The 288,358-nt window shown below is 39.9% G+C and overlaps 4 protein-coding genes and 1 long non-coding RNA gene across 10 annotated transcripts; 1 reads left to right on the top strand and 4 right to left on the bottom strand.

Moving 5' to 3' along the window:
* Positions 1-12,897: 12,897 nt before the first annotated feature.
* On the bottom strand, positions 12,898-17,428 carry LOC140493376 (uncharacterized). Of its 2 annotated transcripts, XR_011963654.1 has the most exons (4): positions 17,218-17,428; positions 15,570-15,675; positions 13,342-13,524; positions 12,898-13,187 (listed from the first exon to the last, which is right to left on the bottom strand). It is a non-coding gene; the product is annotated as an uncharacterized lncRNA (long non-coding RNA). The 2 variants fall into 2 exon arrangements; XR_011963655.1 differs by lacking the exon at positions 13,342-13,524.
* An 8,602-nt stretch (positions 17,429-26,030) lies between these two features.
* Positions 26,031-44,859, bottom strand: slc35c1 (solute carrier family 35 member C1). Its single transcript, XM_072592632.1, has 3 exons — positions 44,740-44,859; positions 44,144-44,649; positions 26,031-27,777 (listed from the first exon to the last, which is right to left on the bottom strand). Exons 1-3 carry the CDS (start codon positions 44,772-44,774, stop codon positions 27,218-27,220), a joined length of 1,101 nt encoding a protein of 366 aa, XP_072448733.1. The 5' UTR covers positions 44,775-44,859; the 3' UTR covers positions 26,031-27,217.
* A 24,252-nt stretch (positions 44,860-69,111) lies between these two features.
* On the top strand, positions 69,112-181,419 carry cstf3 (cleavage stimulation factor, 3' pre-RNA, subunit 3). 2 transcript variants are annotated; one of them, XM_072592630.1, is made up of 21 exons: positions 69,112-69,336; positions 101,122-101,223; positions 101,521-101,616; positions 155,396-155,428; positions 156,748-156,845; positions 156,994-157,060; positions 157,149-157,183; positions 157,283-157,409; positions 160,417-160,494; positions 160,616-160,778; positions 161,291-161,400; positions 164,169-164,285; positions 164,400-164,474; positions 166,642-166,785; positions 166,877-166,979; positions 170,777-170,846; positions 173,636-173,831; positions 178,120-178,273; positions 178,468-178,562; positions 179,301-179,361; positions 180,676-181,419. In XM_072592630.1, exons 1-21 carry the CDS (start codon positions 69,310-69,312, stop codon positions 180,879-180,881), a joined length of 2,157 nt encoding a protein of 718 aa, XP_072448731.1. In that variant the 5' UTR covers positions 69,112-69,309; the 3' UTR covers positions 180,882-181,419. The 2 variants fall into 2 exon arrangements, with proteins under 2 accessions (XP_072448731.1, XP_072448732.1); XM_072592631.1 differs by lacking the exon at positions 69,112-69,336 and having other exon boundaries at positions 101,410-101,616.
* A 461-nt stretch (positions 181,420-181,880) lies between these two features.
* tcp11l1 (t-complex 11, testis-specific-like 1) lies at positions 181,881-221,600 on the bottom strand. 3 transcript variants are annotated; one of them, XM_072592627.1, is made up of 13 exons: positions 221,440-221,600; positions 214,563-214,673; positions 207,745-207,847; positions 203,172-203,203; positions 202,591-202,784; positions 200,769-200,901; positions 198,460-198,580; positions 196,528-196,748; positions 195,284-195,420; positions 189,093-189,286; positions 187,288-187,469; positions 185,954-186,126; positions 181,881-184,848 (listed from the first exon to the last, which is right to left on the bottom strand). In XM_072592627.1, the coding sequence occupies exons 5-13, from the start codon at positions 202,742-202,744 to the stop codon at positions 184,601-184,603; spliced, it is 1,563 nt and encodes a 520-aa protein (XP_072448728.1). In that variant the 5' UTR covers positions 202,745-202,784; positions 203,172-203,203; positions 207,745-207,847; positions 214,563-214,673; positions 221,440-221,600; the 3' UTR covers positions 181,881-184,600. The 3 variants fall into 3 exon arrangements, with proteins under 3 accessions (XP_072448728.1, XP_072448727.1, XP_072448729.1); XM_072592626.1 differs by lacking the exon at positions 203,172-203,203; XM_072592628.1 differs by lacking the exon at positions 203,172-203,203 and having other exon boundaries at positions 200,769-200,898.
* A 10,964-nt stretch (positions 221,601-232,564) lies between these two features.
* Positions 232,565-279,721, bottom strand: depdc7a (DEP domain containing 7, paralog a). 2 transcript variants are annotated; one of them, XM_072592624.1, is made up of 9 exons: positions 279,556-279,721; positions 270,543-270,945; positions 268,633-268,760; positions 266,227-266,413; positions 259,479-259,696; positions 240,721-240,863; positions 236,509-236,634; positions 234,457-234,535; positions 232,565-232,788 (listed from the first exon to the last, which is right to left on the bottom strand). In XM_072592624.1, the coding sequence occupies exons 1-9, from the start codon at positions 279,632-279,634 to the stop codon at positions 232,580-232,582; spliced, it is 1,572 nt and encodes a 523-aa protein (XP_072448725.1). In that variant the 5' UTR covers positions 279,635-279,721; the 3' UTR covers positions 232,565-232,579. The 2 variants fall into 2 exon arrangements, with proteins under 2 accessions (XP_072448725.1, XP_072448726.1); XM_072592625.1 differs by lacking the exon at positions 279,556-279,721 and adding an exon at positions 279,053-279,545.
* Positions 279,722-288,358: the final 8,637 nt, after the last annotated feature.

The raw sequence follows: 288,358 nt of genomic DNA, 5'->3' as shown, positions 1-288,358 counted from the left end.
TCAGAGGCCTGGATGGGGCAGAATTTGTGAGGAACATCCAGGAGAGTTTTCTAGAGTAGTATGTCAATAGTCCACCTAGAGAAGGGGCCATATTGCATCTGGTGTTGAGGAATGAGCCAGGCCAGGTGGTAGAAGTTGCGGTGGGGGATTTCTTTGGGAATAGTGACCACAATTCAGTAAGTTTTAGAATACATGTACTCGTAGACAAAGATATGAGTGGTCCTAAGGGAAGTATACTAAACTGGGTCAAGGCCAATTATATCAAAATTCGGCAGGAATATGGATTGGGGGCAGCTATTTGAAGGGAAGTCCACATTTGATGGGAGGCTTTCAAAGATAGGTTGAAGATAGTGCAGGATAGGCATGTCCCTTTGAAAACAAGGGATAGAAAAGGCAAGAATCGTGGACCGTGGATGATAGAGAAATCATGCAACTAGCCAAGAGATAAAGGGAAGCATACATAAGGACCAGGCAGCTAAGAACAGAACAGGCCTTGGAGGAATATTGGGAGAGTAGGACCAATCTTAAACAAGAATCAAGCAGACTAAAAGGGGTCATGAAATAACTTTAGTGAGCAGAATTATGGAGAATCCCAAGGCCTATTATTCATATATAAGAAGCAAGAGGGTAACTAGAGAAAGGGTTGGTCCACTTAAAGATAAGGAAGGAAGATTGTGTATCGAACCAGAGAAAATGGGTGACATTCTCAATGATTACTTTGCATCAGCATTCACTGAGGAGAGGCACATGATGAATGTTGAGATTAGAGAAAGAAGTCTGTTTACTCTGGATCACATTGACATAGGAGGGAGGATGTGTTGGGTAGGCTAAAGGATATTAAGGTGGACAAATCCCAGGGCCGAATGGGATCTATCCCAGTTGCTGAGGGAGGCAAGAGGGGAAATAGCTGGGCCCCTGACAGATATCTTTGTAATATCCTTAAACATAGGTGAGGTGCCAGAGGACTGGAGAGTTGTTAATGTTGTCCACCTGTACAAGAAGGGTAGTAGGGATATTCCAGGTAACTACAGACCAGTGAGCCTGACATCAGTGGTGGGAAAGTTGCTGGAGAAGAGAATAGGCTTATCAGTGATAGGCAACATGGTTTTGTGTGGAGGAGATCGTGCCTTACCAACTTAATAGAGTTCTTTGAGGAAGTGACCAAGTTGATAGATGAAGGAAGGGCTGTGGTTCCCCTAATGGAGAAAGTGAAGTCACACGGTGTGCAGGGTGTTCTAGCTAGGTGGATAAAGGACTGGTTGAACAACAGGAGACAGAGTGTAGTAGTTAAAGGGAATTTCTCAAAATGGAGAAAGGTGACTAGTGGTGCTCCACAGGGATCAGTGCTGGGGTCACTATTGTTTGTGATAAACACAATGATCTGGAAGAGGGTATTGTTGGTCTAATCAGTAAGTTTGCAGATGACACAAAGATTGGTGGAGTCACAGAAAAGCATTGGGGACTGTCAAAGAATACAGGAAATACATGGTATGCTTTTTCTTCATCGGATGGGTCATTGAGTATAAGAGCTGGCAAATCATGTTAAAATTGTACAAGACTTTGGTTCGGCCACATTTAGAATACTGTGTACAGTTCTGGAGGCCACATTACCAAAAGGATGTGGACGCTTTGGAGAGGGTGCAGAGAAGGTTTACGAAGATGTTGCCTTGTATGGAAGGTGCTAGCTATGAAGAAAGGTTGAGTAGGTTAGGATTGTTTTCATTAGACAAAAGGAGACCAAGGGTAAACCTGATTGAGGTTTACAAAATCATGAAGGGTATAGACAGGGTGGATACAGATAAGCTTTATTCCAGGGTGAAGGATTCAGTAATGAGAGGTCACGCGTTCAAGGTGAGAGGAGAAATGTTTAAGGGGGATACACGCGGAATGTACTTTACACAGAGGGTGGTAGGTGCCTGAAATGTGTTGCCAGCAGAGGTAGTAGAGGCAGGCACGGTAGATTCATTTAAGATGCGTCTGGACAGATACATTAGTAGGTGGGGGGCACAGGGATACAGATCCTTAGGAATTGGGCAACAGGTTTAGACAGTGGATTTAGATCAGCTCAGGCTTGGAGGGCCGAAGGGCCTGTTCCTGGGCTGTAAATTTTCTTTGTTCTCATTACTATAGACACATCCGTTGGCCTCATGCCCCACACCTCACTGCAGGAGTCAGACTGAATAAGTGCCTCTTAAATGTTTGGAGAAAGCTACATGGATCTAACACCAAGTCATTTCAAGAGCATGGAAAGAAAGATCTCTCCTTTAAGATGTTCCACTCGTACCTAAGTATATGGACTATTAAATTAATATCTCAATGATCTCTTGAACAGCTAACTCTAATTAGTCATGCTTTAGAAAACAAAGAAAGCTGTCGTTCCCAGTGGGCCATTAATTAAAAAGCTGCAACACATCATTAAGTCTTTCGATGGGTCAGTAAGGAAAGAGAGGAAATTTATTAAAATACAATGCTCTCCCTGTGAAACATTGAGAAAAAAAATTGCAGCCCAGCGGGATACTGCACTCATTATTGGAATAAACAAGGAGTTGTTTTCTTTGCAGGATGATCTGGATGTACTGTCTGAAAGGGAGGAGGAAAGGGAGATTCGAATAACTTTCAACAGAGAATTTGATCTACGTATTTGGAAAATTATAATTTGCAGAGCTATGGAGAAAGAACAGGAAAGTGAGACTAATTATTCAGCTCTTACAAAGAGCCAGCAGTGGCATGATGAATTGAATGGTCTTCTTTAATGCTTTGAGTTCCTTTTGATTCCTGGCATGTGATGGGACCTGTCATTTAGAACAAATGTGTGCCCTGAGGCTCTTCTGAAAGACAATAGGAGCGCCAAGGGGATTTTACAGATGGCAGCAAATGAAGAGGTCATAATCGAAGGGCCAACAGCTCAACAACAGTGACAATGCCACTAAACACAGCCGAGGCTGCAGGGAGAAGGAGAGAGCAACTCTATATTGAGGTGATATCGATGGGTTGGTGAGATTCTCTTTAAAGAACAGTGTCCCTGCAAGCAGGATCTGGTGGTCAGATAGGTGAACCCTGCAGTGGCAGAGTTGGAGCAATAGTGCGATTGAGGAAGGGCCCATTTATGGCCATGGAAATCCCCCAATGTTTCTCAGGGCCCTACTTGATTCAGCTTCCTTTCAGTGAACTATTTTTACAAGATTGTTTGCTACCTTTCTTATCAACTTATCAGCAGCACTTTCAAAGCATCTCCCTGACTGCACTGGTCAACAGGAGAAATACATCGGGCTCGTGTGAAACTATTTTCTCTCCCTCTTTAGTCTTGCCAGTGTCCAAGCCTCTCTCTGACATCTGCAGAGATACAGCAATCTGTGCTCTCCTGGACCTCTGAGGCCCACAACATACAATAAGGCTGCTGCCCAATGACCTATTTCCTGCCTCCTGCCCACATACCACACAGTATATTCACATTGGGAATTACATTTTGTCACTTACATTTGTAGAACAGAGAAGATCATTCAGTCTGTTGTGGTGCTGCAGCCAAGTCCTGACATCAGCAGATTTGAACTGCCATCACTATCCATTTGCTTGCTCTGGTAGAGAGATCTCTTATTCCTGGGCTATCAGAACATCCCACTGTCCACTCTCAGCCTATTGGAAGGCACACAGGGAATCATCATCAAACCATGGGGCCATCAATGTCACTCCTGGCAGCCAATGCTATGGGAATGGGTCCCTTGACCTGGTCAGTGTGATCTGGTGATATTTTCTCCTTTATTATCAGAGGAATCAGGAAATACAGCTGCCACAAAAGTCACCATATGTTCTGCCTCACACCTTCTCTTTCCTCCTCACTTCTTTGCTACCAATATTGCCTTTCTTCACAGGTTGTGGGCAGCAAAATATCAGATACTGCCCAAAGGATGTTTTCCACACTGCTGAAACCATTTTCTGATTCATGGCTTGACCCCATCACCATAGAACACCCTAAATCAGCAATTTAACAAACCGCCCACTGGCCAGACAATAATTAGACAATAGCCCAACACATCAACCACTATCTGACCAGCTGCCTGTGGCCATAACAATGAGGTTGACGGAAGTAGGTGCATTGCACACTTTCAATTTCACGATCATGACTCTGCCACACTACATTAAATCCAGTCCTAGGTGTTGGCATCAGAAATACAATACAAAGAGCCTTCAACCCAGTTCAGGAAGTAGAATGTGAAGTAGGATATTCAACACCTCAAGTTTCTTCTACCATTTCAATCTTAACTCCATTTGTCCTGCCTGATTTTATAGCCATTAGAAGGCCGAATTCAAAATTCATCATTCTCAATTCTGAAATCTTCAATTGACCCCTTGACTCAATACTATTTTGTGGGTGTAAGTTCTACATTTCCTCTATCCTCTGTGAAAAGAATTAATTACTGATAATATCTCTGAATGGCCTGGATGTGGTATACCCGCCTAAGTTTAGGATTCTCTGACCAGAGGAAATAGTTTCTCTTTTTTCATCCTATCAGTTACATTAAATCATCATCAACAGATCACCCTTAAGTACGAAATTTCAAGGTAACAAACCAAGGCAACGTCTGATCAGAATTTTATTCCAGGTTGATTTTCAGACTGGAAAAAAATACTTCAATTTTCATTGGTAAAAAGATAACAATCTCTCCCTCAAAGTGAGCAAAATGAAAGAGGTCTCTGTTGGTTTCAGGAAGCAAGATGGAAGACACACCTTTATCTTCATCAATGCAACTGTGGTGGAGATGGTCTAGAGTGTCCTAGGAGTAACAATCACCAACCATCTGTCCTGGTCTACTCATGTTGAGGCGATGGTCAAGAAAACACAATAATGCCTATACTTCCTCAGATGACTAAGGAAACTTGGCATGTCCATAAAGATTCTAACCAATTTTTATAGACACATCACAGAAAGCATTCTATCTGGATGCATCATGGCTTGGTACAGCAACTGCTCTGCCCAGGACCGTAAGAAACTACAGAGAGTTGTGAACACACCCCAGTCCCTCATGCAAGCCGACCTTCCATCCACTAACTCTATCTATACTTCTCACTGCCTCAAAAAGGCCGCCAACATCATCAAAGATTCCTTCCACCCCGGTTATAATGTCTTCCAACCTTTTCTGTTGTGCAAAAAATATAAAAGCTTAAACACAGAGACCAACAGATTCAAGAACAGCTTCTTCCCCACTGTTATTAGACTCCTGAGTGGACCTGTAGGAAGAGCACAGCAGTTCAGGCAGCATCCAATGAGCAGTGAAATCGACGTTTCGGGCAAACGCCCTTCATCAGGAATAAAGGCAGTGAGCCTGAAGCGTGGAGAGATAAGCTAGAGGAGGGTGGGGGTGGGGAGAGAGTAGCATAGAGTACAATGGGCGAGTGGGGGAGGAGATGAAGGTGATAGGTCAAGGAGGCAGAGCAGAGGAAATGACCTGGGAGTTGCAGTGGGAGAGGGACTCCCTGAGATTCTTGCAGAGAGAGGAGGAAAACTTCTTCAAGGCAGGCATCCTTGCAAGAGGATTCGCAGTAGGGTTAAAATCAACGAGGTAAAAACAATGACTGCAGATGCTGAAAACCAAATACTGGATTAGTGGTGCTGGAAGAGCACAGCAGTTCAGGCAGCATCCAACGAGCAGCGAAATTGACATTTCGGGCAAAAGCCCTTCATCAGGAATAAAGGCAGTGACCTGAAGCGTGGAGAGATAAGCTAGAGGAGGGTGGGAGTGGGGAGAGAGTAGCATAGAGTACAATGGGTGAGTAACTCTTTTTCGCTGCTCCTTGGATGCTGCCTGAACTGCTGTGCTCTTCCAGCACCACTAATCCAGTATTTGGTTTTCAGCATCTGCAGTCTTTGTTTTTACCTTCCTGAGTGGACCTCTCAAATTTTAAATTTAATATTGATCTTGCTGTTTGTGCACCTTCTCTGCAGCCATAGCATTGTATTCCTTATGCACTTTGTATGGTATGATCAGCCTGTACTGCACGTAAAACAAAACTTTTCACTATACTTAGGTTCATGTGACAATAATAAATCAAATCAAATCATTAAAGTTTTTGAAAATGTTACCACATGATTCACCATGCACATGCAACTTTATAATTCCATATATTCCTTGGACTTGGAAATTCTTTTACAAATGTGGTCACTGGTGCATCAACCATCATGTCTGATGCGCTCTTTATGTGGCCAAAAAGCTCAACTGGTTGGTTGTGAAAGCCTGAACTTCCTGATGAATATCAATCCTGCCTCTTGTGGTCTTTTCAGCACCTCGCTCTCACTCTCATGTATGCTCGTGAATTTGCACCTAATTGATAGTCCAACTCATCTTATTTTTAAGCAGTTTTCAATTCTGCTCTCCTTCCCTGAGAAACTAGACAGTGTCAATACCAACACAATAAAAGTCAGAGCTGGTAATGGCAGGAGAAAGTGAGGACTGCAGATGCTGGAGATCAGAGTTGAAAAGTGTGGCACAGGAAAAACCCAGCAGGTCAGGCAGCATCCGAGGAGCAGGAGAATTGAGATTTCGGGCATAAGCCCTTCATCAGACCTGACCTGCAGTGCTTTTCCAGTGCCTCACTTTTTGTACTGGCAATAGTACCCTACCTCTTGCTTCTCTGGATCTTTATCTAATTCTGTTTTCGTCACAATATCCCTGAATGTACCATGAGCACCATCCTCTTCCACTCTTTGTCTAAGCAAGTTGGCATTGGCAAAGCCCGGCTTCAGACCAACTCATGCACCATTTCAGATCCTCAGGATTCGGAGCTCAGTGGACACGCAGAATTTCCATGTTTCTGCTTTGCATACGGAGACACACACTCATCTTATGTATTTGTGCATGATATGTCTTATGATGTTTGTTTCATTTCTTAATGCTAACTCATGTTATGGTTACCTAGATGCTGCCAGCGTATGTAACTTGCATTACGTTTTAGTACACGGACTTTTCAGTGCTACATTACAGCCTATCAAGCTGCTGGCACTGCCTTTTAGTACAGGGGCAGCTTATAGCTTTTCAGAGCACTGAACAATCAAAATAGTAGAGATGTCAGAAATGATTATCAGAATTGGGATAACGAGAAACCAGAGAAAGTATATTCCTCTCAGGGTGAAAGGGAAGGCTGGTAGGTATAGGGAATGCTGGATGACTAAAGAAATTGAGGGTTTGGTTAAGAAAAAGAAGGAAGCATATGTCAGGTATAGACAGTATAGATAAAGTGAATCCTTAGAAGAGTATAAAGGAAGTAGGAGTATACTTAAGAGGGAAATCAGGATGACAAAAAGGGGACATGAGATAGCTTTGGTAAATAGGGTTAAGGAGAATCCAAGGGGTCTTTACGAATATATTACGGACAAAAGGGTAACTCGGGAGAGAATATGGCCCCTCAAAGATCAGCAAGGCGGCCTTTGTATGGAGCCACAGAAAATGGGGGAGATACTAAATGAATATTTTGCATCAGTATTTACTGTGGAAAAGGATATGGAAGATATAGACTGTAGGGAAATAGATGGTGACATCTTTCATAATGTCCAGATTACAGAGGAGGAAGTGCTGGATGTCTTGAAATGGTTAGAAGTGGATAAATCCCCAGGACCTGATCAGGTGTACCTGAGAACTCCGAGGGAAGCTGGAGAAGTGATTGCTGGGCCTCTTGCTGAGATATTTGTATTGTCGATAGTCACAGGTGAGGTGCCAGAAGACTGGAGGTTGGCAAACGTGGTGCCACTGTTTAAGAGGGGCGGTAAAGGAGTGTGTGATGGTGCGTTGAAATAATGTTCAAATGCAGCTTTGTTTGTGGATGTTCGGTTGACTGCTTCATGACTCACTCTCACTAGTATCTTTACATACAGATGAGGAAAGACACCACTTTGGCTGGGACAACACAACCAACCATCTGAAATCGAATCTTCCAGCTCAGCGAGCAATCCTACATCCAAAAGAAATCAGAGTTAATGTTTCAAGTCCAGTGCAGTTCTTTCATTTTTTTTTGTTAGGATGCATCCCTAATTTAAGTTGCACAGTGTATACTTTCAGTATCTGATCAAGTCTTAGAAAGTGATGATGCAGTTTGCAAATGTTATGAGGATCAGATTATGGAAAATGAAGGGCTAACTAACTAACTTAAAAGTAATGCTCAGACAGGACATGGCTACTTTCTCCAGAGGGCAACAAACTTGGTGCCAAAATAAAATATTCCAGAGGTGCAAGTGAATGGAGGAATACTATCATTATAGTGTTATCAGGAAAATCCACTAACAAACACAACATTAGTTACATGTGCTGATTTACGGATTGGTGAAATGTGGTCAAGATGTGAAAGGCTAGAAAGCGCAGTACGAGTTCTGAAAGTGGACCTGGAAGTGAACATGATCCTAGGAAGAAGATCACAAACATGCAAAATGAATTTGAGTTATAGCAGAGGACAATCTTATTGCAGTAGTCCTGAATGAGATAGGAAAGGAGTACAGCTTGGAGTTTAACAAGTACAAGGATTATGTAACAGGCTGAGAATACTCAAGAGAAATAAAAGGCCTTATGATCATAAAGTTTTAGTGGCTACAAACAAATTAGAAGATAAGTTGCAAAACATTGTCAAAGTAAAAGAGTTAGTGAGTTGGAAAGAATTTGATATATGTACTGAAGCACCACATACAGAATAGACAGCCTTATCAGACAGACAGATAAGGAAACAAAAAATGCTACTAGCTGAGACATAGGAAGCCAGACCAGCAGCTCAATATTCCAAAGAAAGTCTTGATGATCGAGATATTAGAGTGGAATCCCCTATTGCACAAAAAGTCATCTTCAAAATGATCTCAGTTCTTTTTTAACAACACCCTCACACATGCACCCCCTCACAGACTTAAGACATTCTACACTCACATACACACACATATACAATCTTTCTCACACTCACAACCCCCCACCCCAGACAGACAGACAGACAGACACACACAAACACACACACACACCAAGATCCACCCCCCCCCCCCCCCACACACACACACACACACACACACACACCAAGACCCACATGTACACAGAGACTTATACATTTGTGGGGTGAATTTGTACTTGCAGAGTTACATTGTACTTTGCTCAAAAACTGCATGAATTCATGTAAAACTCTGTTATCTCACTTTTCAGATTAGAATCAGTCTAAACATTATGGTACAGACAGAGAACACAAGGGGCTAACACCTTCGATATATTGTCTGGCTAACACCAATTGTTACAGTTAACCTGAGAATGTAACTTTTAAAATTTAGCTTTGTGATTTACACATGAAAGAAGTGAAACTACCAGGGTATTCAAACAGATGAAAGACTCAACAAACAATCAAGGTATTTTTCAATGTATAATTTCAGTTACATCATACTGTAAATTTTTGCTCTCAATTCTGTGTCTTACAATTGTGTACTCCACAACCACCTGATGAAGGAGCAGCGCTCCGAAAGCTAGTGCTCCCAATTAAACCTGTTGGACTATAACCTGGTGTTGTGAGATAAAGCAGAGTTAACTTTTCAAGTCCAGTGATGCTTCAGAAAATTGTTAACCTCAGGTAGTTGCATCAACGCTGGATTGACAAAGGAAACAACAAAGCTAAAGTGAGCACTACAGATACTGGAGATCAGAGTCAAGATTAGAGTGGTGCTGGAAAAGCACAGCAGGTCAGGCAGCATCTGAGGAGCAGGAAAATCGACGTTTCACGAGAACTCTCTTTCCTGATGAAGGGGTCCTGCCCAAAACGTTGACTTTCCTGCTGCCTGACCTGCTGTGCTTTTCCAGCACCACTCTAATCTTGAAAGGAAACAATGAGGAAGAACTCAGTATTCAGGACGATTTCCTCATACAATGTTGTAGATCCAGTCAGTGGTTAAGTTATTTCAGATCTGGTGATGGATAATGAGGCAGGTTAAATAAATAATCAGAGTAAAACTCCCTTAGAAAACAGTGACCATACCATTGTAGAATTCAGTTTGAGAGGGAGGTTCTTGGGTTGAAATCAACTGTGCTAAACTGAAATAAGGATGTTCACAAAAGAATGAGGATGTTGCTGGCTATAGTTGACTTGGAAAGAAGTTTAACAGCAAAGACAGTTGAAGAACAATGGCAGACATTTTAATAGTTCATGGTTTAAAGCAAAGATATTCCAGTGAGGAAGAAGGATTCTAGGAAGGTGACAAACCAACTATGGTTATCCAGGCAAGACAATGAAATTGAAAGATCAAAGATGCCACGTGGCAACAAGTCATGGTAAGTCAGAGGATTGGGAAAGTTTTAAAAACCAATTAAAGGCAACCAAAAAATAACAGTGAGAGAAAATAAACTTTTAGGGTAAAGTTACAAGTAATATCAAGATGGACAATAGCTTCTTTAAATATACAAAAAACATCAGGAGAAGCCAAAGGGAAGATAGATCCCTAGGAATAAGGTTGAGGAAGAAATAATGAGGAAGCAGAAAATGGCAGAGGAGTTGATTAAAAACTTTGCATCAGTCTTCTCTGTAAAAGAAACTAAAAGCATTACAAAATTACTAAATCAAGGGGCAAAAGGATGAGAGGAAATAACTACAATAACTATCTTGAGAGGAAAGCATGTTAGGGTGTTAAGGATTGATGTCCCCTGAACCTGACAGTATGTTTCTAGGATATTAAATTAAGTAGAGATAGTGGATACGTTGCTCTTAATCTTACCAAATCCCTTACACACTGGAAAGGTCCCAAAGGATTAGAAAACTGGTGATGTAACACCATTTTTTACACTTAAAAATGGAAAGATGTGATGGAGCATTTCGAAATAAATATTATCAAGCATAGTCAGCATAGTTTCATAAAGTGGATTCAAAACCTTTTATCTAAGGAAAGATTTACTGGCATTGGAGGCAGCCCGGGGAAGGTTCACGGGGCTGATACCAGGCATAGAGGGACTGTCTTATGACGAGAGGTTGAGTAGGTTGAGTCTGTCCTTGTTGGAATTTAGAAAAATGAGAGGCAACCTTATGTAACAAACAAGATTCTTAGGGAACCTCTTAGGATAGATGGAGAAAAGTTGTTTCCACTTGAGGGAGTTTAGGACCATAGGGAATAATCTGAGAATAAGGGGTCACATAGTTAAAACCATTGCTGAGGAATTTTTTCTGAGGGTGTGATTCTTTGGAATTCTTTACCACAGACGGTTGCTGGGGCTGAGTCATTTAAATATGTTAAAGGATGAAGTAGGCAATTTTTAAATCAGTAAGTGAATTGAGGGTTATGGGGAACAGGTAGGCATGTGCAGTTAAGGATTATTAAATTATAATGCTAAGGTTTATCTATTTCTCTTGACCATTATTGTTGAATTTACTGTCATCACTCTTTCAGGCACTGCATTCCGCATTACAACTCATACTGTAAAATAAAGTATTACCACACACCACCTCTAGACCTTTTGCTGATTACCTTCAGTCTATGTCTTCTAGTTATTAATCCTTCTACTAGAAATAACTTGTTCCTTGTTTACTCTAGCATCCTGCAAGTGCTACCTTTCAAAGCTACTCAATCTTCTCCGTGAAAAGAACCAGCCCAAATTATTTAGTTTCTCCACCCCTCTTATCATTCTAGTATATCTCCTCCTACTCACCTTGGAGAAGGTCTCATAAAAATTAGTGTGCATATCGCTCCAGCCACCTTTGACCTGCACCCACTTTAAACCATTTAGTTCCTACTGCATTTAATCGCTTCTCCCTCCAGTGTACATTTGCATGAACCAAAAGGAGGGGAAAAAAGATAAAGAAAATAAGTTAACAAGGAGGGAGAAAATAATGCTAACAGCATTAAATGTGTTGTAAACATACTTACGAACTGGGTGTGCAAATAATACAAAAATACTTCCAACACTTGATGTTTGAATTTTGACTTTAGTATAATTAAATGTTTCAAATCATTTTTAACTTGCATGTATCTTGTACTTTTAACATCCCAACAAATCTCTTCAATAATGAAATGTGATCACAGCTGCTGAGAAGACAAACATGGTAAACAAGTTGTGTCCAACAAAATGTTATTGACTAGTTACTCTAACTTGACGGCTTTTGAGGTTTACAGTTTGACTAATATATCGGGAGAACTCCTCACCTATATCTTTCTCTTACTGGTAATAATCTTTTAATTATCTGAACAGACAGACAGGACATTGGTTTAATGCCTCATTGTATGCATGCTGGTGTCGACAAAATAAAGGCATCCATGACCCGTGCTTTAAATGTACATCAAGTTTTTTGCCTGAGCAAATAAGGATCCGGGTCCCTTTTGTGAACCTGTATTCATGAATGCCTTGAATGTAGTTACTAGCCAATGTTCAGCCAGCTACATTCAGGACTGTACGTGTTACCTAGCCAAACTTAACAGACCACTGCAAACAGTGATCAGAAAGGAAAGTTTCGTTGACCTGAAACATTATCTTTCTGTTTCCACAGATGTTTCCTATTCTGCCCACTTATTTCCAGCAACAAGGGAAGCTTTTCTGTACATTAAAACATTGGCTGTGAAGCACTTTTAAAGATGCCCTATAGTGGTAAGAGATGCTGTATAAATGCAAGTCTTTGCCTTGTTAAAATATGTTTACCTGAAATGTGGAGCCATGTCATTCAGTAATGCTCCATCTGGTGCTATATTAAAACTATGGACTATTAGTAGTCAACTTTCCCCTTCATGTCATAGCCTCCCTGCTCTTTATCAAATGTTAGAGCATTTATGCCCAGCTGGGAAAGGACACAATATAAATTTAATATCTTATCTGAAAGATGGCACTTCTTACAATGTGACACTCCCTCAGTACCATACTTGGAATGCCAGACGAGATTTTTCTGCTCAGATCAATGAAATGACTCTTGAATCCAAGCTGATTTAGGGTAAGAGCTTTATTTTGTTATGTAATGGAATGCAAATGACCTTACCAAAGCTAGCCTATTCCTGATTGGCCTTGAAGGTGGTGTTAATGGTAAACAACCTTCGTGAATTGTTGCAGTCCACGTGGTGTAGGGACACCTGCACTGCCGTGTGGAAGGGAGTTCTACAATTTTGATCCAGTTCAATAAAGGTTCAGCAATATAGTTCCAAGTCAGGGTGATGAGTGACTTGAACGAGATCTTCCAGATGGTGATGTTTCCATTACTCTTCTGTCTTTTCCTTCCTGTGTGGTTGAGGTCACAGATTAATGACAAGTTGTCAAAAGAAAGCTGGATATGAAATCTACTAACCAACGAACCACAGCATTCCAATAGGTCAGCAAAAGATCACTCCATGAAAAAGGAGGAAGTTGCATTATAAATGTTTTCGTTATTTACCAAGATCTTCCAGCAATGGCATTCAGTACATCTCATCATGGTCCTCTTCGATAGCCCTTGTGCACTTTTCCAGCTACTTCAGTATTATTGTATTCACAGGACATTTGGATAATTCCAGTCTCCAATGATTGTTTAAAAGCATTTGCACATAAGTGGGGTTTGTTCCCATGTGCCTCAATTATTCTGCAAATACATTGCAGACATTTTTTATAATGAGGGAAAAACATTTTTTTACACTGACAAATAATAATTACACATCAGTCAAAAAATTCACAAATATTTAAGCTTACTGAGCACAGTGAATAAAAACAAACACGGGAGTTATTGAACAGCTCCCTGTCTTTTTTCTGTGTTAGTATCAGCTGAGCAGTTTAAGAAATTAAGTTCAATGGAGTGCCACAAGGATCGCTGCTGGGTCCTCTACTTTTTGTCATTTACATAAATGATTTGGATGCGAGCATAAGAGTTACAGTTAGTAAGTTTGAAAAGACACCAAAATTAGTAGACAGCGAAGAGGGTTACCTCAGATTACAACAGGATCTGGACCAGATGGGCAAAGAGCTGAGAAGTGATAGTTGGAGTTTAATTCATATAAATCAGAGGTGCTGCATTTTGGGAAAGCAAATCTTGGCAGGACTTATACACTTAATGGTAAGTTCCTAGGGTGTGTTGCTGAACAAAGAGAACTTGGAGTGCAGGTTCATAGCTCCTTGAAAGTGGAGTCGCAGGTAGATAGGATAGTGAAGAAGGCATTTGGTATGCTTTCCTTTATTGGTCAGAGTATTGAGTACAGGAGTTGGGAGGTCATGTTGTGGCTGTACAGGACATTGGTTAAGCCACTGTTGGAATATTGCGTGCAATTCTGGTCTCCCTCCTATCGGAAAGATGTTGTGAAACTTGAAAGGGTTCAGAAAAGATTTACAAGGATGTTGCCAGGGTTGGAGGATCTGAGCTACAGGGAGAGGCTGAACAGGCTGGGGCTGTTTTCCCTGGAGCGTCGGAGGCTGACGGGTGACGTTATAGAGGTTTACAAAATTATGAGGGGCATGGATAGGATAAATAGACAAAGTCTTTTCCCTGGGGTCAGGGAGTCCAGAACTAGAGGGCACAGGTTTAGGGTGAGAGGGGAAAGATATAAAAGGGACCTAAGGGGCAACTTTTTCACGCAGAGGGTAGTACGTATATGGAATGAACTGCCAGAGGATGTGGTGTAGGCTCATATAATTGCAACATTTAAGAGGCATTTGGATGGGTATATGAATAGGAAGGAGTTGGAGGGATATGGGCTGGGTGCTGGCAGGTGGGACTAGATTGGCTTGGGATATCTGGTCAGCATGGACGGGTTGGACCGAAGGGTCTGTTTCCATGCTGTACATCTCTATGACTATGACTCTACGTCTGAAAATCAAAAACTACTACAGTATAACACCTTTATTTTATTCTTTAAAGTATACACACTCTCTCTACCCCCTGGATAGTTAAGAGCTCGGGGGCCCACAGTCCCAAAGGAGTTAGCCACTTAGGACTGAGCTGAGAAGTACCTTTGTTTGGGGGCTGTGGATCTTTGGATGCTGAGGTGTTGAGTATATTCAGGACTAAGATCGATAGGTTGTAAGACACTGAGGAAATCAAGGGTTTCTAGGATTAAGTAGGCAGGTGGAGTTAAGGTTAAAAATCAGTACTATCTTACTGAATGGCAGACCAGGCACAAAAGACATTCTTCTGTTCCTCTTTCTTAATTCATTATGTATTAATAGCAACAAGGGCACTACACCCACAAAAAAATCTCTTGCTTTATATGACTTACTTTACACATTATAGAACCATCAAATAAAAATAGTCCATTTGATTTAAAAATCAAAAAAACAAAATGAATTTATCAGTAAACATTATGCAGGATATGTGAGATTTGGGCAATAACTTCTTTCCTGGCTTTCTTCACCAACATCATAATGGCTACATCCCTTGCCTTTCCGAAAGACTCAGAATCTTATTCAAAAGTGAGTTGTGTCATATTATATTCCTGGTGCAGAAAAATGAAAACATTACACTGCAATAATATATATAGTTACATGGGATTTGGGTGTGTGGTGGTTGCTCCCAGAGTTTCCTGTAGTGCAAAACTGTAGCTAGACTAGGCCGATGAATCAACTGGCAGGTCCTAGAGTGACTTTCTGCCTCCTTACAGGGTGAAAGCACAAACCTAACTGCATTAAATCTAAATTTACCTTAAATAATTTTGGAAATATACCAGCTGATTGCCATCAAATAACAAAAAGCCTGGAGTTAGGTTTCTTCAGATTGCAATCCAGATCTTGGCACTGGAGGTGAAACCTAAAGAGAAGGGAGACAATTGATTTGCAAAGAAAACTCCTGATCTCTGTCAAAAACGCAAGAAATAAGAGCTGGAGGTAAGCCATGCCAATTTTAAGCCATTCAATAAGATCATTGCTGAACTTATGCATCATATCCTCTCTCTGAATATACACTGTTTCATAGAGTGCCCAAAAAGTTACCACTTTAAAATTTAGTCTTATATATTTGAAAACTGAGCAGCATCCACAGATCACTGGGGCAAGAGTGCCAAAGACCAGCATTTGTAACATTAACTCAGTCAAATACTGATGGAATAGTGAGAGCAGAGCACGGAAGTAAATGGTCAATTGTACAGTTATTCAGGAGGTAGACTAGGACTTATCTGTCTTAATTTATCTGGGGTAACTATCTAGGAATATTAATGAAACACCTTAAGTTACTGACTCTAGCTCAGAGTGGGATATTTTTGCATAGGGCTTCTGGGAAAAGTAGGATTGCCCTTTGCAAGTTCAAACTTCTTGGGAAATTCCCAGGGAGTAACGGCATCAGTATTTTGGTGGGATCCTGACTTGCATCTTGGGTCATAAATCTGATCTCCCGATGATCTGGGGAGTGGAAGATCTGGCCCATTTCCCACCGATTCCATCAGTTTTTTCAGGTAGTACATTCCAAATGATTATAACTGACTAAGTTTCACTTCTTTTGCCATCCATTATGTAACTAGTCATTACCATTCAGTGGGGCTTATATCAACTGGAGGATCCAACAATGACTGTTTATGTCCTCTCAAAAGCAGGATGCTTAACCAAGACAATCTATAGTATTGACAATATTGTTTTAATGTTAGCAGAGAAACTCACGAGCAACAAAATTTAAGGTAGGAAGCAATGCCACTTCCTTATGTTATGGAAGTGAGCTGTCAGACTAAATTAATATTTAAACATAAAATGATAATAAATGTTTGGTTTATCCTACGAGTTGATTTTTAAAGAATGCTTCAGACACTTAAGGCTCACTTTTCTAGGTACCCAAGAAATAATGAACAGAAAAATCGTGGCTAATTATACAATTGACAGCCCCACCCCTCCTCCCCACATTTTCATTGTGAAAAAGTTTCATTCAATTAACATCATTTTTGTTTTTAAAAATAAAATATTGTTGAAGTGTTTCTCTTTTTTTTATTTCTATTGGCATTTGAGCCACGGAATAGCGGCTGTTAAAATGCTGTATCTCTCAGGACAATGTTTTTTTTAAACTGTCTCGTTGTAAGAGTGCCGAGCCCTATCCGGGACGTTACCTGAAATACCAGTGCTGACTGAAAGACAGACATTCCTTTCAGTTCCCTTGTTACTAACTGCAGGAATATCCCGCAGATCTCAATCCCCGCGCACTCCAATCCAAATTCACTCAAACACTAAAAAACAATTCACTGACACAACGGACATGGAATTCGGGAGGAAATTAAACAAACTTTTGCTACTTGCACCATCCACCCCGCATCACACCCGGAAAACCAAACAAAAAGGCAACGTTCAGTCTCAAAATCTGACGACTTCCTACTTTAACACAGACTGGTCATGGGCTTCTTTCTTCAAAATACATCGATCACTGACCCTTTCTCACTCCCAGAAATGGAAACATTTGTTCTTGCTTTGATTAGGAATGGGCAAACCATTAATTTTTTTTTAAAAAAACGACAAAACTCAATTTATTGATCCGGATGTTTGAAGATCCTGCCAACCCCGGATACGTGATGTAAACATATCTGACAGGGTCAGCTCCCGAAAGGGAGCGCTGCAAGGCTGGCTTGTCCTGGAGTTGCAAAACCAGTGCATTGAGCTATAAACCATTTTAACTCCAGCTGAGAGCAACCGGACCTACCAGTAAATAGGATAAAACCTGATTCCTTGCGATCTAATGGACGTTCTGCCGATCACAAAGTACATCACTCCCAGATGCTTTTACATGTAAAAGTTAGTGGGTTTTTTTTGAAGAACTGGTTACTCTCCTCCCAGGGGATCAAAGCAAAGTAGCTTGTCATTGAGAATAGGTTTTTTAAAAACTATATAACTAGAAGAAATTGCACTAAATCTGTTGAACAACACAAGCCAGTTTCTGTGCAAACGTAATATCAAGCTGGTTATCAAAACGCAACATCTAATAAGAAGGGAAGGTACCAAAGCTCTTTACTGGATTAGTGGTGCTGGAAGAGCACAGCAGTTCAGGCAGCATCCAACGACCAGCGAAATCGACGTTTCGGGCAAAAGCCCTTCATCCTGATGAAGAGCTTTTGCCCAAAACGTCGATTTCGCTGCTCGTTGGATGCTGCCTGAACTGCTGTGCTCTTCCAGCACCACTAATCCAGTATTTGGTTTTCAGCATCTGCAGTCATTGTTTTTACCAAAGCTCTTTGGCCAGCCTCTTCCATATCCAATGGGGCAGATGTATGGGAATGCCTCCACCAGCAACTTCCCCTCCAAGCCACGCGCCATCCTAACTTTGAACCATATCGCCATTCCTTTACTGTCACAAGTCAACATTCTGGAACTCCCTCCTGAGTTGCACTATGGTTTTTGTTACAACACAAAGACTACAATTGTTCAAGAAGACAGCTACCATCATCTTCTCAATATCCAGAGGGCAGGAAGAGATAGATCCTAACTTATTTCTTGAAATCATTTTTCTTAAAATGGACTCTCTCTGCTATTGAACACGGAATGAGCAGGTTGACTTGCTTGCCAAAGTTTCCAGCAATTACTAAGATAAAAGTGCACTCTTCACCTCCAGCCTTGTGAACATTCCAGCCAAACCAACAGAAAGGAGTTCTAAAAGGATGTCTAAGCCAATTGTGAACAATGGAGGCTGTCAAACCTATTACAAAACACAAATTGCATGAATGATTTATTGTCACATGTATTTTATAATTAAATACAAAAAAAAACAATGAAAAGTTTTCATTTGTCGACATAGTCAGGCATCATTTTGATAGTTTCAGAATAAGAGAAAATGAAAAGATGTAGCTTAGAAGAGAAGTCCATCTATGTATAGGTTCTGAGCTAACACAGAACCACCACTGCCTCGCCAGACCCAACTTTCATCAAAGTCACTGATCCTCGGGCGCGATCATTTGGCGCTGGGCCGATTCACCTTTGTCACCATCCATGCCGGGCACACCAATGTCAAAGACTATCACCATGGTCAATGGTGCCGTGATGCCTTCCCACTACCGGTCCTAGCCAATGATGAAGTTGCCTATTCTCAGGCACCATGTTTCGTTGCTGGGCCTACCTCACTGATGTCACCTCAGGGCTTGCTCTCCTCTGCGCTGGGCTCATAAATTGCTGGAAAATCTCAGGCAAGAACCTTGGAGCCACTAACATCACTATTCACAGCTTTGAGCTACAATATACATGTCCAACAACTCTGATTGTTGAGTGGGGCGGGGAAATGTTTTTGGGTTGATTATGAAAACTAGATTGCCAGTGTATTTGTTTTCAGGTGTCAACTGTGGTTCAAATCAAGGTGCTTGCACTCAAAAAGCTACCTAAGTCTCAATGAGAGACTCCAGTATAAAGATCTATTTGAAAACATCATTACAATAAAGTACAGTGGATGATGCTTTGTCTCCGGTGAAATGTTAAACTAGTTGTCCTGCCAGGTGGATGAAAAAGATCCCACATCACTATTCAAAGACCAGCAGAGATCATGACCAATATTTGTCCAAATTCCAAAATAGCTCCTTGCTATTTATAAATATTTTCTAATCAACCTGTTCAGGTTTGTCATCCGACATCTCTGAAACAGGTGGGACTTGAACCCAGATCTTCTGGATCAAAGTTAGGGACACTGCACAATGCCCCTTTTTTGGAGGTGTTTTTAATCAATATGATTAAGGCATGTTACGATACTCCTCTGATGCAGGTGAAACTTGAGCCAGGAGCCTTCAGGTCCAGCAGTGAGGACACTACCTTTGCACCACAGCAGCCAGCTCATATTAATTTATATAGATATGGCATTGACACATTTTATTTCTGATAACCAACTTAATATTATGTTGGCATAGAACCTGGCTCATTGTTAAACAGCTTTAGTGCAATTTCTTCTGGTTATGTAAACAAAAACTGTTCTCAATAAATTGTTTTGCTTTTAGTTATTCAAAATAATCATTGGGCATATCTAGTTACATAATTATAAAAAATGCTTTAGTATTTCTATTTGGGAAAATCCAACATCAGGACCTTGCCTAGTTCAAAACCAGAAACCCACTCCACCATGGGGTCATCTGTTCTGTACAGTCACTTCAAAGATTGAAAATACAGGAAACCATGTTATTGAGTGTTCCTGCCCTTTCATATTTGAAGGCTTTGGACCAAGAGCAAAAAATAAGTCTGACACAATACTGTTTCCTGGCCTAATTTCCAGTGCATTTTCTCTGGAGTTAGGACAGCACTGGAACAGCTGCTGGTTATTTTGTAAATGTGTGCTTACTTAAATGTCAAGGATAATTAACTATCCTACTAGAGAGTAAAATTTGTGCTTGCAAGGTTGAGTCATTTCGCCTTCAATCAGAATGTCACAATCAAGCTAATCACCAGTTCTATTATACAGTTGTTCTGCACTTCTGATGTCATACAACTCTATGAATCTCCAACTGGCTGCACAAAATATGCCATATAATAGTTCAAGAGTGATTTTAAAAAGCTCACATCTTGGAATAGTCTAAATTGTCCATCATGTTCATTAAGCATTGAACCAATTGTATCGCAGATTTTAACATGACCTTTTATTTAATTTCTGGGGAGTGTTGCTGAACAAGGAGACCTTGGAGTGCAGATTTATAGCTCCTTGTCAGTGGAGTCGCAGGTAGATAGGATAGTAAAGAAGGCATTTGGTATACTTTCCTATTTTGGTCAGAGTATTGAGTAAAGGAGTTGGGAGGTCATTACAGCATTGGGTTAGGATATCTGGTCGGCATGGACAAGTTGGACCGAAGGGTATGTTTCTGTCCTGTACATCTCTATGACTTTATGATTGGGTTCAAAGTCATGATCAGTTCACTAGTATAAATTGTTTCAACAAGAGAAACATATTTTGTTTTCACTTGGCATGGGAACTGTTGTGGGGAGATGAATAATTTCTCATACTTATCAGCTCAAATTGGTATTGTCAGAATCATAGGAAAAATCATTCGCAAGATTTTACATGGTCTCGAATGGTGCAGACATGAGATATGAATAATTTGCATTTCGCTCCCCATTAAGTGAATATTAATATTCATCCTTGTAGAAGAATTTTTGGTTAGAACATGTTAAACTGTTTGTCCTTTCTCTTTGCCTGGTTTGTTAGATGCTAATGTATTTGCCCTCAAGCAGACTTTATGAACCTTGCTTGACAGGTTCTTAGGGGAAAGGAATTTCAGCCGATTCAAATTTTGATCCACAACATGCCAACCCACACCATGTTATCTCCTTAGAAGTAAAAGTTCTGGACCAGCACTAGAAGAACAAAAATGGAACAGTTTGCCAACAGTGTTTTCCTTAACCAGGATCCTGAAGCTAAGCAGCACTGCACCCAGTTGTAACTACCTGAAACAGAAGCAAACTGTAAAACACATACTTGAACATGGTTTGGCTCCTTCATAATAACATATTAAACAAAATAATGTTTGGTGAGCTTGGCTCAATCTGGTTCAGTATGATCCTACTTAAGTTTATTTTGTTCTTTTAAAAACAATCAAGAAACAAGTGAATTAATATTTTGCAGTTGGCATCTTTTTCAGGGCAGACTAAATTTGCCCTCTCTATTAGAAATGTATTGAATGCATAAAAACTTCTGGCAGATTGATTTTTACTTCATTTAAAATCTAAGTAGTTCATTATTCTTTAGTTCTGTTGATCTCTTAAAATATTTGGCAAAATAAATTAATTATGTCCTGTATATGATGCAGTTCGGTAGACACTGTGAAACTATTTCCTCTGATGGGGGAAATTGAGAACCAGAAAATATGAATAGCCACTGTTCAGTACTGATGCAACATATGTTTCATGCAACATTGTTATCTGAGAGAAGGAGTTATGAATTCAAGCCTGAATGAAATCATTATTGTTTCTAGGTCAATGTCCTCCCTAATTAAGGCTGACATTCCAAAGTAGTACTGAGGGAATGCTACACTATCAGGAGGCAGATAAAATGTCCGCTCTGCTTAATCAGGTCACACAGAGTTTTTCCGTACATACCCAGTTTCTTGACAACATTTATCTCTCAATCATATTCAGCATGACATATTAATTATAGAACAATACAGCTCAGTACTGGCCCTTTGGCCCTTGATGTTGTGTTGGCCTTACATCCTACTCTAAGATCAAACTAACCTACCTAGCCTTCATTTTACTATCTTCCTTGTGCCTATCCAAGAGACACTTAAATATCCCTAATGTATCTGACTCTACTATCACTACTGGCAACGCATTCCATGCACCCACCACTCTCTGTATAAAGAACCTACCTATGACATGTCTCCTAAACCACCACCAATCACCTGAAAAATTATGCCCTCTCATGATAGCCATTTCCGCCCTGGGAAAAGGTCTCTGGCTATCCACTCTACCTATACCTTTCATCATCTTGTACACCTCTATCAAGTCACCTCTCATCCTTCTTCTCTCCAATGAGAAAAGCCTTAGCTCCCTAAACCTTACTTCATACGACATGCCCTCCAGTCCAGGCAGCATCCTGGTAAATCTCCTCTGCACCATCTCTAAAGCTTCTTCATCCTTCCTGTAATGAGGCGACCAGAACTGAATACAATATTCCAAGTATGGTCTAACCAACGCTTTATAGTGCTGCAGCATAACCTCGCAGCTCTTAAACTCAACCCCCTGCTAATGAAAGCCAATACATCATAAGCCTTTTGACAATCCTATCAATCTGGGTGGCAACTTTGAGGGATCTATGGGTCTATGGACATGGACCCCAAGATCTCTCTATATCTCCACACTACCAAGAATCCTGGGTTTAACCCTGTATTCTGCATTCAAATTTGACCTTCAAAAATGAATCACTTCATACTTTTCCAGGTTGAACTCCATTTGCCACTTTCCAGCCCAGGTCTACATCCTGTAAATGTTCCGTTGCAACATACAACAGCCTTCCACACAAAATCCACCACTCCACTAACCTTTGTGTCATCAGCAAACTTACTAACCCACCCTTCCACTTCCACATCCAAGTCATTTATAAAAATCACACAGAGCAGATGTCTCAGAACCACTGGTCACCAAGCGCCTGGCTGAATACTTTCCATCTACGACCACCCTCTGTCTTCTACGGGCTAGCCTATTCTGTACCCAGACAGCCAAATTTCCCTCTATCCCATGCCTCCTTACTTTCTAGATGAGTCTACCATGGACAAACATCCATTTCTCTACCTTCATCAATGTGTTTTGTGACATTCTCAAAGAATTCAATAACATTTGTGAGGCATGACCTACCCCTCACAAAGCTATGCTGACTGACTATCTCTAATCAAGCTATGGTTTTCCAAGTAATCAGAAATCCTGTCTCTCAAAATCCTCTCCAATAATTTGCCCATCACAGATGTAAGACAGGTTGATCTGTAGTTCCAAATGATGATCCCCATTTCCTGTCTTGAACAAAGGACTAATATTTACAGCCGTCCAATCTGGCACTACTCCAGTGGACAGTGAGGACACAAGGATCATTGCCAAAGATGCAGCAATCTCTTCCCTCACTTCCTGCAGTAACCTTGGGTATATCCCGTCCGGCCCAGGGAACTTATCTATCCTTATGGTTCTCAAGATTTTCAGCACATCCTCTTTCTTAACATCAACCTGTTCAAGCATTTCAGCCTGTTTCATGCTGTCCTCACAAACGTCAAGTTCCCTCTTAGTAACGAAAACTGAAGCAATGTATTCATTAAGGACTTCCCCAATCTCCTCCGACTCCAGGCGCAAGTTCCATCCACTATGCCTGACTGGCCCTACCCTCCCTCTGGCCGCCCTCTTGTCCCTCACATAAGTATAGAATGCTTTTGGGTTTTCCTTAATCCTGCCCACTAAATCTTTTTCATGTCCCCTTCTAGCTCTCCTAAGACTATTCTTCAGTTCCTTCCTGGCTACCTTGTAACCCTTTAGAGCCCTGTCTGGTCCTTGCCTCCTCAACCTTAAGCAAGCCTTAATGAGATGTTCCACATCCCTTGTCACCCAAGGTTCTTTTAACCTGCCATCTCTTCCTTGCCTCAGTCTGACAAAACTATCAGCAAGTGCTTCCTAAACAATCTCCACATTTCTGTCATGCATTTTCCTGAGACCTTCTGTTCCCAATTTAGGCACCTCAGTTCCTGTCTAACAGCATTGTAAATCCTCCTTCCCCAATTAAATACTTTCCCATACCATCTGCCACCAAGTATAGTGACTGTACTGCAAAAGGTAATTTGTTGGCTGTGAAGTGCTTTGGAACATTCTTCAGCTGTGAAATGCGCATTATAAATGCAAACTCTCCTGTTTCAATCCCAGATTACCCTCTCCCTTTCTGAAGTTAAATCTGCCTCAGGTGTCATCAATAATGAATATATTTGTAAATTGATAATGAACTTTACTCCACTGCATTAGTGATTAGGGTAATACTATTAATACATGTCTACAAATCACACAGTCTTCTTTAAACCCATGTTGCCAAAATAAAATTTCCCAACATCACCATAAAACCTCCACTTTATTCAGAATATTGAATGTTTATGAAGAGTAAAACTAACAGTCTAAAGATATGATTGTCACCAGAAACTAATTAGAGAATTCAGAACAAATCTCTAACTGAAGAGCTGGTGCAAATGTGGAATGTACCAACAGGGTAAGGCAAATGTTGAGGAAGTCAGATAAACATATAAAGGACAAGTTATTGCTGGTTATTAGGTGAGGAAGGATAGGAGTTGTCTGAAATGCAGCATAAAAGCTGGTATTGGCTCATGGAGCAGAATGATCTGTTTGTGCTTTAGGTTCGGCGTAACATCTCATAATAGTTTCCTGGCTCAAAGGATAAAAGAACTTTGGAACCAAATGTGTGTAGGTTTAATGATAGTGCAAACCCAGTGACTGCAAGTCCACAATCCCATTTTACATCTCTCCCAACTGATATTTCTCTTCAAGTCACAGATAGACTTTCACCTTGTGCAAGTGTGTCTCAATATAATGCAAAAACAGAAACTGCAGTTCAAATTCCACTTTCGGCATAGTATTTGATCTCAATAATTCATGCTGCAAACAGTAAACCCATATTGCAAACAGTAAACAGGGCTATTAAGATAAATCAGTTACAACAAAGGGGCATACTGCAATCATTTGATCAAATTTGAGTAAGGGCATTTCTTGCAAAAGTCCTGCCCCAGTGTGATTCCTTATTGTGGTGCTCTGAATTGCAATCCATATTAAACATTTTATATTTGCATTATAGAAACTTGTTTGAACACATTTCTGTTGCTATTAAAACTGGATTCATCCCCCTTGCCTTATTTTAGAGTCGTGGAGATATACAGCACAGAAACATGCTTTAAGGTTGCTTCCAACTGGAAACACGGTCATGGTAATGCTCCGTGAAGCTACAAGTGTTGAAGCAATTGCTAAAAACTAAGTGCTGATGTCTCCCTTTTTTGGAAAGACAAAGGATGTGCTGGATCTGCTAATCCACAGTTTTGGCTCCTAGGAAATTGTGCCCTTTACTTTTTCCAGAAACAGGAGCAATAAAAAGACTAAATAGCCTATTAAATGCAGATATTTTTGCTTTTTGGGGTGATGTTGAAGGATGTCGTTCTTGATGTGGTTTAAGTTAATGTTGGAAAGACGAGGGGGAATACTGCTAAGCCATGGTCTGTTTTTGGGTTGTGTTAATGTTCAGGGGCTAGGTGTTTGCAACCTAATAAAGACCAAAAATATATTCCTAACATTCCTATTACTATCAGTAGATCCAGCTTAAATCCACAAGTCATAATATTGGCTGTGACCCTTTCTTTGGATCCCGCAGATGATAATACTAAACACGTAATTGAAATCAAAGTGTTTGAAAACTTGACAGTAACGTGCATATTTGTTCAAAACCTATCTTTGTTCTGGAAAAAAAAGGGCATTTCCTTTCTGGTTTTGTGGGGTTTATTGTTTGATCAACAGAACTGCAAGAAGGTTTAATAAATCTGCTTCTTTTGTGCATTCCCGTGTTCATTTATATTCTGTTTTCATGTTTGCATATGAAAAGTGCAAACCAGGGCATATTAAACACAGTAAAGTTATACATTGCTTTTAGTCAAGTTCAATATTAACAATTTTGTTACATGCTTGAAATTAACTTCCACGCGAGTATAAAAATAGTGATTAAAAAGATTTTATTTATTTTCAGAGTATCAAAGATGTTTTGGATATACAGTATTTTAATTGGCAGGTTCAGACCCATTGCACAGTACTTACAGAAAACCCCCAAAACAGTCAAACAGTACTTTTCACCCAGCCACAATGCGTTTACATTTAAAGTGTAAAAATAAAATAATTCTTACAATCAAATTACCTCAGGCAAAATTTTCAACAATTAAGATGCTCTTTATCCTGACAAATGTCTAAAAATATACATCTCAAACAATAAAAAGAAGTTTTGATCACCCTGTGCCTCTTCCAATTTTTTAAACTGCTATTGAAACCCCTACCATCACCACAGAACTCCTAATGTTACATTGAACATGTTACATATTGTTTCTAGTTATGTGAAAGAACAAAATTAGACATCATTAGTATTAAAAGGTTACCAAGACATCAAATAGGAACATCTTTATGAACAGAAAATAGAACTTGTTATCACAAGGAGTGGCTTAAGTAAATAATATAGCTGCATTTAAGGGGGCATTAGAGGAGTATATGCAGTGTATGGGACGAAGAGTTTCCACATGAAACACTGAATGAGACGAAAAGCAGTTACAACTTTTACAAGAGTTCCTTGGGAGTGTACCAGTCAGAGCCAATCAATTTTTGAAAATGCTAAATAGACAAATGCTATAGACCAATAGCCAATGAACAATATTTTGTATGAAAAAGTATTTCCTGGAGTTTTTCTAATACATAGTACAATTCCTTTTACCCACAAGGATTTCAAGAAATAATTATGAACTTGTACAGCAGGAGTGGTGTGTTAGTGCATCTGCTGACAAATCCAGTTCCTGAAGGACAATCATCAACCATTCAATGTATTTCAACAGTACAGTTAAATAAGCCAACTTTCCATTCACTTCCAAGTTGTTAATATTGGCACTGTGGAGGTTGAAGTGGTTGCTCCAATGGAGCACATGATGCTGTTAGTGTCTACTTCTGGTCATTGGCAGCAGAGAGAAGAATTTGGAAGTGAAGAGGTCAGCTCACATTGAGTGAGGAAGGAGTGCTCCAAAAAATGATTATTATGCAGTTTTGAATGTTTGCCACTTTCCATTCTCTGACCACCCAGACTCTCCTCCATCATGGCAGGCAATCAAGCTTCCACTGTAGACAAAGTGTAACCGAATATCCATATTTTAGACTCCAGTTTCATTCTTCTCACGATTTCTGTTCACCGTTTCATCTTGCACTTTCTTCATCTCTAATCCCTTTACCCAGGTGTATGCAAAGGATCCAAAAAGGACCAGTATGTTACTAGTCCACCAGAGAAAGGTCTTTAGTTCTTCATAGTAAAACACTGCCAGAACAGTTTGTGCACATGCTTTAGCAGTACCAGAGACATTGTGCGTCAAGGGACTGGTGAATTTAATCTGCAGTCCTGTGACGTATCCAATAGCAAAACCAAACATACCACCCAAGATCATTACACCCCAAAAGTTAGTGCTGCTTATTTTGTCAAAGAGATACAATGTTTTCAGTTCCCCACTGATTGTAATTAATGGAATAAAGAGGATACAGGCGTTGACATTGTTGTAGTAGGTTAATTTCCAGATGCTGCCGTCTACAGCTGGCAATACCTTCTTTGTGTATATGGCATTCAGGGACACACACAAACTGGCAATCACACCAAACATTACTCCAGCCCAGGACAGACTGCCTGTTGCACCTTCCTGATTTAATCCCAGGCAAAAACCACCTGTAGAAAAGAAATGATAAAAACCATAAAGCAGCAGAAAAATCTACTTCTTTAATACTCAGATAGTATGCTTCAACAACTTAGACCACTAAGCATTTTGATTATGGTGTATTTGACACAATAATGGAATCTGCAGCAAGTTAGAGTCCTTCAAACTGGTTTTGACTTCCAGCCAGTTTGTTCAAACAATACCTAGTATTCATTTATGGCCACAAGGAAATGATAGAAAAAGGGCTGACATTCCATTTGAGAAGTTGTGTTCTTGTTTAATCCTCACATTCCCAAAAGTTGCAGGTATGCCTTGAATTCCTCATCAATGTCAATTCACCCATCAATGGAAATTTGACGTGCCCAGACTCCTTTGAATTCTGGGCCTTTTGTTCGGACCTTCCCAGCTCTAGTGAAACAATTTCAATCTCTCCTCCTAATTAATAACTCTCAAAGTATCTCCTGTCCTCTTTCAATATGTTTGATGCATTTTTTCTAGTAAGGCAAGCTAAATGGTTAACTATTTACTTGAATAGGTTTTGACGTTGTCTCTTTGCTCCTGCACTCCCTGCTTCTATTCGAGATCTGTATCTACAATTTCTTGGACATGTGGGGTCTCCAGGATACAGCGTGTGCTTGTAGCCACATGTGCAGGAAATACTCCACAGCTGTTCTCACTTAAACTCAGGGTTTCAGAGCAAAAGCGGCTGCAGTCACTGCAGGACCCCCAGGAGACTAAGTATTTCTTGGTGTTTGCATTCCAGGAGGAGGCCATCCTGTAACTCCAGACATTTTAGGAGGATGATAATTGGGTGGTCATCTAACAAGGTATGAAGATGCAGGAAGTGAAATTTCCTTGGGATTATGGCACTCTCAAATAGGTTCTCAGTGCAGAAACACCTTGGGAGAATGCAGTTCAGAGCATTTCACAACATCACGGGACAAAACAATTTGGAAATGATTGTGGTTTGATCAGAGCTTTAGTCAGGGGTTTTCTGCAAAAGTCAACATGAATCTTGATGGGTTGTTCCCACCTTGCTGTCAGAGTAAAAGACATCATGGAGAGACTGCAGAACATTATGAAGACATTTCATATTTAATATTTCTTGGAGGATTTGCATTTTGATGGATTAAAGAAAAATTGATTTATTTCAAGATCAATGTGGACATCTGGCTTGGTTTAAACAAAAGTCACTGTGGTCATAAGTCAGCCATGTGTGATTTGTGACTGAATACATATGCAAGAATACACCAGATCAACAAACTTCAGAACATTCTATATTGCATCTCTTTTACTTTTAAGAATAACTACCCTTGACCAGAAAGTACTTTTTTCAAAAAGTCAACCTCTGCAGACAGATAAATCCATTTCTCCCTCCTTTACCTCAAGTGTAAGTGTGTGTGTGTGTGTGTGTGTTTTGGGCTATTTAGAGGTTTAAACATATTTTCAATAATACAAATTGTATTGGTTGGTTGGCACTTTACTCAAATTTACCGTTACAGCACTGGAAATGGATAATGCACATGAAGATTTAAATCTATTTAGTTGGAGTTGAAGAAGATCTAAAGAGCTATTATGCTACTGGGTACGTACCACCAAATGATGTAAAGACCAGAAAGGAGCATGTTGCAAGTACATTTCTGAAAGATGCAAGAACTGTTGGTAAAGGAGGAATCAGATTATGTATACAGACTGGGAAAATAATAATTTGAAGGGCAAATGGAGGGAGGGATTCCACATGAATGAACTCTTGCTCAGCATGTTTCCAACCCAATGAGGAAGGAAGTGGTGCTCGTTATAGTTTGGAATGGGACGGAGGTATGTTGAACATGTTTCATCCAGGTAACAGTGATCATAATATTATTAGGTTTACAGTAGTAATAGAAAAGAAACAATTAAGTGAGAAAATACTCAAACAGCAGGACTAATGTTACAGAGTTGAAAATGAATCTGGCCCAGGTGGATCAGAATCAAAGACTAACAGATAAAGCAGCAAATGAGTAACGTGGGGCCTTTAGAAAGGAAATACTTCAGATGCAGACTGGAAACACTTTATAAGAGGTAAAGGAAGGACATTCAATGCTAAAGCTACCTGGATAATTAAGGATGGAGATTAAAATTACATGTTCCAATCATTCAGTCGAACATCAATTTAATTGGACAAGTACAATGAGAACTGAAGAGAAAATAAGAGGAAGTCATGGGAGTACATTTGTAAATAAAATTAGTAACAAAAAGGGAATGCAAATATCTCTCATAAACCTTAAATAGGTACAACAAAAAAGGAAAGAGGTGACTCAGTAGGATCATAAAAAGGAAAAGCAAAAGATCATGGCTAGTGTATTAAAGGAATACTTTCCAACTGTCTTCAGTAAAGAATGGATGAGTTATCCAGGGGCCTTGTGCTCCAGAGACACGAGTTCAAATCACACCACAGCAGCCGGGTGAATTTAACTCCAACTAGATGTGAAAGAAAAATCTAGTCTCAATAATCCTTAAACTACTGAACTGTCCTAAAAACCTCAAGGAATGAAATTTGCCATCTTTATTTGGTCTGGCGTATAGGTGACATCATAGCATGATGGTCGACTCTGAACTGCCCTCAGAAATGGCTGAATAAGACCCTCAATGTATCAAACCACTCTTCTCACTGCTTCTCCAGGGATCACCAACTTGACATGGTGGTGTGGTTCGTAAGCTCAGACAATCCCATGCAATGCCATGGTGGCAAAGTCAGGGCAGATACCAGACAAAATGCAGTCCAGTAATTTCTCAAAAGCACAACCAGCAAAGGAAAACTGCATGTCTCACTGGCTGCAAAGATGGAAGAAGTCTGCAGGTGCAAGGGGGTCCAGGTCAGCGCAGCTTGACATGTCACTGAAATTTAATCACCAACCCATCAAGTTTGTGGGGTCAATGTTAGAACGTCAAGGTTAAACGAAACCACATACAGGCTTCCAATAGAGTTCATTTGCCAAGTCCTGTGACAACGGAGGGCAGTCCCTAAATCAAGAATGTGTATGCAGGTGGTAGTTGCTTGAAGGTTGTTGGACATCTGTGATGGGACAGAAGTGTCTTTTGGGCAACAGCATCTGGGACCATAAAACCATTAGATAGATGAGCAGAATTAGACCATTCAGCCCATTAGTCTTCTCTGTCATTCAATTATGGCTAATATGCTTCACAACCTCATTTTTCTGCCTTCTCCATGTAACCTTTAATCTCCAGACTAATCAATAATCTACTTCTGTTTTAAATACTCTCAATGATTTGGCCTCCACAGTCTTCTGTAGCAATCAGTTTCACAGATTCACCACTTTCTGGCTGAAGAAATTTCTCATCTCAGCTTTAAAAGGTTGCCCCTTCACAATGAGGCTGTGCACTTGGGTCCTAGTCTCTACCATGAGTGCAGACAACTTCTCCATATCCACTTTATCCAGACCTCGCAGTATTCTGTAAGTTTCAATCAAATCCCTGCCTTATCCTTTGAGAGTCCATAGAGTATAGACCCAGATTCCTCAACTGCTCCCCATATGTTAAGCCCTTTATCCCTGGGATCATTCCGCAAACCTCCTCTGGACTCCCACCAAGGCTAGCACACCCTTCCTTAAATAGGAGGCCCAAAACTTCTCATAATATTCCAAAATGGTCTGACCAGCACATTACCTAGCCTTACATCCCTGTTCTTGTATTCTATCCCTCATGTGATGAATGCTGCATCGCATTTGCCTTCCTACCAACTGAAATTGCATGTCAAACTTAAAAGAATCTTGAACTCACTCTCTTTGTGCTTCAGATTTCTGAATCCTTTCCCCATTTAGAAAACAGTTTCTCTCTCTTCTTCCTACCAAAGTGTATAACCTGATATTTTCGCACATTGTATTTATTCCATCTGCCACTTTTTTGTCCACTCTCCTATCCTGTCCAAGTTGTTCTACAGCTTCCCCACTTCGTCAACACTACTTGTCCCTCCACCTATCTTTGTGTCATCTGTAAATTTAGCGACAATGCCCTCAGTTTGTGGATTTGTGACCAGCTTTTGATGACAAAGGCCACCTGCTTGACAACAACTATGTGATTGGCTCCTGGTAATGGAACAGCTTGCGGGTATGAATGACACGGCCAAAAGCATTTGGACCTCTAGAAGGGGACGTCGTGTTTTCCTCTCTCTGGTAAAAAAGAACCTTCAGAAAGCCACTTTATTTTCCTTTACCAGTTGTGGCTTTTAAAGAGTAGCTGAGACGCTTTGCAACTTGTACCAGTTACCTTCTGCGAAACAGTAAAGAAATAACCTGAAGAAAAAGAATTAATGAACTGCAAACCAAAGGAACCATCTCAGTAAACCTTGTGGGCAGGGCTCATTGGACAGTCTTTCCCTTTCTATTCCCCCTTCACCCTTGACACCGATGTTTTCTGTCTATGTGGGGGGCGTTTTAGATGAGGACTACAGTTTTAACTAACACAGGTAGGGGTCTACAGTTCATTGTTGTTTAAATGGCTAGAATCTATTTATTTATAATAAATAATAACTCTTGTTAAGTAGAGAAATCTGCTGCATGCTCTCTGTCTGCCTGGGTCTAAACTGATGGGTAAATTAGAGAACTTTTGCAAACTACATTAAGATATTTTCTGACAACTCTGGGAATAGCTGCGCTTGATTTTCAGTGCCACTCCAGTGGGTTGTGACAACATAAAACCACATAGATACATTCTAGAAGAAAGCAAGCATTTGTACTCCTGGATTATGTCATTGCTCACATCAAAGATTAAGTGGTATCTGTATCACTCGATCCATTTGGGGGATTGGTACATTTGGACAGATCATTAACTTACAATGTCTTTGTGCTAGGTGGAAGTGTAACACCCAAAGATTCAAGAACAAATTATGATAATTATTTCAGTCCTAAAGCAGGCCAAATGAAGAGATGAATTCCAAGTGCAACTCTTGACCAGTCTGGAAAAATCACACATCCAACTTAGTTCCAGAACAGTGAGATAAAATAAAGTCAGCTGTTCTAGACTCCTTTGATTGGGCCACTGGGTACAAGCGTAATCACCAGAACTGGTTTAATGAAAATGCTGAACAGAGAGATTTCCTGAAACACAAACAAGCCAGACGGAACAACCCAAGGTCATAAGTCAAAGCGGCAACATTCCAAAATCTGAAGTCTGATACTTGAGACAAAACTAGAAGGTAAAGGAGACATGGTGAAAAGGAAAAGCCCAAGAGATCCAACAATATGTTGATCATCATAACAAGCAACTTTATCTGAAGCCATGTCCAGGCCAAGCCAAATGGACAAAAGGCAAATGAACTCCATGCTGACTTCAGAAAAGTAGCATTTGTAACAATTCACATGAAGGGAAAGAAATCATGCTGCAGGAGTTATCAAGGAATTTCCTTCTTGCTCACTGAATAAAATATTGGGACATATATTCTCCCAAATGACCTAGTTTCTACAGTTGAGGAAACCCCTAGATGATGGGTATTTAATGGAGGTAATGATGCTTACCCACCGTCTGGATTGTAGGAGATAGCCGTACATTACAGCTTTTCAGGAAGGCTCCCCACACTCATGCCATTCAGACACGTGACAGATTGACAGCGGGCCTTTCCCAGGATCAAGAAACCCAGAGGCAAAAATCTTGCTTGCTGAGAATTAGCTACTAATCATAGGTGTTCCCTGTACTGAATGGTAGCATCATAAGGAAGTGGTACAGGTGGGGACTGTCAACAGACATAGGTGACTGCTGAGCGATTGCAGGATGGTAGTTGGGGTCCCAGGTGAGAAGGGTGGTCAGCAATGAAGTCAGGTGTCCGTACTCAACAGGCCACTCTGCGTTCTCTGATCAGGAACAGAGTGCTTTTGATTGAGCGCTTCACTGTGGGAGACTGTTGGCTGGACTGCACAGGATTGACAGCTGGGGTCCCGCACAGTAAGGCCTTCACATACACACATTGCTGGGTAAAGACCAGTGGTGGCAGGGTGAGGCACTTAAGTGGGCATTATAACTCAGTTCAACTCTACAGGTCAACTGCTCTGTTGTTTTACGATTACAAATAGTCTCGATGGAATTACTTGATCTACGTTGCCTTCATGCTAAAACTAAATCGACTACCATCCAAAACGTACAGTTTACAGCATCAATGCCTACTCTGTACCAGAACTGCACAAGAGAACGTGCAAAACTTATTCTTGGGAAATAAGGCAGGACAAGTGACTGAGGTGTCAGTGGGGGAGCACTTCGGGGCCAGCAACCAGAATTCTATTAGTTTTAAAATAGTGATGGAAAAGGATAGACCAGATCTACAAGTTCTAAACTGGAAGAAGGTCAAGCTTGATGGTATTAGGCAAGAACTTTCAAAAGCTGATTGGGGCAGATGCTTGCAGGTAAAGGGACAGCTGGAAAATGGGAATCCTTCAGAAATGAGATAATGAGAGTCCAGAGAAAGTATATTCCTGTCAGAGTGAAAGGGAAGGCTGGTAGGTATAGGAAATGCTGGATGACTAAAGAAATTGAGGGTTTGGTTAAGAAAAAGAAGGAAGCAGATGTCAGGTATAGACAGGATAGATTGAGTGAATCCTTAGAGGAATATAAAGGCAGTAGGAGTATACTTAAGAGGGAAATCAGGAGGGCAAAAAGGGGACATGAGATAGCTTTGGCAAATAGAATTAAGGAGAATCCAAAGGGTTTTTACTACTACATTAAGGACAAAAGGGTAACTAGGGAGAGAATAGGGCCCCTGAAAGATCAGCAAGGCGGCCCTTGTGTGGAGCTGCAGGAGAGGGGGCAGATACTAAACGAGTATTTTGCATCAATATTTACTGTGGTAAAGGACATGAAAGATATAGAATGTGGGGAAATATATAATGACATCTTGAAAAATGTCCACGTTACAGAGGAGGAATTGCTGGATGTCTTGAAATGCATAAAGTGGATAAAACCCCAGGACCTGATCAAGTGTACCCTAGAACTCTGTGGGAAGCTAGAGAAGTATTTGCTGGGCCTCTTACTGAGATATTTGTATCATAAATAGTCACAGGTGAGGTGCCGGAAGACTGGAGGTTGGCTAACGTGGTGCCACTGTTTAAGAAGGGTGGTAAGGACAACCCAGGGAACTATAGACCCGTGAGCCTGATATTGGTGATGGGCAAGTTGTTGGAGGGAATCCTGAGGAACAGGATTTACATGTATTTGGAAAGGCAAGGACTGATTAGGGACAGTCAGCATGACTTTGTGCTTGGGAAATCATGTCTCACAAACTTGATTGAGATTTTTGAAGAAGTAACAAAGAGGATTGATGAGGGTAGAGCGGTAGATGTGACCTATACGGACTTCAGTAAGGTGTTCGACAAGGTACCCCATGGGAGACTGATGAGCAACATTATATCTCAAGGAATACAGGGAGAACTAGGCATTTAGGTACAGAACTGGCTCAAAGGTAGAAGACAGACGGTCATGGTGGAGGGTTGTTTTTCAGACTGGAGGCCTGTGACCAGTGGAGTGCCACAAGGATCGGTGCTGGGTCCACTACTTTTCATCATTTATATAAATGATTTGGATGTGAGCATACGAGGTATAGTTAGTAAGTTTGATGACGCCACCAAAATTAGAGGTGAAGTGGACAGCAAAGAAGGTTACCTCAGATTACAACGGGATCTTGATCAGATGGACCAATGGGCTGAGAAGTGGCAGATGGAGTTTAATTTAGATGATGCCAAAACAAATGTATTCAAGGGTGGCTGGACGTAGCACTTCGGATGGATGGGACCAGAGGTTTTAGGGAATAAGCAGGAATTAGGCTTTTGAGTTGGATGAACAGCCATGATCGTGATGAATGGTGAAGTGGGCTCGGATTCAAATGGCCTCCTCCTGTGTTTCTATGAAGTCTCCTATTAATTGCTCAGTAGTGGGACGGCAATAACTGGCATATTAAATAAGAGTTGGAAGAAGCATTGAGGGTACAGAATCTACTCTCAATTGAGCACTTAAATAACCAGCAACTCGAAAGACTTGGCAGCATCAGTACTGACCGAGCAGGTTGCGTCCTGAAGGATAGATCTGCCAGACTGGTTTACTTAACACCTGGCACAGGCCCAATGCAAAGGAAATGCCTACATCATCTTACCCTCACCAGCTTGTCACAGATTTACCCATTACAGCCTTACTAGGAATGTCACCATACAAAATCTCTGTGAAGATGAAGTGCTATCTGCAGAGAGGATACATTTATCCTGCTGTGAGGTGTTATTGTTGAACTGAATGGGATAGATTTAGAAAATCTCTGGCAACATTCGAATTGTATTAAACCACAATCTATGACCTTATGGCACTGGACACCCCTCACTGTATCATTACCATCAAGCCAGGAAACCAACCCTGGTTTAACAAGCAGCAGCAACCATACCTAAAAATGAGTTGCCAACCTGGTAAAGGTACAACATCTATGCTAAATAACAGAAGCAGTAGGCTACAGACAGAACTATGTGATCCCACAATAAATGGATCTGATTCTACAGTTCCGCCAGTAGAGGACAATTAAATAACTAACTGGAACAGTGAACTCCAAAAGCATTTCCATTCTCAATTCCAATGTTTGGAGAACTTAGCATACCAGTGCAAAAGACAAGGGTGGAACAATTCCAACCATTTGGCATCCTCCTGAGGTTCCTAGCATCACAGATGCCAGACTTCAGCCAATTCAATTCACATTACATCAAGAAAATGGTGAAGGCACTGGAGTCAGGAAATGCTATGGGCCCTCAAAACACGCCAGCTTTAGTACTGAAGACATAGGCTCCAGAACTATTCATATCCCCAGCAAAATGTTCCAGAACAGCTGCAAGACTAATGTCCACCTGACGATGTGAAAGGCAGCCCAGGTATTTCCTGTCCAACAAAACATAAGACAAATCCAACCCAGCCAATTACAATGCTGTCAGTCAACGCTCAAATATCAGTAAAAGCGATGGACAATCTTGTTGATAACACTGCTCGAGAGTATTTATTCAGTAATACACTATTTGGCAACGCTCAGTTTGGATTCCAACAGGGCCACTTGACTACAGATCTCATTATCCATATTAAAGATCATGGTAGAAAAGAGATGAATTCCACTGAAGGGGGAATGACTGTCCTTGATGCAAAGGAAGTATTTAACCAAATATGGCATCAAACAGCCTGAGCAAAATTAAAATCAATAGGAACTGGGGAAATCTCTCCACTGGTTGGAGTCATATTTAGCACAAAGGAAGGTGGCCATGGTTATTAGAGACTTATTGTCTCAATCTGGGACATTACTGCTGGAGTTCCCCAGGGTGGTGTTCTACACCCAACCATCTTCAACTACTTCATTAATGACCTTGCCTCCATCAGAAGGTTAGAAGTTGGGATGCTCACTGATGATTGCATAGTGTCATTTACCGCTCACAGCTCCTGAGACACTGAAGCAATCTGAGGCCACATGCAGTAGGACTTAAACAACATTCAAGCTTGGACTAATAAATTGTAAGCAAGATTCATGCCACAAGTGTAGACAACGATTACCTCCAACAAGGATTTAGTAGTTTCCTCCTGACGTTTAATGGCATTATTATTTCTACATCCTCAGAGTTATGATAAAATGACTACAGCACAAAATGAACCATTTAGTCCATTGTGACTGTGCCATCCTTTGAAAGGGCAATTCACTGAAGGTTATTGCCATCCTTTCTATCAGGTAATAATACAATTGCTTCCAGATTAAACCTGCCTCTACTTATCTGTATATTGTGACCCCAAATGATTTTGAATGTCTCTACCACATCTTCTCTGAATCTTCTCTTTTTCACAAAACAGAACCTTTTTTTCTATAATGGAAGTTCCCCATCCTTAGAATTGTTCTTGCGAACCTGTTCCACACCCTCACTGTAAGCATCTTTATATCCATCCTAAAGTGTTGTGCCCAGAAGGGGATGCAACACCCAAGTTAATGCCAAATCAGTATTTTAAACAAGTTTAACACTTTCTTTCTTTTCCAACCTAAGTCCCTTCTGATAAACCTTAGTACAGCATACGTTTTAGTAGCGCTGCTCTCTCAACTTTCCCGTCACCTCCAATAATTTATGTATAGACACATCCAATCTCTCTGCTCCTTGGAACTGTATCATTTATTTTACATTGTCTCTCCATTTTTTTATACCAACATTAATCACTTCTCAGTTATCTGTATTACATTTCATTTGCCAGTTGTCTGCTCATTTCACCAACCTGGCTGAGTCCTGGTGAAATAATTACTGACCACTACTGTGTTTTCTGTCACTCAGCTAAGTTTATTGTGTAGCACTTTGTCAAAACCTAAAGTCCATACATCAGTTGCATTACCCTCACCACTCTTTTGTTATCTCAAAGAAACTTAAGCAAGTTTGTTAAACAAGATTTGTCCTTAACAAGCCCATGTGGGAAAATTGTGACCAGCGCTTCAGTGATTTCAATTCTCACTTCCCTCAAGCATTCTTGGATTTATCTCATTGTTGACCAGAAACCAAATTTGATGAGCCACATAAATACTGTGGCTATAAGAGCAGGGAAGAGGCTGGAATTCTACTGAGTAAATCATTTTGGAAAATGTAGGGGGTGATGGATTCTCAGGGGAACGTAGCACGAACAGCCAACTTTCTGGTATTGAGACTGGCTCTAATGCAACGAGGGGTACGTCGGCTTCCAAGAGATCAATTGTGTTAGGGGATTCTGTAGTCAGAGGTACAGACAGACGTTTCTGTGGCCAGCAGAGAAAACGCAGAATGGTGTGTTGTTTCCCTGGTGCCAGGATCAAGGATGTCTCAGAGAGGGTGCAGAATGTTATCACAGGGGAGAGGGACCAGCAGGAGGGCATTGTCCACATTGGAACCAGAACACTGGAAGGGAAACACTGGAAGGGAGACTCTGAAGGGAGATTACAGAGAGTTAGGCAGAAATTTAAAAAGGTCCTCAAGGGTAGAAATATCTGGATTACTCCCAGTGCTGCAAGCTAGTGAGAGCAGGAATAGGAGGATAGAGCAGATTAATGCATGGCTGAGGAGCTGGTGTATGGGAGAAGGATTCATATTATTGGATCATTGGAATCTCTTTGGGGTAGAATTGACCTGTACAAGAAGGACGGATTGCACCTAAATTGAAAGGGGACTAATATACTGGCAGGGAAATTTGCTAGAACTGCTTGGGAGGATTTAAACTAGTAAGGTGGGGGTGGGGGGGTGGTGGGTGGGATCCAGGGAGATAGTGAGGAAAGAGATCGATCTGAGATGGGTACAGCTGAGAACATAAGTGAGTGAAACAGTCAGGGTAGGCAGGGACAAGGTAGGACTAATAAATTAAACTACATTTATTTCAATGCAAAGGACCTAACAGGGAAGGCAATGAACTCAGGGCATGGTTAGGAACATGGGACTGGGATATCATAGCAATTTCAGAAACATGGCTCAGGGATGGGCAGGACTGGCAGCTTAACGTTCCAGGATACCAATGCTACAGGAAGGATAGAAAGGGAGGCAAGAGAGGAGGGGAGTGGCATTTTTGATAAGGGATAGCATTACAGCTGTACTGAGGGAGGATATTCCTGGAAATACATCCAGGGAAGTTATTTGGGTGGAACTGAGAAATAAGGAAGAGATGATCACCTTATTGGGATTGTATTATAGACCCCCCAATAGTCAGAGGGAAATTGAGAAACAAATTTGTAAGAAGATCTCAGCTATCTGCAAGAGTAATCGGGTAGTTATGGTAGGGGATTTTAACTTTCCAAACATCGACTGGGACTGCCATAGTGTTAAAGGTTCAAATGGAGAGGAATTTGTTAAGTGTGTACAAGACAATTTTCTGACTCAGTATGTGGATGTACCTACTAGAGAAGGTGCAAAACTTGACCTACTCTTGGGAAATAAGGCAGGGCAGGTGACTTAAGTGTCAGTGAGGGAGCACTTTGGGGCCAGCGACTATAATTTTATTCATTTTAAAATAGTGATGGAAAAGGATAGACCAGATCTAAAAGTTGAAGTTCTAAATTGGAGAAAGGCCAATTTTGACAGTATTAGGCAAGAACTTTCAAAAGCTGATTGGAGGCAGATGTCGCAGGTAAAGGGACTGCTGGAAAATGGGAAGCCTTCAGAAATGAGATAACAAGAATCCAGAGAAAGTATATTCCTGTCAGGGTGAAAGGGAAGGCTGGTAGGTATAGGGAATGCTGGATGACTAAAGAAATTGAGGGTTTGGTTAAGAAAAAAAGGAAGCATATGTCAGGTATAGACAGTATAGATCAAGTGAATCCTTAGAAGAGTATAAAGAAAGTAGGAGTACACTTAAGAGGGAAATCAGGAGGGAAAAACGGGGACATGAGATAGCTTTGGCAAATAGAATTAAGGAGAATCCAAAGGGTTTTTACAAATATATTAAGGACAAAAGGATAACTAGGGAGAGAATATGGCCCCTCAAAGATCAGCAAGGCAGCCTTTGTGTGGAGCCACAGAAAATGGGGGAAGATACTAAATGAATATTTTGCATCAGTATTTACTATGGAAAAGGATATGGAAGATATAGACTGGAGGGAAATAGATGGTGACATCTTGCAAAATGTCCAGATTACAGAGGAGGAAGTGCTGGATGTCTTGAAACAGTTAAAAGTGGATAAATCCCCAGGACCTGATCAGGTGTACCCAAGAACTCTGTGGGAAGCTGGAGAAGTGATTGCTGGGCCTCTTGCTGAGATATTCGTATCATCGAATGTCACAGGTGAGGTGCCGGAAGACTGGGGGTTGGCAAACGTGGTGCCACTGTTTAAGAAGAGCAGTAAAGACAAGCCAGAGAACTATAGACCAGTGAGCCTGACCTCGGTAGAGGACAAGTTGTTGGAGGGAGTCCTGAGGGACAGGATGTACATGTATTTGGAAAGGCAAGGACTGATTCGGGATCATCAATGTGGCTTTGTGCGTGGGGAATCATGTCTCACAAACTTGATTGAGCTTTTTGAAGAAGTAACAAAGAAGATTGATGAGGGCAGAGCAGTAGATGTGATCTATATGGACTTCAGTAAGGTGTTCGACAAGGTTCCCTATGGTAGACTGATTAGCAAGGATGGACCTCATTGAATACAGGGAGAACTAGCCATTTGGATATAGAACTGGCTCAAAGGTAGAATACAGAGGGTGGTGGTGGAGGGTTGTTTTTCAGACTGGAGGCCTGTGACCAGTGGAGTACCACAAGGATCTGTGCTGAGCCCTCTACTTTTTGTCATTTACATAATGATTTGGATGCGGGCATAAAAGGTACAGTTAGTAAGTTTGCAGATGACACCAAAATTGGAGGTGTAGTGGACAGCAAAGGAGGTTACCTCAGATTACAACCGGATCTGGACCAAATGGGCCAATGGGCTGAGAAGTGGCAGATGGAGTTTAGTTCAAATAAATGCGAGGTGCTGCATTTTGGGAAAGCAAATCTTAGCAGGACTTATACATTTAATGGTAAGGTCCTAGGGAGTGTTGCTGAACAAAGAGACCTTGGAGTGCAGGTTCATAGCTCCTTGAAAGTGGAGTCGCAGGTAGGTAGGATAGTGAAGAAGGCGTTTGGTATGCTTTCCTTTATTGGTCAAAGTGTTGAGTACAGGAGTTGGGAGGTCATGTTGTGGCTGTACAGGACATTGGTTAGGCCTCTGTTTGAATATTGGATGCAATTCTGGTCTCCTTCCTTTCAGAAAGATGTTGTGAAACTTGAAAGGGTTCAGAAACGATTTGCAAGGATGTTGCCAGGGTTGGAGGATCTGAGCTATAGGGAAAGGCTGAACAGGCTGGGGCTGTTTTCCCTGGAGCGTCGGAGGCTGAGGGGTGACCTTATAGAGATTTACGAAATTATGAAGGGCATGGATAAGATAAATATGCAAAGTCTTTTCCCTGGGGTCGGGGAGTCCAGAACTAGAGGGCATAGGTTTAGGGTGAGAGGGGAAAGATATAAAAGAGACCTAAGGGGCAACTTTTTGATGCAGAGAGTGGTACGTGTATGGAATGAGCTGCCAGAGGATGTGGTGGAGGCTGGTATAATTGCAACATTTAAGAGGCATTTGGATGGGTATATGAATAGGAAGGGTTTGGAGGGATATGGGCCAGGTGCTGGCAGGTGGGACTAGATTGGGTTGGGATATCTGGTCGGCATGGACGGGTTGGACCGAAGGATCTGTTTCCATGCTGTACATCTCTACGACTCTATCTCCTGACTGCCCAAGGCCCATCTACTATCTATGTGATAAGTCAGGAGTGTGATGAGTACTCTCCATGTGCCTGGACGAGTTCAGTTTCAACAAGGTTCAAGAAGCTCGCCCTACTAGGCATTGAAGCAGACGTACTGATAGGCTCCATCTCTACCAGCTGAAATGTTCACTCCCTCCACCACTATTGATGCAAAGTACGTGCCATAAACAAGATGCACTGCAGCTAAATTGCCAAAGTTCCTTTGCCAATGCCTTTCAATCCCTGATCTGTATCACCGATATGAACAAAGGCAGCAGATGCACTGCCACCTAAAAGATCCTATCCAATTCACACACCATCTTGACTTGGAAATATATTGTTCTCTGGATGAAAATCCTCAAACTCCCTCCTTCGCAGCACAACACCCGCAGTGGTTCACCATCACCTTATCAAGAGTAATTGTAAAGCCAGACAGTCTTGCTATTGATAGTCACATCCCTCGAGGATGTCATGAGTTTAGAAAGAGCCCAGAACCTATTTGTAAAAATAGTCCCAGGTTCGAGTTTGTTGGTTTTGTGGAGAGACCGATTAGTAGTCTCTTTGAAGTAGAGAAGGTTCAAGATAGCTTTGATAGAAATGTTCAAAGTTGTTTTGGATTTTGATACATTTAAAAACAGAAACAGATCATTTATATCAAAAGGTAAATGAAATATATTTGAAGTGGATAAATCTACAGGGCCAAGGAGTAAAAGAAGGAACATAGAATTAATCGAAAAATCCTTAAAAAGGGCCACAGTGTTTGAGTGAAATATTTTGATGTTGTTTGATGTTATGAATTATTACATTCATTTATATATTTTGTATCAGTTGATCAGTTTGTCTGGCCACATTGGAAGAATTTGTGTACCTGAAATCCAGAAATGTCTCAGCTTTTCTTCTCAATTTATTGTTTTATTGTTTAGTGCACATTCTCTTTTCAATCTGCTACAAAGTATGCAGTATTTCATCACCATCTGTACATTAAATTTAAATGGCAGAAATCTGGGTGCAGTCTTTATTTTTCAGTTGTAAGAATGTCAACAGTTCATCTGTTTATATTGTCTGTTCTGCTTTTGGCTCTACTCATATCAGGGGTACCCTTTCCCCAATCAACTAGTGCAGCATCAAGGTACTCATCACTCAAAACTCATTCCTCAGCAAGACATCTTGATGGTGTCTCCCACCGGACTAGCAAAGTGATGGGACTACCTGGAACTCAGTTGTAGCAAGAGATTCCCAGTAGAACAGTGGTAATAATCCCTCAAGTGATTAAAGATCCCCACTTCCTTAATGATGTCAATAGTTGTCTGGTTCTAAGCTCTGAAATTTCCTTCCTCAATCTCTCTTCCTCACTCTCAATCATTTTAAAGAGTCTGCTCACCTGGGTCATGTTTCCCTCCTACTTTCTTCATTGACACTGTCAACAGTTGACAACATTCCCACACATATAAATACTGTGACGACAAGAGCAGGTCAGAGGCTGCGAATTCAGTGGCAATTCTCCTGACTCCACATCTCCAATACACATCAGGAATGTGATGAAATACTCCCCACTTGCCTGAATTAGCTTAGCTCCTACAGCAATCACATAGCTTGACACTATCTGGGACAAAGCAGATTGGCATCCCATCCACCACTTTTAACATTCACTTCCTGCACCACCGATGCAGTGATAGTAGTACATCCCATTTACAAGATACTTTGCAACAACAACATGCTTTCAATAGCACCTTCTAAATCAGCAACCATTGCCACCTAGAAGGGCAAAGGCAACAGTCACGTGAAAGCAGCACCAACTTCAAAATAACCCCTTACCCACCCAACTCAGAGAGTCACACACCATTCCTACTGTGTCACTGGTTCAAACTCCTAGAACTCCCTCCCCAATAGCAGTGTGGATGTTCCAATGTGTCAAGGACTCTGGCAGCAGTTCAAGGCAGCAGCTCACCACCACCTACATTTGGGCGATCAGCAATAAATGCAGTGACACCTGTGAATTTAAAATAAACCTTTTTACCTGGCATGCACAAATAATAAACTGCAGTATTATATAATCGGCTGCATCAGCACTACTGTGCAAATCACGACCATAAAGCTGAATGTAAAAATTATTCTTCATTACCTATAATGACCCCACAACACAATATGGCTCTGAGTGATGTAGTTTGTTTCAGTATCACATAGGACAGCAAGACGTTGAACACAGTAGTCAAGGAACGCCCAACATTGTAGAACGCCACTCCGACGTATTTGAGGCACAGATTGTTGAAAGTGATCATTCCGATAAAGACTAGGGACAAAGGAAGAACCCCTCTGGAAATCTTGGGGTCGAACCCAATTGAAGGAAACTCCACCACACTTGGGCACAAGGCGCTAAGCAGATTCAGCAGCCAGCAAAGTAACACTGTCACCAAACACTGGAAAAAAGTGACAAATAGCGGCGCGTCCAGTTTCAGATCCGGGCTGCCCAACAAGTATTTGTTTAGGAAGACCATCGTAATCGATGTAAACCAGTACATAGCCACCACACAGGCAATTCTCACTGCTTTCGTTACAAAAGACTCGGAACTGCCCTGCTCCAAGTTGGACAACGCCATTTTGAGAATATTCGAGCGTTTCAGCGGAGTCCTGTTCATGGTGAGCAACAGAAATGAATGCAATTAAAGAACATGCAATGTTTTTAAAGTACTTTGCAGTTAGTATTAAAATAACATTTACCGATGAAAGAGAGAAGGCAAATAAGGAGCACACATTCAAAGAGCTAACCCGCTGGAACGGGTAACAAGGCTCGCGTACGCTGCATTTCCGGGTAACGTTCCATCCGTGTATTAATTCCCTCGGTCGCTTAGCAACTGGAGATGTAGCAACGTTCCATGTTCCAGCACCGCCTTCGGATGACGACCCTTGCCCAACAATGAGAGTCATAGAATTTTACAACATGGAAAGAGGCCCTTCTGCCCATCTATTCAAGTCCCATTTTCTGGCATTTGGCTTTAAGGAGAGCGCAGAGAAGATTTACTAAAATTGTCCCAGGTTAGAGAATATTTGGTTTTGTAGAGAGACACAATGAAGGGCTTGGATACAATTAAAAACAGAAACAGATAATATCTAGTCTTATGTGCTATGGTGTTTCAAGTGCTCATCTAAACACTTTTCTTGAGGGTTTCTGTCTCTACCACTCTTGCAGGCAGTGATTTTCAGATATCTATAACTCTTTAGGTGGAAAGAATATTCCTCAAATCCCCTGAAAACCTTTTGTTTCTTCCGCTAAAACTGTACTCACTAGTTATTGTCTCCTCTACAGAGGGGAAACATTTCTCCCTATATTGTGTCAATGCCCCTCGGAACTTTGTACACCTCAATCAGACCACCCCTCCGCCCAATCCGGATTTCTCTGCTCTTCGGAAAATAACCCCAGCATTTCTGGTTTCTCTTCATAACTGAATCGCTTCAGCCCGGGTAGCATCCTGGTGAATTTTCTCTATTGCAATCACATTCTTCCTATAGTGTGGTGACCAGAACTACATACTATACTCCCAACTGTTCCTTGACTTACAGAAGCAAGTGTCCCATATGCCTTCTTAAACACCTGATCTATCTGTCTCTTGCCTTTAGGGACCTGTAGACATATGAACTAAGGTGTCTCTGATGCTTGTACTTCCAAGGAAGGACTTACGTTATCTCATTTATATCATCCTAAAATCTAAGGCTTTCCTCCTCGCCTTTTACCACACCAATTTCCATCTCACCTACAAACTTGCTGCTCACATTTCCAACATTCATGTCTAGATAAATAATGTACAACAAGCTGCAGGGAAAGTAGTATCAAATCTTTTGGTCTGCTACAAAGGCTTCCAGTCACAAACATACCTTTCAACCATCACCAGTTCCTACCATTGAGCCATTTTGGATCAATGTGCTAAATTGTCCTGGTCCCATGCAGTCAAAGAGAGTTTTGAATTTGCAATTCTCCAGGCAGTGGGTGAAACTTCGCTATCACCTCCATTAAATATTGGCCATAGTTCCTTGTGAAATAGGGTCTGAAGACACATCTGTAAATTATACACACTGCATCAAGTTACAAGTACAACCTGGCTTCAGATATTTGGCTTCTGGAGTTAGCATCCAAGTTCAGCAGGTAATTGAAAAGGTTAATAGAAGGTTGGCCTTTATTTCAAAGGGAATAGATTACAAAAGTAAGAAGGTTTTGCAAAATCAATACCAGGTTCGAGTCAGATTATGACTGGAATACTATGAACAGTTTTGGGACTCTTATCTGAGGGAAGATATACTGCCATTGAATGCAGTCCAGAGAAGGTTGACAAGGCTGTGCACAGGCACTGTCTTATGAGGAGATGTTGAGCAAGTTGACTAAAGAAAAATGAGAGGCAACCTTTTTGAAATGTCCAAAATTCTTAGAACTTGACAGAATAGATGTGTCAATGCTGTTTCCGTTTTGGGACAGTCTAGTATATTGATTGTAACAAAGTCAGCCAGGTGGACGTTACAGAATATAAGCTTCATTAAGGGTTAAACCAAAGTTACACTCCTCTGTCAATCATCTTAACCGAGTCAAAAATCCTGATATGGATTTCCATGGTTCTTGCATTGCTGAGCAAAACCAATAGCATCTCAGAATTAGAGGAGGCTTGGGGTTATAATATTCTTTAATTAAATAGAGTCATACAGTCATAGAGATGTACAGCAGGGAAAAAGACCCTTCAGTCCAACCCGTCCATGCCGACCAGTTATCCCAACCCAATTTAGTCCCACCTGCCAGTACCCGGCAAATACCCCTCCAGACCCTTCCTATTCATATACACATCCAAATGCCTTTTAAATGTTGCAATTATACCAGCCTCCACCACATCCTCTGTCAGCTCTTTCCATACATGTGCTAACCTCTGCGTGAAAGAGTTGCCCCTTCGGTCTCTTTTATATCTTTCCCCTCTCACCCTAAACCTATGCCCTTTAGTTCTGGACTCCCCGACCCCAGGGAAAAGACTTTGCCTATTTATCCTATCCATGCCCCTCATAATTTTGTAACCTTCTATAAGGTCACCCCTCAGCCTCTGACACTCCAGGGAAAATAGCCCCAGCCTGTTCACCCTCTCCCTATAGCTCAGATCCTCCAACCCTGGCAACATCCTTGTAAATCGTTTCTGAACCCTTTCAAGTTTCACAACATCTTTCTGAAAGGAAGGAGACCAGAATTGCACGCAATATTCCAACAGTGACCTAACCAAGGTCCTGTACAGCCACAACATGACCTCCCAACTCCTGTACTCAATACTTTGACCAATAAAGGAAAGCATACCAAATGCCTTCTTCACTATCCTATCTACCTGCGACTCCACTTTCAAGGAGCTATGAACCTGCACTCCAAGGTCTCTTTGTTCAGCAACACTCCCTAGGACCTTACCATTAAATGTATAAGTCCTGCTAAGATTTGCTTTCCCAAAATGCAGCACCTCGCATTTATTTGAACTAAACTCCATCTGCCACTTCTCAGCCCATTGGTCCATCTGGTCCAGATCCGGTTGTAATCTGAGGTAACCCTCTTCGCTGTCCATTACACCTCCAATTTTGGTGTCATCTGCAAACTTACTAACTGTACCTCTTATACTTGCATCCAAATCATTTATGTAAATGACAAAAAGTAGAGGGCCCAGCACCGATCCTTGTGGCACTCCACTGGTCACAGGCCTCCAGTCTGAAAAACAACCCTCCAACACCACTCTCTGTCTTCTACCTTTGAGCCAGTTTTGTATCCAAATGGCTAATTTTTCCTGTATACCATGAGACCTAACCTTGCTAATCAGTCTCCTATGGGGAACCTTGTCAAACACCTTACTGAAGTCCATATAGATCACATCTACTGCTCTGCCCTCATCAATCTTCTTTGTTACTTCTTCAAAAAGCTCAGTCAAGTTTGTGAGACATGATTTCCCACGCCACAAAGCCATGTTGACTATCCCTAATCAGTCCTTGCCTTTCCAAATACATGTACATCCTGTCCCTCAAGATTTCCTCCAACAACTTGTCCACCACTGAGGTCAGGCTCACTGGTCTATAGTTCCCTGGCTTGTGAGCACAGAGGAACTATGAAGAGCAGAGGAAAATCACCTGTACGGTGCATTCAAAAAGAACAGGTACCTAATGAACACAGTCCATCAATTTCTCAGCACAAAACTCAAACAAGTAGACAAAATATGTCCAGAAGCCCTAGCCACTCTCTCCTGCATCAAAGATATCTCGGAAATGACTGCCAGACTACACAGTTTTCTTGGCATCATGGTAGCCCACAAACCCACCAACACACTAAAACACCAGCTAATGAACTGGAAGCACCCAGTACAGACAATAAGCAAAACTAATGTCATTTACTAAATACATTGCAAGAATTGTATCAAACACTACATTGGACAAACAGGCAGAAAACTAGCCACCAGGATACATGAACATCAACTAGCCACAAAAAGACATGACCCACTCTCACTGGTATCTTTACATACAGATGAGGAAGGACACCACTTCGACTGGGACGAGACATCCATCCTAGGACAAGCCAAACAGAGAGATATGCGGGAATTCCTAGAAACATGGCATTCCAACTGCAACTCTATCAACAAGCACATTGACTTGGATCCAATTTACTACCCCCTGAGGAAAAGAACAGGAAATGACACCACCATCGGAAATGAAATCACCACCCCAAGGAAGCCTAAACACATAAATAAAAAGCAGGCCATACCACCAGTGCTTCATCCGGAGACTCACTGATGACGTTACCTAGTATGGTGATAAAACATCTGAAACCGAACCTTCCAGCTCAGCAAGCAAACCTACATCCAGAACCTCAACCTGGGATTCAAATCTTATCAAAACTCTGACTTCTCTCTATAGATGCTGCCAGATCTGCTGAGATTTTCCAGCAATTTCTGTTTATGCATTCTGTTATGAAGTTGAAGGCATGTACTGTACCTTTAAGAGAGAATGAATGTTGTTCTGCACTGAGAGCTTACAAGAGCAGTCTCAATAGTATACTGGAAAATTGAAAATATGTATCATCTGGCTGTGAAATAGATACCTGAGTTGGTTGCTGTTTTGACAACAATTTGAATTTAACCAGTTTATATTATGCCCCAGGATACTAAAACCCAATCACATTTGAATTTATTATTTTGCCAACATTGAACCAATGAAACAATCCAAATTTGGGGATATAAAGAAGGCAGGTATTTTGAAAATCAGACAGAACAACTACCATCGAGAAAAAGAGAGAGACCCAAGACGTTGAAACACTCTCTATCAAAGGTACCTTTTCATATGAAACATCTTCACAGTAAAGAGAAAGACAACACGGTGGCACAGTGGTTAGCACTGCTGCCTCACAGCGCCGGAGACCCGGGTTCAATTCCCGCCTCAGGCGACTGACTGTGTGGAGTTTGCACGTTCTCCCTGTGTCTGCGTGGGTTTCCTCCGGGTGCTCCGGTTTCCTCCCACAGTCCAAAGATGTGCAGGTCAGGTGAATTGGCCATGCTAAATTGCCCCTAGTGTTAGGTAAGGGGTCGATGTCGATGTAGATGCAGATGTAGGGGTATGGGTGGGTACGCTTCGGCGGGGCGGTGTGGACTTGTTGGGCCGAAGGGCCTGTTTCCACACTGTAAGTAATCTAATCTAATCTAATCTAATCTAATCTAAATCAGGGAGATCTTCAGCTGGAAGAAGAAAGATGTCAAAGATGACAGCTGCTGTATGGTTTTGAAATTAAGTTGATGTAGTTTTCAGAAGTGTTTTATTGGAATAATATATTGTTATAGAGTTGGAGGCAGATAATAAGCAGTTAAGAGATAGGGGGGCTTAGAGTTGTGATTGGTTGTTGTTTAATATTCACTTTTAGAGTTAAAGAATAGGTTGATTTTATTTTCTTTAAATGGTGGAATTTGGGGAGTTCTCTGTCGCTCATATTTTAACAGATTACGAGGCGAGCTGAGCTTTTCTGGCTGTTTGGTTAAATCAGCAGAAAGCTTCCCCGCCATGTTGTAACAATCCTAACAGTTTGGTTGTGATGCTGTAAAAAACATTTTTCTATCACTACCTAAAAACTCACATGGACTTTTCTGTTCTTTCTGTCTTTCTTTTGTAATGTACTGTGTCCCCTTGGTCATAATTTATTTCTGATGGTGTTGTACAGTGCCAGAAGTTTTTCTCAGCATTAACAATAGCCCTTCTCCCTGCAGGAACAACATTCAAGTGCTCAGAAAAATGAAGCTACTTGTAGTCTTTTCCCAAACCGGAGAGTGATCCCTCATTAAAAAAGGAATTTTTGGAATTTTTCCCAAAAACCAATTGTTTTGGACAGTCACCTCCCAATCACTTGGAGTATAGTTCTTCACATGGACTGCTCATGCCAAGACAAATGTTAATTTACAACTTGGTCGATTTTCTAGGATTTTATAAAGCATTTTATTCATTACCATGTGATATCTTTGATACTCCATATTAAATCTAGTTGCCAGACTTTAAAATGCAAGATGATTTTTTTTTCCCCCTTACCTCTGACCTTTAAAGTCCACTCACTGTGGGCCTTGTTTTCCTTTCAGATTTTGTTAAATACATCACATTTGCTGCAAATCTCTTCTACAAACCCAGATTTATCTGGAAATTGATTTTCAATGATGCTAAAGTCAGTGTAAAAAGATACAACAATATATACTGACTTTAGTATAATAAAACACCCATGGCACAGGAGTGTTATACACCCATTTGTTGCCAAACCACACAAAGAGATGTTAGATCAGATGACCAAAAGTGATTTATGGTGTCTTTTCAGTCTAATACTGTTCCTTGAATGTGTATATTCCAATGTCCATGAGCTGTGGGTGTTTACGCATACACTGTCCCTGAGACTGTTGCCTCCTTATTTTTAAGTAAGGCTCTTTCTTAAAGTGTCAGAGTTTTTATAGTATGGAAAAAGATGCTTCAACCCATCATGTCCACACAGATCCTCAAGCGATGATCTATTCTAATTACAATTTTAGAACTTGACCCATAGCCTTGAATGTTATGGCATTTTAAGTCGTCATCTAAATACTTTTGAAATGTTTTCAGGGTTCCTGCCTGTACCACCCTATTAGGCAGTAAGTTCCCAATACCAAATTTTGCCCAAACTCCCCTCGCAGGCTCCTGCTCCTAACTTTAAAACTGCACCCCCTGGTTACTGCCTGCTGTACTAAGAGGAAAAGTTTCTTCCTATCTGTCCTTTCAATGCCCCTCATAAATTTTAAGAACCCCCACAGCCACCATCCCACCTGCAATCCAATCATCTCATCCCACAGCAAGGTGTAAAATTCTGGCCTGTAATTCTGTGATAGCTAATTAATTGCCTTTCAAAGCACCTCGAGAAGGATTTAAATACTTTCATTGTATATATAAAATATAACTGCTTAAGTTGAGCTTTATTGAGTTATCTGCACTTTCTTCACATCAAAATCCTCTCCCATCCATCTGACATACAACTTTCTTTTAGGTTATTACTCACTAAATCAGAACAAAATAGATGCTACGGTGAGAAAAGGAACAAGCCAGAAAGCTCTGAGTTTGGAGATTAATGCAAATTAGCAAAGGTTCCACACCTGCAGTCTCCTGGCAGAAATGAGCAGAATACTGGATTAGTGGTGCTGGAAGAGCACAGCAGTTCAGGCAGCATCCAACGAGCAGCGAAATCAACGTTTTGGGCAAAAGCCCTTCATCAGGATGAAGGGCTTTTGCCCGAAACGTCGATTTCGCTGCTCGTTGGATGCTGCCTGAACTGCTGTGCTCTTCCAGCACCACTAATCCAGTATTTGCTTTCCAGCATCTGCAGTCATTGTTTTTACCTCAGAAATGAGCAGAAAGCAAATAATACAGAAGAAACTTCCAAGATACTCAGGAAGGTTTTGAGCACAAGTAAATTAACCCTTTAAAGGGCATCATCTCATTGCTATAGGTTTGCCATTTAAGAGCTGACAGTCTTCTTGCAGGCTTGGATAGATTCCTGATTACAGGCACCCTGGTGTCCTCAAATGTCCACTGCTGGCGAGGGCTATCTGTGATGAAAACCTTGTGTGCCCTCAATGATGACATCCCCCTCCCAGGTTAGGATCTGCCTGGCTTGCTTTTATGGGCCTCGCAGACATTAAAACAAGGCCCCAAATCCCTTTTGTGTGGAAGTAAGAGATCTCTTAATAGTACTATTTGTAAAATCAGATGCATTTCCCAAGTGTGCTAGCTGATGTTTCTGTCTTTACTAAATCACTAAAGAAAATGTGATTGCATTTTATGTGACCTTAATGTGCACAAATTGGCTGCCCTGATTCTTATATTGCAATAGCAGTTAGGAGCAGTAATTTATTGTGTCCTTCGACTCGGTCTTGTTGACTTATTGAGGCAGAGTCATTACCAAAGTCGTGTTTGTTCAGATATAAATGTGTAGGGTTTGTTTGTCTCACTTTCCAATTCTGTTGGAGCTTTCAGATCCCATCCACTTGTGAGAAACATGTCTGTATTAGGCAATGCCAAGCTTTCCATTCACCTTCTGACTATAACAATGCAAAATGTTGACCTGTCTGGCTCTGGCTGCATGCAATTTTGCTTTGAACTCTTACTGTTAATAATAAAAACTAGTACTTTAAGTTCATAGAATGTAATAATGGGAAGGACTGGTTTCTAAAATTTTATGTTCCCTACTTGGCAGGGTTTCATAAAATTGCTTCAATATTTCTGAGCTCTTCTTCAGTTCTCTGCTGAAAGGAAGCTCTGACCCACAGCCATGATCTCCATTAGGCAAAGGGGAAGATAATAGATCCTAAGCCACACTGGCAGTCCATCAACTTAGCCATGATGTAAATTCAGTTTATTTCTTGCATTAGTTCTGAGGAGTGATTTTGATTTTGATTTTGGTGGGTATTTTATCTTGAATGAAGATCAAGGAAGGGATTTAGCTCTTGAGGTCAATATGAGCCTGTTGAAGAGGAAATTAAGTTAATACTGTGAAATGCTTCATTAAGGCATCTTATTGTATAGAATATAATTGTGAATTATAAAACAATGAAAATAATTTTGTCAAACTCTGTCACATGCATTTGCAATGTATTTTAGCCTTATTATAGTTATAGAACACATAATATTATTATATTATCGAACACAATATAGTACAAGTATTACAAATGGACAAGATTATTTGAGTCCGAGGGGATGTTTATAACTTATACAGTAAAAGCTTTATAATATAAATGTAACAAAAATTCTTAGTGTTTAATTTGGCTCATGTCAAAGTCAGAAGGTTGTAAAGCGTGAAGTTAAAATTTTTCAAAATTTGTTTTCATTTCATTAATTTGAGTACAACAAAGATTCTAATTGACATATGCAGGGTTCTACAGATGGAATTGTGGTGTTTAATGTGCTGATTTCACTCAGGTTATTGTGTTTTGGGGATTCAGCTTGCATTATTTGCTTCTCTCATAGTCTTGAACAATGCTGATATCTTCCTATTGCTGCTGTGCATCCTGTACCGAAGGATGTGTTTCTGTGAGTTAAGTAGCCTGTTGTACCAAAGCACTTCACAATCAAAAAGAAGGTGGATAAATAATAGTGTAATTACTTCCAGCACTTGTAGTCAATATCCTTCTCCAGTACTTAAGGATATAATTTTGGTTAATATTTCAATGCAATATCTTAGAATTTATTGCTTGATTAGGGATATCAGTCTGTAGCGGTGGATGGGGGGAAAGAGAAAGAAGGGATGGTCATGGTACAGCAGTAACCTCAATGGACTAATAATCCATAGGCTCAGCCTAATACTGAGAGCAACATCAGTTCAACTCCTGTCACACAGCTAGTGAAGTTAAATGTATGCATCTTGAATTGAAAACTAGCCACAGTAATGGTGATCATAAAACTATCACCAACTTTTGTAAAGATGCATTTGGTTCATTAATGTCCTTCTGGTCACTCTTCCCTAGTCTAGCCTATTTGCGACACCAGACCCTCAGGAACGTGGTTATCCCTTAAATGGCCGAGCAAGCTATTCACTTCAAAGACAATAGGGGATGGGCAGGATAAACAGGCATTATGATTGATACCCATATTTCATGTAAGAATATAAAAGGAAAGTTTCTACAGGCCTAACTATAAAGTTTCTAAACCAGGATTTGTACATAAATGAGTTTCGTCCAGAGTCATGCTACCCAGTGGAAATTCTGACACAGTACAGACAGGAGGTATATCCTTGAAGAATTCCAGCGCAAAAATTGATCAATTTCATTGAATGACTAGGAGCACAGAAAATGTTAGAAATACTCAGTAGGTCAGGCAGAATCTGTCGAGAGATGTCTTCTATTTGAACTATTAACTAGTTCTTCCTTCCATAAATGCTACCTTGTCCTATTGAGTAATTCCAGCATTTTATGTTTTCATTTCATTTCCATTATACATAAGATTTTGAACTTTGAAGATCCTTAGAACATGCAAATTTAAGTCATCAAGTCACCTTATTATATTGGTTGATTATCAGTGAATGTAAAATGTGATGCATCCTGACAGCCCGATAGTAACTTGGACAAATTACGCCATGATGTCTGAGGTTCAACTAATGGATTATCTGTAAAGATACAAATATATCATATTTTAGTATAATAAAATAAAACCAAAATTAAATCTATATTTCTGAATAGCTCTTATGTTCTTAATACTCACTGACGCATTCAGTGCCTAGAACCTGCTCCACCAATCTCATCTCAACCTCCATTTTCCTGCCTTTCATAACCCTACAACCCATTACATATTAAAAAAAATTGTCTATCTCCTCCTTAAATTTATTCAGTGTCCACCATACTCTGGATTAGTGAATGCTACAGATTCACTACTCTTTGAGAGAGGTAATTTCCCCTCGTCTCTGTTTTAAATCTATGACCACTTATCCTAAAACTCTCATTCTAGATTCCACCACATGAGGAAACATCCTTTCTACATCTACTTTGTCAATCCCCATCTGCATCTTATACACCTCAATTAGATTTCCTCTCATCCTTCTTAACTCCAGACTCTAGGGAATATAGGCCTAAACTTCTCAGTCTCTTCCATAAGACAAACCCCTCATCTCTGGAATTGATCGAGTAAACCTCCTCCCAACAGCCTTCAGTGTAACTACATCCCTCAAGTAAGGGGACCAAAGTTGTATGCAACACTAATGCCTTGTACAATTGAAGCAACACTTCCCTACTTTTATACTCTATCCCTTTACCAGAAAATGCCAAAATTACACTTGTCTTCCTTATTATCTTCTGTACCTGTATATAGTTTTCTGCAGTTCATGCATGAAAACACCCAGAGCTCTCTCAACTGAAGCACTCTGAAGTTTCTCTCCATTTAAGTAATAATTTGCCTTTCTATTCCTCCAACCAAAATGAATAACCTCTCACTTATCTCCATTAAACTTCGTCTGCCAAATTCTGGCCCATTTACCAAACCTATCCGGATTCATTTGTAAATTTATTTCTTCACGGCAACTTACTTTCCCAACTATTTTAGTATCATGTGTCATCCCACTGGTTACATCTTGGGAACCAAAAAATCCCATTTATCCCAACTCTCTGCTTTCTGTGGTTAGCCAATCCTCTATCCAAGATAATAAATTACCCTTAACCCCATGTGAGCTTATCTTGTGTGCAGCACCTTATCAAATGTGTTCTGAAAGTCCACGTGCATTACATCTCCTGTAACCATATTGCTCGTTACATCTTCAAAGAACTCTGGCAAATTAGTCCAGTCTGACTTACCCTTTATAAAACAATGCTGACTCAAATGGATTGTATTTTGCCTTTCCAAATGTCCTGTTATGATTTTCTTAATAATAGATTTCAAGAATTTCTTAATAACACATTAAATTAATTGGTCTGTAGTTTCATATTTTCCGCCTCCCTTTTTGAACGAGATTGTTCTATTAGCATTTTTCCATTCCTCCAAAACCTTTCCTGCATCCAGGGAATTTTGGAATATTACCTTACATTCTGACTCATTAAGTTATTAATAAATTAAGGCAAAGAATAAATCTTACAGGAGAAAGGCAGCCATCATTCAAATGTTAAACTGTCCTGTTCTAATGGTTCATGCAGGGTGGCACGGTGGCTCAGTGCTGCCTCACAGTGCCAGAGACTCAGGTTTGATTCTCACCTCGGGTGATGGTCTGTGTGGAGTTTGCACCTGTTCTCCCTGTGTCTGTGTGGGTTTCCTCCGGGTGCTCCAGTTTTCTCCCACAATCCAAAAGATGTGCTGTTCAGGTGAATTGACCATGCTAAGTTGCCCATAGTGTTCGGTGCATTAGTCAGGTGTAAATATAGGGTAGGGGAATGGGTCTGGGTGGATTACTCTTCCAAGGGGCGGTGTGGACTTGTTGGGCCGAAGGGCCTGTCTCCATACTGTAGGCAATCTAAAAAAGGTGAAGGTGAGTGGCACTGTTTGAAGAGAAGGGAACTCTGGTTTTTCAATGATCCTAGGTCAATTTGGGTTGCTGATCTACACTGGTGATGGCTATATGATATAAAGAGTTAGTATTTCCAGCAGTCTCCAAAATGCTGATTGTCTACTTTGATTTTTTTTGTCAAAAAGAGCTAAATGGGTGGAAGCATAGATTTAGTGTACAGTTTAATGCATATCTGCATTCATTTTAATGTAGCATTGTAAATTTATGAACATATAATGGCACCTGATATTGCACCAAGTAAGTTGCACTGTATTTTCAGGTTCTCGTTTGTCCTACCCTAAATATCTCCCTTTCTCCGTCTCTTCCCTTTCTCCATCTTTAATACACTTCTTAGAACTTCTCTATTTCATCAAGCTTTTAGATACCTACGACAATTTCTCCTTTTACGTTCTTGACATTGTTACACCTTAGAAGTGGTTCACAAATACATTTTTTAAAAATTTGTTCATGGAATGTGCTGCTCTGGTAAGGTTAACAAATATTGCCGATCCCAAATTACCCTTGAGAACAAGGTGGTGAGCAGCCTCCTTGAATTATTGCAGTTCATTTCAAGCAGTTTCCATGAAAATATCTTCAATTGTCATAAAAATCTATCTAGTTTATGGTTGTGCTTTAGGGAAGAATATCTTCATTTTTATCTAGTCTGGATTATATGTGACTCCAGACCCACAGTCATGTGGTTGACTTTTAACTGCCCTCTGAAATGGTTGAACTCAGTCATTCAGTTCAAAGGGTAATTTGTGATGGACAACAAATTCTTGTCTTTCCAACAATACCCATATCCCATAAAAGAATAAATAATGTTGTTGCACCTTAACACTTGCATATCTATTATAAAATCCATTGACATTAGTCTGTACAGTTGCAAGAATGTGCTAAGAAATTCCAGAATACCCAAAGGTGTCCAAAGACTAACAGTGGAGAGAGGACACAGCAGGTGATCAGTCTAGTGTCTGTTTCAAACTTTTGCCTTCATCACCAGGATGGACTGGATATCTCAGAGCATTTTTTGTTAAAATCAGGTGCTACTGCAAACATGAAACACCGTCTAAACCAACTTCCTCAGGGCACTGTTTATAACTCAATGGAAAAGAGGTCCATTAATTTCCTCATCATATCCAAGATAGGTCGATGAGGAAACAAAATTCATCCAGAGCTCCTGATGACTATTCAGTTAGTACTGCTAGAAAACAAGCCATGTTCCTAGAGTGTAAGAGTCCAAAACTAGACATAGATTTAAAGTGAGAAGGGAAAGATTTGAAAAGCACCTGAGCATGGTGTATGTATGAAATGAGCTGCCAGAGGACAATTACAACATTTAAAAGACATCTGGATGGATATATGAAAATAAAAGCAGGGATGGACTTCTGAGGCTCTATAAGGCTCTGTCAGGCCACATTTAGAGTATTGTGTGCAGTTTTGGGCCCCATATCTCAGGAAGAATGCATTGCCCTGGAGCGTGTTCAGAGGAGGTTCACGAGAATAGTACCAGGAATGAAAAGCTTAACATATAAGGAATGTTTGAGGACTTTGGGTCTATACTCGATGGAGTTTAGAAAGATGAGAATAGATCTAATTGAAAGTTACACATTACTGAATGGCCTAGACAGAGTGGATGTTGGGAAGATGTTTCTATTAGTAGGAGAGACTTCTTTTAGAATGGAAATAAGGAGAAATTTCTTCAGCCAGAGAACAGTCAACCTGTGAAATTCACTGCCACAGAAGGCTGTGAAGGCCAGGTATTGAGTATATTTAAGACAGAAGTAGACAGGCTCTTGATTGTAAAGGGGATCGAGGATTATGGGGAGAAAGTGGAAATGGGGTTGAGAAACTTATCAGCCATGATTGAATGGCAGAGCAGATTTGATTTCTGCTCCTACATCTTATGAATAGGCAAGGCTTAGAGGGATATGGGCCAAATGCTGGCAAATGGGACTCGGTCAGATTGGGATGTCTGGTTGGTGCGGATGAGTTGGACCGAAGGAATTGTTTCTATGCTGTGTGACTTTATGACTTTTATGTTTGGTTGGTAGTTGAAAACAATGTCAAGCTGCAATGGTCCTTCATGTAGGATAGCCTACCAATCACATGTGAGGTTGGAAAAGGATGATAATGTCCATAGAATCCTACATGATTGTTAATCATCTATTTCATGAGCGCTAGCCCTTTTCAGAGTTAACTTTTGACTCCAAATCTGAACCTCTGGTTCTTGACTCTCCCAGCAATGGAAAGGATTTCCATTGAGCTTGCCTTATCTTTCACTCATTTTCTTCTGAGATTTGGCCACACTTTGAACAATCTTTCTCCATTGAGTTCTGTTCTTCCTGGCCCTTGATGCTTGTCCCATAGAGCAAAATAGCCAGTAAACATTTTAATATTGTCCATCCCTGTCACCTTAGGTAGTCCTTGTTCATGCTTTACAGGTGTTAACATCTTTTTTCAAAACATTGCCCTCCTCTATGTATCACCTGTTCAACAGATATGAGCTTTTCTGATATCGATGTCCCAGCAAATTTCTCTTAACTCCAGCTTTCTCAAGAACACACGGCACAATAAATATCCACCTGAGTCCTTTCATTTCAAATGCTCTCATTAGAGTCTCATCAATCTTAGAACTAGAATTAGGTTTCATTGCCATGCGTACTCAAGTATAGGAATACAACGGTACAGTGAAAAGTTTACAAAGTCATCATTCATGGCGATATCTTAGATACAAGGTACCTGGGTGCAAAACCTTAGGTAAAAAGTAGAAGTTCACTTCAAGTTCTTTTCATAATAAAGTAATAAGTAAGAAATAAAGTTAAAAGTTCCAAATTACAGACCTTCTTTAACCATGGGCCTGCAGTCACTGGGCTTTCCCCAAAAGGGCTGGATTTCTCTCCTGCACTGAGAGAGACAGTCCAACTTTCACAGTTATACACTATGATCAGTCCCACAAGAACTTGAAGATGAATCTTGTGCCAATTGAGATGCAATGGCAACTCCTTACACTTCATAAGTTTGTGGCACTTGACAAGTCTACCCTGAAATGAGACACTCTGCATCTTATGTGATGAGTATGATAAAGGTATGATAAACTTAGTCAAGCTGAACTCCATAAATCAAAATCTCAGCGATCTTTCTACCCATCCTTTGTCAAGTCAACTTTGATCAGGCGAACAACGTCAATAGGTGTGTTTCTGCTTTATTCTACATTAAGTGAGTGAAACATTAAAAGGTACTTGGCATATACAATAAGCTCTTGTCTACTGAAAATATTGATCTAATATTGGTCAGTGTTATTTTTGTTTTTTCTCAATTAATAAGAATAATGGCATAAATATATAGATCATCATATTAATTTAGAAATTTATGGAAACTGAGAAGTAGTAGAGGTGTCGATGAAGTCCAAGCAAGAATTTGAAAGGAGAGCAACATCTGCTAAAAAAAGTGTATGATATAGGGAGAAACATTGGAACAGGAGTAGGCCTTCCAGTCCTTTGAGCTTGTACCACCATTAAATTAGTTGATTTGTATCTTCATTGCTTTTCTTGTTCTACCTTCTTTAATAACTTCAAATTTATAGTACTTTAATTGAGCACTTTACCAGTTTGTAATTTTATTTGGTTATCATTAATATTTTCCATTGTTACTTTTTAATTTGCCGCCCCCATCAATTTATATTACTGTCCTCCCAAACCAAGGTCACCAATTTTTGTTTTGATCTGGTGAGGGACCAAGAACTTTTAATTTTAAAGTAGTGACATTAAGGGGATTTACTAAGAAAGTAAAATCTCAAGATTCACCGGTTTTAAATAATACATTACTACGCCGTAATATATTCACAATCAATTTCTACCATGAGTAATACATTATGAATATATTATCCCACAGTTTACATCATAGAGGAAGTCCAATCAGGGCAGATCCCTCAAACTTCTCAGTAAACTCCCTCCTCCCAAAACCATGCATTAATAATACAGTGGGATGTTGGGTCATCAAGTTATGTTTACTCAGTTAAAAATGCTCAAAGAGCTGGTGTAAACTCCACACACCCTCCTTCTGCACTGAAGAAATTTATGATTCTGAAATCTCATTAATGATTGAGTTTTTTGAAGAAGTGATGAAGAAGATTGATGAAGGCAGAGCAGTGAACATTGTCTATATGGACTTCAGCAAGACATTCAACAAGGTGAACTGGTCCCAAGGTAGAAGATGCAGCATTCTCCTGCCAGTCGTCGGATGGCTTGGATTGGCAGTGGAGGAGGCCCACAACTTGCATGTCCTTGGTAGAGTTGGAGGGGGAGTTGAAATGGTTGGTCACAGGGCGGTGTGGTTGTTGAATGAATGTGACCCAGAGATGTTCCCCAAAACGCTCTGCAAATTGGTGTTCTGTCTCCCCGATGCAGAGGAGACCACATCGAGAGCAACAGACACAGTAGATAAGGTGGGTGGATGGATGTGCAGGAAAATCTCTAGATGTGAAAAGATCCTTTGGGGCCTTGGACAGAAGTGAGGATAGAGACGTGGGTGCAGGTATTAAACCTCTGCTGGCAGCAATGGAAGATGCTGGATGTGGAGGGTGAGTTGGTGAGGGGCATAGACCTAACAAGGGAGTCACAGAGGAAATGGTCTCTGCAGAGCACAAATAGGGGTGGGGAGGGAAATATGTCTCTGGGGTCTGATTGTAGGTGGTGGAAATGATGGAGGATAATGTGCTATATCCAGATATTAGGAGCATGGAAGGTGAAGACTGATGGGGTCTTCTATCCTTGTTGTGGTTGGAGGGGTGAGGTTCAAGGGCGGAGGTGCAGGAAGTGGAGAAGATGCGCTGGAGGGCATTGTTGATCATGTAGGAGGGGAAATTATGGTCCTGGAAATAGGATGCCATCTGGGATGTCTTGGAGTGGAATTGCTCCTCCTTGGAGCAGATACAGTGGAGGCAGAGGAACTGGGAGTAAGGGATCCAGTTTTTGCTGTTGGGAGTGAGGGGGGTGTAGGGGGTATAGTTCAGGTAGCAGTAGGAGTTGGTGAGTTTGAAATAGATGTCCATGTTGAGTTGGTCACTGGAAATGGAGAGGTCCAGGAAGGGGAGGCAGGTGTCTGAGATGGTGCGGGTGAACTTAGGGTCAGGGTGGAAGATGTTAGTGAAGCTGATGAACTGTTCCACATCCTCGTGGGAGCACAAGGTGGGGGGCGCCAATACAGTCATCAGTGTAGCAAAGGATAGGGGATGGTGTCGGTGTAACTGTGGAAGATGGACCGTTCCACTTATCCTAGGAAGAGACAGGCATAGCTGGGGCCCATGTGGGTGCCCATGGCTACCCCTTTGGTTTGAAGGAAGTGAGACGATTCGAAGGAGAAGTTGTTGAGGATGAGGACCAGTTCCGCCAATCAAATAAGTGTGTTGGCGGGAGAGGAAGAAACAGAAGGCTTGGAGGCCTTTGACATGGCGGATGGACATGTATCGGGACTGGATGTCCATGGTGAAGATGAGGTGTTAGGGACCGGCGAAATTAAAGCCATGAAGGAGGTGGAGGGCATGGGTGGTGTCCCGAATGTATGTGGGAGTTCCTGAAACAAGGGGTGAGAAGGTGTATAGTATGAGCAGGTAGGGAAAGAATTATGTTTTGGGTTGTGTAACAAGGGCTCAGCTAGCATGACTTTGACCAGACAAGAACGTGCAGTAAACAATGAGGTGCTGGAGGCAACGGTAGTGGGTTAACAAGGTGAAAAGCATCTATTATGTAATGTTAGTTAACAAGGTTAACAACATACACTGTATAATGCCAGATGGCTTAATCTTTACTGTTGATGCTCGCTGACTGTAATGGTCACCCAAACAATAGAGATGTTACCTTATTTGGATGCTGCTCCCTGTAAGTGACTATATAATTCCTTACGAATCTGCTGTCTCTGTGCACAGGGCATTCATTCTCTCTCCCTCCAGCGCCCAGAATAAAGATGGAGGTAAAGCCATACTGTGTCTCTGAGTGTTTGCTTCGACTGATACGGGGTTAGGGAAATATAGGGATGACAATATGGCGAGCCAGGTAGGAGTGCAAACAAAAAGTTCTGATTGGACAGTGTCAGCGATCGTCCGGAACACCGGTATCTCAAGGTGGATGGGCCCACAAGGTAAGATTTTAAACCTTGGTCCCTCTCGACATTCCTGTGTTGGAAATGGTCCCCTTGTTCAATTGAGAAGCACAGTTTCATAAATGCACTGACAAACAGGGGTTCAAGTCCACTCGGCTTAATTGGGGTTTGCGTCCTCTGAGTTTTAATTGGGGTTTGAGTCCCCTTTGTTTGTTTGGGGTTCAAGTCCCCTGTGTTTTAATTGGGGTTCAAGTCCCCTGTGTTTGATTGGGATTCACATCCCCTATGTTTGATTGGGGTTTGAGTTCCTTGGGTTTTAATTTGGCTTTGAGTCTCCTGGATTTGATTGGGTTTGAGTTTCCTGTGTTTGATTGGGGTTTGACTCCCCTGTGCTTAACTGGGGATCGAGTCCCCTGGGTTTGATCGGGGTTCGAGTCCACTGTATTTAATTGGGGTTCAAGTCCCCTGTCTTTGATTGGGGTTTGAATCCCCTGGGTTTTAATTGGGGTTCGAGTCCCCTGTGTTTGCTTGGGGTTCGACTCCCCTGTTTTTAACTGGGGTTCGAGTCCCCTGTATTTGATTGGGGTTCGAGTCCCTTGGGTTTTAATTGGGGTTCGAGTCCCTGGACATACAGAGTAAGAAAAGGGGTTCGAATACCCATGAGAAGTAATGTGAGAAAGGTGTTAAAGTCCCTTAGTGGCGAAATTTGAGGCTCTGTGAGTCTTTGTTCTGCAGGAAGAGAGTGGCTTGGACTGTGGCTCCGTGTGCTCTGCTGCAAGTTTTTTTTTAATGGGTGTGGTTTCAGCGTGAGGGTATGGCTGGTCTTTCTTTCCTTCATGGCCTAGTCCAATAGTTGGGAGGCGTTCCTTAGTCCGGTTTCCACTGAGGTGAGGATGTTTCAGTGATTTTTTTGTGAGCGCACGCCAGTCGCTGTGGGTTTCGCGAACCTTTCGGAATCTTGGACCAAAGCTTGTGTTTATTTACCTGTGCCATAGTAGTTGATTTCGAGTCTGTGGACGTGATTTTTTATTTATATCCAACTCTCGTATGAATCTTTTTGGGCCACCTCCTCCATCTTTTTGGCTCCTCATTTTCTATTTCATGGATCGTCACCAGGTGAACTGAGGGTGGTCTCAAATGTGTGCGTTTTTCCCCATATTAAAATGAGAAGATTTCTGACCAGAGGCTCTTAAAGAAAAAAATGAGAAATGCTGAAATTAAGGTTGTACTAATACTTGGGTCAGAAAAGGAAGTTTCAATATAAATTGTGTCATGTTGTGAGTGTTTGATATTTACATGTTTTGGTTTGTTAAAATCCTCATTCAGAAAATCCTTTTAAGTAACTGTTTTGCCTTGTTTGGATTAGGACCACAATTCAATGTGTTTTATGGGCTGTGTAACAGGGCACATTTTGTCTTTACGTTGGAAATGTACAACATTATGTCTTTTTTTAAATTATCAAACTTATAACCTTAAAACAATCGATTAAGTGCCTTGAGCTCCTGATTTGTTTGAAATTCTACAATGTTTGTTTAAAAAAAGCAGTTGGGTCAGTGATCATGCTTTAGTCAGATGAGAATATTGTATTATAATATCTTTGCTGCTGTGTTTTTAATGTAGAGTGTTCACAAAAAGAAGTGCATTTTTGAGTTTGATGTTAAAATTTTAGAGAATATTAGAACTTGAGGCTGAGCTGTTTCAGTTCCATATGGAATAAAGAACAGTCAGCCATTTGCTCAAAGGTAAGAGACAGAGTGTGGTGGTGCAGGGTTGCTTTTTGGACTAGAGGCCTGTGACTAGCAGTGTGCCAAAAGGATCGGTGCTGGATCCACTGTTTTTTATCATTTATATAAACGATTTGGATGTGAATACAGAAGGTATAGTTAGTACGTTTGTAGCTGACACCAAAATTAGTGGTGTAGTGGTCAGCAAAGAAGGTTACCTCAGATTATAATGGGATCTTGATCAGATGGGCAAATGGGCTGAGGAGTGGCAGATGGGGTTTAATTTAGATAAATGTGAGGTGATTTTGGCATTTTGGCAAGGCAAATCAAGGCAGGACTTAAACATTTAATGGTAAAGTTCTGGGGAGTGTTACTGAACAGAGATCTTGGGGTGCAGGTTCTTAGTTCCTTGAAAGTGCAGTTGCAGATAGACAGGGTAGTCAAGAACGTGTTTGGTACATTTACCTTTATTGGTCAGTGCATTAGGTATAGGAATTGGGAGGTCATGTGCAGCTCATGTACAGAAGTTGATTAGATCACTTTTGGAATACTGTGTGCAGTTCTGGTTTCCTTGCTATAGAAAAGATATTATGAAACTTGAAAGAGTTCAGAAAACATTTGCAAGGAAGTTGCCAGGGTTGGATGGTTTGAACTATCAGGAAAAGCTGAATAGGCTGGGGCTAATTTCCCTTGAGCATCAGAGGCTGAGAGGTGACCTTATAGACCCTATAAGGGCATGGATAGGGTGAATAGCCAAGGATGTTTCTTTAGGATGTGGGAGTCCAGAACTAGAGGACATAGGTTTAAGGTGAGAGGGGAAAGATTTAAAAAGGACCTAAGGGGCAACTTTTTCATGCAAATGATGGTGCATGTATGGAAGCAACTACCAGAGAAGGTGGTGGAGGCTGGTATAATTACATTTAAAAGACACCTGGATGAATAGTATGGTTTGAAAGGAATATGGGACAAATGCTAGCCAATGGGACTTGATTAATTTAAAATATCTGGTTGGCATGGACAAGTTGGACTGAAGGTCTGTTCCTGTGCTGCACATTGTGGACGGCACGGTGGCACAGTGGTTAGCACTGCTGCCTCACAGTGCCAGAGACCCGGGTTCAATTCCCACCTCAGGCGACTGACTGTGTAGAGTTTCACATTCTCCCCATGTCTGCGTGGGTTTCCTCCGGGTGCTCTGGTTTCCTCCCACAGTCCAAAGATGTTCAGGTCAGGTGAATTGGCCATGCTAAATTGCCCGTAGTGTTAGGTAAGGGGTAGATGTAGGGGTATGGGTGGGTTGCGCTTCGGCGGGGCGGTGTGGACTTGTTGGGCCGAAGGGCCTGTTTCCACACTGTAAGTAATCTAATCTCTATGACTCTTAAACTCCGGATTATAGTTCTTCAATTTTGCTGATCAGGCCTTAAAATCCCTCTCGATAGTTGCTCCATTGTGGACTGGCTGAACAACTGTTCCAGTTCTGCTTGATCACCCTCTTAACCCAGGTTCACAGTCCCCCTGATTCTGAAGCTGCTTTCAAGTGCTCACTCACAAGCTCTTCAACAGCAAGCTTCATTGAGCCAGTCATCTCTAAGTTTTCCCCTGAGCCCCAAACATGTTCCTTATGTTAAGCAAATACTGTTTGTGAGATTTTCACCTCCACTCGCTCAACTGCACTTAAGTTTTAATGCTTGCAGGCTGCTTTTTAGTCTCTCACAGTTTCCCTGCAATATACTTCCATAAATATTCTCGTTTCTTCACTCCAGGACAGTTTCTGATTTCTGACATTAATTCTTAGTTGCCTACTTATTTCTCGAACCTCTTCCTTAGATTGTTCTAACAGCATGAAGCCATCCAACTGTTCTTGATTCCTCACTGAGTCCTTAAACACAGAATCTATGTACTTCAGCTGCCTTTCCAGCAGTGCAGATAATTGCAGCACTAATGGAATGGAAATTAATAAATGGAAACTAGTTAAAATGGAATATACATCTCTGTCCTTCCCTTACTGTTTGTCTTATTTGAACTCCTGTTCAACGACTACAAAACTGTCCTGAATGACCTATTTAAAAGTAGGCATTACACATTGCCCCATTTCTGGGCAGTATTAAATGTTCTATATACTACATTTCACAAAGAAACACGTGCTTGTTTAGCACAAAACAAGTGGATATCACTGGAGAATTTTACCACAGTATGCTAACACACTGAATTTAGAACTGCTTTAGAATTCCTCCTAGTGCCACCAGTCCTCCACAACCTCATCCCAAGAACAATTCTTGATTTCTAAATGAGATAATGACTGCCAGAGGAAGTGGTAGATGCAGGTACAGTTACAACATTTAAGAGACACTTGAATGGGTACATGAGTAAAGAAAGGTTTCAAAAGAGATGTGCAGGCAAACAGGACTAAGTTAGTTTGGGAAACATGGTCCAAATGATTTGGTTCCATGCTGTATGTTTCGATAACATTTAAAAACTTAAGAATGCAGATGCTTGAAATGAAAACTGAAAGTGAACAGTGATATCTTACTCAAAATGTTTACTATTTCTCCAGCCACAGATCTGCAATGCTTCAATGAATCACAGCACAAACTGAAGGAACAACATCTCATCTTCAGATTAGGCATCTTACAACCTCCTGGATTTTATATTGAGTTCAACACCTGTAAATTGTATACTTACTCCCATTCCTTCCCTTTCTTTTAGCTTTACTTTTACACTCTCTATCACCATGTCTTTTGTCCCTCCCCTAGACCCTCAGCCAGCCCCACCCCATGGGGCTATCTGTTCTTTTCAGTCTGGCAGTTAGACACACCATTGTCCTGCCACTCTCACGTTCCAATTACTTAATCTGAACTGTCAACATCTTTTCTCCCCCAGCTCTCCACCCTCCCCACAGTCTGCAACTGCTACCCCCTCCACACTTCTCATCAGCTCTGATGAAGTTGGAATATTGCATGCAATTCTGGTCTCCTTCCTATCGGAATGATGTTGTGAAACTTGAAAGGGTTTAGAACGGATCTACAAGGATGTTGCCAGGGTTGGAGGATTTGAGCTATTGGGAGAGGTTGAATAGGCTAGGGCTGTTTTCCCTGGAATGTTGGAGGCTGAGGGGTGACCTTATTGAGTGTTATAAACACATGAAGGGCATGGATAGAATAAATGGACAGTCTTTTCCCTGGGGTCGGTGAGTCCAGAACTCGAAGGCATAGGTTTAGTGTGAGGGGAAAGATATAAAAGAGACCTGAGGGGTAACTTTTTCATGCAGAGGGTGGTACATGTATGGAATGAGCTGCCAGAGGAAGTGGTGGAAGCTAGTACAATTGCAACATTTAAAAGGCATCTGGATGGGAATATGAATAGGAAGGGTTTGGAGGGATATGGGCTGGGTGCTGGCAGGGGGGGACTAGATTGGTTTGGATCTGCTAAGGCTGTTTTCCCTGGAGCTTCGGAGGCTGAGGGGCTGACCTTATAGAGGTTTACAAAATTATGATGGGCGTGGATAGGGTAAATAGGAAAAGTCTTTTCTCTGGAGTCGGGGAGTCCAGAACTAAAGGCATAGGTTTAGAGTGAGAGGGGAAAGATATAAAAGAGACCAAAGGGACAACTTCTTCACACAGAGGGTGTTATGTGTATGGAATGAGCTGCCAGAGGATGTGGTGGAGGCTGGTACAATTGCAACATTTAAGAGGCATTTGGATAGGTATATGAATAGGAAGGGTTTGGAGGGATATGGGCCAGGTGCTGGCAGGTGGTTTGGGTTATCTGGTCGGCATGGATGGGTTGGACCGAAAGTACATCTCTATGACTCTACGATACCTGGTCGGCATGGACAAGTTGGACCAAAGGGTCTGTTTCCGTGCTGTACACCTCTATGATGCTGAGTCATCTGCACTCAAACAATTAGCTTACTCTCTCTCCATAGATGCTGCCTGACCCGTTGACATTTCCAGCATTTTTATTTTCAATACAGATTCCAATATCTGCAGTAAAGTGCTCCTTCATAGAATTGCTATTGTGCGAAAGCAGGCCATTCAGCCCATTGAGTCTATACTGTCCCTCTGAAGAGCATCCCACCCAGACTCCCCCATCCAATCCCTGTAACTGTGCGTTTCCCAAGGCTAATCCATCCAGCCTGCACAACCCTGGACAATATGGACAATTTAGCACAGCTAATCTGCCTAATCTACATATCTATGACCTGTGGAAGGATATCAGAGCTTACAGAGGAAACCTGCACAGATGTGGGGCAAATGTGGTGTCACTTGAGGGTGGAATTGTACCTGGTTCCCTGGCACTGTGAGACAACAGTGCGAACCACTGAGCCACCATGCCACCCTTTCAAATGCTACCAGAAGCAAAAACACAAAGTGCTGAAAAAGCCCAGCAGGTTTGGCAGCACCTGTGAACAGAAATCTAACTCAGTTCTGAGCTAAGGTCACTCGACATGAAAAGTTCCAGATACCCACTATCCTCTGGCACGTGGGGAAGGGAGACAATTGCCTCAAATCCTCTCGAAATTTTCTCTTCCTTATCTGACTAACATATGATCAAGTTAACATTTGATCATTGTAATTCAAATATGAACAATTTAATTATATGCGAATGCAATTTCTAACACTTCCTTTACCCTGTCGCTTAAAAATGATTAGTTGTGAAGAAGTTGAGAGTAGGAGTGTGGATGACAATGGCCGAAATAAATGAACAGGCCGAGCGGAGAATGCGCATGCGCCTCCATGCTAAACGGCTGCTTCCGTTGGGCTTTCGCCTGCCGGCGCCGCCATCTTGTGAAGCGCTGAGGCGGCGCAGGAGGAGGAGGTGGGGTGGGTTAGGAACATTATTGAGTGTAAAGTGGGATTTTTAGTTTGTCAGGGGCAGCTCTGCACGCACTTGAACGACATTTACCCACGATAATTAATTTGTGTGGTGGTTTTTAAATCAATATTTTTATTTAAAAATCATACAATGTCCGGCGAAGGAAATGCGGAGCAGGTAGGCCGGATTCAGTTGAAGTTGTCGCGGGGGGTGGTGGAAACCGAAGCATCCCGTTGTAATAGCAGTCACTTTAGACGTTGGCTGTATTTTAACTTTCAAAAAAAAGTGTTTATTTCTGGGTAACACTAACCCCTCCCCACTCCAAGGCTGGGTTGTGGTTCATGTCTCGTGTTGCTGAGGGAGGTTAAGATGGCGGATCGGGCCCGGTTTTAAACCATTTTATTTTCAAAACGGGAATGTAAACTGCACAACTTGTCAACCTTCACAACCCCTTAACACCTAGTCTCCCCCGGTTATGATAAGTTCTAGCAATTAATGTTTAACTCGTGTTTTAAGAATTCTTTTTAAACCATATCGCCAAAAACATACTGCAGAATTAACCCTTTTTGGAGACGGACGTGAAACGTATTTCGCTTCCTCTTACTATAAACAATTCTTTTGGAGCGTCTTGTTTCTTTCCCATTATATTCGTGACTTTCCTTTCATTCAGGATGTCTCTAAGTTTGGCACCCGTTTGGTTAACTTTTTTTTTCTATTTGAAATTCAACCTTTCTCGTCTTCTGAGCCGTGTGTTTATTCAACACGTGGAGCTACTCAAGAGGTTGAGCTGAAATCACCTGACAGGTTTCTCTTGCCATCCCAGATACTCTTTGTAAATTTCCATTCTTCAGTGAAATTGACAAATTGCATTAAGGAAGCACAGTTCCTAGTCTGTTTCTTGTGATTTTAGTTGGAACCATTTAATCCAACATATTTAAGTGTAAATGTGGTCATTGTTTATATATAAACGCACTGTCTGTTGGTGTGTCTTAACCTGAGTTATTTCTATTGATAATGTCAGTGGAAGGTTGCAAATTGCGATCTGCAAGAATACTGGATGGTTTGGCTAATCTCTAAATGTAGAGGTAGAAGTGAGTTGACACTTTTTGGGAAAGCTAACACCACAAGGAAGCACACAAGACAGAAGCAGAAGTAGTTTATTGATCCCTTGAGCTTGCTTTATATGACCAGTCATAGAGATCAACTGAACAGCCCATAGCTTTAAGCCCATCGCATCTGTACCAACGATGGCTAATGATCCAACACCGTACTCTGATGAAGAGTCATCTAGACTCAAAGCATTATCTCTCTCCAAGGATACTGCCTGACCCGCTGTGATCTCCAGCATTTATTGTTTTCAGCATTCTGTTCTCATTTACTCTCAGTTTAAGTACTAAGTGAAATGATACTTGAAAGGGTAAAGAAATGAAATATTGGAATATCCGTAGGACCACAGATAAGGTGGTCAAGGAGGCACATCGTGTGCTTGCCTTTATAAGCTAGGCATAGAACGTAAACTAGGAGATTATGCTACAACTGTTGGATGAAGTTCTGGACTGCACTGTTGGAAAGATGTTCTTGTGCTGGAGAGGGTACAGAGGACATTAACTAGGTTTTGCCTGGATTGCAGAATTTTGGAGAGATCTAATTAAAGCATGTCAAATTGGGGCATTTAAACAGTGACTGGGAAATCCTTCCTCCATGTGGCCTGAGCTATCCAAAATAGTGTATTGATATGAATTAATAGGTAGATTTATAGAGCAATCAAGGGGAAATTTTTCTTTGGAATCTGGTGTTGACTACTGAAAGGGTAGTAGGAGGAGAAATTCTCAACATTTAAAGAGTTATTGAATGCAAACTATTGGCTGGAAGCTCAAAAGTAGGATTGGCTTGGGTGGCTGCTTGTTGGCCATTGTTATGTTGAATATCTCCATTATTTTCTCAGCAATTTTCCTGTTACATGAGATCACCACAATGCTGGTTGAATATCTTGGTATCAACCTTCATTTTGGATTTGGCAGCTGGATGTCCTTCTGTTTTTAACCACCATTTATGGAGACCAAGAAACTCTTGTTTTCACTGCCTGCTATATGTATTTTGGAAGGATTTGCAAGCTGGCAGTTAAACTGTTTGGCCACGTTACTAATCCATTTTCCATAGCCAGCAAGTCCTAGAGTGTACAGAGTCATAGAGATGTACAGCACAGAAACAGACCCTTTGGTCCAACTTGTCTATGCCGACCAGATATCCCAACCCAATCTAGTCCCACCTGCCAGCGCCTAGCCCTTATCCCTCCAAACCCTTTCTATTCATATACTCATCCAGGTGCCTTTTAAATGTTGCAATTGTACTAGCCTCCATCACTTCCTCTGGCAGCTCATTCCATACACATACCACCCTCTACGTGTATAAGGTCAGCCTGTAGCTTCCGATGCTCCTAGCCTATTCAACCTCTCCTATAGCTCAAGTCCTCCAACCCTGGCAACATGCTTGTAAATCTTTTATGAACCCTTTCAAGTTTCACAACATCTTTCCGATAGGAAGGACACCAGAATTGCATGCAGTATTCCAACAGTGGCCTAACCAATGTCCTGTACAGCCGCAACATGACCTCCCAACTCCTGTGCTCTGACCAATAAAGGAAAGCACACCAACGTCGTCTTCACTATCCTATGTACCTGCAACTCCACTTTTCTCTAGCTCAAAGGCAAGGAAGCTACCTCTGTGCCACAAGACCACCTTCTGAATAGCCACCTTCCACGTCGACTTCTGATTCTGTCGTTGGGTTCAGTCCCCTATGTCCTGAATTAAAATTGCAGTAGTTTGATTAGATTTCCATTTATATGGAAACTATCCCAAGTGCAACAAAACATGAAGTGAAGCAAGGCTACAGAGAGATTATTAGGAAGGATGACTCTTGAACTGCAACCTTCTTCCTGACCTCTCCGGCCTATCGCCCTCACCACCTTCCACCTATTGTATTCCCAGCGCCCCTCCCCCAAATCTCTTCTTCCCCCCCCCCCCCCCCCCCCGCCAACCTTTTATCTCAGCCCGCTTGGCACACCAGCCTCATTCCTGAAGAAGGGCTTATGCCCGAAATGTCGATTCTCCTGCTCCTCGGATGCTGCCTGGCCTGCTGCGCTTTTCCAGCACCACACTTTTCAACTCAGGATGACTGAAAACTTTGGTCTGATGAGTTAAGGGGTCTTGAAGGAGTGGATGAATGACTATTCCACTGGGACGGTCCTAAGATAAGATTGCATTCAGAATGAAGAGGTTCATGGGGGTATAACTGCTTCAGTCAAAGTGCAACACTGGAAATGCACAACAAGTCAGACAGCATCCGACGAGCAAGAGAATCTATGTTTTGGGCATAAGGCCTTCATCAGGAATTGGGGGTGTGCGAGCGATAAGTAGGATGGTGGGGGTTGGGCTAGATGAAGGTAGGTGGGAACATGATAAGTAGATGGAGATTGGTGGGGTGATGGTGATGGTGATGGTGATGAGGAGGGTGGAGTGGATAGATGAGAATGAAGGTGGACCGGTAGGGCAGTCAAGGGGGCGGTTCAGAGTTGGAGGGTTGGATCTGGAATGATGTCTGTGGAAGGCTGGTGAGGAAACTGGTGGAATTGATGTTGATGCCATGTGGTTGGAGGGTCCCAAGGCGGACGAGGAGGCATTCTTCATCTAGGCAGCAGGTGGCTTGGATTTGGTGGTGAGGAGGCCCAGGATTTGTATGTCCTTGGCAGAGTGGGAGGGGTGTTGAAGTGGTCAGCCACAGGCTGGTGGGATGGTTTGGTGCATGTGTAAGAATGCTTGAGGTTGGAAAGACCATGAAGGAACTTAAACGCAATGTTTATTTGATAGTTTGGGACCTGAAAGTGGATGTACAACAGTGGAGTTGAAGACAATGTAAAGAATTGCTAGGATAATGGCAACTAGAGTATTGCTTGAGCTGAAGGTGGTTAGATTTAGGTGCTAGGTAAACAATGAGTTTATAGTTGCATTTCAAGATGTTAGAGATAACAATACCTGGTCCATATTGTGAGGATATGGAGTTGGCTAATCAGTTTGCTCTCAGGAAATATGGTTTTGAGTTCTGATTGACAGCTAACATTTCCATTCAGTTTTGTCATTACAACTTATGAAATTGTAACTGGTCCAAACCTGCTACAGTATAATGTTAATCTTGCAATAGTGATGGGATATTGAAGGATCTATTCAGTTTTGAACGTGTAGATAATTTTTGAGGGCATGGAAAGCTGGTGTAGTGGTGAAGTAACTGGAGTGGTAATTCAGAGGTTCCAGACTGGTGTTTTCAGGACATTGGTTCTAATCCCACCCTGCTACCTGGTGGAATTTAAATTCAATAGACCTGTTTGGAATTAAGCCGCTCTGAGGTTACCGTGAGACCGCAGTTCAACCTTGAAAAAACTTACCTGGTTTACTAGTGCTTCTAGAAGAAATTTACCACCTTTACCTGATCTGGCCCACATGACTCCAGATCTACAGCAATGTAATTAGCACTACACTATTCTGAAATGGCCTAGTTAGCTTTTTACAGAGGAACCTTGATTATCTGAACGACACTGGCTGGGAGTTTTTGGTACTCGAATGCCAGATAACACAGTTTAGCCAAGCATTGGGACCTTGTAGTCTTGTTGGATAATCAAGGTTCCTCTGTATTCCAAGAGTAATCAGATGCTAGCTTTGTCAGTGATCATCTCATCTTATGAAAGAGAATTTTTAAAGGGATTTTGTTTTCTAAGTCAGTTACTTTTCTTTACTGTCTTTTTAAAAAGAACGTGAAAATATTTCATACCTGGTGGTGTAAAGGATTTACACAACTGCTAATCTTTTGGGTGAAAAGTAGCAAATTGGTTCTTTAAATGCTGTCAGTTTGTGCCATCTCATGGCATACTGGATGCATATTGCTCCATTTTAGGAGATTTGCCTTGACTGTAACATGATATAATCCTAATTCTTAATACTGAAGAGTGACATGGGAATCTGCTTAAAATAATTGTAAAATGTCTTACAAAGACAATAGCTACAGATACCATTGGCTTGCTTTCAAGTGAAAGACAGTGCCCTTCCTCCATGCTTTTGAGTTTAAAGTAACAGCAAATATAAGCTAATATTTCGTGTACAAAATCGGAAAGCCTAAGTAAGACTTGCTCCTTTTCCACTCACTAAAGTTTATAAATTACAAATTTAAAGCACATGGCCGGAATGTATTAAGCTTGTTGCAGTTATCACTTGGTATTCCTGTCAGATTTTAACATATTTGATATTTTTAGGATAAATGAATTGGAATAACTTTGAAACGCACGATTAGCTTGAAATATCACCATTTTGAGGCATATATTGAATTATAGTTTTGGGCCCTCATCTCCCAGTCATATTATAGTGAATAAAATGAGAGTAGGACCAGAAAAGCACCTTTTATAACAGTGATTGAAAATTATTTAAGATCACACTGATAAATCTGGTGAAAAACTGTGGGAATGTGCTGATGGAATTCTTAGAACAATAAACAATAGTAAGTAGAAACATTCACTTTTAAGAGATTGCATTCTAAAGGTGATTAAATACACTAGATTGACACCTCATCTGAAAAAAGTGAGAATTACCAGGTGGTGTTGTACCAGCTGATTTTGTGGACTTTTTTTAAAAATTCTTTTCACTTAACTGTGAGAAATCTTTTTACTCAGTTTATTGATATCAAATGATATTGCTAGAAATGCTTTGACAAGTTGCCCAGAATAGCAAAATTTTAAGCAAGTATGTTATCGCAATTTTCAATAAATTTAATCTGGGATTATTGTCTGCAGCAGTTGAAATTTCTCTGCCAATAGACAGAAATTATTTGTATATGCAAAGGCACTTTTCAGGCTTAATATACCAGCAGGTGATAATAGGCCAGGAAGGGAGGAATATAATGATGGTTATTAACTTACAGGAGCCTCTACAGAAAAAATGCACCTTAAGAGATGGAGCAAACTCAACTCAATTGTAAGAGCAGAAAGCAGAAATCCAGGAACAATTGTCAGCACACACTGGTAGTTTACTTGCAATATACTGAAATAGAATTTGTGAGCAGTTGTAATTGAAAACTCTTAATCTTTTGGCTTTACAAATAAATTGACCAGTTTAGATGTTGCATTAGCACTATCTTTATAAAAACTTCCCAGTTTATGCATATTTAACAGTAGTTGTACCAGTTATGACAATACAGAGTACCAGAAAATTCTACTGCCATCCTAACCAAACATATGATACAATTGCTGCTAACCACTTATCGTTGGCATGGATATTGACTTCAGAGGTGCTGCTTACTAGATATCTTAGGACATTTTAGTGCGTTTCAGTTCAGATGTTTGCACTTTAAAATGTAATTCCCTTTAGGTATCAGTTGCAACTTGTAATTTCTCCAGTTTATTTCAGAGGTCCCCACTGCCTCTGGAACACTCAATTAGTGTATATTTCTTGGTGACTTGTTACATATTGCAGGTGGCAGGAGTGCTGTGCCAAATTGACACCAGATCCAGAAACATGTTGAGTACTTTAGGGTGAGAGTCACGTAGACTGGAGTCACCATTTCAATGCCTTTGTGGGCTTTCTTAAAAACAAAAACAATTGTTTACTTGCTCTACTCTGAACAATGGTAAAATCATATCAGTCCAATGTGGCTTCTCTGAGCTGTGGGAATTGCCTCACACTATAGGTGCTAATAAAGTAATATCAAATTTCTTGACAGACCTGCATTTTACTTTCCCTATATTTTTGCAGAAAGAGTTTAATTTATTAAAATTTGCATTCTCCCAGCAGTTAAAATAAAAATGTGACTGGAAATCTTCAAACCAAGTAACGTGAAACACTTAGATTCTTCCCTTCTGTTAAGATGAGGCCTGACTTGCTGAGAGTTCTCAGCACTCCCTGTTGCAGTTAGTGTAATTAGAAAAAAAATGATTTTCTGTACCAAACCTCACTGTTGTATGATTTGGAACAAAACCCAATTCTAGTAGTTATTGGTGATGAATCCTCTCAACCCTTGTCCAGCTGATGCACAGTTATGTGCTCGTCTAACTTTCAGATTGCATATGGCTGGAGAAAGTTTGACTTATTCAAAGGTAATGATCTTGTTTTTGACCCTACAATAAACTTCATATGCTTGCCCCTTGGCCATCAACTCAGATTGAGCCGGAGTGTATTTCTTTGATTCTGTTGTAGTGCACTTCTGTTCTTTTGACCACTGGCCTTTATACAGGCAACTCGGATTCACTGTCTGGACTCATATACCCTCCTTGTGTTTTTCATTGTCTTCTGTACTAATTTAAAATATCTCTATCTATAATTCCTCAAAATTGCAAATTACTTTCTCATTAAAATATCCTAAATGTGCATTTAGAATTCACAGTTTAAAAGTTTTGTTATGAAAGCTTTTCAAGTGAAAATATTAAAAGTTGGTTCAACCATGTGCTTTTGTTTGACTGTTACATCACCAGGGTATTGATGAGAGGAAACTGTAGATATTTACCAAAACGTGAGGTTTTATGTATTGCTTAGGTTGGAGTGAACTTTAGGTTGGAGTGAATTTTGATTGGCGGTTCAAAAATCTTAAGTTGAATAAAATGCATAGGATTTACTAAAATTGCCACCCACAGTGCAAAGTCATGCCTAGGACTTTATTGAATTTTCTGTAGGACAACTTTTACTATATTGAAAATAAGCAGGAAATGCAGCAAATGTTTTATTAACTGACACCTTTGGGATCAGGAATGTGCCGGTTGATTGAGAGGTTCACACAATCAATGTAAGAACATGGAGTAATAGGAACGTAATGCATGGTATATATGCATCACTGTGATACTTTATTTACAGCATAAATCACTTTTAAAAAATTCAACTGGGGGTTGTCTTATAGGCATTACTGACTGATGCAAAGATTTTGTATAAAGGAAGGACAGTTTCCTTTGTTCAGAGAGAGCTTTGACATGACTCTGCAAGGCGTTAAAAGTTCCTCCAGAAAGTTTGTACTGTACTGTGCTTAATAATAAAATTTTGGTTGTTCACAGAAGTTGGTGTGTTGCAGTTGCGTTTAGGTGTGTAAGGATTTCAGGGGAAAAGAACCTAACATTAGGAAATGGCCATGCAAATGGCTCTGAATGATGAGGGATGGAAATGAAAATTCCTTGCATTCTACCTGTAAGACCTAGACATACCCCCTACCCTTGGGATATCCAATTTCCTGCAGGTCAGCAGAGCAAATTAACCCTTTAACATCTTCCTCTGACACAATGCAAATAGCAAATTTGATGTAGATCCTTGGAGGGATACACACCATGTGCTGTACAGAACTTGTGTCTGGAATATCTTTCTCTTGAATATTTAATGACTAGTTTTGGAATGAGATATCTTTCTCCGATCTTTCCTCTTTTATTTTATATAGTTGTGCAGTTGCCAGATGTGTGCCTTTTGGTACAAAAGTTCTTTGATTTCTGCACGTCTTCTGGTCCGCCATTCACAGGTAGTTGTCTTCCCACACGTTCTGCTAATACACTCACTGTTGAGAGGTAATTGTAGATATTAGCAGTCAGAACAGGAGAGAAACCAACAGGTGACAGTGTGAGAGTGGTTGAAAAGTAGCAGCTGCTGGTCGAAGCATTGCCCAGATGGGAGAGGTGACTGCTTGATCCACAGGTCAGTGGATTACCTGCCTTGTCAAAGCTTTTGCCTTGATTGAGTGGTCTCTCAAAGATACATTGAATTGTGCAGGGTGAATGGTTAGAAACAGTTCTGGGAGTAGAGTGGGAGAAATCATTTGCTTTAGGCTCAAACCAACTTACTCATCTCCGTGGTAAGTAAAAAGTTATTCGACAAATATTTATGGGTCTATTGTAATTGCACATTATAAAACATCAGGCATAGTTTAAAAATAAACTGCCTGAAGATCAATAAAATGTTGGTAAATCTGAATAAGGATAAAAGACAAGATGGCCCTCAGCATCCTGAATTGCCTCCATGTGAACCAGTCATTTGCATTTGTTTTTCAGAGTATCTACAGTTTAGGCATCTTTATTATTTATATTTACCACTCTTATTACTATTGAAAATCTACATGAGACACTATTCCCCATTTGTTAATTTTTTTGGAAAGTGTTCTGCATTTTGTGGGGCCATTTGTAATCAATTTGTGATTTGATTTTTGTCCAGTCTCATTCTCTTGGGTGTTTTTGGAGATTTTTCTGCCTATAGCAGAGATCGGTTTCTATGCCAGAGTAGTGAGGGCAATGAAATAAAAACAAAGTTTTGGAGAAACTCCACAAATCTTACACCCCACCATGGAGAGAGAAACATTTAATGTTCGAATCCAATATGATTTGGTACTATGGATGTTGGAAATCTAATATTTTGCTAGTGTTGTGCTGTGAAAAGGACAAAGACGTGGTAGATTTTGATTTTAATCTTCCAATTAACACCGTGCTGCTTCCAGACAATTATGGAGTTGATCTTGGGCATATCTTACTTTCTGAAAGTGTGCATCGATTTCTTCATCAACAGTGGCATCCCTAAAGAGCATACTACATTAGTATGAGAATTCTCTCCAGCTTTGAGACCAGTATCATCAGAAGTTATGCCCATTGCTTCACAGCAGACACTTGGTGCTACCTGAAACCTAACTCTGTCTTGGAGTCTTGATTTGAAGACCAGAGCTTTTCAAAGTACTCAAATTTGATTTTCATAGTTTGGATGTTTTTGCACCTAGGGTGCAATCATTACGTACAGTGGTTCTTTAATTTCAGTGGCATGCAACCTAGAGAGATTGAAGAACTTCCCTAACCAGAACTCATCATTGATATCTGCAGGCCTGTTCTGGTAGCTTCCTGAAGCACTTCAGCAAAGGAGAGATCGAAGAATTTGGTATACTGCAGTTACTGTAGTAGCATAAGACTTCTCACCACAAGCATAACCATATCCCTTCATAAGATCTGTGTAGGATTTTGACAGCTTTTCACGTTTTCTACGTTATAAATGATGCCATACTGAAAATACATTGCCAGTTATAAAGTGCATGGGACATCCTGATATTATGAAAGGCAATTTGCCTTTGTTTCAGGATTAAGACTATGAAATGACTAAAAGTTTCGTCAAACTGCTTGGAATTATTTGCAAGTGGGGAACATTATAGCCACGAATGCCCTTTATCGAACATTTGTGTTGCTGAATTGGCAGGTGGTGATCTGGACTGCAGTTAACTCTCCCTCAATTAATCTTGGAGTTCAAGAGTAAATACGTTTTTATTGAAGAGCATGCTTGTCATGGACTCTATATCAGGAAAGAGATAGGAGTGAGGTCAGTGATTTTTAAAGAGGCGGGGAAGGCATTTGATTTTTAAAAATCCACATTAGCGTTTGTCATCCACTTTGAAACAGGTTTCAATGTGAGTGGTTCATTGCATTATTTTCCCAGTTGAAGTCAAATTAATCTTCAAGTAGACTTTGTGCCTCTTTGCCCTGGCTTGCCTCTAATCGTTGTTTATGAACTGGGAGTAGAGTATATTTCAGGGCGAGTGTTCAGCATTTTGAACAAGTGGTCAATCTGGTGCAGTTGTCATGTGAAAATGCATTCTTGAGCTATGGCTGGGACAGGAGGAATGCACTGGTAATTAAGCCACATCAGTTCTACATGTTACACCATTGGTCTAAATATTTTAAGTGATTCAATCACCAAAATGGCCAGTTGTTTCCCTGTTGGTACTGCTGTTCAGGATTCACGTTCCACAAGATTTCATTAATGAGTTTAGGAAGCAAGTCTAGTTTCCACATACAAGTGGAAAAATTAGTTAACAAAGCTGGAATTAAAACTACAATTCCTTTTTAATTCAAGAGCAAATGCAATCACAACTGCTCCTCGGATGCTGCCTGAACTGCTGTGCTTTTCCAGCATTACTCTAGTCTAAACTCTGGTTTCCAGCATCTGCAGTCATTGTTTTATGTATATAATCACAACACACAAGACAACATTACTCTGCAGAAATAATGTTCAAAAAGGGCAAAATAAGCTTCATTATTGACCGATGGCTGAAAAGTAAAGGATAAATTTCTTGAATTCTCACAGTATACTTTGTTTCTTGTTGACAAAATTGAATTGGATGGAAGGCCTTGCAAACATAGCTTCAATTTGGAGGGAAATCTATCTGGAAAGTGACATCTCTTCAGTCTTTCAGGATTTATAAGGTAGCGAAGAAATTTTAGTGTAAACTTTGAAGTTCTGTTTCATTCTGACCCCATAATGTTTTGAAACAAACCGACAACAGAAAGGATTGCTAGGCAACAAATGTAAGGGGTCCAAATGTCTTTTCTGGCAATAAGGGTAATAATTCCGGTCTCTCTCTCTCTCTCTCTCTCTCTCTCTCTCTCTCTCTCTCTCTCTCTCTCTCTCTCTCTCTCCTTTTTTCTCTTAAATCTTTTTGCTTAGTTGTTATTTTTTGCTGTAATTAGCAAATGACTTACAGCCCACATCAAATTGCCAACCTCATTCTTTGGTAAAATCCGGTTTACTCCCAAGAAGTGTCCATACGCTTTATCTGCCAGTTTTTCGGTCTATAAATATGTTTCGTCCCAACATGTTTCTACCCATAGGAAATGAGACACCACTTCCAAATGTTTCATTATGATGTATACATGAAAACCTGCAGAATTCAAAAAAAAAATTTGGATTTGCATCCCTATGATGCTCATTACTAAAATTTTTCGCTTTCTCATCCCCCTTCAAAATCCAGTAATTCCAACATTGTATTCCTTAAAGTGGCTTGTTACGTAATGGATGGGGTGGTGCGGTACTAATCAAGTTCTACTACTCCTGATGTACCAAGTCTTTATTTAATTGCCAGTATTGTCTATTCGTGCATGTTTTTGTTATCTAGAACAAATAATATTTCCACTAGTTTGCTTAAATAAACTTAAAAATAACTTATTTCAAAAAACTTAACTAGTTTGCCACTTGTCTAACATATATCCACTAAGCTGCTATACAAAAAAAAACTAAATACCCTTAATCTCAAATATTCATATATGGCCAAGGCAATGTGCCTTTGCAGCGATATCATGAGTTTGGAACAAAATAGATGAGAACAAAACCCTGTAGTTCAGGATGAGAGATGAGAAGATAAGGTGAGTTGACTTCTCAATGTTCCTTTAATTTTCTGTGGACACAATCCAATTGCTGACAGCTGCAGAATAGTGTAAGATATATTCTGGAATTTTCAAAAGGGAAAGCAGGAACCCTGCGATTTAAGCTGAGTGGGATTTCTTGGTCACGTCATGTAAAGAGACCTGGTTTTATTTTAATTATTAACTGACCTCTAAATGTAAGCATCCATCTCTTATGCCTGTGAAAATACACAGCAACTTAACCCAAAAGGCTGTTGTTATACAATGAATTGCACAGATCTGAGGTTTTTTTCCCCAAGTCTGTTCTGCAATTTTTAAGCTATAAAGTCTACCTTTGAAAATCCTTTATTGGTCTTGTTCTCTGAATTAAGTGCTTTTCTAGTAATCAGCAAATAATCTGTCCAATTTCACATTCGAAATGCTCGGGACCGGTTGGTTTTCGGAATTCAGAATTTTTCGAATTTCTGAATAAGTGACAGTTTGGTGAAATTTTAAAACATCTTACCGGAGGAGCATGACACACTAAGTAAAATGGGCCCTTGAAACAAAATATAAGCCTGCCCAAGCTATGCCAGGTGCCCCCCAACATTATGTCTCAGTGACACGCATCGAATGGGTGTCGACTTGGGTTAACTGTTTGCATGCCAATGTTAATGAGAAAAAAAACTCCAAAAAAAACCTTTAGACTGTGGAGCTTTTCGGATTTCGGGTAAAGGATAGTCTACCTGTAGGTCTCTTTGCCTTTCATTACCAAGAAATCACAGGATAAAACCTCTTCAACCAAGAACTCAGTATAGTACCATTTTTCCTACAAACACATAGACTAACATGTCTCCACACTTGGGGGATGAAGCAACTACCAAATGTTTCATTATCATGTAAATATGATATATGTAACAACACAGGAAATTACATTTATGCTCGCTCATGTATAAGATTTCTTGCTACCGCTTTTAATCTTCAAATTATTCCAATGTCGTTGCATTTTTTATTGCAGATGTGCTATCATATTTCCAGCAATGAGTTCCTGTAAGATTGAGCTAACAAACTCCATTGAAACAGGCCAGCATTTTAAGTTCCTCTACAAAGACCATATAATTATGGTTAATGTTAATTAGTATTTCTCTGTTACCATGGCTGTCATAACCATTAAAATGTTTGAAAGTCAATGATAATCCTAGAGTTTCCTTTCTACTGTAGAATATTACTTTTTGCTACTTCAGTTTCTTGGTGTACTATGCTGGCTTCTCTATGCCCAATTCATTAATTTGCAATAAGACCCCGTGCCCCACCCTTAACTGTACCCATCAAAATCACTCATCTGTTAGAGATGCAATTGTTGTGCTAATATCTGATGCAAATTTCTGAAAGAAGTCACATGCTCCTAAAAACATGATGATTTCCCATTTAGTTTTAGGAACAGTTAATTCTATCAAAGCCCTTTTTTAAATTGGTCCATTCTTGGCAAAACATGCCCAGTTGTTTGTCCGAGGTATGTGATCCTTGCTTTTGTCGACTTGCGCTTGTCAAGGTTTGTTACTGGGTCAGCTAACTGTTCAAATCAGGCTTCCACTTGTTCATGTTCTTGCCAAGTGTTACTTTATATGTCATCTATGTAAATCGCCCAGTTAGATGCATTAGCTCAGTTTGATTCATAAGTCTTTGGAAAGTAGCTGAAGCAGTTTTAAACCTGAATGACATGGCTTGACATTGATGTTCAACATTTGGTATAGCAAAGCTGATATCACTTTAGTTCTTGGTGTCAACAGTGCATGACAGTACTATTGTAATAAATCAATCAAGCTTTGTCGTGCAAGCAATACAGGCAGATCAGAGTTAATTAGCATAGGTAAGTAAATAACAGATAAACAGTGGCAGAAAACAAAAACACATATGCAGGTGAATGTTAAGAGTTTGAGTCCATTCAGAATTCTAACAATAGTAAGGTAGAAACTATTTTGAAATTAGCTGGTGCATGTTCTGTACCTTCTCCCTGATGGCAGAAGTTGTAGAAAAACATTGCCAGGTAGGATGGATCTTTGAGAATGCTGGCAGCCTTTCCTTGACAGCGAGCCTGGTAGATGGATCCTGTAGATGGGAGGTTGGCCTTTGTGATTGTCCGGGCCGAGTTCACCACTCTCTGTAACCATCTTCAATCTTGAATGGTACGTTTGCCATACCAGGTAGTGATACATCCAGACAGAATGCTCTCAGTGGCGCATCTATAAAAGTTGGCAAGGGTATTCGCCGTCATGCCAAATTTCCTCAGCTGCCTGAGGAGGAAAAGACGTTGTTGAGCCTCTGTCACCAGTGCATCCACATGAAGAGTCAAGAAAGGTGGTTGTGGATGTTCACTCCCAGGACCTTGACACTCTCTCCACTCGTTCCACCTCTGTGCTGTTAATGTGTAGGGGGGCATGAGTAACATTAGTGGGCGGCACGGTGGCACAGTGGTTAGCACTGCTGCCTCACAGCGTCAGAGACCCGGGTTCAGTTCCTGCCTCAGGCGACTGACTGTGTGGAGTTTGCACGTTCTCCCCGTGTGTGCGTGGGTTTCCTCCGGGTGCTCTGGTTTCCTCCCATAGTCCAAAGATGTGCAGGGTCAGGTGAATTGGCCATGCTAAATTGCCCATAGTGTTAGTTAAGGCATAAATGTAAGGGGAATGGGTGGGCTGCGCTTCGGCGGGTCGGTGTGGACTTGTTGGGCTGAAAGGCCTGTTTACACACTAAGTCTAATCTAATCTCATCCTGCCGCAAGTCAATAATGAGTTCCTTGGTTTTGCTGGCGTTAAGGTTGTTCTTAGTGCACTATTTTCCAGGTCTTCCACCTCCCGTCTGTGGTCTGTTTCGTTGCCATCTGAAATTTGACCCACTGTAATTGTGTCATCAGCGAACTTGTAAATCGCATTAGTCTGGTATTTGGCGACACAGTCATGGGTATGCATTGAGTACAGTAGGGGGCTGCAGTGTTGTTAGAAAGGACAAATATTGTCCCCAGTCTTCTCTGATTTGTGGCCTGTGGGTCAGAAAACTCAGATTCCAGTTGCAGAGAGTGGGGCTTAATCTGAGATCACTGAGCTTAGTAATCAGTCTCGAGGGAGTAATAGTGTTGACTACAGTTCAGCCTTCAATGAGTAGGATTCTTTCTTTGCTGTTCTAGGGAGGAGTGAAGGGCAAGTGATATGGCATCTGACGTGGATCTGTTGGTCCGATAGGTAATTGGAGTGGGTCGAGTAGTGGGGAGGCTGGAGTTGATTTAATGCCATGACCAGCCTTTCAAAGCATTGCATGACCACAGAAGTTAGGGTCACTGAATGGTAGTCATTGAGACATGCTGCATGAGACTTCTTAGGCACAGGAATGATCTGGCCCTCTTGAAACAGGCAGGGACAGTGGCCTACTGCAGGGAGAAGTTGAAGATGTTTGAGAAGACCTCTGTCAGTTGATCTGCACATGGTCTGAGTGCACGGCCTGGTACTCCGTCTGATCCCATCGCTTTCCTTGGATTCACACAAAGGAAATCTGATCTGATCTGACCTCTGATGTTGGGATAGGTTTGTCAGGACTTGTTGGAATAGGTGTTACCTTCTCGTTTAAGTTCTGCTCAAAGCAAGCACAGAAGGCGTTGTGACGATCTGGGTGGGATGTGTCATCTGCTATCTTGCACTGTCTCTTTTTAGAACTGGTGATGTCATTCAGTTCTTGCCATAGTGGCAGGGTGTCTGTCTAACTCTAGTTTGAATTGGTATTGGTCCTTGGCTATCTTAAGGTCTCTGCGCAGGTCATACTTGGATTCCTTATATTTGAGTGGGTCTCCTGATCTGAAGGTCTCATGCCTGGTTTTTTGCAGGTTCTGTATGTCCTTATTCATCCAGGATTTCCTGTTGGGGAACACCCCGGATTGACTTTCTCTGTATACAGTCCACCACACACTTGCTGATGAAGTCTGTGACGGTAGTGGTGTTCTTGTCTAAGGTACCTGCGGATTGTTTGAACATGGCCCAATCAGCCAGTCCCAGACATCACCAGAGTTGATCTTCTACCATCTGCGACCAGCACTGGAACCGTATCTGCAAAGGAGTCTCCTGTTTGTGCTTTTGCCTGTAAGCTGGGAGAAGAAGCATGGCATTGTGGTTGGAGTTCCCGAAATTATGGGGGGATTTGGAGCAGTAGGGGGTCTTGAAACCACATAGTCTTAGTCTTACTAGCAGGCCAGCATGCTAATCCCCCTTGCTTATAGGTTTCATACAGTTGAATGGTTCTGGTGGATTGGATTGTGACTGTTTCCAGTTAAGTGATCCTTCCTAAGATCCTGTGGAGCAGATAGGTTGCAGTTTAGTGTATTTTTGCAGAGTCTGCTTAGGACCCAGTGTAGCAGGTAATTTATCATCTGTTTTTTTTAAACCAGAGGGAGTTTGCTTAGGATCCAGTGGAGAGGTTCCTGGTTTCAGTTCCAGCCACTTTTTTTTAATGTCGAAGTGTTTGGCTGCTCTCCAAGTACATTCTGTTAGATTTCACGTCAGGCAGGCATCTTATGGGACTGGGAGCGTTTCCTGTCTGATCTCCTTCCTGGGGCAGTTCTCTCTGGTCCCTCAGTTTTCCGGCAGGCCCCAAACCTGGGGTCCACGTAGGCTGCGTCTTGCTGGCTGACCACTTCTTCCGGAGTGGTCGGATGGGTTGTGGACACCACGTGGTCTGCTGCCTTCACCCAGTAAGCTGGCTTTGAGGAGGAGCTTCAGAGCCGTGAGTTTAGATAAACATAGTTATTAATTTTTAAATATATGCTATTAAGTTTAAAGAGTAGAATGATTGTATCTGCATGTAGGAGCTCGCAAGGAGTCGACCATAATCCAGCGGCATCTTGTATCCAGATTCAATTTTCGGATTGACAGTGCCTCATTCCTTACTATCCAGTCTTCTAACTGAGCGAGTAGGAAAGATTTTTTTTTTAGTTACCACATTTACCTTCCTGTAATCTCTGCATAATCGAGTCAACCCATCAGTCTTTGGACCTAATTCTACTGGAGAAATGGAACTGCTTTGACTAGGTTCTATCAAGTGATTTTCTGGCATATATTGAATCTTTGTTTTCCTGATTTTTATTTTTCCAGATTTAGACCATACGGATGTTAATTTTTATTGCTACTGATACCTCTACATTTGCATCATGTCTAGCTGAAGGGTACATCATAGTTATCTCTACCGGTTTCTGTATATTTCCAAAGTAACTTTATTAGATTTTCCTGTTGTCAGCATACTGAATATCGTGTTTGTCCCAGAATTTCAATTTTGACAGTCAAATATAATTGTCTGCATTTCTTCCCTCGCTCTGTCGCTGTCATCCTCAAATATTCTTACCATCTAACATATAAACATTGCATGGAGTAAAGCAAATATGATATGACTGATTCATCTTCCTATAATCTGGGTTTACAATCCGGTAATTCACTTTAGATTTCTGAATTACCTAAATTATTTTCTGGATTGCTGAGTCATTGATACAACAGACACATGGAAGCAGCATCATCTCCAAGTCATTCACCATCCTATCTTGAAAATATATTGCCAATTCTTCAGCATTGCTGTGTAAAAATCTTGGAACTCCTTAACAGAATTGTGGGCATGCAACATCAAATGGACTGCAGCAGTTCGTGAAGGTAACTAGCAACCACATTCTCTAAGGGAACGAAGGATGAGCTAGTGACATCCACACCCCAGAGGTGGACAAAAAAGTAACCCTTTCTGCATCCACAAATATAGGTTTGTGTTTAGCCATGTAATTTAAGGACTGAGGAATTGGTTTTCCCCTCAGCAAAAATCCTTTTTACAGCAACATTTGCCATTAGTCTCATTGTACTTAGCTACTTTATCAGGCTCCTTTCTCAGACTCTTAAAATTTTGTTGAGTCCTACCAGATTCTCTCATTCACTAGCATAAGATATAGGTGCAGAAATACACTATTCAACTCATATCTTTCTCACTCTTCAGTGAGAATATGATACCCTGCTAATCCCCAACTGTACTTGCCAGTGTTTTTCCCTATAATCCTCTGGTCCCTTACTGATGAAAAATATCTTTACTATTTAATGGCCCAGTGTGAACAGCCCACTGCAGTTTAAAAAAAATTGAAGATTCACTATCTTCTGAGAGAATAAATTCCTCCTTACCTGTTTTAAACGTGCAACCCTTCAATCTGAGATTATGTCATCTGGTTCTGGACTGTGCCCCAGAAGGGGAAAACACCTTTCTGCATCTATCTTGACCGTTTCCTTAAGACTCAGTGACCCTTACTTCGGTTGTAGGTAAAGTGTTTGAAAAGGTTATAAGAGTTTAGGATTTCTAATCTAGAGAGGAATAAATTAATTGGGGATAGTCAACATGGTTTTGTGAAGGATAGGTCATGCCTCTCAAATCTTTAAGATGATAACCGAACAGGTGGGTGAGGGGAAAGCGGTTGGTGTGATGTATATGTAGTTCAGTAAGATGATTGAAAAGGAGCCCCATGGTAGGATGTTGCACAAGATATGGAGACATGGCATTGAGGTTGATTTAGCAGTTTGGATCAGAAGTTGGCTAGCTGAAAGAAGACTGAGGGTGGTGGTTGATGGAAAATGTTCATCCTGGACTTCAGCTATTAGTGGTGGACTGCAGGGATCTGTTTTGGGGCCACTGTTGTTTGTCATTTTTATGAATGACTTAGGTGAAGGCAGAGAAAGCTAGGTGAGTAAACTTTGGGGATGACACAAAGATCAGTGGAGTCTTAGATAGCGCTGAAGGATGTTGCAGGTTACAGAAGGACATAGATAAGCTGCAGAACTGGGCTGAGAGGTGGCAGTTGGGAATTTAACGTGGAAAAGTGGTGAGGTGATTCACTTTGGAAGGAGAAACTAGAATAGTGTGTACTTGGCAAAGGGTAGGATTCTTGATAGTGCAGATAAGCAGAGGCATTTCCGTGTCCATGTACATAGATTCCTGAAAGTTGCCACCAGGTTGATAGGGTTTTTGAGGCATAGGGTGTGTTAGCTTTTATTGGTAGATGGATTGAGTTTCGGAGTCACGAGGTGTTTTATGTACAGCTGCAGCTGTACAAAAATGTGGCCGCACTTTGAGTATTGTGTACAGTTCTGGTTACCACATAATAGGAAGGATGTAGAAGCTTTGCAAAGGGTTCAGAGGAATTTTACTAGGATGTGGCCTAGTATGGAGGGAAGGTCTTGTGAGGAAAGGCTGAGGGACTTGAGGCTGTTTGTTAGAAGCAGGTTGAGAGGTGACTTATTTGAGACATGCAGGATAATTAGAGGGTAAGGTTGGGTGTAAAGTGAGAGCTTTTTCCTTGGATGGTGATAGCTACCATAAGGGAACATATCTATCACCCCTCAATTTAAAGTTATAGGACAGATGTTAGAGGTAATTTCTTTACTCAGTAGTAGGGTGTGGAATGCAGTGCCTGCAACAGTAGTAGACTCGCCAACTTTAAGGGCTTTTAAATGGTCATTGGATAAACATATGGAATTGTGTAGTATAGGTGGGCTTCAGATTGGTTCCACAGGTCGGCACAACATCGAGGGCCGAAGGGCTTGTACTGCAGTGTAATCTTCTGTGTTCTAATCTTTTATGTCCTGATAAAGTGACTTTTCTCATTCCTCTTTATTTAAACAAGTAGAGGCTTAATCTACTCAGTCTGTCAAAATAGTCATAGAGATGTACAACACAGAAACAGACCCTTCGGTCCAACTTGTCCATGCTGACCAGCTATCCCAACCCAATCTAGTCCCACCTGCCAGCACCTGGCCCATATCCCTCTTAAACCCTTTCTATTTATGTACCCATCCAGATGCCTTTTAAATGTTGCAATTGTACTAGCCTCCACCATTTCCTTTGGCAGCTCATTCCATACACTTACCATCCTCTGCATGAAAAAGTTGTCCCTTAGGTCTCTCTTATATCTTTCCCTTCTCACGCTAAACCTATGCCCTATAGTTCTGGACTCTTCCCTAATCCAGGGAAAAGACTTTGTCTATTTATCCTATCCATGCTCCTCATGTTTTTATAAACCTCTATAAGGTCACCCCTCAACCTCTGATGCTCCAGGGACAACAGCCCCAGCCTATTCACCCTCTCCCTATTGCACACATCCTCCAACCCTAGCAACATCCTTGTAAATCTTTTCTGAACTCTTTCAAGTTTCACAACATCTTTCCGCTAGGAAGGAGACTAGAATTGCATACAATATTCCAACAGTGGCCTAACCAATGTCCTGTATAGCCGCAACATGACCTCCCAACTCCTGTACTCAATACTCTGACCAAGGAAAGCATACCAAACACCTCCTTCATTATCCTATCTACCTGCAACTCCATTTTTCTCTCGCTCAAAGGCAAGGAAGCTACCTCTGTGCCAAAAGACCACCTGTTGAATAGCCACCTTCCACATGGATTTCTATGATTCTGATAATGGGTACATTCCCCTATGTCCTGAATTAAAATTGCAGTAGTTTCATTATCTCTGCCTTCAATTTTGCAGGAAATTCCAACTTTTAACATCCTTGATTCTATTAGCTTGGTCTTAGTTGAATCATGTAAACAGCTCAAGGTCGCTTGTCAACCTTTAAAAAAATTTAGCTGCTTCCACTGCCATCTTAGTTTCATACTATGACAAACCTGATTTATTGTTAAACTTTACAGACTTCTTTGAATCCTGTAAAACAGTCCATTAGATCTTCCAGTTGTCCTATTGCTAAGTACAAGAAAATAATGTGTAACGATCCCACATTGAGGTTCAGTTTGTGAACTTGCTATGTCTCAGTCCTCTGTCTGTATCATCCTCCACTATTCTTATCACCTCAGTCAAAAAGTGTGGTGCTGGAAAAGCACAGCAGGTCTAGCAGCATCCGAGGAGCAGGAGAGTCAACGTTTCAGGCACAAATCCTTCAACAGTAATGTTAATACCACCTGACATACTTACTGTTTCTAATTTTTTTCTGCAGTTGTATTGTTAAACATATTGTTATGACACAAATGATTATTTATTCTGGAGAGTATATCAGATATTTCAGTTAACCTTGTATTCTTTCCTACCTTGTATGGACCATCGGATGTTGCTTGCAAAGTTTCCTCCTGTAAAGGTAACACCTTATCTCCTGCTTAAAGTGTTTGTATTTTAGCATGCTTAACTGCTAATTCCTTGCCTGTAAAGTATTTAAATTCTCCTATGCTGCTTTGCAGGCTCCCACAGCACTCGCCAAGAGAACAGATGTATAATCAACACAGGATAGAAAGACAAATATTCAAAACCTTACCTTGATTAATTTTAGTGGAACTCTTATCTTTTTCTTATTAATTCAAATTAGCTAAACATGATAGGTTGTTTTATTGAATCTTTGGTAACAAATAACAAAATCCAGATATTTGTCCCAAGCCTAAGGACAATCATAATAATTTGCTTTAAACATTGTCATGAGAGCATGATAATATTTCTGTAAAGCTCCTTGTGTCTGCGGTTTATGTTGAGGACTAACAACTTTTGTATGCAAATTGTGCATATTTCTTGGAAAGACTTAAACAGAAAATTGGAACTTTGGTCTGATTGAATTTCTGCCTGTAGTTCATAAAAGAAAATTGGGCAAGTACTTCTACTATGTGTGATTCTTCTCAGAAGGTTGGCTTTATTCATAATGTAAGGACATACTGGTGTCCCACTTTATTTTTTGTAATGGTCGTAAGCAGGCGACTGATGTCCAAATCTGGTATGGTCAAAGTTGCCTGTTTGGTATGTTGAATTTTTAGAAAACTCTATTATGAGTTTGTGAAGACTGAGCTAGTCGTTTTCCATATTTTCTGCATGTTCTGTATAGGAATTTAATTTTCCACCTGCCAAATGTCTTTGATTTGTGTGTGTATGTCCACTACCTGTGAATAACTGTCCACTATTTGTCTAATCTGTAAAGATATCTCCATTTCCTCTTGAAATTTCATTTTGGCATCATAACAGTACAAAACTGCCTCCACTAAAGTGTGGGCTGATTTTGTACCAACTTGTTTAATTCTTGATCTGCTTGCTGGGCCTCCAATGAAGCCTAAGCACGTTTTTTTTTGGATTACCCTCGTCTGCAAATGTTTAGCTATTCTCCACAGTCCAGAAGACCCAGAACATTTTTGAAGTGAAGAGTTATGTTTATACAGGTGCACAATCCTTTATCCAAAATGCTCAGAATTTGTTGAATTTCAGAATAAGTGACAGTTTCATGGTGAAATTTTTAAAAATCTTACTGGAGCAGCAGACTCAGTAAAACAGGCCCTGAAACAAAACTGAGGCCAGCAATGCTGCCTCCCCCCCCAACGTCGCATTTGAGTGACATGCATCGAGTGGGTGTTGACTTGGGTTAACTGTGTGCGCGCTAAACAACCTTGTTCATAAGAAAAAAAAATTCACAAAAAAAACCTTCGGACTTTGGAGCATTTCGGATAAAGGGGTGCCTACCAGTATACTGGAAGGCAGCAGTTAGAGAAACAAGATCCAATTGCCTAAGGACAGCAAACAGGCACTTTGACTATGGAGCAATTTATTCAAAGTGACCTGTTTATGATCATTTGCATGTGATGTATACAGAATTACAGTCAAGGTAGAATTTTATAACTAATAGACAAAGCCACAGATGTCTATACTTTATTCATATCTAACCTTTATGTATAATATGTGAAAGTACTTGGATTTGTCTTGAACAGAAAATAATCAGCAGTGCTTCACTGATGAACTGTCTACATGAGAAGAAGGAACTTGCAATTTAATAACAAAGGATTTATGACTTAGTGAAGGACAAACATTGGCACTTAATTTGTGAAAGATTTATATAAGTATTTACATGTATGCAGAATATCTTTTCAAAGATACATTTCAAGTAAGATGCAATATCTTTGTTATATTAAAAGTTAGAAATTATTCATTTGCCGTCCTTTTATTTGGGGAAAAAAATGGAGACAAATAAACATATTTTTAAACAATTGGTTGTGATCTCATTGGTCAGAAATGATAATGAATGTTGCAGTTACAAGAAATTTAAACCAGTGTGTCGATTTGTTAATGCCATACACATACACTTCAATCATTGCCCTCTGCTTCCTGCCACTCAGCCAATTCTGTATCCAATTTGCCAAATTTTCTTGGATCACTATAGGCTCCTAACTTCATTCCCAGTATCCCATGTGGGACTTTATCAAAAGCCTTTCTGAAGTCCTAATAAACTACATTGAATGCATTGCTCTTATCCATGCACCTGATTACTTTTGAAAAATTCAGTATAATTGGTCAAATGTGATCTCACTTTATCTAACGATGCTGTCTATTCCTTAGTTCCTGATTGTCTGAATGTAGATTAATTCTGTCTGAGTTGCTTCCAGCTGTTCCTCTTCCACTGATTTTTGGACTAATTTGGCCTGTAGTTTCCTGGTTTATCTCTCTTCTTCCTTGAATAACAGTAACACGTTGACAATCCTCCTGTGGTCAAAGAGGAATTGAAAATTATTGCCAACACCTCTGCTATTTCCTCCCTTTCCTTATTCAGCAGCTTGGGATACATTTTTGTCTAGCCCTGGAGATTTACCTCGTTATAAACCTGTCCAATCACTTAGAACTTGCTGCTTAAATCTTTTAAGCATATTACAGTCCTTCCTACCCTTAAACCTCCCACCATGTTTAAGCCTTAACTTTTGATTCTGCTGAGGAAGTTAGGGCAAGTTATATTTTGACCTTTTTGATTCTTTGTTTCTTTGCTTTTTTTTGTTGGGCTGGTCTTCATCTTGTTTCTTTTTCTTTGGGTTTCATATATCAATTCATTCCTTGTTTTGGCGCAATCTTTGTTTCTTCACTGTATCCCTTTTTTGACACTGGTAGCATCGAATTCTTTATTTCTGAGGCCAATAAAACAGGCCACAATGATCCATTTATGTTTGCATAATTGCTCCCATAAAAAGAGAACTTTTTGCAAGTTCTGAACAGGAGCACTTACCTGAATTCTGACTACACAAAGTTTCCTCAAGCAAATTGAATACAAATGAAGCAGGAGCAGAGGTGCTTGTTTACAGAATTGGTGTAGTGTACAGCCAAGGTTACCTCCATACGATAGGATCTTGCTCAGATGGGTCTAAGAGTGGTAGATGGAGTTTAATTTGGATAAGTAGAAGGTCCCGCATTTTGGAAAGACAAATCCTAGCAGGACTTTTATACACTTGATGGGAAGGTCTTGGGGAATGTTGCTGAACAAGGAGACCTTGGAGTACAGGTTCATAGTTTCTTGAAAGTGGAGTTGCAGGTAGACAGCATAGTGAAGAAGGCATTTGGTATGTTTGCCTTTATTGGTCAGTGCATTGAGAATAGGAGGTCATGCTACGGTTGTATAGGACATTGGTTAGCCACCTTTGGGATACTGCATGCTCTATGAAGAATGTTGTGGAACTTGAAAGGGTTCAGAAAAGATGTACAAGGATGTTGCCAGGATTGGAAGGTTTGAGCTACAGGGAGAAGTTGAATAGTTTGCGGCTATTTTCCCTAAAGCATTGGAAGCTGAGGGGTGACATTATACAGTTGTGATTTATAAAATGAGGGGCATGGATAGGGTGAATAGCCAAGTTCTTTTCCCCAGGGTAGCAGAGCCCAAAACTGGAGGGCATAGGTTTAAGGTGAGGGGGGGAAAGATTTAAGAGGCCTGATGGCCAACTTTTTCATGCGGAGGGTGGTGCGTGTATGGAATGAACTGCCAGAGGAAAGTGATGGAGGCTGGTACAATGCCAACATTTAAAAGGCATCTGGATGGTTGCATGAATAGGAAAGGTTTAGAGGAAAATGGGCCAAATGTTGGCAAATGAGACTAGATTAATTTAAGATATTTGATTTGGCTTGGACAAATTGGACCTAAAGGGTCTGTTTCCATGCCGTTTATCTCTGTCTCTTATCTTTATCTGTTTAAGGTCACACAACACCAGGTTATAGTCAAACAGGTTTAATTGGAAGTACACTAGTCTTTGGGGTGCTGCTGTTTCATCCGGTGGCTGTGGAGGACACAGTTGTAAGGCACAGAATTTATAGCAAAAGTTTACAGTGTGATGTAACTGAAATTATATGTTGAAAAATACCTTGACAGACAATCAAAATTTTAAGTCTAAAATTTGCAAGTGAGGTAAAACAAGTTAATAACCAGTTATAATTGAAAATAAGAACTAGGAGTAGGCAGTTCTGTTCCTTGAGCCTGCTCTGCCACTTCTCCCTCTCCGACCCCACCTTCCTTCCACTTAATCTTACTGAGTGTGTACCTTCCAGCTACCAACTGGATTCACTCCTCCCGTCGACCAACCAGGTCGTACCCACCACCTGTATTCACCCTACCATTCTGACTCTCTCCCCACCCTTTAAACCTTCCCTACCTCCACCTTCATTCCTGAAGAATGCTTATACCTGAAACGTCAACTTCTCCACCTGACGCATGCTGTGTTTCTCAGTCTCTTGCTTGTCTGCTTTGGATTTCAGCATCTGTATTTTTTTTTTCTCTGTGCCATTTCATATGATCATGGTTAGAGACAAAAAAAACTGTAAATACTTGAATCCAAAGTAGACCAGTAGGAGGCCACTTTCTGTCTACATTCCTTATGATCATGGCTGATCTCATCTTGGCCTCAATTGCACTTTCGTGCTTGCTCATTAAAAATCTGTCTATTTCCTCATATTTAGTCATGTCCCAGCATCTGCCACATTCCGGGTTAGTGAATTTTGCAATTTCATGACCCTTTGAGAGAACTAATTTCTTCTCATTTCTGTTTTAGATCAATTACCCCTTATTCAAAAAGTACAACCTCTTGTTTTAAATTACTCCGCTTGAGAACCATCATTTCTGCATCTAGTTTGTCAATCCCCTTTTAATTATCTTGTATATGTCAATTAGATCTCATTCTTAATTCTCCCTCAAGGCTTCCCTTAAGAACTCTAGAACTAGAATGAGAATTAGAATTGTCCCTTTTTTAATCGCAACACAAGCCAATAGTACTCTAGGTGATATTTAAAAAGAGCAAAAGAAAGAAAACACTTTGATAGATCAATGGTCTAAAAGCAACTGAAAATTTGAGGGATTCTCAATTCACTACTTTTCTACTTGACAAAATTGTATTGCTGACAGCCATAGACTGATGAAAAAGCCTTCCAAACAAGGCTTTGATAGAAACTGAAGTGTTTCAAGTCTCAGCAAGTGATCGCCGTTAACTTTGCACTGTTTACCAAGTAGCCAAAATACTGAGGTATGGAAACTTTAAAGTTCCCAAATACACCAGCCAAGAAAGGGACAGAGTTTGAGACTTGGAAACTTAAAAACTTGGAAATCTTTTCCTTCTAACTCTGTAGTATTTTGGGACAAAAACCAAGACCAAAAATGATTGCTTGGAAAAGATCTGTACAGAGGTCCATCATCTCTTCCAACCAGGCTTTCTATCAATTAATAAACAATAAACCTATCTTTTATCTCCCTATGAGCTTTTCTTGTCTGTTTTTCTAGAGTTGTACATAAACTTGACTTCCTGTAATAAGGCAGGTGGCATACAACCCCATTAAACTTGTGACAATGTTCTTTGGACATTTTCTAGATTTATCAAGAATTAGCAATCGTTTCAGTACCTTTTTGTTTTTGTCTCACATGTAAATAGATCCGTAATCATGTATTTATGTGCTCATAGTGCCTCATCTGGAGGATGCTGATATTTGTGTGTACTCATCTACTGTCAGCTGATGAGCAAAGGCTTTTAAATTGGGATTTGTATGGCTTGTACAGCTTTGTATGCACATGCGTGCGTGTGTGTGTGTGTTTGACTTATGTCTTTTATTTGGAAGATAGAAGGCAGACTACTACGCCCCCTGACTGCCTGTGCAGAAGGTCTGCTAATACACTGTTTTGCATTCACATATTGACTTTGAGGAGCTAAATGTAACATTTTGTCGTGGTTGTTTTAGACTTGATTCAATTTTGTGAATTGTGTGCATTGTGTACAAGGCAAGTCTGCATCGCCATCCTGTCTTGATGCTTTTGAGTCAGTGTGTTATCTCATTTTGTATGGGGTAAGTGTACATAGTATGTATTCTGGTTGCTAGGTATGAAACACACTTGCCTAAATTATAGTCCCTGTCCCTACTTATTCCATTTCTTGTGGGAAAGATTGCCAGTAGGTTTTATTTAAAGCAAAGTTGTCATATTTGTGATTTATGCTGTAAATAAAATAAAAATGTGCATACTGACTGCATTATGTTTTTATTATTTAGTTCATATTTTTACATTGATTATGTGGACCTCTTGATCACCGAGAATATTTGATCAACCACCTCCTTCACTCCTGGTCCCATAGGTATTGGTTAATAAAACGTTTTCTGTATGTTATTATGGAGAAAAATTCCTCAGTCATTTCAGTATAAGTTGCACTTTCCTGATGCATAATGTATGTTGAGGACCCCTTTTACAACATGTGTATAAGAACTAGGAGTAGGTCATCTGGCCCTTCAAGCCTGCTCCGCCATTCAATAAGATCATGCCTGACCTTTCCTGGCCTTAGCTCCACTTGTCCGCTCTCATTAATTCCTTTACTGTTCAAAAAATTATTTATCTAAGCTTTTAAAAACATTTTATTGAGGAAGCCTCAACTGCTACACCTGGCAGGGAATTCCATAGATTCACAACCCTCTGCGTGAAGACATTCCTTCTCAATTCAGTCCTATATCTTATTGCATTCCATCTTGGATTTAACATTGACATGTGTGCAAATCCCTGCATGCCATCTGTTGCCCATCTCCAAACTGTTCCAGCCATTTTTTTTAAAAACCCTCCATGTTGCTCCAGTTTTAGTTCCTGTTCCACTGCTGATATTGCCTTAAGCCATCTTGGAATAAGTTGCTTTGCAAGAGAAAGTGAGGACTGCAGATGCTGGGGATCAGAGCTTAAAATGTGTTGCTGGAAAAGCGCAGCAGGTCAGGCAGCATCAAAAGAGAAGGAGAATCGACGCTTCGGGCATAAGACCTTCCTCAGTTGCATTGTAGTTGGTTAGAGGTTAGTGATTTGATGATCTCTGGTTATTGAAGCTGCTAGTATTTTCCATGAGAATATCCACAAGTAACCAAACTATCATTTGGCTGTAACCAAACTATCAACAGCTGCCATACTCTGTCCTAACACTTAGCAAAGTGATTAAAGAAAAACTAGCAAATAAATTTTATTTGGGTAGGATTGAATGTTTTCTGCATTTGTTACTTGAGAACCTTTAGGTTTTATCTACAGAACTGTGCTTCTCTGTACAAATCTAATCAGTTAATTTTACTGACTTGTTACAATTCTAAAAATATTATTTTCATACTTTCCAATCAGTTTGTCTAAAGAAATGATTACATTGCAGCTTCAGTGTTGTTCCAATGTTAAATCATGAGTAAAGCTTTACTGCTCAAGTTCAATTACCACAAATGGTTCAGTACCGTTTTTAAATGTCAAGGAATTCCTGGTATTTCAAAACCATGAGAAGGGGGGAAATAATTGGAAGCTGGCTATCTTAATCGTAACTTTCTCGTGTTACTCTGTCGAATGAGTTATACCTCTTAATAAGGGAGAAATATTCAATTTATGTTGGCAATACTCCATTTGATGGGAGAAAAATGACCTTAATGGGAGTCTGATTAACACTCTTACACATAGGTTTAGATTTTGAATTTGTTTTATTTTGTTTCTTTATGTAGATTCAAGGCTTGAGGTAAAATTTAGATTTGAGTTAGCAGAGTTTGACCTTACAAATTTATTTTCTTCTGTAAAATCAGAACTTGCAAGTTATCATGGTTATTAGTTTGACGAGAAGATTGTGGACGTTGCAGAGCTTTGAGTAGTGATGGTCAAATACCTTTATTGCTTTCATAAGAAACGAATAACCTTTTGCATTCTTACATTACTTCACCCAAGAATGATCCACATTTTAAATATGTGGTGCTTTTTTAATGTCACATTTTATTTTTCTCAATTCTCTTACACCTTTTCCTGGTTAAAAGGAGGTTGCCTTAATGTTTCTGGATGAAGTTTAAGTAAATATGCTTGCTTTATTTTGACTATAATTATCACCTCAACATGTAGCATGTATGATCAAGTCCAGATGTGAACTTTCAAAGGTGCTTTGGGTAGTGAATCAGATGGGCAAATGTTAGGTGTTTCCATATGCCGTCTACATTTAAGTGATGTTCTTGCTCTGACTTTGCTCTTACGAAATGTGGTCTGAAATCTATGTGACACATTTGTTCAGGAACGTTTTTAAATTGTTCATTTGACCTATTAGGTTCCATTTTCGTATTATCAAAATGGATACTGGCAACTGTCAATAAATTAAGATACATCAACACATTATTTCAAGACAATTATCTTATTAATATTCAGGTCTTCTGTAAATGAAGTTACAGTGCATTTGTCTTGCCAATTATCTCTCCTTCTCATCTCTCCTAAAGTCATTGACTTATTCCTAGGTGATGCAGTTTGTATCCAGTAACACTGTCTCATTCTTGTTTGAGTGCCAGTGGTATTTGGTAAATCAGGGTGTTGTGTGATTATGCCTTCACTTGCTGTTCACAGGCATGCTGTATTCCAGTGAAAGGTGTTTCATTTAAAAACTTTTTCTCCTGTTTTCCCATTGCTACAATCCCAAACTTATGCTTGTGGCAGAGATAATCTGATTAAGGACAGACCTAGTATTGAATGTGGAAAATGCATTATCTGAATCACTTAACTACTCGCTGACCTTAGAGGGGTTGTACCAAAAACAAAATCAGTCACTTATTTTGCAATTTCAGGATGTTACCCTCTGTTAAAAACTGTTCAGCTTGAACCCTATGTTGGTTTGTTAATTTTTAAGTCCAGTTGAGCTGAATTATCCTTTCACTCCATTATAAAATACAGTTTAAATTATTGTGCACAAGCATGGGTTTGAACCCAGATGCAAGAACTGAAGAATGCCATTCAGCTCCTCTGGCCTGTTCTAAAACTGAATTAGTTACATGATTTTTATGATTTATATATCCATGAGAATGCAAAAAATCTGCCAATCTTTCTTAAGTTTTGACTGAGCTAGAATCACAGATTTTTGTGATTATTACCAGCCTTATGTGGAGGGCAGAGTACTGAATTCACTTCGCAATGCCAAAGTCTAACTTCAATGATTTTGCCAACTTATTTTGAATCCCATCTCAAAAACGATTCTCTTAACCCTGAGAAATAATTTTCTCCTTTGCCATTTGAGAACATCAAACTCTTCCAAAGTACCTCATACCTAATATTTTAAAATGTGCATCTTTTTTCCTCGGGAGTTGGTGGCCTCCCATATACTCAATCTGCCCCTTTTTTTTGCATACCTACTTTCTGTATCTAGTAACCACGGTGGCTCAGTGGTTAGCACTGTTGCCTCTCAGCGCCAGGGACCCGGGTTCAATTCCTGCCTTGGGCGACTATCTGTGTGGAGTTTGCACGTTCTCAGTGTGTCTGCGTGGATTTTTTCCAGGTGCTCCAGTTTCCTCCCACAATCCAAAGATGTGCAGGTTAGGTGAATTGGCTGTGCTAAATTGCCCATAGTGTTAGGTGCGTTAGTCAGGGGTAAATATAGAGTAGGGAAATGCATCTGGGTGCGTGTGAGGGTCGGTGTGGACTTGTTGGGCCGAAGAGTCTGTTTCCATACTGTAGGGAGTTCAATCTAATGTCTCTAACTCAGGTGTCCTGTCAACTGCACCTTTCTGTTCTGTGTGGCGTCGAGGGATTTACCTCTAAAAATGGCATGATCTGTTGACTGTATTTAAGAAAAAATCAGATACTAAAGATGTTAAGTTGCTTGTATTGACAAATTATTTCAGTTGATGGAATGCTTAATATTTTCAAGTTGGTCAAAACCTTAGTTTTTATTTAGGAGGAATATTGGTGGGAGGCATGGTGGCACAGTGGTTAACACTGCTGCCTCACAGCACCAGAGACCTGGGTTCAGTTCCCGCCCCAGGCAACTATCTGTGTGGAGTTTGCACATTCTCCCCGTGTCTGCGTGGGTTTCCTCCGAGTGCTCCGGTTTCCTCCCACAGTCCAAAAATGTGCAGGTTAGGTGAATTGACCATGCTAAATTGCCCGTAGTGTTAGGTGAAGGGGTAAATGTAGGGGAATGGGTCTGGGTGGGTTGCTCTTCGGAGGGTCGGTGTGGACTTGCTGGGCCGAAGGGCCTGTTTCCACACAGTAAGTAATCTAATCTAATTTTGAAGGTGATACATTGATCTCAAATTTAAACTGGTGATCTGCTAAAACCGATTTTTACTCCATCCATCCAGTTGTATCAAAACCCAGTAAACCTTACTGCAGAAGCTGGAATCTGTACTGAAAACAAATGCTGGAGATCACAGCAGGTCAGACAACATCCACTGAGAGAGAAAGCAAGCTAATATTGAGTCGAGATGACTCTTCAGAGAGCTCTGAAAAGTTACCCAGGCTCAACATTAGTTTTGTCTCTCTCCATGGATGCTGTCTGATTCGTTGTGATCTCCATGTATTATAACCATCCATGCTCAAAATTTAAGCATTTCAGTATTATTGTGCTGTGGGGATGCAACTTACATGTTTTAATTTCAAAGGTTATTTCAGAAGTTTTCTGTAATTTGCTGTATGAGTTGATGCAGCTTTGTTAGTGTTTGAATCATTCATGTTTTTAAATATAAAATCGCTAGATGTGGTACACATGATCGTGTAAGTTTATGCTCTTTTTCTCCACAGGCCCCAGAGTATGTTCCTGAAAAAGTGAAGAAGGCAGAAAAGAAATTAGAAGAAAATCCATATGACCTTGATGCATGGAGCATTCTCATACGAGAGGCACAGGTTTAGTGAAATAGGGTTATGTTTGTTTGCTATACAGTTCAAAAAGTTGCACAATATGATTTCTAAAGCAATTGTGGATATTGCCTCTTATTTAGATGACTGGGGAGGAAAACATCAAAGCTTATGACTGCATATTTTTAAACACTGTTAAAAAGAAAAATTACTTTTGATGGTTTTTACTTTTAGAACCAACCCATAGACAAATAGATGACTGGGGAGGAAAACATCCAAAGCTTATGACTGCATATTTTTAAACACTGTTTAAAAAAAATTACTTTTGATGGTTTTTACTTTTAGAACCAACCCATAGACAAAGCGCGGAAGACCTATGAGCGACTTGTTACCCAGTTCCCGAGCTCTGGCAGATTCTGGAAACTATACATTGAAGCTGAGGTTAATACTTTTTCTTCTTAATTTTATAGGTTAATTTTAAAGTAACATTCCCTGCTTCATGAAGTTCACACCAGTGAGTTATTTTAGACAATCGTTTAGGTGAATATTCAGACTCTTAAAACTAAAGATGGTCGGGACTTAATATTTGTAGATACAGACTGTATTTTATGTAGGGATTTAAAGCATTTTAAATGAAATTTTAATGGGTGGGCCTATTGCACACCAATGATTGTTGCATGTTGAAGTTGCAACAACATTAAAATAGTCTTTAATGGTATCTGATGTGCTTTGGCCTTTTATTCAGTTGTCATGTGTCTCTTTATTGCCTCCCGTGTCATTTCTTTAGAGTTCATTTATTCTGTTCACTCACAGTATCTTGTATTTAATAGTATATTATCAAGCTGAGGCATTTTGTTTTCCAACAGAGATTATTAATCTTTTTAATTCTGTATTGTTTGATTAAACTTTATTTCCAATCTAGGGCTAGCATTGTTCTGATCAGCCTGCAGCTATTACTGACCTTGGTTTGTTTTATCTTTAAAAAGTTTGAAATAAATGCTTTAGATACTCATGCCAGACACAATCAAAAGATTAAGTCATTGAATATGTGTAATTAAATTAATGCTTTTAAGTAACATTATATTAAAGTCCTGGTTTAATAAACTATTTAAATAAACAACCTTCATATTCAGTAGTTAATATTAGTTGTTTGTCATTACTAATTTCATGAACATTAATGTATTTGAAAAAATTGAGTCTTGAAACCAGGTCCTAACAAAAATTGCTGTTTCTTTCATGGTCCATATTGACTTTCAGCATCCATTTCTTGCTGTGAGATTGTTTTGGTACAATACATAGTCTAGTTAAAACAAGGGTTTGTCATGCCATGACATTTCAGTTGTCACTGTTGCACAAAGGCTAATTGTCTTTGAGGAAACAGACTTAACAATAATGTATACCATATCTTAATGTGATTTTGTTGTCTTAGAGGCAGTGTCTAGAATGATAGTGCACTGTCCATCGTCTACCTACCATCACACCAGTTAAAAACACAGGATTGAGACCAAGCTAATCATGGTTGTTGCAAACTGATCCTTCCAAAGAGCCAAAATGAGAATAACTTCAGGTCCAGCCATTTGTCAATTTCTTTTTACTAGATTGAAATGAATGCAGCTTTCACAAACCTGGTAAACAGCAAGATACCATGATATCAGGTCAAGCTATAGTTTTATTGGTGAATTTTGTTCTCTGCTGATACTTTTTACCAGATGGATATAATGTTATTTTATTAATCCTGTAGCAATTGTAACAATATGTAATGTGACCTTAATTCAAAAAGAATCCTCCGAGCTGTAATCTTGCACAGGAGAATCATTAAAAAATTTGTTTTTTTCCACAACATTGCCTGTATTTTGTTGACACTACAGTCTTCATTTTGGCATTGTTTTTATACACTATCTCTGATTTATTTGTTTGTTTTAATATGCTTCATGGAACTGATTTTCCTGTGTTTTTTCCTCATCTTTTGGATTGGATAAATTTGTTTTGTCAATCAGTTCATTCCTGTTCATTTTTCTTATGACTTTTGCAACCCTACCACAAATAACATTCAATTTTGGCAGAACTTGGTGTTTTAAATGTTCACCATGGAATTGGAGATCGTGTGATTCAGTTTGAGTTTCTGTTCTGAACTCTGCTAGGCACAGTCGGGGCAGAAGAGAATGGTATTGAGAGAAACAGAAAGGATGTCTTCTACCTTCCACTGATGGAGCCATAAGTATTAACAGAAATCTAGAAGCTGTTATGTATGAAAGACTAATTGTAAATGCACAGGGATAGATAGCAACAAAATATTGCTTCTTGCAATGTGAAAACAATATATCTAAATCGTATTATAAATTTTGAAAAGCAAATTTGGCAATAAAAGTAACATGGCTAATTAGACAATAGGGTAAAGTTTCCCAATACTTGATGTAAGTTAGTTAATTGGGGAGATAATATGAAAAATAAGGTTCATATGTTTGTATAAAATTTGTTAGGAAACAGCAATTGTGGTGAGTACTAGAAATTTCTGAGAGATTACATGAATTTTGCAGGCATCTAAAGTAAATTCAGGAGCATGTGAGATGCAGACTAATCTGCACTGAGATTTCAATCTTCCACGTATTTTCTAGTGTAAAGCAAATTATTAAAATAACAGCCCAGCATTGTGGCTTTGTTTTGTGTAGGCAGTAATTTTGAAATGAAACCTGTTTAAAGTAGAATTGATCAGCTTAATAGTACGCAAACATTGAGAACAGTAAGTTGTACCTTGAATTTTTCCCATTATACTGAGTTATCAGATGTCTTAGATTCATAAATACAACATTGCAATAAGTTCTACCCACATATTGTTGTAACACCTCCCTTTCAAACTTTCCCATATGTTTCCCAAAAGCTGTCTTGAGATGGCGCATTATTTCACAAATGTCCTTTAGCATCTCACGAGAAAAATCTTAATCAAATATTTAAAAGGTAATTATGAAGCCTGATTTCGTCTTCACCAGACATGTCTAAACACGCACTACCCAGCAAGCATTACTTGTGTATTCTAAGCGTTAGTCCACAAAACTTAACTTGCACAGGAGCATTTGGTAATCAGGGCACTATACTGTGCAGCTAAATAAAAACTTTGTGTGCTTGTTTGTGATTTCTTGATGGTGGGTTCCTATTGAAACAAAACTGATTTCTGAAAGTGAGTTTCAGCACTTCTACTGTTGACCACTCTCAACATGGCATGTATGCAGAGGAAAAATTGAGAGAATGAAGAAACACTTGAAATCAAAATTGGATTCTGGAATGTGTATTTTAGAATTGTGGTAATGCCCTCAATTTTGTTTGTTACCGAGAGATAACTACTTCAGAATTTTATTTTACAACTCATTTTAGTGCATTCCATGTATACATTCATATATTAGACGTCTGTGCAGAACTTACTGAAAAGCAAAACTATCAAACACGTTTGCACAAGAACGATGTGGGCACGTTGGAAGGTTCCATTTTGTAATATCTACTTGTATCTTTACCAGTCGCAAGTTGTTTTAAGGCAGTGTGGTAATGGGTCTGCATTATCACGCAAGACCAAAGGTTACGATGTCTATGATTCTGTGATTAGTGTAGATATTTTTAATCAATCTGATCAGACCTGTTGTGAGCAGGTGGGACTTGAACCTGAGTCTTCTGTTCCAGAGATATTGACACTACCACTGTACCACAAGAACCCCTCAAATGTATACTGTGCCAAAAGCAATGCTTTTAGCAGTTGCAGTTTGATAGGTTTCAGAACTCCGTTTTGTATGTGATGCCACAGCATGATTACTTTGGCGCATATTGGGATGGATGGTTTTATGGAAGGTAAAGTAGCAATAGGAAGTTGGGTACTCCAAAAGATTAGGGTACTTGTTTTTGTACCTGCCATTTTATTGTCTTAAGATGATGTGATTCAGTCTGTCTCGATCAAATTTTAAATAGAAGCAGGTACACCGCACATAACTATCCATAATTTGCTATTAGGGATCTGAATGGCCAAAGTAGAAAAAATACAAAAAACTCTAGCCACTGCTTTGGAGATTGGGGCGGTGATGTATTTTTGCAGAATAAATATTTTTCTGTATTTTTTCTGTGCAGTGACAGCCATAGTTCAATTAGCAGCAGATAAGGAGTAGCCAACATCCTGGCCAATATCTATCTGTACTATCAGATTCAAGAAAAATCAATTATTTGGTCATCACCCATTACAACCTATGGGAGTTTGCAGTGTGCAATTTGGCTTCCACATTCCAACAATGTCTGTGCCTCAAAAGTGCTTCATGATATTGGCAGTAATGAAAGGTTCTGTATAGGTGGCAGACTTTAATTTAATGCTAGAATTTCCATTTTGCAACTGATTGATATCCTTTTAACATTAACATAGGTGGGGGGGCGGAGGGGGGAATGTTTACAAAGTTTTTTTTAAACTCCCATTTATAACAGATGCCCTGCACGAAACATTCCAGATTATACTTGAATATAGAACTATTTTTGAACTGAGCTTGCTTCCAAATAACAGATTCTACCCCATGACAATTATTTTTAAAGCTTAGTTATCTGATCCCATTCCAGGTATTCAAAGACTAGAGTTATTACCCCATGTTTCCACAAGAGAAAATTGGTTTCACTCTTACAGATATCTTTTCATAAAACCTCTCAATTAGATGAGTAATATTTTAGGTAGAGAAGGTTTTAATCTGCTATCATTCTAGTGATTGGTGTTTCCAAAGCATGAAATGTGGTCCCCATAACTAAATACAGTATGTAGTTCAGCCCTACGTTGGTATAATACCTTACACCCCTTTGTATTCTACCTCTCTTTTTAGAGAGCATTGTTTTTTTCTTATAGTTGTCAAATGGCTTTGAACTGTGTTCCTTCCCAGTTCTTAGTTTCTCACCATTTAGAAATCATTCTTGTCCATCTTGGGTCTTTTCTTTCCCAACAATGAACTTTACATTTGTCACAGTTTTGCCCACACACTCCTTTTAAACTTACTGCTCAAATCTGTTCCACCTAACTTAGTGTAAGCAACAAACTCAATCAACAACAGATAAGACAATTTCTAAGCTTATGTTAATCTTTGGTCTGTCAACTCCATTGGCTGGATGACTAGTTTGTTGCACGGTTTTAATTCCCATACTGAGGTTACCATGAAGGACCTCAACCTCTCCTCTTGACCTAATGCTGCTGGTCCTCCAGGTTAAACTACCATCAGTTGCCTCACTGAGAAAGCAGCTCTATGGTCTAACGTCACCTTTTTAACCTTGAAGGGAAATGTTCAATCTATTGGTGGTGTATACTTTTTTAATGAAATATGAAAAGCAGATGCAACTTATGTAATGAAAACTTCCAATTTTAAGCTTTGCCAACTTTTAAACTTGCTAAAGGCCTATCTTTTCTAAGCATTTTATTTTACAACTATCCTCACATGAGGAAGGCTGGAAATTTATTCACCTTTCCTAAATCCTTCCTCTTTCTGGATGGTGAAACTAGTCAGATGTGATACAGGGTACAAGAGATCTTTGAATGTAGTATATTTAAATAATGGAAAAGGTCACCATTGTCTCCCACCTAGTATGATACAGAACTCTCCCAATGCACTTAAATGCCAAGGGTGGGGAACAGAGAAATTATTTGAATGTTTTCAACTTTAATATAGACCCCTGTCTATTTGACTTTGTTTAGGCAATAGCTAACACAACCTAAGAAACAGGTGTAGGCTATTTTGTCCCTATACCCATTTTGACATTGAATTTGATAATGGTTAGCTGTGCTTTCCTGTTTGTCCAATCCCCTCCCATGTACATACACATTGAAGCCATGAATGAAATGCTGTACAATGTAATTAGTTTTATTTTGAAAATTATATGCTTTAGGTTATATCAAGTAAACTATTTTTTAAAAACATTCAAATTCAACACCCATCTTCACATGCAAACATTGCATTATTTGATTGCAAAATCTTTTTTAAACCTTTTCATTTTGCATTTTTGAGGAATCCTGACCGACTTCTATTAAAACTTTTGTTCTAACTCAGCTTTGAACTGTCGAAGTCAGGAACGTTCCTCCTTATGTTCGTGTTTAATGTTCCTTAAATTAATCTCTTATACATTTATATCTTAAACTCTTATCATTGGTGCACACTTGATGTCATCAAAATCTTGCTTTCTGATAAGCTTTGACACTTCTGGTCCATTAAATTCCAGTGTCTGTATCTACAATGTAAACCTGCCATGGTGTACACTAGACTTTTTCTTCTGTCATACTGTAGTGTCTGAACTGCAGTTACTCCAACACTCCAATCAGTTCTACCTTTCTGGTTAAAATCTCTCTGCTTCGCTGCTTCCCAAATTGCTGTAACTCGCTGTTTAACTTTGAATAATAAAAGTATCTCAAAAAAGGACAATGTATGTTGTCTTATTAAAACTCTTACATCTTTGCTGTCCTAAATATAATGAACACAAAGGGGATGATTTGTTTTGACTCAGTGTGTCATACCACAGAAGATTGACTAATGGAAAATTTCTGCATTAAATTGGTGCTACTTATTTTCTTCACTGCCCTCCACTGCATCAAAAACTATGTTCAAGATCGATCAGCAAGTAGCCGGTTGGATTCCTGATTCTTTAAAGTGCAGATGAGGAATTGCATTTGTTTTAACTTACCTAAATCTTCAAATAGAAGTTAGTTGAGCAAACTAATTTTGGTTATACATTTGCTTCCTGTGTAATCTAACCCCTCCTTTTTGTGCTAGTTAATTTCCACAGCTTCTGTAGATTGTCTGTCATCTGACAGACAATGTAACAACAGAACTGAGATCCTTTATTTTTGCATTAACTCATACACTGGAAGATGTAATTTTGCTATTTTGTGATGTGAAGAATTCATAGCATTGCTAGACTGACCCAACTAAAGCCTTACATATAGAATTTGGGGTATTTATGTTTTGACTTCTAACAAAAAAACTAATTGCAGTAAAGTTGCAGTCAGAAAAGTTCAATGAATCAAAAAAATCAATTTGGAATATTCCCCAGCAGTAATGGGAATCAGAAGTCATTTTGCTGAAAAAGTTTAAAAACACTATTTTGTACTTTCCAGATTCTAGAAAGAGTTGAGGCTCTTAAGAGTTATTTCTGTGATCCGATCACTTGTTCACCTTTGTGGAATTTAGGACATTTTCTTTTGGCCTTACTCCTATTTGAACTATGATCCACTGTAACAAAACTCCAAACATCATAATTGATCTGTTAGACATTGACATCTGCAAATTATAAGAAACAGTGAAGGGATAGTTTTCAGAAGTTTTTTCCCATTATCAAATATCAGGAAGATTAAATATAAATGTTACAAACAATCAAATAAATAGGCTGGATAAAAACTGAAAACTGCAGATGCTGTAAGCCAAACAAAAACAAGTTGCTGGAAAAGCTCAGATTTGAGGAAGGTTCACTAGACCTGAAACATTAGTTTTGATTTCTTTTCATAGATACTGCCAAACCTGCTGAGATTTTCCAGCAACTTCTATTTTTGTTATAAATATGTTGGAAATGTGTTAGGAAGTAGAGTAAGATAAAAATATTTGTATAGAATTTCCTGGATGAACATGGTTATTTATGACATTGAGTTTGCATTAATTCCTGGGGACTGAAGCTAAGTAAGTGAATTATGCTGTTTTTGGTGCACAATTTCTTGAAACCTTTGTGCTTTCCCCATCTATACCTCTTGGCAAATTGCACAGATGATTATAAACCTGAAATTATGGATCATTTGCAGTTTACTCAACTTCTCTTCCCAACACTATTTCAACTATAGCTTGTTTTTGTCCAAATGATAAATTTGAAACCAAAACTATCAAAATGCTAAATAAAAACTGAAAGAATTGCAGGTGCTGTAACTCAAACAAAATTAAAACAGTGGAAAAACTCAGGTCTGGCACCATCTGTGGAGAGAAGTCTGACACTTACCCCAAAATGCTGTTGTTCGGTTGAAATACATACAATGTACATTGGCCTGCAAACTTACTAACTGAAAGTTAGCGAAATTTGTCTGAGCTGGGTATTACTAACATTCTTTTTGTTTCAGATTTCCAGCATTTGACTTGCTTGTAGAGCAAAAATGCTCTTGGCTGTTGATATCTTTTTAACAAAAAAACCTTGGCCATCAATGATATCTCAAATGGCTGTGAATTACACTATAGACAACAGAAAGAGCTCAGCAGTTTCTGACCATTTTTGGAATGGTGTCCTTAACCTAGCCTTAGTCATGTGCAAAAGGCATAAATCCAGTTTAAAGTGACCGCCAGCAATCTTTGAATGTCATCTGAGTTGACTTTGGGACATGGAATATACCAGTTTAGACTTGGGGAAACAGGGCTCCACCATTTTGCAATTTTATGAATGAGAGTTTATTCATTTTGGTAGCAAAAATAAGGCAGATTATTATTTGACACCCCCCACCCCCCCCAAAATTTGCAATGAGATCTGGATGTCCTCATGCACCAGTGTCTGAAGGTGTGCAGGTGCAGCAGGCAGTAAAGGTGAACTATACGTTGGCCTTCGTAGCAAGAGGTTTCAAGTTCAGGAAGAACGATGTCTTGCTGTAAGACCCATATGTGGGATATTGTGTGCAGCTTTGGTCTCCTTTTATCTGAGGAAGGATTAGATTCCCTATAGTGTGGAAACAGGCCCTTCGCCCAATATGTCCACACGGACCCTCCGAAGAGCAACCCACCTGTTTGACTACACCACTAATCCACCTAACACTATGGACAATTTTAGCATGGCCAATTCACCTGACCTGCACATCTTTGGACTGTGGGAGGAAACCGGAGCACCAGAGGAAACCCATGCCGACACTGGGAGAATGTGCAAACTCCACACAGATAGTTGTCTAAGCTGGGAATTGGGTCCCTGGCACTGAGAGACAGCAGCGCTAACCACTGAGCCACCATGCTGCCCCTTTCTCTTACTATAGAGGGAGTCTACCCAAGGATTACCAAATTGATACCTGGGATGGTAGGACTGACGTATGAGGAGAGATTGAATTGTTTAGGATTGTGTTCACTGGAGTGTAAATAATGAGGGGGGAGCTTGTAGAAACCTATTAAATTCTAAACTGGACGAGACTGGTTAGATGCAAGAATGATATTCCTGATGGCGGGGGAAATCCAGAACCAAGGATCGTACCTTAATGTTAAAGAGTAAACCTTTGAGGACTGATGAGAAATTGCTTCACTCAAAGAGGGGTGAGCCTGTGGAATTCACTACTGTAGAAAGTGGTTGAGGCCAAAACATTGTTTTGGGGAGGAGGTAAAGAACGCTGTTGTGACTAGAGAGATCAAAGGATATGAGGAGAGGACAGGATTAGGATATTGAGCTCAATGATCAACCATGATCATATTAAATGGCAGAACACACTCTGGTGAATAGCCTAGTCCTGCTTCTGCCTTTATATGTTAGTGTTAGAAAGACTTTCATGTACTTTATTCATATTTGAGGATAAAATTATTTTCAGTTTTAAATTTATAATTCTAATATTGTTTCTGGAGTGTGCAGTATCTTCCATCTTCCCTCAAAAAATTAGTGGAGGTTAAAAATGGCTGAGTCCTCTGAGTCATTAGCATTTGCAATATGTGATTGTTTGCTTCCTGATTTCTCTCTTCAAACACATCTTGATGACCACGCCTCTTAAACTGAACTTCAAATAGATAGTGTTTATTTCCCCTCCACTTACTTTTTTAGGTTAGGTGCCATATTTAATTTTGGAAGTCTTTTGAGGATGGTTTGATGTTGTGATGACCTGTATTTAGTGAGCGTTTCAGCAATGCCTGACTAGCAATTGATCTCTTAAAATTTTGGTAGCATGTCATCTGTTCATTAAAAATGATCACTAACTTTTACCTGTGGACATTTGCTTAATACCAGAACAGCACTGGCATGCTCCCACTGCACCAATGCACGTTTGCTTGGAATTGCCTATACATTATTTTTCTCTTAACGTGAATGTTATATCCAAATGAAATGGTGCCATATACTGAATGTTACACTCAAGTGCTAAAACATGGATTTAAACTAGTTAACACAATCAAATGACATTCATGCATGTGGGTGTAAAATGCATAGAGCTAAGCAATAAAATGTACAGGCTTAACACAATAAAAGATCACACAATCTAACCAAATGGTAAATGTTTGTTTTTTGATTTATACTATGTATAAAACTAATCAAGACTACACAATCACGTTTTATGGACCAGCAGATGTTGATTCTTCTCTGTGGACTCTTGCATCATCTAAAACAATTAAAATTTGCTGCAGTTAAAAATGATTTATTTTTGTTTTGAAATTATTCTTTGCTAACTTAAACACCAGCAGCAAAACATTGCAAGGAATAAAATCTCACTGACTCAGTTTCTTCAAACCCAGTGGATAAAGACATTGCAGATGCACAGATGGGACCCAGCTAATACTTCCAGTCTGCTGATTTTTAATTATTACTCCCATCTCAGTGGGTTATCATGTTGGCCTGAGTCCTGCTCTCCTGGGATAGGGAAACATAGGACTCTTACTGCATCATTATGGTGACTCCTGTTCTTCTGAGACAATGCTTCTGCAGTTACTGAGTACAAAAGTGTTTCTCTCTCTCTCTCCTCCCCCCGGCCCTTTTTCCTTCCCCCCCCAAAAAAATGGCTGGCTATAGTTGACTTCTTACTTTATTACTTCAGAATTGTTACACACTTGTGTTTACAGAATCCTGGGACTGATTATTTGTATTGATTTAACTGACAAGCACTTTGAACCCTATGATAGTTTTTTAAAATCAGCTTGCATTACCTGCATGTCTTCTAATCCGAGCAAAGTGCCATTTTGTTTTGCTGTCTTGCTACAGGTCAGAAGAGACGGGTCTCAAGTCTGTCTCTCCCAGAATCAGATTGAACCCTGCACTATTGGCATTAATTTGATCCACATTAGCTGTACACTCACTTGAACTAACAGCCCCTAAAAGAGCCTTTAATTACTTTTGCAACAGTGATAACACTCAAAAGTACCTTAATTAGTTTTATTCCCCCCCTCTGGCAGTGGATTTATGCTTTCATCTTGCTGCAAAATCTTCAAACTTCTCTCTTAATTTTCCTTCATAATCAAAAGTGTTGCTACAAATCACCTGTGAAATGCTGATACCTTTGTGTTGGTCAAAGAATTGTGGAAAGACCTTGGTTATTTGGAGGAAATTACAATTGAACCTCTTCATGGAAACAGGCTTCTAGAATTTAATTACATTTTAAACAGGTGGAGAAAGAAAAGCAAATCTAGTGCTTTGCTCAAAATGTAGCCTCTGCTTTTGTCCAGTTGAGGTCAGTCAGCCTTATCTTCATGTATTACTCATTTATTGCTATATTATTACTAGGCTAGTAATCCATACACTGTTGGTTCAGACCTCACTGACAGTTTGATAATTCAAATATTATCAGTTAGTAATTGTGAAGCTCTTTTTCTTGATGCACCCTTTATAGGGAAGTAAACCTGATATCTATCTTTAGCCTGGCCTGTGTAACACCAGTCTGATGACGTGACTATTGACTGGTCTCTGAAGTGAAATGGAAGCATGAATTTTATGAAACATTGCAATGGCTGAAGAAGCCACTTCAGCATTACTTAATGTAACTGAGAATAGGCATTATTAAATGCAAACTTTGCCAGTGAGGGTGATTTTTGTAATTATTATTTTTCTGTGGGCCCTAAATTCTGATAGCCAACTTACCAAATTATTTGTTGTTTTCCATGTTTGAATAGTGTACGCTTGGAAAGAATGCTGTGGTCAAAGAGGTGAATACATTTTATCATTGGTCACCTAATAGTATCAGCATTAGGTGCATGCAAGTATTTGAACATTATTTTAACCTTGTATATCAATTCTGAGGCCTGTATAATCTACTTTGTAACACATGGGGGAGCTAAAGTTGTCACACTTGCAAATTTTATGCAAGTGCATTCAGCTTTGGGGCCAGAAGAATAATTTTAAATCTTTTTTTTCTAATGTTGCACAACTTTGAGTGCTAGTTTATTTTTGAAAGAAATATTTCCCCCTCACTCTTGATCTAGCCACTGGTTTGAATGCCATTTGGAGCATCTGAGTATGTTTGTTTGACATTGTAATATTAGTAATATAAATTGACAAATTTTGTTAATTTGGAAAGTTAGGGTGTAGCAAAAGTTCATGCAGTCATCGAGTTGAAGGCACAATGTCAAGATTCTAGCTTCTTTCTTACTATTGATAGCAAAATATTGGTAATATGACTGAAGTTTGTTTTTATTTGTTCATGGGATATGTTGCTAGCTGGTGCTCACCCCAGGTCTCCCAGTTTACAGTCAACCACACTGCCGTGGGTCAGGAGTCAGGTCTAGGCCAGGCAGGTATGGATGATATTTCTTTCCCTCAAAAGTATTGATGAGCCAGGTAATTTTTACAAACTTGACTGTTGTTACATGGTCACTATTAAGACAATTTTTTTTATCCCAAGCTTTTTAAAATTGAAACATTTAAATTTCTTTTATCATGGCAGTATTTAAGCCCTGTCACTAGAATATCAGGAGTTTTGGATTAGTAGTCCACTGCCATTACCATTACACTACCACTTCATGCATGTGGTTTATTTTGGTATAGTAACCAAGTGGATCTTGTCTGATTGCTATAAATAGTGCATGCTCTATCAATACATTTCTGAAACCTTTTCAGGAGGTTAAAGTTACTCCAAACTATTGATCTACTTTGTTGACCCTCAAACTGGGGCAAATGATCAATTTAAGAGTAACTTTTTTTGAGATTTTCATAAACTGCACAATTAGTTGTGTGATTACAATTGTGGATCAGCACACAACTTCACAATCTCCTGAATCTATCAAACTTTTCTTGACCTCAGTAAAGTTTAGTTTAGTTAAATTCTTGAAACTAGCAAATAAAACGTACCTATGGTTGTCAAAACTGGATTCTTGCAATCAAAAGAAAATGGAAAACATTTCTGCTGTACCTTGTTCCCATTATACTTTATTCAGCACTTTTAACTTTGCTTTCTATATCCTATGTAAATAAGTTATCGATATATTAAATAGGGTTTCCGTTCTTCGCAATTTTAAGATAACTGGACAGCAGGGAATGTCAGTGTGTTCAAACTACTTTGCAGGGGCACATGAATCACTTGCTTTTAAGTTTAACATGGAAAATACAAAACATGGCTGTGATTTAATCCACATTTATTTTACCATTGCAGCACACCACTGCCTTTGAGAGATGTTGCAACCATAGTTCAGCAACTTGTGATTTCCAGACATGTCTGGTTATTTTTACTTTGTGCCTGCAATTGCACTGGAAGTATCTCTTGCCTCAAGTCAGATGAGGCAGTTTGTGTGCAATGGATAGCACTTCTTTTTTTTTGACTCCCCTTGAGACATGCTGGCAGAGGGAAAATAAGCATACTGTCCTGCCCTCATTTCAAATAAATTGAATTAACATAAAATGATTACCCAGAAAGTGAAGTGACTTGCACTTTGTTTCTTAGGTGGCATATCTACCAGTGAATTGTATTCTTCTAAGGTGTGTGAACTTTGGTCTTGCTGGGTTAGTTGTCAGAAGATTACCTCTTTTGTTTTCATGTGATTAATCTTTCAAGGCAGCCCCATCTGGGTCAAATTTGAATGTTTCCTCTAATCGTGATTGTGTAATGGTTAGGGAAGTGTTTTTTTTTCTGGTCAGTAAGGAAGATCTAATTCTCTGAAGAGACAAGATTGTAATGTTGCTCTTCCAATATTCCCACACTATTAGGAGTCCTTTCAAAATATTAACAGTACAAATAATTGAGGCTATAAACAATAAGAACTGATTGTTCCCTGTGATATACATAGGATTCAAACAGACTGAATGTGGAAGAAACTATTTCTCAAACCTACAATTAGGGTGTTTTTTCATCACTTACACCTAAGACTGTGGTTAGTAGTGACTGAGAGGTCAACTTGATTTTGATCTGATTTTTTTTTGTTTTGCTACCTTGTGTATTTTCATTGGACATATCAAAAATACAATTGTTTACACCTGATTTCTCCCCTGGATCACAACTGATGCAGAATACACTCTGGGTTCCAGTTATAGCTGCTCAATGTAAAATTGAAAAATTAGAGTCGAAGGAAATTTCAAAATAATCTCAAATCTGAATCTTGAGGCCTTTCTAGGTTGAACAATGTTCCAGGCAATCTGGGTCTACAGTATTTTGCTGAACTCTTCAGTAATGTGGTGAATGTGTTTCCCTGGGGAATACCTTTTTTTTTGAGGATTGTTATGCTCCCCTCCAAATCAATACGACAGGTGGATTTGCCTATACTTGTTTATATCACAAAAATACAACTGCACAGACACCCGGCGACAACTGTCACAACTTTTATATACTTTGTGGTTTACCAACATGTTCACACATTGCTTGTCAGTGCTCTCATTGTCACAATTTTAGTGGCTGCCTGTGTCCTCTGCAGTTATAACGTAACCAAATGCTGCAATGAGAGAGCTAACTTTTTGTCTTCTATACAAATGTATTGCAGGAATGTTACACACCTGCCCAGTGCTGCCATGCAATTGAATGTCACAAAACGTTTCTTTTATGGGAACACACAACCTAATGTTCTTGAAGCACTCCTTGGTCTAGTGCTGTACCCACTGGTATCTTATTGAGACCACAAATCTTGTGAAGCAGTGCTGTTATTTGTGAAGGTTAGAGTTTTATTCTGGTAAATTGCTGTTCTAGACCTGCCAGGCCAACAGTAAGTTATGTCCTTGGCCTGAAGACACACCTTCCAATCAAGCTTGCATTATCATTCCTGATGAAGGGCTTTCTCCTGAAAATTTTCTTGCTCCTCGAATGCTGTCTGACCACCTGTGCTTTCTTAGCACCACTCTATTCTAGACTTGCATTATCATATGCTAAGTTTTCACTTTCACTAAGGTGTGTGGGACTTAATGAGAAGAGTTATCAGGAGTGTGGTGCTTGTTTGGGGATATTTGCAGCGTCATCTCTTAATAGTCCTGTGGATGGACTTTTTCCAAATGAATAAGGCATTTATAATTTTCTGAACTCTGCAGTTTTCTCCAATGTGTTGTCAGCATACAGAAGCGACTAGACCCTATGTATTTTGAAAGCCATGCCTTAGTTACAGCCTCTTAGTCATTAAATATGTAGCTATATTGAGTTATATTGATTTCCTGATGGGAGATTTGAATATGCCACAACTTTTAAGTATAGACTGTAACTGCATCATTGACTGTGCTCTTGATGGTTATCAATAAAGCAACTTAAATTTTGTATGAGCCAGCAGTAAATGTGTATACTTAGCATGCACATATGAAAATGCACCCATCACATGAAATATGATACAACTTCTTTGACATCTTCCTCCAAAGTGGTACTTTGCGCATCAATTTCTGGAACTTAACTGTAGTGCATGTGGTATTACCCAGCAGACTTGCTGTGCTGAAACTCCATAATGTCTCTTGGATTGGTATGCAAGGTGTCCGCCTGACACCATTTAATGTTGCATCATCTGCACTTATTAGCAAGAAAATGGGATTTGTATGATGCCCTAGGTCAATAATTCACATGCAGGCTCTTACTTTCCCATTCAAAAGGCCAGTTTCTTCATAGACGTTTTCTAAACAAACTTTGAAAGACTTAATTAACTATGCATTAAAATGCTGATGGTTGAATTGCATTCAGTTTTGTGTGCAGTTTCTCATACTATCTGTGTCTGGGTGTAATAAGGTTTAGGTTGCTATGTGGCATGCATATTACTTGCTAGGTAAAAACCGTCTCCATGGGAAATAATCTAACTGCCTCCCCTTGACATGCAACGGGCTAGTCGTACGAGTATTCCTCGCCATCAACATTCTGGGAATGTCACTGACCAGAAATTAACGATGGCAACGAAAATAGGTCTGAGGCTGGGCATTCTGCAGTGAATAATTCCAAATTCATCTACTGTCTGGCAGAGTGAAACTCCAAGAAATCACCAAGAAGCCTGACCATACACTGTACTTGATTCATGTTCCATCTACCATCTCAAAGTTTCACTCCCTCTATTACTCACTTCTGTATCGTTGAAAGGAACTGAAGCAATTTACCAGGGCTGTTTCCATAACACCTTTTTTAAAATTCACAGTTGTTACAACCCAGAACAAGAAGGGCTATAATGCATGGGAATGCTACCACCTTTTAGTCGCTCACCACTGTAACCCTGGAATATATTACTATTCCTTCGTTGTTGCTGGGTCAAAATCCCCAGACTTCCCTTCCTCAGCACTGTAGGCATGATTAGGAGCAGTAGTGATTCAATAAGCTACTTCACCACACTCTCACCATTTTAGGCATGAGGAGAAAAATAGTGATGCTGGCAAGGCATTTTCCTCAAGGCTGTTTAATGTTTAATTAGCTGGATGTCTTTATAGTTTCTAGCAGTACTTACCATTTGAATTCCCATGTTGCTAGGAGCTGATCTCCGCTTGGTTCATAAATGCAGATGAAAATTGGTGCTGTGAAGTTGTCTTTAAAATGCTTGGCTGTGGTGGTAGTCTTTGACAGTAGGCAGTATTTTGCATTTATCTAAATCTTAATAGAGTCTTCTTTTTACACCTATCTGAAGGAAGTTGCACTTTGAAATTGAAGACGAATCCTTACTTCTCTACCTAGCCCTAAGCAGAAACTATCTCAGCTTATTCTGCGATTGGTAAGGTTTGATAGTGTGTGATGCCAATTATTTGTTAGTGGACAAGCTAATCACAATATTGGGTATATGGTTAAATAGTTTTGTCGTAGTTTTCTGCCACAATTCAAAAGATTGAGTAAATGAGGTCAGTTTCTTTTTAAATTAGTAGAAAATAGAGTGCAAGAAGTCATGTCAATATAATTAACTTACATTAGACCACACTTACCAGTGCTTTAATCTCTAATATGGAAAGCATACTTAAGTACTGACCATTTTTTTTTAAATGGATAGTGGTGCAAAGAGAATAGTTATGAGGAAAAACTAGACCAATATGACATTTATTTGAAGAGAGATGGTTCAGGGTGACTTGATGAATTACATGAAGACATTCAAATTACGTATGAAATGGAGATCCCAAAACAGGAGCTATTAAAATGAGATGGTCATATACTGAAATATATTTCATTACCCAAAGAGTAGGAAGAAATAGGAAATTTGTTGTCATGAATAAATGAGATGAATAGCATTGATACGTATACAAGGAACCTGAAGAAGAGAATACTTCATGATGATGGAGATAGATGAAGTTGATTTGCAAAAGGCTTGTAAATGGCACAAACACCAGCGTGACCATTTTGATTAAAGGGCCAGATTCTGCACTATGTTGAATAACATTTGTAAGGATAATTGGGGTGCATCAAGACCTAAAATTCAGTGCCTTTAAACATAGCTTGGCCAAATTAGGATTTTTCTCCTTAAATCTATCATGTAAATGTTCATTAAAGATAAAATTCTGGAACATGGAATACAGGGAGAACTAGCCATTTGGATACAGAACTGGCTCAAAGGTAGAAGACAGAGGGTGGTGGTGGAGGGTTGTTTTTCAGACTGGAGGCCTGTGACCAGTGGAGTGCCACAAGGATTGGTGCTGGGTCCACTACTTTTTGTCATTTACATAAATGATATGGATACAATTATAAAAGATACAGTTAGTAAGTTTGCAGATGACACCAAAATTGGAGGTGTGGTGGACAGGGAAGAGGGTTACCTCAGATTACAACAGGATCTGGACCAGATGGGCCAATGGGCTGAGAAGTGGCAGGTGGAGTGTAATTCAGATAAATGCAAGGTGCTGCATTTTGGGAAAGCAAATCTTAGCAGGTTTATACACCTTAATGGTAAGGTCTTAGGGAGTGTTGCTGAACAAAGAGACCTTGGAGTGCAGGTTCATAACTCCTTGAAACTGGAGTCGCAGGTAGATAGGATAGTGAAGAAGGCGTTTGGTATGCTTTCCTTTATTGTTCAGAGTATTGAGTACAGGAGTTGGGAGGTCATGTTGCGGCTGTACAGGACATTGGTTAGGCCACTCTTGGAATATTGCGTGCAATTCTGGTCTCCTTCCTATCGGAAGGATGTTGTGAAACTTGAAAGGGTTCAGAAAAGATTTACAAGGATGTTGCCAGCTTTGAAGGATTTGAGCTATAGGGAGAGGCTGAACAGCATGGGGCTGTTTTCCCTGAAGCGTTGGAGGCTGAGAGGTGGCCTTATAGAGGTTTACGAAATTGAGGGGCATGGATAGGATAAATATGCAAAGTATTTTCCCTGGGGTCAGGGAGTCCAGAAGTAGAGGGCATAGGTTTAGGGTGAGAGGGGAAAGATATAAAAGAGACCTAAGGGGCAACCTTTTCCACACAGAGGGTGGTACGTATATGGAATGAGCTGCTAGAGGAAGTGGTGGAGGCTGGTATAATTGCAACATTTAAAAGGCATTTGGATGGGTATATGAATAGGAAGGGTTTGGAGGGATATGGGCCGGGTGCTAGCAGGTGGGGCTAGATTGGATTGGGATATCTGGTCGGCGTGGATGGGTTGGACCGAAGCGTCTGTTTCCATGCTGTACATCTCTATGACTAAAGCATGGCTGCCAATGTTCATCAAGTGAAATTGATGAATTGCAGGAGGGTATTGGAAATGTCTAAACGCAGGGATGAAGGTTATATTGGAGCCAATGTAGGTTAGCAAGCAGCAAACTGGATATGGTGCAAATTAATATGTAGAAGGCAGAGTTTTGAATGAGCTAAATTTTATAGAAGGTAGAATGTTGCCCAAGAGTGCACTAGAATAATTAAATCAAAATCTAATACACATGGCTAATGTTTCCAGCAAATGAGGACCTCTGACTGAGAGACGAAAGTTGGCAACTTGGTGAAGAAATTTGAAATTCTGCTTGAGTCACAAAGGTTGGCATTGTAGACAGTCTAATTCAGCCTGTGTCTGCATGTTTGGCTGGTGCAAAGTAGTAAACACATGCAACAAAGAAGTAAGCCTAGTAAATCTAGTTTGTGTTGCCATTCAATGAGATCATAGCTGATCCAGTAATTCTCCATTTTTTCCAGGCAGCCATGTCTCTCCCCACACAGAAATTCTTTCTGCATCATAAATGGACGACCTTTTACTTTGAGATCATGTCCTCTGGTGATAAGACGTCCTCTGGTGCTAGACTTTGCCACAATGGGAAACAATCCCTTAGCATCGAGTACATACTAAATTACTCAACCATTCAAAATAAAAGTTTTCTCCCCAGACTCAACTTAGTGGACTTATTTTGGACTGCCTTCAATATTAGTATTTATCTTGGATAAGGAGAGCAAAATTGTTAATATTCCAGGTAGGTCTTACTAGGGACTTGTGTAGTTCTAGCATGAAATCCCTGTTTTTATGTTCTATTTCATATTGAAATAAAGTCTGACAGTCCATTTGCCTTCCCTATTACATGCTAAACGTTTGGAATTCATAATACATGAGGATTCCCAAATCCCCCTTTGCAGCTTTTTGCCACCTTTCTCCATTGAAGTAAATTCATCTCTATTTTTGCCAAATTAAATAACCTTGCATTATCCTACATTATATTTAAACTACCAAGTTTTTACCCACCCAATTTGTATTCTTCTATAAACCATGGTATGGCAAAGTTAGTGACTAGATTTATTTTCTTTTTTGGGATAGAAAGATAATGCTATCAATCTTTAGTTGAAAATCTTTTCTCATCCAATGCTGTATGTTTCACAGTGTGACAAATCGGGCTGTGGTGGAGTCGAGAAAGCTGATGGAACCTGAGAAAATTGAAAGTGAAACATGAAATATGACATAAACCTAAAATGTAAAATTTATAGAAGATAAGCCAACGAAGTTACATTATTGGATCAGCATCCAGAGATGGTAAACTCATGCTTTGGGTTTCAACAGCATATGGGCGGTTTTGAGGTAAAATCAATTGCCTTTGTTAAGGCAAAGATGTGGAGTTGGTGGTCGTTCAGCTAATTATGAAATAGTTTGCCAAGTGATCAGCAACACTTTCTTGTGTCTGTATAAGAGAGTCTTTTTTTTTTGTGTAGTTAAGCAATTCAGGGTTCCTCAACAGTATGGACTAACTAAGAAGTTGAATGCAGCAGTTGAGTATGCAGGTTTTATGGCAGTGTTCAATGTATTGTCTTCCACAAGCATGTCATAAAAAATCAAACAAATGATATGAACCATCATAGACTAATGGTAGTGATAAGTAGAAAGCAAAGTAAGACCCATTAGCTATTACTTTGGAGAAGGATTAGAAGTCAATGCATTGGAATCATATGCTGCAACAGTTTGTGATTTGGTTTATTCAAGGCAGTAAACTCTGATTTCAGAATTGAAAGAAAATTGAGGCTTTGGTAAATAGCACTGCAGAAGTGCGTGACTTCATAAGGCCAAGGCATACACTTGCAGATACAACATATTGCGGATAAGTGAGAATACAGTTTGGATGGAAAATGATTTATTGTTCTCATGTACTGAAATACAGTCAAAAGTGTCGTTTTGCATGCTATACAATCAGATCCTACCATATAAAGTGCATCAGCTTTAGTGTTACAGCTGCAGAGAAGGTACAGAGAGAGAGAGAGATCAGAACTAACATTTGAGAGGTCCATTCAGAAATCTAAACAGTGGGGAAGAAGCTGTTCTTGAATCTATTTGTACATGTATCAAGCTTTTATATCTTCTGCCCAGTGGAAGAACGAATAACTGGTGTGGGAGCGGTTTTTGATTATGTTGGTTGCTTTCCCAATTCAGCATGTCCCCAAGGACTCAATTTTTATAGATGTACTATAGAAAGCATCACTGTGGATGCATCACAGCGTGATATGGCAACTGCTCTGCCAAGACCGCAAGAAACTACAAAACTGTAAACACAGCCCAGTCTATCTCACAAACCAAGGCAGTGGGAAGTTAGATGGAGTCAATGGATGGAAGGCTGGTTTGTGTGATAGACTGGGCTGTGTTTACAGCTTTGTAGTTTCTTGTGGTCTTGGCAGAGCAGATGCCATATCACGCTGTGATGTATCCACAGAGGATGCTTTCTATAGTACATCTATTAAAAAAAAATTGAGTTCTTGGGTACATGTTGCGTTTCTTTAGCCTCTGGAGGAAGTAGAGACTGCCACATCTATGTGAGTTGACCAAGACAGATGGTTGGTGATCATTACTTTCAGGGACTTGACGCTCTCAGCGATCTCCCACCTCTGCATCATGCAGTCAGGCACATTGTTCTCCACTCTCCTTCCTGAAGTCAATGACCAACTCCTTCGTTTTGCTGATGTGATGGAGAGATTGTTGTCTTTACACCATGTCACTAAGTGCTCAATGTCTTTCCTGTGTTTTGTCTCATCATTTGAGATCTGACTTACAACAGTGGTTTCGTCAGCAAACTTGCAAATGGGATGGAGGTGAAATTTGACCACATGGTCATACATATAAGGAATTTAGTAGGGGTCTGAGTATGCAGCCTTGCAAAACATCGGAGTTGAGGATTATGGTGAAGGTGATGTCACCTGATCTTATTATTTCAGTCTATGGGACCAGAACTTGAGGATTCAGTTACAGAAGAGGGAACCAAAATCTTAGTCTTGGAGTTTAGAGATGAGTTTGTTTGGAGTTATGGTGTTGAGGGTGGAACAACGTCTGCCTGAACTGCTCCATTGAATCAACAGAGTCCATTTTTAGGTGGATGAAATGAGAATCCAGGGTTGTGGGGTTCAGACAAGAAAGTGTAGTTGAGCCCACAACCAAATGAACCATGATCTTATTGAATTATGAAGCAAGTTCAAAGGACAAATTCTCCTCATCCTAAATTCTGTACTGCTATAAGATTTTAAACAACATATGAAATAGGGTAATTGTCATAGTTTAATGAAAGGAAAGAAATTGGGTCATTGTAAAGCCATTTCCAGCTAATGAAATACTTTTCAAGTGATGTCATTATGGCAATGTAGGAAACAAGTGGCCAAATTATATACACAACTCCCACAAACCACCTTCTCTTAATAACTTTTTATTAAACAATAAATATTGGCTAGGCCACTAAGGAAAAATTGTTTTCAAAATAGTACAGTAAAACCATTTTAACAACCATCTTGGAGAGCAAATATGTAATCTGCTTAGCGTCGGTTCCAAAAAACAGTAAAAACACAAAAAAAAGCACTTCCAATAGCATACACCACAGTGCTTTATTAGTTTGTCATCCTAAATTGATGTACCAAAATCTCTGAAGTTGAACTTAACCCACAATCTTCTGACTCAGAGGTCTGGGACCAACTTGAGCCATAGCTGACACAGCATAGTTGATCTGTTTTGATTATACCTGCTAAGACAGTTACACATAATGGGCTATATGTTCATCATTTGAACTTTTACTTCTATGTTATCTTTCAGACTTGTTATCCCACTATAATGTTGAGTCTGTGATGTGGACATTGGAATAGAATGGCATTGACCTTTTTCGCTCAGTGACATTGTTGAATTTCAGTAGCCATTTCTGTTTTCAAATATAAAACTCTAGGCTTTTCATATGCTGATTATGAAGTTTGTCTCAATTTCACCCATTTCTGCTTGTAGCCAATCTCAGCCACACAATGCAACTTCAGTAGATGTTGTATATTGCCTCAAAAAAACTGTTTTTTGATCTATTTGGGGAATCCACATTGATCTTTTTGACATTTTGTTCTAACTGGAGTTCTATATATTTGTGTGCATCTGGCCATCTCTTTCAGTAAGGATGACACAGCTACATTTAGGTTTTGTCTTTCCACTCTGAATATACCTTTTAATCTCTTGAACTTGAATTTTAAAGCTGCCATTAGTGAATATTTGTGTTGGGATGCTATATAGCCCCTTTGGGAATGTGATGTCCCAGTTGTGTTTTATTTAAATCAACTTCATTCAAAGTGTACTACCTAGTTTATGGAAGTTAATTCTGCTTCCCATCTGTTAACACAATACCTAGACAGTGAATACTGTCTGTTTTTCAGGAGAGTTCATACCCTGGAAGGTCCACCTACATCTGATTTAAAGTAAATGTCTAGTTAAATAATCATTCAATTCTAATAGAGATCAATACTGAAGTAACCATTTGTGATCATAGAACCAGTCTTTAACAAATTTCGCTCTGGCCTCCAACTCTTAAGATCATGCAAGACCTCAGCTAGACTGAGAACCTTTACCTGGAAACCTTTACAGATTAAGGCTATAACATCAGTTCTTATCTCTGGTTCAGTTACCACTGATTGTAGTAAAGGCTCAGGCACTAGCTTGTTGGGGTGAAATTGGTTGAAAAAGATTTACCTAGATTAACTCAACATTTTTCGATTTTAAAAAAAAAACTTAATGTGTTTAGTTCTAATTTAATATCTGCAAGTCTTCCAGAAGATTTAAGCACGATCAGAAGAGCCAAAGCCACTTCGCAAGTTGACCAGGAAGCAATTTTACAATGCTGCAGGGCTTGCCAGTGCTGTTTGCCTTGTGTGAAAATGTCGAAGGAGACTGTGAAGATTTGAGGAATGGGCAGCATCAGTCATATTGATTTTTGAAGCCTGATGGGTCAGTTCGCCTTTGTGGGGATTTTAAACAAATGGTAAACTTTTTCACAGACGGATAAGAGCTCTTGGATAGAGGATAGGTACAAAAAGCTGGTAGGGGGGCTGTCCTTCACAAATATGGACATGAGCAACCTGAACTTGCAATTGTATTTAGACCAGGATTCCCAGAAATATGCTGCCATTGATGCTGAGGTTGTACAGGACGTTGGGGTCTCTTCTGGAAGTTATAGGAAGGATATTATTCAGCTGGAGAAGGTTCAGAAGAGGTTTATCACAATGTTGCTAGGGATGTAAGGTTCGAGTTATAAACAAAGGCTGAGACATTTTCACTGGAGCATAGGTTAAGAGGTGTCCTAATAGAAGTTTATGAAATAATGAGGGGAATAGATAAGATTAATAGTTGCCTTTCCCCTAAGATGAGGGATTTCAAGACTGGGGAGCACATTTTTTAAGGTTAGAGGAGAGAGTTTTTAAAAAAAAGACATGAGGCACGTTTTTTACACAGGATGGTTCGTATGTGGAATGAACTTCCTGTGGAAGTGGTGGGTGTGGATACGATTGCAATGTTTAACAACATTGGGATACGTGCATGTTTAGGAAAGGTTTCGAGGGATATGGGCCGGAGTAGGCAAGTGGGGCTAGTTTAGTTTGGGATTATATTCGGCATGGACTGTTTGGACTGAAGGTCTTTTTGCATGTTGTGTTACTCTGACTCTATGACTCTATCCTCTGAAATTTTAACCTTAAAAGCCTATAAATTGATTAAAATAGATGTGATCTTGGCTTTCTTTTACCAAGGTTAGCTTTGAATCATGGAATTTTACAGCACAGAAAGAATCTATTAGGCCATGATGCTAATTTTGTGGTTTAATAGATATATCAACTGTATTCTACTCCCCTGCTCTTTTATTTTTCAATTCCTGTATGAAACGTACTCATCAATCTCCTTCCACCTCCATTGTAAGATTGTATTTCAAATCACGACTCTCAACAACAAAAAAAGCTTTCCATTCTCCCTTCTCTGCGTTTCTCACTTTTTAAATAAATCTGTATTCTTATGAACTGTCTGAAGAGTGGAAGTAGTTTCTTTATTTACTCTTAATCAGGCATTAATTCTGAACATTGCTATTAAATCATCCTTTGATCTTTATTGCTTTGAGGATAATGATCCCATCTCTTTGTTTGTTCACATGATTATAAATCCAGATTATGTTCTAGAAAATCTTTGTATTATCCCCAATGGGTTGGCAAAGTTCCTAGTGTAACCTATACCATATAAATGTTTGCTTAGCGTTTACATAATATACGGTAAGTAATTGAATTTTTTGGTATGAATTTATTTAGGAATAATGGTTGGGTTCCCTGCAGGAGTGTGGCTGTTTGATTTATTCCAGTTGTATTACAAATCAGCAGGCCTTACATTTGATAGCATAATTGAATGCCCGAATATGTTGTCATCCTTTGCCTTCTTCCAGCCAACCCCCGCCCAAATACGCATGCATACAAATTGATAAATGTTCAGAAGCACACCAACATCGTTTTGGGAAAAGTAAGGAAGAAAATGCAGTGTTAATGGTCAAAACTGTTTTCAGAATGTTGATGAAGTGTGCCATCTTGGGGATATTCTAATTGTACCTTTCCAAGTCGAGAATTTAATCAGTAGTGTCCTTTAGGATGGAGTTGTCAGGTTATTATTAATAATATACATTCTGATTAAATTTGAGAGCTAATTTGATGAGCTTACTGGCTTAAGATTTGTAGAAGTAATCAGACAATACCTTCTAAAAACCTAATTCTATTTTAACTTCTGTATCTGAAAGTTTAATTTTTTTAAACCTTTCCTCTAGACCAAATGTTTAATACACACTGAAATTGGGAGTGTAAGATTATTCTAGTGTTATCAAGTATTTACGTCTTTGGCTAATAAACAAATGGGGTGGGAGTCAGGGTCTAGAGTCATAGAGATGTTACAGCATGGAAGCAGACCTATTGGTGCGACCGTTCATGCCAACCAGATACCTCAACCCAATTTAGTCCCACTTGCCAGCACTCTGCCCATATCCCTCCAAACCCTTCCTATTCATATACCCATCCAAATGCCTTTTAAATGTTGCAATTATACCAGCCTCCACCACTTCCTCTGGCATCTCATTCCATACACATACCACCCTCTGTGTGGAAAAGATTGCCCCTTAGGTCTCTTTCATATCTTTCCCCTCTCACCCTAAACCTGTGCCCTCTAGTTCTGGACTCCTGACCCCAGGGAAGATACTTTGTCTATTTTTCCTATCCATGCCCCTCATAATTTTGTAAACCTCTATACGGTCACCCCTCAACCTCCGACACCCCAGCAAAAGCAGCCCCAGCCTGTTCAGCCTCTCTCTATAGCTCAAATCTTGTAAATATAGCTCAACATCCTTGTAAATCTTTTCTGAATCCTTTCAAGTTTCACAACATCCCAACGACAGGAAAGAGACCAGAATTACATGCAATATTCCCACAGTAGTCTAACCAATGTCCTGTACAGCCGCAACATGACTTCCCAACTCCTGTACTCAGTACTCTGAGCAATAAAAGAAAACATACCAAACACCACCTCCACCTGCGACTCCACTTTCAAGGAGTTATGAACTTGCACTCCAAGGTCTCTTTGTTCAGCAACATTCCCTAGGACCTTACCATTAAGGGTGTAAGTCCTGCTAAGATTTGCTTTCCCAAAATGCAGCACCTTGCTTTTATCTGAATTAAACTCCATCTGCCAATTCTCAGCCCATTGCTATTTTTAAAATATTTTTGAAAATAAATATTTGCTGTTAACAAGTGTAATTGTCTTAATACAGGAAATTCTTTAAAAATCTTTGAGTTTATTTTGGCACTTTGGTTTATAACTTTTTTTGAATTGTATTTGCACCTTTTCAGTGGTTGCATTGGGATATTTACTTGTCTGATTTTTATATACTAGGTTCTTGCCATTAGACTTTGACTTTCTCTTCTGATCAGTGAGGAATTTATTTGAAGTATCGGTGTTTATAAATATATTATGACATACAATTTTGAAAGATTTAATGTTGGTTAAGATTTAAAAAGTAGTGATAATGTTTTGCCTCAGCAGTATGATAATACTCAAATTTGAGCTAAAATGGATCCTGATTTCAATGCTCTAGAAAAATTGTGTTATGGCTATACAACTCATTCAGACATCAATAAGCTGGATTTTTTTAATGAGTGGTGCAATTGAAAATCTATTGCGCTGTGAAAGAATACTGTACATCCAAAATTTAAAATAAAAGTCTTTGTATAATACACTGGTTGAGTCTCATAATAACATCCCGGCAGCTCCATTATGAATTTGTGAAACGTATTTCTCATGTTGACCATTCTTCAGTCCTCTGAGAGATTACAAACATAGCCTGCAGTTTTACTAAATTGCGAGTAGCTTGCTTCTGTCATCTCCTGTGGCTGCAGAAATGTACTGGACTACACAGAATTTGTGTGTAGGTTTCAACTGCAAAACCTTGCTATTGAGCAACTGTACAATTTACTCATTCTTATCAAGTTCCAAAAAGACTTGCTGCTGTTTTGACGGCCAAAATTATATTGTGGTTTAATATGATCTCTTTCTTCTCCATGCCTTTTTAGAAAGCAAGCTGACATAAAGCTTGAAGTTTGCATCATGCACTTGTCAAACACACACTTCAGCATACGTCTATCCGAATTCCAACATCTCATAATGGAATAAAGGAACAATAATCCCTTAAGAGTGAAAAGTCATTCCAGGAAGGAGATATTTGCAACTAAGGGCACTATCTTGGAGCACTTGATCTTGTTGGGGAAATAAACTTAATATTCTCCTAAAAACAAAACGTTGCTCATGGATTGTATTAAGCATAGTTGCTGCTAACCCTGCCTGCTCCTTGAAGTTGAAGTACCTGCTGCTGAGCGCCTTAGAATTGATTTTTAGGTGCAAATGAAAAGTTAGGCCACTTGGACTCAGAAGCTGGTTCTGACATTGAGGGGCTTCTGTAACCTAATTTGATGTATCACCTTTGTATTCATTGATACTTTTGGTTAATCAAAATCAGTCTTGGATTTAAAATTTATAATTGATCTAGCATCAATTATTGTTTGTGGAGATCAACAGTTCCACCATCCTTTGACCTGTTTGTTATTTCTTAGGCTCTATCCCCAATTATGCGTTTGGAACTCTGAAATTTGCTTGAATTTCCACTGTTTCTAGTTTTTTTCATTTTTGCTGGAAAAACACAGCAAGTAAGCAGCATCCGAGGAGCAGGAGAATCAACCTTTCGGGCCAGAGCCCTTTATCAGCCTGACCTGCTGTGCTTTTCCAGCAACACACTCTACTCTGATCTGCAGACCTCACTTTTTCCCAGTTTGATACCATGTCCTTTATTCCTCATTCATCATTGCAATACTCCTCTGTCTCATCCAAAGTTTACAGCATGGTAATTAGTATTGTTGGAATGCTTATGTTTAACCTTAACAGATGTTCTATATTTTTATAAGGAATAGTATAAGACTGTCATCCTAAGAATATATAGTGAAGGTGCCCATAAAGTAGCATTCACTTTTCAGTGATAATTTTAATCCCAAATTGAAAATGCAACCTGCCTTTAACAGTTAATTGGATTTGAGTTTACTCAAATTAGTTTTGGCATTTAATGTTTTGGGCAACTAAACTGAAGCTCTCCTGCTCTTAAAAATGCTTAACTTAGCAATCCTTTTGAAATATGTTTCTAATCAACTACTAAGATACCTGTAAATCTGTCTTTCTGCCAAAAGATGTTGGACGTAACAATGGGGGAATATGGAAAAAAGAACAAAGCATCATATCCACTCTGTTTAATAAATAATAAACAATGCATTTCTTAATATTTTTCAATGTAGTCATGACCATTCAGGATAAAAGCAGTCCAAAATATTAATTATCTATAAATGACAGATTTCATAAGCATAGATTTCAGTGGTGAGAGTAATTTATTTTTGTCAAGCTCAATGCTTTAGACTGCACACTGCAGATTAGAAGAACTTTTTTTTAGTCAAAACTGTTTTTCTAGCCTGATGTAAACAAATAGGAATGTTGTAAAACCACAACATTGATGTTCTGAATAATAAAATAAATTACATATATTTTGGATAAGATGCCTGTTATTTGAAAGTAGTTCATAAAATCATAGTGGTTGCAGTATGGAAGGAAGGCCGTTTGGCCTTCAGCAGGAAATTTGATCTAGGCTCCTGCTTTTTATTCCATGACATTAACATTGTTGACAGGCCTATTATGGAGCACTTTATCAAATTTATGTGGAAGTCCACATCGACTCATTAATCCTCTCATCAAAAACTTCAAGTTAAATACACTTTGCCTTTGGCATGTCTATGCTGAATTTTTTTAGTTTTCACTTGTGCAAGTGATTGTTAATTTGTCCCAGATTACTGTTTTGAAAAGCTTTGCTACAACTGAGATGTAATTGACTGACCAGTAGCTGTTAGCTTTATCCTTACCCTTCAAAGGTTAACTTTGCTGCCACCTCAAAAGTTGGAAGTCTATCAGTGGTTTAATGGCTTTCTTTTGTTTCCCATTACTGACTAAGGAACGGCCATTTTATGGCCCAGATTCTTTATTTCCCAATGCCATTGTGTGTTTATTCAGAGTGATGCCAGAGTATCAGTGGTCTGTCCTCTCCAATTTGCTCACACTATCCTAGCTAGACTTAGGAACTTATTAATCCAAGTCCAAGCCAGAGTCCATCAAAGACCATGACAGAGTTTTACCCTGGTGGGTGGAATTACATGTGGTTGCTTCCCCTGGAGTGTGCCTTGAGATGTTGGAGATTGTTGGATGGCTGGGTTTGCCAGGTTCTTGGATCTGGCAGCACCTGTGGAGAGAAAGTAGAGTTAATGTTTTGAGTCCAGTAACCTTTTTTTTTAATGGACTGTCCACAGATGCTGCCAGAAGTGTTGAGTTTCTTCAGTAATTTCTGTTTTGCTTCAGACATCAGGAATCTGCTGTTCTTTGTTTTATCATCCCCAGCTTATTGCTCTGACTTTCCTGTCTGGGATTGTTGGCATCCAGTATCAGAAGAGAGAATGAAAAGTTGCAAATCAATGAGGCAAGATAAAGTAATGAGGAAGTTTGTGTGCAAAGTAGGCTTTTCATCACTCACTGGCAAGAACTTTGTATTTCCATCCAATGTTTAGTTGGAAAATATTTGATTTCTCTCAGGAATCCTTTTCCTGCCAATCTCTTGCAATTCTCCAAACTTTCTCACTGATGCCCACATTTAGTTGCAGGAAATACTCTGCCCTTTGTCTGTGTTTTCAATCATATCAAACATTATCAAAAGGATATTTTTGACTATTTTTTTGCAAATTGTCCTGACACTGAGAAAGAGCTGAAAATGTGTTGCTGGAAGAGTGCAGCAGGTCAGGCAGCATCCAAGGAGCAGGAGAATCAACGTTTTGGGAATAAGCCCTTCCTGAAGAAGGGCTTATGCCCGAAACGTTGATTCTCCTGTTCCTTGGATGCTGCCTGACCTGCGCTTTTCCAGCAACACATTTTCAGCTCTGATCTCCAGCATCTGCAGTGCTCACTTTGTCCTCTGATACTGAGACAAAGTTTCAACAAGATGTTTTTCATCAGTATTCAACCTGAATACTATATTGCATAACTGAAAGATAAAGTCATTATATTTATTTAGTGTCTTTTGTGGCCAGAGCCACTATTGCAGATACTGTTGTAATTCAGGAAAATATACAGCCAATTAGCCCATAGCATTGACTGTCTGTCAATTGGACAGTGATGTCTAATAAATCACAATTTTATGCAATGTTTTTGTGTGACTAAACAGACTGATTTTTGATCCTCTCATCTTGAAGTGCAGGGTCAAGACATTCCACATGAGCATAGCATCCGGAGTGCAGCAATTGCTTAATTTATTTGCCTCATTTGCCACTCTGCTGCCTCATTTAAGGTGTTTGGACAGAGCTTGCAAGATCATGAAGCCTGATGCAGCTGGTGGACAAGTTGCCATTTGAACAATTGCTTACAAACTTCAACCAGTATTAATGCCAATGCTATCGTGCTTTAAGGAAAGCTTCAGCGTGTTTTTCTAAGTTTTCGTTGACCTCCCCAGAATGCTGACCGTTCGAGAGTTACAATATGAGACATGGCAAGGAAGACACTTTTCTGCCATCTAGACTGTCCTGTCCATTGTAATAGAGTTGCAAGAGTTTTTCTTAAATACTCGTAGATCTGAATTCGAGAGCATTTAAAAATACTCCCATTGAATGTGTCAAAAGTGTGACTGGTGAGGTTTCTCTAGTATTTTGTGTTGCTGATGCAGTTCACTGCTGCACAGGAGTGTGATGATGGCACCTGACTTGTGAAGGATTTTGTTGGCAGATACTCGCTGCCATGTTTGTCGGCAGATGGACTGGTGCAGCTGATCTGGTGTTGGATCTCCATACCAATGGAAGGTGACTGCCAAGGTATGGGGAGTGCTCCAGAGTGTGTCAACCTGCTCATTTCAATTGAAGCAATCAAGTAGCTAGCATGTCTGGTGCTGAGTAAGCAATGGCACTGCAATCACCTGCATCCTGTGGGTTATGTATGTCAGTGGTGATCAGTTTTAGTTTGGAATGGAGGTGATCCAGGTTAAAGAGTTTTCCATTCAGGCTGTATTAATACTCACCAGAAGACCATTGATTTCTGAGGTATCGATGCAATGACCAGATAAGCTACTTTGGTAATGTTAGTTGAGGTATAAATATTGTTCAGGGCACCAGAAAATGTCTTTGCACTTTTAAATAGTGGTATGCAATCTCCCAGGAGTACAGATATGGCTTTAGTTTATTATCTCATTTGAAAGATAGCATCTTTGATAGTGTAGAACTTGCTCAGTACTGCACTTAATGGTTAGCTGAGATTTCATGCTCAATTTACTTGAACATGTCAGTGAACACGCAATTTGTTGATTTGCTGGCAAGTGTACTACCATTAAAACAAGGTTGATACACAGCACAGTACTTATGATATATACTGTTTCATATTGCCATAATCGTATTGCATGCACATACTGCACTCATTTTTGCAAAACTAATAAAAATTGGGGAATAACAATGAGGTCGTCTTTCTACAGTTGTACAGTGGTCAATTTGGTTTGTTTATATGTAATGGCAGGTTGCTGTTTATAGTGTAAAGTTGCAGTGAGTGAATTTCAGATTGTTTATGTAAGCCAGGGCCATATAAGATCAAATGTTGCATAAGTTTCTGTCTTCCCTTGTCCAGCTCTCCCCCCCAACCCCGTCACCTTAAATCAGGCAGGTCAAATAACAGGATTGCTATTCTTAATGTCTTGACATTGGTGACTGCAATAAATATATTGGCCTTTATTGCAGGGGTGAAGCATAAACGTCAGGTTATCTTGCTACAGTTGTACAGGGCATTTGTGAGATTCCATCTGAACATATAATCTTATAGAGGAGCCCAGACCTGGATCCACAGTTGAATATAGGGCTTCCAATTTAACACTGAGACGGGGAACTTATTCTCTGAGCATTGTTAGTCTTTGGAATTCTCTTCCAAAGAGAGCAGCAAAGGGTGGGTCATTGTTGTCAAAAACCTAACTCCGTATTAAATATGTTAAATCAAAGGACTCTAATTTGGGATACAGGTAAAAAGTAGAGCTAATGCCACAACCCAATCAACCACAATCTTATCAAATAGCAGAGAAGGATCAGTGTGCCAAGTGGCCTAATGCTATTTCTTACAATTATTATTAGGTGAACTAAGAGTGCCATTTCTTCCTCATAATTGAATTTTAATCTTTGGCTGAAAGATGATGCTATTTGGAATTCTCCAGCTCATCTTTTTGATTTCTTGTACAATTAATTTTTAAAAACTTGTGAACTGACATAATATGTTTGGAAAAGATCTAAACTAACTTTGTGGTACAAAATGGAGGGAGAACTATCCATTTGGATACAGAACTGGCTTGAAAGTAGAAGACAGGGTTGTGGTGGAGAGTTGCTTTTCAGACTGGAGGCCTTTGACCAGTGGTGCGCCACAAGGATCGGTGCTGGTCCACTGCTTTTCATCATTCATATAAATGATTTTGATGTGAACATAGGTATTATAGTTAGTGAGTTTGCAGATGACACCAAAATTGGTTACCTCAGACTACAATGGGATCTTGATAAAATGGGCCAATGGGCTGGGATATGGCAGGTGGAGTTTAATTTAGATAAATGCGAGGTGCTGCCTTTTTGAAAAGACAAATCGGAGCAGGACTTATACATTTAATCAGTGCTGCTGACCAAAGAGACCTTGGACTGCAGGTTCTTAATTCTTTGAAAGTGGAGTCGTAGGTGGATTGGATAGTGAAGAATGCATTTGGTATGCTTTCCTTCATTGGGCAGAACGTTGAGTATAGGAGTTAGGAGGTAATGTTTCTGCATTACAGGACATTGGTTAGGCCATTTTTGGAATAATATGTGAAATTCTGGTCTCCCTCCTATCAGAAGGATGTTGTGAAACTTGAAAGCTTTCAAAAAAGATCTACAAGGATGTTGCCAAGGTTGGAGTATTGGAGTTACAGGGAGAGGCTGAATAGGCTGTTTTCCCTGGAGTGTTGGAGGCTGAGGGTGGACCTTATAGAGGTTTATAAAATTGAGGGGCACGAATAGGGTAAATAGCCTAAGTCTTTCCCCTGGAACTAGAGGGCATATGTTTAGGGTGAGAGGGGAAAAATTTAAAAGGGATCTAAGGGGCAATTCTTTCTCACAGAGGGTGGTGCATATGTGGAATGAGCTACCAGAGGAAATAGTGGAGGCTGGTACAATTATAGCATTTCAAAGGCATCTGGATGCGTATATGAATAGGAAGGGTTTAGAGGGATCTGGGCCAAGTGCTGGCAAATGGGACCAGATTAGGTTAGGATATCTGGTCTGCATGGACGAGTTGGACTGAAGGGTCTTGTTTCCGTGCTGCACATCTGACTTTATGGTGACTTATTCACTGATTGTATTGGGATCTTACTCTAATACCTTCTTCACTGTTTTCACCCCTTCATTTACTTTCATCCTTTCATGAAACATGCTAATGTAGGGTAGGGAATGGTTCCATTGGTGAACAAAAATCTCAGTTCTCAGACTTTCCCTCAAGCGTTGAGACACATGCAAACTTCCAGGTTTTTGACATGTTCTCTTGCAGCAGGCGTATTGGATTGTAATCAGTACCAGGAACTCAAGCTGAGGAATTGTCAATTTTCTTTTAAAACTGGCATATAAATATAATACCCTTTATTGTTGAGCCATATATTTCTGCTTCTCATGTAGTTCATCATTTACCAGACATGAAGGGAATGCAACATACTCTTGTGCTTTTGTCGTTTCCTAGGTCTGCATGAGTTGATTCCTATTTAGTATTATAACATAAGGAATAGGGGCATACGTCGGCCACCTTGAGCCTGCTCCACCATTCAACACGACCATGGCTGATCTTTTCATGGACTCAGCTCCACAACTGCTCACCATAACACTTAATTCCTTTGCTGTTCAAAAATCTATCTTCGCCATAACATTCAATAAAGTAGACTTAACTGCTTCTTTGGTAGAGTATTCCATAGATTCACAATCCTTTGGGAGAAAAGCTCCTCCTCAACTCAGTCCTAAATTTGTTTCCCCTTCTTTTGAAGCTGTGCCCCCTGGTTCTAGTTTCACCCACCAGTGGAAACAATCTCCCTGGTTCTATGTTACCTATTATCTTCATAATTTTGTTTCTATAAGATTCCCTCCCCCCAATCCTCTCCCCCAATTCTTCTAAATTCCAATGAGTATAGTCCCACTGTACTCAATCTCTCGTCATAAGCCAACCCTTTCAACTCTGGAAACAACCTATGAACCTCCTCAGCACCCCCTCCAATGCCAGTACATCCTTTCTCGAGTAAGGAGACCAAAACTGTACACAGTACTCCAGGTGTGACCACACCAGCACTCTATACAGCTGCAGCCTAACCTCCTTGTTTTTAAACTCCATCTCTGTAGCAATTAAGGGCAGCATTCCATTTGCTTGCTTAATTACATGCTGCACCTGCAAACCAACTTTTTGTGACTCATGGACAAGGAGACACGTAGGTCACAATTTTTAACTATTTAAATAATCCATTTTGCAGTTGTTCCTGTCAAAATAAATGACCTCACATTTGCCAACATTGTACTCCATCTGCTAGACCCTTGTCCACTCACTCAACCTATCTATATCCCTCTGCATACTTTGCTCTACCACTCGTCTTCATGTCATCTGCAAACTGACACACTAAACTGATACACTATTCCAAATCATCTATGTAAGTTGTAAACAATTGTCGTCCCAACATTGATCCCTGAGGCACATCACTAGCCACTAATCTCCAACAAGAAAAACACCCATTTGTCCCCATTGTTTGCTTTCTGTTAGTAAACTAATCCTCTATCCATGCTAACACGTTACCTCTAATGTCATGCATCTTGTCAAATGTCTTCTGGAAATTCAAATACACTACATCTGCTGGTTCCCTGTTATACACTGAACTCATAATATCCTCAAAGAATTTCAGTAGATTAGTTAAACAAGACCTGCCTTTCATGACCCCATGCTGCGTCTGCCTGACGGAACAATTTCTGTCCAGATGTCTCTCTATTTCTTTCTTTCTTTGATAGATTTAAGAATTTTCCCCACTGCAGAAGTTACACTAACATAGCCATCTTTACCTGCCTTTTGTCTAACCCCTTTTCAAAAAAAAATAATGCCGTCTCATTTGTTGTTTTCAAATCTGCCGGAGCCATCCCAGAGCCCAGCAAATTTTGGTAAATTACCACAAGCACCTTTGCTTTTTCCCCTGCCATCTCTTTGAGTACCCAGGGATGAATTCCATCAGGACCTGGAGACTTGTGTACCTTTAGCCTGATTTAGCTTGCCCGACACTTTAGTGAGAATTGCTTTTAGGTCCTCACCTGCCATAGCCTCTCTGTCGTCAACTATTAGTTACTTGTGTGTTCCATTGTGAATACAGGCACAAAATACCTGTTCAATGCATCTGTCATTTCCTGTTATTAAAATCCCCCTTCTCATAAAGGACTAACGTTTACCTTAGCCAGTCTTTTTCAATTTATCTATTTAAAGAAACTTTTGCTATCTGTTTTTATATTCTTAGCCAGGTTACTCTCATAATCTATCTTACCTTTCTGTATAGTTTTTCTCTAGCTTTCTTTTGACCTTTTAAAGATTTCTGAATCCTCTAGTTTCCCACTAATCTTTGCCACTTTATGCTTTCAATTTGATATGCTCCTTTTATTTGCTTAATTATCCATGGCTGTTTATCCCTTTTCCTACAGTCTTTTCTTTTCACTAGTGTATACTTTTGCTGAGCACTGAGAAAAATTGTTTTGAAAGTCCTCCCCTGTTCTTCAATTGTCTTACCATATAGTCTTCGCCAGCTCCTCCTTCATCCCATTTTAGTCTCCTTTGTTTAAGCACAAGATGATGATATTGGATTCTCATCCCTCATCTGTATTTTAAATTCAACCATATTGTGATCGCTCCTTCAGAGAGGATCTCTAACAAATGATATCATTAATTATTTCTGACTCATTACACAGGACCAGATCTAGGATAGCTTGCTCCTTTGCAGGTTCCAATACATACTTTTGGAGGAAACCATTGCAGATGCATGCTTTGAACTCCTCCTTGACCAACTTGGTCTGACCAATCAATATGCAGATTAAAATCCCCCATGATAATCCCCCATTTTTACATGCATATATTATAATCTGAGGAAGCTCTCATTCCAAACAGATCTGAATGTTTGTTACCTGTGTGACAATAAATTTGGTGGCACAAGGTATTGCATATCTAATGAATGTGCTAACTTGAAGCTTCTCCATGCCTCAGTTTACAGAACCAGTAGCTGATGCACAGAATATAACTGACACAGGTTCATTTCCATGCTCAGGTCTCATCTGCAGTGGAATTGAATTCCAATTGACTATTGCCCTGATTTAGAGAGGCAGAAATTGATGCTTGTAATTGTTACTCAGCAAAACGTGGGGAAAATGCATCTGAGAAGACCCTTCGCTGTGATCCGTCTGTAATCAAAAACCCAGGCATCAAACTTCACTATCTACCAAAATGGATATCCATCATGTGGACAGAGGATGTCTGTTGTCAGTTGAAATTCTAAGCCAATGAGGAATTAATGCTTTTTAAGAGCGAGGTAGGAATTGCTTCAAAAGGGTGGGGGGTGGTGGTGGAGAATCTTCAGAAGGCCTTACCTAGCTAAAATATACCTTGTTTTGTCAATCACCACACATACCCCTGAATATGTCTTCAAATTCTTTATTCACTGGAAAGATGAAGTGCTGTACATTACTTTCTGAACAGACATTAGTTTTATTTTCCAGAAATGAGGAAATTCGTGAACCCTTCGGTCTTTAATCTCCATTAAACAGGCAGAATTAATGGAGTTAGCGCTGGATGATGCAGATACGTGTCAGTTTATTTTCCTTGTACTGATTGCATGCCAATGAATCAGGAGTTTAAAATCAGTTGTGATCAAAGAAACCAGTATGAATGTTGAGAAGTTACATAATGTTTAGTTTTGCACATTCATATCGATCTTGATAGCACAGAGCTGGCCTTGAATTGCAGACTTTACATACTGGTAAATATGTCTGTGAGATGCAAAATGGTGGATATCTCTGTTTGCTACTCCAAATTTGTCTACACAAATGTTCCATTCCACTTGGCTGAAATTAAATAAATTTTGCACGCAAACAGTACAAGCCCTGTTTATTGGAATTGTGTAATGGTATATTTAATTAAAATTATTTGAATATTCAAAACTTAGATTCATTGTTTTAATAATGGCATTGATCTTCACCGTAGCTGTGGACTACAGTGCACCTATACACTTCTTTTTCTTGCGTTTGCCTTAACTAAAAATATATGATTGGTCACAGTAAGTTAAGACTAAAACTGGTCAAGAGTGAATAAAATATTTGAGGGTTGGGCAATTAGATAATCAATGTGTAATATCTGTAAATTTACTTATAATTAATGTGTAAATATTGTGAATAAACCAAAACATTTTTGTGTTTTCTGACTCGTATGTAACTGCTGGATACCTGATTCAATGTGTGTCCATGCATTTTATCAGACAACGACAAATCTGATTCGGGTATTGCAGTCTCCTTTTAATAAAATGATGAAATGAGTTTTCACAATCAACCGTAGAGGGGAGTTGAGTTGAGCTGAAGTATTTTTGCACTGCTGATGGGAATTGATATCTTAGATTGAGGGGATGTTCACTTCTAGAGCTGTAGAATTGTACAGACCTGTCTTCTGCCTGGACTTTTAAACCCTTCCAATAATTTGAATATATTCATGTATTTACACATGGATACACTATTGTGTTCACATAACTTTAATCTAATCCTGTATTTTCCTTTGAAAACTATATTTATAAACTCTTCTTAGTTTGAACTTCAAATTACTTTCATAGTAATTTGAAAGATGCAATGTGATGGTGAAGACTTAGTGTCATATAGTTGTACACCATGGAAACAGATTCTTTGGTCTACCTTGTCCATGCCGATCACAGAACATAGAGCAATAAAGCGCAGAACAGGCCCTTCGGCCCTCGATGTTGCGCTGACCTGTGCACTATTCTCAGCTCATACCCCAACACTATCTCATCATCATCCATGTGCATATCTAAGGATTGTTTAAATCTCCCTTATGTGGCTGAGTTGACTACATTAGCAGGTCCACGCCCATACCACTCTCTGTGTAAAGAACCTGCCTCATATCTGTTTTAAATCTATCATCCCTCAATTTGTACTTATGTCCCCTCGTACAAGCTGACGTCATCATCCTCAGAAAAAGACTTTCACTGTTTATCCCATCTAATCCTCTGATCATCTTGCATGTCTCTATCAAATCCCCTCTTAGGTTTGTTCTCATTGAAAAGAAGGCTAAGTGTCTCAGCCTTTCCTCATAAGTCATTCCGTCCAGACCAAGCAACATCCTGGTAAATCTCCTCTGCACCTTTTCCAATGCTTCCACATCCTTCCCGAAATATGGCGACCAGAACTGTACACAATATTCCAAGTATGGCTGCACTAATGTTTTGTATAGTTGCAGTATGATATTGCAGCGCTGGAACACAATCCCTCTATGAATGAAACCTAACACACTGTATGCCTTCTTAACAGCACTATCAATCATCTGGCAGCTCATTCCATACATGCACCACCCTCTGCTTGAAAACATTTTTTTCAGTTGCTTTTAAATCCCCTCTCACCTTAAACCTATGCCTTCTAGTTTTGGACTCCCCTGCCTTGGGAAAAAGACTTTGATTATTCACTGTATCCATGGCCTCCATGATTTTATAAACCTCTGAGGTCACCCTTCAACCTCTAACAGTCTAGGGAAAATAGTCCCAATCTTTTCTGAACCCATTGAAATTTAACAGCATCTTCCGTATATCAGGGAGACTGAAATTGAAAGGAGTATTCCAAAAGTGGCCTTGCCAATGTCCTTACAGCCATATCATGATCTCCCAATTCGTTTACTCCATGCACTGACCAATAAAGGCCAGTATGCTGAATGTTGCCTTCACCACATGTCTATCTGCAAATCCACTTGCAAGGAACTATGAACCTACACCCCAAGGTCTTTGTTCAGCAACACTCCCCAAGACTCTACCATTAAGTGGATATGTCCCCCAAAATTTAACTAAAATCAAACACCTTGCACTTTTTAAATTAAACTTATCTGGTACTCTTTGGGCCATCTAATCAAGGTCCTATTGTACTCTGAGATAACCTGCTTCATTTTCTACTACACCACCAACTTTGATATCATCTGCAAATATACTAACCATACTTCCGACATTCACATCCAAGTTATTTGTATAAATGACAAAAAAGCAGTGGATGCAGCACCAATTTGATCTGGCTCCTGCCCACTTGTTGCTTGTAGTCTCTATATTGTGTCTCATCACAGCACCCAAACATGCATGCAAGCATCTGGGAATAACAAATGCAACTTCAGTAAATTTATGCAAACTAACTAAAATCCATTTACTCACTTTTTCTTATCTGGGTGATTTTTCTTTTTCAAATCTCAAATTTTAACTTATGCAAAAACAACAGAGGACAATTTAAACCCAATTTGCCTGCCTGCCTGTTGCAGTTACACCATTTTGTGAACATTATTAGATTTCAGTGAATATAATTACATCATGATTTTTAATTTTAATTAGCTGAATAGTACACTTTGTTTTTACCTTTTGTGATTGTTGGTTAAAACCTAGTTTAATGTCCATATTAACCTGAAATACCAAATGTGGTATGTGTATAAGTGAATCAAAATCTTATACGAAGAAGGAGGCCATTTGGCTTGGCATACCTGTGCCAGTAGTTTGAAGCAGCTGTCCAGTTTAATCCCGAATCCAAGCTTTGTTTCCCCCAGGATCCTATGAATTAGTCCCTCTTCAGGACTCCTGCAAAACGCACCTTGTAATTTGACTTTTAAAAAGTGCATTCACCATTCAAAGAAATAGGTCTGACTTTAGCAAATGGAAGTTTAAAAATGGGCATTTGGAACAAAAAAGTTCCTGTTAATTTTTAATTGTTTAAGATGCCAGTAAGCTGTGTGTATGGTTGTGTTGAGAAAAGTTAATATGTTTAATGTTTTCAATTTTAGTTTTATACAAGAGATTTGAACATGATAAATTAAAATATTAGCTAAATCTTGGCCTTTTTGATCCTAAGAAATACGAAATATGCGTATTTTGGCTCTGATTGGATTGGGTTGAGCTATTTGAATCGGCATTGGTTAGCATTATCTCATTGGTGCATCTGTGTGCAGTAAATTAAAATTTTTAACTAAATATATTTAGGTTACCCAAGTCCATTGTGTGAATCAAAGCAGCAGTGAAGGCAAATAGCTGCCAACTTGATTGATTGGGAAAAGCTATCTATCCCATAATAAAAATGTATGTAGGAACAACAGTAGGCAATTTAGCCCTTCAAGTAGTGGAACAATCTTGAGCAAAATAAAGTTACTCTGTACCCCATAATGTTCTAAGCTTCAGGGAATAAAAATAGCAAAAAGAAAGACTTACATTTTGTAATGCTTTTCAAAACCACAAATTTGATGTAATTTGTGCTTTACATTAAATTAAATACTTCAGAAGATAAATCACTTGTAATATTTTAAAAAACAGCACTTTGTATTGGCAAACTTAGACAAACAGCAACAATTAAATTTTTTTGTAGTATTGATTCAGGGATAAATGTTGGCAAGGACACTGGGATAACCATTACTCTTAAAAATAATGTAGTGGAATTATTTTCAAACACTCGCTGACATCTTGGTTTACCATCTCAACTGAAAGGCGGCACCTATAACAGTGTGTCAGTCTCTCATTACTGGACTGCACCATGACATAGATTATTCTGCTCAAGCTGGAATGGAGTTTCTGACTGAGGCGATAATGTTGCCAACTGAGCCATAGCTGCTAGTCTGTATAGTCTTCTCTTGGTTTCTTTGAATTTCAGATATCATGCCGTTAAAGCTATATTGCACTCCTTCCAAGGTAATAGTGACTTATGTCCTCTAGATATAAAAGACAGCATTTCATAAACTTTCTCATTATTTATTGAAACTGTTCATGATATTTTAAAGTAGTACACACAGATTCTATGTTTCCTCCTTGTTTTTAAACACTTTTTTAAAAAAAGTTTTGTGATCAAGCTTTTTTAGGTTCAATGCGTGACATTTCATTTGCCTACTTTGAAATCCATTTGCTGCAGTATTGCCTATTTGCCTAAAACTGCAGAGATGTTGACAAATTGATTCTATCTGCATTACTTACTTTGCCATTTGCATTCGTGTTTTCAGCAAACTATAAAGCTTTCTTATTAAAGTTAAAGGTTCCAAGACAGGATCCCTGAGATACCATTTGTCACATCCCGCCAAGTAGCCTACTTAACCATTATTCTTGCTTGCTCTTCTACTATTCAAAGGCAGTTGTCATTTAAACATCGTAATTGCATCAACTCACTAAGGCTTCTTGAAAGGTACTTCCACCATCTAGAAATTCAAGGGTGGCAGGAACATGGGAAGACTACCAGTGTCAGGTCTACAGTAAGCCACATAATATCCTGACTTGGAACTATGTCACTGTTCCCTCACTGTCACTACGTCAAAAACCTGGGATTGCTGCCATTACCTATATTAATTGGAACACTTTCTTGAGGGCAATTGCAGATCACCACTACAAGTTAGTCTTACCAACAATGTTTAAATCTGGTAAAAGAATATAGACAATAATAAAACTCAAGTACTATTAATAAAACACAATGAACATTCAAACAGCAACTTCAGGGCCAGCAACAAATTACATGGTTTGGATATATGTAGTCTTCTGACATTCAGAACAGATACACTTTACTGTAAACCTTGGGATTTGAAAAGCAAGGAATTATTGGCTTTACCGTCTTCTACATTTGAAACATTATCAGCAATCACTTCTCAAGCAGTTGTGCAGCAACATCATGATTGATCTTTTATGCTGTCACCAGCTTGGTAAGTGAATCTGTAAGGATTAAGTGTGTTTCTGGCTCTGTGGGAAAATGCTTTTCAAAATAAGAATCTATATGCTTAATTTTTTTTCATTCATTCACTCGATATGGGTCCCACTGACTAGGCTAGCATTAATTGCCCATTCTGAGTTGCACCAGAAGGCATTTGACTGTCAGCCATATTGCTGTGGATCTGTAGTCCCATATAGGCCAGACCAGGTTAGGAAAGCAGATTTCTTTCATTAAAGGACATTAGTGGACAAGGTGGGTTTTCTGACAATCAGCAATGGTTTCATAGTCATCATTAAACACTTAATTCCACATACATGTAAATTAAATTCAAATTCAACCATCTGTCATGACAGAATTTGAATTCAGGTTCCCAGAACATGACTTGGTCTCTAGATTAATAGTCTATTAGTAATACCACCAGGCCATCACCTCCAATCAATGGGCAATGAGAAGCTACATTAATTGTTGTCCTTAAATATTCTGGCTTAAAGCACATTCCATTTAAAATTATGCACCTGGCAAAAAAAAGAAATGGACAACCATTTAATAGTAACACTTGACTTCACTAATGTCTTTAGTTCAGGTCCCATTCCATTAGGCCACTTAATCCAGACTGACACTTGATTGTAATACTATGAAATGTTCCAGTGGCAGTGATCCTTTGTTTTAGATGAAACATTAAGTATATGCCTCTCTTTCCAATTCTGGGAGAATGGGAAATTCTCCTAGTTTCTCCCAGTTTACTGTTCAGTATTTACACCTCAATGAACAAAACAAAAAAATTGGATCGACTAGGCACTTCCTTGTTCATTGGATTTAGGCATACGGCAGGGAACTTGCACAATTTAACAGTCATGACACTTCAACAGTAATTCATTGGTTGTAAAGCATTTGAAACATCCTGAGAATGTGAAAGGTACTGTAGAAGTCCACATTCAATTAACTCAAAGATGGCAATTGTGTATTAAACTTTTTAAAGTGGATTTATTTGCAATTACTGTCTATGAAGATAATTGCAGCTTGTTGCAGTAATGTTCTGTTGATGGCAAAAGCCTTGGGACCCTTGCCCAAACAACCAATTTCTCTTTTAGTTTTAGTGCTTATAGAATACTGGGACTGGCAACCATGTCTAAACCTGCAGTTTTCATCAGGGATTATTCAACAATGGACAGAAATCTGAATCTTAAATGGCAATTTCATTTTCCTAATCCAATGTTGATACAAATTCTTATATGCCAGATGAGATTAACTAACTGAAGCACTTTCTTCTTGTATGGTTTAGTATATCCAGTTGTGCTTTTGCCCATGAGGGCATTGAGAGCCTGTTTTAAATTAAACATGGTTTTAATTTCAGATTTCTTTTCTCACGCCTTCAAAAATTGCAAGCACACTGAGCTTGCTGTTGCAAGTTTGTTTAATTTTATTAAATAATTGAAATATCTAAATGAATGCAATTCTGGGGAGGGTGGCAGTGTACATTATTACTTCTGTTCTTCAGTATATAATTCATAGCAGTTGTCACAGGCTTTTTTTAAGATTAGATTTTGTTTTAGATTACTTACAGTGTGGAAACAGGCCCTTTGGCCCAACAGGTCCACACTGACCCGCCAAAGCGCAACCCACCCAGACCCATTCCCCTACATTTACCCCTTCACTAACACTACAAGCAATTTAGCATGACCAATTCACCTAACCTGCACATTTTTGGACTGTGGGAGGAAACCGGAGCACCCGGAGGAAATCTACACAGACACTGGGAGAATGTGCAAACTCAACACAGACAGTCGCCTGAGGCGGGAATTGAACCAGTCTGTCTGGCGCTGTGAGGCAGCAGTGCTAACCTCTGTGCCACCATGTCACCCATGCTCCATTTTATTGGAGCATTCCCTGAATGCCTACTTCTGAACCCATCCTGGGGTGCAAGGGGAACACCATGTTGCAACAAGTTAGTCAGAAACATAGTAGAATACAGAATCATCCAACTAATTCCAAAAGCTAATGTCTTCTACCATCCACTTATGAATGTCCAATTCTCTCAATTTCTTTCATAAGATTGCCCTCAGAATGTGATAACAATTCATATAATGTATCTGAGCAATATTGTGGCTGAATTTATCCTCTCCTGTAGTTGAGACTGGTGTTGCAGTTTTCCCTCCATGTTTTTTTTCCTCCTGAATATGTAGCTCAGTTACCTTTTGTACTGGTTTATAATCACGTTTACTTTCTGTCATTACCTTCATTCCATTCATTACCCTTCATTTCTTCAGTTTAAACACCAGTTGTTGTAATCAGCATTCCTTTCTATCTTGTAGATATCTCAACACTCAATTTGGTTATGTACTATTGTTTAATTGTTGCTTAATGCTTCTTAAATTTGAATAACATTAAAGATTTAAACATTACTCATTTTAATGGTCTGCTGATTTCACTAGTCGTTATGAAAAGTCTTTCACAAGATACATTTATATATGTTTTTAGATCTTTCAGGGTGTCTTCAACCATCTTATCGGAAACATCTTTTAGTATTTAGCATTTTCTCTGCAACTCTTGAAAACTTAACGTGCTTTGGGGAAGCTGCCAGAAATTTACATGAAGTTCAGAACAGCGTTTTCTCGCATATTTTTGCACAAGTAGTTGGTTATTGAGTTAATTTTCATTGTAACGTATATCCTAAGGGGTGGATGTGGAGAAGGTGTTGTTTCTTGTGAGGGTATTTAGAGCCAGGAGTCATCCATTTAAAACAGATGGGATGATTTTTTTCACTCAGAACATTGTCAGCCTTTGAGGAGATGAGAAATGTCTTCATTCAGAGAGTGGTGAGCAATGGAAAGCAGTTGAGTCCAAACCAATGAATGTTTTCAAGAAGGAGTTAGACATCATTCTTTTTTAGGGCTAAAGGGATCAAAGGGTGTGGGGCAAAAGCAGGAACAAGTTACATAATAGAATCAACAGCTACGATCATTTTGAAAAGTGGAGCAGGCCCAAAGGGCATATTCCTGTTCCTATTTGCCATGTTTCATGAAACAGCCTTTTGGATAGTTTTAAGACAGAGTTGAATAGATTCTTGATGAAGAGTTATCAGGGGTGAGTAGGAATGTGAATTTGTGGTTACAATCCGATTGGCAATAGTCTAATTAAATGGCAGAGTGCTTGAGCAACCGATTGACTGTCTCCTGCCCTTTGTTCATATGTTCATACTTAAAGCCCTACTTAAGGAAATGCTCCATTGTTTTGAATGGTATATTTGTATTTCATTCATGGTGATAGTAAAGCTTCAAATGAAGTTTTGTGAGATATCTGTAAGATCACACTGATGTCAGCTTCAGCTCTGAGGCGGCAGTGCGCATTAGGGGGTAGGTTTTGTCTAGTATGTGTAGATAAATAATGATGACTCTTTTTAAGCACATGCTGTGCAGTTTCTGTATGCTCAAGATGCCCAATACAGAGTCATCTACATCACAAAATAATTCATTGCATTGGATACCAAGCAAAGGTCAGAAGAAGACAGAATGATGTGTAAAATTTTCCCCATTTCCACTGAATCAAAGCACTGTAAAATTGACAAATTAAACATTACTTTTCACTCTATAGCTATGCTAAGCTTTTGATGTTCCAGTGTTTGCATTTATTACATTCCTCCTATTTTTCTGTAAAACAGATTACTTTAGTCCTGTTTTTGTCACCTGTAAGCAGCATTTAGCCCTTGAATAATAAATATGTAGAACAAGCAATGTACCAGTTGGGCCATTATCAGCCTTGCTGTCTTGGAGCCACTTTGGTTTCGGAAGATAATCATTTTCATCTCCCAATTTCCTAAACTTGGTCAACCTGAACTATGCTCACAAGTGGTTTGAATACCACAGAAAAATGCCAGTTTGGCCTCTTAAAAGTAATAGAAGCTAACTGTACTGCCGTGCTTAGAGCTTTAAAGAGCCTTTACAAATGCCACTTCTGGATAGTCTAGGAACTACAGTGATAAGTCATAGAATGATAAATCTCTCATCCCAGTCCCTCATGCTTTCCTTATATTCCTGAAGATTATAACTGAATCTTTTATTGCAAACACTAGTGAGGGCTAGCAAGCCAGGAGAGAATCCCAGAATAATGGGTAGGCCATTTAAGACTGAGGTAAGGAGGAATTTATTCATAAAGTTTGGAATTCTCTAACCCGGAGGGCTATGCAGTCTCAAACAGTGAGTATGTCCAGGAAAGATGGGATTTCTAGATATTAAAGAGATCCGATAGCATAGGAAAATTGTGTTGAAATAGATCTACCATTATCTAGCTGTATTGCAGAGTGGACCCAGGGCCACATGGCCACTCCTACATTTCCTCTTGTAATTGACTCCTGCAGTCCATAAACCACTACTCACTGCTTTCCCTGACTAATCTTGTTTTACCCAACCCCAACAATCTAGTGGATCTTCTATTTGGCAAGCAAGTAGCACTTTGTTTTGCTATTTTTGTGCTATTTAGCTGAAAAACCAGGACTGTTCTGCCTGACTCTTCAAAATCACTGCACAGGTACTTTCTGTGAAGAGGTAATCTAAATAAACACGTGCTAAGGCCAACTAGAGACTGTAAAGTTGTATTGTGGGTTGAGGGATGATTGTAAACTGAGAATGCCTGTGCAGTTATTTTAGACTTCTTTAAAATTCTTTTGATACTTTGTAGTGCAATTTCTAATAGACATAATCTAGACTCATGGTTTTGTTCTGAAGTGAGATCATTTACATGTGTGAATAAAGTATACATGAAGTAAAATTCTCAAAGTATTTCATATTTATGTTAGTCCTAAAATCTTTTGATCTTTTGTGTTGAAATTCACTTCGCTACAAAATGATCAAAGAATAAAATGTCATGAACAAATATAATAACCAACAGGCAATGGACTACTGGTCTTTATTCAAAGTTATTAAAGTCATGCTTAAGCTGTAGAGTACCCTGGTTAGAACAAACCTTGGACAGGATTTTTGAGTTGACATAGATTTTTTTTGGTGTCAAGAAACACATATCCTCCTTCAGGATGAAACCCCATCAGAGAGCTGGCAGACATCTGGGAGCAGGAGCCACTGCTGGGGCACCAGGCAATCCCCAGATTTTAAGTGCAAGTAGTCCAGCACAAGGTAACTTTGGCATTTCAGGATGAGGTGAGGAGGGGAGATCTTGGTCAGAGCAGGTCTGGGAATATTTTGGAAAGACAAGGTGGTGGGGTCTGCGAGTCTGTTCTCATCCCTCTCATCCAAAGTAAGGCCCAAGCAAGTTACCTACTGAGTTCTCTTCCACCGTTAACTGTCTGTCCTTGCTGCCAGGTTCCACATCTGATGTGAAGAGGCCATTAATTGACCACTTAAAGGCTTCCTTTCAGGCAAGGATCATGCTTGATCTCTTAAGATTCCAGGTCTGAAGTAGGCAGCAGGAAGACCACCCAATTCTTATAGGCCCTCCTGCCTGAAAACCCTTCGATGGGAGCCCATTAAGTTTTGCATCTACAGTATTGTGAGCCATTCTAGCAGGAACAATACATGGACTTTAAAGGGAGTGCAACCTGGATTTGCTATGCAGATACTGATACTTGGTTTCTGAGGGTAAAACTGAAGACACATTGTACAAACTCTGACTGTATTCTCTGGAATTTAAGAAGTTAGGGTCTGTTTTGATTTTTTTTTAATATGTTCATGAGAACAATTAGTTTCTCTGTGGTTGGGATAGGACAAAGAACTTGTAAAATTCAAGTGAGACATTTCAAGAGTGAAATTAGGAATTATTTCTGCATTCAAGGTTAGCCAGGGCAATATAACTTTTCTGAAAATTATAATTAATGCTAGATCAATTGTTAATTTAGATCTGAAATGGTTTTGCTAACCAAAGGTTATTTATAAAAATATTAGTGGATGTGGGCCACAATCAGGTATTTTGAGTTAGGTCACAAATCAGCTATAATCTCAAATGGCAGAACAAGCTAAATATCTTACACCTTTGTTGCTAAAGATTTGTGTCTGTTGCAGTGAGCTAATGATTTATTACCCCTAGCATATATTTGTTAATTTAACTGGATGGATTAGGATAATTCACTAAAGAGTGATCAGTGTAATAGATGTGACAATAAGGCAGTGAAAAATTGTTGGGTTAATCACTGATCTGTGCTTAGCAGATCTTAAGACAGCACTAGAGGTATTCCATTTTGCCTCTACACCTGGCCTTAGTGAAGAAATGTGCCCAGTTGGGAATTCTACTCCTGATTGCAACCTTGCTGCTTGATATGCTTGTGTGTAAACTAACCAATGAGCTTGCAGATGGAAAGTGTCCATATTACTTGAAGAATCAGTGGCTGAATGAAATAGTTTCAGTAGAAATATGAGGAATAAGTTACTATGTGTCAAGTGAAACTTTTCACTGAACTCCTGGCACTATTCGTATCTTTGTTTTGACCAGGTGAATACAGGGAGTCAGCTTCCATCTTTTTAGTTGATTAGTTGCAATAATATTTTAATTTTTTTAGCACGTAGCTATCAAATAAAATGCAGTTTACAAGATAAAACTAAAGGCAACATTTTCTTGAGTGAAAGAGATTTTATTACATACTAGCCCATAACAAAAATTAAAAATTGACATTAAACACACTCAAATAACAACTTCAGAATAGGAGTGGGAGGGTGTCCAATACAGGTAGGAAGATAAAGGCAATTGCTGATTTTAAGTTATTGGATCTTTCACAGAACATAAGACTTGAGTCCCAAATATTTTATTTATTCAGCAATGGCAATGTTTGCAGACATCCTTGAGTTGTTGGTGAGTGGTTGCTTTTCCAGCAGTCACTTCTCTTTCAGAAAGAGACGGGATTTTGGATTGTTGCTTACTAGTCATATTTCATTCTCACTTTCTGCTTCGCTGCTCAAAAGCAGCTGCTTTAAATTAAGTTCCTTTGGAGATTCTGGCATCATTGTTTTTGAGCTGAAGGATCTTCAGGAAAATTTTCTTGGGGAACTTCTGGAAATGTGTGACTCAATCAAGAGATACAGATCTGCATTTCGGTTCCATTTACAATGTTAATTTGGGCCTGGGTTGATTTTATATGCTGATGTTTCAGGAGCTTGGCTCAACATGGTCAGGTGAACACAGTTGCCCTTTTAGGTCAGTACCACAGTTCCACAGAGGTTGCCAGACCTCCTGAATTTCTCCCAAACTATTTCATTGTTTTATTTTAAGTTAGTAAATGTCCCTTTTAAAAGTTACTTTAGTCTATGAAGGCCTCAGATACTAAAATGATGCAAGTTGAATATTAATAGTCCATGGGTCATAACATTTTTATATATGAAAATAGAAATTTGCCTTATTCGATACAAAGTTATGGGAAGACCCCTTCTATGGAATATAAAGTAAGGAAATTTTAATTGCTGTTGTATAGGTCATTGGTGAGACTACATGTGAGGAACTATGTACAGTACAGCTTTGATTTCTTTATTTATGAAAAGATATTACTTTAAAAGCAGTTCAGAGAATGTTCCCACAACACAACTCAGAATGCAATACTGTTATTATGAAGAAAGAATGAATAGCTGAGGCGGATACTATTGGAGTTTTAGAAAACTCAGATTAAGTCATTGAAACATATAAGATCTTGAGGGAACTCAATAGGGTGGTTACCCAGAGGATACTCACTGTTATGTGATAGACTAAAACTAAGGGATATAGTTTAAGAGTAAGAGGTCTGCCTTTTATGACAGATGAGAATTTTATTTTCTCCATGTTGTGAGAGTGTGGAATTCTCTTTCCCCAAAGTTAAAAATTGGATTTTGACATTATTCAAAGCTGAGTTAAATGTACCTTTCATAGATTAGGGTGTCATGGGATTTGTGATGCAGATGGAACAATGGAGCAATGGCCATAACAGATCAGCCATAATCTTATTGAATGGTGGAATCGGCTTGAAGGGTCCAATAACCTGCCACTGCTCCTGCACTTGATATTCCTATTTTTTTTAGGTGAATTTTTCAAGTAGCCTGAAACAGCTGCTGATTTTCAAATCTAGTTCATTAAAAAACTGAGAACTAAGCATAATAGTTTAGTACACTGGAGAAGGTCCTGTGTCTGTAAAGACAAAGAGGAAAACAAAAATTATTCTTGTTTAATCCCTTCTTATAAATACAAACTATCAAAACAAGAAAAGAATACATTCTATTTGTGGAGAAAATTGCTTGCTGGATGCAGGCTTATTAACGATTCATCAAAGACATTTAATTGGATGAAGAAAACTCTCAACTCATTTATAAGGAACCTGGATCAAGGCTGTAGGCCAGGTGCTGAGAAGTGGGATTAGAATGAGTGGCTACTTTGTTCAGCGAGCAAAGAAGCATTTAACTGGCCTATTTCTGTGCCCTAATTTTATCTGAGTTCAATAGTTCTAAACAACTTGCCAGTAGCTAAAATGGTGAAAAGATATGAGCAAGCAAAAGAGAAATTGACAAATTATGGATTATACTGGATTAGTGGTGCTGGAAGAGCACAGCAGTTCAGGCATCTAAAATGAAAAGTTTGCTGGAGAAATGCAGTGGGCTCCTAAGTAGCAGAATGATTTTTTTTAAATCAAGATTTTCTGAACCGATCACCTGTGAACTAAGTTCTGCCCAAAGTTCTACATACAAAATATCAACCTCGTTCTCTCACTAGACACCCACAGATTCTCAGTCATTTTTGGCCTGCCGTTCTCCTTTAAATGTCAAGAGACGTGTATATTTCCAATTTTTTTCTGTTGTGTTTCTTAACTCTGAAACAGCCAGCATTCTGGGTAGGAAAATGAAACACTACAAAGGCATTGAAGCTTTCCTTAAAGCACAACAACATTGATATTAATACCAGGTGAAGCCTGTGAGCAATTGTTCAAAATAGCAAAAACTTGTTCATCAGCTGCATCAGGCTTTCTGTTCAAGCCTTAATGATGAGGCAGAGTGGCAGCAGAGAAGGAAAGTAAATGAAGCAACTGCTGTGCTCCAGATTCCATGATCATATGGGATGCCCTGTCCCGAGTGCGTAAAGATGTGAGAGTCAAAAATCAGCCTGTTTAGTTGCATGAAGACATTGAAGAAAATACGTTATAAAATTTAAACAAATGGTTATGTACACTTCTGTTATAAACTCTTAAGATCATTTATAACGGAAACTGCCAATGTAAGCTTAAGTCACAGTAGAAATACCGGTGATGGCAGTGGTATAGTTTTTTTAATGTCTATCGCCATCACAGCATCAATCTACAATGCAGAAAAACATCATGCTCCAATCCATTCTTGGCACCTGCTGCCTTTTGAGTTTACTATTTAATTTAAAATGTAAAATTTAATTATTATATGGTAAAAGGAACTAAATGTGTTTTAAGATGGTCATAGAGTCATCGAGATGTACAGCACAGAAACAGACCCTTCAGTCCAACTTGTCCATGCTGCCCAGATATCCCAACCCAATCTCGTCCCACCTGCCAGCACTTGGCCCATATCCCTCCAAACCCATCCTATTCATATACCCATCCAGATGCCTTTTAAATGTTGCAATTGTACTAGTCTCCTCTACTTCCTCTGGCAGCTCATTCCATACACGTACCACCCTCTACGTGAAAATGTTGCCCCTTAGGTCTCTTTTATATCTTTCCCCCCTCACCCTAAACCTATGCCCTCTAGTTCTGGACTCCCCCACCCCAGGGAAGAGACTTTGTCTATTCATCCTATCCATGCCTCTCATGATTTTATAAACCTTTATAAGGTCACCCCTCAACCTCCAATGCTCCAGGGAAAACAGCCCCAGCCTATTCAACCTCTCCCTATAGCTCAAATCCTCCAACCCTGGCAACACCCTTGTAAATCTTTTCTGAAGTGACTGAATTATATACGAATACTCAAGTTTAATTATGTCCCACTTCATCTGAATGCTACACGTAGTATTCAGTCCCCACATATACAATAACTAAATACCGACTACTGCATAAACAATATATACATAAACATATAAATTATCTATGAAGTAACGGCTAGTTGTCTGTAAGAGAATAAAACATGAAACTGTGGACGCTGGAAATCTGAAACCAAAACAGAAATTGCTGGAGAAACTCAGCAAGTCTGGCAGCAGCTGTGGAGAGAAAATGTGGTTAATGCTTCAAGTCCAGTGACTTTTCTAATTTGGTATCTGTAAAAGAAGTTGGATGAGATGAGAAGAATTACTGAGATTTAACCAAATCAAAAGTTTTACAGGCATTTAAATTCCAATGGTGTGTCTTGCCGCTGTGTTAAACACTGTTTCCAAAGTGTGAACTTTTAAAACATGTGTTGACTGTAATGCAATTACATTGCCAACACTTTAAACAAAACACTGTTTCTAAAGCATTTTTAAAATATAATGTGGAGTTGCACAGAACACAAACATCGCATTATAGTAGAACTACCTGTAATGCAAAATTGTCGCCCAGTCCATTTATTTACTCCTGTCATTTCAACACATACCATTGTGGTTTTCTGTTGTCTTATTAAAAAAAAATTAAATCTTGCTTCTGAAGTCAAGTCATAATAGACTCAAAACATTATCTCTATTTCTTTCTCCACAGTGCAGCAAGAATGGCTAAATTTCTACAGCTCTTTATTCTCCTATTTGGAATTTTGCTTTTCCCACTGCTAGACCATATCAACCCTCCCATTGAACTTGAGCACTTTTGGACCAGTAGGCTGTTTGCTTTCATTTGCACACAACCCTTTGAATCAAAGCACAAGGATCTCTGTCCCATGTTGAAATTCCCCATCTTTGGTTGCAAAGCAGTTATTGTTATTTATGAATATTAAATCATTTTAAATGTAAACCTGCTTCTCATCCCTTTCAAAATATAGAAGATAAAAAGGTCAATCAAATGTAATTTGATTTCAAGGTAGAAACCTTCAAAAGATATTTTTAAGCTAGGATGGTATAGTAGAAGCCAACATTTTATTGTTTTCACTTCACATTGGACGAGATCAAACCTACAACTTGTACAGTGAGGAACGCAGTTGGCAGGTAAAGGAGTGGTCTCTTGTTGCAGACAAGAATTCCTTTCATATTGTTGTATTTATTTTGGCAACTGTAATTCATGACTGCATATGCAGCATCCCATTAAAAGTTTGAAATTTCATCTTTTGAACAGTGGAACAAGATAAATACCTGAGCCAGATTCTACATTGTTTTGAGCTGATTTGTGATTTGAAGCTAAATTCCCAATACAATTTTGTGCCCTTTTGGAATCGAACCCAATCTTTAAGACCGACTGATCGTTCAATAGATCATGCTGATCTCATCGCCTCCACTACAGTATTTGGATCGAGATGGAGAGTCATTTGCATGTCATTTGGTGTGAACTTCATGAGTTTTACTGGAACATGATAGGTGGATGAAATGTAATGTTGACACACAAACTGTGTTTAAGCTAGCGTGTCTATAAATGTTCATAATTGTATTTCAAGGTGCAATGAAGCATTTTCTTATAGGCCACTTGTATGATGAGGACATTAAACAAGCTCAGTGATTTAAATTTGATCACTGTTACAGCTGTATTTTGTGTTTTTACTTTCTCCCCTTCTCTTTTTCAACTATCCTAATTTGTTAAAATATATTTAAGAAATAATCAAACCAGTAATCTTTCCTCTCTTCTGACCATTGAAAATAAAAGCACATAATCATTGTCTGTTTAGGTGACCTGAATCTCTCAGATGATTACTGTACTGCCAAATGTCTATATCTTAGAAGAGAATATTAAATGTCAGAATTGAACACTGAAGTGTTTTAGTTTATCAGATACCTGTGACTAGAACAGTATTGAACTGTTTACTTTTGCTTATAACAGGATTTTTCTGTTCTGCTATAAGGTTTAATTATTGGATCTTTTTGTTTTCAATACAGATAAAAGCAAAAAACTATGATAAAGTTGAAAAGGTAAACCTATTTCGTTTTAATCCTCTCTAGACATGGGAGAACCTTGTTATTGTTAGTCTATCAGTGAAACCCAATTTGTTAACTTGACAACTTTAATCATTTCTCAAGTCTTCATGAGCAGTACCCACATCTTCAAAGTTTTAAATGTTTTGTGAGACAGTCATTTTTACGCAGACTGGTCCACATATCAGTTGGATATGCATGTGTTAGTAATTCAGCAGCCATCTCAAAACCGAGGATAATCAGGAAATTTGTTAGCAATGGCTAAGCATTTATGCAAAATATATGTCCTCTCACAGTCAACATGAGCACTAACCATTTGCAACAGTGAGCTTTTGTAAAGTATAATAATATTTGCATATCAATGTCAATTTGATTTCCCATGGATTATTTTGCCATGGCAATGAGAAAAGTTTGGATTTTCTTATTTTTAAAATAAAATTGCTATAGTTATCTGTCTTGGCAAGGTATCACATGAACTGATCATAATGGGAAAGAGTGGTTGCGAGTTAATCCGTGAAAGATTTTTCCTTCATAAAATTGGGTCTCAATCCAAGCCACATGGTAAAACATCAAGCTAGAGGCAAGGCACCATCTCAGAAAGAGTGAACATTAAATGCAGCATTTTAATATGAATAATGGTATTTTATAGCCACCCATCAGGTAGCTCTCATTTCCCTCAATAAGAGAAAGCTGAAGGTGACCAAATATTTAAAGACATCTTTAAAATTAAGAAGTTTAAGTAAGGGTGGACAGACTATTTCTACCTGCCTGTAGAGTAAAAGTAGAGTCCATCAATAGGTATCCAGAAATCCAATAGAAAATTCAGGAACAACTTTTCTTATCTGAAGATTGGGAACTTTATTATAGGAAGTGGCTAAAACATGTAAATACACCTAAGGGAAAGCAATATAGTATTCCAAGAGTAATCAGATGCAGATTCAGGAGAAGGAAATAGTGGGTTATTTTGGTACAGTAGAATAAGGAATGCTATAAGGAATCTTTAGTGGAGCAAACTAAACATCTGAACGGGTTGAATCACCTTTTATTATGCTGTATATGTGGTCTTTCAGCAAATCAAATGCACATCCTGCTGCTTTTTGTTTCTCAATCCATTCTCCAGTGGAATCTGGCTGCTCGTCTGAAGAATACATTTGCCAAATATACTGTAAAGAAATGTTGCTGCTTTGAACCAGAATAAAGAGAGTCTGTCATCAGTTCTTCTTGGTCATGGAATAATTTGTGGTCTAGTTGGGAAGGAACATGCTTTAAAAACTTTTATTATTCAGTGATGACATTTTGCTTCTATTTGTTTTCAGTTGTTTCAGCGATGTCTTATGAAAGTTTTGCATATTGATCTGTGGAAATGTTATTTGGCCTATGTGAGGGAAACAAAAGGCAAACTTCCAAGTTACAAGTAAGGAATGAATTGTTCAAAAACATTGATAAAATGCTATAATTTCTTTCACCTCAGATTATTTTGATAGTTTAGAATAAAGTACGAAAACTACCAATGTAGAAGTATTCTAAATCAAGTTATAATGTATTAATGATTTGCATTTCAGAGAGAAGATGGCCCAAGCATACGACTTTGCTTTAGATAAAATCGGCATGGAGATTATGTCTTATCAAGTAATTGTTTTTATGTGCTTTTTAAAATTTTCTATTAAAATGAGAATTAAGAACTGTATTAATTTTACTAATTGTAAATTTTCTACAGATTTGGGTTGATTACATTAACTTCTTAAAAGGAGTGTAAGTATTACTTTTTAATTCATTTGACTTTTACTTTTTGACAAAAATCTGAAACTTATTTAATTCTGCCATATTACAATCATCTTGCCCTTTTAATAGGGAAGCTGTGGGATCCTATGCAGAGAATCAAAGAATAACAGCAGTTCGACGAGTGTATCAGCGAGGCTGTGTCAATCCTATGATAAATATTGAGCAGTTATGGCGAGATTATAATAAATATGAAGAGGTAAAAACTTGTGCCTCAAATATTACTCTTAAAATTCAAGTAGATTTCAGCTGACTGAAATTTGCAGTTTGAAAACAGAGAAAGGCTAAGATTGTTGTTTTCTTTCTTGGACAAACCTGATCATTTTCAGTAGTTTTAGTGTTGAATAGATGTAGTACTATTGTACTCCCATAAAATTAGTGTTTTCTCAAGCATAGTTTATGGCTTCTAAGTAGGATTTTTATTTCATTTTGTCTCTCTACTACCAACTTCTGTCTTCCAAAATTCACTTCTTTTCGCCAGTATCTGTTCCACAATCTGTGATATGATGTTCTATTCACCTGAAATGAGCTGGACTCTATGGTTGTGAAAATAGTTATGACTAAGCACCACAAGATGATAACGTCTTTTTCCTTACCTGAATAGGGCGCACGTTGAATCTTAAAATAGAACAGCTAAGAAGGAGGCCTCTCAATCCATAAGTCTATGAAAAGTCGTTCAACAATTCTGTTGAACAGTTCTACTATTTAGAGTCATAGAGATGTACAGCATGGAAACTGACCCTTTGGTCCAACCCGTCCATGCCGACCAGATATCCCAACCCAATCTAGTCCCACCTGCTAGTACCCGGCCCATATCCCTCCAAACACTTCATATTCATATACCCATCCAAATGCCTCTTAAATGTTGCAATTGTACCAGCCTCTACCACTTCCTCTGGCAGCTCATTCCATACATGTACCACCCTTTGTGTGAAAAAGTTGCCCCGTAGATCTCTTTTATATCTTTCCCCTTACCCTAAACCTATGCCCTCTAGTTCTGGAAAAGACTTTGCCTATTTACCCTATGGCCCTCATAATTTTGTAAACCTCTTTAAGGTCACCCCTCAGCCTCCGACGCTCCAGGGAAAACAGCCCCAGCCCGTTCAGCCTCTCCCTATAGCTCAAATCCTCCAACCATGGCAACATCCTTGTAAATCTTTTCTGAACCCTTTCAAGTATCACAACATCTTTCTGATAGGAAGGAGACCAGAATTGCATGCAATATTCCAACAATGGCCTAACCAATGTCCTGTACAGCCGCAACATGACCTCCCAATTCCTGTACTCAATACTCTGACCAATAAAGGAAAGTATACCAAACGCCTTCTTCACTATCCTATCTACCTGCGACTCCACTTTCAAGGAGCTTTGAACCTGCACTCCAAGGTCTCTTTGTTCAGCAACACTCACTAGGACCTTACCATTAAGTGTATAAGTTAAGATTTGCTTTCCCAAAATGCAGCAAATCGCATTTATCTGAATTAAACTCCTCAGCCACTTCTCAGCCCATTGGCCATCTGGTCCAGATCCTGTTGTAATCTGAGGTAACCCTCTTCGCTGTCCACTACACCTCCAATTTTGGTGTCATCTGCAAACTTACTACATGTACCGCTTATGCTCGCATCCAAATTATCCAATTTCCTTTTAAAAGCTTCTGTTAAATATTTATATACATCTCATTATGCTACATATTCCAAATCCAAACCAGTCCTTGCATGACAAAGCTGTTTTTCATGTCAGCTGTCATCCTTTTGGCAATCTCTTAAATCTGTGTCCATTTGTCTTTGGCCTTTTAGCCACTGGAAACAGTTTCTCTTTACTTAGTTTTTCTCTAACCCCTTCACGATTTTAAACATCCCATCAAATCTCCTTATAGATTTTCCATCCTAAAGGAAACAGGCTCAGCTTCTCCAGTTTAACCATCCATTGAATATTTGTTGAACCCATTAGTAGACATTGGATACATTTGGATTTCAGTTAGAAAAGTACGTTCTGTGTGCATTGGCACAGATAGCTAAGAGACACCTAACACTGTTGTGAGTTGGAACTGTTTTGAAAATCAGCGCTATGCTTAAGTCAACAAAAGTATTTTTGTGTAGCTCTTTTTCAGTGTTGCAAGAATCAGTCATTTGAGGTTTAAATGATTGTTGAGTATTATTAAAGAATAAGTACATTTGAATGAAATTTCCCTGCACTAATTTTATAATCTGTGTTCATTTTAAATGAATCAACAACTTCAAAACAGTAGATGTAGGACTTTGCTCTAAATGTGCAACCTCAATTTGCACGCATTTTCCCAAATCTGTGTTGTTTTTACTTTAGTTTCAAAATACAACCTGTAATCATGTTGTTTTTTTCATCATGCCTTAAATAGAGAACTCATTTTGTTCAGCTACCTACGAGCTGCTTCTGTTATTCAAAGGGGCGGCACGGTGGCACAGTGGTTAACACTACGGCCTCACAGCGCCAAGGACCCGGATCCGATTCCAGCCTTGGGCGACTGTCTGTGTGGAGTTTGCACATTGTCTGCATGGATTTCCTCCTGGTGCTCCGGTTTCCTCCCATGATCCAAAGATGTGCAGATTAGTTGAATTGGCCATAGGAAATTGCCCATAGTGTTCTGGGATGTGTAGATTAGATGCATTAGTCAGGGGTAAACGTAGGGGAACTTAGGTGGCTTACTGTTCGGAAGGTCGGTGTGGACTTGTTGAGCTGAAGGGCCTGTTTCCACACTGTAGGGATTCTATGAATCTATGAAAGCCATGATTGTGGTATCTGAAAATGAGCCATACCATGCTGACAAAGTGAAAGTTGGGACATTTGCAAAGTCTATCTGACAACTGCTTCAGATTTCTGACGTCAAATACTAACGCAATACTGCAAAGATTTTCAGAACGGGTTTCTAAAGTGACTTGTGAATTTTTTTGCTACAGTCACGTGACTGAAAACGTTAAAGAGAGTAGCTGATGTTAAGAGGGCATGACATCTCAAAATGAAAGAAACATATTGAGTATTGAAGACTGCCTTAATAATGGAGTCAGTGGGTTTGCAGACTCTGAATGGCTTACTTTTGAAGTTAGCTTTTGCAAAACTAATAATTTAACTTGTAGACTTTGTATGCCCTGTGTGACACTGAAGTGCAATTCTTGGAGTTTCTAATAATGAAAATAAAGTTAATTGCAGCATTATGTTCTGTTCCTTCACAGAGCATCAATATTCACCTTGCTAAGAAAATGATTGAAGATCGTAGCAGAGATTACATGAATGCTCGGCGAGTGGCAAAAGTATTTCTGTTTTACTTCACAATTGTTGTATCAAAGTTATTGAAACAAGAAAGATTTTAAAGCCATGAGTCTAATTTAAATTCAAGAAATTGATTCCTAAACTTCTGTGCTTTTCTTACAGGAATATGAGACTGTAATGAAAGGTCTAGACCGTAATGCACCATCAGTCCCACCACAGAACAGCCCGCAGGAAGCACAACAGGTTGACATGTGGAAGAAATATATCCAGTGGGAAAAGAGTAACCCACTTCGCACAGAAGACCAAACGCTAATCACTAAACGAGGTGGGACTACTTAACAGTACCACTGCTGTTTTGCATGTAGATATTCTGGCGCACATCTGGTCATTTATATCACCATGTTTTGAACAAATCTGTATCAAATTTGTTTTCACAATGGTCACTGCATACAACTATGGAATTTAGTCCACTTTTCTACCTCCTCTTCCTTTAAGACATCTCTTAAAAAACACTCTGTGATCAAGTTGTGATCACTTATCCTAATATCTCATTACATAGCTCAGTGTCAAGTGTTATTATGAAAATGTTCTTGTGAAGTGCCTTAGGATGGTGACTAGATTAAAGACATCATATAAATGTACATTATTGCATTGTTTGTAATATCTTAGAGGGACAGTTCAGCTCCTTTTTAACTTGGGAAGGAGGGCAGGTGGTGATAATTCTGCTTAAGAATCATTTTCTGTAAATAGATTAATATTAATGTTTCATGGTATAGAAAATCCACTGTAGAACTAATGTTTATGGAGATTCTAAAGAATTGTCTGTGTTTGTTTCAGTTATGTTTGCCTACGAACAATGTCTGCTGGTTTTAGGACATCATCCTGATATCTGGTACGAAGCCGCCCAGTACTTGGAGCAATCGAGCAAATTGCTGGCAGAAAAGGGGGTAAGACAGTTAATAGCTAATACTGCCAGATAATCCATTTGTCTTGTTCAATTCAGTCAAATCATAATTAAGAGAATGTGACGATCTTTGTATGTTTGTAATATTTTCACAAATGTATGTCAATGGCAAGCCCATTGTACTATTGAATACCCTCAAATGCCTACTACAAGAGAATTATTGTTTCTAATTTAAAAGGGTGCACTGGAGAAATAATTGCAAATAGGTTAGAATAATGTGAGCTTTCCTGAGGCCTTTGCTTAATATTCCCTGACCTGAAACATGATAATCAACCGTGTTATTCAAAACAAACTGTCACATCGTTCTCTGCAGCATGTTTCATGCCTTATTGTAAAACTATGCTGACAATAGCATGTTCTGACCAACACTAGTGGGTTATATCTAGTAATGTCTGAATCTCCTTGGCAACAATTATTGACTGCTTGTATTTGGCAGTTTCTGTGAGCACCTCCATTCCAAAAATCAAATCCTTCACAAAGGTCCATTGGCTGTCAATCCATCAGCATTTTCATTTCCATTGCACATCTCTGGCATCTGATCCTTTACAGCAATGTGACTCTTTATTTCTGTCTGTTACTTAACATTTTTCTATTCCTTTATGTAATAGGAGTAGCACTAGCAAGATCTGAATTTACTGCCAATCCCTAAATAACCTTTAGAAAATGGTTATAAGCCACCTTTTTGACCCTCTACAGTCCACATAGTGCGAGTGCAATCATTGTACTTTTAGAGATTGATTTCCAGGCAGTTAACTGAGCAGTAATGAGGAAGCGACAATGTAGTTCCAAGTTAGGATGATGTGTGACTCAGAGGAGAGTTGATGCTCCCAAGAGTGTGCTATCTTTGTTCTTCTAAGCAATAGGAGTTTGGGTTTTGTGGTACTGCCATAGAACCTTTGGTGAGTTGCTGTGATGCATGCACAAATCATACCTGGAATCATAGAACCTCTACAGTCTGGAAAGAAGCCATCCGGCTTATTGGATCTGCACCGACCCTCCAAAGAGCTTCCCACCCATACCCAATTCCCTACCCTATTCCCATAACCTCCTATTTAACATGGCCATTCTACCTAACTTGCACATTTTTGGACTTTTGGGGGAAACTGAAGCACCCTGTGGAAACCCAGATAGGGGAAGAACATGCAAGCTCCAACCAGTCAGCCACCCAAGGCTAGAATTGAACCCAGGTCTCTGACAGTCAGGCAGCAGTGCCAACCACTGAGCCACCATGTTATACCTGTGGCTTTTATTCACGTGGTCTGCTATCCTCTAGCTTCGCACTCCTTTCTGCATTTAACAAACTAAATTTACTCACTATGTATAATACCCAATATAAGTAGAAATGTTTTCTGATTTTGTCTCCCCCTTTCCATTTGCACACTGAGGTTGTCTTCCAATCGCTGCAAACTCTTACAAGCTCTCTGCACTCCTCCAATCCTGGTCCTTGCACATGCTTAATTTTAATTGTTGTCAATAGTGACCTTATGTTCAGCTACCTAGGCCCTAAATGCTGGAATTATCTTTCAAAACCAACCCACCTCTGTTTCTCACTCCTTATAAGCAACCACTATAGCAGTGTAAAAATTGAAATAATGTAAAAGTTGACAGGTGATTTTTTTTTGGCCTAAACATTCACAATTATTCATATAACCCACATAAAAATCACAGCCAAAACAACTTAGAGCTAAAATATTGATGTTTAGAATGGTTTAGGACACTAAAATTACAAAAACTTTCCATGTGTGTTTCATTGCATTCATGAAATAGTGAGATTCTTCAAATCCCCTGGTTAAATTGAAACAAAGGTTGGTCTCATGCTTCTGTTCTTTAACACACTTTTTAAAACCTGCCTCTTTCACTGAGATTTTGGTCATCTACCCTAATGTACCACTTCATGTGGTTTTGTGCTAAAGTTTATTTCATTAGATTTCTGTGAAGCATCTTGGGATTCCTCACTAAAAGTGAGGACAAATACAAGTTATAGTTTTTGGTCTGTGTAGTAGTTTTGTTTTGTTTTTAAAAAAACGCTCTTATTAGGTAACCCATTTGCTTATGTAGTGCTAAAAAACATGGTTTATTTTCCATAGCCCTAACATATATAGAGTCATAGAGATGTACAGCATGGAAACTGACCCTTCGATCCAACCCGTCCATGCCAACCAGATATCCCAACCCAATCTAGTCCCACCTGTCAGCACTCGGCCCATATCCCTCCAAACACTTCCTATTCATATACCCATCCAAATGCCTCTTAAATGTTGCAATTGTACCAGCCTCCACCACATCCTCTGGCAGCTCATTCCATACACACACCACCCTCTGCATGAAAACATTGCCCCTTAGGTCTCTTTTATATCTTTCCCCTCTCACGCTAAACCTATGCCCTCTAGTTCTGGACTCCCCGACCCCAGGGAAAAGACTTTGTCTATTTATCCTATCCATGCCCCTCATAATTTTGTAAGCCTCTATAAGGTCACCCCTCAACCTCTGACGCTCCAGGGAAAACAGCCCCAGCCTGTTCAGCCTCTCCCTGTAGCTCAGATCCTCCAATCCTGGCAACATCCTTGTAAATCGTTTCTGAACCCTTTCAAGTTTCACAACATCTTTCCCACTGACGTTTTCATGATGCATTGTTGATTTTTCTTTGTTGTTGCACTTCTTTCATATATTTGTACAATAATTCCCAATGTGCTGAATGGTCAGCAATGGTTCATTTGAGGAGCCTTTCTAATAGATATTGCTTTGTGGCAGGACATGAATAATGCAAAACTGTTCAGTGATGAAGCTGCAAACATCTATGAAAGGGCAATCAGCACTTTGTTAAAGAAGAACATGCTGCTTTACTTTGCTTATGCAGACTACGAAGAAGTGAGTAAAGATTATGTTATCCTCCAGTACATAAAACAAATGCTGCTTTAATCTTTGCTTCCTGCTCTCTGTTTTACTAGCACAGTTAATGGGAGTGCTTCTGCTTTTTTCAAGAGTCGGATGAAATATGAGAAGGTACATAGCATATACAATAGGCTATTGGCTATCGAAGATATTGATCCAACATTGGTGAGTGTTTTTTTTATTCTCAGTTTGTGATTAAAAGTAATGACATAAATATATTAAATCATAATAATTTCGAGATTTATGAAAACTGGGAAAGAGGTAATGGTGTCTATGAAGTCCAGGCAAAATTTGAAAGGAGTGCAACATTCACTTCAGGTTTAAAAAAATGCATGAATATTGGGAGAGACATTGTAACAGGAAGAGGCCTTCTAGCCCTTTGAGCTTCTACCACCATTCACTTAGTTGATTTGTTTCTTCATTTGTTTTTCTTGTTCTGTTGCCTATAATAACTCAAACTTATGGTGCTTGAATTGACCATTTAACCAATTTGTAATTTTATTTGGTTGTTACGAATAATATTTTCCTTTGTCACTTTTTAATTTGCCTTCCCCGTCCATTTATATTGCTGTACTCCCAAATCAAGGTCACCAATTTTTGTTTTGATTTGGTGAGGGACCAAGAACTTCTAATTTTAAAGTAGACAAAAAGTCACATTCGGGGACTTACTAAGAAAGTAAAACTTCAAGACTCCACAGTTTTAAATAATACTTTATGACACAAGTTAGAATAGTAATACATTCACAACCTATTTCTACCATGAGTCATATATTACGAATGAAAACCCCATCAACATGCAAGTCCAATCTGGGCAGATCCCACAGACTTCTCAGTAACTACCCACCCCACTGCATGCATTAGTGACATGGTGGGATGTTAGGTCATTAGATTTATGTTTACTCAGTTAAAATGCTCAAAGAGCTGTTGTAAACAAAGTGAACCAAGCAGCCTCTTTCTGCACTGTAACAATTTTATGATTCTGAAATTTCATTAATCTTCAGATTATAGTCCTTTAATTTTGCTGATCAGGTCTTGAAATCCCGCTCAATAACTGTTCCACTTCTCCATGATTACCCTCTTATCCCAGATTCACACTCCCCTGGACTCTAAAGTTGCACTCTTGTACTCATTCACAAACTTAACTCCAGCTCTTCAACAGCAAGCTTCATTAAGCCAGTCTGCCCTGGATTTTCCCCAAACTCTAAACATGTTCCTTATGTCAAGCAAATACTGCTGTGAGCTTTTCAACCCCAACTCTCTCAACTGCCCTTAATTATTAATGCTTGTAGGCTTCTTCTTAGTCTCCCAAAGCTTCTCTGCAACACAATTTCATAAATATTCCTATTTCTTTAGCTCTAGGACAGTTTCTGATTTCTGACACTAATTCTTAGCTGCCTACTAATTTGTCGAACCACATCCTGAGTTTGTTCTAATAGCATGAAACCATCCAAATGTGAGTCCTCACTGAGTCAATGTATCTATGTATTTCACCTGTCTTTCTATCAGTACAAATAATTGCGCACCAATGGAATGGAAATTAATTAATTAGTGGAAACTAGTTAAAATGGCATCTAAATCTCTATCCTTACCCTGCTGAATGACCATCAGTTCCTGCCCCCTTCATTGAGCTCCTGTTCACTGATCCCAAAATTGTCCTGAGTGAAAATAGTTGCAATACACCTTGCCACATCTCTGGGCAGTATTGAATGTTGCTAACAATGATCATATGCTTTAAATGCTGCATTTCACAAAGAATATTGGCTTGTTCAGCACAAAACAAGTGGATGTCACTTGAGGATTTCATCACAGTACGCTAACACTCTGAATTTAGAACTGCTGTTGAGTTCCTGTTGTGTCACCAGTCCTCCAGAACCTCATTCTAATAATAATTCTTGACTTCTGAGTGAGATAATGACTGCCTGAGGAAGTCGTGGATGCACATGCAATTAGAAGATTTAAGAGACATTTGGATAGGTACGTGAATAGGAAAAGTTTAGAGGGATATGGGCCAAGTGCAGGCAAATGGGACTTAATTAATTGGTCTGTTTCCATGCTGTATGACTTTTATGACAGTGGCCCTATGGATGTATCATGCTCATTCCTGTGCTTCCATGTGTTTCAGCATGGTTTACTGCATAGCATTCTGTAAAGTGAGATCACCTCCCCCTTCTTAATCACAGAATATTGAGGAGACTTTCTGGAACCCCTGCTGTTAGAGATTTGGTTGAAATGGCACTAAGGAGGAGACATGGAAGTTTTGTGGCTCCGGACCAAACACACCAGTAATTTAAAACTAGAAGTCCATGACTTATTATTAATGTTTGTATTGAAGGTTTACATCCAGTACATGAAGTTTGCACGAAGAGCTGAGGGTATTAAGTCTGGTCGATCCATATTTAAAAAAGCAAGGGAAGATCCCAGAACGCGCCATCATGTCTATGTCTCTGCTGCACTCATGGAATATTATTGCAGTAAGGTAGGCATTTCTGTTCTGTCCTGAAGGTCTCAGTTCTACAAATGCACCATGGAACTCTCAACCTAAATAACTGCTTTCTTCTCCGTTTTAGGACAAGGCAGTAGCCTTTAAGATATTTGAGCTGGGATTAAAGAAGTATGGGGACATTCCAGAATACATATTGGCTTACATTGACTATCTTTCTCATCTTAATGGTAAGAACTGTATACCATTTCCAGCTGATGAGTCACTTCTCAGATGTTAATAATTGATGAATAGCATTAAGGATATTAAGATATTGCAAGAAAATGGCATTGAGGAGAAGCTCAAGTGATCTGGAATGGTGGGACAAGCTTGATGAGCTGGTCTGCTCCCGTGCCCATCTGGGGGAAATGTGTTGACAGATGTGCCTGCCTTTAAAACGTGTTTTGGAAGTAATTTGCAACTTAATGCTGTGTACGTTGCAATGCTGCTGCAGCACTAAATTAAGCCTGTGGGGTTTGCTGGGTCTTTCCAACAATTGGTTGTTGTCAGTACATCTCAACAGGTTTCCCCTTGCAGCCAACTACAGGAGACTTGCAGGCCAAGAGCACAATTTTGAACAGCATAAAAGCATAAAAATGAAAAAAAAAATTTAGCTATCTCCCCATGCATCCTTCATGGTAATGTGCCATTAGCAATGATTACAACATGATGTTTCTGTGGCAACTTTAACAAAATAAAGCTGAGCTAAACCATTTGGGAAGATGACAAAATAGTAGAGGATTGAGAGAGCTGTCCCAAAAGGTAGCATTGAAAGGTATGAACTTGATGTGTTATGATGACTTTGAGAAAAAAAGGAAAGAAGACCAAAACATGAGAGTTGCAGAGGGTGGTCCTAAGAGGCTCTAAAATGCTTCACCAGATAAAGAAAGATAATTCTATAGAGGTCGTAGGGTGTCAGCTGAGACATAGGTTTAGAGAAGCCTACAGAACTAGAACCAAGTGACAACATGAGGCAGTTTTCAAATTAGGACAATGATTTTGAATTCTGTTTAGCCAAAATTTGGCTTTGTTGTTATTTAGGTTAGTTGATTTAAATTCCTAACTGCTTTCAGTTTCAATGCCAAAAATAATTGACTATTCTGTTCAGATATTTTGAACATTAAAATGTATACCATAAAAATAAGTAAAAATCTGAACAACTTCTTAAAATATATTTGGCTACCAAACTACAGAAGGTACTCTACATTATGGTTTGTTTTGGAGAAATGGAAAGATTTGAGCCCAACATTGGCAGTGGATTGAGCATGCAACATAGCAATGAATGATCGTTTAACTGCTAGAGAGAGTGAGAAAGACCAAAGTGGCAGAAGTCAAGGTGTGCAGTCTTAGTATTGGAACAAACTTTGTATTTGCATGAGGCACTAACTGATTTAGCTCAGATTGAGTTAGAAGACAGGGAAGAAATGGAATCCCATGGAAGGTACCAAATAAGATGTCTTTACTCATCCCAGTGAAGTTCTGGATCATCTCTGGATGATATCATATGAGTAAAGTCAGAAGTCACACAACACCAGGTTAAAGTTAAGCAAGTTTTTTTGAAATCGCAAGCTTTTTGAGAGCAGCCCCTTCATCAACTGAGGTGAGAGAAAAGAGCACACAGAAGCAGAATTTATAGACAGAGAGATCAAAAGATCATTCAACTGGTGTGAGTGGAGTGTTGAATAATCAGTCTGTGCAGGTGACCAAGGGTGTGAGATGATGTGAGTAAAGTGTCAACAGCTGAATAACAAGCAAAGGGGTGACTTATAATCTGATTAAATGAGGCAGGAAGATAATTACAAAAAATTAAAAATAAGGTGATGCTGGAGCAAAGCTAAATGACTGGACTAAAACCCCACTCAAAATTGGCACCTCCACATCATTGATAGGAGTAGTTTGATGACAGAAAAATTGTTGTGGATTCAAAAATGAAGACTAGCAAGTAAAACCTGGTCCATTGGCATCTGCATGGAAAGTGACGCTGTCATTGCTGATACTTCCCAAGAGTTACATGCAAATAGGAAGCGAAAGGGGATCAAGGGTGAAATCTGGAGATATTCTAGAGATGACAGCAAGGAAGCAAGAGCAAAAGTTGCTGCTCAAAATAACAATGGCTCAAATGAAAATCAAACCAATCAAGAGCATTTCTCAGAAGGTAGCTAACAAATGAGCAATGATGGAATGTTTGACCAGAGTGGGAGAAAACAGCTTTTTGTTGACACGGTCTGGAAGGGAGAAGAAGGAGACAAGTGCTGAAATGTCTCTTTGGATCAGCTGGGAGCACAATTGCATCTGAATCAGCAGCTTTGTGAGTGAGTTCTCACCATGCCACCAAAAGTGCAAGGGCGGCACAATGGCTCAGAGGTTAGCACTGTTGCAGTACCAGGGATCTGGGTTCAGTTCCACCTTTGGATGACTGTGTGAAGTTTGCATGTTCTTCCTGTGTCTGAGTGGGTTACAGCCAGGTGCCTCTAGTTTCCTCTCATGGTCCAAAGATGAATGGGTTAGGTGGATTGGCCATGCTGATTGTCCATAGTGCCCAGGACGGTGTAGGTGAGGTGGGTTAGCTACAGGAAATGCAGAATTATAGGGATGGGGTAAGGGGCAGGGACTTGGGGAGGATGATCTTTGATTCCATTCAGATGTCGATAAAAGAATCCATGACCATCATTGCTAAAATGGTCCACCTGATGATCATATCGATGTTCTTTCCACAACCAGTGCCACCAAAAACGAATAAGTTATTTGTATGGGTGGTTGTGCAAAATTGTCTTAATATTTGTTTATATAACATCATCTATACTGCAAGTGTGCATAACTACCTGTGAAGTATTCTGTGGCCTCCTGTGGATGGGAAATTTGATACGTATTTGATGATTGCCCTTTTTTTCTTCAATTGGGGGAGCATTGAAGCAAAGATCACCAGCAGGTCACTGTCACTTTGCAGCAGTTCACAAAATAAACAACTTGTAAACCTGAGGTTTCTGCTTCGAATGTTCTCGTACTTCACACAGAACATTTACTGTTGTTCTATAGTGTGGAAGAAGGTAAAGGTTGAAATGAAAGTAAGTTAGATTTTGTTTAGATCATTGTCAGGTATAATCCAGTGGCGAAAAATTTAATATAGTGCTCCCAAACATCACTGCTGTCCTAGTGCCACATTCTGTGCAAAGCCTTCCAGCACAATTAACAGCAACTTGCCTTTATGTATTCATGACTTGGAGGTGCTGGTGTTGGACTGGGGTGCAAAAAGTTAAAAAATCGCACAACACCAGGTTATAGTCCAATAGGTTTATTTGGAAGCACTAGCCTTCAGAGAGCTGCTCTTTCATCAATAACCTGATGAAGGAGCAGCACTGCAAAAGCCAGTGCTTCCAAATAAACTTGTTGGACTATAACTTGCATTTATATAGCACCTTTCTTTGTCATAGTGTTTCACAGAAGCATAATCAAACAAAATTTAGCACTGAGCTGTTAGAGATCTTGAAGTAGGTGACTACAAGGTTTTCCAAAGCATCCTTTTAAAAAAGGGAAGAGAGGTTTGAAGGGAATTCCCAGAGCTAATCTGTAGACATAGCTTTCAGTTGTGGATAAAATAAATTGGCAGTATACAAGAGGTCAGAATTTGAGGAGCACTGCTATCGTGTATAGTTCCATTGCAGAAATGGAAAGAGGATGGTCATGTGGATGTAATTAGAGCCTCCACCCATCCTAATGGTCACTTATGGAGGGACCAAAATGGGCATGGTGAAAACCCACAATCCAAACTATCCTCTGAATCTAAAGTGTGATTAGCCCCGGTGCAATTAGTGAGACTCTCTGGTGATTGTGGAGCCTACCTGGAGGACCAAACCGAAATCTTTAAGAATTATACAGAATATTCAGCACATTTGCCCCAACAAGCTAGCAACTTATGCTTCATCAAGCTTCTACCCAACCCTTTATGTAATGTCCTGTGTATGTTTACCTGCATTTGTCTACATTTCAGAGGACAATAATACCAGAGTTCTGTTTGAACGTGTGCTGACATCTGGATCCTTGCCACCTGAGAAATCTGGGTAATATTCCTGAACTTAAAATTAAATCAGCATGTAGAAACTTAAATTTTTTTAAAAATGTTTTCCTGTTAAAGTGAATCTGATGTAAATTTTACTAACTCGTTATTTAGTAATGAGCAGTCTTGGGGATTTAATAAACAACTGTTTTCAAGATTTGTTTTGGAAAGATATTCTTTAAATGATCTCCTCATGGTTCATTGTTCACAGTCATGATTCAGTAGAGTACTCAATACTTTGAGCCACAGACAACTTTTAATTCAGATAATTTATACCAATGTAACACAAATAGATAGTCTATTTAATGGGGGTAACCTGGATATACTCTGTGGGTCGGTAGCAGCTCTACGTTCTGGGATGAGAATAATGGTGTAGTGGACAGTGAAGAAGGTTACCTCAGATTACAACAGATCAGATGGGCAAATGGGCTGAGGAGTGGCAGATGGAGTTTAATTTAGATAACTGTGAGGTGTTGCATTTTGATAAGGCAAACCAGGGCAAGACTTATGCACTTAATGGTAGAGTCCTGGAAGTGTTGCTGAACAGAGACCTTGGGCTGCAGGTGCATAATTCCTTGGAAGTAGAGTCACTGGTGGACAGGGAGGTGAAGGAGGTGTTTGGCACACGTCTTCATTGGTCAGAACATTGAGTGTGGCAGTAGAGGATGTTGGTGGGGCCACTTTTAGAATACAGCATACAATTCTGATCACACTGCTATAGGAAAGATGTTGTTAAACCTCAGAAGGTGCAGAAAAGATTTACAAGAATGTTGCTGGGACTGGAGGGTTTGAGTTATAGGAATAGGCTGAATAGGCCAGAGATTTTTTTCCCTCGAGCATTGGAGGATAGAACAGGCATCTATCTATTCTATTGTATCTCCCTAGAATTGACTGTCTTACTAAAATATTTGAGGACAGTTCAGGCCCAGTGAAACTACTGAGAGTCTAGACTCTCGTATTGGCCAGACCAGATAAGTATGCCAAATATCCTTCCCTAAAGTAAACTGGATGTATTTTCTTAACTATTTGATGATGATTTCATGAAGTCTCCATAGCAGGATTTGAACCAATGCCTCTCACACAAAACCACGCCTCTGGATTACTAATCCAAAGATACTATTGTCACAGAGCTGTACAGCACAGAAACAGGTCCTTCAGTCCAACCCATCCATGCTAATCAGATATTCTAAATCAATTTGGTCCCACTTGCGAGTATTTGGCCCATATCCTTCTAAACCCGCCCTATTCATATATCCATCCAGATGCTTTTAAGTGTTGTAACTGTACCAGCCTCTACCACTTCCCTTGGCAGCTCATTGCATACACATGTCACCCTTTACATGAAAAGTTTGCCCTTTGGCTCCCTTTTAAATCTTTCCTCTCTCACCTTAAACCTATGTCCTGTAGTTTTGGACTCCACTACCCGGGAGGAAAGACCTTGGCCAATCACCCTATTTATAGCCCTCACGATTTTATAAACCTCTATAAGTTCACCCCTCAGCCTCCGACGCTCTAGGGAAAATAACCCCAGCCTCTCCCTATAGCTGTCATCCTCCAACCCTGGCAACATCCTTGTAAATCTTTTATGAACCCTTTCAGGTTTCATAACATCCTTTCTTTAGCAGGGAGACCAGAATTGAACGCAATATTCCAAAAGTGGCTACAATGTGACCTCCCATCTCCTAGACTCAATGCACTGACCAGTAAAGGCAAGCATACCAAAGGCTGTCTTCACTATCCTGTCCACCTGTGACTTCATTTTCAGGGAACTATAAACCTGCACTGCAAAGTCTCTTTGTTCAGCAACATTCCCCAGGACCTAACCATTACGTGTATAAATCTGGCCCCGATTTACCTTTTCAAAATGCAGCACCTCACGTTTATTTAAATGTAACTCCATCTGCCACTCCTCGGCCCACCAGCCACCTGATCAAGATCCCATTGTACTCTGAAGTAATCTTCATGGCTGTCTGCTACATCACCAATTGTGGTGTCATCTGCAGACTTACAAGCTATACCTGCTATGTTCACATCTAGATCATTTATATAAATGACAAAAAGTGCTATGTCATTCTCCAAAATAGTAACTTTCAAATGGAAATTGAATAAATACATGCAAGGAAAAGTTGTAGGATGACGCAGAAAAGGCAAAAAAAATTAATAACTCTTTTTCGGTGAATTAGCAGAGGCTTGACAGGATGAATTGCCTTCTGTGCTGTGTCTTGGCTTCTATCTTCCCAAGTTTCTATTAACATGCTTTAAGTGATAATTAATGCAGGTTATTTTAATAGTTGAAAGTTTAGTCAAGTTTTTAGTTGGAAAGTTTAAATTTTTGTAGTTTGAAAGGGAGAAATGGTATTAAGTGCCTTGATGTTCTGTGCTTTGTAACAGAAGGATTGACAGATTCTCTGTCAGCATTGTATGCTGTAGAAGATACAATCTTAGAGAGCTGCTGTATTTTACACACACTTTCTTGGCAGTAAGGAATAGCAAACTGAGACAGCACTATTAGAATTAAGTCATGAGTGTGGTGCTGGTCAGGCAATATCCTAGGAACAGGAGAATTGACATTTCGAACATAAACTCTTCATCAGGAATTGAAACCTCATTCCTGAAGAGCAGCTTATGCTGGAACCTTCGATTCACCTGCTCCTCAATGCTGCCTGGCCGGCTGTACTTTTCCAGCACCACACTCTCGACTCTGATATCCAGCATCTGTAGTCCCCACTTTCTCCCATTATTAGAACTATGCTAATTCTAGTCTTTCCTATGTTGCACCCATCAACATTGCAGAGAGATCTGGGCACGGTTTCTGGCTTTCGAAAGCAACATTGGAGATCTGGCCAGTATCCTGAAAGTGGAAAAGAGGAGGTTTGCTGCTTTTAAGGAGGAATATGAAGGAAAGGAAACAGCCTTACTGGTGGACAGATACAAGTTCATGGACCTGTTTCCTTGTTCCAATAGTGAACTTAAAGCTCTTGGATATAAGGTATTTACTTCAGCACTGTTGAATAAGATTCAGTTCCTGCATTCTATTACGTGTCAAAAACTTTCATGTTTTTCTTTCAATAGGGCATCAGTGGCTGGTCATGAGTTCAGATTTTGATTCACAATGTGCTGGCTAGTCCCGTTGTAGAGGAATGTTTGAGTTAACTATTTTTATTAGCATCAGAACCTTCTGGTGTGTTTGGCCTAGTTTCATAGAACATAGAACATTACAGCGCAGTACAGGCCCTTCGGTCCTCTGTTGTGCCGCCCTGTCATACTAATCTGAAGCCCATCCCACCTACACTATTCCATGTACTTCCATATGCCTGTCCAATGACGACTTAAATACACTTAAACTTGGCGCATCAACTACCGTTGCAGGCAAAGCATTCCATACCCTTACTACTCTCTGAGTAAAGAAACTACCTCTGACAGCTGTCTTATATCTATCTCCCCTTACTTTAAAGTTGTGTCCCCTCGTGTTTGCCATCCCCGTACTTGGAAAAAGGCTCTCCCTGTCCAACCTATCTAACCCTCTGATTATCTTGTAGTCTCTATTAAGTCACCTCTCAACCTCCTTCTCTCTAACGAGAACAGCCTCAATGCCCTCAGCCTTTCCTCGTAAGACATTCCTTCCATACCAGGCAACATCCTAGTAAATCTCCTCTGCACCCTTTCCAAAGCTTCCACATCCTTCTTATAATGCGGTGACCAGAACTGTACACAATACTTCAAGTGTGGCCATACCAGAGCTTTATACAGCTGCAGCATAACCTCCTGGTTCCGGAACTCAATCCCTCTATTACTAAAGGCCAAAAGACTGTATGCCTTCTTAATAACCCTGTCAATCTGGGTGGCAACTTTCAGGGATCTGTGTACATGGACACCGAGATCTCTCTGCTCATCTGCACTCCCAAGAATCTTACCATTAGCCCAGTACTTTGCATTCCGATTATTCCGTCCAAAGTGTATCACCTCACACTTGTCCACATTAAACTCCATTTGCCACCTCTCAGCCCAGCTCTGCATCCTATCTATGTCTCTCTGCAACTTACTACATCCTTCAACACTATCCACAACTCCACCAACCTTAGTGTCGTCCGCAAATTTACTAACCCACCCTTCTAAGCCCTCATCCAGGTCATTTATAAAAATGAAGAACAGCAATGGACCCAACACTGACCCTTGCGGTACGCTGCTAGTAATTGGACACCAAGATGAACATGTTCCATCAACAACAACCCTCTGTTTTCTTTCAGCAATCCAATTACTGATCCAAACGACTATGTCTCCCACAATCCCATTCCTCTGCATTTTGTATAATAGCCTACTGTGGGGAACCTTATTGAACGCCTTGCTGAAATCCATATACACCACATCAACCGGTTTACTCTCATCTACCTGTTTGGTCACTTTGTCAAAAAACTCAATAAGATTCATTAGGCACGACCTACCCTTCACAAAACCGTGCTGACTGTCCCTGATCAGATTATTCTTTTCTTGATGGTGATAAATCCTATCTCTTATATCCTTTTCCAACACTTTACCAACAAATGAAGTGAGACTCACTGGTCTGTAATTACCAGGGTTGACTCTACTACCCTTTTTTGCTATCCTCCAGTCCTCAGGCACTATTCCTGTAGACAATGATGATTTGAAGATCAATGCCAAAGGCTCGGCAATCTCTTTTCTTGCTTCCCAGAGGATCCTAGGATAGGTCCCATCTGGCCCAGGGGACTTGTCTATTTTCACACTCTGCAGTATTTCTAATACCTTTTCCTTGTGAACTTCAATCTCTTCTAGTATAGATGCAAGTATCTCTGTATCTTCCTCGCCCACATTTTCATTTTCTATAGTGAACACTATCGAAAAATATTTATTTAGTGCTTCCCCTATCTCCTCTGACCCCACACACAACTTCCCACTATTATCCTTGATTGGCCCTAATTTAACTCTCGTCATTCTTTTATTCCTGACATACCTATGAAAAGCCTTAGGGTTAACCCTGATCCTATCCGCAAACAACTTAAAATTCCCTAAAATTAAACTTCCTGATTCTTGATAGGGGCTATTTGCTGCAAACTTGGATCACTGCAGTTGCTTGAGGATCGTCCTTACCTTTAGAACAAGAGCAAACAAGCCTCATGTTATAATAAATCGCACCATGTCATTCAACCAGTATCTACATAGCCAATCACCATAAACTGTTTATCAATAATACTTCAAGCTTGAAACATAGACACCAGTGATCAGAATTAATGGCGAAAGAATGTCAAAGAAAATAGCAAGCATTTCAGATTCTGGGCATTTGTCTCATAGTAACTAGAAGTGCTCTCAATTATGAAAAATGCTAACAACAGAACCTTTCGTTCTGATTTGCACATGTGAATGAGTAATTTCATTTTGAAGGCTTTACTCTAGAGACTGGGAATATTAAAGATTCTGTAAGGCTTTGCACTCTATCCCTGTTCAAAACCTTTCTGCCTTATCCACAGGACTGAAATCACCCAGATGGTTATAACCTTCTGGAGCTACCACTCCTTGTCCTCCTCCATGTTTGACATCCATTCCCATGTACATATCTTTAACTTGATTGCACTCTAATCTGTCCCTAAATAAGCACTGCAGAAGCTTTCTTCAGGTATGCCTCAAGTCTTCATTTTCTGCCACCTTAATTTTCTCATCTAACATGCAGCTTCTTAGAGGCTGACATCAAGGCCATAAATCCAACACTGCCTTTGAATCCATTGCTACCACCTTGCTGTCTGTTTGCAGAGTATATGGATGGCTGAACTTTGCAGCTAAGCATCAGCCAGCTGGAAGTCTTTTTTTTGACTCTTACCAAAAATGTTGCACCTTTTAGACCATAAGACAAAGGAGTAGAATTATGTTATTCAGCCCAATGAGTCTGCTCCGCCATTTGACTATGGCTGCAATGTTTCTGAACCCATTCTCCCGTGTAACTCTTGATCCCCTTACCGATCAAGAACTTAGCTAAATACATTCAATGATTTGGCTTATACAGCCCTGTGCAACATGGAGTTCCACAGATTAGCCACCATCTGGCTGAAGGGTCCTCTGGAGCCCCTCCAACATATGCACATGCTTCCTTAGGTACAGGACTCAAATATTACCATCTACCAAATACAAACTGGCCAGAGCCTTATACAGCCTCAGCAGTTCAATCCTCCAACCTCCCACTGTCTCCTAGCTTTGAGCCAGTTCTGTATCCAAATGGCTAGATCTCCCTGTATTCCATGTGATATAACCTTGACAACCAGTTTACCATGTGGAACCTTGTTAAATGCCTTACTGAAGTCCATACAGATCACATCCACCGCTTTTCCTTCGACAATCCTTATCATATTTCATCCTGAAAAAGAAGCCTTTGTCCCTGCCTTCTGCCAGTCAGCCAATCCTCTCCCTTTCTGCCAGTTCCTTTGCCCAAACACCATAGGGTGTTAACTTATTTAGCAACCTCCTAGTTTAGTATTTTTTTCATTCCTAGCTATCTCTACTGCTCTGATTAATCCTAGTGTCCAGTTTGATCCTCAGCTAAGGGTCAAATCCTATATTTGCTCCAGCAATAAGTCTTATCTATTAATACCTATAAACATTATCTGACACTGTTCTTATCTCATCATCAAAACCCTTGACCATGCTTTCACCAACTTGTTCTTCAATTGCCTCACCCTGCACCAATGTTGTCATCCTGAACTTCAAACTCCAAGTTGCCCTCTGCTCTCCTGTGGACATAAAAGCTCCCTGTCACTTTTTGAAGAAGACAGTGGGAGATCTCTCCAGGGCAACCAAAGCAAAATACTGAAATGCTGATATTTCTGAAGTAAAATCAGTCAGTGTTGGAGCAAATAAGCAGGCCTGGCAGCATATATGGAAAGAAATAGTTGAAGTTTTGAGTCTGATATTAAGATAATTCAAAATCAGGTATCATAAAACAAATGGAGAAATGAGGAGAAATTAATGTGATTACTAACTTACTAACAAAGGAACTGGTTTATGCAAATAGCTTATTGGATGCTTTCAAACAGAAACTAGATAAATATTCAAGAAAAGGAAATAGCCTGGAAGGCTGAGATGAGCCAGATGAAATGGCAGAAGACTGTGTGAATATAAACACTGACTAGTTGAGTCGAAGACCTTGTTCCTGTGCTGTTTATTCTATGTCTTTGTATGAGAATTACTTGGAAGGGGGCAAGAAAAGCAGGCAAAGCAATAGTTACAGTATTTTAGAGTTGTCAGGCTAAGTAAAAACATTTGTCTACTTTCAGGATGTTTCTCGAAACAAACTGACTGCCATAATTCCAGACCCCATAGTGACCCCTTCAGCTGTAACTGTACTGAAAGATGAGGTTGATCGGAAACCAGAATATCCAAAACCTGATACAAACCAGATGATACCGTTCCAACCCAGACACTTAGCACGTAAGTGGTTTATGTTGGTTTTCAGTTAGTAATATTGGATTTTAATGTTACCAGATATTTGGTAAAAATTTGTTAATTATTTTCATTACTCTGCCATAAAAGGAGCCGAGTTGGAGTGTCAATGATGTGTTGTTTAGGTAATTTTGCTGCAGTAACACTGGAAGTGTTAAAGAAATGTTGGTTTTCTTATGCAGCTCCTGGCCTCCATCCTGTTCCTGGAGGAGTCTTTCCTGTACCTCCAGCTTCTGTGCTACTTATGAAACTGTTACCGCCTCCAACTTGTTTCCAGGTAAGTGCAGCTGTCTTTTTCAGTCCCAGCCTAGGTGAAGTCATTTTGATTTCTTGGTGCTGGTGTAAAATAGGGAATATCAGAACAACAGTTCAACATTCCCCTTTCTCCCTTCCTTTCTCCCCCTGTCCCCCTCTTTTTCTCTCTCTTTATCTACCCTTCTCCAACCCCAACCTCTCTCCCTTGTCAGTTCCACTGTCTGGATTGGGGAGAGATGAAAATGTAAGATGGAGATGGATTCTCCATTTAACTTTCCCTAAAGCATCTGTTCCAAGAAGATTCCGAGCAATAGGGGAACAGTTCAGGTATTCCAATCATGACATGGAGCGATTCCTAATCTAAACATTTTCTGCAGGCTACATGCTCTGTGGGTACCAAGTAAGACTAATATAAAGTTTCTTCCCCACACTCAGCACTCCTCCCCAGTACTTGACAGCATCAGCTCGCAGCTTTCACCATTGCGTTATCTTCCCAACTTTTCTTCAAGGATGCATTTATTGAGAATGTTGTCACCACCTGGTGGAGCAGTGAGCACGCAGTATGGTAGCCAGCTGACCCTGTCTGCACTTGCACTGGTGGATACACTGCAATATTCTGTATATATTTGAAATGGGAATGAATTCTAATGTTGAGACATATGAGGTTGATCTTGATGCAAAGTGGCTCAGCTATCCTGTTAATTTTGTCTTTAAGATATTTTGTAAGCCATGATTGTATTTGAAAATGTCTTTTTTGCAGGGGCCATTTGTTCAGGTTGATGAACTAATTGAAGTTTTAAGACGCTGTCAGTTACCAGATAGTAAGTAATGTTTGCCGCTGCATCTTTACAGTCTATGTTCTAAAGAGAATGGATGTTCAAAGTGCACAGGGTCATGAAACTACACCACTTGACACAAATTTCTTTAAATTTTCTTCTGAAATGATCTTCAATTTTAAATTTTTCTGGCTTTTTTTGGTTCACATCTTTAAAGTAAATTTATTGGCATCTTTGTTCAAATAGTGGAGAAAATTCTCAACTAACCACATCACAGGAACAGGAATAGGCCATTCAGCCTATTGAACCTGCTCTGTCATTTAATACAATCATGGTTGATTGAATACATCAATGCCGTTTGTATTGCCCATCACGCACACTCTATTTAAAACCTCTTTACACCATTGATATTCAAAAATTTATCAACTTCTAATTTAAATATTCAAAAAGATAGAGCTTTCACAGCCTTTTAGGGTAGAGAAATACAAAGATTCAGCACCGTCTGAGTAAAACAATTTCTCTTCATCTTGATCCTAAATGGTATCTCCTTAGGACACAATTTTAAAATAAGATTCTCAGCATTGTGTTTGTAGACCCAATATCCTACAGTTGAATTCTAAAACTCTATTCTTTTTAAAAATTAAATTGTAATAGACAGCAATTTGATTTTAAAAGTTCATGTCTGCATGGTTTATTCTAAAAGCAGCAGAGGCATGAAATCAGCAAAATCCTGAATTTTGTTTAAATATCTACTTAACTGATTATTTTTAAATATTATGAAGTAAATTGAAAAAAGTAAAAATGTTCATAAACTTCTCAGGGCAGTTTCCCTCCGTTCTGTGGTGGACAGGAACAAGCTAACTGCAATTAGTCTATAAACCTACTCCATCCTAATGTTTCTTGTTCAGTTCATTTGGGAGTAGTATTTTTAAAAAAAAACACATGTCCATACCACCTCTTTAATTCATTTAGCTTACATTTGTCATGTGATGTATTTTCCTTCTGGTATGTGATTTCTCTTGTACCATAGTAGGTCCTAGGATCAGAAGCCTGTCTGTTAAACATTCGCTTATTGGGAACTAATCTTTCATCTGTTTGGTTAAACTGTAAAGATTAGCTGTGGAGTGCGACAGTTCCCCTATCCAACAATATTGTTTAAGATGGATCTCAACCAAAACATTTAAACACAGGCTTTCTGTTATTCATATAAATGAGGTACTATAGACTCATACCAGCTTCACCTTGGTGTTATTTTTGTTAATTCAGTGTACAGGCCCCATAAGAAATACATAATGGTTATTCTAGTTTTTGAACATTGAGAAGTATGGATTTATTAAACTTTGCAATTTATTTTTCCAGCTGTTGAACAAGCTATCGAGCTGATTACTGGAGGCCAGCCTGAAATGGTTATTGAAGGAAATGGACCTATAGAAAATGATGCTGTGATGAAAAAGCCCCTTAAAAGGGCAGCAAATGAGGATTCTGATGAAGAGGAGGAGAAAGGAGCTGTGGCACCTCCTGTGCATGACATTTACAGAGCACGGCAACAGAAACGAGTCCGATAGACTTGTCTGTTACAGACCGTTTGAAAGAACTGAATTTACCATTCTTAAAACAGAGCTACATCTTCACTTGCCTGTGGAAATGAGACTGTGCTTTCACTGTTGTGCCTCATTCGAATAAGTTTAGTTCATTTGGATGGGGAAAAATGGATTGTACTTTGTTTCCTCTCTACAAAAACTGTAGTTTTTCACCAGGCTCTCGTTTGAGCAGAATGAAAATGTTTTGATCTTGATCAGGCATAGTGAGTGTGTGTGCACCTACACTGTGTTAACATTACAACTGCAATCTGTACAAGTCTGCTACTCTAATGCAACTTGTGAAACTTTGTGATTTTGTTTTATTTGTCTGTTTCATTTTTTAAAAAATGGATGGTGTAAATGAGGGAAAGTATTTTAATATCTCACAAAGCTGAAATGACACTGTCCTTTTGTGTCATGTGATTTCCTGCCAAGTCTCATTTTACCATTATTTATGGCAACCTGTTTCTTTTTGTAATATGACAGCCTGAACACAAACTTTGTAATAAAGTGATAAAATACATTTAAGCCTTATTTGTATGTGTTTACCCTATTTTCCTCACTTTCAGCAGCTGCAGAATACAATTTTCAGAAGTCATTGTAAGGTACAACGGAAGCTGAGTTGTACTCAAGAGAGAGGTCAGCATGCTCAGGCTTTGCACAAAAGATGACCGTGTACCTAATTCAACCGCTTAGAATTTAGTAAAATAGAAGTACTTTTTCTAATTTATAAATGGTTGATTTTGTTTTACTGTAATCCAGGAGGTCTAGTGGGATGGAGAGAGAAAGCTGTTGTCACCTGGCCATCCATACACACTTTATTAGTAGGATCAGAGTTGAAAATGAACAGGAGCAAGACAGATAGCTGGGTTATATTCCCTTTCCTGATCCAAGTACATAATCCAAGTACATTGTCAGAACTGAATGATAACTTCCCTACTTGAAACAGAATGTTTTTTGTTGAAAACAGACAATAAGCTGGCATCAGGTGCACCTTTTTTATTACTTTAGGATACATAAGTTTGCCTTTCTTGCTTAAATACATTCTCACTATTTACTATTATAGTGCAAAATTCTAGGAACAAGCAGCTGAAAAAAAAATTAGGCACCATCCTCCAAATTGTTCTTTGAAATAGGTTACTCATATTTACATTGGTAAAGTAGTTAATACAATGCACACTCCATAGTTGCCTTATGCAACAACACACGTGTAATGCTAAATGAGTGAAATACAATATTGCAACACAGCCAGCAATAATGAAAGCACCAGGGAGCTTATGGCCACTGAATGATGCAACTAAATGCTTTCACTCTGCATGACTATACTCCTGAACACATTCAGGTGACATTCAAAAGAATGGTCCACTATATTCAAGTAATAGTTTGGTGACTTGCGTAATGAAAGGTTATAAATAACAAGAAAAGGTTGGACTTTTGTGCAAATATGATTTTGTTTAGGACAGAATTGTACTATAATAAAAGAAGAAACACAGTAAAATCTCCAGAGACTAGCAGCAAACCAAGCTGGTGTAAAGATTGCCAATACTTCCAGGCCAAACTGCCATTTGATGTCCTTACCCCACCTATACCCTATTCCTCTTCCATTTCTCCTAATGTCCAATTTTTTACTCCCTCACAAAAGAGGGCACTGCTCCTCAATCCCTCCTCCACATCTACCCTCACCCCAAACCTACAGCACTCCACCTATCTCACCTTTGATCCCAACTATCCCTTCCTCATCAAATTCCACTGTAAAAGTTATTCACATCCATTCCTAGGATTGTGTGATGTAATCTCTTGAAATAAATTATGATAAGTGCAGTCAAAGTGACTATTCAATTTTCACACCAGAAAGAAATATATGCTGCACTTTGAACAAATTGGTTTTTGTTTAGGATGACATAAAATCTGCAACTTCAGCATAATGTTCAGTTGGTCACATATAACATTCTAGCTTGCAGTCTAAAGATAAGCCAGAAATGTTGTCGCTAGACAACTGGCCCTGTTTCTTCATTTAGCTATTAACGTAATAGACCACAGATCACAGTTCATTTATAAACAGATGCCAAAATGTCAATTGTAATATTTCTGAAATTGGATTTAGAACCTAAACACCGGTGAGATATAGCCCGCTGTTGTGTAAGCATGATCCAGGGGAATGTAGGCCTCTTTGAAACAAGCAATAGTGACTCAATTACTGTTTGCAGCAGTAGTCCTTCATGGGCATCAGTGTCAGTCAATGCCTATTCCTTATTTGAATCAGTTGGCACTAACAGATTTTGTGGGTGCCTATTGTTAAACAGTCTATTCTAGCTTCAACCAGAATTCCGATCAAGGGGCATTCTTTACATTGATGAGCAACAGTACACATTAGACCTTACCCAATAATATGCACTTACAGGGAGCATTTAACAGATTTAAGAGGTCCAAGATGCTTCACAGAAGCTTAATGAAATAAAATTTACCACCAAACCACATAGGGGAATAGGGGAGGTAATGGCCTCGTGGTATTATTGCTAGACTGTTAATCCAGAGACCCAGATAATGTTCTGGGGATCTGGGTTGAAGTCCTACCATGACAGGTGGTGTCAGCTGAAAAATCCGTAAAATCTGCAAGTAAGAGCCTAATGATGATTGATTGTGAATCCATTGTCAATTGTTGGAAAAATCCATCTGGTTCACTAATGCCCTTTAGGGAAGGAATCTGCCATCCTTACCTGGTCTGACCTATATGTGACCCCAGACCCAGAGCAATGTGGTTGACTCAACTGCTCTCTGGGAAGTTAGGGATGGACAATAAATGCAGGCTTGGCCAGAGATACCCTCATCCTGTGACTGAATTTTTAAAAATTAAGGCAGCTGACCAAAAGCAGATGTTGAGAAGGATCTTAAATTTGAAAAAAGTAGAGGGATGGATAGGTTGAGGAAGGGAATCCTAGAGGTTAGAGCCTCAGCATGATCACCAATGGTGCAGTGATTAGTATTAGGAATGTTCCAGAATTGAAGGAATGCAACATATTGGAATATATGTGCTAGAAGTGAGTATGGAGATAGGGAGGTGCAAGGTCATGGAGGGTCTGAAAACAAGGATGAAAATTTTGAAGCCCAGGCAAAGCTTAACTAAGGGCTGATGTAGTACATTAAAGTAATCTTCACAAGTATCAAAGTATCAAAAGCTTATGAGTGCTCCAGAACCACAAGTGGCTCAGTACCCTTCGTAAAGAGGCCTTTGGTTTCAAAAATCATCCCGGTAATTGTCTTAAAGTTCTGCATCGTATCAAGTTATCATTTAACTAAAGAGTGTAATAAATAGGTTCTACCTTCAGAAATCATATAAACAAAATTTCAATCAGTATATAATATCAGTCTGTTCAAGTGGCTCTATTAATTGGGCTGTTAGTAATGGTTGGGAGAAATAAATTTCAGAGAGGGAATTCAAAACTAGTAAAAAGACAACATAGGTAGAAATGTTTTCCCAGCTTTAGAAAAAGCAGGAATCTTTAATACTGAAACACATCCCTTCTATTTTACAGAAGCATGAAGGCCCAGTGAATTTTGCACCTTCACCATCTGGGGTTATCCCAATGTAAGGTCATTCTTCATAAATGCCCCCTCCCCAACCAGCTTGGCTCCTTCTAAGCCACGTGGAGGGAGACACACAAAAAAAGAAATTGTTGCTTGAATATGCATTGCTCCTATTGAAATTATGTTGAGGATAGATGTTCCTCTTCACTTAGCCCAGGTAGCTGTGAGCCATTCTTTTTGAGCACTTTGGTCAAGATTGTGTCATAATAAGGACTGAAGACCAATTTGTTATAGTTTACAAGATGAAGAAATTTGACGGTTACTTCTTCCAACTCGTTTCTCACAGGACCAAGTCCTCCAGGGACTGCAACTGATTTTGGATTGCTTGACGCAAGGATCGTTTTCAGGAAAGTCTGGATGCGTGCATCTGCCAAAACAAAAACTGACAAAGTCATACTTACAATAATGGTGATTGATACTTGATTTAGTAGTGAAAATCTCCTGGAAAAGGGATATAAATCAAACAGAGATGGTCAGTCAATGATCAAGTGATTACTAACTTTGCCAGAATTCCTGTGGAGACCAGAGAAGCTAATGAGGCTTCAAATACATTTTACATTTTTGCTGACTGGATATGTCAACTTTGTACGATCGTATTAAAAGCAAGTTTAACAAAGAAAGTATTGATTATTCACCGGATGCTGCCAGACCCAAGTTTCTTCAAATTTTTGTTTCAGATTTCCAACATCCACAATTCTTTGCTTTCTGTTCAGTATCACTTCTTTGCTTTAAAAATCTATTCTTCTATTTATAAAACTAAGGATCCCATATACATTTTCATAAATTTATCAACATTCCTCTTCAATGAATTGTGTACATACACCTCTAAATCTCTATTCCTACACCTTCTGTAGAATTATCACATTTAGGCTATTCAGTATATTTCATCATAAAGAGAACGAACAGTAATTAGAAATGGAATAAAACAGAAAAATATCTGAAAATTATAAGAAGAAACAACAAAAGATAAAGATGAATGCGATAAAATGAGAAACGCTAAAGATTCATAAGGAAAAATAAGCAGCAATACAAGGACAATAAAACACAGCCAAAGGAACAGCAAAGCCTATTACAATTACAGGAGAAAAAAATTAAGAGCAAGATAGGACACCATGCAATTAGTAAATGATGATCAAAAAATGTCAAAGGTGTTCAATAATATGTTGTATCAGTCTTCACTGAAGTGATGGATATTAAAGAGATGCCAGATATTCTGATGGATAGGAGGAACATTTTAGGAACATCGAAAAGAAGACAAGTACCAGGGCCCATACATGGCAGACATCCAGTGAGAAAGATCAGGGGTAACAGCACCTAGTTTTAAAAAGGGAGGCAGAGCTAACTTGGTTCTTTGAAGTAAGCGCGGCCTGTAAATTTATTTTTCCCATTCAATGTTGTTTTTTTGCTTCTAGTAATAATAATTTAATTACAGAAGAAAAGCTGTAAAGACTTAAAGTACAGTGTAGTCTTACCTATCAGTTTGTGAACTGAGTTATCTGGACTAGATATTGCCTGGATTTGACCTTTTAACACTGTCTCTTTCTCCGTGCTTAGCAGTGAGAAACCATGTTGAGATAAGCAGTTATTTACTTCCACACAGATCTGCTCACTCATACTGACCATAGCCTCAGAAAGATGAAAGGAGCTGTAACAAAGCATGAAAGTCAATTTACCACCGAATTCCTTTGAGCTTCAATACATTAAAAATAACCTGTAAAATACAATAATTTATGCAGAGAAGATAAACATTCCAAGACTAGTTTCAGTTCCTTGTGGGCCAGCTCTTAATTTGGCCAAATTCTATTCTCTAAATGATCTGAGAGAGGACAAAGAAGTGGAATTGGGCATAGGAGAGAGAAATGGAGTAGAAAAGTGCCAGGCAGAAAGAAGGAAAAAGGTGCCAGAGAATGTGTAGACAGGAGAGGGCAAAGGAGAGAAGGGAGAGAGGAAGGAAGATTCAGAGAGGGAGTGGGGTATAGAGAGAGGGAGAGGGGGAGAGAGAGAGAGAGGGGGAGACAGTAAAGTATAAAGAGAGATAGGCAGCAAGAGAGGAGGGTATAGTGAGAGACAGAATGAGAAAAAGAGGGGGAGAGGTGGAGAGACAGAGAGGAAGAGAAAAAAAAATGAGAGGTAGAAATAAATGGAGAGTACAAGAGGGAGGTGTAGAAAGAAAGGGAGATGGAAAGATAGGAGAATAAATTAAAAATCTAATTGGAATAGTAAATTTTATAGCATGTGTTATTGGTTATAAAATAGGGCAGAATGTGATAACCCTGATTCATTAGGAGTCTGCTGAGTATGAGGAAATAAGATTGATTCAAAAATCAATTGTTTTAGTTAGAACAAAGGAAATTACAGTATGAATGAAGGTGGTTGGAAAGGGTTGGGACAGAATCACAGAAACAAGCCAATTTTTCAGCGATCGAGAACAAGAAGGAGGCATATGTAAATCTACAAGTGGAAGATAAAGGACAAACAAGAGAATTGTGACACTGTGGAATGCAATGTCACTTAGTTTTAGAATTAGTGACTGAAGCAAAGGCATTACAATGTTTAATAATCTGATGGAGAGGTTGGCAAACAAAAAACAATATAAAGGACTTGAAAGAGTATTAGGTAATTAGGACTGCTGTTCATTGCAGCCTAAATACCATTTGACTTGGTTGGATGAAAAGTCTGTTTCCATGTCAAAATCTCTACACAATTCTTTGAAATTAAAATGAATGCAGCAGGACCATAACTGTACTAAAATAATTTACTAGGTGAGTAATGAATAGTTGTTTGCAACCCATAATAAATCACTTACAGCATATGCATATCCGTCAATAAGACTTTAATAACTCTCTTCAGTCTATCCAGAAATCCTGACAGCCCTGATAAAGCTGCACCCGTCATGTTGTATATGACCAGCAGGACAGCTGCTGTAATGGTCAGTTGATTCAATTCGCGCTGCATCTCCTCAAAGCGAGATTGGTCCATGAGCACAGGCTATAAAAGGGGATAACAAGATCGCAATTTACCTGCCCAGGACAAGCAAGCTTTAGCACATTAACTTCAGAGGAAATTCTCTGAAGTTAATTCTCTTTTCTATCCATCATTCTCAGATTTTGATCTATTTTATGACTCACTGTGCATCAACTCCAGTAACAAGTACACATAAGTGCACCACAAACTGACTGACAATCCTAAATTAGTTGTCAGCACAATTCTTTACAGAGAGTATTACTCAGCAAATGTTAATCAATTGTAGAATCACATCTAACACTAGGCATTATGCAGTGAATCTTGCAACAATGGACTGTTTGTATAGGTTTGTAACTTGGTAAAATGGATATATTAATTGATATGATCCACTGAATTTTTGGATATAGAATTTTTGGATCTACCTGGTATCATACCAGAACTAAAATTCATATACCACATTACTCATTTGTGTGACAGGCAGACCATCTTTCTGGATTGCTGGCAGCACTCGGTTAGTGACAGAACATCAATTTGTTGCTACTGCATAGTGGCAGTGTGATACAGCGAGCTTCACCTGTTGCTCAAACATTTGAGATGCCTTACCCTCCAGAGTGATCAGAGGTAGACTGGGCATCTTTCGGGTCCAAAACTGACAGCCTTAGGTCCATTCATAAGGTTGCACAATACACACCAAAAAATAATTGGATCATACGAGTAGATTACATTATCTACAGTGTGGAAGCAGGCCATTCAGGATGCACCCTATTTCAGTATCAAGCTTGCAAGGTAAGCAAACGACTTGAAGCCTAGTTATAACATTTCCAATAAGGCTAAATCTATCGCAAAGGTAAGGTATCTCAAAGGTTTGAACAATAGGTGTGCTTATTACTCAAGTTTTGTGCTACCAAATGACAAACAAAAATATTACTTAAGAAAGGTTTTCCTGATTGATTAAATGTAACGTTTTTCAATTAAACCTGCTTCCGCAGATTTAACACTCGGATGACTGAATTATAAGGATATGCCATTTTTTTTAAACATAACACCTTTAGCAATCATTTCAGGTGAAAATTTAACAAATCACCAGAAAAATTACATATTGGACTATGCAATAGTTTAGTTCAATACACGAAAGATAAAGATAAAAGACTTCCCAATTTAATACTGGGTGCAGAATTATATACAGTTAAGAAAATAGTTTATGACTTTTTAAAAAAACTATGATGCACAAGAGAACTGAAATTAAGTTTTTCACAAAGAGGGTGTTGTGTATGCAATGAGCTGTCAGAGGAGGTGGTGAAAACCGGTAAAACTACAATATTTAAAAGATATCTGGATGAGTATATGAATAGAAAATGTTTAGAGGGAGTATGGGCCAAATGCTGACAAATGGGATTAAATCATTTTAGGATATCTGGTTGGCACAGGTGAGTTGGACTGAAAGGTTTGTGTCTTTGCTAACTCAATGATTCTTTTTATTGGACAGCCTAATATTGCTCTAGGATGTCAACAATGAGATTAGATGTAAAATCTACTCTTAGAGAGACCAACATTCATACCAGCATGAATCCATAATTGACTCGCATGAGTTTCAAATAGGAACAGAGATCATGTCGAATATAAAGAGCTGGAAGGAATGACACTAACCTCTGGAAAGAGTCTGTTAGCATGATCCCACTTCAGCAATTTCACATATGCATGGTTTAACACTGAATCAGGGTACAATGCAGAAATGTCTTTAGCACCAGCTGCAGCGCCACCATACACAGAAGTATCTGCATCAGAGCTCAGGAGTTCACAGGCTGCCTCCTGCAACCATTCTGTAGTGATTTCTAATGAACCTGATAAAAGAAAATCAAAATGTTAGAAGCTTTAAAACAAACATATTCCTCATATTGAGAGCTAGGCAGGCTAAGCACAATATCTCGCAACATCACACCAATGTAGTAACCTTTTCCAGACTTTGAAAATGTATTTCTACCAAAGTATTCAAATTCTTATTTGTTGGGAGGAGGGAGAGACAGGGAGAGAAGGTTGATGATAGTGCATTAAGTGATTCATGTGTGTCATCTTAATTTCATGTTAAATCTCTAAAATAGGTTATCAAGTTATTGTCACAATGTTGTTTACAGAAGCTTAGTGTGCAGAATTTTGTTGCTATTTTTCTTACAGTACAATAGTGACTACATTTCATTTGCTGTAAAACTCTTTAGAAGGAATCTAATAGGGGCCTGAACAATGTGGGCCATGATGAGAAAAGTGGTAGAACTGCACGAGTTATCCAACAATGTCTATCTTGACATCAGGAACAGCTTGCTGCAGCCTTCAACTAAATTCTAGGTGTCAAGGCAAGATTCTCACTAGGCAATGGTGAGTTTCCTATTAAAGATGATTACTGCAAATTAACAACTTCATTTACTGCAGATCTCATCTTATTAACATGCAGTTTTCTATCGTATCATCCACTGTAAGCAAATCAGACATAGATTTCTCCACATGAGAGGCGAAGCATGTACCTTATGACATCTGCTCACTGCTTGCTCCAAAGGACCTCAAGGTTGGACATTAAAACACACTACGTGGGCATTTGTCACATCCATTCCATGTCCACAAACATAGCATCCAACATTTGTCAATCTAAGAATCTTCATTGCACATCACCAATCCATTTACAGGATGCTCCTGCTCTTCAAAGCTGCACTTCACAAAGCAATGGCAACTATCATTGTAATGCTGCAGGAAGGACACTTTGCACTCAGCTCATGGATTGAACAAGATTGTATCTCCAGACTGTTCACTTGTTCTCTTAGCATTCACTCACTTTGAGTCTACCTTGATGCTCACCGCATCGCTGCCTTGCCCTTCCTTTTTGCAACTTTCTACTGAGTCAGAGATAGCAGGCTCGCAGAACTATTGCATTGCTGTGCTATTTAGTGCAGATACAAAGACAGGAAGCTAATCATGGTTGTCAGCAGTTCTCAGTCAATTGAAGCAAGTTAGTCTTTAGTTTGGGGGGTTGCAGGGAGAGGCAAGCACAGTAAGTGAAGGGCAGCCTCTGATACTAATCAGGGATATGGATACATCCAGTCAGCCACTTAGAGCTGTCAGAGTCAGGATCCTCTCCTCATATAGGATGAGAAGTTTGATGTTAGGCAGCCCACCACCTGTCTTGACCCTCTCTGTTCTTTTTTCTGTCTGAGCTGTTTTCCTCTTGCTGGTGAGAGAGGCAAATACTAAGAGAGATAAATGTGTGTGGCACAGCTGTTACTTTTGCTGCAAGTCCAATGGGTGAGTGACAAGTGAGCAGGCAACAGTGAGACTAGCAGAGCATGAGCCTCTGTGGGAGATGGGTACAATTGAGTTTGGGGTATTGGACTGAAGATGGTAGCACTGTTATGACCCATTGGAGTAGCATGTAACAAACTGAACCCTGCTTGTACCAAATGCTGATGATGTTTTAAGGTTTGCACAGTTCGCCAGTTTACATGAATTTCACATAGAGAATGATAGAAAGCATGGGCCGGATTTCCCTCCTAACACAATTTAGTGTAAGTAAATAGACTTTAAAATCTTTGGCATAACACACCGTTAATTAAAACTCTAATTCCCTTATAAATACTCCCTTTTTCCTCTCTCATGTTCTCACAGACAAATAGACAATGGCTCCAATGTTGAGATGATGATTCTTCAGCTGATTTGACACCTCGTAGATCAGATGTCTTTCTCTGGGTGCTTCCACTGGTTTGTAAAAAGTACACAGCAACTGATTCACTTAGAAAATATCTCTGATTTATCAATTCCAAAGTCACAGCTCACAGCAACTGCTACAAGAAAGGTTTTCTTCAAATTTAGACTGAATTTTATACTGCAGGTAACAGGCAACTTTTGTAAAGGAGAACAATGGCACATGCTTCTAAGATGGATAAATCCCCAGGACCTGATCAGGTGTACGCTAGAACTCTGTGGGAAGCAAGGGAAGTGATTGCTGAGCCCCTTGCTGAGATATTTGTATCGTCGATAGTCATAGGTGAAGTGCCAGAAGACTGGAGGTTGGCTAATGTGGTGCCACTGTTTAAGAAGGGTGGTAAGGACAAGCCAGGGAACTATAGACCAGTGAACCTGATATTGGTGATGGGCAAGTTGTTGGAGGGAATCCTGAGGAACAGGATGTACATGTATTTGGAAAGGCAAGGACTGATTAGGGATAGTCAACAGGGTTTTGTGCATGGGAAATCATGTCTCACAAACTTGATTGAGTATCTTGAAGAAGTAACAAAGAGGATTGATGAGGGCATAGCGGTGGACGTGATCTATATGAACTTCAGTAAGGTGGTCGACAAGGATCCCCATGGGAAACTGATTAGCAAGGTTAGATCTCATTGAATATAGGGAGAACTAGCCATTTGGATACAGAACTGGCTCAAAGGTAGAAGACAGAGAGTGGTAGTGGTGGACGGTTGTTTTTCAGACTGGAGGACTGTGACCAGTGGAGTGCCACAAGGATCGGTGCTGGGTTCACTACTTTTTATCATTTACATAATTGATTTGGATGTGAGCATAAGAGATGCAGTTAGTAAGTTTGCAGCTGACACCAAATTTGGAGGTGTAGTGGACAGCAACGAAGGTTACCTCAGATTAAACAGGATCTGGACCAGGTGGGCCAATGGGCTGAGAAATGGCAGATGGAGTTTAATTCAGATAAGTGCGAGGTGCTGCATTTTGGGAAAGCAAATCTTAGCAGGATGTATACACTTAATGGTAAGATCCTTGGGAGTGTTGCTGAACAAAGAGACCTTGGAGTGCAGGTTCATAGCTCCTTGAAAGTGGAATCGCAGGTAAATAGGATAGTGAAGAAGGCGTTTGGTATGCTTTCTTTTATTGGTCAAAGTATTGAATACAGGAATTGGGACATCATGTTGCGACTGTACAGGACATTGGTTAGGCCACTGTTGGAATATTGTGTGCAATTCTGATCTCCTTCCTATTGGAAAGATTCTGTGAAACTTGAAAGGGTTCAGAAAAGATTTACAAAGATGTTGCCAGGGTTGGAGGATTTGAGCTATGGGGAGAGGCTGAATAGGCTGGGGCTGTTTTCCCTGGAGCTTCGGAGGCTGAGAGGTGACCTTTTAAAGGTGAACAAAATCATGAGGGGCATAGATAGGATAAATAGGCAAAGACTTTTCCCTGGGGTCGGAGAATCCAGAACTAGAGGGCATAGGTTTAGGGTGAGAGGGGAAAGATATAAAAGAGACCCACGGGGCAACTTTTTCACACAGAGGGTGGTACGTGTATGGAATGAGCTGCCAGAGGAAGTGGTGGAGGCTAGTACAATTGCAACATTTAAAAGGCATTTGGATGGGTATATGAATAGGACGGATTTGGAGGGATATGGGCTGGATGCTGGCAGGTGGGACTAGATTGGGTTGGGATATCTAGTCGGCATGGACGGGTTGGACCGAAGAATCTGTTTCCATGCTGTACATCTCTATGACTCTATGTCTTTCTCCCCTTCTCTCTGTCTGGGTCTCTAGAACTTGTTTCCAGTTCCAACCTGGTCAGCTAGCTGATAGCTTATCATCTTCAATTGTAAACAACTCCTCAGCTCCTGACCACGTACACATTACAGGAACAACAGCCACAAAACAGAATTCACAATAGTTAACAATTTCCTTGCCATGAAATTATGCAGCCATCCTGGTAAATTCATGTTTTTTTTAAAAAAAATATTTCTCATTGCAGCCCACAGTTTTAAATAGACATGGCCTTTAAAACCAACAAGTGTGGTGCTGGACAAGCACAGCCAGTCAGGCAGCATCCCAGGAGAGTCGGCATTTCAAGCATAAGCTCTTCATCAGGAAACATCGACTCTCCTGCTCCTCGGATACTACCTGACCAGCTGTGCTTTTCCAGCACCACACGTTTTGACCCTGAGCTCCATCATCTGCAGTCCTCACTTTCTCCATGGTCTGTAAAGCATTTACACTGGCAGATTGAAGATGGTTAATGGCCTTCTTCCTACAGTACCATACATTCCTCCAGGAAAGAAAGTCGGCACTGACCAAGGTGGTAACCTTGAATCAGGCTGGCATGGTCTGGTGTTGTAGCCTCCTCTGACGGTTCCAAGTTAAAAAAAACTTGTCTTTACACTACCATGTCTACCAGGTCCCTGCCCACAAAGCATTAAATTTATCTTGTCTACTACATCCAGGGGAAATATCAAGAACCAGGATAACTCTGGATGAACAATGATTTGCATAATATAAAACAGCCTTTTACGCATGGCAGCAGCACTAGCATAAAGGGTAAGTGGCGAGATAACGCAAAGAGTCTGCAATGGAACGTGAACAAGTTACATGAGTGGGCAAAAAACTGGCACATTGAATATAACTTGTGGAATGTGAAATTACGCATTTGGACAGGAATAGAACAGCGGAGTATTATTTAAATGGATGTAGGAGTCCTTATTCATGAATCACAAAAAAGCTCACATCCAAGTTCAGCTGGCAAATGGAATGTTGCCCTGTATTTCAAATACAATGGAATATTAATGTAGGGAAATTTTGCTAAGATTCTTCTAGACAATGGTCAGACCACAGCTGAAATACTGTGAACAATTTTGTGCCCATTATCTGAGGAAAGAAAAACTGGCATTGGAGGGTAGTCCAGAGAAGGTTCCTTCCACTGGTAACAGGTTCAAAAGGGCTGTCTTATGACGAGAGATTGAGTAGATTGTATATACTCACTGGAATATAAAATAATGAGAGGTGATGTTTCCCCCTGTCAGAGAATCTAGGACCAAAGGGCACAATCTCAGAATAAAAGGTCACATAAAAGACAGAGGTGAGGAGGAATTTCTTCTCTCAGAGGATACTGTGGAATTTTTTTACCACAGGCCAAGTCATTAAGCATATTCAAATTTGAGATTGACAGATTTTTAATCAGTAAGGGAATCAGACATTATGGAGAAAAGGCAGGAAAGTGGAGTTAAAGATTATCAACCATTATCTCATCAGATTCGATAGACTGAATGGCCTACTTCTGTTTCTATGTATTTTGGTCTTTTTTATCTCGTGTATGGCAATCGTAGAATAGGGCTGGAATCAAAAGGGGGGCTGACATTCAGCAAGGTAAGTAGTTAATGACATGCGTTTGGTAAGATGCGGGAAGAAAAGTCAACAGGTATTGTGGAGAGAAATCCTCTATGAAACTTGACAAAACTGATACTTAGCCAAAAAATAAGATTCACCTGTTTAAGACATCCAGAAGTTACACAAGCTGTTATCTAAATGTGTATTCTTTCCTCCTATAGAAGATTCACTGATATAGATGATCATTAGCAGCATTATACTCTGTAGAGTTCAAGGCAACAAAACCTATCTGCTGTTAAGTAAGCAATGGTGAATTCAATGATTATCAATGAGAGGTCTGTGTCATTTCCAAGATTAGACACAGTGCATTGTTCGTTCTTTTCAAATGTGACATAGAAAATTAAAATACAGAAATACTTCATAGATTTCTAATCATTAATCAATCCTTCTTTTTAAAATTCTGAATCAATATCTGGTATTACCATGTAAGTCACCCTATTATCGATGATAACCATATGAACAGCTGGCTTGGAAAAGCAATCTTAATTCACTTCCAAGGTTCCCTAATCAGTTTCTCCAATGATGTTATCACAATTCATGGTTACTTATTTTTTTTACAAAAAAATTTTAAAATGAATTCCTTTTTAATAACTTAACCTTCAGTAAGTACAGATGACAAGCCTGCCTCCAAATAACCAGATGCACTGTGTAATAAACCAGACTGTGTAAGAAGAATCTTTCAACTCTTACCATGTTGTTTGTCAAAGAATTCTTGGAAACTCTTCCGCTCATAATCAACAGACTGTTTCATTAAATGTGGTCGAATACTGCTAATAGCAAAATTCACCATGTCAAGTTTCATTAAATCCAGCACTGCAAAAATCTCCCTGTATATACAAAACACAATTTAGAGCAAGTCATGGTTTACAATCTGTGATTTTCACAGTAGGATTGTGGCTATTAAGAGCACAATTCTGGGCATCATGATATCATGACATGTTCCATTGAGACAGAAAAATAGGACAAAACACAATCATAATACAGAACAGTCTTTAGCAAGTAAGCTTCATGAAAAAGTATATTTTGGGCAATTAAGAGTACAATCACTTAAGAGCAATCTAAAGCTGCTTTTGTGAAAGGGATACAACTGGACCTTTGCATTAATAATCATTTACAATTGGATACTGCCAGGGTTTTATGTCTCAGATATCTAGTCTTTTAACACTGCATGGAGTCAAAGACCTGCAATTCATTTGGAACCACCACAAAGTTTGGCAAATTCTTGAACAGGCTGGATATGCATTCTTCTAACATTTATATGCACTTTTTAAAGCAACAGAAATTTCATCCATAGTCAAGAAAACAGACAGCAGATAGATTGCAGCAGTTTAAGGAGAGAGCTCACCACCATCTTCTCAAGGGCAACTAAGGACAGGCAAAACATGCTTGCCCAGCCAGCAACACCCTCATCCCACGTAAGAATAAATTTTAAAAATACAGGATCTTCTAATTCTACACTGCATCCAGTTGGTGAAATGATGGATAAATACTTAAATTAAAGATAATAAATCATAGCAATAGACCACTTCAAATAAGGAAATTCATGAACATATTGTTTCATGATGAAAGAAGCAGATGTTAATTAAAAGGTTTTAGGTCTCAGCTCATTTTAATTCCAGCATGTTATTGAACAACATATATTTATATCATATTTTTAATCTCATAAAAGTACATGGATGAGCACTTGAAATGTCATACCATTCAAGGTTGTGGGCCAAATGCTGGAAATTGGAATTAGTGTAGATAGGTTGGCATCGACTGGATAGGCCAAAAGGGCCTCTGCTGTGCTGTGTGACTGTGACTGAAATGTCCTAAGGCACTTCGCAGAAGTACAATAAAACAAAGTATGACATCAAGCTACATAAGGAATATCAAATCAGATGATGAAAAGCTTGCTCAAAGTGGTAGGTTTTAAATTTTAAAGCATGTCTTGCCTGAACAATTCCACCACGTCTGTGATACCTCTGATGATCTTAATATCATCATCCCTGATAGGGGCACAGAGAGTTCCCATCATCCCGATGATAAAGTCAGCTAGTTTCGGGATGTGCAGTGCACCATTCTCAGCCTCTTGCTTTATGAGTTCTAGATCCAGAACCTCATTGATTTGATTCCTTAACCTGGTATGACCCGGCAGCAAGAATGACAAGAGACTCTAGGAAGTAATGTTTATTAAGTTAAAAGATTAAACTAATAAATCAGCAAAATTAAGGCTTCAAACATTTTCAATGTGTTATCACACACTAAACTATTTAGTGAAGTTTACAGAGCTGCCTCAGCAGCATTTTATTAACACCACATAGCAACTGTATTCATCTTATCACCTTTGCCTCCCATTGGGTTTCTCTACGTTATGTCTGCTAAATGGCTTTAGGTTACACACTAGAAAAACTAGATTACTGGACTATGTAGATCAATTTTGCTGATGCAACTTTGCCTTTGCTTGTATACACAAAGATTTTACTGGATAGAATATCATAAAACATCACTGTAAATTCTCAAGATATTTATGCCCCTTCCAATGCAGCAATTATTAAACAAACTGCTGTTTTGTGTCCATCTGCGCTGAGATTGTTGGAATGCAAAATGATAGAATTGAGACTTTCCCTATCTCTGTGGCTCAGGGCTATGTTTGCATTTAGTTCATTATCCATAGACCCATTTAGGCAGGCAGCTTTCTGATCCAACAAAACGGATGTTTTATGAATCATGCAATTCACAATAATGACCTCCATAATTCAAAATTTACAGTAGTTCAAAAAGAAAACTGAGGAATACTCCAGGATGCACTGCACAGACTGAAGCCTTAATCTCACATTGCTGAAGCAAGTTCAAGCTTGCCAAGAATGAATCTATTCCTATATTCTATTAACATTGTCATAAAACACAGGTGAGAATGTAAGCCATTCCTTTCATTTTTCAAAAAATTTCCACTCAAAATAGCTTTCAAGGATGCAAAATTCAACTTATCAAAATGTGCTTAATAATAAAGTTCCAACCACCCTTCAATGAAAACCTATTATAATAGGTAATTGAACAAACTTCCAAAGCATTGAAAAATAATATTACAGTTACTGATTTTGGGCTGTGTCCATGTTACCATTGTCATCTCTCTTCCTCACATTAGTGAGGTTTTGCCTGACTAACTTGGCAGGGGAGGCAGTGAAGAAGGGCAAGGGGTGGACTGCATTTGTGGGTTCAGGCTGGTGGGAGAATAAGGAGAGTTTAACTTGCTTGCTATCTCCCTTCTTCCGGGTAGTTGTAATGTTTAAAACATTTGTCAGCCAGAGTTGGTCCATATGGAACAGAAAATTTGTGCTCAATTCCTATTAATACAGGCAATGTGCAAGCATTGGTATGGTACCAAGCAAGGAGCCCAAATTCATATCATTGAGGCAAGTTGTAAAAATAAATTTAATATAAATTCAATGTTTAATTCTGAGGCAAAATTCTGAACTCCCTCTCTGTACATTCGCAAAATGGACTTACAGCAGTTCAAGAAAGCAGCTCACCACCACCTTCTCATGGACAAACAGGGATTAACAACAAAACCAGAAAAACTCACATCTTAAAAGTGAACTGAAAACCATATATACATCAACATAGGCTAGCAACAAAATAAAATAACCACGAAACTACTAGTGGGTCAGAAAAATCAAAATTCAGTAATTGATTTTATGGGAAGAGAAACTGCAATACTAAATCCTCTCTACATTCTGCCAACACCTCCTCAAGAAAACAAGAGTGGGCAAATCAACAAAAGTTAGGAGGTGCTTGTGATACTAAATATTCCCAAATAGTAATCAATAAAGGATCACATTTTCAAGATTAAATGTAGGTAAAACAATCCTGAAATAAGATCTTACCTCTTTAATCTCACCTAGAAGCTTAATAGCATGGTCATAAACCGGTGGATCTTCATTCAGCTGTGCCCGTAAACTGTCCCAGAAAGCCTTCTTCATAATGTCTTCAAGGGTTTTCTCAAAACTATATAGATATAATTGGAATCGTAAACTTATTGTGAGAATGAATGCATAACATATATTGTATGATAGTAGCTTACTCACATTTAGACAGTGCTTTCTGACAAATGCAGAAGATATCAGCCAAGCTAACTGATTAAGCTATGAATACGCCTGATCCTTTATCAGTAACTGAACACAAATGCCTGAGTTTTCATATGGAGTATGATGAGTGCTTTGCAACAGTTGATCTGGCCATTTAAAAAAAACTACTAAGTGACAGGTCCCTGATGCAAGATAATTCGATATTGGTTTCCACAGATTATTTTGAATATGAAAAATGCCTACAGTCACTGTAGTGAAACCAGGTACAAGTGGAAACCCACACCAATTATGTACTTCAATATTTGTACATTTTCTCTCCATTAAAATATTTTTATGCAAATAAATAGATAAGAAAATGTTTGGTATCTGATGAACACAGTTATGCACAAAGGGAAAGATAACTCTAGGAGTTTTAGATTGTGGGTAAATTTTAATGCAGGTTTCTGAAGCAGGAAGTGCAGCAAAGACTGGAAACCATGAGATCATGCGGGAAGCTGCAGTACAGAGAGAGGTTTATTAGAAACTCTAGGCTAAATTATGCAGAAAAGCAACAAAGTAGCGATGTCGCATAGGTATCTGAGGTCAGTAAATAGGTAGTTATATCAAATTTGCCTATCCCTGGCTAGAATTAAATGGTACCCTCCAACTTATATATGCAGTGCATGGAGGTTGTGGGCTGCCAGATCCCCAAATGTTCATAACTGGTGCTTTTAAGGCAAGGTCTCATATTCTGAATGGAAGGTCAGCCATTGTGGATTTGTCTTATATTGGAGTGGAGACCTTTACCAAACGGGAAGAGGAGTCCAGAAAAATTTCAAAGGAGAGGGACTGGGAGGCAACTTTCAGACATCCTTTACACGAGTGATAGCAGAAATGAGGGGTGATCAAAACTTGGACTCGTCCACCAGGTCCTCCTGGGTAAGTAATCCTGGCACAGCAGGTAGCAGTACAGGTTGTAGCTAACAGACCTCAAAAGAACAGCATGGAATTATCAGGAGAGAGACCCAAGATGGTTGTGCTCCTTGCCAGACTGTTCAGGAGTTGCATCATCTGCCTCTATGTCAGAGGCACCATAGCAGAGAAGACTGGCTGTCAAGTGTATCTGTCAATGACCTGTGCACAAAGGTTTTGCTAATGGAATTGGGTGGACAACCAATACCAGTGTTGCTGAAAATCACAACAATGTCGAATTCCAGAATGCCTTGATTCCACAGCATTCCTTTTTTTTAAAAACAGCAAGTCCCCCACATGGAAGACAGCCTGATTGATAAATTTGGCTTCCAGTCCAACAGACTGCAACTTCAGGTTCGAAGCTTGCAGTGGCAATAGCAAACACAGTAGGAGTTCCCAACCCCGAGAGTGGATGAGCAATGCTACAAAGTCTTCGTTTTGAAGCAGTCCTCACAATTCTGAATTGTAAGGGATAGGCAAAAGTGAGGACCGCAGATGCTGGAAACCAGAGTTTAGATCAGTGGTGCTGGCAAGACACGGCAGGTCAGGGAGCATCCGAGTAGCAGGAACATCGACGTTTTGAGCAAAAGCCCTTCATCAGGATTTCTGATGAAGGGCTTTTGCCCGAAATGTCGATTTTCCTGCTCCTCGGATGCTCCCTGACCTGCTGCGCTTTTTCAGGACCACTCTGATCTGAGCTGAGCTGTAAGGGATGACCAGCGAACTATAAAACAGGTTCAATCTGAGATTACCAGCCTCGTTATAATAGTTCAATTGCTAACTCACCTTCTGGGAATAGCTGCCCATCCCTTGACCCCGTCTCCACTGAACGCCGAAGTGGACAGGTTCGAATCAGTTTTAAGAGTTTTTAACATTTGAACATTTTACCCAAACCACTTGTTTTCAAAGTTAAAATTGCCCCTAACATATTTAATAAACCCTATGTAATTCATTCAATTCATGCAACAAGTTCAAATTGCCTGTGGAGAGCCTTAAATAAAGGCATTGATGATTAGATTATAAAATTAAGAATGAAGAACCATTTATCACAAGGTTGGGTGTATCTAACAATGAACTAATACATATACAGTCGGTCTCCACAGATTAAAAGGGCTAAAATAGAAAATAAGCACTTCTACTCTGTTCAAAAAGCCTACCTGCTCTCTGGTAGATCACGCTGTTTGATAACAAAACTTTCATCAACTACAATCTCATGGGCTAGAGCCATATTACAGACTCCTTTTTCCGCCTCAATCAGCTCTTCTACAGAAACCAAGTTGGGAGATGCTGCTAGAAGCACAGAAAATACCACAGTATTACCATATTTACTCCATTTTGCTCACAACACATGATCATGCAGAATGTTTCCACTAAGCTGCATTCCACACACACAGCTCGTAGCTTCTGCTTCCAGAAGCGGCGGCTGCTGCTGCACATGTACCTTGGAGATCCACACAGCAGCAGGAACGGTTAGATGAAATTAGAAGGAACATGAATGTTGACCTTTTTTTTTACACACCATTGAGATCACTTTCAGTAGTGAAAGCAACTCAAGAGGCATCAGGTCTAGCTCCTGACATGCAGCTGTGGTTGAAACATAGATTCAGGTTAGTAACTTCAGGATACAAGTGTGTCAAACATTTAGCACCAATCTCATGTCTTTTAAACATCTATTTAAATGTTTTGTAAAAATATAATTTTAATATCATACACATTCTACTTCCAAAATTGTTCTATTCAAATCATTCTTGTATTCCATTTATAATGGGACTTTCACATAAATAGAAAGACCTGCATTTATGTGGCACCTTTCAAACCACAGTCATAGTGATGTACAGCATGGAAACAGACCCTTTGGCCCAATCATCGATGCTGATCAGATTTCCTAAACTGAACTAATCCCCTTTGCCTGCATTTAGCCCATATCTCTCTAAATCTTTCATATCAGTGTACCTGTCCAAATGTCTTTTAAAATGTTGTAATTGTACCTGCTTCTACCACTTACTCTGGTAGCCTGTTCCATATACACACTCACCCTCTGTGTGGAAAAAGTTGCCCCTCAGGTCCCTTTTAAATCTTTTTCCTCTCATCTTAAACCTATGTGCTCCAGTTACATGACAGTGAATGAAGTATGCTTAAAGTGCAGTCACCAATGTAATTAGGCAACATGGCTTCCAAATGGTGCTCAGTAAGCTCCAAAAAATAGCAATGCGATAATAATCACATAATCTGTTCTTTCGTATAAAATAAAGAACTGCAGATATTGGAAATCTAATGCTTAGACATAAAGTGCTGGAGAAACTCACCACATCTGGCAGTATCTGTAGAAAGAAAAACGAAGGGTCACTGGACTCAAAACATTGACTCTGCAAGATCTGTTGAGATACTCCAGTATTTTGTGTTTTTTTTTGCAATGTTGATTGAGGGACAAATATTGGCCTAATCATCAGGGAAAACTCCTCTGCTCTTTTCAAAACAGTGTCCTGCTTCCACCCGAGACAGTAGTCCATTACCATATTAACATTGCATCTGAAAGTTACAGTACTCCTTTAGACTAGTATTACTACTTTGCCTGCTCAGAACCAAAACTGTGATGCCATAAACAACTGGCCTTATGAAATGTTGACACAAATGTCAACTTTTCTCCCCTGGGCGCCTCTAAATTTATATAAAGCACTTGTCTCCAAGTTATTGTAGACAACAACTTCCAGATGTGCTCATAACCTGCATGAGCACAGCAGTTCAGATTAATAAGAGTAAAACTGAAACTACAGATTTTCATGAAGGTTAGGTAAGTGGCAAGTACAATGCTTGCTCCTATAAGGCACCCTGTTGCTCCACTGTAGATTTTGAATATTGAAGTTTCTAAGCAGGAAGGGGTGGAATACTTAGTATGAGATAACCTCTGTGCTATTATCTTTTATAATTTGCAAACTATATTAGACTTGATCCCACCGAAATGCATAAATAAAAACTTACATGGAAGAGTATTTCCACTGTGGGAAATTTCAGTACTCTGTCTCAGTCGACTTTGTAGATTCTGGGCTTCAGAATCATCCTGTCTATTATGACAAGTGCTTTCAGAGTCTTCTTCCGCATTGTGTATGTGTGGTTTATCTGGCTCCAGGGGCATGCTTGATATGCTTTGCGTGTCCTCTGTATTGAGTTCTGTCCTAGAACATAAAAAAGACCATGCAATGACCATTGGGAGTCCTGCAAAAATGGAACTTTCCTCTCAGGGACAAGAGTTTTGTTTAGATACCTACAAAATATCCAATTAAAAAGAGCAGTTGCTTCACTTATTGAATTAATGAATTACAATAACAGCAACTGGTTAACCTGCATCATAAAATCTAATTTTCATGAGATGACATTGGACAAAATATCCAAAATGTTTACGAATTCCTGTCAATGGGATGTGTACTGTGTACATTACCAAACTGATAATAGCATTTAAAGGATTAAATTGAGAGGATAAGTTGCATTCCTTCATGTTTGAACAGCAGAGGATGATTTAACGTCAAAAGGATTCAGTTAGGTAGATAAAGAGAAAATATTACCTCTGATGGCAGAATTCAGAACAAAATGTCACCTGAAAATTATAAATAGGATATTTAAGAGTGAAAGAATACACAAAGTGCTTAAAAATCCAGAACTCTCCCTGAAAAATCTATGAAGGCTTGGTAAATTGACATTTTCAAACAGACTGTGACAGGTTATTTCTGACTACAAAAGAATTTGGAACAAAGGCATATAAACAGAACTGAAATACAGATCCACCATGATCTGAATGAACGACAGAACAAACTATTGAGATGTTAAGGGGTTAATTTGCTCTGGTGACCTTCAAGAAAATTGGAAGTCCCAGAGTAGGGTTGTATGCTTCTCTGTCTTGCAGGTAGAATGTAAAAAATTTACATTGCCATCTCCTACTATTCAAAGTAAATTAACATTGTCACTTCCTACTATTCAGGGTAAACTTACGTTATCATCTCCTATTCAGGAGATAAGAACATTGAAGAACGATAAGAACATTGCAGTTAAAATTCTGACCACACCCTGCAGTTTAAAAAAAAGATTGACACCAGATCTTGTCACTGAGGAATAATTTACATCACATTATTTCCAGAAATAATCAAATCACTACATTGTGTCTTGAGTGGCAAGTGACTATAGGGGAGTGGCTGGGGGTTGTCTTGTGGGCATTACTGATGGTGATGTAAAATTCTATATTCAAGGGAGGACTGTTCCTTTGGTTCAGAGAGATCTCTTGACATGGCTCCATAAGCATTGCGAAGAGGGTTAAGCGTTCCTCCAAAGCTTGTACTTTCTTAATAAATTTTGCGCAAGATTACAAAATTCTGCACAAGACTACTTCTTGGGAATTACTGTACTATATTTCCAAATAGAGTACAAGATTTAATGGGGCGGGGTTTGGGGTGAGATAAAGAGAAACCCACAGTCTGGAATCACGCTTGTGTGACAAACCTTTTCTAGGAAGTTGTACATAAAGGAAACTTTCTAATTCCTTTCAAAGGTCTGTTTGAATGTTGCTATTAAGAATTTGTTTGAATTGTAAAGGGATGCGTTATGATTTTCTTGAATAATAAGAATTACTGGGCCTGTGTGACTTGGCATTTCTTGATCTGAGGCAGACCAACAAAAAGTTAAGATACAAAAAGGCCGTGTGGCTGGCAGACACAAAATAGGCCGACAAGAAAAGGGACTGGAGAGGGAAAGCAAACCATGCTCAGATGCAAAAGACAATGATGAACATAGAGAATTCTTGCAGGATGAAGCAACTCAAGTTCAGAAAGAGGTCAGTTTTTTTGTTTGGCAGAAAAGGAGACCGCTTGAAGGTACTGTGCAAGCTGACTATGACAGTTTAAAACCTGGCAGATTGTGTGAATAGCTCAGAGGAACTAAAAGGCTTGGTGCTTCCCAAAAGTAGCCAGACTTTTGTGAGCTAGGATGTTATTGGTTCATCAGCCAGAAATGTAAGATTATTAGGTTACTGACAAGAAGGCTAATTGTTAAAATCTAACTATTATTAGCAGTTATCTTTATCAAAACATTGACTTAATTAGACACCCTTCTTTACAGAACAATAAAATAGGAAAATTTGGAAGTAGGGCACACTACAGGAAAAATGCCAAAGTAGAAGGAAATAGAGAGCTTGAACCTACTTTTAAAATTACTTATTTTCAACAAAAGGAAAGGCCTAACAAGAAAAACTGTGTGCATGTCTCTACCAAATAAGGAACCACGGCATATAAAAGCATTGTTATACAAAGGTCATACTTACGTAAAAGAAGTTTAGTAACAGTCACGCATACTATTCCTGATTAGCTAAGGAAAGTGTCCTCACAACATAGATTAAAATGACTAGGGTGAGGGAGGGGTTAACTGAATAGCTGGCAGTATAAAAGAGAGTTTCACTTCGTTTTAAATGGTGCATTTAACTTCAAGTTTTCTTTATCAGTATGAGATAGTCAATATGGAAACCACCTTTTTAGCTTCAAGTTTTGAGCAAAAACAATGATTGATGGGTTTAGTAATTTATTTTGCCGAACATTAAATTTCTTCTCAAGTACATAGAAGGCATCAACTTTCAAACTTGGTGCTGTAATGCAGATAATATACTAAATTATTGACTGTATATATGCAAACAATGTATTGTTTTTAAACATACTTAGGATACAACAATAAATTTCCTCTCAAATTTATATCTTGCTATAGACACAGGAGCTTAGCATTTTGCTAACCTTCACAAAAAAGATCCTTCTGGAACAAAATGTTAGTTGTTAGTAGATCAAATCATTAGTGTCTGTCTATACCTGGGGACAAGAAACTCATCTTAGAACTGATAGCGCTGTGAAGTTCTGTGAATACTTTCAAACATGGATTGGGGACAAGCTGTGGTGGTCCACTGCTGGCAGTTGAAATCTTGGGAATTTTCCCGGTTGCAGTTTCAACGAACATTTGATGGTCATCCCCAATGCTGCACATTGTTGATCAATCACCCACCTCTACAAGAAATGTTTATCCTTTCTGCTTATAAATATTCAGTGCTTTAGCGAGGTGATCTACACTGCAGTAAATAGATGTCAGAGATAAATTAGAAAGGGAAAAAAAACAACACTAATCTGCCTTCCTAATTACCATCATAGAGTCATAGAGCTGTAAAGCATGGAAACAGATGCTTCAGTCCAAGTCGTCCAGATATCCTAAAATAATCTAGTCCCATTTGCCAGCTGCATTTGGCCCATATCCCTTTGAACCCTTCCTATCCATATACCCATTCAGATGCCTTTTAAATGCTGTAATTGTACCAGCTTCCACCAAAGAAGCATTTTCTGCAAATTCCACATTAATCGTTAGATGTGCCTTGGATCAGTTCAGAGGAAGTTCCCTACACTGATAACTGGAATGAGTGAGCTATATCTTATGAGGAAAGGCTGGAAAGACTGGACTTGTTTCTGCTGGAGTTCAGAACAGTGAAGGGTGACTTGATTTAAGTCCAGAAGTAGAGGGCAACACTCCTATTCTAAAAAATGTGTTTATTTTGACTCTTTTCAAAAAGTTTTCTGTTGTTAACTAATTCTCATTCTACGATTTTATATATTACAAACAATTTCATCAGCCCTAGCCCTGTGTAACACCTATTGTGCAGCCAAATATGGAGGAGCCGGTATTGGACTGGGGAGGACAAAGTGAAAAATCACACAACAGGTTATAGCCCAACAGGTTTATTTGGAAGCACTATCTTTCAGAACGCTGCTCCTTCCTCAGGTGTTGCTCCCTACTTCTGGAGTTAAATCAAGTCACCATTCACTGATCTGAACAACCATCCGATGAAGGAGTGGCGCTCCGAAAGCTAATGCTTCCAAATAAACCTGTTGGACTATAATCTGGTGTTGTGTGATTTTTAACTTTGTCCAAATATACTATATTCTCAGTTTCTCCCTTGAGCTTTAAAAAAACTAATAGATTTATTAAAACCATCAGAAATCTGTTGATCCATCCAATCGTATTAAGATTTTCAAGTTACTGTCCTTGAAGTAGATTTTGGTATATTGTTCCCTGATTGATTCTACCGAAGAAAGAACAAAGAAAATTTACAGCCCAGGAACAGGCCCTTCGGGCCTCCAAGGCTGAGCCAATCCAAAAATACACTGTCTAAACCTAAATAGAGGAAGGTAGGTGCCTGGAACATGTTGCCAGTAAGAGGTAGTAGAGGCAGACATGGTAGATTCATTTAAGGTCTGTCTGGACAGATGCACGAGTAGGTGGGGAGCAGAGGGACACAGATGCTTAGGAATTGGGCAACAGTGGATCTTTGAGGAAGTGACCAAGTTGATAGATGAAGGAAGGGCTGCAGATGTCATATACATGGACTTTAGTAAGGCGTTTGATAAGGTTCCCCATGGTAAACTAATGGAGAAAGTGAAGTCACGTGGTGTGCAGGGTGTTCTAGCTAGGTAGATAAAGAACTGGTTAAGCTACAGGAAGCAAGGAGTAGTAGCTGACGGGAGTTTCTCGAAATGGAGAAAGGTGATCAGTGGTGGGGCCACTGTTGTTTGTGATATACATAAATGATCTGGAAGAGGATATTGTTGGTCTGATCAATAAGTTTGCAGATGACATGAAGATTGGTGGAATAGTGAAAGCATAGGGGACTTTGGAAACCTCCCATATATCAAATGTGGACTTTTCTTCAAATAGCTGTATCCAATCCGAGAAACAGAGTTTCAATGCAAAGGATGAAGTTAACAAGTTAAGTTAAGGGTGGCATCAAGTTGAAAGAAAGAACGTGATTTTGTGCAAATTAATGGTAGAAGTTGACAAAATTTGCAAAGGGCAAGAAATGAAATGTTAAAGGGATAAAATAACTTATGATGATAAATTAGGAAAAAAATACTTTAAAAAAGGAGCTTCTACAAATATATTTTAAAAAGTGGTAAAATAAACCAGTCCTTTAAAAGGATAACACTGATTAATGCTGGGAAAATGGCAGATAACAAATATTTTGGATGTCTTCATGAATAGAATCATGAATCAATTATCATGAAAAACCAGGAAGAAATGGTAAACAATTATTACTACTACAGAAACAATAGAAGGCAAACTTACGTGACTAAAAACTAGCAAGTCCCCTGGACCTGAGTGCCTTATCGTGGAGTCTTCAAAGAAGTGGCTGCAGAAATAGTGGATGCATTTGTTCTTCTAAATTTTTCTACATTTTAGAAAAATGCCAGCAGATTAGAAAACTGCAAACAGTCCAATCCAAAACAGCAGGAACAATAGGCCAGCTGGCCTAATATCTATCAAATCAACAAAAAGATAAATTCTATTATTAATAATTCTCAACAAATAACACTTGCTTAAGCACTTCTTTAAATGTTTTCTATTCCTCATCTATCATCACGTAAATGTTCCTATTTAACTTCCTAATCTGCCTCAGACAATTCATCCCACAGATTAACATAGTGTACCCCATGTGCTGGGCATGGCTCTGATTGGCACAATACTGCAGCAGTTTGCTGCTGCTTTCTTGCGATTCTGACTGACCAGGAGACTCCACCATTTTTACCCCAAGACAATAGCAAATAGGAGGTACAAAAACTGAAAGAACTGTGGATGCTGTAAATCAGAAACAAAAACAGAAATTGCTGGAAAAGCTCAACAGGTCTAGCAGCATCTGTGGAGGGAAATCAGAGTTAATGTTTCAGGTAGAGTGTATGTGATTTGGGTCGATGCGGATACTTCTAAGTAGGCCAATGTTGATTGCCCATTGCTATTCGCCTTAACAAGGTATTGAAGAGCTTCCTGCTTGAACTGCTGCAGTTCAGATTGTTTAGGTGCACATACAGTGCTGTTTGACAGAGGGTTTCAAACCTTTGACCCAATAATGAAGATGAAACAAACAGTCATACACATTTCCAACACTGCGACTTTCCAATATGCGACTTAAGTTATATTTGATGCTTGGAGCAACGCTAGATGATCCATCCAGTATCATTTTTATTGAATTCTCCCTTAGTGGTTTGATATAACTGTGTGACTTGATAAATACATTTCAGTTAATAGTTATGCACCAATCTTGTGGGTCTAGAGTCAGATATCTAGGCCAGACCGGGTAAATACAGCAGATTTCCTTCCTGAAAAGAACATTAGTAAACCAAATGGAGTTTTATGACAATCAGAAAGTTATACTGTCACCATTACTAAACACAATAGCTTTTTATTCCAGATTTATTTAACCAAATTCCCCAAAAGCAGCAGTGGGATTCAAACTCAGTCTCCAGCTATTAGCCCAAGGCCTTGGTTACTAGTGCAGTATATAACCATTTTATTCTGTTCCACACAAAAACATGAATTATGATGCACAATATATAGTTGTAACCTTCATATATTAAACAGTTGTCTTAAATACTATATATGATCCTTATACATAACTTTACAGGTATAGTGTCTCAAATCCAACATGCTTGTGTCTTTTCTTTAATAAAGTTATCCAATTAGCTCTCAGCTCTTCCTCATACTGTTGTCATTTCTTTTCTTCAAGTAATTATCTATTTCCTTTTTGCTTGAACTGCCCTCTCATAATGTCAGAAGTAGGGATGTTTGCTGATGATTTCACAATATTCAGCACCCTTAGTGACTCCTAAGATAATGTCCACATTCAGCGAGACCTGGACAAAACTAAGACTTGGGCAGAAAAGTGATAACAGTATTCAAGCCATAAAAGCATCACACAGGAAAAGGCCTTCTTCAGCAAGACAACATCTAACCATCACCACTTGACATTAAATGGCAGTAAGATCACTCAATTCCCCCACTATCAACATTCTGGGGTTTACCATTGACCATAAACCAACTCTGATCAGCCACAGAAATACTGTGGAATTCTGCAGTGTGTAACTCACCTTCTGATTCCCAGATGAATGCTCATCACCTACAATTCAGGAGTCTGTTGGGGGTATTCTCCACTTACCTGAATGAATGCAGCGCCAACAACATTCAAGAAGCTCAACAGCATCCAGGACAAAACAGACTGCTTGACTGTTACCAGGTTCAACACCTTCAATATTTACTCCCTCTATTACTAATCCACCAAGGCAGCAGTGTTTATCAGCTCTGAGATGAAATGCAGCAACTCATCAATGCTTCTTTGACAACACCTTCAAACTTGGAACCCTTACCACCACAAATCAAAGGCAGTAGATGCATAGGAACACCTTGACATACAAGTTCCTCTCCCTAAGGCGCACACCACCCTGATTTAGAACTACATCACTGTTGGTGTAACTACACCATTTGACTACAGCAGTTAAAGAAGGTTATAGAGAGTGATTGTTGATATGTGCTGACCTGACAAGCAATGCCCATATCCCATGAATGTAATTTTAAATTATTATATAATAATTACAAAATTTATTTTAAAATTCTCTGCTATATTTCAGTATATTTATCTTTCTGAAGTTTGTTACTATCTTCATTGTTTACTAGTTTTTGTGTTTCATGTATCTACAAAGTTTGAAACTAGGGTCTATACCCCTCAATAAATTCAGGGTCATGGTTATACATCCAAATGAGCAGTTATCATAATCTGACCAGATCAACTGTACACGTCCTTCCTGTCTGAAAACTAATTGTTCACCAATGCTATCTCTTTTAAATCCTTAGCCAATGTCAAATCAATATTGTCACTGTCTTAAGTTTTGACGATAAATATTTTATTGTAGTGTGTAAAATATATTTTGGAAGTCCATATGCATACATCCTTTTATTGTTTATCAGGCATCTTCAATAATTCATTAGTAATAGTATTTAATAAATTCATGCTGACTTTTGTTTATTATTCCTTGGTTTTCAAATGCTCATTTCTTTTATAGCAGATTATTGTCTCAAAAAATTTCTGCGTCACTGATATTTGGCAACAAGACCTTCAGTTCACAGGTTTATCCCTCTCCTCTATTTTGAGCATGAGTGTTTAAGTACCTCCACTCTACCTTTTTTTTATTCTCTTCTATTGCTCTTTGTTCTGTGTATCATTATTATTTCCTCCCTTATTGCTATAATGGCAGAGTGTAATTCCCTCATAAAAACAAATGCAAAATATTCATTTAGTAACTCAGACATAGCCTCTGCCTCCACAAGAAGATATCATTTTTGGTTCCTAATTGTCCTCACTCTTCCCGCCTTGTGGGCGGCACGGTGGCACAGTGGTTAGCACTGCTGCCTCACAGCGCCAGAGACCTGGGTTCAATTCCCGCCTCAGGCAACTTACTGTGTGGAGTTTGCACGTTCTCCCCATGTCTGCGTGGGTTTCCTCCGGGTGCTCCGGTTTCCTCCCACAGTCCAAAGATGTGCAGGTCAGGTGAACTGGCCATGCTAAATTGCCTGTAGTGTTAGGTAAGGGTTAAATGTAGGGGTATGGGTGGGTTGAGCTTCGGTGGGGCGGTGTGGACTTGATGGGCCGAAGGGCCTGTTTCCACACTGTAAGTAATCTAATCTTAATAATGAAAAACAGAAACTGTTGGAAAAATTCAACAAGTCTGGCAGAATCTATGGAGAGAAAAACAGACTTGATGCTTTGAGTCAAATGACTTCTTCCTTTAACCGCCCCTTTACAATTTTCGTGTTTATAAAAAACTTCATTCTCATTTGTCACTCATCTATTCTCAAATGTGATCTTTTATATAAGATATACAGCACAGAGACACATGCCAAGTTTCAAAGGAAAAACAATTACATTGATATAATAAAACAAAGAACTGCAGATGCAGATGTTAAATACAAGTTAACATTTCCAGTTAATGTACATAGAAGTGATCACTCTTTGCCTGGATAGAAGAAACTTTGTGTTTCCTTCTTGCTATGAGCGTAAGAAATAGGCACAGGAATAAACAATTTCATACTATGAGTCTGCTTCACTATTCAACAAGATATACAGGGACTAGCCATTTGGATACAGAACTGCCTCAAAAGTAGAAGACAGGTGATGGTGGAAGGTTGTTTTTCAGACTGGAGGCCTGTGACCAGTGGAGTGCCATAACGATCGGTGCTGGGTCCTCTACTTTTTGTCATTTACATAAATGATTTGGATGCAAGCATAAGAGGTACAGTTAGTAAGATTAGATGATACCAAAATTGGAGGTGTAGTGGACAGCAAAGAAGGTTACCTCAGATTACAACAGGCCAGTGAGCAGCACAGTGGTTAGCACTGCTGCCTCTCAGTGCCAGAGACCCAGGTTCAATTCCCACCTCAGGCGACTGACTATGTGGAGTTTGCACATTCTCCCCGTATCTGCATGGGTTTCCTCTGGGTAGTTCTGGTTTCCTCCCACAGTCCAAAAATATGCAGGTTAGGTGAATTTGCCACGCTAAATTGCCTGTAGTGTTAGGTGAAGGGGTAAACGTAAGGGTCTGGGTGGGTTGTGCTTCAGCGGGTCGGTGTGGAGTTGTTGGGCCAAAGGGCCTGTTTCCACACTGTAAGTAATCTAATCTAATCTAGACCAGATGGGCTAATGGGCTGTGAAGTGGCAGATGGTGTTAATTCAGATAAATGTGAGGTATTGCATTTTGGGAAAGCAAATCTTAACAGGATTTATATACTTAAGGGTAAGGTCTTGGGAATGTTGCTGAACAAAGAGACCTTGGAGTGCAGGTTCATAGCTCCTTGAAAGTGGAGTCGCAGGTAGATAGGATAATGAAGAAGGCGTTTGGTATGCTTTCTTTTATTGGTCAGAGGATTGAGTACAGGAGTTGGGAGGTCATGTTGTGGCTGTACAAGACATTGGTTAAGCCACTGTTGGAATATTGTGTGCAATTCTGGTCTCCATCTATTGGAAAGATGCTGTGAAACTTGAAAGGGTTCAAAAAAAAGTTACAAGGATGTTGCCAGGGTTGAAGGATTTGAGCTATAGGGAGAGGCTGAACAGGCTAGGGCTGTTTTCCCTGGAGCGTTGGAGGTTGAGGGGTGACCTTATAGAGGTTTACAAAATCATGACGGGCATGGATAGGAAAAATGGGAAAAAGTTTTTTCCCTGGAGTCGGGGAGTCCAGAACTAGAGGGCATAGGTTTAGGGTGAGAGGGGAAAGATATAAAAGGGACCTAAGGGCAACTTTTTCACACAGAGGGTGGCATGTGTATGGAATGAGCTACCAGAGGAAGTGGTGGAGGCTGGTACAACTGCAACATTTATGAGGCATTTGGATGGGTATATGAATAGGAAGGGTTTGGAGGGATATGGGCCGAGTGCTGGCAGATGGGAATAGATGGAGTTGGGATATCTGGTCGGCATGAACGGATACAGCATAGGTGCTCCGCAAAATGGTCACCCAGCGCACATTTCATCTCCTCAAATTAAGGGAGACCACAGTGTAAACAGCAAATATGGCAGCTCTTAGATTGAATAAAGTATAGGTAAATCGTTACTTCATCTAGGTAGTGTGCTCCCTTTATATAACAAAAATTTCTCTATGCTATTCTGGACTGGACTGGGAGCATATTCCACAACACTGAATATATTTAGCACATGGAGAAGCATAAGATGACAGAGATGTTAAAAAAAAAGTGTTGCTATTCCACTGCTAAGGCTGGAGGGACTCCTCCCCTCCCTCATTTGATTAATGTCAGTTGACAGTGGGATCTTTTCATGGCAGGTTACACAATGTGCACTCATGAGCCCATTGTGAGAGTATCCACAGGAAGGTGGTGTTTAATTTCTGTTTTATAAATCAATGGGCCCTGAATTAGAGTGTTAGCCAATGCTTGGCAGGCTCCATGTTTCACTTTTCATGTTTACAAAGTCAAGCACATGGGCAGCTGCCAATTGATGCGATAAACCTTGATGTCCCGGGTTTACATTTTAGTGGCATCACTTGCATGAGTTGCAGATGGCCATGAAGCCTAAGACTTTTTTTGTTATAAAATCTGACATTTGCGTTGGGGCATGAGCCTGAAGCTTTGGCACAGATGCGTCTGATTTTTTTGTTAAGGGATCTTCTTGTGCTTGAAGTTATTGCTGGTTTTTACCATCTGAAAAGATGCATAAGTTTTGCATTAAGTAAAATAAAAATAAACAATCTATATCTTCCATTGTACAACTAGTTTGTATTTGTTTAGTACATATTACAGATCAGGAGTATGACTGAAAAAAGATATATTTTGATACAAAGTATGTAAGTCAGTCCACAGACGAGTAGATCATATCAAACAGCATATACCTTTGACTGTTCGCAATAATAAGGGTACTCACTCACGCAGCTTGTTCTTGCAAAATAAAAATTCACATCACAGTGTTCAATTTTAGATGTGATCGTGTACTTGGACAACATTTGCTACATAATCCCGAGTGTGCAACAAATTGTGCTGACAACTAACTTGGGATTTCAGTCAGGTGACACACATATATGTATTGGAAGCTACATATATTAATACACAAGGCCCTGTCCCTCGGAGCCCAAAAGAACATATGCACACACTGTGCCTGTGTCATTCCAAGAAAATGTTGTTGATTCTTTCTCAGGGCAATACATTAATCCATCAGAGTCATCTTACCTTTGATTCAAATTTGAACAAAGCTTGGCAGTTAATTGTCAGTTATCATTAACTGGCATATCCTCCGTGCAATGTCTCCAAAAACCAAAGTCTATCTGCCAACCAATCAGCACTTTTCTCTCATGGGATATAAATTCTGTTTTCCCTTTTGGCATTTCTTACAAATTGTTCTGATGAATGCTGGAATAAAAGCTTCAACAGAATGTATTCTTGCAGTAATACTCAACTAATTTTGTATACAGAAAGTAGTCTGTATTTGCTGCAGGGATCCCTTTCAAATAGTTTCTTCTATTAAGTACTTTTATGTTTCTTTATTGCTCTTTTCTGTAAATATTTTAAACCGGTAACATCATGATTACCATTCCCTATATACATCACTTGCCTCATTCTATTCCAAGAACTTGATCCAGCACAGCTTTCTTCTTCAAGGTGAAAAAGTACTGATCAAGAATGCTCCCTTCAACAAAAGCAAAATACTGCAGATAACGGAAATCTGAAATAAAAAAAGAAATAAAATGCTGGAAATACTGAGTAAGTCAGGCAGTTGGAGAGAAACAGAGTTAACATTTCAGGTCAATGATCTTTCAATGAAAAATGTTACAGAACAAAAGACAGGTCTAGAGGAGATGTAAATAACTACAGCAAGATCATTACAGCACCTGTTGTTTGAAAACTTGAGAACAGTAGATGAACTGATATTGTTGAACTCAATGTTGAATCTGGGAAACTATAAAGTGCGTAATCAAAAGATTAGATGCTGCTCTTTGGGTTTCCATTCAATTTCATTTACATGGTGTTGGAAGGCAAGGTCATGAAGGACCGAGTGGATAGAGACAGACAATTAAGATGGCAAGTGACCAGAAACTAAGGGTCATGCAAACTGAACAAAGGTCTTCAGCAAAACAATTGCCCAATTTGCACTGGTCACCCCAGTTGAAAAGGCGATCATATCACGAGAAGCAAAAGGAACGATCCCCCCATCAGAATGTTGAAGTGTGTCTCGTTGAGGTGAAAATGGTAGAATATGATCAAATGTATTTTTGTTTATCCTTGGAATTCCCTACCCCAGTGTAATAAAGGTTTTTCCCCATTTTTCTGTTTGTCCCTTCACAAACTCCTTGATTTTATGTTGTTTGGTTTTGGACCCTTTTCCAATGAGAACAATTTCCCCTTGTTGACTCTATCTAGATCAGTGCTGCCCAATGTTTTTCCCACCATGACCCCATTTCAAGGTTTTAAAATTATCATGAGCCCTCTTTAAGAACAATGAGAGGAAAGTTAGATGGGGGCAGGAAGACCGGTGACATTAGTGAAGGGAGAAACTGTGAGAGCGGGTGAAAGGGTGCAGCTACATGGCAGTCATTGCTGCCTCTGGGGCTTTCAACCCCACTTGTGCTCCCAATCACATCTCTGGGAAACCCTGGTCGAGACACCTCATGATTTTGAGCTTTTCTATTAAATGGTCTCCTGTAAACATTCTCTAAGGAGACCTGTCCCAATTTCTCCACACTTTCCATGTAACTGAAGTCCCTCATCGACTTCCATCTTTCACAAATCCAGATATTCCAAACCGAATTATTCCTAATGAAGTATTGCTGAAGCACAGTCAAGTAATGTAGGAAACTCAACAAACAATTTGGACATAGCCTAGCAAAATTACGTTGATTAAGAATTAAATATTAATCATGCGATTGTCTATGCCCTCCCAAATAAAAAGAGGGACCTTGTGTTAAATTCTCATCAGAAAGGCAGTGCATCCAATGTTCCAGCACTCCCTTAAGTACTGCTCTAGAATTCAATCTGGATATTTGTGTTCATTGTTAAAGTGGGACTTGAACCAACAAGTGGGCATATTAACACCATACAACTTACTGTAATACACCAGCAATTCTGTTTCTTTTCCTACTTCCCACTTTTCGGTGGCCTGTAGTGCACACCCAGTAATGTATTGTTCCTTAGCTCTAACCAAATAAATTATCTTAGGCCTTTCAATTCCATGGACCCTCTTCAATATTTAACTGTACCTTTAACTAATAATGCCAAACACACCTTATTTCTTCCCTATCCTTCCTGACTGAATAACTTAGTGACAGAAATATTTGGTTCCAATTTCGCCTGCGTTTTTGAGCCAGGTCTTTCTTTACTACTAGGAGAAAGTGAGGACTGCAGATGCTGGAGATCAGGGCTGAAAAATGTGTTGCTGGAAAAGCACAGCAGGTCAGGCAGCATCCAAGGAGCAGGAGAATCGATGTTTCAGGCATAAGCCCTTCTTCTGTACTGTATCATGCACCCACGTGACAAATTCAGCCTGAAATCCTATTACCATACTATGTCATGCACTTACACACATGCATACCAAATTCATCTTACTCTGCCTTACATTTGTCACTGTTTACTCCCTCCCACCTCTGAAATACTATCTACTGTTGTGCTATTTGTCTCTCTGTACTTGAACTTCAATGTCATTGCTAACACCCTCTCAATGCCCAACACTTTGTTAAAGTAGGTAAAAAACAATGACTGCAGATGCTGGAAACCAGATTCTGGATTAGTGGTGCTGGAAGAGCACAGCAGTTTAGGCAGCATCCAAGGAGCTTCGAAATCGACGTTTTGGGCAAAAGCCCTTCATCAGGAATAGGGCTTTTGCCCGAAACGTCAATTTCGAAGCTCCTTGAATGCTGCCTGAACTGCTGTGCTCTTCCAGCACCACGAATCCAGAACTTTGTTAAAGTAGTTTGAACTCTCTCCCAAAACATTCGTTAACATTTGTCAAGGACCCTAGAGTCCAACAGAGTTGGGATTAAAAGATCCACCTTGAACTGGTTCCAATGCCTTAAGAATCTGAATTTGCTTCCTTGCACCATTTCTCCAGGCACACATAAACCAGTCTTATCAACTGTTTTTCCGCTATCACATGGCAGTGAATATAATTTGCACAAACAGCAAAATGACGACTAGACCCAATGCTCACTAACCTACAGGGCTCCTTGTTTTTAAATCTCTCAATGGCCTGTTCTCCCTTCATGCGTTAACCTCCTCCAGCTTCACAAATGAGATATTTCCACTCCTCTAATTCTTGCCTCTCGCATCCTGATTTTAACTGCTCCACTATTCATCATCATGCTTTTAGTTACCTCAGCCCTTAATTCTAGAATATATGGCCTAAATCTTTTCATTCTACTTTCCTGCTTTCAGGGACTACCTGACGCCTACCTTGTTGATTAACCTTGCAACAACCTGACCAATTATCTGCTTAGGTAGCTGAAAAGTGTGGTGCTGGAAAAACACAGCTGGCCAGGCAGCATCTGAGGAGCAGGAGAATCGACGTTTCAGGCATAAGCCCTTCTTCAGGAATGAGGCTGGTGTGCCAAGCGGGCTGAGATAAAAGGTAGGGGGGAGGGGCGCTGGGAATACGGTAGGTGGAAGGAGGTGAGGGTGAGGGTGATAGGCTGGAGAGGGGGTGGGGGCAGAGAGGTCGGGAAGAAGATTGCAGGTCAAAAGGGCAGTACTGAATCCGGGCGTTGGGACTGAGATAAGGTGGGGAGAGGGGAAATGAGGAAGCTGGAGAAATCTACATTCATTCCATGGTTGGAGGGTTCCTAGGCAGAAGATGAGGCACTCTTCCTCCAGGCGTCGTGTGGCCAGGGTCTGACAATGGAAGAAGCCAAGGACCTGCATGTCCTTGGCGGAGTGGGAGGGGGAGTTAAAATGTTCAGCCACGGGGCGGTTGGTGCAGGTGTCCCAGAGGTGTTCCCTGAAACGTTCCGCAAGTAGGCGGCCTGTCTCCCCAATGTAGAGGAGACCACATCGGGTGCACCGGACACAGTAAATGATGTGTGTGGAGGTGCAGGTGAATTTGCGACGGATATGGAAGGATCAACTGGGGCCTTGCAGGGAGGTGAGTGGGGAGGTGTGGGCGCAAGTTTTGCACTTCTTGCAGTTGCAGGGGAAGGTGCCGGGAGTGGAGGTTGGGTTGGGACCTGACGAGGGAGTTGAGGAGGGAGTGGTCTCTCTGGAACGCTGATAGGGGTGGGGAGGGAAATATATCCCTGGTAGTGGGGTCTGTTTGGAGGTGGCAGAAATGATGGAAGATGAGACGATATGTCTGGAGGTTGGTGGGGTGGAAGGTGAGGACCAGTGGGGTTCTGTCCTGGTGGCGATTGGAGGGGCGGGGTTCCAGGGCAGAGGTGCGGGAAGTGGAGGAGATGTGGTGGAGAGCATCGTCGACCACGTCAGAGGGGAAATTGCGGTCTTTGAAAGCAGAACAACCATTTGGGTTGTTCGATAGTGAAATTGGTCCTCCTGGGAGCACATGAGAAGGAATTGGGATTATCTGATGGCGTTTTTACAGGGGGCAGGGTGGGAGGAGGTGTAATCTAGGTAGCTGTAGGAGTCGGTCAGTTTGTAGCTGTGTTTACTACAAACCGACCGACACCCACAGCTACCTAGATTACACCTCCTCCCACCCTGCCCCTTGTAAAAATGCCATCCCATATTCCCAATTCCTTCGTCTTCGCCTCCGCCGCATCTGCTCCCAGGACCAATTCCACTACCAAACAATCCAAATGGCCTCCTTCTTCAAAGACCGCAATTTCCCCTCCGACGTGGTCGACGATGCTCTCCACCGCATCTCCTCCACTTGCCGCACCTCCGCCCCTCCAATCGCCACCAGGACAGAACCCCACTGGCCCTCACCTTCCACCCCACCAACCTCCGGATACATCGTCTCATCCTCCGTCATTTCTGCCACCTCCAAACAGACCCCACCACCAGGGATATATTTCCCTCCCCACCCCATCAGCGTTCCGGAGAGACCACTCCCTCTGCAACTCCCTCGTCAGGTCTCACCCCCCACCAACCCAACCTCCACTCCCAGCACCTTCCATTGCAACTGCAAGAAGTGCAAAACTTACACCCACACCTCCCCACTCACCTCCCTCCAAGGCTCCAATGGATCCTTCCACATCCGTCGCAAATTCACCTGCACCTGCACACACATCATTTACTATATCAGCTGCACCCGATGTGGTCTCCTCTACATTGGGGAGACAGGCTGCCTACTTGCGGAACGTTTTAGGGAACACCTCTGGGACACCCGCACCAACCAATCCAAACACCCTGTGGCTGAACACTTTAACTCCCCCTCCCATTCCGCCAAGGACATGCAGGTCCTTGGCCTCCTCCATCGTCAGACCCTGGCCACATGACGCCTGGAGGAAGAGTGCCTCATCTTCCGCCTAGGAAGCCTCCAACCACACGGGATGATTGTAGATTTCTCCAGCTTCCTCATTTTCTCTCCCCTCCCATCTTATCTCAGTCCCAACCCCCATATACAGCACCGCCCTCTTGACCTGCAATCTTCTTCCTGACCTCTCCGCCCCTACCCCCTCTCCGGCCTATCACCCTCACCCTCTTCCACCTATCGTATTCCCAGTGCCCCACCCCAAAATTCCCTCCCCCCTACCTTTTATCTCAGCCCTTTTGGCACACCAGCCTCATTCCTGAAGAAGGGCTTATGCCCGAAACGTCGATTCTCCAGCTCCTCAGATGCTGCTTGGCCTGCTGTATCTTTCCAACACCACACTTTTCAACTCTGGGTCTCCAGCATCTGCAGTCCTCACTTTCTCCTATCTGCTTATGTAGTTCAGTATCATATTTATGCTGTTTTGAAGTACCACAGGATGTCTGACAACAGAAATGGCACTTCTCAAAATATAAGTACCAGCTTTGTCAATCAATAGATGTGAAGCTGGATGAGCACAGCAGGTCAGACAGCATCTGAGGAGCAGGAAAGTCAATGTTTCAGGCTGAAACCCTTTGTCAGGACTGGGGAAGGGGAGCTGAGCACAAAAGTAAATAGGGGCGTTCACAAGGATCAGTGGGATGGTGATATGTGGATGCAGTTATGAATTATTGCGATTGACCTGTTCTAACTTGTCCATCTTCCTACTTACCCATCTGCTCCACCCTTCCCACTGATGAATCACTATAGCCCCCTATCTGCAATAACCTATGACCATGCTGTCTACCCCCCACCCCTCAAATCCTTCACTTATTGACTTGCGGGGCTCCTATCCCTGACTAAGTGTTTCGCCCAGAAATGTTGCCTTTCATATTCCTCGGATGCTGTCTGACCTGCTGGGCTTTTTTCCAGTTTCACATCCACCGACTCTGATTTCCTGCACCTGCGGTCCTTACTGTCTCCTAGTGCCAGCTGGGACTCAGTTGGTGGGGTCTCAATGTTCAAGCCCCACTCTGAGACTTGAGGGCAGAAATCAAGTCTGATACTGATACTAGTGGGCGGCACGGTGGCACAGTGGTTAGCACTGCTGCCTCAAAGCGCCAGAGACCCGGGTTCAATTCCCGCCTCAGGCGACTCTCTGTGTGGAGTTTGCACATTCTCCCCGTGTCTGCGTGGGTTTCCTCCGGGTGCTCCGGTTTCCTCCCACACTCTAAAGATGTGCAGGTCAGGTGAATTGGCCGTGCTAAATTGCCCGTAGTGTTAGGTAAGGGGTAGATATAGGGGTATGGGTGGGTTGCGCTTCGGCGGTCCAGTGTGGACTTGTTGGGCCGAAGGGCTTGTTTCCACACTGTAAGTAATCTAATCTAATCTTGTAACTTCAGTGCACTACTTGACGGAGAACGGCATTGTCACAGAAATGTTACAATGAGAAGGAGGCCGTTCAACCCATTATGGACAGGCAGGAGGCTGGAAGAACACAGCAAGCCAGGCAGCATCAGGAGGTGCAGAAGTCGACGTTTCGGGTGTAGCCCTTCTTCAGAACTAGGGTTGGGTGTAGGGGGAGATGCAGATAAAGGGGTAGGCATGGGCAGGATGGTGAAGTGGGGATGGGCCATTCCAGCATCTGCAGCTTTTTTAAAAAAAATCTTCAACCTTATCTTAAGTCTGTGCTGACTGAATGAACACTTCATTTGGTGCTATGCTCCTGTCAGATGTCAAAACTGAGGCCCCCATCTGCTGTCTCGTGCAGACATGAAAGATGCTGCCGCAATATCTCGACCTGCTGGTAAATCGGTATCTCTAGCCCATTTCAATATCAGAAAATAAAATTATCAAATTGCTGTTTCAAAAAAAAATGTTAGCATGTGATGCCGACACAACCGAAAGTTCTCCTATGTTTTGCTGACGTTGGGTAAATCTCGGCCGTTAATTACACAGCGCTGCTGATTTTATAGTTACACATTTCTGATGAGCCGGAGGCCCTGGTGATTATCTCTCAATCCGGGCTGATCCTCACCCGCTTTTATAGGCCGCCTTTCCCGGCCGGCGGCGCCTAGACCACAGGCCGCGACCCTCGCTCCATCGCCCGCTCTCCTGCCCAGCCCCCCACCCCCACAATCGGCGCGCTCTAAAACCGCCCAAAACAAAGGTGACCGTTGCTCAACAATAACAATCAAAACCGTGGACCGACCGTTTGTTTACGGAACCGACGCAACCGGAAGCGACCGCCTGGGTCGGCACGGGTCCCGCGGTGCCTCATGGGAGCTGTAGTTTGTCGCTCGTCTTCTGCTGGGCACGCGCAAAGCGCCCAACCGTCACCTGTCAATCATCTCCAGCTACATGTGCAATAATGCTGTTTATTTTCTGCGCATGATTTTTTTTACTGAGTTTGTTCACTCATTATTGAATGATTTCAGAACACACAGCTTATCAAGTCCATGCTGGTTATCTCCGAAAGGAGCTACTCAGCTATTTCCACTCCCTGGCCTCTCACAAGTCCAGACTTTTTTTTTCCCATTGCTGATGCTTAACCAATTCTATGTTTTCAGCCTCTATTGACTTTGCCTCCATCACACTCGGAGGCTGTATATTCTTGATTATGTTAATTTTATGATGGATCCTTGTGTTGTGAGACAGGAAAGTGTGTCCCACAGTCAGCATCACAATGAAGCAGTTTGGGAAGAGTGTTGAAAAGTGACTTGGTGGGCAAGAGCAGCAGAACATTCCCTGGGATGCACATTGAAACAAACATTGACTGTCCGTGGAGTTGGACCGTTCCGTATCACCTGTCCTTCGTGGAGAAATCTATGAGGAAAAACACCTTTGACCACAAGTCCATCAGGAAGTGGTCAGCACGTAGCGTCCTTGAGACCCTTCGGGAAAAGGAGAGGGCGGATCCTGTCGAGCGGTTCCCTGAGCAGACTGTCAAAGCCATTTGGCAGAATGCCTCATCGCCAGAACTTTCCAACAAGCACCAAGACGTGGCTTGGCTGGTGGTGAGAAGGGCTCTGCCCGTGAGATCCTTTATGCACGCCCGGACTCTCTGCCGCACCGCACGCTGCCCTCGAAGTGGCTGCGGGGGGGGACGAGACTGTCACACACCTCCTTCTGGAATGTGCCTATGCAGAGGAAGTCTGGAGAGGAATGCAGTGGTGCTTGTCGAGGTTCGTCCCGAGCAGCGCCGTGACGCGGGACTCCGTGCTCTACGGCCTGTTCCCCGGGACTCACACCGAGACGAACATTAACTGCGCCTGGAGGATCATCAACTCGGTGAAGGACGCTCTCTGGGCGGTCCGAAACCTGTTGATCTTCCAGCTGAAGGAGTTGACCCCGACCGAGTGTTGCAGACTGGCACATTCCAAGGTCCAAGACTACGTGTTGAGGGACGCGCTGAAGCTTGGGGCAGCTGCCGCCAAGGCGCGGTGGGGAAAGACCACCGTGTAAGATCGGCCTGCCGAAAGAAGAACAGGGGGCCCATACAGACGTTTTTTTGGGCTCTGCTGATGCCTCAGCCAAATATATGTATATATACAAGATTGAAAAAATGCACAGGATTGTAAAGGACAAGAATAAAGTCGAATCTGTGTTTGTAAATATGGACATATGTATGGCATGATCCAATGTACAGACCATCAAATCATTTATGAATAAAGTATATTTTTGAAATAAAAAAAAAGACTGTCCGTGGAGAACTTGGTAAAAGATTATCTTTGGTCTGCCTGAAACTAATGGTTTTCCAGTGCAAAGTGTTGCAGACCGGCCCATTCCAAAGTCTAGGACAAAGTGCCGAGCAATGCACTAAAACTTGGACAGCTGTCTTCAAGACACAGTGGGAAAAGGCTCCCATCCGAAGTCTTTCTACCATAATATTATGAAGATCTGTTAAGTTTAAGGTCACTTTATAGCTTTACTTTGAATATAAGTACATTTTGGTTATGTTTAGAAAATACATTTGTTTGTGTTGATGCTCTAATGAGGAAAATCAACATTCTATGATAGTTTCTGAAAAGTCTGTTAACTGTTTTATATTGTATTTACTTAAAGTTAATTTATGAATAAAGTATATTTTTAAATAAAAAAGCATCTATTGGGTGAGTAAGGTAAAGTGAATATTTATACTACTCATTGCTTGTAAGGGTAACTGTGCAGAGTTCTTGAGAAGAAAGACCCGAGAGTAATTAGTATGGTTTTATTTTCAGGACAATCTAAGGGTTTAATTTATAAGGGTTAGTCATGGAAGGTGAGCTCATGGTCATGGTGTGCTCCTCCTGTTCTATGTATGAAATTGGGCACAGTTCCAGTGTCCAGTTCTAGAGTGCGTATAGTAAATGTTTCCAGTTACAGCTTCTGGAGGCCAAATTTTGGAGCTGGAGCTGGAGCAGCAGCTGAGGACACTGAGGAGCAAATTCAGCTCTAACTCCATTTACAAATTTGCTGATTACACCATCGTGGTGGGTAGGATCTCAAACAGCATGAGAGAGAGTACAGGAAGGAGATAGACAGCTTAGTGTCATTGTGTAGAGACAACAATATCTCCCTCACTGTTAGCAAAACAATGGAGCTGGTTACCAACTTCAGGAAGTAGAGTGGGAGGACATGCCCATGTCTCTGTCAATGGTGCTGAGGTGAAGATGGTTGAGAGCTTCAAGTCTTAGCAGTAAATATTACCAATGACCTATTCTGGTCTGTTCATGTCAATGCTAGAGTGAAGAAAGTATGCCAATACTTCCACTTCCTCAGAAGGCTAAGGAAATTCAGCATGCCAACAATGACTCTTACCAATTTTTAATAGATGCACCATAGAAAACATCCTATCCAGATGCATTACAGCTTGGTATAGCAACTGCTGTGCCCAAAACCATAAAACATTAAAGCGCTGGGAATGCAGGCCAGTCCAACACGAAAACCAGGATTCTGTCCATTGACTCTGTCAACATTTCCCAGTGCCTCAGAAAAGCAGCCAAATCAAAGACCTCTTCCACCCCCTTTCATCGGGCAGAAGATACAAAGGTTTGAAAACACGGACTAGCAGGTTTAAGAACAGCTTCTTCCCTACTGTTATCAGACTTATGAATGGGCCTCTCTCTGCACCTTCTCTGTCACTGTAACACTATATTCTGCATTCTGTTCTATTTCACTAATGTACTTACATAAAGTGTCATTTATCTGGTTATCAATACAATACTTTTCACTGTATCTCAGTACATGTGACAATAATAAATCAAATCAAAATCCGAAGGCTGAGCATGTTACGGATAGTAAGTACAGAGAGGTGATCTCTCCACAAGAGAAGATTCCACAGCAACAGAGAGAATGACCACCAAGCAGAGAATGCAGACTAGGTAGTCAGTGCAGAAATCCTCTGTGTACATTCCTCTGCAAAAATATACTGCTTTGGATACCTTTGGGAGTAATTGGTCTCAAAGGAAAATAGCAACAGCCAAATTTGTTACACCAGAATTGGTTCTGCGATATAGCAGAGGAGAAATAAGAGTGGGAAGACTATAACATTACAGGATTCAATCATAAGATAGACATTTCTGCGGCTGCAAACAAGAGTCCTCAAGGATATCTTGGAGCGGTAGTAGCACATTCCAGAGTGAAAGGACGAACAGGCAGTATCAATGAAATACATATAAGAAAAAGGGATAAGCTTCTAAAAACAGAATATAGGGAGTTAAGCAAATTTAAAAAAAGGACCTCAAGGTTTGCTGTCAGTACCATGTGCTAGTTAGAGCAGAAATAGCAGAATATATCAGATGAATACATGACTGTACAGATGATGCAAGGAAGAGGGTTTCAGACTTCTGGAACATTGCTGGTTCTGGGGGAGTTGGGACAGTATAAGCTGGATGGGTTGCACCTGGGCAGGACCTGAACTGATGTCCTTGGGGATGTATTTGATGGGAAGGTTGGGGAGAGTTTAAAGCAAAGTGGTAGGGAATGGGAACCCATATAAGGAAATAGAAGAGAGGGAACAAGGTAAAAATAAAAGGCAGAAATTAGAAAAATGAAAGGCAGAGTGTTCATGGACAAGAGTCAAACATGGCCACAATGCAAAATAATGTGAACTGAACAAAGAATATTAAGATAAAGCTTTAAGGCCTAGTCACTCAAATAGATATAAATGGTAATGGTATATTTGGGATTACAGAGTCATAGCAACAGGATGAGCAGGGATGGGAATTAAATTCAATTTATCAGAAGGACAGAAAGAAGATAAAAGGTGGTGGTGTGGTAGCATTGCTGGTTAAAGAGGAAATTTGTGCAAAAATGAGGAAGGATATTAGCTCTGGTGAAGTGAAATTGGCATGGTTAGAGCTTAGAAAGACTAAATCGTTCTGCGAGTTCAATACCAAATGGTGAACCAACTCCCATTCCTGACATACTCTGTCACCATCCCCTCATCCTAGTGGGACTGTCTGTTCTTTCCAATCTGGCAGGTAAACACAGCATTGATCTGCCATTCTCATATTTTGATCACTTAATCTGAACCATCAACATCTTCTTCCTCAGCACTCTACACCCCAATCCCAGTATAGATGCTGTCCCCTCCATACTTCACGTCGGTTCTGATGAAGAGTCATCTACACTCGAAATGTTAGCTTGTTTTCTCTCTCTCCATGGATGCTGCCTGACCTGCTGTGATCTCCAGCATTTGTTGTTTTCACCTTAGACAGGCTAAGATAAAAAAAACAAAAGTGGGGATTGTATATAGACACCCTCCTCCTCAACCAAATCATAACGGTAATTTGGGGAAAGCATTAAACAGGAAATTACAGATGTGAGCAATAAAGATAAAGCTGTAATTATGGATGACTTTAATCTGCATATAGACTGGGCAAATCAAATCAGTAATAATGCCATAGAGGAGGAATGCCTCGACTCTCTATGGGATGGTTTTCTAGATTAATACATGGAGGAACTGGAGAAGAAGCCATATGAGAATAGCTATTGTGTACCTAAGAATAATTGGCAATCTAGCTGTGCGAGGCCCCTTGGGGAACAGTGACTTGGGAAAAGTGACATAGTATAATAACGTTCTTCAATAAGACGGAGAGTGACATGTTAATTCTGAGACTCGGGTCCTGAATCTAATTAAAGAAACTGCAATGGTATGAGGCATGAGCTGGCTACAATAGTTTGGGGCATGTTACTTAAAGGGATGACAGTGGATAGGTAATGGCAAATACTTGAAGAACTTATGAAGGAACTACTTTAATTGTTCATTTCTCTCTAGCACAAAAGTAAAACTGGAAAGGTGGCCTGACCCCCATGGCCAACAAGGGAAATTAGGGATAGTGTTAGATCCAATGAAGGACATACAAACTAGTTGAAAAACATTAGCAGATTTAAGAAACGGGAGCAATTTAGATTTCACCAAAGGAGGTCAGAAATTGATTTAACAGGGAGAAAAGAGAGTATTAGATTAAGCTTGCGAACTTTGCAGGGCACATACAAATTGATCGCAAAAGCAAAAGTGATGGCTCACTGATTAGCACTGCTATCTTGCAGCGCCTGGGATCCGGGTTCAATTCCATCTTGGGTGACTGAGTGGGGTTTGTACATTCTCCTGGTGTCTGCGTGGCTTTCCTCTGGGTGCTCCAGTTTCCCCCCACAGACTAAAGATGTGGAAGATAGATGGATTGACCATGCTAAATTAAAGGGTCTAGGGATGCGAAGGTCATGGGAAATGCAGGATCACAGGCATATTGTGGTCAGGGATTAGGTTGAGGTTTGGATGGGATGCTCTTTGGAGGGTTGGTGTGGATTTGATGGGTCAAATGGCCTCTTTCCACATTGTAGGGATTCTATAATTCTAGTGAAGACAGTGTAAGCCCCTTATAGCCAGAAACAGAGGTTAATTACAATAGGAGGGTAAAAAAAAGATGGCGATTAAATAGATATAGGGGTCCCCAGATTTTGAATGTTCTGGACTCTGTTTCAAGTTGATTTGGATATAAGTCAGAACACAATGCAGGACAATGAGAAGCAGCTCTTATGTGCAGCAAAGTTTTGTATGACAGGTCTTTAAAATTATAAATGTTTGTGGAATCGCGTTGGCAAATATGAGCGGTCATATGTCAGACTTCCACAAAGGAGGACACAAATAAAGGCTCAAAAATGCTGGGAAACAGAGTCTATTAAAAGGGTTGAACTGAAGGAAATCAGTTTTAGTAGGGATATGGTATTGGGACAACTGATGTGATTAAAGGCTGATAAATCCCCTTCTAATCTACATCCCAGAGTACTTTAAGGAAGTGACCCTAGAGATATGAATGCATTGGTCGTCATTTTTCAAGAGTCTATAGTCTCTGGAACTATTCGTATGGATTGAAGGTTAATGTAACGCCACTATTGAAAAAAAACAGGAAATTATAAACTGGTTAGCTTGACCTAGGTAGTAGGGAAAAAGCTAAAGTACAACATAAAAGATTTAATAGCAGAGCACTTGGAAATAGTGACAGGATCAGATAGCTCTGGCATGGGTTTTTTTTAAATATAGAGAATCCCTACAGTATGGAAGCAGGCCCTTCGGCCCAACAAGTCCACCCAGACCCATTCCTTTACCCTATTACTCTACATTTCCCCTGACTAATGCACAGCATCTATACATCCTTGAACACTATGGGCAATTTAGCTTGGCCAATTCACCTAACCTGCACATCTTTGGATTTTCAAAAGGGAAATCATGCTTGACAAATCTACTGCAATTTTGCAAGGGTATAACTAGCTAAGTTGATAAGCAAAGCCAGTGGATGTGGTTTATTTGAAATCTCAGATGGTGATAAAGTCTCAGGTAAAAGATTTGCATTTAAAATTAAAGCACATGGGATCAGGGTACTACACTACATGAAGAGAGAAATAAGTGTAGGAAAAAGACTTAGTTATTCAGAATCACAGGCAGTTGTGGTACTGTAGTGTCAAGTGCCAGGACCTCAGATATTCACAACATATGATTTAAATGAAGGAACTAAATGTAATATTTCAAAGTTTGCAGATGACAAATTTGGTTGGGAGGGTAAACTGTGAAAAGGATTTGAGATGCTCAGTGTGATTTTGACAAGTTAAGTAAATGCACAAATACTAGGCAGATGAAGTATAATGTGGATAAATGTGAGGCTACCAACTTTAGCAGCAAAAACAGGTTAACATCGAAATGGTGACAGGTTGGGCAGGGGCAGGTGCAAGAGACCTTGTTGTCCCTGCCCACCATGACTGAAAGTAAGCATGTAAGAGCAGCAGGCAATGAAGGTGGCAAATATAATGTTGGCCTTCATAGCAAGAGGATTCCAGTACAGGAGCAGGGATGTCTTGCTACACCTGTACAAGGCCTTGGTGAGACTGCATCTGAAATATTGTTGGAGTTTTGATCTCCTTATCTGAGGACAGATGTTCTTGCTATATAGGCAGTGCAAGAAGATTTACCAGACTGATTCCTAGGATGGAAGGACGAACATATAAAGAGTGATTGAATCAGTTAGGACTACATTCACTGGAGTTTAGAAAAATGGGGGGGGGGGGGGGGGAAAGCCAAAGGGAAACCTATAAAGTTCTGATCGAACTAGAGAGGGTGAATGCAGGATGGTCCTGATGTCTGGGGAATTCTGAATCATGGGTCACAGGCTAAGGGTATGGAATAGGCCATTTAGGACTGATAAGAGGAGAAATGTATTCACCCAGTGGTGAGCCTGTGGAATTCTTTGCCTTGGAAAGCAGTCAAGACCAAAATATTGACAGTTTTCAAGGATATAGATATAGTTCTTAAAGGGATGAAAGGGTATAATAAGAAAGCAGGAATAGGTATTGGAGCTAGATGATCAACCATGATCATAGTGAATGCTAAAGCAGACTTGAAAAGACTGATCTGAGTTCCTTTGTTGTAAGACAAAGCTTTGCCTTATTGCCACTATAGGCCTCTTGTTGCACTGGTGGTGCCCCTATCTCAGTCCAAAGCCCAGGTTCAAGTCCTACCTGCTCCAGATGTCTCATAACACATCTGAACAGGTTGATGAAAAATAACATGCCCACCATTGACACCTCATTGAGAGAGTTAGCAGGACTCTTAGCATAAAGGTAAATTTGCTGCCATCTTCCTCTTTTTATTTTGGTTGTGATCTAAGGCGCACTTGGTCTCACTTAGTAGAGAAAAATCACTAGGTAACCTAACAAGAGGTCCTTATCTTAAATAAGGCATCATTTATTGCATGAGAGTAATCAGGTACAAATTAGACTAGTACAATTAAAAGTTCCTGTGCTGCTGTGGTAGTGCCCCTGCCTCTGTGCCAAAAGCCTGGGTTCAAGTCCCACCTGTTCAACAAGTGTGTTCTAATACATCAACAGGTTACTTTGAAAAGCACCTGCATTGGTATGATGGACACAGTTAGTCATTGGAACAGGAGACCTGAATGCTATCTTTGAGAGCGGTTATCCCTCAACCAATGCCCTTAAGTCATTAGGTGAAATTTCGTACACATTAACCCTTTCAGTACTGAACACCATTTAGCAAAAACCATTCTGCATAAAACTGTTTCCTAATGTCACTATTAATTCATTTGTCAGTCACCTCAAATTGATGTCCTTTGGGTCTTGGCCATCAGGAACAATTTATCTACCTACACAACCACCAGATTTGAAGGAAATTGTGAAGACACCGTTGTTGGTACTCCAGTGCTTTGAGGCACCCACAGTAGTTGCCCAAAAAAAACCAAAACACACAGAACCACTGCTGCCAAGTAAAATACAAAATGATTTGTCCTGTTTGCAATCTTTGTCTTTATTTTTCTAGCTCAGGCTAAGTTGCACATTACAGCTATTGTCTTAGTGGAGGGCTACCATGAAATGGAAAATAATCCACATTTTCCAAAATATCACAGTTGGTCTTAAATCACAAGGAATAGTGGTGAGGTGTTATGGTTGAAAGATGATCTTTGTTTTCCCCAATTGTATGTTGAAAGACCAATTTTCTCATGCTCAAGAATTTTACAGTTACCTGGTGCTTCATGTAACAGATCAAAAACCAAGTGGAGAGATTTTAATTTTGGATGATGGTTGTGTAGATGGAATAGTTTTGTCAGCTCTACATTTGGAGGTGAGGTACAGCAGAGGCGTGAAGATGGTGCAGAGATTTGGCACAGTTACAGCATTTTTTGACTAATCTCCAAAGAAGATTGCAGTAGTCCTGTTGACTATCAGAGCTTAGAGATTATTGGAGAATGGTGATAAATCGGAGGGCCACCAAGTTGATAAATAGTTCTTGTTCACCCCTAATTGTCATAGAAAAGGAGCAATGAGTCACTTTTTGAACTGCAACATGTTGTGTTACACCCAGGGTAGCTTTGCATGCAAAGTTCCAGGCTCTGAATTAGGACAGTGCAGAAATGGTGATATAGTTCCTATTATACATTTGCTCCAGGATCCTGGAGCAACCTTAGTGGCATGAGAGCTGCACATTACTGAAACATGCAGTGGGTAGGGTTGGACTAGACAATACTACAGTAGAAAACAAAATGATGTGTCTTGACAGCTCAAACAGGACTATCTAATTACACTAAGCTCTGATGTTTCTAATGATCTGTATATAGCTGTATTTAATATTAAAATGCAAGCATTAGTTTGACATTCAAGGCTGAAAACTTTTGGCTTTTCCTCAACATATTTGTCTTGACCCCAAACTCAGTATGGTAAGGTGACAAAGGCCACAGTCTTGCTTTCTGAGGATTGACCTCAGGACCTTCAGATTATGAGACTGACATGCTGTCTACTGCGCTAAGGCAGCCAGCTGACTCATTAGATCGAGAGTTCCAAGACAGAACAGTGAGACACTTGAGGGTAACTTATAATGGTGTTCATATTCCCAAAGCACAGGAGTTATTTTGCAATATCTTCAATTTTCCTAGAACCACTCAGCTTCCACAAAAAGCTTAATGCAAGCTAAACTAGAATAGTGAGACGGACCATTTGTCATTGAGTCAATCTTTTAAAGTTGAAATCCAATTTATTGATTCAATAAAACGAGAGTTCACATGTGCCTGAAGATAGTTACAGTAATAATTGGCAGCCTATGTAGTAAAGATAAAGTTGCCTGTAAAGAGCTTTGGGACATTGGAGGTGGCAAAAGGCACCAAGAAATGAGAAAGCTGGCTCAAGTTAGCTTTCTATAATCCCACTTGGCAATGCATGTGGGCTAATGATGAGCAAGTGGGAACAAGTGGACTGGGGTGGACAAAATTAAAAATCACAACACCAGGTTATTGCATGACACTGATCTTGTGCTATAAATTGTCTTATGATCCTGCTTCACTAGCTACCTGGCAAAAGAGCAGCACTCAAAAGCTAGTACTTCCAAATAAACCTTTTGAACTATAACCTGGTGTTGAGATTTTTAACCTGTAGGCTTAAGTAGTGTTGATAGAAGAAAGTTACCTTGTTACATGTGTATTGAGAACATTTTATAATGGACAGATATGAATGTCACTGGAAGAGCATTTGTCCATGCCTAATTGCCACTGAGAAAGTAGCCACTTTGAATTGCTGACTTGTTAGAGCCAGTAGATTGCTGCTAAGACTCTTGTGACTGACAGTCAAGTGCACTTCATCTGAATTTAAACAGGAGACTATCTGGTGAAAAAAAAAACTGAAGTTTGGAGTTCTAGCAGTTCTTGTTATCCAGTCTTGTTTAAACTTATGTCCAATTGTGACTTATACTTTACTCCAGTAATTGTTGAGAACCACAGCAGAACAATGCATATCAAGTAGATCCTGATCCCATCCAAGATGGGATTAGATGCTGCATGCCCCTTACTAAAATGTGATCAATCAATACTCCTCATGGCCAAGTTTCTTCTTTTAAAAAAAGTTGCTTGGTTATCTTGTCAACCTGGTAGGCAAGGGTTTGGGCTATTCAGAATTTAGTGATGATGTGTTTTTAAAGTAGTAATTCCCACAGGGCAAGTCAAGAGTCACATTGCTGTGGATATCCAAATATCAAAACCAGAAGAGTGGGAAAAAAAAGCTACTTGAAAACATTTTAGTGAACAGCAGCCTAAACACAAATAAATTTGAAAGTTTTACATTTTGTATAAAATCTTCAAACTTTATTATTAATTTAGTAATACACAATATATTAATTACTACTGCAACTCTGACAGACAAGGTTATGATTTCCTCAACACATTGAAAAAATATTGAATAAAAATGGCTGGATGACTCTTGTTAAACTGAGCGAGGACTTTCTTTTTCTCTTTGGCAGACAGCTTGGGGTTTTCATCAATAGTTTGAAGCAGCAATAAAAGTTCTTCCCTAGTGGTCTTCCACATGTTTCTTTCACATGCAGCATGAGTAAGTCTTTCACAGTAAGTGTGGCCTAAAGAGAAGCCGGGAAATTACAGAAGACTCCTTAGCAGGGACAGAACTTGTCAAGTTCAAGACAACCAAAATAATCAGTTTTATACAGTATCTTTCAAAATAGTTGCCAAAGTTTCTATCTGAATTTAAATCTCAATGAATTTTAAAATCATAAAAGTACAGAAACCAGTAATCCTCAAAGATTTTAGATGGGCATTTTATTGCAAAGCCCTGCAATTGGTTTGCCACTTAATTTTTAAAACTGCAATACCACCTCTGACTGAAAGAAAGATGAATCTCAGACCCAAGAAGTATACATGCCCAATGTGTCTGAACTTTAAAAAAGTTAGGTATATTCACAATAATGTATTGGATATTTGACAGTTGTAATCCGTTTGGACAAACTGATGCAAATGTAGCTGCTTTTACCCTTTTAAAGTCACTCCAATGCTACCAGCTTCTGGCATACACAGGCCTCACTATTCTAATCCCTTTAGGCCAGATAAACTTTGTACTCACAATGACTGAAGCTCACGTTCTTTAAAAAAAATCCCAAGTTAACTTGATCAAAAAGACTGAAAGTTGAACCTACTCTGAAAGCATGAAACTCCAAGCTTTGCCAAGTTTAGTCTAGAACTAAAGGTAGGTAGTAAGTCAGCTTGTAACAAAGTCATTTAGACTTGCCTAATCAAGACATTTATCCAGTTTCTCTAATAAAATCAATACCTTGAATCTTAACTACTACTTCTAATAGCAAGCTCCATATTTAAACCACTGTAGGTGACAGATGAAGGAATCTCTCAACAATTGCCAACTGAATTGTTGAATTAAATCCAAATCATTTATATTCATAGATCCCTAGCTTTGGGGTTTGACATACTTTCCTAGGCCATCTCCTACTAACTTTCAAGTGGAAGAGTTTTTGGCCTCAGCTTTAACCATGCATTAAACTGATGTTAAGGTTTTTTGTTTACTTCTGTTTATTCTTCTGCAGGAATAATTAGTGTAAATTTTCAATTTTGTATTTAATTAATGGATGTGAGTATCACTGGCTAAGCTATCAGTTATTACCCAGCCTCAACTCAAATTTTCACCATCTGCTATGGTGGGATTTGAACCAATGTTGCCAGAACACAAACCTAGGTATTCTGATTTCTAGTCTAGTGACATTACTACTAGAATATCACTTCTCCACTTTCCATGCTGCAGCTCATTTATCAGTCTGTGGTCAAGTATCAGAGCATTAACAAAAGGTAATGCAAGACAAGATGGCACTTTAATACAAGAGGTGATAGATCTGCACACCAACCACAAACAACAAGCCTATTCTCCTTGCCCTTCATTCTTCAAGATCCAATTTTGATAACATCAGTTTTGAAAAAAAAAGTTAACAGCACAAGAGGGGAAGACTCCAATTCAGATTTCCCACTGATTTGAGAACCTTATCAGCACGTCCTCAGGGAGATTAGAATTACAGGAGGCAAGTATTGGGCTTGAGAATGTTATTACATCTGAATTCCAGCTGCCATTTACAGTAAAGAGGAACAATAGTTTTGTCATCAAATGTGAACCAAAACATTAAGAGGCAACATACAGGAACTGTCTGCTGTACAAATGTGCACTTAGGTTTGGTGCTAATCACAACTTGAAGTAACAAAGTTACTCATACCAATTAGCTGTCACTTACTTGTGTGAAGGTCTGGATCTCCACCACGTTGAACAAACATCAGTTTCTCACTCACCATTTTGTGCAATGATCCTGGGACCTGATCAGATATTTTAAAGTGAAGAATAATACTAGTTTTATGAAAAATGACTTAGAAATATTAATGCACTTCTGAATGTATTTTTGCTCTACTGTACACCTTTTCCCTACATTTGAGGCAAAAAGTTTTAGATTCAAACCCAGAAAAAAGTTCACATTAAGTTCTCAAGTGGCTTCTTGCTTTTTCAGAATGCTTCCACTGAACCTTGGTCAGCAGTACCTGGAGGCAAATTAGCAACAGACTGTCAAGACCTGAGACCCAATGCCAGATCAAAGTCTGAATACTTATTAGGTTTTGGAAGTAAGGGGGGACACTACAGCTGGATACAAATTCCAAGTTTTCAGCCAAAAAGTCAGTTTGAATTCCCCTTCACCCCAACTGAAACGATCAGTTTGGTCATAATTTGACAAAGTCAAGTGGTTATTCCTGTTGACATTGATGTTCTTGTACTATTTTGTACATATTTAATGTAATGTATCGGACATCTATAAAAGAAAGCATTTGAAATGCTTCCAGATCTTTTGCATAAATGAAAATTTACATCTTGTATGTTTGCTCAGAATTAAGGAAAAAAGTATAACATTTAAGAAGTGACAACTACAATTTAGCATTGTTAGATTAACTAAGTAGATCCTCTCCCTTTAGACATTCACCTGCATTAAATCTGGAATGAATTAAGCCCAAAGTTTATAATCACTCTGCTCTTACACGAGCATGTAATCAAATTCCTGAAATAGGAGGGCTGTCATACATGACAAAAAACCAACAAGCAGCTTGACACCATCCAGGACAAAGCAGCCCACTTGATTGGCACAATTTCCACAAAACATCCACTCACTAGCAATGTACTACTCAAAGAATGCACTGCAGAAATTAAAATCCCGAGTGTTCCTTCCAAACCCATGACCACCTCCATCTCAGAGGGTGGCAGCAGATGCACATGAACACCATCACCTGAAAGTTCTCCTCCAAGCCACTCACCATCCTGACTTGGAAATTAATCACCATTCCTTCACCGTCACTGGGTCAAAAATCTTGGAATTCCCACCTTAACACTGAATCTACACAGCACATGGACTACAGCAGTTTAAAGTGACAGCTCACCACCACTTTAAGGGCAACTGGGGATGAATAATGACAAACCATCCAGTGACACCACGACAAAATAAGTAGAATTGGCCCATATACTCTGGGGTTAGAGGTGATTGTTGTATTATTGCACAAGTCTCAAGGGCATTCTAAAGACAGCTAGCTGATGCTCCAGAATAAAAAAGGTCTTGATTTCACTATTCATAGTCAGTAGGATAGACAGACTTGCAGATTACCTGTCAGCCAACTACATTTACAATATCCTTGCTATCTAAGCAAGCACACAACCTCAACTGGGAGGACTATTATAGTGCAGTACTAGTATTGGTTCTGGCCAGGAGGTCCAGGTTCATGTCCCACCAGTCCCAGAGCTGTACCATATGTCTAAATAGTTGGATTAATATTAATATTATAACCCAGATTATACATGCAAATCAGATGTCATTAGTGAACATTATTAATAAACACCTATGCATCTGACTCAATAAAGAAACAGACTGTCTCGTGTTTATGTAGAAAGCCACCAGCAATTCTGCAGTCTCATTAAAAAAAGTATAAATGAGGTGTGTACATGGTAGGTGCTGAGAGACTTCTTCCTTTGGCAAGTTTAGACCAGAGATCAGTCTCAGGATAACTAATCAGCCATTTAGAACATGATCAATTGCTTTACTTGAGTTTTAAATCTTTGGAATGTTTCTAACCCCATTTTATATCGTCATGAAATATATCCAAGTTGATATTGAGAGATTGTTGGACTCAATGGGAGTCAAGGAACAAGTCCATAGTGGCAAAATAGAATTGATATAGAAGTTTAGCCACATTTTATTAACATAATAGCTCTGAAGGGCTGAATGGCTAATCCATGATCTTATTTATGTTATTACCTTAAATACATCTTTCTGATGATCAAGTAGGAACAAAACCAAGAGATCAGCTTTCCCTTTCGGAAGGTTCTTATTAGAAACAATGGCTTTACCAAAAGTCCTCTTCATCACAATTCGACCTTCAACCTGGAGGAAGAAAAAAGTATTATATTGTTACTACTCACAACGAACAAAACATTACAGCACAGGAACAGGCCCTTTGGCCCTCCAAGCCTGCACTGATCCAGATCCTCTATCTAAACCTGTCACATATTTTCTAAGAGTCTGTATCCCTTTGCTCCCTGCCCACTCATTTATCTGTCTAGATGCATCTTTAAATGATGCAAATCATTCCCACCTCTACTACCTCCAGACAATGCATTCCAGGCCCCCACCACCCTCTGCATAAAAAGAACCTTCCAGCATATCTCCCCTAAACCTTTCCCCTCTCACTTTGAACTCATGACCCCTATTAATTCAGTTCTGCACTCTGGGGGGGGGAAAAAGCTTTTGCTATCCACCCTGTCTATACCTCATGATTTTGTAGGCCTCAAATCAGGTCCCCCCTCAACCTCAGTCTTTCTAAATGAAAGTAATCCTAATCTTGTTGTGGTTCTGTTCGCCAAGCTGGGAATTTGTCTTGCAAACGTTTCGTCCCCTGTCTAGGTGACATCCTCAGTGCTTGGGAGCCTCCTGTGAAGCGCTTCTGTGCTGTTTCCTCCGGCATTTATAGTGGCCTGTCTCTGCTGCTTCTGGTTGTCAGTTCGAGCTGTCCGCTGTAGTGGTCGGTATATTGGGTCCAGGTCGATGTGCTTATTGATTGAATCTGTGGATGAGTGCCATGTCTCTAGGAATTCCCTAGCTGTTCTCTGTTTGGCTTGCCCTATAATGGTAGTGTTGTCCCAGTCAAATTCATGTTGCTTGTTGTCTGTGTGTGGCTACTGAGGATAGCTGGTCGTGTCGTTTCGTGGCTCGTCGAAACGACACGACCAGCTATCCTTAGTAGCCCCACACACACACAGACAACAAGCAACATGAATTTGACTGGGACAACACTACCATTATAGGGCAAGCCAAACCGAGAACAGCCAGGGAATTCCTAGAGGCATGGCACTCATCCACAGATTCAATCAATAAGCACATCGACCTGGACCCAATATACCGACCACTACAGCGGACAGCTCGAACTGACAACTAGAAGCAGCAGAGACAGGCCACTATAAATGCCGGAGGAAACAGCACAGAAGCGCTTCACAGGAGGCTCCCAAGCACTGAGGATGTCACCTAGACAGGGGATGAAACGTTTGCAAGACAAATTCCCAGCTCGGCGAACAGAACCACAACAATGAGCACCTGAGCTACAAATCTTCTCCCAAACTTTGAATAATCCTAATCTATTTAACCTCTCTTCATAGACAGTACCCTCCATAGCAGGCAACATCCTGGTGAACCTACTCTGCACCCCCTCTATTCCTGATGAAGAGCTTTTGTCCAAAACATCAATTTGCCTTCTCCTCGAATGCTGCCTGACCTGCTGTGCTTTTCCAGCACCACTAATCTAGATCCTCTCCAAAGCATCCACATCCTTTTGGTAATGTGATGACCAGAACCATATATAGTATTCCAAATGCAGCCAGACTAGAGTCTATCAACTGTAATATGACCCACCTCTTGTACTCAATACCCTGTCCAATAAAGGAAAGCATGCCATATGCCTTCTTGACCACTTTACTGACGGTGTTGCCAACTTCAGGGAACAATGGGCCTGAACACCAAGATCTGTCAATTATCCCCAGGACTTTTCCATTTACTGTATTGGATCAAGTCTTCCAAAATGCATCACCTTGCATTTGCGAGGATTGAACACTGCCATTTCTCCAATCTTATCTATATTCTGCTGTATTCTGACAGGCCCCTTCACTATTTGCTACTCCATCAATCTAGGTCTCCATTTTGAGAAGCTCCCTTCCACTACTGTCTCTTGCTGCCCAGCCAGTTCTCTATACATCTAGCTAGAACAGCCTGGACCCCATGCAACTTTAGCTTCTCCATCAGCCTACCATGGGGAACCTTATACATGGACTTTAAGGCATTTGTATGACATCTACAGCCCTTCCCCCAAATCAACTTAGTCACCTCCTCAAAGAATTCTACTGGTTTTAAGTCATGACTTCCCTGCACAAAACCATGCTGCCTATTACAGATAAGCCCATTTTCTTCCAAATGGGAATAGATTCTATCCCTCAGTATTTTCTCTAGCAGCTTCCCTACCAATGACATCAGACTCAGTCTATTACCTGGAGTATCCTGCTACCCTTCTTAAACAAGGGGACAAGATGAGCAATTCTCCAGTCCTCCAGGACCTCACCCATTATCAAGGATGCTGCAAAGATTTGTTAGAGCCCAGCTATTTCCTCTGGCTTCCCTCAGTATACTGGGAGTAGATTCTATCCAGACCTGGGCACTTGTCCACCTTATCACCTTTTAGAATACCTAGAACTTCCTCCCCCCCCTTCTGCCAACTTGATGTGGAGTACTCAACAAGCATCCCTAACCTCAAAATCCATGTCCCTCTCCTTGGTAAATACCAATGCAAAGTACTCAAGAATCTCACCATTTTCTGATTCCACACAAGTTTTTGTCCTTGAGTGACCCAACCCTTTCTCTAGTTACCCTCTTGCTCCTTATATGAAAGGCAGGCTTTGGAATTTTCATTAACCCTGCTCACTAAGGATCTCATGACCCCTTTTAGCCCTCTTAATTCCTCATTTCAGATCATTCCTACTTTCCTGATACTCTTCAAAAGCTTGGTCTGTCTTCAGTAGCCTAGACCTTATGCATCTTTTCCTCTTAGCCAGTCTCAATTTCACTTGTCATCCATGATTCTCTAATCTTGTCATTTCTATCCCTCATTTTCACAGGAAAATCTAAGTTCTAATCAACCTCGTTAAAAGCCTCCCACATACCAAATGTGGACTTCCCTTCAAACAACTGCTCCCAATCTACATCCCCCAGCACCTGCTGAATTTTGGTATGGTTGGCCTTCCCCCCAATTTAGCACTTCCTTTAGGACCACTTTTTTTGAAAAGAATACTCATGGACACTTTGGGAATAGTGACCACAATTCCATAAGTAATCCTGTACTGAAACATCAACCACCTGGGCTGGGCTCATTTCCCAACACCAGGCCCAGTATGGCCCCTTCCCAAGTTGGGCTGTTTACATACTGCTCTAGAAAACTGTCCTGGATGCTCCTTACAAATTCTGCTCCATTCAGATTCAACATTAAGTGAATTAAAATCTCCTATCAACACCACCCTGATGCTCCTACATCTTTCAATGTAGAGTTTACATTTGCACCTCTACCTCACGCTTGCTGTTGGGAGGCCTGTAGTACAGCCCCAACTTGTTGCCACACCCTTCTATTTCTGAGCTCTACCCATATTGCCTCACTGTTAGAGTCTTCAATAGTACCATCCTTCAGCACAGCAGTGATTTTTTTCTTTGACCAGTAATGCAACTCCACCCCTTTTACCTCCCTCTCTATCCCACCTGAAGCATCAATATCCTGGGATGTGTAGCTGCCAATCATGTCCTTCCCTCAACCAAGTCTCAGTAATACCAATATCATGCTCCCAGGTACTAATCCAAACCATAAAGTTCATTCACCTTACCTACTATATTTCTTGCATTAGGAAAAAAAATGCACCTCAGACCACCAGTCCCTGTTAATCATTTGCTCCCTGCCTCCTCTTCCCCTTAGTCACACTGATTTCATTTAGTTGCTTACAGGCTTTAGTTACTGCTTCCTTACTGTCATCTAACCTCATTTGGTTCCCAACCCCCACCACATTAGTTTAAACCCTCACCAACATTAGCAAAAGCATCTCAAGGATGTTGGTTCCCATCCAGCCCAGGTGGAAACCATCCAATTTGTAGTAGTCCCACCTCCTCCAGAAACAGTCTCAATGTCCCAAAAATCTGAACCCCTCCCTCCTGCACCCTCTCAAGCCACACATTTCATCCTGCTTATTCTATCATTCTTACTGACTAGCACATGGCACTGGTAGCAATCCTGAGATTGCCTATGATGTCACCTATGACATCATGAAAATTAAGAACTCTTCCAGATAGTTTCTGGAGTTACAGAAGTGACCAGTGGTTTAAATCCAGAAGTCCATAAAATTGAATAAGTCTATTAGCATGTTAATCCCTTAAAGGGGACACACATACCCCTTTCTGTAAGGTAACAGATGTAGGCTGTGCAGCAACAGCCATGAAATTCAATAATCTCCTTAGCTCTTCCCGATTCCTGGAATCCATAAGCTTTAGACACAGTTGTGTTGCTTCCAGTGCCGGTTCTGACTTTCCATTTACTGAAAAAAAAAGCAAGCAAATGTATTAAAGTGTACAACTCCAGTAAATTGAAGAGCAAGATCCCAGTCCACACAATTTCTGTCAAAGACAGTATGGGTACCATGATTTGCCTCCACATCTACTGGCCAGATGCAAAAGCTCAGCCAGAGTTTCAGCCACTATTTTTAGGATCACAGGAAAAACAGTTAGCCATAAAACATGTCCATTTTACCACTGATTTTGATCACAGCTGATCTTAGTTTCATTTTTAAAACATCCGCCTAAAATTTAAAGAGTCACCCAAAAGGGTGATCCTTTAACAGTAAGATTTAGCTGTCCCCCGCCTCCACCTAAAACTGAATATAATTTTGGCACTGTTACCGACCAGACTAAAACCCAAAACAAAAGACTGTCTAGATCCTAACTTTTTATTTAAATGCAAGTGTAAGGCATTGTGTTCCAGATGCAATTTGATTGGTCAAACTACTAGGCTTTAAGCAAAGCACTATGCTTGCACTACAATTAAAATAGACAAAATAAAAAAATTGGCTTAACCGTAACTCTAAAAATACTTAAAGCAATATATATCAATTACAGATTAGCTGTTAGAGCAACTTAGAGTAACAAGTCAGTTGTACAGCATGGAAACAGACCCTTCAGTCCAACAGATCCATGTCGACCAGATATCCCAACCCAATCTAGTCCCACCTGCCAGCATCCAGCCCATATCCCTCCAAACCCTTCCTATTCATACCCATCCAAATGCCTCAAATATTGCAATTGTACCAGCCTCCACCACTTCCTCTGGCAGCTCATTCCATACACATAACCCCCTCTGAAAACGTTGCCCCTTAGGTCTCATATCTTTCCCCACTCACCCTAAACCTATGCCCTCTAGTTCTAGACTCCCTGACCCCAGGGAAAAGACTGTATATTTATCCTATCCATGCCCCTCAATTTTGTAAACCTCTATAAGGTCACCCTCAGCCTCCGAAGCTCCAGGAAAACAGCCCCAGCCTGATCAACCTCTCCCTATAGCTCAAATCCTCCAACCCTGGCATCATCCTTGTAAATCTTTTCAGAATCCTTTCAAGTTTCACAACTTCTTCCAAAATTCCAGCCTCACAAACTTAAAGCAAAACCTGCAAACACTAGATCTGAGCACTTGACTCCACCCACTCATGATTTTCGTTTTCAAGTAGACACTGGGAAAAAAAAAAGTTAGCTACACGGCTATGCACAGAACAAACCTCACCTCCAGGTTTACACCACTTGCTTTCAAGAGAAACAGGATAGAACTAATCCTTCTTAAAAGGCATATTGTCACAGTACATCCTCAATGTGGTAGTGGGCAAAATAAAAAATACCCAGATTTATAGAAACACTTCAGCAAGGAAACAATGCCACCACAAATAAAATTCTTAACAGAAGACTGCAATTTACTGTTGATATGTTCTATAGTAAAGCCCACTGTTTGAATTGCCCTGGTTGTAGTTAGAGTTCTTTATTTGGAAGACTAAAACCTCATTAAAATATCAACTGAAAATACTTTTAGACTTCCAAAGAAAAAAGTTGATGCATTGTTCTCATACATAGAACAATGTTTTACTGTTATTTGTTGACAGCACCCTCGAAAAATTGAAGACACCCCCCCCCCCCCCCAATCCAATGATTGCATTAGAATGCCACTTTAAAAAAGTGAACAAAGCATTAGTGAGAAAAGCAGCAATATTAATTAGAATGGGGGCATACAAAGCTGCACCATTGACAAACAGCTTCAGTCAACTAGAACTGAGAATAGCCTTGTTTCTCTGCTGTAAATTATAAAAATGCTTTCAATTAAAAAAGGGAGGATGGATGGGGTATTTTTAATTAAAAACAAACAAAAGTCATTGAAAAGAAAGGTTAAAAGTCAATGGTAGCATTCAGCCTGTCTTGTGAAAAAAAGTCTTTGGTTGCAAATCAGAATGTATTTACACAGGATACCCCCAAAATTGTTTAAAATCTGATACTTTAACATCTATTAACATTATAGAAGACCATTTACACCACAATCCCACAAATAGTACTGGTGATAATTTAGTGAGAAATTTAACATTAGAAACTCCAAATATTTCCATAGGAATATTTATATCCACTTGATCAGACTGGGGTGGATGGTCAAATGTGTCAATTTAAAAATCAGTTTCAATACTTGGCTGAAGTCACAACCTAGATTACGCACTCAAATCCTAGTGACCAGCACTAGTAAAGATTAAAAATCTAAACTGGAGTATAACTGTGGCTTGCAATTGTAACTTGAGGTTAAGGGGTAGAGTGTGTCAAGGATATTTTTCCTAACAAAAAGAGACCAGTATCTAGAGTGTAAAGTTATCTAATTAAGAAAGGATGTGATGACAAGCTGACCCAGGGAACCAGACAGTAAGTGAACAAGAGAAAGTTCATGAAATTAAATTTAAATGGATCATAAAGGACCGGATAGTAAGTCGGCCAAAATTGGTTAAAAAAGGGAGACCAAATTCAGATTAATTGATAGAAAGGATGGCAGATTAAAATACAGAACAGCAGTTATTTATTCTTTTCACTCAAATGGTTAATCTTTGAAAAGAAAAAAGGCTGGTTTGTTTCCACTTGATAGCAAGTTGTTCACAGCAAGAAAGTAGAATATTTTTAAAAACATGTTAATTTGCCAAAAGTGGCTTCTGAAAATTATTGGATAAATGCTAAGTGACTGGAGTGTAAATAACTCCATTGAAGACTCCAGAAATTAGCTTTAGATTGCAAAGCACATTCAAGATAAGGGTTCATGATGTTGCAACTCAGACATTTTCTATTGAAGTCTTCAAGCACCACCTAAAATCAGCCACAAAATGCAATAAAATTGGCTTCATGCTGCCCCAATCCTATGGCACCCACCCTAGAGATATTAGCTTTAATGCCAACAGTCTGTGGCCATACAAAGATTAGATTAGATTCCCTACAGAATGGAAACAAACCCTTTGGCCCAACAAGTCCACACCGACCCTCTGAAGAGTAACCCACCCAGACCCATTTCCCTCTGACTAAATGCACCTAACACTATGGTCAATGTAGCATGGCCAATTCACCTAACCTGCACGTCTTTGAAGAGAGAGGAAACTGGAGCATCCAGAGGAAACCCATGCAGACACGGAGATTTGGTACTTGCAAGCCCATATTCAGAAGTGGAATAAACTGGTCAAGATCTTTGTGATCAAGATGAATGAGTGACTCTATAACAAAGAACCACAGATGTACAGCATGGAAACAGACCCAACGGTCCAACTCATCCAGGCTGACCAGACATCCTAAATTAATCTAATCCCATTAGCTTGCATTTGGACCATATTCCTCTAAACCCTTCCTAATCATGTACCCATCTTAGTGCCTTTTAAATAAAATATTGTAATTGAACCAGATTCCATCAATTCCACAGGTAGCTCATTCCATACACACCACCCTCTGAAAAAAGTCACGCAAGGTCCCTTTTAAAACCTTTCCCTTCTCCCCTTAAAACATATGTCCTCTAGTTCTGGACTCCCTACTGCAGGGAAAAGACTGGTCTATGTCCTTCATGATTTTATAAAACTTAGGATCCCCTGAGATAAAGAGTTAATTTGCACTGATCTGCAGGAAATTGGATATCCTGAGAATAGAGGGGATGCCTCTAACTTAGATTGTAAGGAATTTAAGTTCCCATCTCTTGGCATTCAAAGTCATTTGCATGGCCATTCCTAGTTATTCAAGAGCCATTTATATTGTTGTCTACTTTCATTTTCATCCCCTATTCAGAAATAAAAACACTTAGTTGAAATTCTGACTACTCCCTATAGTTAAAATACAATTCACACCAGATTTGTCCATTAAGGGATGATTTGCATTACACAGTCTCTAGAGGGGAGGTGATCACTGCGTTGCATCGAGTGGCAGGTGACAGTCGTCTCGTGTGCATTACTGACTGTGGTGTAAAGATTTTGTATAAAGAAAAGGACTGTTTCCTTTGCTCAGAACACTTCCCTGGGATGTGCCTCAAGCATGTTAAGGAGTGTTCAGGGTTTCTCCAATGCTTGTTCTGTACTGTGCTTAAGAATTGTTTGTTCACAGAAGTTGACATATTGCAGTTGCATCAAATGCACAAGAACCTCAATTTTAAAAAAAAACTTAACACCCCCTCAGCCTTAAACTCCAGGGGAAAAAAATAGCCCCAGTCTATTCAGCCTCTTCCCCATAAGCTCAAATCCAAGTGATTGAAAGTGGAAATAATGCAGTTTCTTCTAGTCAAGTTTAGAAAAGTTTGGAACTGGGAAAAATGTCAAGGCTGATTTTTGCACAGAAACATTACAAATTTAATTCTGCAAGCCCCTTGTTTATCCAAACTGTAATACATGTTAAACAACTAACTTGTTAATGCAATAATGAAACATTAGAATTGAATAGATGAGGACACTGATCTTCTACCCAAGATCACAATTGAAATCTGACCAAATATTTAATTTTTTTGGAATACAATGTACAATTCTGGTCTCCCTACTAGAAGGATGTTGTGAAACTTGAAAGGAGTTCAGAAATGATTTAAGGATGTTGCCAGCTTGGGAGGATGAGCGCTTTGGGGAAAGAGTTTGAATAGACTGGGGCTGCTTTTCCCTGGAATTTCAGAGGCTGAGGGGGTATTAAGTTTTTTTGAGGTTCTAATGCATTTGATGCAACTGCAATAGGTCAACTTCTGTTACCAAGCAAAAGTCTGTTAAGCACAGTACAGAACAAGCTTTGGAGAAACCCTGAACACTGCCATGCTTGCAAGGTGTGTCCAGGGAAACTCCCAGAACAAAAAAAGGAAACAGTCCTTCCTTTATACATTAATTCCAGCATTCTTCAGTCTATGAAAGGAGGAAGACAAACAAATTTCAGGTGAGCTGCCTTCAGCCATCAGCAAAAAGATGCATGATATAAAGAGGCCAATCTTTGACTAAGATTCTGCCACAAGTGCCAAACATGAAGCTTGCAAGCATCGAGAATTATCTACATTGGCTAGTCACTTACCAAACCTCTACCTATTGGTCAGGACAGTGCATGCCAGATATACATGGCGTTGGCATTTTCCTGTTATCAACTAGTGACTCCCAATTGCAATAATCTGCATGTACAGCCTTCATTTCACATGTGGGTGTGCCTGATCAAAATTAATCTCACTGGCTGAGTACCAAGCATTCTTGAAGACTAAGTTGACCATGTTAAATGGCAATATGCAAGCTACTTCAGTTTCCTTTCTTCAAGGATCAGGAGAGCAAGTGACAAAGCACTGGTACCAGTCTGGTGGATTGTAGGAAGCAGGTCATTACATACCAGAAAGATTTAATGCCAGGCTTGTAGTCACAACTGCTCCTCCAAATTGCTTTCCCTTCCCCAGCAACTTTCAATAGCACAACAGGTCATAGGAGTTAGCAGGAATGGACTTTAAGCCCCTGAGCTTCTTTCACCATTCAATAATAGTCACTGAACTACATCAACTTTATCACTCCAGCCATAAAAGACACGTTTGGTTTGGTTAATGCAATCTTCTGCTTTTTATGAAAAAGTACTGGACTGGAAATCTTTGATCCAATTTCCCCCTGCAATATAATTTTAGGGAAGGCAGTGACTTCTTGATAATACCACTGGAGTTAGAGCAGGCCCTGAGGGGGTACGAACTGGAATCCCACCATGGAAAAATGGTGGAAATTGAATTTAATAAATATCTGGAGTAAAGAGTGGCTTAATACAACTACTTTCAACTCCTGTTTAAAAACAGCACCTGGTTCACTGATATCCTTTAGGAAAGTAAATCTGCCCTGGTCTGAACTCCACATGACTCCAGACCTGCAGTTTGGTTGAGTCAGCCTTTTAGGCAATTACTGATGGGTAATAAATACTGGCCCAGCCAGCAATACCTATAGGCACCAAATTAGTGAAGGGCCAAATAGCCCGACTATTGGTATACTATTTGTCAATTTCAAAGTATTATGAACAGAATGTTTTATGGGAAGGGAGACGGTCACCAGAGTGGACTGATCCAAAACAGAAAATGGCACTTTCCTCCTTTCATTTTACTCCCACTTATTGCAAAATGCCTCTACAATATGGACCAGAACTATTCAAATTGCTTGGACATTTCTCAAATTGATATTTCAAAAAAGGTATTAAAATACTTTGATTGTAGCCAATATCCTGTAGAGTATAGCAATCTAACCTGTTAAGATTTGTAACTTAATCTGGGAACACCATTTAGGCTCAAAAATATACTGCATTTCAATAGTGTCTTACAATGCATCACAATTAACTATGTATTTCTGAAGTGCAATTGTAATGTAGGAAGTGCACCAGCTACCTTGAACAGCAACTTCCACAAACAATAGAGATCATACAGTCACAATGCAACAGACTACTCAGTCCAACCAATCCATGCTGAACATAATTGTGAATTTGTCATTTTATAAAAACAATGCTTCCCATTTGTTTTCACAGATTGAAAACAAGTCATGTTGCCAGGTATAAGCAAGGGAATGACAGGGAACGGAGACAGGCAAGAATGTGGGATTATCAAGTCAGTCAGGACTTTACAGGGGTGCAGGCTCGAGTAGTGGTTGGTCTACATCTCCTAATCCATATGTTTGTGAAATAAACAAACAGCCAAGTTTCTGGTATCAAGACTGACCAAGTTCCAAGCAACCGATTGTTAGGGAACTCTATTCAGAGGCACAGACAAACATTTCTGCGGCCAGCAGCGAAAAATCAAACTTGTGTTGCCTCCCTGGTGCCAAGGTCAAGGATGTCTCAGAGGGTGCAGAATGTTCTCAAAAAAAAAAAAAAGAGGGGAGAGGGACCAGCAGGAGGTCATTGTATATGTTGGTACCAACAAAATAGGAAGAGATAAGGATGAGATTCTGAAAAAAGGAGAAAAAAAAAGTTAGGCAGGAATTTTAAAATGTCATCAAGGGTAGCAATATCTGGATTACTCCCAGTGCTCCAAGCTAGTAAGGGTGGGAATAGGAGGATAGAGCAGATGAACGTGTGGCTAAGAGCTGGGTGCAGGGGAGATGGATTCACATTTTTTGGATCATTGGAATCTCTTCTGGGGTAGAAGTAACCTGTACAAGGACAAACAGATTGCACTTGAATTGAAAGGGACTAATATACTAGCAGGGAGACTTGCTAGTGTTGCTCAGGAGGATTTAGACTAGTAAGGTGGGACCCAGAGAGTAGTAAGGAAAGCGATCAATTGGAGCCTGGTACAGTGGAGAAAAAAGCTCAAACAGTCAGGGCAAGCAGAAAGAAAAGCAGAGATGATAGGACTGATAAATTAAGCTGCATTTATTTCAATGCAATAAGCCTAAACAGGGAAGGCAGATGAACTCTGGGATGGTTAGGAACATGGGACTGGGATATCATAGCAATTACACCAAACATGGCTCGGGGATGAACAGGACTGGCAGCTTAAATGTTTCAGGATACAGAGGCCACAGGAAGGATAGAAAGGGAGGCAAGAGAGATGGAGTGGTGTTTTGATAAGGGATAGCATTACAGCTGTACTGAGGGAGGATACTCCTGGAAACACATCCAGGGAAGTTATTTGGGTGAAACAGAAATAAGAAAGTGATGATCACCTTTTTGGGATTTAGTATAGACCCCCCAATAGTCAGCAGGAAATTGGAGCAACAAATTTGTAAGGAGATCTCAGTTATCTTTAAGAATAATAGGTTTTAACTTGCCAAACAAATTGGGACTCCCAATGTGTTAAGAGCTTAGATGGAGAGGAATTTAAGTGTGTGTACAAAATAATTGAGTCAGTATGTGGATGTACCTACTAGAGAAGGTGCAAAACTTGACCTACTCTTGGGAAATAAGGCAGGGCAGGTGACTGAGGTGTCAGTGGGGGAGCATTTTGAGGCCAGCAACTATAATTCTATTAGTTTTAAAATAGCGATGGAAAAGGATAGACCAGATCTAAAAAGTTGAAATTCTAAATTGGACAAAGGCCAATTTTGATGTTATTAAACAAGAACTTTCAAAAGCTGATTGGAGGCTGATGTTTGCAGGTAAAGGGATGGCTGGAAAATAGGAAGCCTTCAGAAATGAGATAACAAGAATCCAGAGACAATACATTCCTGCAAGGGTGAAAGGGAATGCTGGATGACTAAAGAAATTGAAGGTTTGTTTAAGAAAAAAGAAAGCATGCGTTCAGGTTCAGACATAAGATTGAGTGAATCCTCAGGAGGGAGTATAAAGACAGGAGTATACTTGAAGTCAGGAGGGCAGGAGATAGCTTTGGCAAATAGGGTTAAGGAGAATCCAAAGGGTTTTTACAAATACATTAAGGACAAAAGGGTAACTAGGGAGAGAATAGGCCCTCTCAAAGATCAGCAAGTCAGTGTGTGGAACCACTGGAGATGAGGGAAGATACTAAATGAGTATTTTGCATCAGTATTTACTGTGGAGAAGGACATGGAAGATATAGAATGTAGGGAAATAGATGATATTTTGAAAAAAATGTCCAAATTAGAGGAGGATGTGCTGGATGTCTTGAAACGCATAAAGGTGCGTAAGTCCCCAGGACCTAATCAGGTGTACCCTCGAACTATGGGAAGCTAGGAAGTGATTGCTGGGCTCCTTGCTAAGATATTTGTATTATTGATAGTCATAGGTGAGGTGCCAGAAGACTGGAGGTTGGCTAATGTGGTGCCACTATTTAAGAAAGGTGGTATGGACAAGCCAGAGAACTATAGACCTGTGGGTCGGATATTGGTGGGCAAATTCTTGCAGGGAATCCTGAGGGACAGGACGTGCATGTATTTGGAAAGGCAAGGACTAATTAGGGATAGTCAACATGGCTTTGTACGTGGGAAATCATGTCTCAAACTTAATTTAAGTTTTTCAAAAAAGTAACAAAGGGGATTGATGAGGGCAGAATGGCAGACATTATCTATATGACTTCAGTAAGACATTCGACAAGGTTCCCCATGGCATACTGGTGAACAAGGTTAGATCTAATGGAATAGAGGGAGCACTAGCCATTTGGATACAGAACTGGCTCAAAAAAAAAAAAAGGTAGGAAACAGTGGTGGCGGGAGGGTTGTTTTTCAGATTGGAGACCGGTGACCAGTGGAGTACCACAGGGATTTGTGCTGAGTCCACTACTTTGCATGTAATGATTTGGATATGAACAAAGGAGGTATAGATAGTAAGTTTGCAGATGACACCAAAATCAGAGGTGCAGTGGACAGTGAAGGAGGTTACCTCAGGATTACAATGGGATCTTGATCAGATGGGCCAGTGGGCTGAGAAGTGGCAGATAATTGAGAGGTGCTGCATTTTGAGAAAGCAAATCTCAGCAGGACTTATACTTAATGGTAAGGTCCTAGGGTGTGTTGCTGAACAAACAGATCTTGCAATGCAGGTTCATAGCTCCTTGAAAGTAGAGTTGCAAGTAGATAGGATAGTGAAGGCGGCATTTGGTATGCTTTCCTTTATTGGTCAGAGTATTGAGTACAGGAGTTGGGAGGTCATGTTGCGGCTGTACAGGACATTGGTTAGGCCACTGTTGGAATATGGTGTGCATAACGGATCTCCTTCCTATCGGAAAGATGTTGTGAAACTTCAACGGGTTCAGAAAAGATTTACAAGGACTTTGCCAGAATTGAAGGATTTGAGCTGTGGGGAGGGGCTGAATAGGCTGGGGCTGTTTTCCCTGGAGCATCGGAGGCTGAGAAGTGACCTTGAGGTTTACAAAATCATGAGGGGCATGGATAGGATAAATAGACAAAGTCTCTTCCTGGCAGATGGGTAGGAGGGGGAAAAAGTCCAGAACTACAGCACAGGTTAAGAGCGAGAGGGGAAATATATAAAAAGGGACCCATGGGGCAACTTCTTCATGGAGGATGGTATGTGTATGGAATGAGCTGCCACAGGAAGTGGAGGAGACTGGTACAATTACATCATTTATAAGGCATTTGGATAGGTATAAGGGCATGAAAGGATATGGGCCAAGTACTGGCAAATGGGACTAGATTAGGTTAGGATATCTGGTTGGCATGGACAAGTTGGACTAAAAAAAGAAGGGTCTGTTTTTTTGTGCTGTACCTCTCTATGACCTGAAGTCTTTGGAATGAGACATTGATCCACATTCTGCTAACTTGGAGTTCTGTCCATTGATCCATGGAACTACCCTCAGGGTAAACAGGGAAACGAAGCTACTAATAAAGTTCTTTCCTTAAAAGAGCGACCACAAGTAAGGTCAAGGCATGCAAGTGCGAGAGTGACTAAGTGGTGAAAAGCATGGACAAATGAGCTAGTTACTTTTTCCCAGTTCCAAAAATGTATTTTTCTGCAAGACCATAAATCTTCAATCTTCCATTTTCACTAATGAACGTATTTAGCATCATGAAAATTGCTGCTTAAGCAAATTCAAAGTAAAGAATCATTATTGATCAGTTTAGTCTACGCAAAGTTTCTTTTACATAGAATGTATGGTGGCAAAACAGCCTAGGCACTTAAATGGAACCATAGAATAACACTGAACATGGCTGTTCAGAACCCATATCTGTTTCAAGGGAAAAGGGAATTCAGTTTATCCCAATCTCTCCATAACTTTAGTCTTTCAAAAATAAATTAGATAAATGTTTGAAGAAAAATGACAATCTATTGAATCAGTTCCCACCACAAATATGTTCCAAATGCTAACTACTGTTACACTGAAGTGCATTACATCTGGCTTTTTCCTAGAAAAGGAAACCTGCACCCTTGTTACCAATTCTAAAATATATTAAAATGTGACTGAAATCACATTCCAGAGGGGTCAGGTCTACTAATCTGGGCAATGAAAGTTAAAGTTTGAAAAAGTTAGCAGCTGACATACAGGAAAAGGTAGCGGCAGAGCAGGCTCAAGGAGCTGAATGACATGTAATAGGGTCAACTGATCCAAATGTATTTCTGAACTCCACAGGAGGAAAGATGCTTTCCATGTTTACAGTATCAAGGCTATTCATAATCTTAAACACTTCAGTGTCATACAGCACAGAAGCAGACCCTTTGGTCTAACCAGTCTATGCCAAACAATCCCAAACTGAACTCATTCCACCTGCCTGCATTCCTCAAAACCTTTCCTATTATTGTACTTTTAAAACATGCAAAACATTTTGTATTTGTACCCATATCCACCACACAAACCATCTCTAGAGAAAATTCACCCTTCATGTCTTTAAAAGGTGAGAAGATAGATTTTAAAAAGTTGTATCCCAGTCCTGATATACCCCATCCTAGGGAAAAAAACCAACCACCATTAACTCAATCTATACCCCTCATTTTATAAGCTTCTAGAAGGTTGCCTCTCAATCTCCTAAACTCTAGGTGAAGGAAGTCCCAGCCCATTCAGGCTCTTTACAACTCAATATTTTCCATACCCAACAACATCCTGGTAAATCTCTTGTGAACCCTCTCCCACTTAATATCCTTCCTATGCCTAGGCAACCTGAACTGGACATCATATTCCAGGAGACCTGTCTTGTACAGCCTCAACATTACTTCCCAACTCCTGTATTCACAGGACTGAACAAAGACAACAAGCATGCCAAATGCCTTTTTAAACCACTATCTACCTGTGACTCAATTATGTAACAGCACCCCAGGTCCCTCTGTTCTACAACACTATAAAATCTAACAAATAAGGGCAGGACATTTAGTGATAACAAAATACAATACCTCATTTATCCAAACTGAACTCCATCTGCAATTTTTCAGCCCATTGACCATCTTAGAAAAGCTTTCTTCACCATCTGCCAATTTTGGGATCATCTACAAAACTTACAACCATGCTTATGTTCTCATCCAAATCATTTTTGGAAAAAAAGCCCTAGAAATAACTTGCTACTTTGTCAAAAGCTTTACTAAAGTCCAGTCAAGCCAGCACTCCAATTCCAGTAGAAACAAACCCAGTCTCGTCTAAACCCCAAAACTACCCACTCATTCTAGGAATAAAAATCTAGAACCTCCACATTTACAACAACTTTTGTCAAAGGAGACCAAAACTACAGATGGTATTCAAGATGTGGCCTTGTTCCAGTAAAGTGTAAAACTTACATAAAATTTCTCTTAAGGACAACATCCCATTGGACAACTTAATCACTTACTGCACTTGATACCAAATTTTAGCAAGCCATGCACAACACCTAATCCCTCTGCACATTAGAATTCTGCAGTCACTCTCCACCTTAAGTCAAAATCAAGAACTCTGCTTCTTCAGTCTTTCCATCAAAAGAAATGAGAGCCACAACTTATTTTCTATTATACTTTGGCCAGATTTTGTCCAATCCCTCAACATCAATATGCAACGTTTTTCCATTTTCTTCAACATATTTTGTTACCAGTCTGAGATTGTAACTAAATTTGCAGATGATTAAGTCATTGATGTACGCAAACGAATTAGGCCCCAAAACATTCGGACAACTTATAACCTGCCAACCTGACAAGCACCTCATTTTATACATATGCTATTTTCAGCTAGCAAATCTATTCATGTTAATGACACCCTTTACATTTTTCCACAATAAGTTACAGCACCTTATTAAAACACCATCTGGAAATCAAAGTATATATCTAGACCAGTTTCCTTTTAATCCTCAGCACTTTATCCTTTCTAATCATTGAATAAAAATATGGTTTTTTCCTTACACCAAATAATGAGGTGTTTCTGGATTAGTTTTTAAAACCCAGTTTACAAACCTCCTTAACATCTTCTGTTAAGGTGTTAAACTAACTGGCCAATTGTTTCCAGTTTTGCCTTCCTTTCGTGAAAGTAGTTCTATTTAGTTGTTTATTTCACTCATTTACTTTAAAAATTACATTTTTATTAATCTTATAGTTACCATATGTTGGGTCTTAGGAATAGAATACAGCTTAGTCAGTCAGTAACTACATCCTCACCAAAACTAAAATTTCTCCTCGAGCAAAAGAATAATTCCTGGAGGCTAAGTTAAACACAAAAGCAGCAGAGCATCTTTCCTGTCATTAAAGGAATGCTGTACATCCAAGTCACCCAAATTCAGCACTACCATAATTCACATGACATCGGCTAAATTATGCAAACCCAACAAAAACCATTTCTGACCCAGTTAGTGAGGAACCAGTTTGTGCTGCTTCTTTGATTATGCCCTAACACCAATGAAAATAAAGTTTTCACAAGTTTCAAAATTTAAAATTTTAGATTTCAGTTAAATACCAAGACAAAAAGCACAGACTAATACTTGCTTTTTTTTTTTAAAAAAACACCCTAATTGGCAAGATTTAGTCCAGCTTAGAACTAATCATGCAAAAATGGACATCACAACCAAAACAAATTTAGCACAGATCAGAAATAGGTTCTACAAGGAGACACTTGATAGGGTCAAGAACAGCAAAGATTGCAGAGAACAGGGCATAGCTAGGAAAATTGGATTCCAGATCTTGCGCTCCAGATAGTTGGAGACAAGGTTGCCAATGGAGCAGAGAAAACAAATTAGCACTTTTTCAAGCTCAAATAATTAGAAAGTGATATTAAGGTTTAGAATTTTAAAATTACATGAACACATAATCCAATAATTAAGTATCCCCCTCCAAAAAGGGGAATTGTTTTGGATGTTGCCTATTTAACAAAGTTAGATTATGGGTTGCAAATAGTTTGACTTTACAAAAAGCAATGTACTCGAAGCTCAAGATTAACAAAGAATTTCTTTCAAGTTAAATCCTGACCATTCTCTCACTTCCAGAATAGCAGGTACAGAGAAACAAAATCCCTCTGAAGAATGTCTTTTAAAGATGTTCAATATCACTGAATCCAGAAATACAATAGCATTAAATCACTTAACAGTGAAGAGAGTATAAGCGCTGGAGTCACAGAATGTCACAAGAACAAAAACAATAGAAGAGAAACTACTTTCATTTACATAGTGCATTTAGTGATTGGTTGTCTCAATGCTTGATATCCAAATATGCATTTTTTTTTGAAGTGTAGTCACTTATCAGAGGACATGATTCAAATCCCACATCATCTGGGAAGCTTCAATTCAAAAAGACAGTCTGGAATAAGAAACTAAAACCAGTAACTATCTGGTGTTGTAAAAACACATCCACTTCAATCTCACGTACATTTTTAGGAAAATACCCAATCTAATCTGTAGAACTCAAATGATTAAATCTCAACAGGTTCTCTGATGTGGCCTCATCGTACTGGAGGCACTTCACTATACTTCCAGTGAAATGAATACTGGCCTTTTCAGCAACACAATCTTGAGAGTGAATAAAAATGTTGTCTCCACCCCAGGATCTAATTTCCTCCCTAAACCAGTCCAAAAACTTTAGAAATCTTTTGGTCACTTGACCAAACATCTCACCTAATTTTGAATTGCTTGAGACGCACCATAGAATGCTTACTAAGATTAAAAAACAGGATGCAAATTGCTTGCATATACATTTGGACATCTCTCTAACATCTAATTTTAGGCTATATTGCCATTCCTTAACGGTCACTGGTTCAAAAAAATCTTGAAACCCCTTTCTAATTACACTAGCTGAACTAGTTGTTCAAGCTAGTGAGCTCACTGCCACTTTCAAGTCAGGATGAACACTACTGGCCCAACCAGTGATGTCCACATCCTATGCAAATAGTACAGGAAGTTTTTGGTAGAATGCAGGGAACATTGTTTCAAGTAGGTGTTACACAGGAGCCAAGTGTCCAAAATGCTAACTATTTATTTTGACTAATGGCCTCACTCCAAATCAAAATTATCTCCAGTAAACATAGCAACAACAAAATACTGTTCCTGTAACATATGCTGCATAATGACCCAACATGGGAGTGGAACAAGTTAAAAAAAACTAGAAATTCCTGCTATGCTAGATGCTCATCCTTAATGATGCATATCCTACATTTCAGGGAGAATATTCATTCAAAAATCAGGTTATTCATCATACCAAAGGAACCAATAAAACAAGATCAGAGAGATTATAAAAAAGTAGCCAATTTCAAACTTGACTGATCTGGGAAACTATTGCCACCCATTCAGGTGGTGAATTGTTGGGGTGCCCAATCAATTCTCAACCATACTTTAGAATTATATGCACAGGTTGTATACACCCTGTTTATTCATGTAATCCTAGTGGAGATGCATTGATTGCAAGTGTTGCAGTTTTTCCTGAAACCATATGGTTATATTTAATTAACAAAGCCTGGATAGGAGGTCAAAGAACTGGGGCACAATTGCAGCTTGGGCCACCAGGGTTAAAGTACCACTTAAATACCAGTCTGCGAATTCTAGTATTAGCCACCATCCTTAAACACTGAGATAAAAGAAATTACATGCTCAAAAGAATTAGAATCCACTTGGCCTGTGTCCACACCAATCCGCTAAACATGATTCCACCCAGACAGTCCCCTACCCTATCCCTCTAACCTGACCTCATGCAGAAGAGTGCACTTGTCAAATGCTACAAAGTCTTGAGACAGAAAACCCCAGGGCCTTTATTATAGCAGGTAATTTCAACCAGGCCACCCAAGAACATGCTACCAAAAATACCAATCAACATGTCTCCTGTGCCACCAGAATTCCAATCCTTGACCATTGCTATATAAATAATGTCGACTGCTCCATACTATCCACATTTTGGCAAAAAAAAATTCACATCACAACACTGAGGCTTTTCCTGGCTTACAAGGAGAAATTGAAGCACGAGGTCCCAGTACAGAAAGTAGTGCAGTATTGGTCTGAGGCAACAGAAGGGGTTTTTAAGGGTCAGCAGACTGATCCAAATTCAACAACTCAGCAGCCAGCCTAAATGAATACACCATTACTGTTAGACTTCTTTAGAGAGTGGAAGACTGCATGCCAACGTTAATCCACATGTTCCCCAACCTGAAATCATGGATGAACTTTGAGATCCCTGTCCTACTAAAGTCCACATCAGGTACACAGAAACCAGGCAACCTTGACTATACAGGAAACCCAAATATGACCTTTGTAAGGCCAGAAATACCAAGAGGCAATACCAAACTCAGCTAGAGACATAGGTTGACTTCCATAATTATGGATTGCTTTGAGGGGTTAGTCATAGCTCACATGAACTTCTGCCGACTGAACTACCTTAATCCTCTGCAGTTTGCACATTAGACACCATGTCCCTAGCCCTACAATTATCCATGGAACATGTGGATAACAAAGAAAGTGAGACTCCTACTTATTGACTACAGTTCCACCTTCAAGACCATAATTCCAAACAAACTAATCTCTAAACTCCAAGACCTGTCTCAGCTCCCTCATCTGTAACTAGATCCTCAACGTCCTGATTGCAGTCTATGGGTCAGGAATAGAAAAATGTCAACACCTCCATTACATACCTCAACACCAGTGCCCTGCAAGGCTGCATACTCAACCTCCTCTACTCCTTATATCACCATTACTGTGGCCAAATTGCACCCCAACTCCATTTACAAGTTTGCTGACACCACCATTGCAAGTCCGATCACAAAATGATGAGACAATACAGGAAAGAAAGTGCTTAGCAGCATGGTATAAAAATCAATATCTCCAACATCAGAAAGGAGCTGGTCCTTGACTTAGAGGTTGATTGGTGGGCATACCCCGTCTGCATCAATTGGAGAGAGAGGTGAAAAAGTCAAGAATGTTCACTCCCAGGACCTTGACAATCAGTCCTGGTCCACCAGTGTCAATGAGTCAAAAGAGTCAAACTACAATGTCTGCTTCCTTAGGAGGCTAAGGAAATTGGACATATCCACAAGGACTAATTTTTATACAGGCACCAAGCATCCAAGCAGGATGCATCACAGCACAGTACAGCAATTGCTCTGCCCAAGACCATAAGGAACTGGAGTCGTGAACACCACCCAGTCCATCACCCAAGCCAGCCTTTCATCCATAGGCGCCATCTATATATTTCCTGCTGCCTCAGGAAAGCCACTAACATAAGAGACCCCTCCCACCCTGGTTATACACTACACAGTACAAAGTGCATTAGGATAGCAGAACAATTTTCCTGTATAGCACAAAAACACTTTTCACTGTATCTCAGTACATGTAACAATAAATCAACAACTTAGTCTACACATCTCTGGACACTAATGGGCCAATCAAGTCTAATACACCTAACTTGTACATTTTTGTATTGTGGAGGAAACCCAATAAGACAATGTGCAAATGCCGCAAACAAGCATGCGCCCAAGGCTAGAATCAAATCTGGTTCCCTGGCACTGCCAACCAGAGCCACCATGCTGCCCAAAAAAGGGTGGATGAGAATGGCATTTCCCAGTTATGAATAGGGTTAAGCAGTATTGGCTCTAATAGTTGACCAACTCAAATCATTAACTCAAATCAGATTTACTGCAGATGCTGGAAATCAACACAGTGCTGGAGAAACTCAGCTGGTCTGGCAGCATTGTAGAGAGGGACACTGTTTAGAGTTCAGGATGACTCCACTTAAGAACTGGACTGGATTCTAAATGCTCGCCCTTTTTCTCTTCACAGATGCTGTTAAACCTGTGGAGTTTATCCAGCATTAAATTAATACAATGCTATCTTGGGACTAATTCAAAGTGTCAACTTGTGCAGTTTTTGATGGTTTCCATTGAAATCATCAATTGGCACTGATCAGAGACCTGTCAAATTTCTCTCAACCAGTTTGAGAGCTTGGTGTTTGCAAATTGAGTTGCCCCTAATTACAACAGTGACTACATCCTCTGATGTTGCAATATGCCTTACAGAAAATCAACATGTAAAGTGTACTGCCCAAATTCAAGGGATAAGTTAGCCAGTGTCATCCAAAACATTTAGGATGTCCAAGTTTCAACCAAATCTTTGCCTAGCTCAAGGCAGGCACTCAAGAGGATGACAAAAAGGGTATGCTTCAAAGACTCCCGGAAGGCTTCCATCAACAAACTATGTCAACACATGGGAGGCCCCCATTCAGAAGAAACTGGCTTGGAGGAAACTCCTGTGTGAAGTGAATTCTTTGAGAACCTGGTGCCAAGAGGAAATAAGAAAAAGGAACGAAGGAATGCCAAGAATCTCAAAGCCAAGAACTAAATTCCACCTCCCAGAAACACCTATAAAAATGTGCTGTCAGAGAAGCTGTTCTTGGACTGGGCTCAGCTGTACAAGGACACAGAACCCAGGACCAGTGACATGGAACTTCCAGGTGGACAATCATACTCATCAGCACAAGACTGCCAATGACTAGCCAGTGCACTGCAGATGGCTGCTCTGCTCTTTTTTGAGCGAGTGCCTTGAAATATATAAAGCGTGATATAATGATATTTGAACAATTAAAACTTCAAGAATCCCAGAATTTACTTGTTAAAAAACAAAACTTCAGGGTGTCACTTTGATATTGAAAGGTTTTACAAAACCTTTCAACATGTTATAGTGGTCTAACTGGTCCAACTCTACACAAATACAGACCACAATTATTCTAAAATTGGTACTGGAACAAACAGCTAAAATCTTTACAATTTTACAGCTTTATGACGACATTTCTGTTCTGCTCCTGGTCACTGCAAATTGTTTCCATTAGTGAAATTTGTTACAATTAAGAGTCATACTTACCAAGAAGCTCTGCAACTCCTGTATGTATGTCAAAGAAGTCATTGGTGAGAAGAGGCTCTTTGGTCTGACTGTAATATTTAGCAATAGCATCAAAAAACACCACTTTACACTGGTCTATATCGGAGGATGGTTCTGGAAGATTCCTGCTGATCTCCACTACTGAGAGGTCTGGGAGGAACTCCAACAAATCGACTGCAGATGACAGCCAATCATCTTCCCTAACAGGTGAAAAATGGAGTGTTAAATAGTCTTTAAAGACAAAGTACTTTCATGGCAAAATATTAGCTCAACAGGATCCAGCAGTATTTTTCTTTTGTGCTTCTGAGTGTTGTCTTATATCAAGGTTTCCCCCCAAGCCGGTCTTTAATTTTTGCCCTGAAGAGATTTTCACTGACAACTCTCCAGTACTTTACAAGAGGCAACTCTTCATGGAAAGACATGAACAGGTTGTTTACTCACCTTCAGCTGAATCAATGACCCCCAGTTAGGAGGGGAAAAGCTGCATGTGACCACCACCTCAGCTCACCAGCCTGACTGGAATATACATTGTTCCTTCATCACTGGACTGGTGTACTTCACAGCACCAAGGGTGTACCTACAGCACACTTACTGCAGTTCAATAAAAAAGGTGGCTAACAATCACCTTAAGGGCAACTAGGTATAGGCAGTACATAGTTTCAAAAACAGTGGCATGCAGGTGTCATTAGTACACTATCAGATGTCCTTTCAGGGAAAACAGCAAGCATAAACCTTGCCCAATTACATCCCCACCACCCTTACCATAAGTAAATGCACCAAAATGCAGCCATAAGCAAAGGAATGCTGAGAATTAAGGATGTTGGGGGGGGGGGGAAACCAAAAAAAAAGGGGTACAATAAAGTCAGATAGATGTCAATGAGATGAGAAGCATCATATGAAAGTTGAAAACTATTGCTGAATTGAGATTGCTCAAGACTCTGGTGTAGAATCCACAAGAGAAACAAAACACCCAACCCATCCTCTCCAAGCCTAGCTTTCTGCTTCACCAAGCCTCTCCATCCTACATCAGATCCTCATTCCTTTCTCCAACTAATTTCCATGAACCAGGAACAGGTGGCAGCTATTTGGCTCCTTTAAACAGATGCCATTCAATGCAATGAAAACTAATCGACTATAATCTTAAATCTGCATTCCTGCCTACCCCTACTAAACCTTTGTTCCCTATGTCTAACCAGAATCTAACTGTCTTAAAATAATATTCAAAAGGACTGTTTCCACTGCCTTTTCAGGAAAGGACAGTTCCAAACACTTATGACCATCTGGAGAGATGGTTCTTTGGAACGAATTTCAATGCATTTAAAATTTCTTAAAAGCTAGACAATATTGTACACAATATTCAAAATGCAGGTCATCCACACCCTGTACAACTGAAGCACACCATTCCTACTGTTGTAATCAGTTTCCCTTACAACATTCTATTCACTTCCCTAATTATTGCTGTACCCACATTACTTTTGTAAGCAAAAGCATGAGGACATCGCAATTTCACTTTGGAGAATATACTACCTTATTCTTCCTAAATAAAAATGGCTAACTTCACATTTTCCCACATGTCTCTGCCCACTCACAGCCTATATTACTCTTGCACCCTATCAAATGTACCCATGCCTTCCATCACTTACTTTAGATCATGACTTAAACAGTTAAAGGTTCCAGCATAGCTCATTATAAGCTGCTAAATAGAAGTTAGCCCAGTTATTCCTGTTAGCTAGCCAATGTTTTATCAAGGCCAATATGATGCCCCAATGCCTGAGCTTTTGTTTGCTGTAACCTTATCAAATGCGTTCAGGAAATGCAAGGAGAGTGTTAAACAAGATTTCCCCTTCACACAACCTTGATAACTGCCCAATTACCTTGAACTTATCCAAAGCCATGGTTGAGCTCTTAATAATAGCTTCTAACATTTTCCCTACGGCAAAAATGTTCAGCCTATCATTTCCTGCTTTGTCTGTTTCCCTTGTTAAATTAAAGTACATATTTGTGGCCTTTCAACAGAATGGGACCAAGCCCCACTTAAAAAAAATTTTAGAAAAATTAAAACTAATGCAAATCAATTCTCACTAGTCACTTCGTTTAAGACCCTAGGATACAATCCATCAGGACCCTGGCACTTAGTATCACTTCTCCAATGATTTGCTGGAATTCCTCCCCCCTCATTTTCTGATTTCGTATATCTGGGATAGTATTTGTATACTACATAGCAAGAACTTATGCTTGTTCAATTCATCTGCCATTTCTTAGTTTTTATTTACTAAAATTCCAAAGTTACTTTCTGTAGAACTGAGTCACTTTATCTCTAAATACTCAAACCATTCCCCTATTTCTGGCTGGTTCTCATTCTACACAGCTGAGTCTGTTTTGACTTGCCTTTTGCTTTTTTTTTAAAAAAAGAGCATTGATTCTATCTATAAGCTTTCTAGTCAATCAGTTGACAGGCATCCTGTAGGATTCCACCCCTTTTGAAATGCATCTATACCACAGATCCTAAAAATATCCTATTAAGTCTGCCAGTGTCTGTATTGACCCCTGAACATAATACAACACTTCATTTTAGTTGATTTAATATCCTGTTTCATTCAAGTTTTTAAAACACCTCAGACCATTCCCCTAAAAACTGTTCAATCACATTTTAGATGCTGTTACCCAAGGATGTCTTCACAGGAAGTTATCAATCCTAACTTTCCTTAATTGATTCAAGAGATTTAGTGTTGCTGGCTGCACTACAATTTATTTTTCATCCTTAAATCGCTTGAGGTTGTGGTAATGGTGAGCTGCCATCTTGAACTACCAGAGTCTGTTTACTACAGGTAGAACCCATTCTGTTGAGGGAGTTCCAGAACTTTTACCCAACAACACTAAGGAATATAGTGATATATTACCAAGTAGCTTGGAAGGGACACTTGTAGGCTGAGTTTCCACATATCTGCAGCACACTCCTGGATGGATGCAGTTTGGAAGGCACTAAGGATTCTTGATGAAGTTCTGCAATGAAGCTTGTTGATTGCATGTACCACTAGAGTAGAGGAGTGGGGAGTGGGGGTGTCAATTTAGCAAACTTTGTCTTGGATGGCATATCAAGCTTGAGTGTTGAAGCTGCACCTCTTAGGGAAGTAGATGTATTCCATTATATTTTTGACTTGTGCCTTGTAAACAGTAGGAAAGCAAGTTTTTTTTGGGGGTGGGGGTTGGTGGTGAGAGTGGTGAGGGTTACTGGCTCCAAGATTACAAGCCTCTGGTCTGCTCTTGCAGCCACTACTTGGCAAGCTCAGTTCACCAATTTCAGTGTTAACCCCTTCTTTAGTGAGGTATTCTGTAATAGTTGTTTCATTGATGTGTCATATGTGATGGTTAGATTCTTCCTTGTGGTAAGATTACTTGCTAGCTGGCTGTCCGTCCAAACCTGGATGTTTTTGCAGCATTTGGACATTGAATGTTATCGTCATGAAACATTCTACACCAAATGAGCATCCACAGTTCATTGTCAAATACCAGCTGTTATGTAGCCATGCCCTGGTTAATATCCTGGTTCAAGAGCGTGCTTTTTCAGGCAACTATCCCAAAAACAAACTATGAACTAACTTTGCCCAACTGACTTAAAATCTCCCATAAAATCATAGCTTTGTTAAGCTCTTTTTTCTGTTACACTCTACTCTGGGAGCCTGTTTGTCACTTGAGGCATATTTCTCAAATTATTCTAGCTAAATGGCTTTTACATCCTGGTTTCCTGAACTTTGATCAATCCCTTTACCATGTTAATACCAGCAATCCAAAATATGGTCAGGTGAATTGGTCATGCAAAGTTGCCTGGTGTAGGGTACATTAGTCAGGGGAAAATGGGCCTGAGTGGGTTACTTGGAGGGTGCGTGTGGATTTGTTGGGCCAATGGCCTGTTTCCATAGTGTAGGGAATCTAATCTAGTATTGGAGTCACCTCAAAGTTACCATTATTCCTAAATGCTCTGTACCCTTTAGATCCCAATCTGGGTCATTCCACAGCCATGCAGCTGCAATAGCTACCAGATCTTCAGTTCAATTTGTGCCATATTTTATTTTGAATTAAATCTGCTGAGCCTTTAGTTTTTACATTGAAAATTCTAGTCTTATTTGCTGATTGAGAAATTTGTTATTGTCTATTTCCTCAGACTGTTTATCATTTCCTGGGGCTTCACATGACTTCTCAAATTTGATCCTTGTCCCCATTTGGTTTAAAAAGCCTCAGTTTTCCAGCAGGCAAGAAAAACAGTCCAGCACAACTCTGATGAAGACCATCCAATTGGGGTTGTTGATTTAACTGGGGAAAAGAGCAAAGTGTTATTACGTTACTTTTCTGGTTACAAACTCCACATTCTGATCAGTCTTTGGGTGAAGTTTCCAAATTCTTCATTGGATTTAATGTGGTCTTAAATTTTGGAACTCTACAAAATGGAACCATCTTCCTTATTACTTAGCCCAAACATCTCAAACCTATTAGCTTACCACTCAGCCATATTTGCTGGAGAACCTCAGTCCATCCAGCTTTCTTGATATTACAACTTCTCAGCTATCATCCTTCGTCTGCTATGCTATCTTCTCCATAGAGTCATAGGGTACAGCATGGAAACAGACCCTTCGGTCCAACCCGTCCATGCCAACCAGATATCCCAACCCAATCTAGTCCCACCTGCCAGCACCTAGCCCATATCCCTCCAAACCTTTCCATTCATATACCCATCCAAATGCCTTTTAAATGTTGCAATTGTACCAGCTTCCACCACTTCCTCTGGCAATATTCTGTATTATGCAGACTAAGATTCTATATGCATTCAATGCAAGGACTTCAGTTCAGCCAAGACCACCACTGAATACTGAACCTCTTACAGCACTTTACAGCCTGGAGGTGGACATATAATCCAGATCACTATTTACATTACACTTAAAGTTTAGTCCAACAGAGCTGCAAGACAATTAGATTTGAGTATTTAAGTGTTAATAAATCAATTCCTCTTCTATACAAATCAATGTTTCCTGAAAGTACATAATTACTTCAAAAATATTTAAGTTAGTGCTGGGTAAAGATCAGTTTGACATGGTAAATTACAAATTGTTCTATAATACCAGTAGTTGGACTGGAAAAGTTGCCACTCAAGGAGGAGATCAGATTAAAAGGTTAATATCAGAAATTTAATCCTTTCCCCAAGAGGCTCAGAAACAGTGTGCAAAATAAAACAAAACACCTATTTGTGGGATGTGGGTGTTGCTAGCTGGTCCCTGGTTGCCTTTAAGGTAGTAGTCAAATACCTCCTTGAACCATTGCAGTCCACCTGCTCTGGGTTGATCCACAACACCATTATGGAGGATAATCCAGGATTTTGACAGGTGACAGTGAAGGAACACCATATTTCCAAGTCAGGATGGTGGATGGTTTGGAAGGGAACTGGATGGTAGTGGCATTCCCATATTTGCTCCCCTTGTCATTCTAGATAGGAGTGGTCATGGGTTTGGAAGGTGCGGTCTGAGGATCTTGGGTGAATTTCTACCGTGCATCTTGTAGATGATCTTGTAGAGGGAGTGGATGCAGTGCCAATCTTGTCATTGGGGCCACACTTATCTAGGCAGTTGGAGACAATTCCATCACATTCCTGACATGTATCTTCTGGATGGAGAAGAGGCTTTTGGAAGTTTGGTGGTGAGTTACTTGCCACAATATTCCTAGCCTCTCACCTGCTCTTAAAGCCAGTGCTCATGTGGTGAGTCTAGTTGAGTTTCTTGTCAATGATAACCCCAAGGATGATGTTAGTAGGGAATCCAGTGATGGTAGCCCCATTGAATGTGGTTAGATTGTCCCTTACTGGTGATGGTCACCATCTGGCAAGTATTCCTTGCCACTTGTCAGCCAAAGCCTAGATATTGTCCAATAAGTGTTGGATTTGAACATGAACTGGTTCAGTAGCACTGCAAATAGTGAACATTGTGCACTGATGATTACACAACCCCACTTCCTACCTTATGCTGGAGGGAAGGCCATTGATCAAACAGCTGAAGATGGTTGGGCCTCTACCACTACCCTGAGGAACTCCTGCAGAGATGACTGACCAGCAACCATCTTCCTGTCAGGTATGGCTCCAATTAGCAGAGATACTTTATTGTGTACCATTGGTATGCAACAAGGTTACTTACCATTGTCCTACTAGACCCTAGGGCAACACAACTGGTGGCAGTTTAACCTGAAAGTCACCACTCACTTAACCAGGGGGTTGGGGGTGAGAAAAAAAAAGTTCAATTTACACTGGCTGAACTTTGTTGACATGAACTCTGCACCACAAGCGATCCTTCCAGTCAGCTGAACCCCTAGGTAAATGATACAAGTACTGGAAAAGAAAAATGCTCTTGGTTTTAATTTGGAGATGGTTTTGGACTGGGGTGTACAAAGTTAAACATCACAACACCAGATTATAGTCCAACAGGTTTATTTGGAAGCACTAGCTTTCGGAGCACTGCTCCTTCATCAGGTGGTTACGATGGAGCAGCGCTAGTGCTTCCAAATAAGCCTGTTGGACTATAACTTGGTGTTGTGATTTAACTTTGCTCTTGGTTTTGAATGGAATGAATGGACATACCACATTTTTACAACTATTAGTCTAGTGTTCACAATGGCCCAACGTTGTTTAGCATTATGAAAATTACAATTGAAAAGGGTGAAACAATGAACAGACAGTCCTACAAATACATACTGAGAATCACTGAAGGCCTTTAGAATTTCCCGGTCCAGAAAATTGCGTGTTATGTCATTAGCTTTAGTGCTTGAACTCTGTAGCTTTGTCTGATGCTCTTTTCTATCCAACAGAGAATCCAAGACTGGGAGATCAATCAGCTGTAACAGACGTAGGATTGTTTGTTCTTGCCATATCTCTTCAAGCACTGGGGAAAAAAAAAATGATTATGGACGACATTAAAAAAACAGCCTAACATGATCAAAAACAGTTTGAGAAACCACCCCTCCAACTCAGCCAGAAAACAGTTTTAATAAATTGTTAAGGCACACATGCTAAATTGTCATTCAGTGGCTACACAAGGTTTACAGCAGAGTATCCATTACACAAAGGCATCTTGCAAAGCATCAAAACTGAAGAGTGAAGTATGCAAGTGTTTATGATAATCTTCCATAATGGAAGATTGTCTTTATAGAACACTTTCTTTAAAATGCCCTCAAGATTGCAAGCATTCGAGATACTCTGCACATCATAACTGAAATTTTGACCAATTGCAATAAAGTTACAAAATTTTAAACAGGCTTTAGTTGTTCATACAACAGGGACTCAACACAAGGGAAGTTAGGAGTCAATTATAACTGTGGCCTTGCTAACACCCATATTCAGATAAAAAAAGGTCAGTTACAACCTGCTGAGAAGTGCCATTTCTTTTGATTATTAAATCAATTCATACATATCCTGGTTTTGCAGATATTGAACCATTGAGAAATAACCCTTCACATGATCATTTACTCAGACTATTATGCTTCAGTGTTACAACAAATTTTTGTGGACATAATCAACCCTCCCAAAAGTTGACCTACTTTAACAGATGAAATTGTAATCAGTTAGATTGTTAAAAGCTTAAAAAGTAAACAAAAATCAAAAATCAGATGCAGCAAGCAGTACTAAAGTGAACATTGCAGTTAGTCTTTAATGGAGTGCAGATAGTGGAAAAATCTAAAAATAGTGGAGAAACTCAATAGGTCTGGGAGCATATTTGCAGAGAAATAGAGAAACAAAGTTAATGTTGAGTCCAATGTGACTTCTTCAGAAGGGTTCAGTCAAACAGGCGATTTAGTGGTGCGAGGTTTTAAAAACCTCTAGTACAAAGAGGTCAGCATTTATTGACCTTGGAGATGGGCAACTGCAAAGCAGTATCAATATTCTCCCACTGCTATTCAGACCAGGATACTGTAGGGATTTTGATAAATCGTCAGATGAAAAGTGCTAAAACACCCAAATTTGAGATGGTGCCAGCCCATCACCCCACTCACCACCATCCAGGGCCCCAAATAGTCCTTCCAGGTGAGCAGCAGCTTCATCTGCTGCTCCTCCAACTTAGTCTACTGTATCCGGTGATCCCAACATAAAGACCACATCGGCAAGACCAACTGTGAACTAAGGGAAAGTTTCACCAAGCATCTCAGCCAGGCCTGCAGGGGGCTGACCGGACCACTGAACCACTGCCCACTTTAATTCCCATTTCTGACATGGCCATCTTTGACCTCCTCTACTGCCATGACAAATCAAACCAGAAATTGGAGGAACACCTTATCTTCTGCCTGGGGAAACCTACAGTCCAGAGGACTCTGTTCTCCAATTTCAAATGACCTCTCCGCCCAACTCTTCCTAGCCCCTTCACCTCCCTTCCATTCTTGGCTATCTACCAGATTCACTCCTCCATTGACCAACCAGGTCATACTTTCTATTTGTATTCACCTATCCCCACCCTGCCTGCTGCCACCACCAACCCCCCACAAACCCAAACTCCTTTATCTGCAGCTCCTTTTACACCCACCCCCAGTCCTGAAGGTTACACCCAAAAATGTCAACTTCACCACCTGATGTGTTCTCCCAGCCTCCTGATGGTCAAAGTGGAGACTGTGAGCAGGTCCTGCAGCTGGTGGCATTCCCCCCTACATCTGCCTTCTGGAGGAACCCTTGGAGTAAATGCTGAAGCCACCTCAGCAAATGTTGGATTTAATTGATCCAAGTTTTGTATTCAATTAATTTTTATTCCTGAAGCTGGAAACGACTGAAACAGAAAACATCTTCTGCCCTTTATCACTGTGTTTGAGCAGTTCTACAGGAGTCAGTGACCAAGGTCAATCAAATATTGTACGATAGGCCATTAAGTACTCATTCTTTGGGTTTGTATGGAAACAGTTGCATGGGAAATTTGGCAGTTTTGGAAAACCATCTACCATGTTTCCTGTAGGAGAAACAATAAGAAAACATTTCCATGAATGATAGCTGCAAAAGATGACTGAGACAACTGTTGTGTATAAGTCAAGAACATGTAGCATTCCTGTTAGCCAAGCTGAAGAGTTGTTCTACTGAACATTTCATAGGTGATGGCTGTCATTCAACATAAGCAACACTTACCTGGATGAGGCAACTGCGAAGTTCTAATAGATGAAGCAGCTACAGGTTTTAAACTCAAGTTACTGAGCAGTTCTTCTAAAGGACTGTCAGGAGGGTGGTTAGCAGTGGAAAAATGATCTGGTTCTTGCCTAAAAGAAAGATTAAGACTTGTTCATACAACCAAGTTTATTCAACTATATTCATATGAATTTGACAGCTTTTGGATTTGGAAGATGACATTAGAGGGTAATTCTGTTGAATTGATCTTGGCTATAGAAAACTTGAACTATGAAACAATACACCACTGATTACATTTTCAACCCCATTACATTATTCATGTAAAAGTATGTAGACATTAGGAAAGGGTTCCACATCTGGGGCATTTATCCTCCCTTCCCAGCATGCACTAGATAAACTTGTGAATTCATTAATAGAGTTTGACCTAATAATTGCTTTGATAGAAGGTCCCAGTGACCATGAAACTGAGTGTCAAAAATCCAACATCCTTGCTCAGATCTTTTCCAAACTGCAAGGGCTAAATGTATAGAGTCACCAGAAACACCACATCCATCCATAGAACAAAGTGAAGAATCTACCTTGCACCACTGATTAGCATATCTCCGTGCAGCAGGATAGGTTAACTAGAAAATGCTGAACATACTCAGCAGGTCTGACAGTGACCGGAGAAATATTTCATTGGAAATGGAAAAAGTCTTGACTCAAAAGTCAACCATGTACAGTTACTGCCTGCCCAGCTGAGTATTTCCAGCATTCACTATTTGTTATTTGTATCAGTAAAAAAAGTACTTAGTGGATTTTAGATTCCATCAATGCTAAGCTTGACAAAACTAAATTTCAAGTCAATGAAAAGGTGAGGGGTCATTTGCTCTGGATCCAATAAAGATTAATCAGAGTATTGTCTAAATGGAGAGAGGTCAGGGATTGAGGAGGAGCAGACAGACTTGGAGGTGCAAGCATGGAAATAATTAAAAGCTAGCACAAAAAGGGTTAATGGAATGCTGGTCCTGACCTCAAGGGTAGGATAATAATTTACTTTAGAGTAAATACGTTCAGTTCTAGGCACTACACTGCAAGGAAATGTTGGCCCATGAGAAGGAATTCACAACTATATCAGGTCCTAGAGACATCGACTAAATTTGTTTTCCTTTTGAATCTAAAGGGATCACCTAGTTAAGGTGTTCATTGACTCAATTCAATCCCAATCTTTTGGGTCTCCCCTAATTCCTCTGGCAGAAAAAAGGAATAACTTTAGATTTACAGCTAGGTTGTTCAGCAGTATCAGGAAGCATTTGGTCATAAAAGACAACAAAGCAAGAACATTTCTTTCCCTTTCACGCCCCCTGCCTCACTTCCCTCACCCCACCCAAGCTAATAAAGTTTGAAAAAAAAGGAGGAGCTTGTGGGTTGCCAATTGAGAACAAAGCCAAAACAAGATTTTTGTTCATCAAAAATACAAGGGTTACAAAACCATCTGGTGTGGATGAGATCAGGATGATTTAGTGAAACACTTTACTGTACTAATGTTGGTTTAGGCTAAAGGAAGAAGGTTAGTCATTTGTACCTTTTGACACAAAGCCAGAACAATACAGGCCCTCACGGGAATCTTGCACCTTGCTCCTGTTCAATTGTAAATTAAAGGATAGAGGGACCAGTTGTATTAGTGATTCAAGCCAATTTCCGCATTCTGTGGACTACACACCATCACGTGTTGTGCAGATATGCAAAGCCATTTTCAGAATGTTAAAAATAGCTTCCAAAATTCAAAGTCCAAAACAGGTTCTAATTGTAATTATTGGTTGGGTTCGAAAGTTTTTTCCCCCAGCACTGCAGTGAACAGCTGACAGTAATAAAACATTGCTGCTATGTCTAAGAAAGGTGGAAGGATGTCACATTTGAAATCTTGACCTTACCTCCTATGTAATCCATTGAATCCATGGCCAGAAGCTTGGCATTCATTCATAACGTCAACCCATCTATGGGCAGTGGTAAATCTGTACAAACTGCAGCTGTCTTCAAAAGCAGATTCTTTCTTATCCTTGCTAAAAAGCTTTGTGCCAACTGGTTCAAACACCTTATTATCCATCAAAGCCTGACAAAGCTGCACCACTTTTGACCGGGAAATTTGAACTTCTCCAAAATAACAATTCTGCAGAAGGTGACTCAGGATAAGATCGACAGCATCAGAACCAAGGAAACAGTCATCGTGATGTTTTAGATGGTGTCTGCGACGTTTCACCTCCACTTCCGACTGAAGGGCAGCAATTATGTTACACCAAATATGAGTTGCTCTAAACGGTTTTGAAGTTGGCAATTCTGAAAGAGGAAAAACAAAAAGCAGTCTTAAACTGCAATACTAAAGTATCAATCCTGCCTCAGTGGGTAACGCATTCACCTCATTCAAACATTGCAGAGTCTTGAGCATAATTCATCTCTAGTACAGTGCTGAGGGAATGCTAATTACTACTTTTCAGTGATATTAAAATCAGGCCTCCCCCCTCCCTGCTGAAGGTTAAGAGACCCAATAAGACCCCACAAAAAAAAAGTTAAAGGTGTTCTGGGTCAACACTTACATCTTCATGTTAGAAGAATTATTCTCTATGTTAAGGCTGTGCTGGTACAGTTTTCCCTTCAAAAGACAGAAGGGAGATATAATAGAATTAAAAAGACAGAAATCAGGACAGAGGCACAAGTGAAAACTGTTTGCACCCTTGGAAGGAGAGCACAAGAGTGCTGATTTAAGATAACCAGAAAAAGCAATGGAAATAAGAAACTTTTGCACACTTATTGTATAGAAAGGATAAAGAGTCTAGTTGTACAAGTGATTCTAGCCAATTTCTAGATTTTGCAGACTAGATTAGTTGCACAGATCAGATTATATTGCCTTGAAGTATGGTGGAAGCTGATATCACCACAAGGCGTTCTAAATTGATTTGGATTCAGATGGTTGAAAATGCAGGGCATGAATGGGAGGTGGGGGGGGGGGGGGGGGGGGGGGGGGAGAAGAAAAGAAGGAGGGAGAAGGGGAAGGAGGGAGGAAGGGGAAGCTGGGGAGATAGAAGGAGACTTGCTAATTTGAAAAGCCAAATGACACTATTTTTCATCTGTCCTAAAACAACTGGGGATCTTAAATATTTTATAGAGATCAGGGTAAAAATAGGTGCTCTTAAACCTACATGGATCATTAAATTGTCTCAAATTTAGTGTTCAGCTTTGGATACATTAAGGATAAGAGGCTTGGAGCATTTCAGTATAATCCCAGTGATGAACCTCAAGTTGAGTGTAGAACCTTGAGGGGTGAAGCACTTTAGCTAAAGCTTGGGGTGGAGAACCTAGATTGTTCTGAGTAAAGTGGTTTGGTGATACTTCAGAATGTACAGGTTGGGAAGATTGGATAAAGTAGGTAAGGAAATACAGTTTCTATTTAGCTGATTTAACAAGGAAGAGGAGGAGTTTAAATACAGGGTCATGACCTGTGCCCCTACTTTCAAAGACAGTGGTAGGAGAGGCAATTTCAAAAGAAATTGGATGCACACTGAAGAAATGTGGAAGGCTACATGGATACAGCAAGGAAGATGATGGTATTAACTGGATTGCTTTATAGAAAGAAAGCTAGGCCAAACAGCCAATCTTGTGCCATCATGATTAACAAACCAAAAGAAAGGGGCTCTTCACATTAAATGAGGGTGAAGAACTTAACAGTGCCAATTAAAGAAATAAAATCAGGAAAACTTTTCAGTGGCTGATGAATTAAATTACTACAAAATGTAACATTTGAATCAGCAATTGAACAGATTTTAAAACCAGAGACTTACTTATTTAGACTTTAGTTTTGGAAGCCAAATAATTATTTTCTGAAGTGGATAGATATGTGGAAGATTTTAAAAGTTACAGAAAAGCTAAGTGGGATTTGGTGATTAGCTCGGAGAAGTTTTCCTTTAGCCCTGAATTCAATTTTGATTGTGAAGCTGAATGTTAAGAATTCTTTAGCCTATTTTACCATTTTCACAAGTAGAAAAAAGTATTCTAAACCACTTCAAAAGAGATGTTTAAAGTATATTCACATAAATATGGAATACAATTAACAGAAGAATTTAACGGAGAGTAAATAGTGTTAGCTGGACCATTTTTTTATGGGATGGTGTTGCTGGCTGGGCAGCATTGATCACCAACTGTAGTTGCCCTTAAGGTGGAGGAGAGTTGCCTTCTTGAACCACTGCAGTCCACAAGATAGTTAAATTTGATACAAGGGATTTTAACAATTTAAAAACCTGTCCTTAATACTGTTCTGCATGAAAATAGAAAGATAAAACCTTAGACTTTGACAACAGAAACCCCAGAAAAATAATCCAAACTTCTATAGGGAGATTCTGCTGTGAGCAAGATGTGTTCATCTACACAAGTCAATCCATTTTTTAATATTCTAGATATAGCTTTGTTTATCTCTGGAGAACATTTGATCAATTTTGAGTCTCAACTTTCTGAAATATGAGTTGTCTAATTAGTACCACATCACCTGTTCATTTCAAATTATCCTAAAATTTGAAAGTTATGCCTGAATCAGCTCCCACCATCCATGCAAGCAGTACATTCCAGGACATAAGAAAATCTTCACTGCAATTGTGAAAATACTGTGGTTTTAAGCAGTGTATTTTGTCCTTTTCTTCACAAAGGAAGGGATTGAATCAGAGGTTGAGTGACCTACTCCAGGCTAACAAAGTAAACAGCTCAAAGTGCGTTGGTTTTTTTTTAAAATGGTGGAATAGAAGCAGCATGAAGGGATGGGATCAACCTCCTACAGAACCAGGATTTTTAGTTTTAACTGTGTTGCTGAGGAAGCTGTTACTCCTGTTATAACCTAAAAAGCTCAATTCTCTTCCTGCTGCTAAAATTGCATACTAGATGGTCTACTTATTGGATTTGCCTCTGCCAAGGGTTTGCTACAGGATGTTATATTGGAACAGTTGCTGTTTAATAGTTAAATCTATTATTCTGTTGCAATTTTCAAAAGATTTAAAGTTTGATCAATTCTTTCTGTATTTTAACAATAAAATGGGTTCTTCAAGCCTGGTAGTTTGAGTTTCGAATTGTCTGGAACACAACACTATACTTGCCTTTTAAAACTAGAAACTCAACTATTTTAATGTATTGAGGGGGTTTGGTCTGGTCCATATAGTGTAATAATCAGCAAAATTTGAAGATGACTAAATTACCACTGATAAGGGTTTCTCCCTTACATACTTAAAAACTATTTATGTTATCATCTAAAAGTTTCTCCTTAACCATCTCAAATGGAGTGCAACCCCAGCTTCTCCCACCTCCAAACACATCATTCTTTTGTCCCAGCTGCTACTATTTTGAAAGTCTTTTCACCCTCTTAAGCCTGGAAATTCCATTGTTCCCAGGTTGTTGTATCACCATTTTCCAGAGGGTAGAGAATCTTTGGAATGCTTATCAAGAATGCAGCAGAGTGTCATGAAAATCAATATTTAAGGCAAAGATTCTTGAGGGTTCCCAGAAAGGTTCAGAGTATTTTTCTGGGGTTTCTGCTGTCAAACTGAAATTCAGGCTACAATCAGATCAGCCATCTTGAATTGCCAAACAGGCATGAGATGACAATAGTTTATTCCTGTTAATTCATGTTCATATGAAAATGATAGAATCCCAACAGGATACAGGCTGTTCAGCCCATCAAGTGTGCATCAACTCTGAAAACCATCCCACTGAAACCCACCCTACACCTGCATCCCATGTTTCCTATGGCTAATCCACCCAGCCTACACATCCCTGGAAACTGGTGCAATTTAGGATGACCAATCCAAACCTGTACATCTTTGGACTGTGGGAGGAAACAGACATGGGGAAGAATATGCAAATTCAACAGTCACTCAAGGCTAGAAAAACCCAGGTCCCTGATGTTGAGGCAGCTCAAACTGCAGTGCCAACATGTCATCCCAATGGACATATTCCAACCTTTTCAGGCATTCAGCAAATTTCCCTGGCTTTTGCTTTCTAACTTGAAAGAACTGCCTTCTGAACTTACCATTTCACCTTGACGAGAAGATTTGTACACCCATCCCTTTTGTATGTTTATGCATATCCTTAGAAAATGTTACCCTTATTTGCTACAAGTTGTCTTATGGTCCTGCTCCACAACTACCTGATGAAGGTGCAGCACTCCAAAAGCTAGTGCTTCCAAATAAACCTATTGGACCATAACTTGTGTAGTGATTTTTTGCTTTATTCACCCTAGTCCAACATCAGCTCCTCCACATCAAAAATCTATAGCATTCTTTACTTCAATGGCTCACAAGTGGAAAGACTGTCAGCACGAAGGAACATCTATTGACTTTGCAAGTAAAATACTGAAAAGTCTGATTCAGAACCCTTTTTCCCTTTAATGGAAAATTTTAAGAACTGCATGTCCGAGGCTTACTAATTTCTACACCAAGCAGCAGTTGCAGCCTCTCTCCGTGAAGAGAGAATGTCATTAAACTGGGATTAACGTATTTGGCAACACCATTCACTAGTGTTCCAGGATACTGAATATCACAAACAAGGTTACAGGAACTTAAAAGCTATGACATCCACACAAAACAATATGCTAATCATGACCAACTTGCATAGCATCTGTGAAGAAAAAAAATGTTTGAAGGTGCAATGTTCAAATTAACATTATACCAAGCCACCCAATAAGGGATATTAGGTCAAATGCTTTGTCCAAATGGCAAGGTGAGGATCTCAAAAAGGCAATGGATAAACAGAGCAGCGAAATCGACGTTTCGGGCAAAAGCCGAAGGGTTCAATTTTGCTGCTCATTGGATGCTGCCTGAACTGCTGTGCTCTTCCAGCACCACTAATCCAGTATTTGGTTTTCAGCATCTGCAGTTATTGTTTATCCATTAGGTAAAAACAGAGCAGAGCAAGGAATGCCAGCTTTAAGGACTAATCTTAAAATCAGGATGCAGGAGGCCAGAATTGGATGGACACAAGTCAAAGGGTTATGGGGCTGGAGAATATTAGAGCTAGGAGGCAAAGATGTGGAGAAACTTGGAAAACCAGACTGAATTGTGAAAAGTCAAGGTTATTGACTAACCAAGATGTAGCTTAACAAACAGGTATTGTGAACAAAATGACATCTGCTTCAAGTTAAAAATGCATTTTTGGATGAGCAAGTTTAAGGATTTAAATGGGAGGCTGATTAGGAATATTAAAACAGTCCAGTCTGGATATGACAAGACACCATTAGTATTTCAGATGATCCAAGACAAGGGTGGATTAGAGTGATGTCTGACCTGTTTTTGACTAATATTTTAGTGTAGGAGCAAATATGGAATCAGAAACTCATGACAGACTAAAGTCAAAATCTGAAATAGCCTCAGACAATTTCTAGAGAGAGGCATAAAACTGGTGATAAGAGTTTGTGGCTGGTACCAAAAAGCAATTATTTCAATTTTCATATTTATCACTCGAAATCAGATTCTATACATAGGAGAGAGAATGGTAACAGTTAGCTAACCAGATTAACCAGCCCATTTCAATTAGGTTTTGAATGGAATGAGAGATTAAACTTTGCAACCAATAAGACCACAATATTGACAATAAGAGACATGATCATCATTTTCCAACAGGCATGTCAGTACTTTTCCCAGTCATGGGATGACAATAGTACCAGGTACACTTTATCCAAGACATCACATTAATTCTGTGGGAGATAGATTTATCTTTGAAGTGGAGAATCTGTTCAGTAGAACAAGCAACCAGTGGACTTTTACTAACGCATGGATCAATAAAAATTGCTTTGGTAAAAGATGCAACACAGCTAAATATAGATAAAATCAGTCCCCAAAGTAGGATGAAGGGAAAAACCCAATATTAATGGAGAAATGCTAGCCAGGTTACAATTACTACTAGATGTTATGGTCAAACTCCAAACCAAGTGAATTCTGCATGTGCAGTTACATATGTTCATAAAAGGCCATGTGAAACTATGACAGGACAGAAGAAACTAATTATAATTCATGCATGTACAATGTTCACATTTCTTCCTCCACTTAATTCATACTCATTAAAATAGCAATAGTTGACACATGAACTGTTAGTGTCAAGCATAATCTAAATTGTTATTTAATTTGCCTTTTCTAGTTTGCATCTATTTTTGTCCATAGATGGAATGGTGCAAGAACTTTAAAAATATTTATTCACATCTTAGTGATGATACAGTATTCCTAAACACTTCACATCTATTGTAGAGTTGTGAAACAACATCTTTGACCACTTCAGGATGTTTTATGACCAATGATATACACTTGAAGTGTAGCCAAAAAGATTTCATATGCTGTAACTTCTATATAAATAATTTCTTTCATTCATAGGAAACATTACATGAAGAAATTATGTTTTATAGTTTAGGCAATCACTTGTGCCTAAAAGCAAATCCAAGTCAACAGTTGGATCCCAACTGAATTCCCAAGGATACAAATGCTAAGAGAAATATCTGTGATCCTGTTAATACTGGAAATTCAGATTCTATTGTAAACTCTGGCCTGATTAGCAACAAGTTTTGTTTCCACAATTTATTCATGGTGGTTAGTCACTTAACATTCAAAAGAGGCTGTTAATGTACTTGTTAAAATAAAACTTTTACATAAGGATAAAGTGAGTTACACTACACCTGAACTAGTTCAAACAATCTTAAAATAAATGTTGATTCAGGGAGAGCTTGCCAATTGGATACAAAATTGGCTTGATGGTAGGAGACAGAAGAGTGCTGATGGAAGATTGCAACTAGTGTTGCACAGGGATTAGTCCTGGGTCCACGATTGTCTGTCATTTAACAAACTTCAGTTGAGAATTTAGCTGGCATAATTAGCAGTTTGCAGGTGACACCAAAATTGGTGGTGTAGTGGACAGTGAAGATGATTATCTAAGAATACAAAACCACTTGTTCAATTGGGCTAGTGGGCTAAGGAGTGGCAGATGGATTTTCATTTGGACAAAATGCACAGTACTGCATTTTGCTAAAATGATTAAGAGCAGAACTTGGTTAATGGTAGGGTTCTAAGTAATGTTGTTGAACAAAGACATAGGAGTTCAGGTACATAATTCTTTGACAGTTGCATCACAGATAGACAGGGTGGTACGCTTACCCCCATTGCGGAGACCATTGAGTATGGAGTTGGGATGTCATGTTGTGGTTCTACAGGATGTGACATCATATTTGGAGCATTGTGTACAGTCCTGGTCACCCTACTATTGGAAAGAAATTAAATTGGAGGGGGTTCAGAAAAGGAAATTGCTGGGACTGGAGAGTTTGAGTTGAGGCTGGGACTCTTCACTGGATTCGTGGTGCTGGAAGAGCACAGCAGTTCAGGCAGCATCCAAGTAGCTTCGAAATCGACTTTTGCCCGGGTGTTGTGCGATTTTTAACTTTGTACACCTCAGTCCAACACAGGCATCTCCAAATCAAGTTTAGTATGGCTGAGTAGTGCACTCTGGAGATAACCAGTTGTGAATGCATTTAGGACAGAGACGTTGGAGTGCACCACAACTGAAAGTGAGCACAAACTCCGAGGGTTTTCGACCCACGTGATCTAATGGTGTAATCAGCAACCCCCAAATAACTAACAAGGCAACTGAAACCCAAGGCAAACAGCCCATCACATTTAATTTTAAGCTATGTAAAAGATGAACCACTCAAATTCAACGCAGTGTAGAATGCTTCCTGTTGGGTGTTGTGATTTTTAACTTCCTATTCTGACTAAACCCAAGTACAGCTTTTCTCCAGAAATCCGTTGATCTAATCCATATCAAACTCACTTACTCGATTTTCTTTTTTTAAAAAAAAGTTGGGAGCCAATGTACAGCATTATCTCTGGGTTTAGTTAGTTTGGTCCCTCCACTCCCCTTTTCTCATCAGCCCCACACAACATCTTGGTTTTTTAAAAAAAATTGTTCGATTGATCCAGATGATACGAAACTGGTAACCTCATCCCTAGGACTATCTTTACTCAGGATAGGATACTTCCAGGCAAGATGTTTGCAATACCGTGGCAAAGCTGAGAAAACTAGATCGTTCAATTCGATTTCAGGAATCAAAAGCTATTGAAGTATCTACAAAGGCGCTACGCAAATGTGGCGACTGGAAATTCTTCTCCCCCGCCCCCCCAAGACGATGCAGTTCTCTCACGTTAACGCCTCATTGCTTCAGACCATTAGCCAGAGCCTATTTCCAGTCGGTCAAATTGAGGAGTCAGAAATACAGCAAAATAGCCAACCCAGGTGGGTAGCTCGCTGAAGCCCCCCCCCCGCCCGGTTCCTGCGCTGGCCTCCAGTGGTCTGCAATCAGCCTCTCCCACCCCAACTCTCGGCAATTAGCGAACCGCGACCCCCCCCCCCCAAAAAAAAAACCAGCCCCACTTACCCGGACGAGCCATTCTGCCGTACTGACATTGTTAAAAGAGTAAACGATGGGGCGGAGAGATCGACACAGCAGAAATTGGGAGATTTCCAGGATACACTTGGCGTGCTGCTTCAGTTAATCCCTGCTCCGGGAATGTGGATGGAGGCTGATGCAAATCTAAAAGGCGTCGACCAACAAGTGGGAGTGGGGGTGGGGGTACAAGATGAAGGCAGCCGAGTGGGGGGATTGGGGGAAGGAGGAAGGGGAGTCAGGTCATGTTTATGAAAACAACTTTATGGACTGGAGTGGATTGTACTAGAAATTCCTGCGCACTCCCATTTGCACTTAAACATTAACTTTGCTTGACTGCGTTGCTAAATTTAGGGAATAATGCTTACATTGCACGATATGGGAGAGAGAGGGCATGTAGGTACGTAATCACAGAATGCAACAGAAAGTCAACAGCTTGCGAGAAACTTTGCTTTTAGCTGAGGGAAGCAGTTCAATGACAATGTGAGTCATACCTGCCCTGCGCGCCGGACTCAGAGCTGCCGGGTTCAGGGTCAAACTCATCAGCCGCGCTCTCTCCCGCACTGTTGCCATTATCCAAGGAGCGGGTAACTAAACAACCCTCATTCCTTCCTCAATATAACCTCAGGGCTGGCCTCTGCTGATTGGAGCCGGCCTCCACTCTGCAAAAGTAATGAGCAGAGGCACGTGCCAACCCCCAGTTCTGAATGAAGTCATTAAACGTGGGATTTAGAGGTATCATTGGAATCCAATCATGGCTGAGAGTGAGCTCGCTGAACTATGAGTCAAAAGTGGGTTAAACTGCTGCTTCTTAAGGTGTGGCAATAATCACAGAATCGTTCCAGCCCAGAGGGAGGTCGTTCGGCCCATTGTGCCTGCACTTGTTCTATCATCCAGTGCCAATCTCCTTCCTCTTATCCCTAGCATTTTTCACTAAATAATCATCTTGAACTTGCCTCCGGCAATTTCCACACAGTAACCACTGGCTATGATAAAGTTTTTACCTCCCATCATCCTTGCTTTTTTGCACATCACTTTAAACCTATGCCTTCTTATTCCTTTGTTTTGTTTTCAAACTGCAACATTATCTACTCTATTCAGCCCACTAATTTAAAAATCACACAACATCAAGTTATAGTCCGACAGGTTTATTTGAAAGCACTAGCTTTCAGAGTGCAGCTCACCACATGGTGAAGGAACAGCGCTCAGAAAGCTAGTGCTTCCAAATAAACCTGTTGGACTAACCTAGTGTTGTGTGATTTTTAACTTTGGACACCCCAGTCCAACACCAGCATCTCCAAATCATCCCACTTTGACAACCTTGTCTCAGTCCCACTTCTATCTATCCCAGCAACATAGTGCTAGTTAAACTGTGAATGCTTTGCTGAGATGGTAATCCCGATAGCAAATATATTCATGAAAATAAACAGTGGCTGATCCTTGGTAATTTCAAGTGACTGAGCTGTGACTGTTTCCTCTGGCAGCTTGTCCCATTGAAAGAAAGAAAATTGTTGACGCACTGATTTCAATAGTTTGTGTGGATGATTACCTAGTGTTTTGGCATTGCTCAGGGGCACCAGGCTCTGATTATCAATTCTCACCAGTTCATTTCCAATCTCTGTGATCAGATTTTGTCCTCCTTTGCTGATTTCCCCTTCTAATCTTTGAAGAAGGGTTTACTGGTGTGTTTCCCATTCTGAATCATTCAGAATCAGTTCAAGACCCACTCTAGATATTAAAACAAAGGCTGATATTTCATTGTTGAACTGAAGAGTGTTGCTCTGATGGTCTTTCAGATGTGCTATTCAAAGGAATTAGTGCAAAAGCTCTCATGGCAATATGTTGAAGAGTTGGGGTGTTATCTTTGATACTCTAGCCAAAGTCATGATTGTCTGTCTGATCATTGCTACTTGCTTCATTTCCTACAACTTAATATTGATTATGTTTAAAAAGCACTTCATTAGGCTAAAACATAGCGAAAATAATGTAAAGGTGACTAATTTTCCTTTCAAATATTAACAGTATGCATTTATGTAGTTTGCAGTATGCAGTAACTCTAAAGCATATCATATTAGCATTATCAAATGTAATCTGACACTGAGTCATAATGGGAGTGGAAGTTTTAAGGAGCACTTTAAATGAGGAGAAAGGCAATGAGGTTTAAGGAGGGAGTTCCAGAGAGTTTAGGGTCAATTTAGCTGGTAAAACAACTACCAATGTTAGATCAAAGGACATTAGGGGTTCAGAGGATTACAGACTGGTGCAGGGATACAAATTAAAATCAAGGATGAATTTGAAGCATTTAGCCAGCAATACGTGAAGAAGAATGAGACTTGGTGAGAATTAGGAGATGGGCAGCAGAATTTTAGATGAATTGTGTGGCCAACATTGTAAGAGTTAATCCTAGGAATAATAAAGGCAGTGTACAGGTGCCCTTTGCCCAAGAAGAGGAATTCATTTAAATAAAACAATAATTAAAAATAAACCTCAACAGCATCCACAGAGAGACAAAGTAGAGAATCAGAAGTGAGTCACAGAAGGAGGTCAATTTTCCCATCATATTTGCACCAGTTCTTCAAACAAGCATTATTACCTAATGCCAATTTCCTGCTTTTTCCCCATATCCTTGCATGTTATTTTGATCCAAATAATTGTCCAATGCCCTCTTAAATATCTCAATTGAATTGACCTTCAATTGATGAATTCCATGCCTTAAATACTCAGTGTGAAAATTTTTTTTATAATCCCTTTACATTTGCTCCTTTTGAAAATCGCTTTAAATCTATACCCTCTCATTCTTGTTCCTTTTATAAGAAGGAAAGGTTTCTCTCTATCCACTCTATCTAGTCCCCTCATGATTTTGAAAACTATAATCTGATCTCTTCTCAGAATTCCTCTTATCCTCCTCCTTCTCACTAAAGATAATACTCCCAACTTCTTCAATTTATCCTCATCTCTGGAACCATTCTTGTAAATTGTTTCTATACTCTTTTGATGTGTTTACATCCTTCCTATAGTGTGATTTCACGAAGGGTAAATCATGTTTCACTAATTAACTTGAGTTATTTGAAGATGTCACAGGCAAAGTGGATAATGAGAATTGTGTCGATGTAATATGTCATCCATTTATGCTACACAATTGCTGAAGATTATTTATATCCAAATTTCATGCAAGAATTTAAAAAGAAGCATTAATCAAGCAGAAATACATCTTCACCGACAGGGCTTAATTACTAACAAGTGAATTCTTCTCCTCTGCAATGATTTTATTCTATTCATATGCAAACTGTTGTGGAAAGCATTCCCGTTGCTTACTTCTAAAGCTTGGGTGTGCCAAGATGGTGAGCATTTGGCAAGGTGTCTTATTGAAAGAAAGTCATAAAATTATACTGAAACTCCAGAAATGTTACACTGGTAACTGGGTGGCTTCTACATGTACGGGCTGAAATCAACCCCACACATTACTGCTGTAAATACAATAACTTCACGTGAGCTGTTCTTTTGTTTGTTGGGGCCATATGTAAATAAGCAGCACTGGGTCTTAGAATGCAGTGTAGAAAAGGCCCAACTGATTGACAAAAGTCACAAATACCACTGTTACAATACAAATCAGTTGTGCAAAACATTCTTAAAATGGGGTTACATTTCTAGTACTCTTAAGATTCCCAGACAGTCAAGGCCAATGTGTACCTCAAAAGAATGTCATCTGAGAACTGGATTGGATTCGGTGTCAATAGATTTTAAGAGCAGAATTTTCCCCTCTGTGGAGATGGTGAGAAAGGTGGGAAATAGTTGGTCCTGGAGAGATACTCGACACCCCTCCCCTGTGAAGTAGGTACAAGGCAGGGTAGTCCATTACAGATTTTCTTGACTCACTAGCAAACAAAGTCCTTTAGTGGTCTTGTCATGTAACCACCACGTAAGGGATTCATTTCTCTCTTCCCTGATTATCCACCTTCCCAGCAGAGAGAAAACTGGCTGACTGGGTCACTTCCCTGCTGGGTTAGGGGGAACCCTTTACTTGCCTCAATCAGGAGGACAATTGGAAGCATGGATGAGGAGTAACCAGATTCTCTCTGAAAGTCAACTCCTACCCTTGTCTCAGACACCCTGACAACACTCTCCCATGACTCTCCACCCTGTGAGAAGCAAAGGAAATCACTTTTCTTTTGTCATTGGAGTCCCTAAAGACTAGACCTGGACCAACAGTCTTTAAGATCCACAAGTTTTAACAAGGACAGTCAGCACTTAATAAGGTGATTGGCTTACAACCTGGTAGGTTTTGTCAGAAAGCTAGTCCCTTTGTTTTACTAAAAGCTATGCCTTGGCTCAAGGATGCTCTGTCCATGATCTCTTTCAGAGGAATATTCAACCAGGCCGGGCTCCAATCAGTCTAGTTTGATACAGAGGTGAAAAGGATTTTGAGAGGCCTTTTGTTTATATGTAAACAGATGAGACGTCAGGCAAAAGTGGTCATGTTTTAAATATGACCTGTATAATGAAAAGGGAGAGGTCAGTTCTCTAGCTGAGCAGTTTAGTTCAGTCCTGAAGTGGTGAGGAGTTCAACAGGGAGCTGTGTGGAAACTTTCTCTCTCTCTCTTCCTGCCCTTCAACTTCAACCTGTCAGCATGTGTTCAATTCATACTGGTTTTTAAAGGTAGTTTGCTTATTGGAACTGTTGTTTATATTTGGGACAGCATAATTAAGTCTAGTTTGGATAAACTGAGTTCTGTAAGAGCTCTTTATTTCTGTTCTTTGCGTTTCAATGTGTAATTTTGTGAATACATTTTTGTCTGTTTTAATATCTAGTAGTCAACCTAGATAACTTCAGGTAATTTTCACTGTAAACTTATTGAAACAAATTGTAGTGTTATGGTCTGGGCTGCCTGCTAAGAATGTTTTGAGTGGTCTGGCCTAGTCCATAACAGATTGGGGGCTCTTTGCGGGATTTTAAACAGAGTGGTAGGTGCTAGTGTCTTTATTTTGGGTGTTGGTTTGGTTGGGTAGGCAGACAAAGCTTGGGATAGTATTGGCTCTTTCAGTCACCAGAAGTCTTCTGGAAGTGGATGCGCTGACTTTGGAAGGTTTGCAAAAGGTGCAAAAGGCCAAGCTGCAGAAATTAGCAGCGAAGCTGTAATTGGAACTGCCTGCTTCTGAAAGGAAAGGAGAGATAATTATAGCTCAGCATTTAAACTTGCTGGAGAAACCATCCAAAACTATAGGGATGGCAAGAACTCAAGTGCAAATGAAGCAGTTTGAGTTAGAGGTGAGAGATAGGGAAAGGGCAGCAGAAATGAAACAGTTTGAGTCACAATTAAAAGCAGAAGAGGGGGACAAAGAGAGGGCAGCAGAACAGAGCAAAAAAGAGAGCCGCAGAAGAGAGGGAAAAAGAGAAAGCAGAGAAAGAAAACGAGAGAGCTTTTGAACTTCAAAAACTGACATTTAAAAAGGAAAGTCAGCTTAAAAGGCTGGAGATAAAGGCTGAGGGTAGGCTTAGTGAGAAAGTAGTGCAAATTCATGTGGAAGAGCAGAAAGTTAAAACAGCAAGGTTAGCAGATGGAGTGGCTGATGATTATGAGCTGGTCCATAAAACACGGTTTGGCTTCCAGAATCAATTGCAGTCCATGAGGGATAGAAATTGGGGCAAGAGAAATCCTCACATGGAAAGGGAAAGATAGAGCTCAATGAAGATCATAAGGATAACTTACCACTTGGTAAAAAAATAAACCCTTGAGGGGAACAAAGAAGTTAGAAACCTCCGTTGTTTTCATTGTAATAAAGTGGGCCGCACAAAATCACAGTGTTGGTGGGCTCAGAGAAAGCCAGACGTAGGAAAACCAGACAAGCCTGGGAGTTTTGTTGGACTAGTAACAAAAGGCACAAGGGAAGTTAGACAACTGCCTCAGAGTGTGCAAGATGATCAGAAGTTGATTAAAGAGGAATGCCAGATCTGCTTAAAAAAATACATGCAAGGGGTAAGTTTATTCACATAGGCCAGGAGCAGTAGGTAAGGAGTTTACAATATTAAGGGACACAGGATCCTCCCATGCTGAAGGATGAGGAGATATGCATTCCTGAGGGACTACTGCCAGAAAAGGTACTGGTAACAGGAATTCATGGTGAGACAAAAAGTGCTCAGTTATGTAAAGTGAGGCTAGAGAGTCCAGAGAAGAGTGGCGAATTTGTGGTCGGAGTATTGGACAAACTCTCAGCTCCAGGAATACAGTTTCTCCTTGCAAATGATATAACTGATTCACCAGTAGGCGTGCTGCCTACCTTAGTTGAAAAGCCAGTGGAGAAGTAGACAACTGAAGAAATGAAGGATCTTTATTCAAGAATTTTCCCTGATTGTGTGATCACAAGATCACAGAAGCACAAGCTGAAGCAGGAGAGATTAGAAGGCACAGACGAGGAAGCTGACATAGCATTACCTGAGACCTTTTTTGATCAGATAAGTGTAACAGAGGTGGAAAAATAGGTAAACATGCAAGTATCTTTAGCTATGCTAAGCTGATAGAGTTACAGCAGAAAGATGAGAACTTAAAACAGTTGTATCAAAAGGCATTTACAGAGAAGGAAAGTGAGTGCATTCCTCTGTGTTATTACTTAATAAATGATGTCTTAATGAGGAAATGGAGACCATCACACATTCAAGCAGATGAGAAATGGGCAGAGATTAGTCAAATTGTTTTACCAGTGGGGTATAGAAAGGAGGTGCTGCAAGTGGCACATGAGCTACCACTTAGAGGTCATTTAGGGGTGAGGAAAATGCAGGCTAAAATACAAAGGCATTTTTACTGGCCTGGAAGTAGTTGAATTTTGCCAGACATGTCATACATGTCAGCTAATCAGAAAACCACAGGCAGTATTAAAACCTGCACCTTTAATAACTATTCCAGCATTTGAGGAAGCTTTCACAAGAGTCTTGATTGATTGCATAGGTCCCCTACCTCAAACAAAAAGTTGGAATAAGTATTTATTAACAATAATGGATGTGTTGACTAGATTCCAGAGGCAATCCCATTACACAAGATCACAGCTAACCCGTGTAGAAGAACTACTTTAAATTTCAGCTTAGCAGAGCTAAAGGTACAGACTGCCAATAGAGATTCAGTCAGATCCAGGATCAAACTTTACAACCAAACTATTCAAGGAGGTTATGGATAACTTGGGATTAAAGCAATTCAAATCTACTGCATACCACCTGGAATAGCAGGGAGTGCTAGAGAGATGGCATCAAACTTTAAAGACTATGGTCAGGATGATCCAGATGATTGGGATAAGGGAGTTCTGTTTGTACGTTTTGCGATCAAAGATGCACTGAATGATTCGACCAAATTCAGTCCATTTGAATTAATATTTGGACATGAAGTAAGAAGACTGTTAAAATTGATTAAGGAGAAATGAATAAGTCAGGATTCAGAGACCATCCATTTGGACTATGTGTCAAATTTTAGAGGATGTCTAAATAGAGCTGGAGAGTTGGCTAGACAGCATTTAAAAGTGTCACAGCATACAATGAAACAGGAAGTGGATAAGAAATCACAAATTCACAATTTTGCAATTGGGGATATGGTATTGGTATTACTTCCAGTAACAGGTGAGCTTTTAAAAGCAAGGTTTAGTGGACCGTATCAAATTGAGAAGAAATTGAGTGAGGTGAACTACTTGATAAGGACCCCAGACAGGAAGAAATATCACAGAGTGTATCATGTGAATATTTTGATAGGGAAGGAAAGCAAGAGGAGAAGGTGTTAATGATTACAGCACAGAAGGAAGGACCAAGTTCAGAGGATTCTGAATTGGACATTCCTCAAATCAAATTGGACAATGAGGAAGTTGTCAAAAATTGAGATAAATTATTGAGTTACCTTCCACAAGAAAATCAAATTGACCTCAAAGAGTTATTAGAGCTGAAAAATGTGTTGCTGGAAAAGCGCAGCAGGTCAGACAGCATCAAAGGAGCAGGAGAATCGACGTTTCAGGCATGAGCCCTTCTTCAGGAATGAGGAGAGTGTGCTAAGCAGGCTAAGATAAAAGGTAGGGAGGAGGGACCTGGGGGAGGGGCGTTGGAAATGTGATAGGTGGAAGGAGGTTAAGGTGAGGGTGATAGGCCGGATTGAGGGTGGGGGCGGAGAGGTCAGGAAGAAGATTGCAGGTCAAGAAGGCGGTGCTGATTCAAGGGTTGGGACTGAGACAAGGCGGGGGGAGGGGAAATGAGGAAACTGGAGAAATCTGAGCTCATCCCTTGTGGTTGGAGGGTTCCTAGGCAGAAGGTCCACCAGCCATCTTCCTCCAGCCGTTGTGTTGCTATGGTCTGGCGATGGAGGAGTCCAAGGACCTGCATGTCCTTGGTGGAGTGGGAAGGGGAGTTGAAGTGTTGAGCCACGGGGTGGTTGGGTTGGTTGGTCTGGGTGTCCCAGAGGTGCTCTCTGAAATGTTCCGCAAGTAGGCGGCCTGTCTCCCCAATATAGAGGAGGCCACATCGGGTGCAGCGGATGCAGTAAATGATGTGTGTGGAGGTGCAGGTGAATTTGTGGTGGATATGGAAGGATCCCTTGGGGCCTTGGAGGGAACTAAAGGGGAAGTGTGGGTGCAAGTTTTGCATTTCTTGCGGTTGCAGGGGAAGGTGCCGGGAGTGGAGGTTGGGTTGGTGGGGGGTGTGGACCTGACAAGGGAGTCACGGAGGGAGTGGTCTTTTCGGAACGCTGATAAGGGAGGGGAGGGAAATATATCCCTGGTGGTGGGGTCCGTTTGGAGATGGCGGAAATGACGACGGATGATATGATGTATTTGGAGGTTGGTGAGGTGGTAGGTGAGGACCAGTGGGAGAAATGCAAAACGTGCGCCCACACTTCCCCCTTTACTTCTCTCCAAGGCCCCAAGGGATCCTTCCATATCCACCACAAATTCACCTGCACCTCCACATCATTTACTGCATTCGCTGCACCCGATGTGGCCTCCTCTATATTGGGGAGACAGGCCGCCTACTTGCGGAACACCTCTGGAACACCCGGACCAACCAACCCAACCACCCCGTGGCTCAACACTTCAACTTCCCCTCCCACTCCACCAAGGACATTCAGGTCCTTGGACTCCTCCATCGCCAGACCATAACAACAAGACAGCTGGAGGAAGAGCACCTCATCTTCTGCCTAGGAACCCTCCAACCACAAGGGATGAACTCAGATTTCTCCAGTTTCCTCATTTCCCCTCCCCCCACCTTGTCTCAGTCCCAACCCTCAAACTCAGCACCATCTTCCTAAACTGTAATCTTCTTCCTGACCTCTCCGCCCC

The sequence above is a fragment of the Chiloscyllium punctatum genome, chromosome 22, assembly GCF_047496795.1.
Source record: "Chiloscyllium punctatum isolate Juve2018m chromosome 22, sChiPun1.3, whole genome shotgun sequence".
NCBI classification, from domain to species: Eukaryota; Metazoa; Chordata; class Chondrichthyes; order Orectolobiformes; family Hemiscylliidae; genus Chiloscyllium; species Chiloscyllium punctatum.
This window is presented reverse-complemented; position numbering and strand designations above follow the sequence as displayed.

Bases quoted from the DNA above. Each gene is read 5' to 3' on its own strand.
- slc35c1 (XM_072592632.1), bottom strand. From the start codon at position 44,774: ATGTGTGCTCCTTATTTGCCTTCTCTCTTTCATCG. The intron at 44,650-44,739 runs GTAAATGTTATT...CACCATGAACAG, and splicing joins TTGCCTTCTCTCTTTCATCG to GACTCCGCTGAAACGCTCGA. The intron at 27,778-44,143 runs GTAATGAAGAAT...TCTTTTCTACAG, and splicing joins GTGTTGTGGGGTCATTATAG to GTGGTTTTTGCCTGGGATTA.
- cstf3 (XM_072592630.1), top strand. From the start codon at position 69,310: ATGTCCGGCGAAGGAAATGCGGAGCAG. The intron at 173,832-178,119 runs GTATTTACTTCA...GTCTACTTTCAG, and splicing joins TTAAAGCTCTTGGATATAAG to GATGTTTCTCGAAACAAACT. The intron at 178,563-179,300 runs GTAAGTGCAGCT...TCTTTTTTGCAG, and splicing joins CGCCTCCAACTTGTTTCCAG to GGGCCATTTGTTCAGGTTGA.
- depdc7a (XM_072592624.1), bottom strand. From the start codon at position 279,634: ATGGCAACAGTGCGGGAGAGAGCGCGGCTGATGAGTTTGACCCTGAAC. The intron at 270,946-279,555 runs GTATGACTCACA...TTCCTCTTTCAG, and splicing joins GAGTCCGGCGCGCAGGGCAG to AATTGCCAACTTCAAAACCG. The intron at 268,761-270,542 runs GTAAGGTCAAGA...TCTTTCTTTTAG, and splicing joins TTCAATGGATTACATAGGAG to GCAAGAACCAGATCATTTTT.
- tcp11l1 (XM_072592627.1), bottom strand. From the start codon at position 202,744: ATGCCCCTGGAGCCAGATAAACCACACATACACAATGCGGAAGAAGAC. The intron at 200,902-202,590 runs GTAAGTTTTTAT...CTGTGCTTCTAG, and splicing joins CAGTGGAAATACTCTTCCAT to CAGCATCTCCCAACTTGGTT. The intron at 187,470-189,092 runs GTTAGTGTCATT...CCCCTTTTATAG, and splicing joins CTAACAGACTCTTTCCAGAG to CCTGTGCTCATGGACCAATC.